Genomic DNA, 252,030 nt, shown 5'->3' with positions numbered 1-252,030 from the left:
TTGTTGTGTTATTATAATAAACAGTCCTTTAGTTACGTTTTATGTTTACTTTATTAACATATTTTAAGTTCACGTTCTGGCTGCCGTGTCCGTCTCATTCTAGCTGTTGTTCTCCGTCCTCCCTGGCTCCTCTCGCAATAGCTCAGTAAACATCAACTATAGTACACCTTTTATTTTAGTAGTGTTTATATAGCCTACTTCAGTTTGCAACTTTTGGATTTCTGTTAACCTTTGTTATTGTTAATTTACGGGTTAGGGGTATTATAGTGCCAACTATTTCCAAAAGATACAGTGCTGTGGCAAAGTATTTGCCCTTTCACAGATTTACTCTGTTTTTGCAATTTTTCAATCACACTTAAATGTTTCAAATCATAAAACAATTTTAATATGAGACGAAGGTACCCTGCACAAATTGAAAAACCTAGTTTTAAAAATAATTTATTTTTTTTAGTAAGGGAAAAACTATCAACATTGACCTGGCCCTATATGAGAATAGACTACTCCCCTGGTTAAATCATAATAGATTAACTTTGGTTAACCACTTTTTGGAAGACCGAGCACCCATCCCCGGGCCTAAAGACTACAGGACTTTAAGATATAAACTTGTTTTGACAACATGAAATGGGCAAAGAAGTCTCGTAAGGCAACGCATCCAGCTCTGATCTAAAGAAATTCAAAAACTGATGAGAAACAAAGTCACTGACATCTAATAGTATCGGAAAGGGTATTACAAGTCTATTTCTATAGTCTTTGGTACTATAGTAAACTACAATGACTGCCATTTTCTACAAATGAAGAAAATATTGAACAAAAACATGAACCTTCCAAGGAAGTGGTCAAAAACATTTCTGGCTCATCCAGCAGGCCTCACGTGCCTCAGTTAAGGTCAATATTAATGGTTCAATAACAAAATGATTGATGATCTGAAAGATTTGTGTGACACAAAAACAAAAAATAAATAAATAAAAGAAATCCAGAAGGGGGGAATTGCTTTCACTGCACGGAGTACGCATAGACCTCATGAACAGTGTAAAACATTTCTGCACATTCAAATTTAAATAGTTTGTTGACCCAAGGGGACAATGCTTTTGCAGCGGAGTCCATTAAGTATGCATATGACAATAAAAACTCACAAGACCCAAGAATAAAAGCAGAAATCATTCATCATAAATCAATCAATAAATCACCAATCAACCTTTATTTATAGAGCACTTTACGCATCCAAAGTGACCAACATGTTGGACAGCTCAATTTAAAAGGAAAGAAAAAAACAAAAAAAATGACAAATAATTATACAGACAACTACAATAAAACAAATAGACAAAAGAAAGAAGCGTTAAAACCAGAAAAAACAGTCCGTAAAAGAAACTAAAAGAATAATAATAAGTATTAGTATTATATTCTACAAGATTATATTAGGACTCCCTGCAGCACAATTCATTTTAAATAATTAAAAAACCCAACTGCTGAAGGAATAAAAGACACCAGATACCATTTTGTTCTTGCCCTTTGTGCATAAGTAAACCTCATTCACGGTTTAAGTCTGAACTCAGTGTGCAGCGGATGCTGAGGGTTTTTAAAAGTGAGTCTTGTTCTGAAGAACTGATCAAGGTTTCTCGAATCCGCTCCAGCAATCTTTGTAAAGACCTTAACCACATATACAAGTTTGTTACAAATTTCTGATTTCTGAAATAATTTGAAACACACATACAGACCCATATTTATTAAATAAATAAGAACAAACTAAACAGAGATTTCATAAGATACAGAAACAAGTGCATCATTTTGTCATTCTACTAAATAAAACACATTTTACAACTAAGCAATTTTTCTGTTTGCGGGTAGTTAGTAAAACACAACTACTTGGTGAAAACTGTCACAAACTAATTAAGGAAATAAATAACAGAAATAGCTGTTGTTGATAATGACACTTCAATTCAGGGTTTGTTTTAAAATGTAAAGCAAAAAGATAATTGAAAAAATAAATAAGCAATGACAAGAATTCTTTGATTCTCTTCAGACTGTAGTTTTTTAAAGAGCTTTATGTCTGCTTTTACCTACTATTGCACGTTAAACACAGAGACGACACAGCTTAATCCCATAGGCAGAGATCTTGATCGGTTGATAAACCGCTCTGAGCTTCAAAATATACCGTAAATCTTACGAAATGCTTCTGTCCAGTCATAAAATCTACAGATTATTATTCAAACATTACACATTACGAACAATAAACTTTCAGTTCAATAAAGTTTTCCTTGTTTTATTAATAGCCATCATTATTTCGATTCATCCGCCATTTTGGAGTTACTCACACTGTGACGATAAAAAAAAAAAAAAGGGGATGTGACCCAAAATGGCCGCAGACTTCCACTCTAGAGTTTCACTCTGCAGTTGCCGTCCAATCGCGAGTTGGTCTTCGATGCAACCGTCCTGCTTCCATGTGCACCATTGAATGCGGATAGCCGTCCGTGGGTACGTCAAGCCGTCCTCCCTTCGATTACAGCATGGATGCAGAGAGGAAGACAGATTTGGTCAAAATTCAAAGGTAAATTCAGAAGTAAGGAGAGTGAAGGATGCTGAAGTTCATATGCCTAACTTGTACTACATTCTGTGTCTCTTCAACCTCGTCTGGATGGGCTGACCTCTTCGAAAACCAATCAGGTCTGTCTGGATTTTCACATTTATCCACTCGTAAACCTTTCAGCCCCCCCGGCTTTTCGTTTTTTACACTCTGAAACATACATCTGAACAATCTTGCCAGTCTCTGGTTGGATTTAAATAGCCTTACGTGCTTCAGTCTCTTGGATACAGTGAGCCTGATTTGCCCAGAGTGCACGCTGGCCATGCCCAATCACAGGGCATCACCGTGGAGCTCGGCAGCCAATGGGAGGATGAAGATGTTCTCTGTGATTTCATTGTCACTAAGGGAGGGGGAAAAAGACACTGCCAGGACAGTTGGCACAAACATGCTAAGCGGTGAAGTCTGTTATGGTGAGAGCGTGTATGATTGAGACGACCTGTGGAGGCAGATGAAGGGGAGCAAAGTGTAAAGATATAGCAACACGGTCCCATGAGAATGATTTAACAGCACTCCCACATCACCGATGTCAGAGCCGCTCACGTCAGAGGAGTGAATGCTTTGATGAGCGAGAGCCATCAGCTTGCTGTGTCGTTGCTCAGACTGACCAAAAGCACATCTCTTATGGGTCTCCTTCACTCTTCGGACTGCCGTTTAAACCCTGTTTGACTCCCAAATAACTCACACCTTTTTTTAAATTCTTTCTCTCAACCTTTTCACTCCAAGATGCAGCTTTAATGCACTTTATATTATTTGTGTACAGCACCAGGAACGTGAGTTGCATTTTCCAACATCTGCTGTTTTTTTTCCTTGTGTGTTGCTCATTTTTACTCTTATCATTTTCTGCCGAAGAGATAAAAGAAAAAGCCACCTCATCAATATATGTACACATAACCATTCTGCCTTATGCTGTCTGATATTAAATCAGACTAAACCTTTCCTGTTAGAGGTCAGTTAGGATTTTAAAGATTATTTGTATTTGCTAAATTCCAGAATGATGAGGATCCACTGTACATCACACAAACAAACAAACAAACAAATAAATAAATAAATAAATAAAAGAGCGCTTTTTAATCAGAGTATCATATCAAGTCAGCTAAAGATCTTGATTATTGCTCTGGTCAGTTAAGTAGTAGAGGGGGTTGTTAATCAGCTTCTTGAGCCACATGCAGAATCAAACATGGGAACCAGAAGGATAAATCCAAAGGAGAGAGAAGTGCAACCGATCAGGGATTTTTTTTTTGGGGTCTGGAAATCAGTAATGCCAGGAAGAGGAGAGGAGGAGTTAGGTCGAATAATAGGTTGCAGTGAATAATATGATATGAGTTGGTTTACGAGTGTTAAATTGGAGGGTGGCGTTGGGAAGGTAGTGAAGATCCTGATGGTTCTCTGTGGGGAATAGAGTAGGTGAGTCCAATAGTCCAGGAGTGAGTGAAGAGAGTTGGAGAGCTGATATGACGACTGAGGGGGTTGAAGCTGCAGGGACTGGCTGTGGTGTGAGAGATCCAGTAGGCAAGCGGTTTTGAGAGGGTTCGGCAAAGATTCCCAATGAAGATGAGCCGACTTTAACCTAAGGACCAATCAGGCTGAGAAAAGTAAACATGAACTCTTTGTCAGAATTAATAAGAAACTCTAAGTGAGTCAGAATATATGGCGGCTTCACTACACCTACTGAGTTGATCGGGCGAACTTGAGTCGTCCTGCCGCTCCTTAAATTCTCAGCCATTAACGATGGAAATTACCGACAGGTGTGCCATCTGCAGTAGGCCAGCCACAAACTTCGGGGGCGGGGCAGGACCCAGACTGTCCAGGATCTCAGTGATGCCCTGGTCAGGAGGATATACTCCAGTATACCAGACTTTATCATCTGATTGGGCGCATGTCCCAATGTTGTCAGGCATACAAGCACATTGGGGGTCATATTAACCACTGAGCATCATGTTGAGTTGCTCCAATGACACATAAGCAAATTGGATAAGCCTGCTGCATCAGTTTTTCAGTTTTCACTCTCAGATTAATACGTTGCATCCTGTTGTTCCTGATACATTATCCATTACTTATCAGTATGGATATCCAGCATGAGATGTAATTTTCCAAATGGAGATCTGATGTGTTTTCAAAGTGATTTTTTTTAAATTATTTGAGCAGTATCAGTGGTAATAATGTCCTAGCCTGGCCAGCCAGACTGACTTATGTCATGTGTATTCATTACACACGCTGTCAGTCTAGGCACGCCAAAAACTCTACGGCCTAAACTTCCTGCACCAATCAAAGCGCAGGAGGCGGCAGTTTATGATGCAATGCAAGGCAAGGCAAGTTTATTTATAACGCATTTCTCAATAACAAGATGACTCATCAAGACAATGTGTCACTCATAGCGCGAGAATTACCCATAATGCAGCAGCATTATGGGTAATTTTCTGTAAACAACAGTCAGGATGGTGGCCGTAATGGAGCTTTTTTTTTTATTGATGCCATTTAGACAAAAGCAGCGGAAATCGTTCACTGGAGAGATCGCTCGACGGCCTGACATGTTTCGTAGACTACAAATGACAACTAAAACAGAACGCGTCGCTTGCCTCACATCCATAGTTTTCTGATTGGTTCTAACTTGTTAACTTGTTCGTCCCACCTTTGGCCCCGCCTTTGAAATCAGGCTCTACTCAGAGGCACACGATTGTGAATGAAGAGTGTCCCAAATCTGTGCGCAACCTGCTGTGGTAAACCCCTAAATAAGGGAGCACCTAAAAGGACTCTCTCATGTATATTTTTTAACATAATTTTTGGCACTTGTGCACTTGCCGGAGAATCGATCGGAGTTGAGAGAGAGAGTTGGGAAGACAAGCGGCAAAGGTCCGTCACGCAGGACTCCCTCATAGATCAGTAGAATACTGAATACTGTGTGGAGACCTTCTAACATTTAGCCTCATTGTTGAAGTCATTAAAAAGTTCTTAGTATTTGCCAACAGGTATTAATTGGTCTAATTTCTATCTATCTATCTATCTATCTATCTATCTATCTATCTATCTATCTATCTATCTATCTATCTATCTATCTATCTATCTATCTATCTATCTATCTATCTATCTATCTATCTATCTATCTATCTATCTATCTATCTATCTATCTATCTATCTATCTATCTTACTATTCATCAGCAAAATGTAAAAATGGTTCAATTTACCTTACGTTTTGTATTCTCCATCCCTTTTTGATGTCTGGCCTTCTTTTTTTGTAACTTTTTGGTCACCTGTTTCGTTAATAAACACCCAGAATAACCATTAGTGAAGGTTTTATTTGCCGGCAGGTTGCTGCAAGAGCATAGCAGAAATTACCGGTGAGTTACATTCAGTCAGCAGCTTTCTTTTTGCTGACTTACCCTGACACAATAAATCAAATTTCTAGCTTTTTACGCACTATTGCCTGCACAAGATTACAGATTCAGCCATTTAGAAAATCTGCAGCGAAATGAGTTGTTCAAAAGGGAGTAGTCTCAGACGGACAGAACTAAACAGAACCGCATATTTTGCAATTTTAAAGAGATAAAAAAAATGCTTCGTGCGCTTATCTCACTTGACAGCAAGCATTTATTTTTGCTTAATTAACACTGATTGCATGCAATGTTTACCTTGGCAGATTTATCTATTTTTATTAGCCAGACAGTTCACATTTGTGTCATGAGGCTGGCTGAGGTGTGGTTCCAGCGCGAAGCAGAAGTTGGTGACAGACACTTTGTCTGGATCTCGAGGGAAGCAGCTCTGTGCACAGACATTCAAATAAAGCAGACAAGCCGGGCAGACGGTTGCTGGCTTATCGCCCATTTATCTTTGTATGTATGGAAAATAAAATATGTCTCCCACTCACACACATGCTCATAAACAAATTCACACCTGTGCTATATGCACCCCTGCAGTAAATGTATCTTTTGGAATAATACAAATGAGCACTTTCCCATTTGCGGTTCTCGCATTTTTCTCATACAGTGTGTTCAGATTGAGGCTCATGGTTACCGACGCTGCTAACTTAAATAAAAAGAGACAAATGCTAACCTTCTTGCTGCCTCAACAACAGCAACCATTTATCGTTCCTTGCAAAGGGTACTCATACAACTTGAACCTTTTTTTTTTACACCTTTTGACACCTTTTAAACCACAAACCTCACTGTGTATTATTGAGGTTTTATGTGACAGACGAAGTAGAATGTTGCCTGTAAGGAAATAGATAACAAGTTTTCTACAGTTAAAAAAGAAAGTTGTGGTGTGTAATTTGCATTCAAGTCACCTGGATACTTTGCAGAACCAGTTTTTGGGGCGTGTCTCTACCAGCTTTGCAAATCTCTCACCAGTTCTTTTGGCAAACTAACTCAGTCCAAGTCATATTGTAAGTAAATACATAAGAAAAAAACCTTTAAATACTAGTAAATCTTCGCTGGTCAAGGATCACCAAGATTCTAATTTACTTAAAAAGCACTGGATGAAGAGACTCTGTAAACATCAGTTTTCAAGTCTTGACATTTAGGACTGGACTTTGACTGGGCCATTCAAACGCACCAATCCACTGCATCTCCAGCTGTATATTTGCAGTTGTTGTCTGTATGGAAGGTTGTTTCTGATGAAGAATTTATGCCCACACTATACAGTGAGGAGATGTGTTCAAGCTAATGTTCAGTGTTAGCATTAGCCTTTGGTTTGTAGGCCAAAAAGTTAAATAAGGGACTCAGCAAACATCCTCAAGATGTTTGCTGAGTCCATGTAACCATGTAAGGGACTCAGTCTATGGCTTTCTTTTTGCCGCTCTTTCACGAAAGCCACATTTTTTGAGTGCACATCTATTGTCCTATCTAGAGACAATAGATAGGACAATATCTAATGCCTCCAGAGGCGTGGTTCTCTCCACCTCCTCCAGATTTACCATGGGGATCTTGGCTGCTTCTCTTATTATTTCTCTCCACTTCTGGCTTGGATGTTTATATGGATGGTTATCTCTTGGTAAGAACGTACCTGTGCCATTCTTGTATGTATGACGCTTGAACAGTGCTCTGTGAAGCTTTGTTTTATAACCTAAACCTGCATTAAACCTCTCCAAAATCCTTGACTGGTCTCGTGTGTTCCTTGCTCTGCTGATGGTGGTTCTTTACTAATTATCATCATTGTCATTATCATTATTTTTCATCATTATTATTTATGTTCTCTAACAAACCTCCAAGGCCTTTTTAAAGCTTTTATGTATGCACATATTAAATTAGACAGAGGTGGGCTCTTTTTCACTGATTTGGTGACATCAGATGGGCAATAGATTTCCCTAAATCTAATTTAGGGGTATTAGAGTTGAAACATTCTTTTAATGCACACATTAAAGCTGTACACATTATATTATATTTAATATATTTAATAGGGATTTGCATTTACAGCTTTAGCTATTGAATAAAGCTCCATTGCAGATTACAGTGCAAACAAATCTTGCAAATCATAGTCATATCAGCTAATCTGAAAGTAGGCGGCTCAGCTCTTCCTTGATGGCCATGTTTGTTTCTATGAATAGACGTCTGTGTGTGCTGACTTAGCTGTGTGGTTTACAGTTTTCCTCCCACTTATTGGTCCTCACTGTCCATTTCACAAAGGCCATCTGATCACACATACAGCATTAACAAATACACATTCACTGATTCACTCTGAGTGCCTTCTCTCACCAACAAACACACACTCCACCACCAACTATTATTTTTTGCTTCATGTTAATTAAGTTTAAAACAGGGAGAAGAAAGATTTACCTTAAATAGTGAGGCATCATCTTTAAAAGCTTCCCAAAGGGAGCTTTTTCAGGCTGTGTGGTACAGGGTGTATTCTTCTAAATGTATGACAATACCCAATCTCCTCTTTTTCAAACAAATGTTCTGCATTACAACTATAGCTATTTGTAATCCTGTTCAGAAACACTTTTCAGTATACTGGGTGAAATTATCCTTCCATCCTGACTGTAGTAAATACATTATGTATGCAGAAACAGGAGGTTAAAAATTAGATCTCTGTGAGAGATGCAGGCTATAAAAACTCTGACCAATCACAGCCTTTCGGTCCAAAGGCCAGGGATTGATCAGAGTTTTAGTCCTGCCCTCACGCCTTATCTACTGGTTGTCCCACATGCCGATCATTCTGACGTGCTCACGTAACACCAATGTGCGTGCACGTTCCTTGTTAGTTTCCGCTTGCTGGCTGCGCACTTATATTGTTTATGCATTCGGTTAGCTTAGCAGTTAGCCGTTCATTGTAGCTCCGCTGCTCACACTGTGTACTTCAAACAGGAGTCGCAAGAAGCAAACTGCATACAGGTTTATGAGAAGAAGAGGAAGGCCTCAGTAGAAGGAAATAAGATCAGAGTGGATTTGGGAGATTGTCTTCATGCGATCCCACTGAGGAGCGGAAGAGCAGATTAGATGGTCTTGCGTATGCGCAGTTATTTAAAAAATTTACATGGGGAAACTTCCAGAAATATTGCAGGCTCTACCTTTAACCCACCCTTTTGTAGTATGAATGAAAATACAATAATTGCAACAAAATTGGACATTTCTTTCACATTTCCTGCTTCCTGTGAGGTGAAAACAAGAAATGTAACTGTAAGATAACTTGAGGATCTAATGAGGCCTTCTGGAGAGCTTTATTATCAAGAATTACATACAAAATCTAATCTTGGAACCAAACCCTCCCTCCTGATCCCTTGTTCTACTTTCATCCATTATTGAGTCATGATATCTGATGGTTAAATGGCCACATTAGCATAGCCGGCTGACTCTTTGAGCAACATTTTTTGTCTGTTTTTGCCACGTAGCAGGGTCTCAATCAGGTATTTTATCAGTGGGCGCCCTTTAAACATATCGTGATGAAATCCCAGCCGCATTCAGAATAAAATGCTTTCCTCCACATTTGCAGCAATAGATAAACTGTGCACTCATCTCGACATGCACAGACAAGCCTAGTACTACCCACACACACACACACACACACACACACACACACACACATACATATATATATATATATATATATATATATATATATATATACATACGTATATATATATCCATCCATCCATCCATTTTCCAAACCGCTTTATCCCTCATGGGGTCGCGGGGGGTGCTGGTGCCTATCTCCAGCGTTTATATATATATATATATATATATATATATATATATATATATATATATATATATATATATATATATTTCTGCTATAATTTATTCTGTCTCTATAAAGAGAGATAAATGTTATGATGAAAAAATTATGGACTCTATTCTTGATGCATCTTCTTGTTTTTCTCCCATTGGACCAGATTGATGGGAGCCAGACAAGATGTAGTTTGGAAATGTGTTCTACATTTGCGTGCAATTCTACAAAAGTCCCATTTGCAGAGAAATCTTCAACAAGAGATGCATCAACTCTCCATAGGGTATTCCTTAAGGCAGATTAGCTCCTGTTTGCCTTTACCACCACTGACACGACCTCTTAACATGGGAAGAAAGCAGGAGGAACAGATGACAGAAAGGGAGTAATGATGCCAGGAATATTCTTCTCCTGGTGGTTATACTGTTCAGTGCAGGCCATTATTCACTTTAATACACATAGATACAAATGGCTGCATTCAGACATGCCTGTTTGCAGATATAAGCAAAGGAATGCAACTGTCTCTCTTCCTCTGTGTCGTTTTGTGTGTCCTGCCTTCCATTTAGGCCATTGCAGATAAGATTTATGGATGTGTGAGGCAGAGTAACCTTGACATTCTGGATATGAGGGTGGAATGGCCGTGTATGAGGGGTAAAATTGACATCCATTTTAATGATTTTCACAAAACAATAACTAAATATGTAAATTTTTAAAAGAAGTGCAGAATTGGATGATTAACAAGGGATTTTCGGTCCCTCGACATTTTTTTTTTTTTAGCTGTGGTGAGGATTTGTTGACACATAGAAGCAAAGGTTGACATTTTCTACCTGCCTTTAAAAATGTTTTTACCTAATTTCACACTTAAGTGTGGCAACAATTGTGACATAACAGTGCCTTCTGAAAGTATGCATATCATTTGCCACATTACAAATATAACAATTATGTATTTTTAGATCTTATGTGATAGACCCACATAGGGCAGTGCATAAATGTGAAGCAAAACGGAAAAGGATACATGGATTTCAAGGGTTTTAAACGACTAGAAATCAGAATAAAGTTGTGTGGATTTGTACCTAGCTCGCTTTAATCTGACACCCCTGAATAAGATCAATTTCAACCAACTGCCCTCAGAAGAATTATTAAAACGTAGCATAGGTACAGGTGTTTTGCGAAGGGCTCGGAGGTTCAACACAGGTATGTTTGCAAACAAACAGCATCACAAAGACAAGGGACCGCAGCAGGCAGGTCAGGGATAAAGGAGTGGAGAGGTTTTAAGGAGGGCTGAGTTATGAAACAACATTCCAAAGTTTGAGCACCGTATAGAGGAGTGTTCAATCAATCTCCTCATTTGACAGCCCTAGCAAGGAGAGCATTGGTCAGAGAAGCAGCCTAGTGCCCCTAGAGGAGCTGCAGAGATCCACTGCTCAGGTGGGAGAATCTGTTAACAGGGCAACTTTAAGTGGGACACTCCACAAACCTGGACTTCATAGAAGAGTGGCAAGAAGGAAGTCACAGTTGGGAGAAAGAGATAAGAGATCCCAATCAAAGTCCTTCGCAGTAGAGGAATTTAATTTTATAATATAATTTAGTCATTTGTGATTTTATTTGCATACAATATCCTACTACTTTTGTGTCAGTGTATCCTGTAAAAATCCAGATAAAACACATTAAAGTTTGAATAAATTAAAAATGTTTTGGCCAATTTTGTCAGGCCCTGCGAGAGTAATTCATGGGCGAACCAAGTGGTGTAATTCCTACAGCGTTTGCATTTCTTACTCTCTCTTCATCCTCACTTCGTACAGTATTTATTCAATAATCACGTCGCCATTAAACTACAGGGCAGAGTGAAGCATGCTGCTCCCAGTGACCCACTGTGTTCAGATAATGTAGTCACTTCAGCCACATGCTGCACCAGGAGTTAACGCTCCTAACCCAGAGGGAGGTGGGGGATGGAAACGTGGTGAGGGTCAGTGAGCTTATGCATTAACAGGATTGAGCACAAGCTGAGCACGATGCCCCCCTCATATGGGGAAGTAAAACAGGTCAGGTATGTATGCGCCTGTGTGTGTGTGTTTGTGTGTTTGTGTGGAGACGATGAAGACAGAATTTCTGTGAAGGGTCTGCTGATATAAAAGAGGAGATGTGGGCAGCCTCCTCTGATTCTTCCACCTCATCTCCCTCTCTGCATCCAGCTCAGCATCCCTCTCTGCGTCTCTGTGTGCGGTCGCTTTTGAAGGAAAGTGAGGTTGACGGAGGAGAAACGGGAGAAAAATATGCACTGAAATGATACGGCAAAGAGTGTTTAACACAGGAAACAGAAGAAAACAGAGCAAAAAGCAAGTAGAGGGAATTAGAATCTGTTGTTTTATTGCCTAGTAAGTGTTGGTTCTTCACAAATTAGTTATGAGATATATAATCAAACAAAATGGCAGATTTATTATTTCATCTATTACTTTAAACTCAAGATTGCATCACATTCCCCAAAAAAAGCCAAACGAAAGGCGTCTATAATTTCTATATCTACAATTAAAGGCGTCAGAATAATTTCTCCTGTTTTTGTGCACTACTCATGCGTGAGGATATTTCATTCACTACCATTAGTTTCTGAGAGGAGAAGAACAAAAATCATTCGTAAGCCCCAGCGATGCTTTAGCACTGCGGACCACGTGTGCACTGGGGGGGGAAACATCATGATTTGGTTCTGAGTCAATTAGTCCCCCATCAAGCACACTTCTCAACCTTCAGATGATGATTTCAAATGTTAGATAACCAAGGAGTTTGTTTCTGATGGGAAAAAAACTGCTTATACTAACTTTCAATAAAAAGTAACGTCATAAATTAGTACCTGGATCCATTTAAATAATCTCCAAAGGTGCTACAGCAATTAAACCCTTGTTTTAATCATGCTTTTTTTGCATGTCTCCACTGGCATTTTGACTATTTTTCCTTTGACAACAAGTCTTTGAGGTTGGAAGGCCTCCTGGCCATTACCCCAATCTCACAGATTTTCTATCAAATTCAAGCTGAGACCCACACTGCAAAAATGGATCTGAAAATAAGTAAAATGTTCTTCAAAATTAATGCATTTGTCCTTGATTTGAGCAGGTAAATAAGATGATCTGCCAATGGAATGAGTATTTTGACCCCTAAAATAAGATAATTAGACATCCTGCACTTGAAATAAGATGATTGAGATGAGTTGTTCCTATTTTAAGTGCAAAAATCTAATTCCATTGGCAAATCATCTTATTTACCTACTCAAATCAAGGACAAATACACTAATTTTAAGAACATTTTACTTATTTTTAGTTCCGTTTTTTGCAGTGCAGGCCGGGGTGCTCCAGAATCTTAATCCATAAGGCATTCAGTCAGAAGAAACATGTTGTAAAACATTACAGGGTTACTTTAAAACTAAATATGCAAGGGCTATAAATAGTTTTGATCTTAACTGGTCATATATAATCAAAAGTTTTCTTCTATCCCTTTGTATCTCAGTTTCCTTGCTGTGTTTATGAGTTTTTCAGGGTCAGCATGATCTATTCTCGTGATTTAACCTTAAAACATTTTTTTAGGCTGTTTTGTTACTTAATTACATGAGATGAATTTTCTGCAGCCTCACATTTCCAAATGTTCCACGCAGTTTCCATTTTCTCATGACCAAAACAAATGTTGCAACCTGTAAAGAACATTCTTTGTGTTTCTGCTGGGCATTTGTAAACATATAGTTCCAACCTCTGGGATAAAACATCCAATTTTGAAAAAAAAAAAAGATTTTCACAAAGATTAATGTCTTATGTGGGAGTTTCCAGTTAGAAGGGTTGATTTTGTGCCAAGTTAACCATTTGCGTGTGGATTTTGCCACATGTTTCAGATCACTGTCCTGTTGAAAGACAAACTCCTGGTAGAGGCCACCAGGTTTTGATTTGAAACTTGATAAATACATGCACAACAACAAGATTGCTCTGACTCTTTGGAAAAGAAACAGGCCCGCAGCATCATAGAGTCTCCTCTGTACTCCACAGATGGCGTTCCTTTCCACATTCACCTCACTTGTTTCCCACCAGACCCGCCTGGAGACTTTTTTCTGCTGAAAGCTAAATTTTAGTCTCAATTGACCAAAGCCCACAGTTACAGTAAAAAATCCCTGTAAAGTTTAATAAAATCCCACATGTTTACTTTTGTAATGGTAGCACAGAAAACAGAACGTACTTCAGTCTAAATTTCTTTTATAGGAATTATTAGGAATGCTGAAATTATACTATTGGTAATTTTCTTAAAAAACAATTGATATGAGATTTATTTTCTTCATTAAATAGTTTAGTGGATTATTTACTTATTTTCAGTATTCATAATTGTCTTTAAATGTGGCCAGCACTTTATGTAACAAAATAACTATTCAATCAAAGAAAAATGTCGACTATAGCCTCTTTGGGTATTTCACTTGATAATGTAAGTTGCACAAACTATTCTGAGGAAAACATTCACTGTTTTGCACATGACCCCATTTGGACATAATCCAATTGGTTTGGTCGTAATATAACTTGTCACTTTGAAGCGTACCCTGGTGAAATTTCACTTAAAAATTTCCAATTTATTTGACGTGTGAAAGTAAACCAAAAATAAATAAATAAAAATAAAGTCCTCATAGCTTTTATCTTTCTTAGGTGGTGCATCGGTGACATTTCACTGCTGAAGACAAGTCAGAGAAAAACAAGTCAGATATCTGTGACCAAACTCCAGTTTAACAGGCAACATAAGACGGTAAAGTCTGACGTTTATGTGTCAAACATGATGAGGAGGATAAATCTTTATCCTAAACCTGTTTTGTATTAGAGGGAATAAAAAAAAAAAAAGCAGAAACATCTGCTTAAATCCCCAGATATAAAAACAAGTTAGGGTGTTGTAACTGAAGCTAGGGAAGGTGAGAGAGAGGAGGGGTCTAGACCACACAATAAGTGTCCTTGTCCTAGCATCTTTTCTCTGTGACAGTGTTATGATACTTTGGAGACACGGCTGTACTGCACCTTAACGATACTTTGAGCGTCTGACTAAAGTATCTCCACTGCAGTGGATGCTAAAACACAGTTTGCCGGTTTTGACACCACGCCACCTTCTTGTCTCCTCTCTGCTAAACCTAAACGGTTCCCCTTACTAGGTCTGTTTCTGTCAAAGATTTGCTCCTTACATCAACCTGAAAGTTTCTAGACCCTCTTGGGTTTTTACTTCTGACGTGGCCACGCTGATCACACGCTGTCCAAGAAGGCAGGAAGGAGAAAAAGGGGAAGGACAATTCTGATTAATAGCGTCATTTCATATCAATTCGTCGGAATACACTAGACCGAGTTGCTGACTGTCTCTTTGTTCTCGTTTATTTTTCTTTTTGGGCCTGCGAGTACAAAAAAGGACGACACAGTGTGAACAGACCTGTCTTCCCACCACAGGCTGTGACTCTGAGCTATAATCTGCCACGATGACGCCGATCACAGCCTGTGAATGGAGGTGCTGCGGGACAATAACGCTCAACAGCTCTGTGCCAGTGTGCCATTACAGGGATGACATCATTCCTCTGCAGCACTTAGTGCGCGCATGCACGATCTCTCTCATGCTACGTGCTCTCTCACACACACACACACACACACACACACACACACACACACACACACACACACACACACACACACACACACACACACATACACACATACTCGGAGGTATCACTTACAACTGCTCCGGTCTCAGGTTAACCCCCCCCCCCCCCCCACCTCTCATCATTAGCATGGCTGTTTGTTCATGTTTATTTGGAAAAGTGGAGTGATGGAGATTAGGAGAAGGTCTACCTCATCCACCAGAGACGTTAGTGTCAGAGCAGGGGGATACGAAGCCCACTATTGACCATATCACAACATATCCATCACATCTTGATCCTCCTCACACGTCGAACCCCCACCCTACATGATGACTCACTCCTTATTAGCAAGTCAGAGTGTAGTTAGGACTGTGAGTCTTGGATAGCAACAAATGGAATAGAGAGACAGACGCATTTTAGAAAAATACAGCACTAAATAGATATGAGTGGATGATTAATAGAATAAAAAGTCATACAACAACATATTTTCATAAAAGAAAATCATTATTGCCACATTTAAGCCCATTAATTGTAATTAGACTAGCTTGAAATTTACAGACAAAGTGGGTATAGACAATAAATAAATGGATGGAGGGAGGTAAATGCGTGTGTTCATCTTTGTAAGCAGGGAAATGTCTACAGTTAGAGCAAATATAATTAATGACTCCATGCTGGACAGGGCCCCATGTTTATCTTGCCACCATACACAGCTGCGCACAAAAGTGTACAGATGGCTAACCCCTACTAATACTTTAACTGGAACTGTGTGCATTTGGTAAGGTGAGACGAAAGAAAAAACAACAACAATAATTTCTTAACGACCCAAGGTTATATAATTAAAGGCTGGATTTTCCCCATCTTTTTCAGTTTGATAATAAAGTCAAAAGTTATTTATAGATTGCTAGACATCTTTGCAAAGGGTGCCTTTAACGAGGGAGTTAGACGGAGAAATAAAATGTGAAGGACGAGCATGCGTGCCTTCCTTCTCTCACTTTGTGTTAAGACAAGCCGGTCGCCAACCTGTAATCGTGAATAATTGCAGTTAAAGCCTAAAGCAAGAGTGGTTTCTCAGCCTTCAATCTGTTAGCTGTCTCTGCTTTGTTCGTTTGAATTAGTAAAGGTGTTGATAATTCATCTTTTAAATGGTTTAAATATGCTTTGTAGATGTAGATTTTTGAGTTTTAGGATATTTCCTGAGAGTCTTCAACTTGACATTATTATTCCACCTAAAAATATTTCATTTGACCATGTAAAGCAGCACTGATATAAATAGATGCACCCTGTCTACATCAGATTAGAGCTTAGTTGTGAGGCACGAGGATTTGCAGATTGAGATGACATGTTTCATGAATTGGCGCTATATAAATAAAATTGAATTGAATTGAATTGAATCCTCAGGTAAATACTAAGATGGAGGCATATAAATCTGGACTGCTTTAACTGAATAAAAACCATAGAAAAAAAACCTAAATTATTTTGTCTTAATCAACAGGGATAACATCTTCTCAACCACAAGTAGCTTTCTCTGTCTGATGGGGGAAATTTGGCTTTTCCATAAGGCCTCTAATTCACCTTATTGCACCACATCATTTTAAAGTATTCATTCACTTATTTCTTACGAAATGCAGAATCCTACTTATTACTTTTCAGAACTTTTTTCATACAAACACTGTATTATATTTTAAGCTCATTTGCACCTCTGGAAATGTGACGAATATTCTGCACACAATGTGTCAAGTACACCTTTGAAGGGGTGTGTTAATGAGTTAGGGCTTTGACCATGTGCACAAACAGTGGGGGGTTTTATCCAAAGCCTCGAAAGTAAGTGATCAAATATGAAAATGATGTCACTCCCAATCGTCATGGTAACAACTACTGGTAACTTTATGAGTGACACGCTTTTATGCAATCAAACGCTGAAGGAACATGCTCACAAATGCAAACTGTGTAGGAATGGGAGTGCCTCGTGTGTGATAAGATCGAAAATGCCAGAAGTGGTTATAAATAGCTCAAACCTTCAACATGTTTGGTAGTGTTCTGCAGCCATATTGGATGCTGAACTCAAATAGCACTGAGGGGCTTTTTATTGTCCTTCAAACTGGAAACTCCAAATACTGACTTTCAATGGCAAGAATGATGCAGCATTACCAACGAGCTTGCTGGGAAAGCTAACCAACTGCAGGTTCAGTCTCAATATGGCTGCTGCTCATAGAAAAAAATGCTGTGAAAGCTGCAAGAGACAACTTGGACAAAGCACATTTCCAGGCTAGTTAGACTGTGGCACTAAAGCCCTAACAGGTAGTGATAATCCACTGGTTTGTCAACAGACTATTCAAAAGAGACGAAGAAAATACATTTTAAGGGATTTCTTACAAGGGACTATACACAGTTTTTATTCCCTTGTACCAGATCTATACATTTTCCAAATGTCTCAGCTGTGTTGCCTTTTGTCTGCTTCTTTATCTGCTTTGTCTGTAGTGTGTTTAGCAGCACCATTTGAATGAGATTTTCTGCAGTCAAAGTCAGTATAGTTACCAAAATACTGCCCTGTGGTTAAGAAAGTGGCTGAGCAGGCTGGGGAGCATGAGTCTTACCCTGGTCTTTAAATGCTCAAACGCCTCTGTCCACAGTGCTCAGGATAGCTCACTATGTTGTTTTAGTGGTCTTATTATATGTGTCAGTTTCTTCACCTTATATATTTTCGCAGCAATGCAAATCTGTTAAACAAAACATGGTTGCTCGACATCTGTCCATTTTCTCGTTTCGGTCTCATTACCAGACAGTATTGAGAGTTCATCTAGAGCAGTTATCATTTCTACATTGCTAGACATCTAAAACGTGACAAAAATTACCCTCAAATTTCTTCCATCCAATTTATCTGCAAAAACCTGTCGATGACAAACGTTCCCCACGTTATCATCATTTTCTCCCACATTAACCTTATCGATTTGAGCATTTACTCTTAAAAAGCGATTAAGAAATTCTGAACATTTCTTTACGTGAGTTCAGATTTATCACCTTTCGAAATATTTACAATAATGCCAGTGCGTGTGTGGCACGCTCCTATTATCTGCAGCATATTTCCTTTTTATACCCACACATTACACGGGCGTGAGGTATGAGCATTGTCGTAGTTTCAGAAGTGTTGCTCTTATGCTTTGACTGACTCATCTCAGAAGCTCTAGCTTGATTTGTTCTTTTGTCAGATGATAACAGGTCTTGTCATCTGGCAGACGCCACAGTAGTTGAAACTGTGACTCACAGTACCGGTTTTACAAACTAGGATTGACTGCATAATACTTTGATCTGATGCAGGTAAAGAAAGATTAGGGCTTGCCCTCGAATCACCGCTGACGTCTCAGTTTAAGTCGAAGAAATTCAGTCCAGCTTATTACAACACAATCCAAATGTATAGTTAGATTTAGATTCACTCTGAATAAAGTGTAATATCAGCTGTGCAATGGGTCCCGTATCATCACAGGCGATAAGGGCCTTAAAAAGGAAGAAGCAATCACTCCAAAAACAAAATAGCAAACCACGTTACAGTATGCAAATGCGCTCAGGGACAAATATCTTACTTTTTGGAGACAAAACTAAAATGGAAGTACTTGGCCTTATGTTGGTGTGGTTGAGATGCAGATATGGCAGCGTCGTGTGTCGCAGGAGTTTTGCTGCAGGAGTGACTACACTTCACAAAATACAAGGCATCATGAAGTAAGAACGTTGTGTAGAAATGATGAAGGAGGAGGAGGTCAAGCAGGGCCCAAATGGGTCTTCAGCATGGTCAATGACCCTGATCATGCCAGCAGGTTAGTTACCACGAGGCTAAAGGACAACAAAGTCAACATTTTGGCATGGCCAGCACAATCCTAATCTCAGTCTCATAGCAAATTTGTGCTTTAAAGGTGTGTGAGAGCAAAGCGGCTACAAATCTAACTCAGTTACACCAGTTAGAGAGAATGGGCCAAAATCTCAGAAAACTATTTTTGAGAAATTTTAGAAGGATGACCAAAACGTTTGACCAAAGTGTTAAAAGGTAATTCTAATGAATATTAAGGAAATATAATGCAAAATTCAGAATTTTAAAAAAGTCAATTTTCAGTATTCAGTCATTTAGCAAGTAGAAATTAGTAATCTTAACTGACCTAAAGCAAGGAAATCCTTATTTGCTAAAATTTCAGACAGTGAACAAAAATGGCTGAGTGCCTTTTTATACAGTGCAAGACAATATCTGGTTTAATCTTGTGTTGAAGGACAGAGATAAATTATCTATCTATCTATCTATCTATCTATCTATCTATCTATCTATCTATCTATCTATCTATCTATCTCTCTCTCTCTCTCTCTCTCTCTCTCTCTCTCTCTCTCTCTCTCTCTCTATATATATATATATATATATATATATATATATATATATATATATATATATATATGCAAATCATCTTACTGCTACTGTAAATGTGAAGTCTTTATCTTTCGGAAGACTTATATTGAGTTTTAAGCATGTGTTTGTCCAGTGTGAGCGGGATCCATCCACTTGATAAAACAAAACAAAAAAATTCCATACAATTTTTTTTGGACTCCATTACTTCTTAGTTTATGTGCCTCATGCTGCTTAATCTTTACAATTGTGTATTTTAATAGAGTTAACTTTTTTTGTGTTAACTTATTTACCTAACCCTTTCACATTTTTTGGAAGTGGATTTGTTCAGAAAAATGTACATATCACCATCACTAACAATTAGCTTGAGCTTCTGAGAATATCTGGTTACACTTTTTTCCAACCAACTTAACAATAAACATCACATACTTGTGTGGGGGACACGTTACAAATTCTGATTGTAGAAACAATTATTCAAATGTCAAATGTAACACATTAACACACTCTGCATGTGACAGCTCAAACTTGAACCTTTTAATTGCAATATATATTTTTACTGCTGATAGCATTATTGTGGTAAATTCTTGAGCATTTGGATTTAGTAGGAATGCATGCACTCTATCTTATAATTACACTAAAGTTGAAGTGGAAGTTGTATTTCCCCTTTTTGCGGTGGTTTCCATAAAACTACTCTGCAATTTACATAATTTAATGACATTTTCCTTGGTTTTGCACAACTAGGCAGCAGAAATTTGTCCTGTGCTTGAAACTTGTTTACAGAGTTGGACTGTTAACACAATCTTTATAGTCAAAGCCAAAAATAGTGCATTCCCAGTGGTGTAAGACTCTGCATAATGTTAAAATAAATAAATAAAAACATGGACAAATCAAGATGGTCAATCAGAATCTGAGGCGGGGTCTTGTGGAGGATACGAAGGATGGGATCTGAGCATATGCAAAACTTCCACAGGTAGGTTTTGTTGGTCTGTTGTGGTGGTATCTGTGTATATGGTCTAGGGTAGCGCTGCACGGTATTAGAAAATCTTGGCAATATTAGATGTTATATGAGCCGATTTTATTTTTTCCCCTCTATCTCACTCTTCTACAACCTTCTTCCACATGCTTGCTGTGCCCCTTACATGGCTTGTAGTAAACCACAAATGGCATATTTCATGACTTGTGGCTTACATATTGACACTCCATACAGGCCAGGTTGTGAAATGCATGACTGAACAGATTCTCCCACCTGAGCCATAGCTACAGAAAGCTCCTCCAGAGTTGCACTGGGCCTCTCTGCTGCTTGTCTGATGGATGCCGGGTGAACGGCCATGTCTTGCTCTACTTTCTGTAGAACCATACACTTTGGTACACAGCCCCACTTTAAACTTCTGCAAAACTTTATATCAGAACCTATATTGAATTTCTTTTAGGGGGTTATCAAAGCAAGACGTCTGTAAACAAATGCACGGCACACTTTTAAGCATTTCCTGTTAAAGGAATTGTGAAAAAAAAACATTTCACTTCACAATTTTGCCCTGCATTGTGTTGTTCAAACATACTAATACAAACACACTCAAGTTGGCATGGTGACGTTCAGAAAAACTTCAAAGAGTATGAACATTTAGAACAAAGAGGCTTTTCACAGAAAGTTTCCCAACTCAACTTTCTGCAATATGACATTACAAAAGAACAACTGAAACACATAGGAGGATGGTAATTCCAACTTGGCTGATAATGGGCACAGGTAGTATTACACCCTAATACTACACTATGTGTAATTTAACCACTTGTTTGTTTAAAAGCACCACCTAAGTGTACAGATGCCATCCAAGTGTACACAAACAGCAACATGATGCATTCATGAAGTTTATTTTTTTTTTCAATATGTGGATTAATAACTTGTTCCCATGAAAAACAAAAAACTAATCTGAATTTGATTGTTCATTTGCTAAATTAATACTGCTGCTTCCTGGATTAAAACAAAAGTGACAGTTGAAGAAAAAAAAAAAAAAAGAGCGTTTTTACCAGCCAGTCAGACAACAAAGTGTGGCCAAGAAACAGGTTGAATATTTTCTCTAACTTTAAATAACTTCTCTAAGCCTAAACCTTAGGTATGAACTCTTGAAGCCACATTACGGCTTGCATGGATATGAAGATAATTGCTTATCTTTTTGCGCGTCATTTAGAGAGTCATACATCTAGACGAGGTGCTGTCACGCTAAAAGAAAAGAAAAAGCAAGCAAGAAAAATAAATAGACAAGTGCGAGGGAGTTTCCAGCCACGGAGTAACCTTGATGACCTCATGCAAACACGTGGGACTGCAGCCAAACCAGATAAGTGAGTCAGATTGTCAGCTGACTGGGCGCTGCCACTAAGATGTGCCTTTACTCTATGAATTTGTGCAGATCTTGGTCTCTCAGGCGTGAATTTAAGTATTTTGAGTCAACCATGAGAGGGGTAGTGGCTGTGCACAAATCTTATTTATTTGCCCACTTTAAGAAATGCATCAACTCCCTGAAAGAAGTCTTTAAGACACCAAGAAAAAAAAATGGCTGACTTAGAAATTATTTTTGCATATTTGAGAACAAAGTAAAAAAGGCGACAAGAATCTGGGCGATGTCTCATGGTCTGGAAATGAATGACGCATGCTGTAAATTAGTACAGAACTTTGGGTTTTATTAAGGCCAAGAGAAGAAAACACATTAAAAATGTAGTCACTTCAAGTGCAATGGCTTTCAACATATTGAGTGGGAGTGGCGGACCCTCTTTGGCCTTTAAGATGCTTCTGTAGCTGTTCCTGATTGAATTCCCGCCTGTCTGTAAAGCATCATGGCTGATGCTGATGTCAGGGGGAAATCGAACCCAGGATGAGGTCAAGAGGACTGAGCACGGCTCTGCGAAGCTTCAAATCACCGAACTGAACAAGAGCACAGAAGATTAACCAGTTTAAACGATTCAGCTAGCAGAGTTTCACTTACTTGTCACAGTATAACATATAGCAATTAATGTACTTGTAATTTCATAAAAAAATAAATAAAACTAAACATTCCTTTCACTCTCTAAGAACAAGATATTAAAAAATTGCCAAACGTTGCCTTCACAAAGATGCAAAGGTCAGGCTTGGTAAGCTGTGAGCAACTCCTTTCAATAAGATTTAGACATTAATGTGGGACCTTCCCCTTTTCACCCACAATTTGTTGTTACGTAGAAAGAAGGCAACACAAGCGTGCAACAGCTTCAGGATACAGGTTGGACAGCAGAGCCACCACTTTTTCCCCTGGATGGAACAATTTTAATTGCCATTCATTAATTGACTTCCTTATAACATCATAAATTATAAATGTTTTCTATAGCTCCTAAACTGAGATTGAAACACGTCGATGGCTACAAAATCCTGTGGAACTAATTTCTCTGGATGGGAATCTAAAGAATAATCTAAACAGAAAAAAGATATATTCATAAAATATGAATATATGACAACGTAGCATGGTCATGACAACAGATTGAAAGATGTCTAAATAATGCAGGATTGGGTTTTTTCTTGATGTGAGCCGTTATGCTGAAAACCTGAACAACAAAAGGTGAGCATTTCTACAGAAATCTGAAAATAGCAATTCACTAGATTACCTATTCAATCAGTTGGACATGACTCTGAGCGGCAAACAAAGAAAAAAATAAAAAATAATAAAATGAGTGCCAAGAGTGTCTAATTATCCCGTGGAAGACATAATGCCTCCACCGCTGCTGCCAAAGGTACTTCTAAGATAGTTTTATTTGGCATTTCACTTGTGTTGCGAGTCCAATAGTTATGATACTCCCGGTGCGCCTCAGTAAAATGTTTATATAATCCTACGTGCTTTGCATTGCCAGCGCAATAATAAAGAGGTTTATTATCTCTTTGGTCCATCTGGAAAACACAAAATTAAGATGTTTATGCATTTACTTGCTAGCTTTATAAACAAGAAAAGATGAAAATCCCTCACAAAGTGTATTTTGGAACTTCCTGTTGTGCAATTCTAACATTAAGTTTTAACTGATACTGTGTAAAAATGCTGCCTCCTGACTTTGTACGTATACATGTTTTAATATTTTTTGGTTTATTAGCATCACTATGGTGGTTCATGATTCCAATATTTGGAGTGATTGAAAATGAGCAAAGCAGTTTCTATTAAGTTGGTTTGTCTGCAGTCATTTTTAAGTAAATACCCTTATTAAGTGTTGAGGTTTTTAGCATTGAGTTACTCACATTGGTGGACATCCTTTAACACCAAAGCTCCATTTAGCGCTGATGAAATTATGCCTTGGAAGATATATTTCTGTTCCTAGAACATCTCCTTGAACAAAACAAATTGTTAATACATAAATACATGCTTAAATGTAACAGTTAATCTGTCACGGCCTGTTTCTGATACAAAGGTTGACCTCTCTCTGCTGGCCTTTCGGAGGAAAAGCGGGGAGGAGAAAGAGGGGGTGGTTGCTGGGATAAGACTGTCAGAGCATGTGATCTGTGTTGATATCTGGTGTGGAAGCCTGGAGGGAAATTTCAGACATGCAACACTCCATCCCTGGCCGCCTTCCCTCCCCCTCGCTTTTCTTGTATGTTTTGCAACAAAGCAGGAAAACCACCCAGCCCAGTGTCAGGTATCAGAAGATTGCTGTGCGTCTGCTCTCACTTAAAGGCAGCCTCACACAAAACAAACACAGGGAAAGGAGACTTCCAGGAACTCTGGGAGTACATGAAGTTCTGTAGCTGTGTTGATCCCCCCATACTGACACTGAGGGGATTTATATTCTGCATGTAAGGCATGCAAGATCTAAAAAAAAAAAAATGTGCATGGGTATATACAAAACCTATGGCTCTTGTGAATTGCCAGCACTACTTGTAACTACAGTTCTTTCTAGACGTTTACAAGCACTCATAATGGACCTGGATGCCATATAAATGTCAAGGAGATATGCAACAAATGGCTTAATAAAAATATAAAAAAGCAACTAGTGAATGCACCGGTTTGAATTTATCGTGGATCTTTCTTATCCACACTGACTCACAATCATCTAGAGTCTCAAAGCAAATTAAGATGCCATATGAAGTCCTGTGTATTTTTCCACCACTTCAGGACATATGGTTTATGTATATCTATCTATCTATCTGCCGGAGGTTTTTCCTTCCCGTTAATGGGTGGTTTTTCTTCCCACTGTCGCTTCATGCTTGCTCAGTATGCGGGATTGCAGCAAAGCCATGTACAATGCAGATGACTCTTCCTGTGGCTCTACGGTTCCCCAGGAGTGAATGCTGCTTGTCGGGACTTTGATGCAATCAACTGGTTTCCTTATATAAGACATTTTTGACCAATCTGTATAATCTGACCCAATCTGTATAATATGATTGAACTTGACTTTGTAAAGTGCCTTGAGATGACATGTTTCATGATTTGGCGCTATATAAATAAAATTTAATTGAATTGAATATCTATCTATCTATCTATCTATCTATCTATCTATCTATCTATCTATCTATCTATAAAGAAGTTTCTCTTAAACATTATAACTACCTTTCTGGGGGGTGGAGGGGATCAATTATCAATTTGAATCTACACACTTTTTTCCCACCATTTACCATTCAGGCCTATCATATGAGATATGATCATATGATTAGAACACTTTTGTCTCAGCATTTTGAAGGCAGCTTGCCATACTTAAACTTTAATCATTTGGTTGGTTGTACTTTTGTCTGTTGTACTGAGAACATCCACCTTTGTACAATGAAAAAGAAAGATCAATGGAGCGTAATCTTTAAGCTGAGGAGATCAAAACAACTGCCAACTTACTCAGGTCTGGCAAACATGTTCGCCTTCAAAGCAGACTACAAGATGCTAAAAGAAGTCTCCAAAACCCCTAAAATGTCAACAGGGAACCAACAGCAGGCTTTGGCTACCGCTGACGTGAAAGTGCACGCCTGTGCAAACAGTAAGAGGATTCATAGGTTTAGCCTCCATGGGAGGAATGCATGGAGGACACCTTTCCTCTTGAAGAAAAAGCCAAAACCCAGATATACCTTCTTCATTGAGAATGTAGACAAACACATAAGTCTAAAATTGAATGATCAAGATGTCAGAATAGAAGACATATTTGGCATTAGACAAATAAAGCCTCCTATGGGAGAAATCTTACCAGCTCTAAAGCAAGGAGAGTAAAGTGTGATGGTTGAGGGATCCTTTTCTGCAGCAGGACCTGACCTGCTCACCATCAGAGGATCCTCTCCTGTATCAGAAGGTGCTTGATGAGATTAGAGATGAAGGAGAACTGGATCTTGAAACATGACAATGATGGAAAACATATCTATTATGAAGCCATAGATGGACAAACTACTAAGAAATGGACAAATTCTAGAGCAGCGTCAGAGTTTAGATCTTTATTCTCTCGAGACGCTGTGGGGAAATGGAAGGCTGTACCTGCATGAAACTTCTCCAACATCTGACAGCTGAAATTCGGGGGCAAAACGTTCCTCAGAACCCTTTCAGAGACCGGTAGATGGCCCAGACTGGTGTGACTCCACGTTATTGTCACCCAAATTGTGCAGATCCTAAAGATCTTCAGGTTTTATGAGTCTTCAGTCAGAGTTTGTGTGTGTTTTTATTTTCTAGTTAAGAAATTCAGACAAACTGAATAGTTTTGATATTACTTTTAAACAAACGTGAGGTTTTCTCTACCGATGAATTTATAGGTCTCGTGATAATAGTGAGGGAGAGGAGGAGGATTTGCATCATCGTTATTGTCATCATGTTTGCATGTAGTATTTTCAAAGTGACATTTCTGTGGTTAAAGACCTCGGAGGACTTTCTGAGGCCTTGTGTGAAAAAAAGCAAGGGAGACCTTTGAAGCTCGCCACCTCAAGAGACGCGTCAAGATGAGAGACGTTAAGACATTAAGCCTCGATTACAGCCGTCTCCTCAGGAGCAGTCAGATCACCTGGGCTTGTAGACTCTGTTGAAAATCCCTCATTTTGTTTTCATCAGCGTTGCATGTTTGTGTGCCGGCAATCACGGCAGAGAAGAGACTTTTCTGTGCAAACTCCTGAGAGATTTCCCCTTGCATATTTAAGATCCTGCACTTAGATGTGGTAGGTAACCCATAACCAATTTTCTTTTATCTGCTGTCATACTGATACAAAGTCCTAGCTGGGCTGGACTGGTACCCTCCTCTTCCTCCTTCCTCAGAGACGTACGCTGATCCTAAAGGCTCCTCTAGGAGTATCAAAGTCATTGAAGCTATACACCAATCGTACCTTGATTGGAACAAGAACATTTCACGTCAGTAATAGGAAACTCCAAAGTCAATTAATACGACATTTAATGCCCACGCTGAGCGCATGAAAAGTGAAACGCTGTTAATTCACAAAAATAAGTCAGGACAAGCACACACATGCGGAGCCTCACTGAGCTTTATTTACATGCGCACCATTTCTTATACAAAGTAGATTACAATTCGAAAAAAAAAAAGAGAATACACAGGTAAAATACCCACTAACATTGAGCTGAGAAGAAGCAAGATTAATAAAGGGCAAGGTTCAGAGGTGTGTATGGAAAGACAAAGCTGTCCCAGGTTTTTTAATAAGATGAGAATGATTAAAAAATGGTGATGTCTGATTAAAAAAAATGGTGATGTCCCAGAGGTCTTTAAGGTATCTAGTGGTATTATTTTGTAATATTAGCTTTACTCCAGCCCATGATGTGACATGTTTATGCAAACGGAGCGCTGTGCTTGAATGAAGCAGACCATTGAGTGGTTGCGTTGATTGGGAAGCTCTGTTGTAACTTAGTACAGAGCTAAAGCTCTTTACACTAACTGTAAAAACATGTCAGGAACACCTATTCTGGATTAAGATGCAGTTAATCTGGGATCAATAACCCACCTTTACACAAGACGGATTAGGACGTTCCCGAGATTCACCTTGTCAGCGTTAATCTGTGCAGATGACTTTTGAATGATTAGCAGGTTAATCTAGATTCTCCCTGCAAAGACGGATGGTGGTGTTGTGGAAACGTCGGACAGAATGAGGTGTTGGGACATTCCAGCTTTAAGTACATTAAAGCTCTTAATAGCTGCTTAATGAGAGCACCAGGCAGGACGTCAAACGAGAAATATCCAAGGAGGCTCGTCCTGGACATACATGTGCGCGTGTGAGAATATGCATTTACAGCAGCTCTCAAGAGCGCTCTAACGCTATCAGGTGTTTGCAATGTAAATAAACTGGACTTTAAAAAAAGAAATCATACGTTTTTCTAAACGCAATGTCCCACATTTCCTGTACAGTACAAAAACAGACAAATTCATCACTGAAATAAAGTTCAGCTGTCCTAAAAAGGATTTTCCTGGCATTCGGCCAATTTGTTGGTGAATTTTTTAGAAATGACCGAGGTCTGCACCACATCTGACCGGACATCTGCGGGGTCACCAGAAGAGGGCTTTGGACAGGAGACCTGCGCAACATCGAGGGCGTCAAGTGCTGTCGAATCAAAATGTGGTCGTTTCAACAAAGTATTAGTTAATGCAACCGGATTATAGTACCTTTTTTTTTTTCTTTTTGCTGTAACAGATTTGTTTACTGTATAGTTGGATTGAAATTATTTATCCTGGTGTTATTTTTTTTTTCTCCATCATCAAAACCTGCCAGTCTAACAGGGGAGTGTACACTTTAGAGAGCAAGTTTGAACATAAACCTGTTAAATGTAAATGATAGTGCAAGAGTTCCAATGCAAGTCTTGATTTCTAATTGAAAAATGAGCCACAGAGCGTGCGTTTGGGTGCTAAACAGCACGCAATTCCTCTCAGGATTATAATTCTTAAAGGGACGGAACATCTGGAAGGGTCGAGTTGAATCATGCATTAAAAACCTCAGATTGCACAGCCGCTATTCTTGCCAACCATGCACACCGACTCATCTGCTTCAAAGTGATAGACACAAATCTGTACACTATTATACAAAGCAAGGAATACACTTCATGTCACTACCCCAAAAGAGGAAAGGGGTATCATGGTTTCCAGATGCTACAACAATGGTGCTTCCGACCATTTAAAGAAAGGAAAAAATAAAATAAAAAATAAAGGTTCAACAGTTAAAATCGCTGGTAACAGTGTTCCCACTTGTCCGGCGCGTAACGTTGTTCCATGTTTCTTCAACTACAGAGGTATCACAAAAACCCAAGGATCAAGTACTAAAATGAGTATATAAGGACAAAATAGCGAGTAATATATGCATTTGTCACACAGTTCATGATGCATAAAGATGGACATGCATACAGTCCGACAGTGCTGTATGCACCACAAGATATTACACGTCCTCGCGAGTAAAAATCCAAACTGAGACTGACACGGTAAATAAACGCACAGACGCATCGACACGTAAGTCGGGAGATACGAGAAGTCCCCTGCAGGAGCACCAGGCGTGTCCATGAGGAGGTGTGTGTGTGTGTGTGTGTCTAATTTCAACATGAGGAGAACAACTGCAACAAAAAGGAATAAAATAACAAGACATGCGTGACTTAATAATCCTGACATTTATCCTCCCTTCTACGCTTCATCTCAACGACCCAAAAGGTTCACAGGTTACAAGTTCACAAGCACAAAGTATTAGGTTTTACTATCAAGAAATTTTTAAATGTAATACCTTTAGAATGTGACTGGAAAGCCTCCCTTTCCCCCCTGAGTGATTGTGTGTATGCATAACAAGCCCTGCAATCTGTTTGATGAGAAGAGCTTTAACACAGATCCCTGCTTATAGATTTTTCTGTATGTAAAGGATGCGTGTGTGTGTGTGTGTGTGTGTGTGTGTGTATACATGTGCGTGTGTGAACGCATGCGATTTGGCTGCCAGCATACCCTACTATTTGTTTCAAGTGAATTTGGCAAAATACAGAAATAGCTTATTATTGTTTTTTTTTTTTTTTTTACTCAAGAACCAAGTGGCTTCTAGAGGAATGAGGCTAAGAAAAAAAAAACAAAAAAACCTTGCTGTCTCTTTTGATCTGGCTGCGCTACATGTCGCCGCAGCTCTGGGATCCTGCCGGTCGAAGGTAAAGCGGGAACCAAACAAAAAGCAGGTAAAAAAAAAACAAAAAACAAAAAAAACCACAGACGCAGCTTGCTCTCAGGAGAGGATTCAACACTGTTCATATAGCACCTGTAGTGGCGTGGAAATGTTCACAACGCTAGGATACAGGTGTTCATATTAGCTACATCATGGGCTGCAATAAACAAGCTCAACAGAGCTCCCCAGAAGCTATCGCAACAACAAAAAGACATGTTAGATCTGTTCTCCTCCTCTTTTATGCACACTTTGGTGTACACAAGGATGGACCATAGGATGCCGCTTTTAGCTGATTAGTATGTTCAGTTATTTCAATTCAAGCAAAAACAGTAAGTGCATGATATAAACTTTAGGAATTTCAACTTCTAAGGTTTCTGAGGTTTTTTTTTTTTTTGCTAAGTGTCAGTTTGTCTGTAGAAGGGTCTGTATGCACAACCACTCAGTAAGACCCTCCGTTTCTCTTCATTTCACCAATACGGGAATTGTATTTCTATATGTTTATTTTTATACAGACATGACCGATCCAGAAACTTAGTTTGATAGGACAGAGAAACGCCAAAAAAAAAACAAAAAAAAAAACAGCGAACAGATAAGACGACTAAGAACAGATGGATTTGCACGTATAACATCCCACATCCTGTCTTGATTTTGTTTCTTTTTACGTTGTCTTCAGTGGGAACAACTGCACCATGACGTCTAATGTCTTCACCAAACCTTAAGTCTTCGAATTCCACCTGAAGATATATCTGACAAGCACTGTTCGTCCTGACTGGACGCCGACGGAAAATTGCATAACTCTAACTTGTTAGTAAGCTTGATGTGGTTGGGGTTTTTCTTCTTTTTTTTTATTTTTTATTTTTTTATTTTTTACAAAGTTTGTCTCTTCTTTCACAGGAGGCTTTGTGGGGCTGTCACACAGCATCTTTAAAGTCTGTCAGGTCGTTCATGGTTCACCAGTGTGGGAGCGAAGGTAAAGCTCGTGAGAGGAAGTCTACTTCTGTAAACACAGGGTTTGTATTTTACATTGTGCTGATGGCTGGTTTGGCAAAAAAGGGAGGTTCTGTCTGATCTCCTCTTGCACCACATAAGTCAGACCTGCAGAGATAAAGTAAACAAAATCATTACATGGTCAGCACTGTTGCATAAAGTCAAACATGTCGGGTTAAAGACCTATCAGCCAAACATCAGAATACAAATCAGCATATATTGAATCTTTCATGGGAATTTTAGGTTACACTTTATTTGAAGGGGTGTACATAAGACTGACATTACACTGTCATAAACATGACATAACACCTGTTATGAACATAAATGTCTCTTTATGAATGTTTAGGACTGTTGTTATTAATTGTCATTGGGTAAATTATGACACTATTAAAGCAAAGTTGACATTGTTTAAAATGTCTTTGTTATGACAACTTGACATTAACAGAGACAAGGTTAAGTTTAGGTCTTAATTTGGGATTAGGTTAAATTTAGGGCTTGATTTGGGATTAGGTTAAATTAAGGGCTTGTCATAACAAAAACATGTTAAACAATGTCAACTTTGCTTTAATAGTGTCATAATTTACCAAATGACAATTAATGACAACAGTCCTAAACATTCATAATGAGTCATTTATGTTCATAACAGGTGTTATGTCATGTTTATGACAGTGTAATGTCAGTCTTATGTACACCCCATCAAATAAAGTGTTACCGAATTTTATTGTGCAAGCAAATGTATTTAAAACTAGCTTATACTTCGGATGTCCATATCCGTCGCTGGTTGATTTGAAAGGGCTAACGATTTACAATGACGGTCATTCATTCCTTTATTTTTGCCTCTATACTCTGCGAGATATAGCTTCTCTCTGGAAAGATTGCATTAAAGCTTTTAGATGCAACCCTTCTCCAACTGCACCTGAATCAAATGGCTGAATTCCCTGCTCAGGATGTCATTCATCTTTGCAAAGGCCTGGTAATAGAGCCATTCAGTTTGCATTAGATGGTTAAATAGACACAAGTCGACGTTTTTTTTTTTTTTTTCTCCGAAGTTCTGTCGATCAAAACACGTTAATAATAGGAAATCAAAGTCTATGGTGGTTCAAGTGAACAATATTGCTTATTTTTACACCATTTTCCATCTAATCACATTCAAACTACAGTGTTTTACACAGTCCATAACCTTTTAGCTGAGTACATTACTATGAATGTGCTGGACTACTTGGCCCTAATATGGTCAGATTCATTAAAGAATAGAGAAAATCAATGTAGTATAAACCTAAAATCTCAGTGGCTTTAAAGTGCAGCAGAATAACACATCATATTTAATCAGTATTACATGGTCGAGCACAGTGATTGTGTCTCATTTAACTGATCTGTAATATTCCAAGAAGTGCAATATCTGTTTTCTTGTCAGCAGCAGATACTTGTTCCAAGAGCTGTTTCTGGAGGACAGCCTTATGTTTCTAAACATATATCTTAACTTGAAGATAGCAACAGATGGGTATTAGAGTCAGGGAGAAATACCCAATCGTTTACGGACCCTGATCAAAAACCTGGATCATGGATGTGACACTGGTTTAAGGATTTAGAAAATAATGTCCTCATAAACTAGCGTGGACATGTTTTACTTTAAATAAATACATTTCTGACTACTTGAACCCCTCCCTCTGGCTGTGAGTGTGACTCCCCCCATTAAAAAAAAAGTCTCATGACTGATAACCACTTTACAAGAATCCACTTCAAAAACTCTGAACTATCCCTTTAATCTTGGGTTGGGGGTGCCAAGTGCAAAAACAGACTTTTAAAAGTGATGCATTTTGCGTTTGGGTCACGAAACACATGAACCAGCTGCAAACCCTACCTCAAACTTCATGAAACACCTGTTTGCTAAGCGCCTTTATCAAAGAAACGCTTGTGGCGAACCACAGTTGATGATGAAGATTGTCCTGGTGTTAAAGCTCGAAAACTGCGACAGCTATCATTCCTGTGTGCTAAAGCTTGGCTCTCCACAGAAAAAAAGAGCAAGCTGTCGAAACAACACAGACGCAGCACCAAATTACTGCACAGTTAGAAATGTGTGTCCATTCTTTTCACATGCAAATGCCCTCTGAGAATTAGATAGACAATAGTTACTTTCCTCAGTGAAACGCTAGCTTATTTTTTAAAAGTTTTCTTTTTCTTTTTTTTTTTAATTAAAAATAGTTATCAAGGGCAGTTCACTCCAGATGGATTTACGTCTTTTAGATAACAGAAAGCTTTAAGGGTGAGTTTATGCTTCAGCAATACCTTTCTTACAAGCCTAAAACGTATTTTCACGTGACGGTTTCTTGATTTGAGGTTGCATTTTGCACAGTGATACATTAAATCATATGTCTTCACTATCAGTGTTACAACGATAATAATAATAATAAAAAAAAGGTGCACTTATGCCAGAAATAAATAACACAAGCGGGGAGAGGTCACTGTCTACTCAAACATCGCTGTATGTTCAGCTGTGCTCAGAAGCTACCCGGTTCATTTCCGCACAAATCTCAGACACACTCACCTGCTCTTCCCGTCTCAGCCAGGCACCCAGCTCTGGGACGGCTGCTTGGTTGTGAAGTTGCTGACTCCATTCATGTTGACCAGTGACTCAAAATTAAAATCCAGACCATCTGCATCCATCAGGTCATTCCTAATGATGGACTCCATGTCACACTCCAGGCTGCCACCGTTGAACATGTCCAGGTCCAGGTCTGTTGGGAAGCGGTCCTGACAGCCTCCGCTGCTGCTAACTGTGCCGTTCAGAAAGATCGAGGTGTCGATCTGCATGGAGGAGCTTCCGTTGCCGCCAATTGGTGACAGCAGGAGCTGTTGTTTGACGTTAGCCAAAGTGTTTGCCTCGTTGGCGAGGTTCAGGTCTCCGTTCAAAGACCTCAGGGTGCTCTGGTTGTGGTTGTTGGTTTGCAGCATCTCCCTGTGGCTTCCCTGAAGTCCACCAGTGGTCCCAAACGTCATAACAGGATCATTACGAACCATAACGTTTCGACGGGAGTTCTGAGAAATGATGGCAGCAGCACTGGCCTGCGACATCAATGGGTCGGACTGGGTCATCATGACATCACTATGATTGGGGCTGTCAGCGTTGAGAAGGTCTTGTAGTGTTGGGCTACCAAAGCGAGACATGCCAGTGGTGGAAAACGACGTTTGCTTATTCTCCTGGATGGTCTGCATGGGGGACGGACGCAGGGAGGAGCCTGGTGTGAACGGGCTAAAGATGGAGTTACTGTAACTATTACCACCTCCGTTAGTGGAGTTGTTGGAGGATGGAGACGAAGTGGAGGACGGTGACCCTATCCCGTTGGGTTTGGACACAAAACCAAAGCCTGAGGAACCATTTGGTATGGTCTGGCTGCAGGTGGTTGGTACCAGCTTGATGTTGTCCAGCAGATCATCCATCAGATCTTGTGTGAGTCCATCATTTAGGTTCATTGTATTCGCCAGATCTGCCAGACGGGGCAGCTCAGCAGGCGTTGGCTTCCCATTGGTCACGGTGCTTCCAGGAGACAAGGCCCCGCCGGGACTGGAGTAGATCATTTGCGAGACAGAAGGCTCATCGTCGGGCATCTCGTCCAGCTCAGCATTTGCCAAGATCGGTGAGAGGTGTTCGCTGACCGTGCTGGCGTTAGAGTTGGTTCGGGAGCGGAAGTCTGTCCAGGCATCCAGCTCTTCGCTGCTGCGTGACGTTGGGCTTCCCGGCCACTTGGAAGGACCCGACGGACTGTCTCCACCGGCCTCCCCCGCCGCAGCAGCCGCAGCCTGCAGGGCAGCCTTCTTCTTAGCAGCGGCACGGCCACGGGCAGACTTAGTGTACTTGTTGCTGTTGTCCATGGAGACGGCCCGGCGCCGTGGAGCCTTGCCTCCCTTTCCTCCCTCTGGGTTGATCATCCACCACGAACTCTTTCCCGTTCCCTCATTCTGGACACGGATGAAACGACTGTGGAGGGAGAGGTTGTGCCGGATGGAGTTCTGGAACGAAAAACAAAGAAAAAGACTTTATTAAGTAAAGTGGCAACTTTTTAATATGACTATAATCATTCAGATTGGCACGAGATCTCGTGACACTGAAACGGCAAGATATTTAGAGATGAAGTCTGCTTTGCAAATGGCTGTTCAGCTGCAGCCAGCAAGTGACTTCATCTGTTGAAACAAACATAAGCTATGATGAGCCTAAGATTGAAGGAGAGTGTTTTAAGTTTGACACCCTGCACCTGTATTTGAGACTCTTATTTTGAGGTTTAAATGGAACTAGTTATTGGATTTTTGCCACGTTGTCGAAAGAGTCGACTAACTAACAAAGACTCCTTGTACGGCTGCTCAAAAAAAACAACTTAGTTACTAAAACATCGGAGAAGAAGTCTCCGATGCTTAAATCATCTCTGGCAACCTTTTCGATAGCAGGCATAGAAAGGAAACAGTGACAGACTTTCAGGCAAGATAGAAACAACTTGTAAGCACAACGATAATCCCGCCACGAGCTAGCAGCTAACAACGCTACACATGTGTCTGGACTATTTAACAACTTTTTAAATCGTTTAACCTTCAACCCTGGTCTTCAGGACTCTGCATATTTTTTTTTTGTTTTTTTCCCCGCCTCCACACAGCTGATCTAAATAAATGGGTTATTACCAGGCCTCTGCAACCCTCGATGGCTGCTGAGCAGGTCATGCAATCAAGTGATTCAGGTGTGGTCGAGAAGAGACACGTCTAAAACCTGCAGGACGGTGGGTCCCGAGGGCCAGGGTTGAAGACCCCTGGTTTAGACCGCATTTGAAGATATTTGGGACAAAATCTAAAATTAATACTGTATCATTTCACCATCATTTGATGGTCTTTAAAGTTTGAGGTTATAAAACATTCATTCTGTTTGTGAAAACACAACAAGGGAGTCATTTCAATGCTTTATTTGGGTATTAGAGCCACCTTAGAATATATATATATATATATATATATATATAAATATATATATATATATATATATATATATATATATATATATATATATATATAGGTATATATGCCACATTATATAGACTAGTCAAACCTGTATACTGTAGTGTTCTTAGTAGATTCTTAATCCCACAAATAGTTAATTTGTCAAACCATTATCTCGTGTTCAGAAAAATATTGATGAAATCTCGTCTCATCTTGTGACCTGGATATAGGGTTACATCCCCCTTAAAAGTATTGATTCGTTTTCTTCAGTCTTTGTCCATATAACTTTTAATTAATAGCTCACTCTACGTTTAACGACACAGATCCATAAACGTCCCCCTCATGAATGCAATCAGCTCCTCGGCATGACTAGACGCACAAGCAAACCCAAAAAGCTTATTGTTTCGGTTGCCCGTCAAATATAGGCAAGCTCGCGCTCGTGTGGAGCGATGCACCGCGCTGCTGGCAGCATTGTTCCCGCCGGAGCATTGTGCTGTTGATGTAACAGAAAAGAGAGACTATAATTGAGTGTCTTGGATTATAAATGACACACACAAAGAGCTTCTGTTTGTAGGATCATGGGTGTTTGGGTTTGAGTTTCGGCTGATGTGCGCTGATAAACTATGATTTTCTTGTGGGAGCCCAGAAGCCTCATTGTGAAGGATGCGGTGCACGTGACAGACGTTGTTAATGATCAACAGTTTCATTCATGAGGTGCAGATGTATGGAAACATAAAATGCTTCTACTGTTGACGACGATTACACACGCAGTGTTCAGCAAGACATTTGTTCTTACTCTGCATTGATACTGTTGCAATTGGCCGTATTTTTTTCCTGCAGCAGTTTGAGAACCGTCTTTAGCTTTCCTGTCGGTGTTACTTTTAGCACTTCTTCAACATATCTAATAAAATTTCCATCAGTTGATGCGTTGAGCGCTTGTCAGCTCAAGGTAGCGCATTAAACAAGCTATTAAAAAATAATTAAAAACTGTAAACATATTACTTGCCACACATCGTGTCTTTTTTGTCTCTCTATTATTTTAGTCAATTGTGCAATGTTGCTTGTGTTTAATGATTGGCTTGGTTGTGGAGACTTATCAATAGGCTAATATGCATCAGCTGCATTTAAACAGGAAAATTAATCGTCAAAAATTGTCTTTTATCTCAGTGTTCCCATTTGTGCACAGGGCTTCCTAGACGTTTCCCAGGTCCAAATACCAGATATTTTCAGCTTTTATGTACAAAACCTGCAAAAACCAAAGACTGTTAGGAATGACGGACGGATGGATGGATGGATGGATGAAAAACTGAGGAATGAATAGATTTTGCGTGACGAATAAATGGCTCAATGAATGGATGTTGCCAGACAGATGAATGGATGAATTGACTGACTGATGGATAACAGACCAATGAACAAATAGATGCATGGATGGATAATGGATCATGAATGGATGGATGGGATGGGGGATAAAGTACAGAAATACAATACTCTGTTATGTTTATCTAGGCCTACCCATACTTTAATAAGAGTCCTGGCCTTTCCAGACCGTGTAAGAACCATTTATACTATTTACATTAGCAGAAGAAGTAGTTTTAGGTTCAGAGCAAATTAAGCGTCATATTAACACAAGCTCCTTTTAGGTAGTTTTTTTTTAAGGCTTAAAATTCCAGCTACATTTGATCTGATCTATTACACCCGAGCGCAGGTCCATCTGAGCAGCCCTTCCCTCACATGCAAACTCCCACACAAACACTTGCAACCATCTGGTTTCTGAGAAGAACCCAATACGTATAAGACTGGACAATTATGAAACAAAGCATGTGACTGCACAGCCAGGAACTCACAATTTCAACTAAGTGTTTCATAAATGTTTGTAGATGTGTCTTTAATCGCTTTTCTTAAATATCACAATCAACTCCAGGCCTCTTTGAATTCCTTCTCTTGAACCCGATCGCATTTTCTTTCCCGTCCCTCTCCCTCGCTTTCTGTTGTTTCACAAACACATAGCTCTTATGGGCCCTGAGGGATTCTGGGGCTATGCTGCATCCTCCCATATAAACAACCCAACCACCATCCACAACATGCAAGCCAGTTTTTTTTTTTTCTTCATGTCAGTTTGCTCCTTATGTATATTTCTATTCCTGAACACACAATCTGATTTCTGGGCTCAAACCAGGACAAGCCTGAGCTGTTTTCAAGCGTTTGTGGGAGTAGCAATGTTGTTTTCCATGAAGCGATCCCAACTTTCTAGGCAAGAGTTTATGAACGATTTGGTCTGGACTGTTTTCCGGTCAAAAGCGGTTCATTCAGAGTGTAGAGGGTTTGGGATTGGGTTACATGAATGCTACGCAGGCAAAAGGAAACTGAACTTCTGACTCTTTTTAGAGTAGCTGTCGCCAATGTTTTGTAACTCCAATGCATCTCATTCATCTTTGCAAACACTGCTCATTATTGTCAAATCCTTAAACTTGTGCATGAAATCATGAATGGCTCTGTGTGCCTGAATGCTCATTTCCCACGTGTGTGGGTGTCTATTTTGTGCGATGAGGTAAGCCAATGCGAAATACCTGGGGGACTAGTGTTTGTCCTCTGAAAGCATCTCTAGAGGAGCGATGCCAAGCTGCTTCATTACCAAACTTTTTAAAACACAAGCACACACGCACAGACACAAACTGTGACTAAATGTTTCCAGCAACAAGGAAGATGTAAACAGATGGGATATACTTTGCATATGGACAAACAGGGTGTGATTTTTGCTTTGCAAGCTTTCACCTGCAAACTTCTGACGGTTCATCAGTTCTTGGGGCTCGCTTCATTCTACATGCCCTTCATCCTCATTACTGTTTCTCCCCAACAAAGACACCGGTCTTATGTTTCTCCTTTTGACGTCGGGGGTTTCTTTGAAATGTCTAACAGCATGCGATGGAGTGGCGATAAAAAGAAACAGGAGTTTTATACCAGCGTGAACGGCGACGGTATAGAACAGGGGATCTGGTGAAAACTTAGAGCAAGAGTGACCGATTGGGAAAGAGGAGGTGAGAAAAGGATGATTGCAAGACGAAACGATGCAAAATAGCAGTACGTTGTCCCACATATAACACAAACCTTATGCTCATTACCCCTGATACACTACTTAAAGATTCACAACATGACATTCTTTCTTATTTCCTTGTCTTTCAATTAACAATCATGTTTATTTAGATAACTTTTCTACAATGCACACACAGAGTTGGGTTTAGTGTGCTCTTGGTACATTATAGTGTGAGCAGGGTACAGTATTTTTTTTACTACTCTAGCTCCTCTTGGGTATTCCCAAAGCCCATTAATAAAAACAGCACACTGAGGCAGCAGCTGATTCATAGCTTCCACTAAGCAACCACAGGAGCTAAATAACACACAAACACGGCTTACAGTGGAAACCTACTGGAACGGGTTTAGGAAAGGCCAAATAGCAATGATTAAATAATGATTTATACAGTATGTACTAGAATAAAATATCTCCAATGCATATTTTTACTGCAAAGTGCTAATTTTTCTTTTTTTTTTAGAACTTTGGTGTTTTATCAATTAGTTGCCTAGAAAACATATGAAAAAAATATCATTATTATTATTTATTGTTTTAAAAGTTTGTTTTATTTTAAATAAGTTTAGGTTCCTGGACATTTACATCCCCTCCAACCTCTCTTGGACTGCAAACACCTTCCACCTGATGAAGAAGATCTAGCATGGGTGGTGAGAACAGCGCAGGGGATTGTGGGATGCCGTCTGTAGGATCTAGACTCAATTTATGCAGAACGAGGCCTAAGAAGGTCCGGACACCTCTCCACTGATCCCACCCAGACAACGCGCTGTTCGCCCTTCTCCCATCAGGTAAACACTTCAGAAGCATCAAAGCCAAAACTAATACATTTAGAAACAGCTTCTTCCCAAGAGCTGTGAGGGCAATCGCCCCCTGATGGGAGACTGCAGTCCAACCCTTTAAAATCACCCTACTGTTACTAGGCCGTCATGCTTTACAATCATCTTAATGTTGTTGCCTATTTGCACACTATCACCTCAGAATATATAAATGCACATTGCTGTAAATGAAATCTCAAATCATTGTTCAATAAGCACCTTAATACCTCATTATCTGTTATCCGTGACTCTCCTGAACGCAAAAAATTGTTTAAACCCTTGTTCATTGCCTGTTCATATATATATATATATATATATATATATATATATATATATATATATATATATATATATATATATATATATATATATATATATATATATAAAATATTATATATTTTTTATATCTGTATATCTGTATGTTTATGTCTGTATGTGTGTGTTTATATATATATATATATATATATATATATATATATATATATATATAAACACACACACATACAGACACACACTTGCTTCTCTTTTGCTTCTTCAAAACCTGGGAGTTCAAAGTTTCCTGAAAGAGCTGAACTTGTTTTGTGAGATAGCCGTGTATGACTGTATGTGTGTCCACCAGCTGCAGGCTAAGCTCAGGAGAACAGAGGAGTTTTTGTCAGTCAGCAGCATGTGGGAACAATTAATCACTGTCAGCAACCACGCAAGGAATCCCTTTCCCTCGCTTTTTCTGTGTTCTCTGATTTTTATTAGAATGCGTAGTGAGCTCACATCTCCTATCATGTAAATCTTTCTTCGGAAAGGTCTTCAATAAAACGTTTCAAAAACGACTGTAAGACTTCAAGGAGAATTAAACCCATGTCTAAGGAAAGCTTGAGCCGTGAGCGTAATGAACCTCCTAAAGGTAATTCTCAGGCAGCGTCCCCTGATTGGTCCAGATGATTGTAAGTGCTCTTTCTAATTGGTTGTATCCATCCCAGCTCAAGCAGTGCTGATTGGTGGAGTGAAATTGGCTGATGTAGCCAGGCAGTACAGAAAAAGGGCGGGTATTCATGGTGTTGCATGTGTATTTCATCACCCAACTACAGCACATATCTGAACTCAAATATATGAACTGGGTCAGTTGCACTTCAGCAGGTTCCTTGTCCTCTGTGCAAAATGCTCATCAACCTCTACCTGAAGGGAACAGATGAAAAAATACCTGTATTCACTGAATAATATCACAAGAACACTAACAGCTCTTTCTTGGAATATCAATCGGTGTTATAAAGCCTAAGACAGGACCAGGTGAAAAAGGTTATAAAGTGCTTTAATCTTGCAGAACCAATCTTTTACATATCAGCCAAACCTCTTTTAGCTCTTTTTTCCCCCCGCTGCTGTGAAAAGGACATACCCTGTGGTCTGAGCCCTGTGGTGTACATAACCACACACAGGCACACTGTGCATGTGTCTGTGCTTGATCCTTGGCCAAACATAACCCCACTTTTTTCAGCCATTATGTAAACCAGCACTAATCTGAGTCTAATGTCAACAGCGACTGCTGCTGCTGCTGGGGTCAAGGGGGCATTTAATATAATTTGAGTTAAAATTTAACACGGGGGAGAGACAAATGACTGCGATAAAAAAAAAAATACGGTTTCTTAGAAATATCAAAGGTTCAGCAAATGGAGGGAGACAATCAACAAACAATCTAAAACATCAAAAATCTCCCATAAAGTAAGGATTCTGACTCGGAAAGTCTTGAAAAATCTGAAATTAGTGAGATTCAATATCTAATAAGAAAACCATATAGTTTAAATTGAAGGCATAAACTATTCATCGGCCCCGAGTCTTGTATCTTCTTAAACCAGCGGCACATATAGTACCCTGCAATACCTATTGATGAGCATGCTCCTTGAGCGTTTAAATGCGCAAAATGCAGAGAAATACCTTGCTCAAATTTGTTAGTGCCACAGCAATGACCATATCCCACTGCTTTTTGGGAATACAACAACAACACGCTTAATTTCTCCGCCGTCATTCCCGGTTGTGAGCTTGGATTTCAAGAACAAAAACTGAACAAAAACTGTCGGCGGTCTCAGGGAGCTGTTGTGTGGCCACATCATCTCAGGTACAGTCCGAAATAACGAGAAATTGTCCAGTATGTGAAAAAAAAAAAAAAATACAAAAATGTGTAGACTAAAAATTAACAAGTTAAATCCCTTAGCATCCGCGGTCGGCTGTTAGCATAATCATGGCCAGCGGCAGAGGTGTAGACAACACGCAGGTCTTTGACACGTATGAGCCGGGTTTATAAATAAACTGCATGGCTAGCCTGTGCTAACACTGCAGAGAGGGTAAGGTTATTTATACTATGACCCTGCACACACACACACACACACACACACTCAGAAAGTCACACAAACCGACACTGGGTCCAGGTTCCAGCTGCTTGGAGCTCTGGACTGCAGACAGAACATTCCATTCTCTTCAATCATGAGCGCCTTTTCCCAGCCAGCAGATTGGTGTCTCTCTCTCTCTCTCTTGCTCTCTCTCTCTTGCTCTCCCTCTAGCTTGTGTTTACGTGCATGGGCTGAATGGGGATCTAAAAGTTGCCATAGGGGATTCGGTTACACCTTCATCTGCTCATATTCCTGCAGCTTAATTTCTGTAAACATATTCAGATCTTAAAGGAAGCCCAGAAACCGTCAACAGTACTGGGCCTTATAAATCTGTACAAATCCACTGCCTCCTCCACCTATCTCTCTCTTCTCTCTGCCCGTCCTGCGGTTTCTGTGGACTCTGTTGTGTAAGGCCACATGCTCAAAGAACGCCTTGTACGCTCCTATATTTTCTCCAATAGGCTGCCCCAATGTGGGGGGAGTTGGCCACCAATCCCACATCTAACAGCCAATCATTGCAGATGACAGAAAAAAAAAAAAAATACCTGCTTGTCATGTTACCCTCGTATCGCTGACTGGGTCAGTGTGTTTTAGTCAGAGCGGGAGCATGTACACAGAGTAAATAAACATCAAGTGCAAAGGTGGGCTTGAGTTTTATTTTCAAACTTGTAATTGCATAACCATGGCTGCGTCCTTTTACAGATTCCTTCTTTTATATTTTTTAAATATTTTTGTCACTGGTAGGTTTCAGATCATCAAGCAAATCTTGATATCAGATAATAAGGACCCGAGTAAACACATAAAAAGCTTTCAAATCTTATTTACTAATGGGGCAATTGCTATTCAAGCCAACCTGCTGCTATAGCAAAAGATATTTGCTCCCCTTGTTAAATCAGAATTAAATGCAATAAATTCCAAATCTTTAAAAGCCGAGTTACATTTTATCCAACACACGTCAGCCCGGATTACTAACAGGTATGTAGAATAAAGGAGAACATGAAGCAGGCGACGCAATGTCAAAAAAGCAACATCATGCCCTGATTTAAAGAAATTCAAAACGAGATTAAAAATAGAGACATCGACATCTGTCAATCTGGAAAGGGCTACAAAGCAATTTCTAAGGTTTTGGAACTCCTAAAACTACAGTTTGAACTATTATCCACAGGTGGAGAAACATGAGGTGGTGGTGAGTTATTCCTGAAGTTACTCTAGAGCACACTGGCGACTCATCCAGGAGGTAAAAAAAAACAACCAAAAAAAAAAACCAGAACAATAACTACAGCACCTGAGGTCAAACTTGCCTCACTCAAGGTTTTCATGTTGTAATGAGACTAGGCAGAAATTGCATACATGGGTTCTAAAGCCAAAACCACTGCTGAACAACAACAACAAAAAACAAGCACAAAACACAAAGAGTTGTCTCCCATTTGCCAAACAATATATTGGTTATAGCCAAACCTTTTAGGAAAACATTGTGTGCAACTATTCTATTCGCAAATGGAAGTAAAGGCCGTTACTTTTTCATACAAACCCAAGTTGGATTTTATTAAAAAAAAGTAATAGTAATTTGAAAATAGCTTTTCTTAAATTTACTTAGTGTATTTTTGAGCCAGAAAATTGGATTGATGATATGAAGCGTTTGAAAGCAACTGATCTGTAAGAGGGTGAATACTTTTGCACAATACTATATCTACAAGTCAATGAAGAATACTCAAAATAATAATAGTAAAACTGTTGATGCTAGATTTTTCCTTATGTGGGAAATTAAAGTCCTAACTCACTCACTCTACAAAGGAGCATCATTACAGGGACATTATTTATCATTTCATCCAGCTACTGTCTTCCATTTATCCGAGATTGGGTCGCATAACATTTTTCATTACATAATTTGATAGAAGTGCCTGTCAGTTCCCTGAAAAACTACCATCATTACTGCTGTTATGCATCATTATTAAGAACTCTACCGCAGCCAACAGATTTGCATGTCATGAGTCAGCACAAAGCCGTCTTTTCAGTTTGATTTTCTGACGATTACGAAAGCAGTAATTTCCTCCATGTTAGCCGAGAGACGCATTAAAACAAATAAGTCTGTTAGCTTTGCACAGGTTATGTCGTTCAACCCAAAAAAGTGAAGCGCATCTTTTACGACCGATGGTTAGATACCTCTTGCAAAAAAAAAAATGACGAAATGTAAAGGTTTTTACCAAACGTAGTTGCCGATGGCTGAATGCCAATAAACTCAATCAATAAACTCTCCTGCATTACAGCTTAATTTCCGTCTACATATCTGATGGTCTCCAGCTACATTTCAGGCTCATTTCCCAAATGCATTGAATGTCACCTGCAGCAAACTGAGGAACAGGAATAGCAACAGTTGCTAACAGATAATCATGAATGATTCTGGCGTCCCCTCATCTCCCCTCCTCCAGTCACTCCTCCATGCTGTTTCTGTCATGCAGAGGTGTAATTAATCATGTAGGCAGGCATCCTGCTAGTCCTGATATTCCAAGAAGTCTTTTTTCCCTCTACTCGTTGTCTTTTTTGTGACTTTTAACGTCTTAGCTTTTTTCCCCCCACATGCAGTTTAATTTAAGGGCCTCATTTGTTACCTGAGCATAAGCTCAAATTCACAATAGTAGAATATTTTCATGGTAAGTGGTCCTGATTTTTGGCCACTTGTCTCCAAGGCTCCACCATTTCTTCTACTTAGTGGGTCATTTCCCCCCTTTGCCAACAGATACCTCAATCCAACTTTCGCATTGCTGCTTTGTCCCTCAGTACTAAACAAACCAGTTCATACCTATGTTCTTAAACCTTGGCATATAAGTAAAATAGTCATTGCAATAAAGTATTTCTATGAGTCAGGGATAAAGGGTAATACAAATAGAACCTTATCTTGCATATTATTGAACTGAATTGTAAAATTGTGTGTTGAAAACCTTCTCCTACACCTTTTTTTTTAAACTTAATGCGGATCTGATTTTCATTTGAGCTACCTGGTTCTGATGACATACAAAAGAGTCAGTCAAAATTAACTCTAAATTAACCATCTGCCAGTTTAGACATTATTTATTGGAGTTGTATAACTAGGCTTCCTTATAGTGGACTATGAGTAGAATTTGTAAAATTAGTTTGAAATTGTTGGTTGTCAAATCAAATAAAAAATAAAATAAAAATGTCACCACAGAGAGTCCAAATTGAAGTATGGTTACTATGCTTAAGCTACAGAAAAATTAAGTAAGTGTATCTTCTGTCAGACATAAGACACCAAAAATACTTGTGTGGGAGAGCCCCTTCACATATTTTGTTGCCCAAGCATCAGGGGGAATAGCTCAAGTTGTGACACCTTGGTCAGCACTGCATCTTCTCTGGCTTGTGTTCAATCTCCATGGTAACCAGGTTTTGTACAGGCTAACAGATGGTGGTAATTTTCCCTATGATCAGTACTGTTTCAGGATTTTACCCAGACATTTGCCACAACTTCAGGACGTAGGATTCACAACATCCCAACAACTTTTATTCTTGGTTCCTCGAGCAAGGTTCAGCTATTTTTCTATTAAAATGATAAAAAACAAACAGTAGTTTACTTTTTAAAGGTGTGGAGGCCTAATGTGTAACAGCCCTGTAGTTCTTCCCTGCAGATAAACACTAATGGCTGATTCTCATGGCAAGAGTTTAAAATTGTTGGCTTATTTTCAAAACCAGAGAGACCCCACATGATGATAAAAAAAATCGCAGCTATAACACAAACGAACATTCTGAGGTCAAGACTTTGGAGTTTGTGGACCAATTTTAACAGAGAGAAACATTACAAAAAGAAAAAGGCATTGATTAAGAGAGTTGAAACAGGAGCAAAGGCTCTACTTGCTATACTATGATTTGGCGGTGAGTTGTGCATTTTTATCTGTGTGTCCCTCCCCTCACTTTCTGACTGGCCCCATGACACATTCATCATGCAGCATGCACATTTATCCTTGGAGAACACCGCAAATGCTAGGATATCGGGCCAAGGCAATCCAACATGTTGAATATCCCCAATTTTAGGTCGGAGCAGTCCTGACGTCCTTCTGAGCAAATGAAGATCGGGACAAAAATTTGTTTTGTCTCGTGAAGTCTTTCCTGTCTTATGAAAAATGCCAAGGTGGGTGAATACTTTAGCAAGACCTGGTTTCTCCTTCCAAACTGATGGTGTATTGAAAACATGTGACTATCCAAATCTTTGTTTACATTTTAACCATTGATTAAACTGACTCCTTAAGAATGAGACTGTAAAATTAAACCACCTCTCCCATATTTATGAAAATTACACCGTGGAGTGAAGCGTCTTTGAAAAATAAATACTCTGTGCCAGGTGACCCTGCCTATCCCATGTGCACGTTTATCTGAATGGACAGTGGTTGGGCGTGGTGCGGCTCAAACTCTTTAAATTCACAAAAAATGAGCGGATTCTTGCAGAGTGCTCCTTTCTGACTCCTTTGCCAATCGGCTTTCGTCTCTTGCTGAAGAAACCGCCTTTTGTCTTTGCTGAGTGGTTTCTGTTGCTTGCATGCTTGTGTGCGTGTGTGCGTGTGTGTTTTTTTTTGTGTGTCTGTGTATGTTCTTGGCAGGCTCACTTGCTCCATAGCCTGAGGACACGGTGTCCTGGAACTGGGACTGATAAAACCCAGCAGGGATGTCCTGTGCCGTCCCAAAGCGACGAGTGAATGTTGTAATGAAGCCTTTTTGGTGAATGAGCACCGACCATGTGGAGGACGTGGACTGGATTCATTTCAGGATCAAAATCTCAGGAGCTTTTTTTCAACAGGGTTTTGATTTTCCAAGTCTCCAGTCCTCCTTACAGTTGTGTGAGTGTGTGCTTTTGACACTGACATCTGCTGCGTCTTTGAACCAATGTTTCCAAAACACACTCTGCTCATAAAACCTCAGGGCTGGACAGCAGTCATGCCCTCGGGACTTAGCTCGGGTGGCTTCCTATCTGTTGATGCCTGCAGTTTAATAACCTCTAAAACCTTCGATTCGCTGCTGAAGGTGAGCTAAGATCTCTCGTGGAGACAGCGTATGGTGATAATAGCATTACACATAAACATGTTGCCCAACTAAAAGAGTTAGCAAACAAAAGTCCAGTCGCTCGGATCTGGTCGCGTGCCAATTTTTGCTCACACGCGTGTCAAGTTCTGGTGCAACAGTGGACTTCACATCTGGTGAAAGTTAATGTTGGGGCACCACTTGCTATTCGGGGGGCTCTTGACGCTCCTGATGCTAAAAACAGATACAGTGCGCACACCAGATTATGATCCACCACTGTACCGGTTTTACAGGTTACACTGTCAGGCTTTGAACTATAAAAAAGACAATTCATGGTGTGGCTTATTGAGATTAAGATTCCTAAGAACTATCAGGCTGTTGCTCTGAAAGCTAATAAAGGTGCATGGCCTTGCAAAAATATTAAGGCCTTTCATTTTTTTTTACATTGTGTCACAAATTTTTGGTTTTTCTTATTTGCAAAATTATAAGCAGATGTCTTCCCACAAAACTCTCAAAGACATTAAGGCCTGGGCCTTGACTGGGCAAATGCATTACAAATACGCTTTGATCTAAACACTTTGCATTGTCTTTATATTGAAATGTGATATACAAATACATTTGCCTTGCCTAAACCTTTCTATTGTAGCTCTGGCTGTATGTTTAGAGCTGTTCTGCTGAAAGGTGAACCTCTACTTCAGTCTTAAATCTTTTGCAGCTTTTAAGAGGTTTTCTACAAGGGCCGTCCTGTATTTAGCGCCTTTCGATCTCCCCACCAATGATGAAAGGCATACCCATAGCTTGATGCTGCCACTAATTGTGTTTCCTGTGTGTACCAAAAAATTTATTTAGCATGAATATTCATTTCCGCTCTGAGTATAGTCATGGTATGAAGCTAGATAAGATAGTTATTTGCCCAAACTGAGGACTGAGGAGCAATGGAAAGGAACCAAAGTGGTTAGGATGACAGAAAATATTCCTTTGGTGACCTCAGAACGCATCAGTATCATCATCGGCTTGAGAGCTTGACCCCTGTCTACTTTCCTTTAATGTTTGGGTAACGTGGGAACAAAGTTGAAATAAAGTGAGTAATTTCCACTGAGACCGATTATGAAGGGACTTATAAGTGGCGTATGTTATGTTAGCCGTCTTAGTCAACCTAATGTAGCCATCATCCCAGCACTAGAAAAAAAAAAAAAAAAACATTTCTGTCTGAGTGCATGAGTTTCTCTCTGCTCCTGTGCCTCGTCCTTTGCTGATGTCAGCACTTGCAGGCCGGTCGACTATCTGCCTGCACAACAGCTGAGCAGCTGGAGAGAGGGAAGGATAAACAAACCGAAGGTCTTTGACATGCATTTGCTCGTGCACAGTATCCTTTGTTTTGAGTAAGCGTTCCATGTGTGTTTTAGCACAAAGAGGAGATTCTAACCTCTGCTAACACACATGTAAGGCTCTCCCCCCCGCCCGCTGCCCCCAAGCAACAGTGAACTTCTCTTAAACCCCTACAGGCTGAACCCTCATGAGGAGACACGTGACTTCCTGTTTCAAGACCAAAGGAAGGAAAGCAGCAGCTTGCCTCAGCTCTATGATGTTCTTCTCTAATTTTGACCTGAATGCGGGCATTTCTGCAAATGCAAGCTGCAATTAAGGGGGTGATCATAAAAACCATGCAAACACAAAAAAAAAACATCTGAAATGATCGAGATAAGAAAAAAATAATTTTCTCTTGTTTCGACTCACACAGCTGTAAACTATGATTCCCCCTCCTCTCACAGCCCTCCCTCCTCTTCTCTTGCGATTGCCTCGGTTCCTTCAAAACCAAAGTCAAAGGATCCTTTGAAGTCCTGGTGACTGGAGCCCAGCTTTTGTTCTGTGACCCGCTGACCCACTTTGCTGGACTGTTTAAGTTTGTGTGTGTGTGTGTGTGTGTGTGTGTGTGTGTCAAACACTATAGCTGGATGCGCACTGTGTGTGCATTGTACGGCTTTGGACGTGTGCGTACGTGACAGGCAAACACGAGGCTTACCCAGGTCTATTTCTGTGGGTGAAGCGCGCTTTTCTTAAGCTCATTAATCACTGCTGAAGGAGATGATGATGCCAAACGCGATGCTGCCCCATCAGCTCAAATCTGCATATCCAACTCGTCCTTTGTGAAGTGCGTTTAAGCGTGCATGTTTCTATCGATGATGGAAACGCTCAAAGTTTGAGTTCTGATTCTTTCTTTTTTAATAGCAGTTAAGTTTATTTGTAAGTGTTAAGTTGCAGGATGTATTAAACAATACAAATAAAAAGTATTAAATCAGCTGAAGCGACTGAAACTAAACCCCTGCTGTTATCTGTGTTTGTGGTTTGCTGAAACAGGACATGAACTCTAAACAGAGACTGTAACCCACAGCTACTGCAAAGTCGGCGGAGCGGCACATACCAGACTTTTTTTGTGAAGGTTCTTCTCCCTATTTTGACCCATTTTCTTTAAATCTGCACAACTTTTAAATCTTTTTTAATGTTTAGGATCAAATCTAGACTTCTCTGCATGTTATCTCGTTTAAAAGCAAAAAGTTAATGGCAGACTGTTAAAATTCTGACTAGTATGAAAACCTTAAAAAAAATGCTTTTTTGCAAAAGGACCCGCTAATTCTTTCCCTGGTTCTTGTACTATTCTTTCTTTGCCATGAGGAACGCACACCCAACAAATCATTACCACTTCCGAGTAAGATTTTCCTTTCCTGTAGTGATTTAAACTCATAATTTGTCTTCATACTCTGGACAGTATTGTTGTTTTTACTATGCCTGGGTTTATCCAACCACCGCGCTCTTTGATGTGAACTTCATTCCCATGGTGCCTCTGGAGGAATTTCATTAGCAGAGTCCGAGCATACTGTATATTATTATATTGTTATAAGTCTCATTATTCATTTTGAGGGACATGAACTTAAACATCCCACTCCTATGGGGGGTTACTGCGGGATCCAAATATTGGCATCTTTGCACCCAGTTACCCCGAAGCAGAGAGGGTTCAACGGGTTCACTAGGGGCCCTTCTCCCACCTCTTTGTCCTGGCTCTCTGAGGCCCTCACAGCTTAAACTCCACGCTCCAAACATGACAATACACACACTAACATACTTAGTGCGGCTCAAAAATCAGACTGGAAATTCTCACATCCGCTACCATGTCGGTCACATCCAAAATGACACACAAAAGGAGGTGAATGGGATCATTTAAGAGGTTGACTCAGTGCCTTGGATGATACAGCTTTTTACTTTTTTTTTTTAGCACGTTAAAACCTCAAGCTTCAACATATTTATTGAGATTTTATGTGACCAACACAAAGCTTTATCCCAAACTCAGGTCTTTTACAGTCTCTTACTGGTTTTCATCCAGTGTAAGTGGTCTTCAAATGTGTTCCTACGTGTCCAAATGTGCTGACAAAAGTTTAAGAAAAGTTGAATCCTAAAAAAAAAAAAGAACATTGTTTTGCCAAAATGTAGAATTTTGGTTGAATCTAATCAATTAGAGGACCTTCTTCCATGCTGTCTCCTTCGTGGCATCAGACAAAGCAGGAATGGCGGGAACTTTCTTCAACAGATTCTCCCACCTGAGCTGTGGGTGTCTGCAGCTCCTCCAGAGTAACCATAGTCTTACTGGCTGCTTCTACTGATTATTGCTCTCCTTTGCTTCAGCGGTCAGTTTAGGTAGATGGCTACATGCATATTATTCTAAAATTAGAGCTTAAACAGTGTTTTATGAAAGGTCCAAAGCTTGGGATATTGTTTTAAAACTAATTGGTTGTCAGAGTAAAGGGGGACTAAATACTAATTCGGGCACACTTTTCAGATTACTGTGTGAACAAAAAAGAAGTTAAATCCTGAGTCATTTTCCCTTTCGCTTAAAGATTATGCACTATTTTGTGTTGGTCGATTACAAAATCTCAACCGAATATATTGAAGTCTGAGGTTGTAATGTGAAAATCTTTGTAACTGATGTGCAACAGAGAACAGGTAAAACTGCTAAAGCCTGTGGACCTGAACGTAAACCGACATTATCCCTGGCTTGTATAAGAATAAATAATGATAGTTTAAAGAGAGAAGCAATGTGACGAGAGAAATCCTCCTCCTACTCCTCATGTTTTCCATCTATTTAGCCGCCACCAGGACCTCCCCACCCCCCACCCCCTTTCAGCTACGTCTTGTCTGTTCTCTTTCTGATGCTCCATCATACCCAGTTCCTATAATTTTCTATCACGCCCCATTCCTTTTTTCTCCCCTCTCTGAAAGGTCCTTTTTAAGTCAAACGTCGACACAAAAGCTGCATGGTGGCACTCTCTGGCTGCAGGCCATAGCTCTATATTCTGGCTTCTTCTCCCTATTTATACTGGTGAGCATCAATCACTCAATCCACCCTTCCCTCTCCCAACGTCTCCTTCCATGTCTTTATGTTATTCCTCCAATACTTTTCTTTCTTCGGCGAGGCAGAAAGGGTAAAAAGTGCTCAAACGTTCGCTTTCGAAACAAACAAGCACATGTTCGCACTGCGGGGTGACAGAGCTGAGTGCTTCTGAAAGGGGCGTGTCAGATAATCTTTTGGAGCTCATGAGAGAAGCCCTTGTAGAATATGGAGTCGGGGGGGAAGAAGAAGGAAAAAAAGAGAAACGAGAGAGGAGAAAAAAAAAAGCGTTGACCGGCTTTTGAGCTGTACAGGCCTTTTCTGAAAGGATCAACGCCACACCTTCCACACACTGGTAAAAAGAAATCCACACATGCTCACACATCACATGGATCTCTGTGTGAATCCATAACCAAAAGAAAAAAGAAAAAAAAAAAGAGTGCTAAAAACCCCTTAACACTGACTGATCGAGCTTTCATCCAAATGTTCTTAGTTTTAAAAGCCTTGCTGCTGAATCCTAGTCTTGCAGCGAGTCCACATAGAGTGGGATACAATTAACAGACATGTTATAAAGTATAAAGATGGAAGAAAATGAGGGTAATGGTAGATCAGTCAAAAAAAAAGATCAGCAGCTTGTGTATGTAGTATTAGGTGCCTGAGGTGTACCATCACTTTTACCCTATTTAAGTAACATATAGACCTCCCCTAGACTCTATATGGTGAGGCACGTGCTGTTGAAATGGCAGAAACGAGCAGCTAAAATAGGGAAGTGTTGGGTTTGCATTGATTGGTTGCTGTCCTGCTTGAAACTGTGTCCCGTCATCTGCATTAATGGGCCATGAGTAGGCACGTCCACGTTTGTGAGTGTGCGTTTAGGCACATGCAGAATCGGTTGTTTGTAGCTTATTTTTTCCCAGAGTAAATCTCCCGTCTGGTGTGCTACTGCGCTCTAAGTGGGTCAGCGTCTCGATGAGTAAGAGGGGTAAAGTCAGGCTAAAGTCAGTCATTGTGTCTGTGTGTGTGTGTGTGTGTGCGTTCTTGTACTTGCAGCTGAGCGAGAATTTTATTTGCTCATTTTACAAGTAAAGTGAGGACTTTGATGTAAAGTGAGGACCTTTTTTTTTTTTTTTTTTTCCTGGCCAAGTTAGGTTTATGACTAAGGTGTCAATTAGGTTTAGGTTAGGTAGTTGTATGGAAGTCAAGGCACAGTGCTCACTTTGTATTTTGAACAAGGTTGCATATGTGCGTGTGGATGGGTTAGAGTCACACGTGGGGAAGTTCCTCTTGCAACTGGAGGGTTGCCGGTTCGATCCTCGCTCTGACCGTCTCAGTCGTGTCTTTTGGGCAAGACACTTCACCCGAATTGCCCACTGGCGGTGGTCAGAGGGTCCGGCGGCGCCGCTGTATGGCAGCCTCGCCTCTGCCCCAGAGCAGCTGTGGCTACTAACAAAGCTCACCACCGTCAGGGTGTGAATGCGTGTGTGAATGGGTGAATGACTGACTGTAGTGTGAAGCGCTTTGGGGTCGTTGGACTAGTTAAAGTGCTGTACATATACTAGCTGTTTTACCAAGTAGACACAAATAAGAAAACAACCAAAGCAAGAAATAAAGGGCAGGGAGACATGCTGGAATGTGCTTGACTTTGTGTGAGTTGAGCTGCGTTCATGCTGCTATGGGTTCTAGTGTACTCTACGGTGGGTTCCTAAAAAAAGAAAACTTATTTAGAAAAAAAAAAAAGGGGGTGAGATGTGCAGAAAGAGACAGCCGCATGAGAGGAGGGAGGACTGCAGAGAACACAGACTGCTGCGAGGCACTTTTAATGTGAAGTATGCAGACAGACATGGGTGCAGAGGGAGTAGTAAAGTGAAGTGTACAGGACTTTATTTTGTCTGCTTTTCACAGTCTGCTTGTCTAGGTTAGACTGCTGTGGGCGACGCCCAGGGAGCACCACTTACCGTGGGTGCACCAGTGTGTGTATTGCTGGGTGTATGTGGGAGTACTTGGGGGTAGAGCAAACAATGTAGAAGAATCTGGGTTAGCGTGAATTATTCACCGGTAGACCCGAGCATCGAAGCGCCGGGCTGGCTTCTCCTAGGGCGATGCACTCACTTTAAAAGCTCGAATAGGACACGTGAGGCAGCTGTGGTAAGACTGCCATGCATATCTAAGGCTCTGCTGTGCCCACACAGTCACAACTTGACAGATGAGATCACTAAACCATCCCAAATCTAAAGCGGTTTGCTAGACAGTGAGGTCTAGCACAAGCTGGGTATTTCGACACACCAAGAGGATAAGACTGTATCTAGTCTATACAGCAGCGACTGTTTTGTCATGTTATAACCACAAAATTCAATGTACTTTATTTAGGTTTTATGTGGTAGACCAACACAAAATTATATGTCTTTGAAGTAAACATGTGTAGTACCCCTAAACTTAAAATAAATATAGCTTTTTGGGGAGCTGCAGAGATCGACAACTCAGGTGGAAGAACCTCTCAACAGGCCAACGATTAACCACGATCTCCGCTAATCTTGTTTTATAGAAGACTGGTAAGTTGGTAATGCCAAAATAAATCATGTTTAATTTTTTTAAAGAAGATATCTGGAGCTAAATGCAGGACAAGACTGGAGTTGAGCTTCAATTTGCAGCAGAAGTGTGACCCTTGAGGGCCAAACTACGATCGGCCAGACTAAGTTAGGCTATCTTGGAAAGAAGAATAGGCCAATTTTTCATCCTATAGTTGTGCAAAGCTAGTAGTAAGTTATGCCTAAACACATTCAGCTATAATTGCAGCGGAAGGTGGATCTGGGAAGTATTGACTCGGGGGAGCGAGACCTTTTTCACATTTTTATTTGTAAAATGAACTGAAAACCATGGATCCTTTGTCACAACTACACACCACTTTGTGTTTGTTCAGTATATTGAATCCAAAAACAATATTTTAAGTTTGTGGTTGTAATGTGATAAAAGGAAAAGCTCATGATGTATGAGCTTTTATCAGTTACACTCCCAGATGCTCACTGCTTACCTTTATTCCATCTCTTGCATTATTTAAGCGAAGGGAATATAGTGTATGCTTCTATAATTATAAGATGGTTTATCCCTGACTGCTTCATGAGCGTTCAAGGGTTGACGAAGGCACTGCACTATTGCACTGCCGAGTGCAACAGGGCGCCCAGATCTTTACCCATCCCCTTCCCCCTCCTACGTTCCTGTACCCTCTTCCTTTTCGTCGCGTCTTCGACTTCCCCTGCTTGTTTTTAAGCTCGCTCTGCCTCTCGTCTGTGCCCTCGAGTCTGGGTTTGAAATTTGGAGCATGGCCAATTAACACAACAGCCGGTTCGCCAAAACCAAGTCTGTGGAGGAGGGGAACAGAGAGCGAGAAAGGCAGCTACACACTGACCTACATACACTTCCACCCAGCTGATTGAGTCCTATGTCGAAGCCTGCGGCCAATCGCAAGTGGGGGTGGAGTGCGAGCCAGCCAATGGCGTCAGCCGCTCTTCTATGATGTCTTTTACTGTCTCCATACAGTTTTCAATGATCCTAAAGCAGCAGAGAGAGCAAGCGAGGAGAAGAATAGAGGCAGGTTGAGCTTGACAGACGAGAGACAGAAAATGAGCAAAAGAAAGAGACGAAAGAAGAGAAGATGAGACTGAGAGAAGAGAACTGATGGACTCTCGTCTTTTGGCGATGCAGCTGCGGACAAATAAATGCTAATACTGCCTAATGGGATTGGATTAGAGATCCAAATTTGTCAATCCCCATCTAAGACTAAATCCATAAAATTACCTTCTAAAAAGGATCAATTCCACAAACTCTAAGGGTTATACACAACATTCATGCATAAACCTGCAGTTATAGACTCACTCATCAGATCAGAGGCAAACCCTCTTAATTTCATAACGAAAGCCAACTCTGTCCTAGGATGCCCTTCTCTAAGCGGGAACAAACTCTAACAAAAAAGATAATCACTTTTGGACAATGTCTCCGCGTGGCATGAAGCTGTTGCAGAACTGGAGAGCTCCTTGAGCGGAAGACTGCTGCATCCTAGGTGCACTAAGCAGCGTTATCGCAGATCCTTCCAGCTGGTGTCCTTCCAACAAACTCAATGAGTTTCCATCCTTGCTGTGTTTTGAATTTTTTTTAATTGTTGCAAACAGTATTTAGTTGTTTTTACGCACAAATGTGCAAAAACATTTTTTTGTTAAATCAGCCTACATAGTCTACATTTCCTTAAATCCGAGTACACCGTTCTTAATAACTGACAGTAATACTTTTCTTATATTGTAAAATTGCCCTTACTGTAAAGTTATTATTATTTTGTTATATATTTTACCTTTGTATGCATCTGCTTGCTTCAATTTGCTTTTCACTTTGCTGCTGGTGGACTTGAATTTCCCCAAAGTGGGACAATAAAGGATTTTTCTATTTGATTCAATTAGTCAATTATTCTAGCTGTATTAGACAGGAACTTTTAGCTCACGTGTCCCTAAATGTTGGGGGGAAATGCACATCTGTGAAGACTTTGTCCAAGATGTTCTGTAGTGTTTGCACCTAGTGATACAAATGCCAATAGACACAATGAGCATATAAACGCAGCCTGTAGAGGTACAGCGATAACTAAAGTGCGCACACACCCTTTTGAAAGCTTGACACCACCGCGGGGAGGATGAGGGCATCCCTGGCAACAAGCGAAATGGAAAGTTCAACCTGCAGCCAACTAACACCAGGCGCTAAAAAGGGCTTATGTAAGCATCTAAGGCTCTACAGCATACAACAGATAATCCTTTTCTATTTCTATTCTTTCTCCTTAATATTACTGTACCCTTTGTGAAACTGTTCTGCAGTTACAGCAGAAAAAAAAGGGAAGAAAAACACGAGCAAGAAAATAAAAAAGCTCAGAAAAGCTAAGTGAAAAAGGAAAGAAAAAAACCCAGAGGGGAAGTAGGAAGACACAGCAAGGCACTGTGAGGCACACTAACCCATATTCCAGAGACAAAGCCTTTTACAGCTCCCACAAAAGAAGAAAACGTTTCGTTAATAGTTGTTTACGCTTGCTCTTTTTAAAAACTGGACAGATTAAACTAAATAACGCACAAATTTACTCAAGTGGTCATATAAAAATCGATTTTTGACCAATGCCGTATATTTTGCAGATGAAAATCAAACTCTCCATGCAACCTACCAAGGCGAATGTAAGCTTAGTTTAGCAACCCTACTGTCTCACTGCTGCAATATTACAGCGCTCACATGGGGAGAAAGAGGCTTGCTGCGCATCGTTGCTATATCTAGTAGGGTTTCATGTCTTCTGTCAAATTTGATGCATCCCAACCCTTCATTTCATTCGCCCCATTTAATTTTTTTGCATGATAGTAAAGGGGAAATTTAAGTGAATCCAAAAATATTTTCACACAGATGTTGACATTTTAGAGGACATTTTGGAATTGAGGGATTTCCTCATTTCACTTATAGCTTATAAAACCGAGAGGCCGAAATGGACTTCTAAAGTCTTTTAACGACCCCAGTTTTGAAAGTGTTATACCGTCTAGGGGAAAAAAGGATATTTTATTATTCTTTAAATTGTTTGAGGGTCTTTTCACACACAAGCCAGTGATTATTTATATGGGAAATGAAGGCAGGAGATGGTGCCGCTGCTAATAATCTACCTGTGTGCAACAAATACTGAGAAGGGAACATGTAAAGCAGTCATAGTTACTGTCTGGTGTGAAAATGGAGATAGGTAAATATTAAAGCTGTTTAGTTGAATGGTATTTGACCGAGTTTCACTCTGTCTTGTTTTTCTATTAGCTTGTTACTCTGATCGTGTTTCATTGTCAATATGTTTAAAGCAAGAGGATCATTGGAGGTGCACCACACCCCACCCCTCCTTTTCCTGTGTACTGTACAGAATGTTTGACTTAACCACCTAATGTTAACCTGAAATCATTGTAAAATGTCATAAAATAGCATTCACATAAAAGGCTACGATGTTGCTGAGACTGAACTTGTTTTAAGGCGGTATGGTCTCTGCAGCTCCTGGACTAACCGTGAGTAGGAACCAACAAATCAGGATTTCTACAGAATAAAAAGAGTTAGCCACTGCATATGACATATTGAATGCCTGTCACCATTTAAACCCTGAGCGATCCCTTTAATGGAAACGTCTGCAGCCTGATAAAACCAACATACTGGTAGCCTGATTCCTAACAAAGACAACCTTTACGTGAGTCGAGTAAAAAAAAAAAAACTACGTTATTTTAACCTTTGAGAAAGTACGTTTAAAAATCAATTAGAAAGCCTTAAATTACAGCAATGATAACATCAAACGCCTGTCCAGGCAGACCTTAATGCTGTATTTCATGGTATGTTTTAGCAAGGCATGGTGAACCTAGAAAAAAATGGATATGGACCAAACCTACATCTTGGGTCTTAAGCCTATTCACTCCTCTTTTTCATGCTCTTACAAATTTTTTCATTTGTTTTGGACAGATGACGACGAGAAATGAGAAGCGAATGTGTGACTGATATTGATTTAGTCATTCCCATTCTGTCGTTCTTCTTTAGCCGCGATTTTCAGTCCACCTGGTCCCACGTACTGATGCATCCCACACTGAGCGACGAGGGCAAAATGCACATGTACCAATGGGTGTAAGACATTTTGTTTCCTTCTGAGGCATAAGGGTTAAAAAATGTCAACAAAAGTTGAAATGTTCTTGCTGCGACTCATTTTGTTTGGTTGTACCTGTTTTTTTTTTTTTTTAGCAGAAGAGAAAAACACCACAGCCGTCAAAGGAAACCAAATCAGAAATCTTCACAACTGTCCACGAGTCTGCCATCCCACAGATAGCAACAGTCTTACAAGGCGCACAGTGTCAGGCTCCCTTGACTTCAGCCAGATCACGAGCTCCAGCACTGTACGTCCCCCATCCCCCAGAAGAGGGAAAAAATAAGAAGGAGGACATGGAGGACGAGAAACGCAGAAGGCGAGGGGCCCAGTTTCTTCTTCACGACTCTTGCTCTCTTTGGAGTAACTCGTCACGGTGGCCTGAAGGCCTCCAACAAAAAGAAAAAAAGTGTGTGCGCGCCAAAAATGAGAGGATTTCTCGGGGTGGGGGGGAGTGGGAGTGGGGGGCATTTACAACAACAGCTGAGGCAAGGGCTTTCCTCCGCATTCCCCCAGTTGGTTTGCTCGTCGTACAGTAGTACAGACTCACGTGGTTGTATGCTCAGAGTGAGGACAAAGCCCTCACTTTATGAGGCCTCCTACACATTCAGCAGCTTGGGGCAGAACATGGAAATTAGACAAGGACTGTGGTGAATGTCTAACTGACTGGGCTGCCGTCGAGGTTCTACGCGTTTGCATGTGTATAATAAATGGCGAATGCCGGTTTTCAGTCGTGTTTCTGTCTTTTCTTGGTTAGCAGCTGACTTAAATCATTTGATGGGCAAATGGTGGGTGATAGCAAAAGCATGTATCTAAAAAAAAATATATATCTTAGTAATACTCAGTAATGCTGAGGGAAAGCCAGAGCTGAGCGTGTGTCAAACCGAAAAAGCAACGAGTTTGAGTAGAGAGCAGTGTCCGATGTTGCTTGGGGCTTTGGAGCAATTTCATGCCCCCATAAGCAATGAAACACACACTCACAGGTCTGAATATTCCTCCTGCCTAGTTACCCAAATCAGATTAAAAAAGCAAGCTTGAGGGGACGGGGAGATAAAGGGTGTGCTAGAGGTACATAATTGAAGAAGAAACCTACACTGATTAGGTATGGCTCAGTTACCGGTATCAAGGTATGAAAAGTACATTTTTTTTTTAAAGTTACAGTTTCAAAGCTGTTAGCATTTTTCATTATTAGCCCTCCTACTATTTCAAGACCTCTAGTGCTCCCCTTTTCCCACCTGTTGCTACACACTGTTGGACAGCTGGCTGAAAGAAGGCTAGTTATCATGCTGTTATAATCTTCTAGCAGCTCAGGCTGACCCCTGACGCTTTGTAAATCATCCTGGTTTTAACTGTAAATGGAAGAGGCCACGCCCGCCTGTTGTAACTCAGCTTGAGGAGTCTCCAGGAAAGATTCAAATTTATCTGCTTTTCAAAAGACAAAAAAAACATAAACAAAGACAGAAGTTGCTTGTGTGGAAAGGTCAGCTGAATACAATCAGAAAGTCCACTGCATTTAATGACTAACCCTCCTGGGGGAGGATGCATGTAGTGCAAGCGCAAACGTGAGCAGCAGATTTACATGTTATTTAGTTTTACCACCTTCAGATTCTGCATGCGTGCACGTTTATTCATTGTTAGGTAAAGGTATGCCAAATGAGCCATCACAAACTCCAACAATGAAAGCACAGGGTGTACATTACATTATCTCATTGACTTGGGTTCATGACCCAAGCCAAGCTTTCAACGACTCAAAGACAATAGCCTTGGCACAGATTAGTGCGCCGGTCGCCCTTGTTTCCACATTGGATATACGTCCTCTGTCTCCACTGTACCACCAATGACTCAGAGCATCAAATGCAACGCAATTTCAGCGGTTAAGGTGGAAGAGGTTCCCTGCAATCAGGTCAGTAGCTGAGATCCCACAGAAACCGTTGCCTCTCTGTCCGTTTGTTAAGTTCTGATCTTTCCCGCTGTCAGCTAAACGTAGATGTATCCCTACACACAACACCCACATCCCATTTCACTGACTCCACAAATTTTTCCTTTTAAGGCTGAAGGTGAGCCTTCAAAGAGTTGCATTCCTTTACAGGATTCTTCAGTCAGCCCTTAAGCTTTTCACCCATTTCCCAAACCAATGAAGTCATTCAAAAAGGACTTGGCCAACGGCCACGTCGACTTTGTGCACCGTCAGCATGTAGGTGCCTTTTTTTTTTATTAGATCGACCCATATCTTTAACTGCCGAGTTGTGTGTATCTGCTGTGGCTTATCAAGCCGGTGCCTCCTCCACTCTCCATAATAAAGTCCAGGTGTACAAACAAAAAAGTTTACTTAGGCCTCATAACTGATAACAGACAAAGCAAGAGGATGAAAGAAGGCTTCTCAGAGTCACAGTGACCTCCTAATGCCAGCAACCTGTCATCTCAGGAAAAAAAAAAAAAAAAAAAAAGCAAAGGAATTGTGCAATAACTTTTGCCAGACAACATTTTTATTTGGCTTTCGGACAAAAACCCTGCACAGTGCTGCCGATATGACACGAATACCAACTCTGAGGTGATGTTTCCAGGTTTAGCTAAATCAGTTCCAGGTATTTTAGTTACTTTAGCTCATATTTCCAACTGCAAAACTTTAAAAAAAAGTTATTTTGCTCTACTCGTGGAATAAAAAAAAAACAAAACCCAGAGCATAGTCACACTGGTGCAACAGTGTTTATGTTGCTGTTCATCAAGATGCAGCTGGTGGAGTTACTGGAAGTGCCTCCAGATAGACGGAGGCTGGAACTAATTCTGCACAAATATGCAAATAAACTACAGCGGCGGGAATGGATGCATAAAAACTAATGCCATTAACTGGTTAAGGCACCAGGCAATAGTACCTCTAGAATGTTGCAATTTTTTAAAACCACAAACTAAAATGCATTTTATTGGGATACCAACACAAAAGTAGTTTAGAACTGTGAAGTGGGGGGAAAAAATCAACATGTGGTTTGAATTTGTTTTCAAAATAACAAATATATTTAAAGGGTGGCTTACATTTACAATGAACCCTCATTTATTTGGATACCCCAAAAGAGACCAAATTTTTTTTTTTTACTTTAAACTAACTTCATATCACCCTGAAAACATCATCTTAACTGTAAGAGATGGTGGCGGCAGCATTATGCTGTGGGAATGCAGGGAGAGAGAAGCTCGTCAGCGGTGATGGGAAGATGCAGGGACCTGTTAGAAGATCCCAAAAACTTAAGAAAAGCGGGAGAAACACCCTAAACATGCAGACAGGAAATATCCGTGGCTCTCCAACCCTCATGATTAGGCTTGGGCTATTTTGCAAATCAGAATAAGGAAATATTCACTCTTTAAATATGTGAAGCTATAGAAACCATATTCATAAGAACAGCAGCTGAAACGGCAGCAAAAGGTAGTTTTACAAATTACTGTCTTGACTCAAGGGTGCAGAAAAGATATGCAAGCCAAACGTTTCAACTTTTTATTTGTATACATTTTCTCGTTTTATTTCCACTTCACAACTATGCATTACTTTGTGTTCATCTACCACATCAAACCCCAATCAAACACAATGAAGTTTGTGGTTGTAGCGTGAGTTTTGTAAGGCGCTGTGTAAATAGATGCTGATTTATCCCACCATAAAACCCTCCAGACTCCACATGTGCAGTTGTTTGCCGTGATACGGAACAGAAGGCGACGTATTTTGAGAGCTTGCGCAAGAAAACATCGCAATTTTGCTGGTGTTTGAGGTTTTCTGGAAACATAAAACAGTCATGTTTGACTGGCGACTGGGCACGGGACCTTAAAACAAATAATCTATCCAATAAATTCAGAGAAATCAGACGTGAAACATGGAAACTGCAGGAAACCATATGAAAATAACCATGACTAAACCATTCACCATTTTAACTCCCAGTGCCTCAAAACATGTGGATTGCAGCTTTTAAAAGGGTGACTTAGGGAGGGGGGGGGAAAGAAAAAAAGTCTAATTGAAATTCTATCCGTTGCGTGTGTCTCTCTCCACCCGCTCAATCAACCTCACACGCAAGCAGGCGATGAAAAAAAACAGAAAGAAGACATTTTAATGTTTGTGAAAACTATAAATTACTCAAAACAAACAGAATGAACTTTTTCTTTTTCCTTTTGGTGTTGCTGTGAAAACCGTTTTAACCGGCTCAGATGCAGATGCAATCACCGCGTGAGCAGACAACCTCAACTGCTGCCACCAGCCCGGGTCTTTTCTTTTTCGGCGTCCAAACAATGGGTCGCCTTCATCCCGCAGTGACTTGCCTCACCACAAAACAAAACACGCGCAAAACAAAAACCTCTGCAGTCACGGGCCTGTAGCCAGGACTTCATGAAGCGAGGGATTAGTCCTGGAAGGTTGACGGGAAGCCGGGCTTGAGGGCACCGCTTTTATCTGAGGCTCGAGCGCACGCGGTCGTGTTGAGGGGCTAATCACCATAGGAAAAATTATGGGAGCTATTATCCAGGAAGAAGCAAAAAACAGAATTCTCTCATTCAAATGATGCGTGGACCGACACGGGACGCTGGAGTCCGAGTGTGTGCATGAGCAAGGCAACGCATCTGAAGCCGTGCGAGCTCATAACAGACGCCAACGCGCTTTGCATGTGTGCCTCTGACCTATAGGATTTCACAGAGACAAGAGAATCCTGTGTGTCCACTCAGGAACCCGGGGAGCTGAACAGGTGGCTTGCGGGATGACTTTTCGATGGCACTCATTCTTTGCTTAGCAAATCTGGGAGTGCCGTTTCTGCGGTTGGAGAGTTTACACTCCCACGATCGAGCTTACTGAACATCCAAAGTGGACAAAAAATGTCTGGATAGTAATTTTGATGAATACTTTCACAGACTTCTGAATAGTAATAATGTAATGGGGCAAAACAATGAATAACATGACATATATTGTTTTATTATTCCTCTATCAAAATAAAAAAATACTCGGTGTAGTAACACTTTCTTTCCTCTTTTGAAACAACTTATGATGGACACTGTACTGGACCATCGTGTCTAAATATTTTTCTTTAAATGTATTTTTTTCCACAGAGCCACACTTTCTTTCACTCTTTTGAAGTGGTGCCATCATGGTCAAATCCAAAGGCTAACTTTGAAAGCCCTCTAAAAAGCCTGCAGAATAATTGGTCAAGACCACTTCAAAAGATGACCAAAAAAAAGAAAGAAATCTGGCTTTTGGAAACACAATCTAAACAAATTGGTCATTGGTTGGTTGCTGGTACCGAGGTCCTAAAAGGTTCTGGTTTTAAAAACACAAAACAATCATTCTTAACCCTTCCTACAGCTTAAAGTCCTTTTTTTTTATGACATTCCAGAGACGGTGTTATTAATGTTCTTCAGTTTTATGGAGAATACTATAACACAAAGCTGTCTTTGTTGTAAGCAGAACTCTCTTGCTTACAACAAAGACTAATTTACCAGTTTTGAAAAAAATTGGGAAAAAATACAGGATCTCTATCCAAACATAATCTTAATTAATTAACCACATAATAAATGACATTTAATTATATTAATAGCTTTAGATACTTGTATTACTTTACAGGAGCAGAATGGTCAACAAATAGTATAAAATTCTGCACTGCACATACTTGACTCTGCTCAATATTTTTACAAGTAGGTAAGTATCAAGAATAACAACAAATAAATGCCACGTATCCGTAATCTATGGTTTCTAAACTGCTTAAATTCATCATATCGTTCTTGTGGCTAAAGTCTTTCAGTGAGATACCAAAGAAAGTGCTCAGACAGGCCAAATGGAGCACAGAGTAAAGACGTGCTGCCCCTCCCCTACCTGTTGCTGGGAACTACCGGTCAGCTGGCTGAAGAAGGGCTAACATACGTTTCCATAGCTTTCTTCAAGGACTATTTCTGCTATTTGGAATTATTATGACTATTTCTTGCCTTTTTGGTTAAGATACAAGTTTGAAACCATCCTTTATGTCCAAGGCGGACTGCAGGCTGGCTATCCCGGCAGCTGGTTTAAACTACAACTCTGGAAACTTTTCAATTTTCCCACACACAGGCAAAACGCAATCTATAAGCGATTTGCCTATTTAAATAAGCCCTAGATCGGGAAGTACCTGTTCTATTTCTGTATGTGGTTATGAAAATAAATACATCACCATACAATAACATCACCACCATGGGTAGAGACTGCGAGACAACCCATCATACCTATGAGAAGATTCGTACTGGAAGTCGATGGACACTTTTTTTTTTTTTTTTAAACACACCACTGCACATACAAAGTTGGATGTAGCTCAGTTTAGCTGCAACTGCTGCTTCCAAAATGATTAATCTAATGTAATCTGGTTTTAATCTGCTGTCATGAATCCCGACTAACTCCGACTGAGAAGAAGAGGGCATGATTGGACTGAGGGGGAGGTGGCAGCTGAAAATGGAGGAGGGTGCAGGGAAAGCAACTGATGTTAGATCTAAACATAAGAGAATCATAAAAAGAGGTTATGGGGTGGGGTGGGGGGTGGGGGGGCTTCTCTTTCATGTGAGCAACACATTACTTTAACTACCACTTCTCCTCAGGCAGAGATCTTTAATTGTGGTCAAATAAATGTTAAATTGGAATAGTAGCTGAGTTTGTCCTTTGCGGACCCACAAGGCCAACAGCAGGAGTGGACCAATTAAAGCTCAAACTTGATCCCGAGATCAGAACTTAACAGAAGTGTACCAAAGCCTACTGCAAAGAAACTAAAAGTGACCTACTAAAACTACTGCAACCTATAAAAGTACAGCAAAGGGATGGCTCTCATGCCGAAAGGAGACGATCACAGAAGAGAAGGCAGAGGTGACAGGGCCTCACTTCAGCAATGTGGTTATCAGGGAAACGGAGAAGCCGGGCCAGAACTGGAGGTATGTGCAGGCTGATCTGCGTGAGTTGATACGCAAAGCGAGACGAGTTCACAGGGTCGATCTGTTATCAGCTGTCGACCAAACCGCAGCCTATCCCCCAACCTGGCCGACAAGTAATCAGGCAAAAAGACTGTAAAAAACATCACCATATCCTGACTACACATGTATCCACGTGTAAGTATGGACACAAGTAAATGTCCTTTGTCAAAAATGTTCCTTTCACATCATTCGAACTCACTGATAATTTGCTAGATAAGTTAAAAAAATCTAGGTATTCGGCCTATTTTTACATTTTATTTTTGCTTACATTTGGATTTTGTGATGAAAATTCCAATAAGGCTTTTGCATATGGGGTAAATGTTTAATTCTTGGTTTTTGTTTTTAACCTTAAACCGAGCAATCAGTGTGCTGCGGTCAAGCATGGACAGAAAAATGTAACCCATGTTCGAAGCCCTCTGCCCTCGGCACAGATGTCACCATAGACATCATAATAGGTAGACGCCCCATTGACTGGCACTGCCTGTTGGAGCTGACGTTTCAGAGCGGCCGCCATCTTGGATGGGTCTCTCACGCGTTCCCAGCGCATTTATTTGTACTGAGGAAGCTGTTTGCGCGATTTCACACGGTTTGGTTTGTTACAACTGGTAGAGATGTGACGATACAGGGCACTGTCACACATAAAAATCCTGTTTTCATGCTGAAATACGTTGTTTTGTGCTCTTTAACAAAGACAGACATACGGTATGGCATATCAATACATAAATAAATATGTGCTTTCATACTGAAATAGGCCTACTTTGTTTTATGCTATTAAACAAAGATAGACAGTAGTGCATATTATTAAATATGAACATACATCTGTACTTTCATGCTGAAATACTTTGTTTTAGACTGGGAAGTATTACATATTAATAAAATGTTTAAATGAATACAGGTTATATTTTAACAAAGAAACAAGTTTGAGTGGTCTTTTAAATTTGTTTCACTCTCTCTCACACACATATTCAATCCTGAGACTTCTGTACGCACCAACAATAACTTCTTCACATTTGCGTTCTGTGCAGACACACGTGCATACAGAGTTTTTTTTTTTTAAACGTGGAAAAATATTTCCAGTGTCTTACACTACCCTGCTTGCAATTATGACTGGACCTTAAGGCCCTTGATAAGGAAATGTTTTGCAAAGCTTACTGCATGTGCTGTAACTCCAGGGTACTTAATTTGACAACGTGATCAGCTTTAGTTTGTGAAATACAGAGATAACAAATTAATAAGCAGGAAATTATGGTCCATTGGTGGGTTTCGGCTATTTTCTCACCAAATACAAACTCATTTTCAGAACCAATCTCAGTCCAAAATTGTGACCTGCACCGCGTGTTCTACTTTGAGTGGTTATCAGCGGTTATTGCAGCCATAAACTGCAACAAAATATGGGCAAAGTTGGTTCCCAAGCTAGCCTAAATTAAGAGAGACCCAACCAATATGGCGGCGACGCAAGACGCGCTCCAGCGTGTAACGAGGCGTCTACGTATATAATGCCTATAGTCGTCACAGGTTAGAGTACCAACCTGGAGACCTTTGCCGCATGTCATTCCTCTTCCTGTCACACCCACTTCTGTCTGGGAACTGTCAAATAAAACCACTGGAGCCACAAAATTTGAAAAGCTAACTTTCTAATTTTTCTAATTTTCTTTTCTATTTTTGGTTGTAATAGACTAACATAGACATCTAATTTATTTTCAGTTTTATTGTATTATTCCCTCAGGATTAAAATCCCTTTAAAACTATAATTTCTTCATGGTTTTCGTCAAATATGCCATTAGTGCATATTTTTTGTCTAAGGGAGCCAGAGATACAAACTTCTTTAGAAAGGTTATCATGGGTTGTTGCTTTATGAGGCGGTACAGTGCACACCCTAAATACAGAGGCTATAGTCCTTAATGGGTTCAATTCCCAAACCCAAATAAAATGGAGTATTTAATCCCTGAAAGACTACTCCATGTTACAGAAAAATTATACTGATGCATAATATTTCTATACCAATCTTTATAAGAGAGTTTTTAGTGGCGGCGCACAGATTAAAGGAACCCCCAAGGTTTAAATCTGTTCCAAGTTATTCTTTTTTAACTGAGCAAACTTGGCTTTGCTGGAGACGTGTAATTACTGGTTTTATTTTAATTTATTACGACAGTCACACAGACACTGAGTCTTCCAGCAATATGTCTACGGCGTAGGTCTTCATTTATGCTAAAGTTACTGCTCATACTAAGTTATAGGCTTTGTAAAGGGGGAAAAAAATACTATGTTTATTTATCTTTTTTCTAGGAAGGTCAAAGTTTGGGGTCACCTCTAGAGCAAGCTTGGAGCAGAAAGGAATGCAAGCCATGCTTTCAAGGAAACAGCAGAACATCTAATCCCGGTTGCTAAGCCAAAAGCAAACCACTGCTCTCATTTTCGCAACATGTTAAACATATACTGTACGTTCTTTCCCTTCAGCCTATTTTAGTTAAAACTCCGTTTGGTTTCAGCCTCTGATAACATTTTTGCAGCTTCAGTCGTGCACTTTGCCTCAGTTATCTGCGTGGAACAAGCCGTCCGTGCAGAAACTGTTAGATGAGATGGGTGTAATCGGACGACGCACGAATATGCTGAGGGTGTTTTGATAGCAACATGAAAAAAAAGAAAAAAAAAAGATGGTGATTCAACAGGTTCTCGTAAGAACAAATAAACATGAATATTAATCGAACTGCAAGTCAGAGATCGTCCTTTTGCAGAATGATTCCATGTTAATACATATGATCAAAATGTCTTCTATAAGTCTAAAACCTTTATGTGTTTTTTTTAAAAAAAGGCTCTGACTTACCCATATTTGTCTAATTTTACATTCACAGTTAATGCATACAAAGCAAACTTCTAAATAAAACCCAGCCCCCATTTTGGATACAAGATGCAATCAGTGAGTTTGACACAAATGTTTGTATTTAGATGTTATCAATGATGAGGCATGTGCAGGCGGCTCCTTTAACACACGCAGACCTCCACTGAAAGCACAATACACAGTAAATGCTGTCTGCAACCAGCTGCTACAGTACATTATCAATTCCTGCAACCTATTGTATTATGGAGGCTTTCAAAAAAAAAAAAAAACACAGTGCAAAAAGAGAAGCATTTGAGGGATACTCCCCAGCTGTAATTCTTTGTAATGAGTCGAGATTTATCTCCTTTCATTAGAGCACAGAAGAGATTTTAAGAGTCGTGCAAAGGCGAGCTGCACGTGGAGCTGCCTGTTTTTTTACCCACAACAGTGTTTTACATCCAGACAAATGAGGGAGCTGGCAGGAAAATAATGAGGGATGGCGTGAGAGAGACAGGGAAAAACAAGACCGAAGGAGAGGCAGCCTCGGCAAGAGTGAGTGGGGGTACGCCTTTGGCCAAGAACTGGGCTCTTAAACATTAATACAGTGATCTGAATTCATCCCGAGAGCGCTGAATAATTAAGGAGAGTCTGTGAGAAGAACAGACCGTGCAGAGGGTTATGTGGGTGGCAGAGATGCCAAAAAGAAAGGGGGAAAAAAAATACAGGACATTTATGTTTTTCTTTCTTTTTTTCCCCTCCTCCTTTCTTGTCCAGCTTTGACAATCATTTGTACTTTGGCGAACAAAAACACTTTTCAAAGCTGCACACAAAAACATTTGGTGAGTGGAAACGAAACCAATGCAGCTCTGATCGCTTATGTATCACTAACGTTCACATTGGACATATTTTAGGCGGCGCCTATTGGTGAGCTTTTGTGGAACAGCTGCTGAAAATTACAATAGCCGGGGCACTAATGAAAGGGGTCAAAGGCTGGACAGATTGAGTCTAAACACAAAGCACAGCACTCAGAAGTGAAGGTACAGCATTCTTCCTCTTAGGCATGGACTTATCAAGATATACCAAGGTCTTAAAAATTTTCAGTAATACCAAGCCTAGGATTTAAGTCCCAGGAAATATCTGATTGACCAAAAGTTTTTCTAGCTGTATAGGACGTAGAGCAGTGAAACACTGCCGCTCCCCCACCTGTTGTTGCCCACTGCCGACCAGCTGGCTCAAAGAAAGCTTCTAGACTTTTCCCTTAATTACAAGAGGGCCAATTTCAGCCTTTTCTAAACAGTTACAACTGAGGGCTCACCAACGGACCAGATAGCCTCATTAGTAGCTAATACCTGCTTTTTATACTAGGTTTACACTACAAAAGAAAGAGCTCAAATAATTTTTGCTAAAGCTTATGCATTGGAATAAAGAAACTACAACAACTATACGGTGTATATCCAAGGTTCTCAAACTGCTTTGCTGTACCTCAAGAATAAGCGTTGCCCACTATTTTTTCCCCCACTAGAACATGGATCTATAAATGACACTAAGACCAAAGTAACTTAACTACGTTGGCAAAAGTACTCACCCATCCCAATCCACAGGCATATAAAACTATAAGTACTATAAAATACTGTGTTCACAATTAGAGTGGAGGGTGCAAAGCAGGCCAACATCACTGTCTGACCTTACATATGGTCTTCAGGAACAATTATTAAAAAAAGGAAATCCCATATGTCCAGATACACCACCTAAAACATAGTTTTGCCGGCTTTTCATCTTTAAATGCGATGACGACAGCAATTAGCCGTAATTGCATAGACCCACATTAAAGAAGGAAGAAAGATAATGGAGTGCTGGTCATCTAGTATGTTTGGAAGATTTTCTGAATTGTCCATCCATCTGGTTTTCTTTACTTACACTCTGACAATTTTTTATTTTTTTTTTAAATATCATAAACACACTCCTAAGCCCTTTGAAAAGTCTTCCAAGAAGAGAAGAAGCTGTTGTAGCCGCATAGGGTGAGCCAAGATGATATTACATCATACGAACTGAATAAAGAATGGGATGTCACTCAAGTTCGTGTGTGTGTGTGTGTGTGTGTGTGTGTGTGTGTGGAAACACACGAGCAAATACTTTTGGCACCATCGTGTTTATTCCAGTTTCAGTCAGATAACCTGTGGGATCTGGTTAATTTTTGCACTCTGTGACAAGCTAACCACCATTAGCAGCCCAAGCCACAGGCTGTGTATTTCTTTGCACTTTATGTATTATGTTCACTAAGAGAGGTGAAAGTACTATGTATTAAAAATTAAATATAACGTGGCCGATGTGGAAAGCAGCACTTGTAATCCTCTGTAGCTATAGAACTGGTGCTGGCTATAAGAACTTTGAAAGCCACTAGTATAGCTTGCATCTTTAAAGATAATTGTAATAATCAATATATTCTCTTATTTTAGCAACAGTAGGTATAATTGCTGCTTTGAGATAAAAGCAATTACATGTTTCCTGTACATTTTGCTTTTAAAAGTTTTGTGTGATTACACTAAATGTATTATTTAACAAAAGGCTATCATGCCATCAGAATCTACTTTCTATCGACTTTGACCGATCATGTAGGTTTAAACTACCAGCTTTTAGATGGCGTTCTAAGAGGAAGATTCAGATCCATGCACTTTGATTATAAAGGAGAAGTTCCAGAAACTTGAATGCCACAATGTACCCCATAAACACTTAGAAAGTAATGGTTTCCACGTGTCATTTTGGACTATAAAACGTATTACCCACCGGTAAATCTAACTAGAAAAAAGTTTCCCTCCTCAACAACCAGCAAAAAAAACCCCAAACCTTTGACTTAAAATAGAACTAGAACAGAACCCGTCTGGAGCAGGTGGGTTCACGCAAATCATCACCCCTGAAAAAACACTCCTCCGTTGGGAATCGCAGCCAGAGGGAGGTTGTAAGACACCAGTTTAGAGCAGAGCTTGTTAATTTGCCCCTCCACACCCAACATTCGGTTCTCATCCCCTTCCTCCCGCCTCATCTTTTACAGTCTTCATGTGCCCATGTGTACACCATGTTCCTCCCTCCCTACCCTCTGTGACTCCCTTCTCTCCACTATTTATTGCCTTTTTGGTTGATCTCCTCCAACTTGGCTCTGGGCCAGATCTGAAAGGGTTTCTGATTGCGCTCGATACGCACACCTGCATACGCATATAGTCAACCCCCTCTTTCCCTTTTCTCTGTCCCCTAGCTAATCTTTTTTGGAATTTCTTTAGTAGTAAAGGAATTTCCTCTCTAGCCGATCGTCTCATGTTGATCACAGCGCTTACATTTAAAATCCAGTCTTTACCAGCCTTGAATTATCCTGTGGATTACACAGTGGCAGATCATTTCAGTTAAATAGAATGCAATTTTCTTTCCCTTTTCTAAGGATTTAAATTTTTAAAAAAGAAGGCCGTGGTTTTGGCATGGTATCTGATGAATATTATGTTCCTAGAGAATGTTGTTTTTCATACTCCTCAAGAAACAGTCAGATGTGGTGGATAGTGTGAAGAGTAGGTTGATTATTTTCCTTTCTCCAAATCTAACCTGGCCAGCCAGATTGATGCTGGGTCTGTCTCAAGTCAGGGGTTGCCACGTTCTGAAGACGTATTTGTAGTCCGATAACGTCACAGCGCGGCGACAAAGGCCCAATTCACGAATCCTTCAAAAGCCGGGCATACACTGTACAAGTTTTTGCCCTTTTCGGGCCGATTGTTCAGTCGTGCGAGCATTTTTTGGATCGGGCCATGTGACATGGAGTCAAACTATGGAGGAGCATGTTTCATTCTAGTCAGCCTCATATTTAACAGCCAGCATCGACACTTCTGCCTTTTTCTTCTTCTACTGTTGACATTTGGCTTCCGGGAAGGCGAGTTCGAGTAGCGCCCTCTATCTACGGGGCTGAGTCCGACGTGTGGTTTTGGAACGTACAGTGTGAGCAGTGTTGGTTGCATCAGAGCGTCGGGCCGCACAGTGTAAGAACAGATATCGTGAGCAGTAAACTTCTAAACCCTGCGGTTTAGTCGTACAGTTTGAGCTGTATCTGAGTACAACGATTGAAAATATCGTACAGTGTATGCCCGGCTTAAGACTCCTTCAAATGTGTCCGACCAATGTGTCCGTCTTTCCACCCGATTTGAAGGATGGGTCCGGTGTACCCATGTAGACCGGGTTCTCCGAAGGATGCAGTCCCTGAATTGGGACAGTGGAGCACTTGCCGTCCTGCACATTATCAATCTAAGACTGCTCCCATCGAGTCCGTTTGGGGAAAGGCGGGACATTCAGCAAAACTCTCCGAGCTGATTGGGCGAAGCGACACCTAACGCCTGCCTACCAAAGGTTGGTATTAGCCGACCATGGTATCAAATTAAAACGTGAGCAGCAGACGTCATTAGAAGATAAGTCAGTCAAGGCACTTTTTTGTGTTCTTCTTTCAAAAGATGAATGCGTCCTCCTGCGCAACCATGTTTGTTTTGGGATCCCCTGTGGGCTCGGCAGCTCTTGCTTTCATCACAGCTGGTATATCCCGCCTTAAACCACAACACTGCAACGTGATTGGCCCGAACCGTTTTTGGTTCGGACACCGACGACGGAAGCTGGAGCGGCACAAGAAGTATCCTCGTGAATTTATCTTGCAAGCAAGGTCAGAGTTGTGTCAACAGTTGCAGGGAAAAGAAAACAAAAAATGCCTCCTCTTGATGCTAAAATCTACCTGTTTCAGTCTAAAGGTTCTTAAGGATGTCTGTAATCTACAGGGGAAGAAAACACTAATGAGCGCAACTATTTTCAGAGCCACGCAGACCCTAACAATCATGAACTTGGTGATAAGACAGAACATGACCAGACAGAAGAGCTATAAACAGAACGTCTGTGCATGTCTGAGCGGGAACGCATCGACTGTACTCCAGGGTTAAACACACACACACACACACACACACACACGCACACACAACTGTACGATATGTACCACTTGTGCTAAAATCTGTTTACCTTAAGTGTGACATAACTAGGTCTTGGCCTGCAGTGGTTGGCCACAGAGAGCCTGTTACAGCACGATTAAGTAACACTAAAGCATGAGGTCTGCTGCAGTCAGGAGGAATCCCACGCTCCCTCGTGGACGCATGCACCAACCACTGCACACGAATCCAGACAGGTGCTCCTAATCTCTTTTTATGAAAGCACTCTGTGTTTTATGTGTTAGTTTAATGAGTAGCTTGTAAAGGATTCTGCAATTTCTCCTACAGCGGAGTTCAGCAGATCAAAACTCTTTGCACGACAGCGACTATCTTTTAAAACTTGCTGGCTGACTTAGTTTCTGAGAGGGCAAAAAGATTTCACAGGATTCCAAGACAAGTGGAACTTTCATACAATTTCACACTTCATTCTTCTGCTTTTTAAGTTGGTCTTTAAGTATAAATACAAGGGATTCTCCATAGATTAATGACACCCAGCTTAACAGTGACTTTAAATATTGAACCAGCAAAGATCAGGCTGAAATAAAGGAAGATGGAGGGATGGAACTTTAAATCACAAGGAATAAAGTCGGTAAATACAACTATTTCCTTATACTTTTCTGACCTGTAAACATTTCAGTGAAATTACAGACTTTCCCAGACCCGTTTTCAGATCAAATTCCCATTGCAATCTTTTATTTTTGCCCCCAGTCTTGGCTGCAGCTAAAAATACCTGAACCATCCAACATCAGACCTCTCACCTGTTGAAAGACAAGCAGCCAGAACAAGAACAACACCAAGAATAAAAACTGCAGACCCCGCGATCTGAGGAGCTCATTACAAAGTAAATAAAGATATACAGTGCTTCTCTTGTTCAGCACACTTTGTTCCCCATTGTGTAACAGCAAGGGAGTGACCAAACTGTACGCTTCTATTTGAAGCATATCCAATTGCTGCCTTAAGGTGATAAAAGTGTTATGGATGGCGGTCTTAACCTACTTCTGGCTTGGGCCGATGGCTAACTGACTGATATGAAGGAGGATGACGTTGTTGTGATCCTGCCACAGAGAACCCAGGCGGATTACCAGGATTTGTTCGGCAAATCTCTTCAACAAAGGTGCCCCGGCTGGCTGCGTGAAACTGTGGGCGTTCAAACCCAGGTCTGCACAGAGGTGAGACTTCAAAGTGGCCAGAAGTGAAAATCGGGGGCTTTGAGGTATGCATTTCCCTTTTGCTGCGGGTTCGACAGAGCCTGTCCTGAAAAGAGTCCCGAGAAAAGTTCCCGAGCTGCGATCTCCGGCTGTGATTTACAGACGGGCCACGAGTAACACTATACCACTGACAGCTTGGCCTTCATGCCCCAAATTCCTGGAGTAACAAGCCTGCATGTTGACAGTGAACCTGGCCTTGACTTGGGGGGGGGGGGGGGGGCTACACCCGTAACCTTCTTTGCTTTTCACTGGGGCATATCACATAACCAAACCTGAGAAGGCTTTACAAAATATGCCTGAGGGCCCCCGCGACACCATGGGATGAGACTCTTGGTTTATGACGGGTGCTTATCCCGCTCTCTGACTAAACTACACTTCTGCATCTTTTTTTTCCTTCTCTTCTCTTTTTTGCGGGGGGTCCGCATGTTGTTCGATGTTCAGATCAACTGCTTTGGCCTAAACCTAAGGACAGCCTGTAGTTATGCAATTCCCTCATGCTGGTATCAGCAGGCTTGCCAGTCACCTACCTGGCCCATAGGAGGCCGATAGCTCGCTGCCAAGGTTTACATAACAAATGGGAAACAGACCAAAGCCTGTGTCCTTACAGATGCATGACGGAAAGTTAACTTTTATAACACAAACAACAGAGCCGTAATGTGATTCCAACAAAAACAATTAAATAATCCCCATACTCAAACCGCACATAAAGAAAAGGGGCTTTTAGAGTTCACATTTTTTTCTTCCTTCTTCTTCCACGCAGCTTTTCCTGATAAATCATTTTGTTTACACTCGGCTTTTCTTGGACCATTAATAGATTAGCTGCTGTTCAGGAGCAGACTTACGTAACTGTATCATTGTGCGAGCATCTTAAAACCAGATTGCAACACTCCAATTAGGCCACCGTGTTTCCACACAAACCGGTTAGAACGTTTGTTTCCCCCAGCGGGAGCCCTTAAAGTAAGATCAGGTATACCAAACACTATTACAGCATGCAGCTCAAGGATTAAGAGAGTCATTTTACAAAACCTTTGAAATGTGTCTTGGTTTTATTTTTTTTGCCCAAGTTATTCAAATTATGAGATAGGTATCTTCATTTAAGTGATAAGTGATACCAACTGAAATCTGGCTTTGATGTTGGCTAATTTGTCCTTCTTGACTGGTTGATTTCTCTGTATTTAGTGTGAAAATGAGGTATAATCAGAGCCAGCACAAGAGCTTATCAAAATAGGCAGCTTTTTATGGCCAAGAAAACGTACACAAGTCAAAAAGCTGATATTTTCTGTACAAATGAAAAAATAGAATAGCAACAAAAACGTACTTAAATAACTGAAACTTGTAGAATATCTACACTTAATGCACACATAAATTATTTTATTATGGCTTGCAGCTAATAATAACCTGTTACTCTGAAAACCTAAATTTGTTATAGGATCAATTTTAGTACAGAAACGTACAATTCTGATCCTGTTATGGGTCCATACAATCATTGGGCACAATGCTGACCTGGCAGTTGTTCACCAGAAGGTCAGAGACGCTTTACTCAATGAGGTTGAGTCACAAAAGGTCATTGCTAAAGAGGTTTGTTGGTCACGGAGCGCTTACAGCCATACATTTCAACGGAAGGTTGAGTGGAAGGAAAAACTGCTCGAGCAAAATCGACAAACACAGCCTTGGGAGGATTGTGAAGCAAACTCAGTGCATCTTTCCAGAACATTTTAGCGGACTTCATGCTTCACTCTGCAGGGAAGCTTTAATGAGAATCTGATTTCAGTTTCCAGCAGGTCTTGGCATCTCTATACGCGGCCAAGTAGCAGGTTTAAGACCATGGCATCACTCTAATTAATTAGCCCAAAAATGTGCCTGATCTAATCCTAATCATCATAGCGAAACAATGGCATGTCATCAAGAAGAAGATTGGGAAAATGTTATTTAATATTCTCATTTCCTGAGAAATTTATTTCGGAGTCTCGTCGCTGTACGCCATTATCCTCAACATTAGCAGAAATCAATGCCTAAAATATAATTTGGTTGTAATAGAAGTCTTTACTAAATATTTCCCAGTTTCCATGATATTGCGCATTATTAGGATACACCTAATGAATAAATCCCGGAATATAGATGACATAATGGGAATAGTGAGTGGCGGTAATTGATAGTAGTTGGAAGGCCCCTCGAAATTAAAATCTGACTTGGAGCCCCTACAGCCTTGGACTGGCTCTGAGTGTAATGAGAGACATATTTTTCAAATACATGCTCGTAAAACCTGAACAGGGATGTCATAATTGGGTGCGTGTGACTGTCTGCTTGTGCGTCAGCACATCAGAGGGTTCACAACAAACCACATGCTTTTTGTTTTTGTTTTGGTGGAGGAAGGAGGGGTACCGGGTGGGCGCAGGAATGGCTCTTACCTTCCATCCTGCAGAGCTGTTGCTGTCGCCTTTGTCTTTAAAGTAGGGGATGGTTCTCACCATCCAGTCATAAATCTGGGACAGAGTCAGTCGCTTCTCTGGTGAGCTCTCGATGGCTTTGGTGATCAGGTCCGCGTAGGACAGGTTCCCCCAGGCGTTGCGGCGGGACGATGCCTTCCTCGGGGTCTGCGCTGCAGCCAAGCCGCTGGGAGTCAAGGCGCCTGAGGTGGCCGTCGGCGAGTGCGTGGAGAGCGGGGAGCCTCCGCTGTCCTGGCCGGGGGAGGGGAACGGACCGTCGGTAGCGGGGCTGTTGCTGTTCTGGTCCTCCGCGGCCGCAGCGGAGCCGTTGACAGTGGTGGCCGTGGGGGTTGCGCTGTCCTCCTCGTCGTCCTCCTCCTCGGGGATGATATCCGCCTCGGTGCTCTCCGGTTTCTCCGCGCCGGAGTCCGGTCGCGGCAGCGGCCAGGTGCAAGACCGGGGCCGCTTCTGGGGCTCAAAGTCCGGGTCAATGACCACGTCCAAGTCCGGGAGCGCGTCGGCAAGCGGAGCCTCGGCCATTATCTCCGGCTCCAGACGCAATCTGGTCCCTGCTGACTGCTGATAAAGTTATAAGTGAAGAGACGGAGAGCTGTCAAAGTCGCGTCCCATGAATGCGCGCTCCCGTCCTTTTGTTGCTATTCAAGCCCAGAAGTCTCAGCAGAGCAGAAATACGCTCAGAGATGAACGCCTGTTGAAAATAGAAAGGAACAGACTCGGGTCAAGTTTAAAAAACAAACAAAAACAATACAACAAACATCGAAAGATAAATGCGACTAAATTAGTTCCAGCGTGGTTTAACTGTGGTCACGTTTCAAGTCTTCTAACGCTGCTGCTGCATCTGAATCAACCTACAGTGCGATCAAGTGCAGAAATACGCTCAGGATCATAATCCCTTTTCCAACACCTTACACGAATTACCTTGTGCAGGCCAATTTCCACACACAAAGAAAGGAGCAGATCAGATCCCGGGCTGTCCACTGCCACGTCCGGAGGCCATGCCGAGCTGCGTCTCCTCCACTCTGCACAGATATGGACTCAGATCAAGATGTGCGCAGGGGGCGCAAATCGATGTGGAATAAGACTGCCACCTCACTCTGGGTTACTACTGTATCTCGATCTGCTCTCCACGCAGCCTTACACACATATACATACTCTTCTCTTTCTCTCTCTCTCTCTCTTTCTCTCCCTCCCTCTCTCTCTCTCTGACACACACACACACTTGCACGCACGCACGCACGCACGATCAAGGACCTGCCCCTTTCGCATGCGGGATCAGCCTTTTAAAGAGACACTACTGCACCCCCCCTGAACGCTGCTGTGCGCGCAGGTGGAGGGGCTGGAATACGTCCTGACATGTTGGAGATGTGTTCGGGCAAACGCAAACAGTCCCGGCAGCGGTGAAATAAAAAAGAAAGGAACGCCGCCTGAGCGCTATTTTTAGAGCTCGCTGACGCGTTGACAGCACGGACGGTTTCGTCCCGTGTTGTTATGAAACGATCTCCAAGACAACGTGATGGCGGCCGCTGCTTTCGCGATTGAATATTACTAACTTTTTTTTAGGCTTGGAGATGGCAGGACCGTAATCAATAATTCATTTTCTGGCCAACAAAATGCTATAAGCCTGGAAATTATCACGGTCTCCAGGATCTTAAATTGACATCGGAGACATATTTTAGAAAAGTAAGACGAACAAGCCCATAACTAGGAAGATGAATAAACAAACTTGGATGATTTTTAGAGTTTTCTTTATTGTAAAAATAGAAAAGGGCCAAGCAGGCAGTTTTATAGTTGTCCTACAGATCCTTAATTGGATTGGATTTTGATCATGGAGTTCTATAGCATGCTTTGATATAAACCATTTACTTGTAGCTCTAGCTGAATATGAAATTTCCATGTTCTGCTGGAAGGCAGTCTCCCAGTTTTTGCAGCCTCTAACAGGTTTTCTTCAAATTCTGCCTGTAGCTACCTTGCACCATACTTCTTCCCATCAACTCTGCTTGGCTCGTAGTACTTGTTGAAGATCCTTGGCTGCACCACAAATCTAGGGGAGGTCAAAGACTGATGACTGCTGATTTTTTTTTGCAGCACACAGAGATCCATATAGTGTAAAAAGTTGAAACCTTTGTGTTCTGCATGTTTGCTGTCCTCTGCATGGCTGGAAGCAAACCCCATAATTAATTTGTTATGGCTTTTTTCCCCCCAACAATCGTTTTGCCAGATTTTTTGAGTCCAGGATTAGTCTCAGTCCTGTCAAGAGAATCCCCTGAGCTGTGGATCTTTGCAGCTCCTCCAGATTTACCATGCCACTTGGTTGTTTCCAAGATTACTGCTCTCCCTGCCCGGCCCATCAGTTTAAAAGAAAGGTCATTTATTTTTGGAAGGTTTGTAGCTGTGCTCTATTGTCAGATGATGGATTGAACAGTGCACTGTCATGGGTTTAAAGCTTGGAGTGTTGTTAGATAACCTAAACCTGCTTTAAGCTTCCTATACAGTTTGTTCACTGCTGTTCTGTAACAAACCTTTGAGGCCTTTTACTGAGCAGATTCATTCTAAGTTTAACACAAGGGACAATCTCATTTCTAATTAGTTGATTTCTTAAGGCACTTTATTTGACTGATGATTATTTAGGGATGCCAGACTTAAAGGGGGCTGAATATAAAAGACCACCACACTTTTTTTTTTTTTAGATCATATGCAGAAATATTGTCAAAAACCACCCTATTTTCTTTCCAGGGAACACTATTCTACTACTTTGTGGTGTTCATTAATAACAAACACAATATGGCTTGTAGTTATGACGTGACAAATTGTGATAAAGTTGTTGGAGCGTGCACAGACATGTCCTTCAGCTTTTAATATTCCAGCCTGCAAACAGAATTCCCGAAGGAGCATTTCAACAAATTATCTTAAAGAAACTTCGAGCCGGATTTAGTCAAACAAATACAGAATGCTTCTGGGAAAACGTTCAAGACCACTGGATGCTCAAGATTTCGTGCATGTTTCCTTTAAAAATGGATCCACGCTGTCAATCATGCCTGTCACGCCGATCAGACCACGCCCCCTGCTGGAGTCCAAAATAATTACGTCATCCTATTTAATAATCCATCGTAAAGAAGAAAAGGAAGAAAACAATCCAGGATTTGGCATAAAGATTTGTGTAATCTTCTCCTCACCCATTTCTCCATCTTCTCCACTCTTAACATCCTTCGTCCGTCCACGACGTCCTTGTCTCACGGAGCTTCAAGTGGCGTGCACGATGCGCGTTCTCGACGTGCTTGTGCAGGAATGCGCTGCTGTTCACGTCCATTCTGACGAATGTTGACTATCATTGATGTGGTGTTTTTGGTTTTATTTTCTCAAATGAACGTTTCCTGCACAATGGCAACTTAACTACTAAAATCTAATTTCCGAGAGTAATGACAAAACATTCAATGTCAGCGTCAGACCTTGTAGGGTGCATGTTAATATTTCTTGAATCACTCAACGTGTTCATTACTGCGCAGGATTATGAGAGACACTCCATGCAGGGATGAGGAGATGGTTGTTGCGCAAATGCACAGAGCAAAGGGACTTCTTATAGCTTTATTTTAGATTAGGATTCTTCTTGTCACGCTATCATATTAATTCAATTTGAGAAATCAGTGCACATGTAATAGTCTCAATGTCAATAGATCCTCCCACCTGAGCAGTAGATGCCTAAAGCTGTACCATAAACTTATTAAAGTAGAATAATGTCCTGATGGATTATCTTTCCATTTTCAGATATTAGACTGAATAGTTTTCCTTCTGATGCTAAAACCTGCCATGTTGCCTTCTAACCTGCCTTTAATCTCTCCACAACTGCATCCCTGACCTGTCTCCGTTAGTTTGTATAACTCCACTTGTTCACAAATGTTCTCCAACAAACCGTAGGCCTCCACAGAACAGCTGTATTTAGACCAAGGTTAAAGGAGAGACACTAAATCAGCTACTTTTGAAGGCAATCAGTGGCACTGGACTTTTTTCTCGGGGGTTTCAGAAGAAAAGGGGCTAAATACAACTTCATGAAACACTTACAATTTTTAGAATTTTAATTGCCTTTGTATTTAATCCACGATCGCCGTTGGAAGGCACTGCAGCTTGTGGTGTTAAATATATCAAAGGAATCTGATGATATTGGATTCAGTTTAAAGTCATTCAAAGTAGAAGTAATTTAACGAAAACCTGACTGACAAGAATTGACATCAGTATAGGGTGTAGTTTAAGACATTCTCTGGGAAGGAATCTATGATCCACAGTGGATGTGTGGATGGAGACAACGAGCACTGCTGTACAACCAGGGGGAGATCACCCATTTAAGACAACTTCAAAGCCCGGCGTCCATCTCCAATCTGCACAGTGTAATGCTCTGATTGGATTAAAGAGGTCCACAGCATCAGACATGATGGATTTTTTCCCCCCTTTAACTGAAAGGTGTGGTGGGGGGTAGAGTCAGAGCTTTACATCTGATTCAAGCACCCTTAGAGGAGACCAGTATCTGTGCACACCCAGCAGCATCCCTTGAATCGAATCAGATCGCATATACGGACTGGTATGTTAGTGCTTGTCCCATGACTCTGGCTGCTTGGCCTGTTTGCTCTGTTCTTATATAAGGCTCTTAGTCTAGATGGAGTAGATGTTATCAAAGCTGGCCAGGCCGGCTGAAGTGGTGCACTAGGATGACCTCACCCTTGGATGGACAATAATTACAGCTGAAGAACCTTGTTAATCTCTGCTGCCACCTATGGGCACACAAGGAGAAACTGAACACAGTTAAAAAAAGATATGCCGATAAAGAAAACAGGGGACAAGTTCGTTTTCATTAACAAATATTAAACATTTAGGCTATCTTTAAGAAAAAAAAAATGTTCATATGAAAATAGGACACCCATTAAATACAGAAAACCCTTCATAATCTGGAGGGTAAAATACAGCATTGCTCTAGCATCCTCTGGTATTTCTGAAGTATTTGATACAAAGTTATCATAAATGGTAACGACTGGTTAACCATGTTGAGATATTTGCCCTTCAGTGGAGTTTTGTGTAGGATCTCTCCTGGTACTCTGACTTGCTTCTATGCTTTATGTTTACTATAAATCCAAAATTATCGTTATTGTTGTCCTTCTTGTTGTGCGTCTAGCCTTGCACAGGCTTGATGAAAGTAAAAAGACGTTACAGAATATGGACCAAATGATAACATATTTCCATGTTAATATATTAATAACGTAGCCACTGTTTTATATATGTAAAAAACAGTTTTTAACCTATCACATTTCTGCCCTGTATTATTTCATGCAATTGTAAATTTTTCTGTAGTCAGATTTAGATTCTGGTCTGCAGCTTGTTCAAAAGCTTTGCACTTTGCAGTCAGTGTTTAGCATTTTATTGAATAATTCAAGTAAAACAAACACCTCAGATTGTGGCAATGTACACTGTAGGTACGGAAATATTAACTTTAGTTGCATTCATTCTGGTAAAGTGAAATCAAAATCATTTTATATTTACCTAAATAACAGTTCTTTGCACACCCCCTTTGAACCTTCTCAGATTTTATGTTAAAACCACCAACTCCAATAATTTATACTGGGGTTTATGTGATGGAAAAACAAGATTACAGCATAACTGACAGTTGCAATAGGTAAATGATATACAGGGTTAATTTTTTAGTAGCATCTTTTCAAATAGAAATCTCTAATGTGTGGCCTGCATGTGTATTCAGGTACTAACAAGTTTATTTCTAAATCATATTTAAAAACAATAACAGCCATAGACAAAAGCACTGTAGGACTAATACAATATAAGACAATAAAGAAAATGAAAATGTTTTTAAACAACTTTTAAAATGTCCAATGAATAAAAGGTTCCAATGAGCAGGGACCGTTTATTTCCAGTTTGGGAAGAGCTAATGGGAGCAGCTATGTTTCAGTCTGGATCTGGGAACAACAAGAAGCAACTGTTCACTGATCTAGTTGGTGTATGTAGAGTTAAAAGATCACCGAGGTAACAGGTTGCCAGGCCTTTAAAAGATTTGAAGACGAACCATAAAATCTTAAAATCTACTCACAAACATTAAGGCAGTCAGAGTAAAGGAGGGTGGTCTTGCTTGTTTATGACAGATAACAATGCAGTCAGCCAACCTGTGATGCTCCCATCACAACTTTTTAAGGTTGCCAAAAGAAAAAAAAGGCTTCAAATATTCTCAATTGAAAAAAAAAAACAGCTTTAATTAGCACTGTGTAAGTTTTGTACCAAGGTTTAGCTTAATTTGAGATATACTAAACTATTTTTCAGGTCAATATACAGAACATAGCTCTTATGGACGCTCCATGTAAGATGGCCCTTTCAAAAACTCGCCTACATAACTTGAGAGGTGTGGATCTGTTGCTGAATGGGACCCATTCTAGGTGTAACAACAAAACTGACATGACACTTAGCTGATCAGACATATTTTTGGTTCTCTGATGTAGGATTTAATCTATGGTTCAATGTGGCCTTGCCTGTACAAGTGACTCAATGACTTCTCAATCTGCTAGTCCAAACTGGTCTGCCATCAGATTCCAAAACATGGAAAGAGACTGTTTAATTTTGCAACAATGCAGTATTGCCAGTGGCCTTCAGGGTCGCTGAGCCTGAAAGTTACAGGTCTAGTGTCCCTAATGGCTAAAAGTTACACGGTGCTGTTTTAAAGGAGAGCTTTTATCCATTTTTTTTAACGTTTAAACTGTTATACAGAAAAAATCCCAGGTTTCTGACAAAGGATCTTGTAAAACCTGCTTAAAGCCGAAGTCTTGGATGTTGGAAAGTCCAAAACGTAAAACCTCTGCTTTACCTTCATTTAATTTTAGAAGATTTGATGTCATCCTTGCACTGATATCTCCTAAACCCACAAAGAAGCTCCTGCGGCAAGCTTTTTTGATACATAAATCAAGTAATACCTTACATCAACCTGAATACACCATCAGTGAAACATGGTGCTGGTAGCATCATGCTGTGGAAATACATTTTCACCTATGCTGGGACAAGAAAGCCGAGCAGGTGACGAAAACGTGCGGTTGTTGCTGCAGGAAATAGCGATTCTACAAAGCATTAACTTGAACACAAATGCTTGTGAAATATCTCAGATTTTTGTTTATGAAAAAAAACGTTAAACCCTTTCACACCACAAATATGCACAAATTTATGTTTGTCCATCACATAAAATCCCAATAAAATATCATGAAGTTTGTGGTTTTAATGTGACAAAATGTAAAAACTCTTAAAAATATATCAATACTTCTGCAGGATACTCTATTTAAACACCACAATACATGAGGTAAAAAATGTAAGCACAATCAGATTTAATCAGATGATAAAAAAAAAAGTTGTTCAAAAATGTTTTTATAACATTCAGCCACTAGAGGGCACTAACCACCTGCAGAGGGAGGATGCTTGGTCTCCTCCTGGTTGAGGCGTCCGCTCCCTGGAAAGCTGTCAATCTTTTAAATCACCGGTCCACGAGGGGGAGAGAGCAGTCCTTGCAGGACACAATCAACTCGTATCAAACAAGAAGAGACGTCAGACGAAACGGGAAACAGTTTTGGTTTGTGACACTGTCCTGGAGCGACGTGCTGCCTGGTCTAAAACAGGGCCAGTGTCCTGCATGTCGTAGATGTGTCCCTGCTTCAACATAGCTGATTTTAATTGCCGAATTACCTCCTCAGCATGACATCAACTCTTGCACGACCAGCTAATTGCCCCTTCATTTGAGTCAGGGGTGCTGAACAGGACAAACGTCCAAAACACGCGGGACATCGGCCCTTGAGGACTGACCTCAGAGCCCACTGATCTGAAACATTTTTAATCGGTTGCCTGAATTATGAAATCTTCTTTCCCTTACGGAGTGGGGCTGGTTAGCGAGGCATCGTGCTGTCTGGAGGTAGTTTTTCTTATCAAAGCTATCGGCTACAGAGGTCAGCTTTTCAAGCGTCTACCGCTGTAGCTGCGATCTCCTTCCACCCAGTAAGTCTCAGTTTGCATCTCCCTCAGCCGAGAGACAGTCCTCCGGAAGGCAAAGATCTCCTCCTCAGCTGTGAACAGAGTTAGCCTCTCTGCTGCCTCCTAAAAAAAGGGAGAACATAGCATAGCTCACACCCTCAGGTCCAGTCAAAGTAAAAAAATATTAGAGAAAAGCTGTGAGCTTTTAATTAACTGATCCAGAAAAGATGATACACCTTAGGGCTGCAAGGTGAGAAAGGGGAGAGCTTACGTCACTGAGGCCCAGGTCGTCCAGCAGCTGTCGATCTCTCTCATCTTCTCCTCCAGTTTGGACAAAGAGCTGCTCTAACGGAGCCGCCGCTAGAAGCACCACGCGCACCTGGGAAAAAGGAAAGCGGTATTACACCTGGGAATATCCCAAGTTTTAATACATGGGACTTTTTATGTCGCTGACTGTAATTCCTTATATAGGACATTGTTGAACAATCTGTATAATCTGACCCAATCTGTATAATATGATTGAACTTGATTTTGTAAAGTGCCTTGAGATGACATGTTTCATGATTTGGCGCTATATAAATAAAATTGAATTGAATTGAATTAAAAGTGGGTGCAAAAATACTTATTTATTTCCTGCTCAAAACTACAGTTTTAATTATTATTTTTTTGACCAAGTCAAGGTGTTTTAAACCTTCGTGGACAGAGAAAAGTGTGTGCCGAGGTTTGTTTAATTCCTTCTTTGTTAAAATACAGAATCAATACCATATAAGAAGTGACATTAAAGTGTCCTAGACGTAGAAGGGCCAGGACTTACTATTTGTCTGGGTAACGCTACAAATGATAATGCTTTTTAAATGTTAACAGTTAAAAATTAAATTATTAAGCCTTTGAAGAAGGTCTCATGTATGCAACCCCCAAAATGCATCTGAGAAACGAGACAGCAAAAGGTCTCTGTGAAACATCTGGATTTCTTTCCCGAGATGGTTCCTGTTGGTTTGTTTTAGAAATATGCAGGAATGTGTTTAAATGAGCAGGATCAAGAGTCATGTTAAGCTCTAAGAGAACTTGTGGTATTTCTAATGCAACATACTAAAATTGAGAACAGGTCATAGTGGAGTTAATAAACGTAGCTCTGTTTTGGAGCAAACGACAGTCACTCTCTCTCTCCCCCCCCCCCCCCATCTATTTTAGGCAGAAAAGATGCACAGGTGGAAATCTGGTGATGCCTGTGTGTTCACAAGGGCATATAGTTAAGGCTACAAGGGTACACAACTATTAGGCCCGTTACTTATAATGCGGTAGCTTGCAAAAGTAATGATACCCTTTAAAACCATTCCACATATTGTCACATCACAGCCACAAAAATAAATATATTTTATTTTATGTGAAAGACCAACACAAAGCGGCATACAACTGTAAAGTAGAAAGAAAATTATTCATGATTTCTTTCTTTTCTTTTTACAGTTAAAAACTGAAAAGGCCATTGTGCAAAGGTAGTCAACCCCTCTGAGACAATACTTTGTGGAACCACCTGTTGCTGCAATTACAGCTGCAAGTCTTTTAGGGTATGTCTCTATCAGCTTTGCATATCTAGTCACTGAAATCGTTGCCCTTTCTTTTTTGCAAAACAGCTCAAGCTCAGTCAGATTAGATGGAGAGCATTTGTGAATGGCAGTCTCCAGATCTTGCCACAGACTCTCAATTGGGTTTAGGTCTGGGCCATTCTAACATATCAATATGTTGGGTGTTAAACCACTCCATTGTAGACATGGCTTTATGTTTAGGGTCATTGTCCTGCTGGAAGGTGACTCTTAGCCCCAATCTCGAGGATTTTTGCAGACTCCATCAGGTTTTCTTCCAAGATTGCCCTGCATTTGGCTCCATCCATCTTCCCATCAACTCTGACCATCTTCCTTGTTCTTGCTGAAGGGAAGCACCTCCAGATCATGATGCTGCCACCACCATATTTGACAGTGGGGATGGTGATGTGATGTGCAGTGTTAGCTTTCTGCCACACATAGCGTTTAGCATTTTGCTCAAAAAGTTCAATTTTGGTCTCATCTGACCAAAGCACCGTGTTTGCTGTGTCCCCAAAATGGTTTCTGGAAAACTGCAGTTCTTATGATTTTCTTTTAACGGCTTTCTTCCTGCCACTCTTCCATAAAGACCACGTTTGTGCAGTGCGCGACTAATAGTTGTCCTATGTGGACAGAGCAGTGGATCTCTGCAGTTCATCCAGAGTCACCATGGCCCTCCTGGCTGCATCTCTGATCAGTGCTCTCGTTGTACGGCCTGTAAGTTTAGGTGAACGGCCTTGTCTTAGTAGGTTAAGAGTTGTGCCGTACTCTTTCCATTTCCTGATGATGGATTGAACGATGCTCCGTGAGATGTTCAAAGCTATTGGGAAATCTTTTTGGAACTCAAGCCTGCATTAAATTTCTTCAAAACTTTTTCCCTGATATGTCTGGTGTGTTCTTTGGACTTTATGATGCTGTTTGCTCCCCAATAATCTTTTAATCAACCTCTGAGGCCACCACAGAGCAGCTGTATCTGAGTTTAGATTACATGCAGGGGGGACTCTTTTCAGTCATTACCGATCATCAACTTCTGACGGTAATTGGTTGAACTCAGAGAAAAAGGTGCTGAATACTTTTTCACACCTCACTTTTCAGTTCTTCATTTGTAAAAAATGTTTTTGAATAATGTATAATTTTCTTTCTGCTTCACAATTGTATACCGCTTTGTGTTGGTCTTTCACATAAAATATCAATAAAATAATTTATGCTTGTGCTTGTTATGTGGCAAAATGTGGAAAGGTCCAAGGGGTGTGTGAATACTCCTCTTCTCACTTTAAAATGGTCTTTAATTCTTCCACTTTGTTTTAGGCTTACCAGTATAACCTGAAGGCTCGTGCTTGGACAATATTTTGCATTCCCTGTATGCTGTAACTGCGCAGGGATCTGTTGCAGAGAGGGAGTTTGCAGAGGGACGTGCAGATACAGAACAAACCCACAGCATCCTGTCATTTCTTACTTTGCCCACAAAGCATTTTCAAGGTAGTTATAGCCAAGTCAACAGCACACACAGTGTTTTTATCTCACACAATCAGCTGATGTGGTTACACAGAATAAAGATAATGAAATATGACGATCCAGTTAAGATACAGTTTATCTGAGCAAAGACAAGACAAACTGAGGTTTATTTTGCTCCCACTGCATGCTGGGTTTATAAGCATAATACACAGACTAGAAGATGTTGGCAGTATTAAAAAAAAAAAAAAACAATTTGAATAATTCAGCACAACTATTCTGGAGCTTTGCTTCCTTTTTAAATCCTTTTCCTTGTTTCTGCATGGTGAGGTCTCTTCTCTGAGCATTTAGGACAGTTTTCCTGAGCCATATTTGCAACATGCAATAAAACCTTACTGTCAACAGTCCACATAATTGAGGCGCTTATTTCAGCACGCTTGATATAACAAATTAAGCCCTTGTTTAGGACCACCTGATTTGCAAATGTGTGCTCTTATGAAAAATTATATTCAGGCGATTAAGAGCGCAGTTTCTACTGAAAGTAGGATTTAATTTGGACAGAACATTTGCAGTATTGGGTTAATCAATTATTTAAACTGTTTGTGTAATTTGTTGACTACAAATACTTGAAAATTTTGAATTATGTCAATAAGGTTAAGTAATTCTGATTGCAACTGGTAAGGGCAAATTTGCTAATTCAATGCAATGACTGACATCCATATGCTGACACAAAAATGTGCTAAAAACCTATAAACAAATATAATTGTTTTAACCCGACTGGCCCAGTACAAGTCCAAGGGGGCAACACCCATTTTTGCCTTCTTTAAAAGTAGTTTAAACATGGTCATATTTCCCCTCCTAAATCCCTTGAAGGAGGAGGCTTTAACGTATCTAAAACAAAGTCGCTGAAATAGATTTTCACAAATAATATCAGTTTTACAGTACTTTAAACACAGAAGATGTCATTTGAACGTCTATCAAACATGGCAGACTCTTCCGGAAAAATGTTCCAGGACACATATGTTCTTGCTCTGCCCCTCATGCGTGGTATCCTTGCAGACTAGTCATACCTTTCCAACAACCTATCGCACGTCTTTTTCTAACGTTGTCAGGTGATGCAATTTCAGTGCATAAGTGAGGTGACTACTACCTTTATGACAGCCATGCTTTATAGACAGTTTGCTTTATTAATTGCAGTTGATAAAACACAGAAATGTCGTGACCAAATGCTCTTTCATATGAAGAAGGAGTCCTACAATGGATCTGACTGGATTCCCTTTCATGAGGTGAAAAACATATTTGGCACAGTTTGGCACATTTAGCTAAATTGTGCCAAAATGACAGCTCCGGCTGGCATACTTTAGACATTGAGCTGATGGTTATCGAGCTCTTGATTTATTTCAGTTGTGTATATCCAGGCAATAAGATATTGCTTCTGACACCCTTTAGGCTTAGTTAATTAGGTTTTAGGAGGTTGAATAAAAGCAAGAACTGATTAGGTTTAACTTGTGCAAATTGAAACTTTAAAGTAGATTATTGAAAAGCTGCAGGAAAATAAAAAGGCAGGATGGCCATCAATCATCCTATGAAATCTGTTCCCTAATGCAGCATGGAGGAAACTGAGGTGCAACCACAGAGCACAGACGAAGAAGAAGGGGGCATATTGCTATTAAAGATTGTTTTCAAAGTACACGGAAAACTCTATCCGGATAACACATGCTTATAAAATGTTTTATTCTTCTCAATGCTCCTCATTTAGTCAACAGAAATTGACATTTTCCCAAAATGTCATTGTCAAAGTCAAAGTAATTGGGAAATGGCTTGATGTCCCTTTTCTCCAGGCAAAATAAATGAGGGAGCAGTCTCCACCCAGGCTAGGAAATGACTTTAAAAAAGCTTCACATACATAATTTTTGAAATATAGGAATCTTCAATATTAAAGTGAGGGCACTGACTCTCCTATGCTCACTTTTTATCTAAATTCTTTACCTTCTGGTCGTAGAAGTTGTCTATGAGGGTGGTGAAGCGCCTGGCCTGGTCCTTCAGAGTCAGCGTGAGTGTGGGAACACGGCGGATGAATACGGTGTCAAAGATCCGCGCCATCTCCAGGTAATCGCTGGCACCCATTGGCTGGAGAAGAGGTGACAAGGAAACACACATGTTTACAGCTAAGTACGCTGTTTACTCTGCATACTTCGGTTGAGAGGAGAAAAAAAAAGAGACAATTTTACAAGAACATGTACCCTCGCTGATGTAATGTCCTTGGAGGGGGGCTGCCATTCAATTTAATTGCTCTTAAAATTAATGAGGACATGACAACAAATGTCAGCGGGAGCCTTGAAGCTCAGATGCCTTCGAAAACTCTCCAGTCTCCATCAGGGTTGAGACTTTACACAAACACTGCAGATTACTGCTACAAAAGGCTATAAAGGACTCAGCTAATCATAAATTCGTCAATAGACTTGCTTTTTGACATTGAGCGGACAAATAGGACCTAGATAGAGGAAAAGCTTTGGACAATACCAGTGCAGAGGAGGAAAGGAACGGGGCCTAGAGGTAATAATGACACAAGTAAAGGGCTTTAATCTCAGCAGTTTGTATTAGAGGTGAGTGGTTTTGGAGTCTGAAGTGAGCAATATGCGACATGATGGCTAATAATCTCCACAACATTTTACTTCAGACTTCATGCTCAAAACTGAAGCACTGGTAAAAACTTTTTGAACAAATTCATTTTATTGCAAACACTAAGTGCACTCTTGCTGCTTTCATCGGTATAAAGAGAGGAATTAGCAGTCTGATGCTGCTAATTAGACGTAAGGACTGATGGGCATCAATTGTTGCTGCCCGTCAATCAATGAAGGACTGTCCAGCTATTTCCCAACAATTTAAACAGCAGAAAAGCTTATTTACGAACAGAAAACCAATAAGACCAATTTTACCAGGAGTGACGATCCCAACTGATTGACCACAATGTGAGATTGTGCAGAAAAACCAGAGCACTTCATTTTAGACTCTATATGCCTCAGTGATCCCTGTTAAATGTTAGTCCATGACAATCAAACTTTCAAGAAGTGTCTCGTTTGAAGGATGGTTAAGAGAAAGTTCTCTAAAAGTAAAATGATGGGCATGACTTGGGTTCACGGTGTTGCATCTACATAAAATGCAACATCTCTGTAACAATATCTTTCTGACAAACAAAACCACAGCAGAGATGTTTGGTCATAATCCTCTGCCCTATGATTGGGTGAGAACCGATCTAAGCAATAGCCATGCACAGTGGAGGAGGGATAATGATTTGGGCTTGTTCTGGCACCTTGCATTCAGTCAAAGGCGTGGCCATCTGAAACGGCTGTAATGTGGGTGTAATTACGTCATGCAACAGAACATTAGGTAGTATTCTCCCTATAGCCCCATTTACATTTAGCCTGTTAAACCCATCCATGCTGAGTTCGGACCGAGATTGGATCAGTTAACCGTGCCGAGCTTGGTTCTTACGACCATTTACACATCACGCTAGCACGGTTCCTCGCCTCCAAGTGGTGATCTACGGTACTACTGCTCTCTAGGATTGAAGGAGGGAATCAAGCAAATAAAAATGGCGGTGCCCGTAACATTCAGGAAGTTAAGTTTCGTTATAATTGTGATATTTCGTTGTTTGCGGAGAGTCAGGCGAAGAAGGCAACCTTTGGTAAATTTACTTGACAGAGTCGGCTTTTGGGAAGTGGATAAGACAAAACAATAGTCTAATCTAGTGCTGTCAAACGATTAAAATTTTTAATCGCGATTAATCGCATAATGTCGATAGTTAACTCGAGATTAATCGCAAATTAATCGCTTATTTTATCCTTTTATTTCTGAAAGTGTAATAGTCTGTTTGGGCATTTTAATATGCAATTTTGCAATAAATGACACTAATAAAATACATGCTTGTACAAAAAATATTTTTATTTTGTTATTTTTCAAGCACTTTTCAGAATTGGAATGAAAACATCCTGGTGCCAAATGTTAAACTCTGGACTATAATGGCTATATGACTAATCATGACGCCCTGATGTTTACACAGTGTGTAAACAATTGTGTAAATAAATACCTGTTTTCATGCCGATATATTTTTTTTTGCCTCTTAAACAAAGATAGACATGGTATTCTGCACCATGTAATCTATTTTCAGCAGTTATCACCGGTTATTGCACTGTAAACTGCAGAAAATACGGAGTTGCTCTGTCTGCCTTTACTACCGTCGGCTCCTATGGCGGAGGGATATTTCAGCTGGATACACTCAAATGTAGTGCAGGCAGGTCTCATAATAACCCTATTTCGTCACCTATTTTAGAGCCCAAATAAGCGATTTCACTTTCAGAAACCTGCCCAAAAAAACCGCAACCCGTGACTCATGAAATTTAGAAGCGCTTTTAGAAAAAAGCCCAAAGTCGCATGTGTCCGAGGGTAAAAGAAACTTTACGCTCACGCGCAGCGAGGGTCTGTTTTGCTACAGTTTTCTAGCACTCTTGAAACTACGGAAAGCGCCGAGGGTAAAAGAAACACAGTCCGGAAAGCGCGGCGGGGGAAAAAACATTAGGGAACGGTGTGTGTTTTGAGGCGCGATTAACAGCGACAAAAAAATTGTCGCCGTTAAAATGGGTTTACGTTAACGCCGTTAATAACGCGTTTAACTGACAGCACTAGTCTAATCAGGATTTACAGATGCAGGAAACAACGACAGACGTTGAGGTTAATATCACACTGCTAAGCAGAATTATCACTGGAAATCGTGTGCCACCGTAGGCAGGCTAGTATTTTTTACGGAGGCTTATCAATTGTTGCTTTCATCAGTTGTTCATGTTTTATTAAATATTTTTTGGTTTTATTTAAATCTCCCTTATTTTTGTTGTGCTTACAGAACTGTTTAGTCAGCTGACTGTAAGGAGATGACGCGGTCTGTTCATGCGCTCTTTGCTATCAGAGAACCGAGCCACTGATGAACTGTGCCAAACCCTACTATCGAACTGGTCTAGATTTAGCGCGGTTCGGTTGTGTCTGGCACGGTGCAGTTCAGTTGTGTTCCATTTACACTCGATAGTTATCTCAGTTACCGAGCTCGGACTGGTCTTCCTAATTTGTTCCTTACTGAAGCGAGCTTCCTGCATAGGGGGACCAGGATCAGCCTTAGAGACTGAGCGAGGTTCTCCATCACCTGGGGAGAGCTAAGAGAACAAACGCTGCTCCTCCACATCCAAAGGGTGAGGTGGTTCCAGTATCTCAGTACGAAGCCTTCTGGGTGCTCCCTTTGCAGGTTTTCTGGGCATGTCTCATCAGCAGGAGACCCCAGGGCAGACCAGGACATATCAGAGGAACTATACTTTCCCCCTTCTAGCTAGGGAATGATGCAGGAAAGCCCAGGAAGAGCTTGAGAGTGCTGCTGCGAAGAAAATGTCTAGGTTGCTCCTTCCGACCCGTTACTTCCAACCAATCTCGGATAAGTGGAAGACAATGGATGAAGAAGTATTTCTTTTCCTCATGGAAGTAACTAGAAAACAATGGAGGAGAATAACGGCAGCATATATATCATTAGTGATGGAAAAAAGATGTTTCTTGCTAAAATCTCATGGCTGGGTTGAACTTTTGTATGTATAATCCTATGACTGTGAACTTATGGTTTATGTTATATGTTTGATTTATTATGCTTATGAGACTCTAGGTGAGACGGATTTCTCTTCTCTGCCAGAGCTGGAAGCATGAGAAATACAGCGGAAAAGAAAGCGTGGATTTATCACGACTGATGCTGTCATTGCAATATTTAACACAACCACTACAGCCTCACGATTTCCTACGATTACGCAGCTATAAGAGAAAGGGTCCTCTGTTTGCAGGGTTGCTTTCTTGATCACTAACCAGCTTTATAATTCAGGTAAGAAGAGATTAGATAATTTATTGTTTTGTGTTTAAAGGTAAGCGGCATTTTGACCTGATCGTTTCAGTGTTTGGCTTGAGGCCCCAGAGTTTCTGCCTTGAAGTCACTGGGAACTGTAGAAGGTCTATTTTACAACGTTTTTATTTGCAGGATGTTGAATGTTAAAACCTATTCAACAAGTAAATGGTAGAGATCAAAATGATCCCAAACACAGCAGAGAATCTACAACAGGACGGCTGAAAAATAAGAAAACCACTGTGTTGCAATGAGCCAGTCAAAAATCCAGACTTTAACCTGATTTAAATGTTAAAGGACAAATTTAGCTGAGCTGCATAGAAACAAATGCAAACCTGCAAAGAAGGTTGGGCCTAAATTCCTTCCAGGGGTCTCTATCTTCAAACTTTTAGACGCCTCCCTTCTCCAACACACCTGCATGATTGAAGGGCTGATTTTCCCTCCTGAGCATGTTAAGTTGTGCAGAGGTCTGGTAATGAGCCTTGCATTAAATTCTGCTGTGCTGGACCAGTGAGGCATTTGAAGTTAAATGATAGCGATTCTCGATGGCTGGAGCTAGAGACCCCCGGTACCCAGCAAGGCGAGAGACTAATGAAAATTATACAATGCTATGAACCATGACATATACTTAGATTTACAAATGCTCAATTTCTGACTTCTAATATCGAAACACTGTCATATAGAGCCAGAGGAAGACATTTGTTGATTTATATACACATCACCTCCAGACATTACTTACTTTACCACACAGTTCATCAAAGGTGCAATCAGCAATGGAGCCACAGGCCTTCTGTAGAGTCACATCTCTGCCCATCACACGAAGCACACGAGGACCTGTAACTAGAGGAACCACAGTACAGTGATAATTGACCTAAACACAAATTATTTTCTATTGCAACACAGTTAAAGTAAAGAACAGAACAATAGGATAGATTCAAACGCTGTACAAATGGTCCTATACCAAGTTCATGTTATTTACAAACTTTTCAACAGCTGTATTTTATGTATCACTGTATAATACTATTTTTTTTTCATTCACTTTTTATTGAAAAAGATGAAAAAACATTACGATCCGTTTTGACATACAAAATGAGTCTTTTTCTTGATTTTACATTTTTGCATACAAAAGAAAATATAACATGGCGGCTTTAACTGGGAGGTGCAGATACCTTTTACATATTCAGCAAGAAAAACAAATATCTAGCTGTCTTATTATCCACTTTAAAAGGTCAAAATGGTGCCTCAATATAGTTAGGATCCAAGAATTATACAAAATCACTTCGAAAGGGGGATACAAACCTGATCCATTTTACCCAAATATTATAAATTTTTTCTGTCTGCGTTCTTAAAGAAAATGTCAACATTTACAATTTAAATCGATCTAAAACAATGCTAAACCAATCTTCCAATGTTGAGGGAGGCTGGATTTAACAATTGTCTTGTTATTGATTGTTTACTGGCTGCTAGTAGAGCCTGAAGATGCTTTATATCCCCTCCTCTATCCAGAGTCGCAATCAGACCAAAATATATGCTTCCAAATCATTATTAATATGAACCATCAACACCTCTTTTAGAGCATTGATCTAAAGTCGGGCATGACCAAAATACATTAAAATGGTCTGCCTCCAGAGGTCCGCATTTTCTTCAACATTCAGCGTTCTAATTATTGTATTTACTCTGAAGGGGTGTTCTAAAAAAATCTTAGTATGTTTTTCCAACAATGCTCCCCCCAAGTTAATGAACAAGTGAAAGTCCACTGGAAACTACTTATAATGCTATTTTTGTGTGCAAAAAAATCCCATAAACCTTAAATGCACAGCTCTTCACTGTGAACCGTTTTCTAAGTTATATGTGTTTTTGAGCTAAAAATACAAGTTTGACACTAGTTAAATTTGTTAGTGCATTGATTTTAGAAAAAAAATTAAATGTGTGATGGGGAAACGGAAGCCAAACACTTGACTATGTTCGCCCATATAGGACGCAGCATTTTTTTTTTTGTGGGAGATGAAATGAGTGTTTCGTAGGTGTTTAGGAGAAAACATAATTTCTGTGGTGAAATTGATAATTTCTTTTTGTCAATGCATGCTACTGTAAAGCCTCACATGTAGAGGTATCTGCAGCGTCCTACTAAACTTAGCTTTTCTGACTAAAACTCTAACCGGAACGAGCTGAGGATGATAGTCGTCCTTTGTTGTTTCTTATAATCTGACTGAATGAAGCCACTGGAAACAAATTTACTTAAAAACAGCTGATATCCAGCCAGTTTGGAGCACAGAGCTGCTTGTTTCTGAAAAAAAAAAAAAAAAAAAAAAAAAGGGTTTTCCCTCTGGGATTATTAAAGCATGTCTAATTCTGATTCTGATTAACTTCCTGCTAATGTGGCTACGTGTGACTCACCTGTTTCCCCTTCCTAATTGATGTTTGTTGTGAGGTTAACCTGATAGCCTGTTTAGGCCTGGATGTATGTTTGTTGCATATTTTTCGGCTCAGCATAGCTCTGTGGGGCATCTTTGAGCTAAACCCGGACTTGACGCCGGAAGTGGAAGGGGAGCCTCTTCGGCATTAGGAGACAAGACACCGTCTTGTGTTTATTCATATTATTCTTTAAGGTTTCCAGAAAACTGGATAACACAATGGTTTGACATATTGCTAATGAAACAAACTATAAAAGCAAAGCAAAAAAAAAGTTGACAGTAATGTGAAAAATGCTGTTAAACCTATGTTTCTTTTATAATTTCTGCCATTTATATGGTGAAGAAAAAAGCGGAAAGAAGAATTTCAAAACATTGTCAGAATAATTCCCAATAACCGCGATTTGGAGAGAACATATAGAAACGTCCATTTAAATTTTAATCCAGTTAAAAAGTGGAGAGTTAAACTTCCTTACCACTCTTCTGTCTTAATGCCAGCTCCTCAAACAGTGTATCCAGGTAAGCCTCTGCTCCAGGCTCCCCTGTGCTGCACACCAAACCAACACACACACACACACACACACACACACACACACACACACACACACACACACACACACACACACACACACACACACACACACACACACACACACACACACACACACACACACAAAGAAAACCACAGGGGAAACAATTGGATATAAAATTAATAACGCTGAAGTGGCTACATCAAACGCTGGCAGCCAGCAGAGCATTGGTGCTGAGTACTTAGCTTTTCACTCCATCAGCAGAAAAAAATGAGGATGTTAGGCTCTAAACACGAGCGTCAGCCTGTGAATGCGCGTTAAAATGAGGCCGTGAGGGTGTATGTGTGTGTTTGTGTGCTTGTGTTTTAACTCCAGGTAAAAAGGGTGTGATGCTCTCTATTTACATGCACTTGAATGGCCCAAACTTGTTTGGCGGTGTGTGTGTGTGTGTCTGTGTGTGTGTGTGCGTGCTCCTAACAGCGGATATGAAATGAGGAAAATAAAAAAGTAGCTTTTAAAGCTCTGCCATTTTCTCATGTTCTATTGATTCCTTTCATTCTTTTCATGGCTCTTTCAAGGTAATGCAGGTCTTTATAAACATCCCTGCCTGCTTCTGCCCATTTATGCATCTGTTTGCCTTCTCTTTCAATCTTTACAAAAAAAAAAAAAAAAAAACCTAAAAAAAAAAAACATCTAACCGCATCATGTGCTCAAACATTTCCTTTGCGTGAATGTTTGTGTGCAGTTTATTGTCGACTCGCTACCGGACCCCTGCACCACCTCTGAACTGAGCTGGACTGTCGTCAGAAGGGAGAGGATGCAGCGTGCGCGAGTCTTACAGGTAGTAGAGTTTTCCGGCTGCAGGCCTGTCCAGCCTCCTGTAGTCGATCCCAGAGTCCAAGCAGACAGTGTGGCAGTATTCCTGCGCACAAACACGGGGAAACATTTTCCCACTTGGGTTTGCAATGAAAACGTTACATAAACTTAAAAGAGATCAGAATACACGTTAAAAATTAAAAGAAAACTAGAGAAGTTCTCATCAATGCAAAAGATAATAAATAATAATAAGTTGTGATGATGTATTTTGTTTTACTTGTGGCCTTGTGAATAATCAGAATAAGTCAAAAGGAAGCAATGTAACAATTTTTTTTAAAATGACAATAGAAATCAATAAAAAATAATCTTTCTTTTTTATTCACTTGTAAAACAAACAAGAATACCGTTGCGTTTATTATGATTTCTGGGCCAGGCCCAACAATTTTTGAAAGGTTTAGTAGTAAAACACACATAAATATTGTCAGAGACATCTTATATTAAGTTTCTCGCAGCTTCAAATGTTTGTTGTACATCACAAATATCTTTTTTTTGTCCAGAGTAATGTGCAAGTTTTCTTTTAAAAGAAGAGAAAAAAAAAGGGATTCCGGCCAGATGGGTAGTAGTGATGCTTTGTGAGGGTCTGGAACACACGTTATCCTTTAGTTTTACTGATGTTTCATTAAAACACATAATATTCACTTTAAAAACATTACTCAACAGCAAAGAAAATCTGCAGAAATGTTGATCAGTGCAAAGTCTTAGGTATGAAAACTGAAACTTAATCAGGATTAGGTGAGGATAAGAATTTTATACTAATCTCGTTATGGAGGACTAAATAGAGTCAGTTTTACATCATATATTGCTGCAATGTTGTGTAGCTGTACCATTTTTTTTAGTAAATAAAGATTCACACTTTTCTTGTTTATTTGTAGTGTAAAAGCTTGGAGCTTTCAGCCAGAGCTTTCAAAGGGAATAAAAGGCAAATACTGTGTGAACAAATAAAAATGACAGGACTATAGAAGGCGACAGGGCGACAGGGACCCGTCTGCTGACAGCTCTCGGATTTTATGCCACTGCTTTATGCTTTATTGTGCCGAACTATTGTTCTGGAGCGCTCCAGCTGAGGTGAACCTGTGAAACTTTTTGAAATAGTGTAAAACGTCAACAGGATTCATGTCAGGGAGTGCAGCGCAAACTATAATCATCATCGCCACTATTCTATCAAAGAAAAGAGAGGAATTGCATATCATTCCAGGCAAGCCATCAACGGCTGACTGAGTATCCTGCGACAGCTCCATTAAATTATAAAATCAGTGAATTTCTGCCACTGGCCTCCTTAAGCTGCAGGATAATTAGTAATCATCACAAAGCATGGGGACGGAAATACTCTATTCTTCTCCGCTGTCAACTTTTTATCTCCGTGTCCGCTCACACAAACGGGGTTCCCACTCTGAGCCAATTGGCTGAATCAGGCTTAATAACAACCTGACAAACTCGCCCTCCCTCGCGCACAAAAGGGAGGTGTCATTTCATCAACCTTTGCTGACCCCGCCAACCGGTAAATAGTCTCTCCGAAAAGCAGGAAAAAAAAAAAAAAAAACTTGTCACAATTGCCGCCACATCATTAGAATCTCAGTTCAGCTTTTCTCCTGCCATCTTCCGACCCCCCCCCCCCCCCCCCCCCTTCCCACCCCCCCCTTCACACACTCGCTCTCTTTGTGAAGCGCATCTACCTACAGTACATTTGGCTGACGGAGGTATAAATAAGAGAAGGGGGAAAGAAAAAGGAGGAATGGAAACACAATCAGAGATGATGATTCCATTGGTTATTTATAATCAGATGAGGCTGAAGCCTCGCGGGTCATTACTTGATTATCCATCTTAAGGGGATTGTCAAGATCCCACTCCTTCAAGATTTCCTCCGCCTACACATTGTGGTCTTTCACCACCTCCCCCCCCCCCACCGAACACCACCGCCACCTTTCATCACGCTCCTCTGACAGTCAGATCTCACTTTGAGTCTACTTCGCAACTTACAGTCTGTCTGTTTGACTCCCAAATCCGACTGTGCTCTGACAAAACACGGACCCGGACGCGCCGGGCTCGTTTATGCTCTTTCAGAACCACGAGTCGATCAATCACAAGAACAAAACATTTGTAAATCTGGTTAGTAATTTAGTGTTTTGACAAAACAAGTTACAGCTTACAGGCTAAGTCACCGATTTTTGACGCTATTACCCACGTGTTGCCATTTCATCCACACCTAATTGCGTTTCATAGCTGAAAATGAGGCGCAATTATTAATAAATAGCTAATTATTGTGACTAATTACGAATCACACCATTTGTTGATGTCACTGTAATTACAAAGTTACAGCATTACAATGTAGATATTATGGTAATTAGCTCCATGCAACCCTCAGAAGCATTGTATCTAAGAAACACAGATGATCATAATAACAAACAGCATTTTTATAACATGAATTGACTTTCTCACCATACCTTCAATAAACTACAAAGTCACAATTGGTCTAAAGCAGAAGGTTTCACAATACCTTGCACAAAAGGGCAGACTTTGCATGTGTTGGGGAAGTCTTTGCTTGGTTCAGCACTGGTTCTCTAACGAGAAGTCTTTTCAATGCAAAAGTCGGGGTCGTTACCAGAAGTTTTAGTCTGATTTTGTTAGTAGATACAAGATGCCTGTGACAATTTGTAAATTGAGCATTTTTGAAGGGAACTCAGTTGCTTTTGTCAGTCACGTCAACAGAAAATACCAAATTCTGCTTTGGGTTCTGATTAGACAGGATTCTTTTTTCCGCTCCAGGATTCCTGAAACATATCAAAGATTTTATTGAGCTAAATAGTCCCCCCCCCCCCTTAAAAAAAACAAAAAAAACCCAGCAACAAAAAAACCCCCATCATAAAACGAGGATTATTATGTATTTGGATGACAGCTTGCCAAAAAATACTCAAATAGCAGATTGCTGCAAAGTCAGCAACTCTATTGAACCAGCTGGGCTTCCGAAGAAACTTGGCAGTAAATTATCCGCTTTATTTGACTGTAGTGGAACAAAATTAGAACGTACCTAGAGTGTCTATAATTGGACCATCACCTTTTTAATTTTTTTTGTTTGCCGTGGTAATTCTCACAAAGCAGCTTCAGCAAACTGTTTTCTTTCTTGTCAACTGTTGACACATCCACATGATCTTTGTGAGAGAAACAGCATTTAGCAAGAACAACATTTAGCTAATCCGGCTAGCTTTCCCGCTTTCGCTTCGAATGAATCCGATTCAGGCGTGATGACATTCTCGGACCCGAGGTCGGGAAAGAAAAAAATTGAAGGCAACAAATGAACACTTCCACATGTACGTCTGCGAGGTCAGTATGACTTGCACGTTCGTTTATTTTGGGACTTCGAGTTTAAACAACCTAGCGACCGTTGAGTTGACGGACGTCCCGGCCGGCGGTGGGAAGAGTAGTGCCACCGAGGCACCAGACATGAGAAGCAGACTCTTAAGAAAGTCATCCAAACACATGTACTCCGATCAAGTCATTGTGAGAGCTGTCCGCCGCTCTAACAGGACAGCCGCTTAGCATAAAAACAGAGTGGCTTCTCCCTTTCTTTTATTGGCTCTGCTTCCCTGCGCGACATATCTCTCTCTCAATCCTTCAATCCTCAAAAAGTTGCTTTTGAGTTTTTTCAAAGAACGCGGTGCCATTGAGCGGCAACAAAAGCCAAGGATAGCTGACTATTGGGCCCCGATGAGGTCCACTCCCTCATTACCCGGCAGCAGAAAACATTTGATGCTTTTTCTTTTTTTTTTTTTTTTTTTTTTTGTTTGGCCTGGAGAATTGACCAGGCCTCAAAGAAATGCAGGGTGGGAAGGCTGAAAAAGAGATGAAGGGGGTGGCGGGGTGGTGTGGTGGCAAGAGAGAGAGAGAGAGATGAGGGGGGGAAAGGTTGTAGTCCATTCAGCCATGTGTGTCTTACAGCCTTCTGTGGAGGGGGACAGAAGAAAAGTGGGAGGGGGCAGGGACAGAGGGGTCGAGAGACAGAGAGACGGGGGGAGAAAAGAGAGAAAGCTTAAAACACTGCCTTTATGCTGGCAAGTTCTGTACGACTCTTCTGACATCAAAGTGCTTTCACTAACTGGGGAGCTGCTGTGTGTGTGTGTGAGTGTAAGTGTGTGTGTGAGTGGGCAAGCTGGGGGTGTAGCTGGTGATTTTATTCATTCCTCAGCAGTCTGGGAGGGGGTACGTGACAATGTGAACACCCTAATTACACCTAATGATCTGTTCCCTTAAAGTGTGACTGCCTTCGGCCGGCGACGGATTGTTCAGCCGGGCCGTTCTCACAACCTCCCCTTGCCTCGGTTGCTCCTCTTGAGGAAGCGGCCTTTGAGTTTCAGGCCTCGTGTTTTGTGATCCGGGACCCCGCTGGACTCCGGCGCTCTCAACCCCTCTTGAGTTCTGTTGGCCCTAAAAGCGAACCGAACCAAAACGCCAAGATGGGTTGTGGTTCCTGCACCTGGCCAACAGAGGCTCGACCTGCGTGACAGCAGCCAACACGAACCTAACAAATAGGGTTTTATGATTTATGAATGTTCTGGTCTGTACGTTATAAGCAGGCGTTCAGAGATCAGGTTGTTCATATTTGTCAGATTGACTTGTTTTATCACAGCATGCAATAAATCTGTCTTACATCATCATCATGTATCCTTTGTATTTTTATTTTTTAATTTCTGTTCTTGAAGGTAGGGTTAAGCCCAGACGTCTTCATGCTCCTGGGAGATTTAGATTTAAAGTAATCTTTAAATTTAACCTAAAAGTTTCTTCTGATTGGAAGTAATATGACCGTTTTGGAGTGGCTCAGCCGCAGTCCAAATTTCAATCTGATAATCTGTGGAATGGGCTAAAGATTATGGTGATGGGAGGGGAGGCCTTTATAACCTCAGAGAAATGGAGCTCGTTGCAAAACCATCGTCAAGAATAACAGTGGAAACCTGCAAAAAGCTGGTCAGCAATTACCAAATTTCAAAGTGTGAAAATAATGTTGTAAAAATTATCTCTCTTGGAGACTATCTCACTCTCTTTTTGCATTTGTCATTCCCTGTCAGACCAAAAGTATTGCTTGAAATAAAATAATTTTAAATCTAAATCTGCCAGAAACATGAATAATTTTGGCCTTGACTGTAGGTAAAAACCTTTTACATAAATCCACGTTTCATTGCAGTAGCATTAAGTTCTCTAGGCAATAAAGCCCGGTCCTTGTCAAATGTTTTCACTGTTCAAGTTGTTTTAAAACTTTAAAATCATTGCTCTGACTGTAGATGCAGGCAGGTTTAGGTGAGAATCTTTTTAAATAGATAAACTCCTACGACTTATTAAAATAAAGACACATCTGTGTTATTTAAATGTTAAAATTCCCCTGTCTTGTCATTTTTAGAGTAGCTTATAGAAATAGGCCTTTGTGTGACAATTGTAATAGTAGTCATGGATTAATAATTAGAGGTTCCCCAAAAGTGTGACTAAATAACAAAAAAACCAAAAAAAATCTAATATAAAAAGGCTTCATTAGAGTTAATTTTGCAGGATTTTCTTATGGGGTTCCACTAAATGTGTCACCAGGGATTTTGATACAGCAAATCTGTCAGTTTGAAATTCTGCTACTGTAGTCAAAGATGCATTTATTTTATGTTTTTCCATGCATCTATAGGTATATCAGCAACTGCGGAGAGGTTCTCAGTTATATTATCATATGACAATTGAAAAAAAAAATTCTACACTAATTATCTAACAACCAAATACTCTTGTAATCCAGATTCAATAAATCTCAGCACCTCAGCACCTGTTTGAAAACATCCCGGTTTACCAATTCTCTAAAAGCCTAAAAACAGCCTGAGGCCTTCTATCAGAGCTCAACAGACAGTCGATCAGTTTGACTTTGCTGAATTTTCTCACGTCAGTATTTAAAACACATTTCCCCTCCGAGGTCGACTTGCTGGTGTGCTCCATATTATTGTCGCGCTGGATCACCGTTCTACCAACACCATGCTTTATTGCTGGCAATATGCTGGTTTTCTAAAACTGTGTTATATCTATAAAATTCTACACCAGATGCAGCAGCTTTGAGTTACTTTTATGTTTTTAACCATGCAATCGTCCCCTGGATGCCGCTGCCTTTAACTGAGGCAAAGTGTGGCCAGGAGAGCTTTAGACGTTATATTCTGGCTCCTCTGGGACGACCTGGAAGGGTAGTAGATTCCCTGAAGGAGTAATTTTGGTTTACCACTGTTCAATAATTTCTCCAAATAGGGATAATGACCATTGGGAAATGCTTTCTAGCCCTTTCTAGCGTGTAAGATGACATGACTTTTTAAATTAAGGCATGAAGATATTTTAGCCTACTTCAGCTTGATGGTCAGGTTCTGTTGAAGTGATTTTTTGATTCTACAGGTCAGGCACCCATCAGGCCTGGGAGTGACTAGTAAAACTGAACATAGTAAATGTATATAACCACAGATAATTCAAGATTTCACAAAGGGTGCAAATATTTTCTTACACAAACCCTTTTGTATATTTCCTTAAGATATGAAATCATTTAATGTCTTTACTGCATTGTGACTTAATCATCACCCCCTTAGTGATCGGAGCAGACGCTTATAAACAAAAACAAACAATTACAGAAAAAAAATAAGTCATTTCTTGACGTGTTGCCTAAAAACAAATAAAAACTTGTAAAACAGTAAGCCAATGCTTTGGTTGTATGGGTTTTAGTCAAAAACAACAATGTGGAAATATTCAAAAGAACTTCTAGGCCAAATGAGACAACATTTAGCTGAGCATACACACACAGAAGCATTAGACTCTGGACCCCGAAAAACAAAGATGCCTCTCATAAAATGTCACCCCGACAGATACATAAAAGATGTGCCTGCAGAAAGACGTTGCTTTTCCTACGCTTGCAGAACTAATCAAAAGTGCACAACTTGTCATGCACTTTGAAAAACACAGCCGTCTGACATGGGCGCCGCCTTGAGCTACGATGACCCACTGTATCCATAACGGCACGGGGTTTTAATAACCGAAAAGATCATGCGCTTGATCACCTCTGACACACAAAAGACAAACCAGACTGTCATAACTTGATAAATGAAAAATTAACTGCAATCCGAGATTTCAGTGCTCATGAGTTCAAATGGAAGGAAAATCAATTCGTCTCTTACTGATTGATCCGATTTTAAAGAATAAACGCATAAAAGTAATGAGCTTTGCCCTGGGGGCAGACTCTAATACCCAACCTTAAATGTTCTGCGAAACAATGGCTTTCATCAAATATCGAACTTGGTTTTATTTTAACTTGCAGGCTTTTCTGCTCTTTCTCACCAAGGTCTTCGTGGGAGGACAACATCGCTCCCATTCTTCAATTAGTCGTTCTCTGTCATTCCGGTTTTGTTTATTTTTATATATATATATATATATTTTTTTTCCCCCCAATCATCAGCAACTGCACAGGACGTTGCAATTATTAACAATGCCACACACAAATAATGGAGAAGGAGAGCGGATCAAAAGAAGGGTTAACGAGAGCAGGAAACCCACAGATACTCCAAGTTAGCTCAGGGTTGTCGTCATGTTTTTCCCTCTCCCTTCGGCAGCTTTGTGCACGGCTGTAATCGAACAAGCAGAGGGGAGAATAAAGTCACTATTCTGCTACCAAAATGCAGGGACCTGACCTTGGGTGAGTAAAGCTTGCGAGCGGAACGGGATGGTGATGGAATAAAGAGAGAGGATAGGAGGGTGGAGAGACTGGATGGGCGATGAAAAGTGAAGTGGAGAGGGAGGACGGCACATGAGAGAGAGGGAAAAAAAAAAAAGGGTGTCTTAGTTACAATACTGCCAGTGTCCATTAAAGAAGAGCCCCCAAACCCTGTATTTTACATTAACCTGAGCTTTGCCATGGCTGCAAAGAAAAAAGGAACGCCTGAATAGATTTTCTAATGGCGCTGACAAGGGGACTTGAAACTGTCAACACACATCCGTAAAAACCGACCAAGGATGTTTAGAACAGACAAAACTTCATCCTATCCATGTTTGACAGGTAAAACTACTTTAACTGTGCTTGGTTTAATGTTTTTTTTTTTTTTTTGTCGCTTTAGGATGAGGCAACTGGATGCTTGCGGAGGAAAAGAGGGGGTCCCACCTAATCAGAAGTCAATTGTTAAATAAAGACGTCAACTCAGGCAGAAGGAGATGCTGGATTAACCTTTACCACCGCGGCTCAGGTGATCAGGATCAGAGGTCAGAGGCTATTTTTTTTTTTTCACGTCTTAATGCCCACATTCTCTCTTCCACTCGTTATAGAAATGACGCTGCAGCCCGAACACCCAGCCGTGATCCGCAGACTTCTGCTCCCTGCCAGCATTAATTCAATCCATTAAGGGTCAGCTAGTTAGCAACGTCACCTTGCAAAAGCACGCTTTTACTTTGCAGAGCAGGCCGCCAGAAAACGAAAAGAAGAAAAAAGAGACCCCCCCAAAAACCAGATGATTTGACAAAGGGGGAACATGGTGCCCAGAAAGAAAGGAGGTAGTCTGGGGCAGGGAGGGACAACAGGCATTCAGGACCTTGATGAGGGTGGATTAGAGAGGGCAAGGGTGCCGCTGGGCGGGGAGCAGGGTAACTCTGAGACTTCCCATGTTGAAAGCTTACATTTGTGTATTTTAAGTTAAAGCTTTATCAAGCAATTTGAAGCAGCTGATTAACCCGACAAATGCTGATAGGTGAATCATCTGTGCTTAGCCGCTCACTTTGAGCTTCATGTTATTGCAACTTGCACGCTGTAAGATAGAAATCCAGCTAAATATAAATATAAATCTGTTCTTTTTTATGTACTAGACCTCAGGCTTAATAGCAAGTACACTTTTCCAGCATTATTTGTCTCCAAATTAATTGGGACCACAGGGGAAGTTTTGCTAAAAGTCTTGACATAAATCCATCTATTAGTGGAGTAGAAACATCTAACATTTGAATTTAGAGAAATAAGCAGGAGTAGAAGTAATTAAGAGTAAAAAATATTCAACAAAATCACTGCCATCACAGCGACTAAAAATGCCTGTAAATGAAGCCTTTCTGTAAGTTATATTTGAATTCAAGTTGATCAGAGAATCAATGAATTCCTAATTAGTAACTCATAACTTCCCATTTCTCTGCAAACATGTCACATAAAAGGCCTATTCCTCTTAGCCACTCTTCAAAACTGGAAACTGAAAACTGCTTTTAATAAGTTATCACAGAAAATGGTTAGAAAAAAAACAAAAAAAAACTGTTTTGGATAAAATTTCCAGTGCCGGTTTCAATGAAATTAATGTAATTGGGATGTACAGTGGACATATTTGGACAGCATATTTAAATTTTGCCTTATAGAAACACCGCAAAATTCCCCTCATGAACAGTATATTCCCTGCAACCTGTCCTCTCTACCTTCTTCTTCATTATTTTAGATGCTTTGCCTATCACCAAAGAGGCCGACGGTAGAGGTGCACACTTCCAGACCCATCCAGGAGCTCTGGACGATGTGGAGAAATTGTACAAAGTTTTTAACCCTAACCAGAACAAGGCCGTCTTCTCACACAGCAGAATGTGCAAACAGACCTGATGTGCAAACAGAAGCAAGCGTCTCAATATTGATTTATTTTCCGCTGCAAGAAGTTATATATAAAGATACCGGTATTTCCAGTATCTGTAGGTGATTTACAGGGTTGAGGCACAAGTGCAGAATAGTCTACAAGGAGAGCACTCCATGATGTCTTTCCCCAAGTCATAATGGGAGTTGTTTCTCCTTTAATAGATAAATAAAATAATGTTATCATTATGCTATTTTAAAATGCTTCAAGCAATGTTAGTATATAGAAGTTAATGACTACTGTGCTGAAAATCATGTGTATGAATGTTTATGTTCATGGTTTGGCAAAGGTTTAGTTGTGGGGTTAGGGGAAAAATATGTTTAAGAAATTGTTTTCAATAGGGAAGCCCATTTCCTAATTTAAGATGCAAAACTGCTTAATTTCAAGAAATAACTTTTTATATTTGGAGGTACTGCTGTATTTTCAGGGACAACTTCAGTCAACTTTGATTAGAGGTGTTCGGGAAGTTTTAACTAATAACTATCTTCCTGTTTCTTTGGGGTGGGAATATGTCAGAGGCCAATTTCTCTTTGGCACTCTTGGTAAATTCACAATTCATTAAATAACCACAATAATATAGCTACTTACCTAAATGTTACTACATGCAGAGCTGTAATTGAAAATCTTTGAAAGCTTAGAAGGCTGGATTAAGTTTATTTTTCCACCAGACATGGAGAACAGGTGGGTAAGGGAGGTAAAAAGTCTCACCTTTGGAGAAAGAAAATGGTATTTTGGGTTCACAGAGTCCCAATAACAACTGCTTTTTTAAAGGCACAGACATAAGCATAGAAATATTTAACGAAGTTACCAAAAGCCTTAAACTACTTCTTTACATTTGTCTTCCAAGTAGGCAAACTTTCTTAATAATTATTATTCAGTGACTCAATATTTTTCTAAGTTTTTTTTTTTTTTTTTACCTTGACTCCTTATTTTAGTCAATTCTAGAGAAATACTCAAATCTTTTCAGAGAAACAAGCCATTTTACTCTGACCTACTGAAGAATCAAATTCTCCATTCAAAGGATAAACCCATGTGGTTTCATTACAACGCTAACACCTTAGAGAAGAACCCATTTTAAATAGGATATTTGGACCCTTCTGTTCAATAGGCAGCCTGCCAGGGACACCATTTGTTCCAATTCCTTTAGCCAAATGTATTACAAAGCAGACATGAGTAAATAGTTTACCATGAAAAAGGTGATTCCCTGAGAGCTTTAAGCCAGAAACTTGGCATAAGCGACAAAAAGACCTTTCTTCATTTTTGTCCTTGTTCAATTTAGGGATCTCATCTTTAGTAATTTTTCTATGGATAGGCCAAAATGTAAGTCCAAAGAAGAACTTTAACTGATATTGAGAAATCCTGAAGAATTACTGATCCAGACCGTCTTAAAAGATTACAAGAAAATCTCTCTCCTTGGATTCAAAGAGTAAATAATTGGGGTAAGCTTAATAACTTTAATAATAGCTTAATTGCATTTTAGGACAACAGGTGTGAAATTTAAAGTGGACTAAACGAAGAGTTTATCTGCTGCTTCAAATGCTGACCTTAATCTAAGTAATAGCTTACGGAAATGAACTGAACAATGATGTACAAAATATGATAAAAAAAATCATAAAATTAGTCAGCAAGAGAATATTGTATGTTGAATTAATGTATTGAATTTTTTCTAAACAATGGGACATACCAATGTAGGATGTTAAAGAGTTATGGTTCTGTAACTCTATTGGGTCTGCTTGAACATTCCTGAAACAACATTTTAAAGGCTTAAAATAAAAATAAGAGAAAAAATTGTTCTTTCATTAGTGTGAGCAGCATATGATATGTGAAAATTAAAACATCAAACACAAATAAAAAGGAGCAAGATGACTCGACTTTCATCCAATCTATGGTCAAAACAGGCTCAAAACTGCAGTGCCTTGCAAAAGTATTAATTTAGGAGGACATACAGTAGCAAACCTGGAAGGACGGGCAAAATACATCCAGTCTGACTGAGCTTGAGCTATTTTACCAACAAAATCAAGCAAAAGCTAATAGAAAAACATGTTGTTGTACTTCTAGCAAAGTGTTTCTAAAATTTACAGACTCAGGAAGAATCTGGTGCCTATCTCTAGTGGCCATCGGACGAGAGGTGGGGTACACTGTAGTCAGGTCGCCAGGCCAAAAACTCATGAACGCACACTCACAACTAAGGGCAATTTACAGAGACCAATTAACCTGACAGTCATGTTTTTAGACTGTAGCTGGAACCCGGAGAACCTGGAGAGAACACATGCATGTACAGGGAGAACATGCAGAAAGAGCCCAGGTGGTTTTAGAACCCAGGAACTTCTTGCTGCAAGGCAACAGTGCAACCAACACTGGTGAAACATTTAGACAAAAAAATAATAAAATAAAAATGTTCTTCCATGATAAATTTATCTGCTATATAGTGTTGGTCAATCATGAAAACTAACAAATGTCAATGACATGTGTCTCATTTGTGACATTTGTGTCATGACTAACATGACAAAATGTAAAAAAAGATGACGGGTACGGACAGTTTCACGAGGCATTGTAACAAAATTATTCCATGACTCATGACTTCCATGACTGAATTATTCTCAACTCCAACTTTTTTCAAAGCCAAAAACGTGCCTTATAGTTATTTACATGTTTTAATCAATCTCAGAAGATGAATGTTGATTCTCTTGTGTCCGAACGAGAATACCCCGTGAAATCAGGTGTTGATAGGAATCTGATTGTGAGTTAGATCAGCCCTGTTGCATTTACTTTATGAACGCACCATACCTAAACCCCAACATGTCCTGCTCACCTCAAAGGTCTTTATATTGAAACCCATTACTGACTCAGGAAAGCTCAAACTTTACTTTCAAAATCAATACGGTGTTAAATCAGTGGAAGCCCAGAGACAAAAAAAATCTTTCAATGGAAACTATTTATTTCAAGGTGTTGAGTTATGACTGTGGTTCATTAAGGCTGTGAGAGCGACACACAGAGGGAGAGAGAGAGAGAGAGAGATACTTTCAGCAGATAATAGGAAGGCTGAACAGATTCTAGCAAGGTTGCATTCAGCTAATGTCATTAAAAAACAAGCTGGATGTTTTGAACAACAATATTTTTAGGTTTTAAACAACAGTAAACATTGCTTTTTCATTTACAGGATCTACTCTCACGCAGTGTGACATCCCCTTGTAAGTTAACTGCTAACCATTTCTCCCCTTGAACATCAATTAATCTTTTGCTAATGACTATTTGGAGACTTTTAACTTCTTTAGGAATGTTTGTCTGACACATTTACCGTTTTGTAAAATGCCTGCTGTCTGTTTTTCATTAGAACATTTAAATCTTATCAGATGCTAAAGACTGTGTGCACACTTTTAGCTTCTCAGAGGTGTTGTTGGTGCATTCAAAAACCCAAACAGTGTGTCTTGTTTTGTGTTTCTGTATCATGTCTGATGTCGGTGCCTCACCAAATATTTCATTATGGTTACATAATGACAATAAAGACTCTTGATTCTCTGTTGCTTAAATAAATAAATAAAAACTACTGCTCAGAGAGGCTACAATAAAAATATCTTGAATGTTCCTAACTTTATTTATTTCTTTATTTCAGAATCAGCTAAAAGGGACAGGGCAATGCTTTACAAAAATTGTAAACTGACTGGCACGTCGCTATTCTGAATAGTAACCATTTTAACGTCCACTCTTCTCTGGTAATGACACTTTAGACTAAATACCAATAAAAACCGTAAGAATGCTGCCCTCCTCTGTTGCGAAATGCATGACAACGAATTATTATGCAATTATTTATGATCATGATCACTCCAAACACATCAATGATCATTTCATATGCAGGCAGGATAATGATGCGACCTGCTTAAATTGCAAAGTAGATTTTTTTTTTTTTCCTCTCATAGAAACGGCTAGCTGTCGCTTCACTCTCCCTTTCTGTCCTCTCTCTTATCCCCTACTTTTGAAATGCAAGGAGTGTGTGAGTCAGTCACTCAGCTCGTTCACCCATTCACATTACCTGTCCCATCTCTCTCTCCCTCTCCTCCTCCTGCTCTTTGTGAGCGTTTCAGTGTGCCCTGGCATGATCAAAGACAGCTTTGTGACGCCGTGCGAGGCATCCAGGAAGCAGAGAACATCAAACCCCAACTCGCAGAAGGACAGGCTCAGCGGCAACAGAGGCGCATGTGTAATGTACGTGTAGCTGTGTGTGATAAACAAAACGAATAAATTAAAAAGACGAGAGAGAGAGAGAGAGAGAGAGGTGACTTTGTCTCTACCTTTAGCACGTCGATGAAAGGTAGGAAGGTGTCCCTCTGAAGTCCGTTTTTGTACAGATCTGAAAGAGGAGGGAAGGGCTTGCATGAGAGCTGCTGTTTAGCCTCCTAATAATGTCATTCCCGCAACACAGATTGGCAGATAAATTGGCTATTGATGAACTGAAGGATGGGTGGGGAGGCGCGACAAAAGGGATGGAGGGGACCGGGGGTGGGGAGGGGGGGAGAAAAATGGATTTCTGCACCGGCAGCGGCAGCAACATAAAATTCATTACATTCCCAAACAATGGTGGCGAGAGAAAGGACTGTCGCCTTTTCAGCGCGGACAATGTCCACAGCGGCTGGCTGAATAGAGGTTTCAATTAGCTCGGCTGGAACAAATTAGATCTGAAGTAGCATCCCGGACAGACAGATAAAACAGATAGGGATGCGCACAACAAACAGGCACAAAGACGCACAGAGTGAGGCGCACACAGCGAGGCTTAATAAATACAAACAAACCCTGATGTTGGGCTACAGCCTAACATCACATAATAAATAAACCTCACTTTGTAACTCCTGCACTGATGAATCGATGCCGTGAATGAGACGTGACTATTAGGGTTAAAAGAATAGAGATCAATATTTTGGGCATCAATTAATTTTTTTTTGTTGACAAAGTTGTTTGGGGGAAAAAAAAATCAAAGATCAATACAACTCTTCTGTCCGTGTAGAAAATATGACTTCTGCTGTATTGATTAATAAAAAAAAAAAAGGTATAATGTGTTAATTAGTGAGTTTTTAAGAGCCTTGTTGTTGGTATTGATTTTCTGACGCCACTCAGCAAGAAAGCTAATGCGCTCTCTTAATAAAACATCAAACCCTTCAACATGTAAGATTTAAAAAGCGAGCTGGAGCATGCAAAGAGTCATCAGGTTCTATAGACTGTATCTTTAATCTAATCTTAACATCTTTTAATAAAATTGTACATGTTATCATTTTTACTGCATTTCTTTTTCATTGTGTTCAGGATTCTAGCTCATGATGGACGCATTCTCATTTAAAAAAAACATGAAATACGTAAAGAGGAAGAGAAGCGAAAGAATAAAAAGTGACCACGTCGCAGACCAGAACAGAGCCGAAAGTTGCTGCAGAGTGATGGCACAACGTTTCAGTTAATATTTTACTAATGGTGCAACTGCACCACAGTGATGTAGCTATTAGAACCTCATTGCTAAAACACCGCCTGTCACACCACTCAAGCTCTAGCTGCCCACATGCAGGCGGTTTCCCCACCTAAAAGTCACTTCAAACTAATGCTGGAGGTTCGACAGGAAGTTATATACTCAGATGGCAGCTGCTGTCAAACGTTCTCTCCTTCATTTGGCTCAGACACAGAGAAACATTTATTCTGCTACGTTGAGTAGTTGTTGATAAATATGTAGGCGGAAAGCGGGTATTGATTGAAAGGTGATCTGCAGACGTCATTAGATGTTTTGTACTGACAGAGGACCAATAAAAAGCTTACAAACAACACTCGAGGTCACCTCTGTGTTCTGGCTGTTGACTCCCTTCTCAAGCAATCAGCTGTAGCTGTTGTATGAATTATTACTTTGTTATGGTTTAGGTTTTAGGTGGTTCTTTCCTCGAATCCAAGATTAATCTATTTAAATGGATCAAAAAAAATTTTCCAAAAAAAAAAAAAAAAAAAAAAAAAAATGGGGGGGATCTTGACTTCTTCAAGCTGACATTTTTTTTTACTATATGGATGATCGTGCACATCATATCTTTAAAAAGCCTCTAAAAAGTGACTTCATATCAATCTGGTATAGTTCTGTAAGAAAGGTGAGTTTCCCTTTTTTAAATCCAAAACTATAGAGAGTGACAGGCATCAAGACGATGTCATTACAGACACACTTCCACACAGGGAAGTGCTTCATGTTTCAAACACTCAAGAGGCTCTTTTTTTTTTTGCTAGTTTTTTTTTTTTCCCAGAGAAGTGTTATAACAGGACATATATGTTTGAAAAACATTTAAAAAGTTAGATTTGTTGTTTATGTTTCATATTTTCAAGATTTTTAGGTTTTCTGGCTCTACAACAAAATTATATTCAGCTATTAACTTTTGTTTGGTGAAACAGATGAATCCATTAAAGGTAGAGTCGGCAATTTTTCCAAGAAGTTTCCTCAAGTCCCCTTTTCAATAACTGTGCAAGCGGCTCTTCTGCTCCTCAGGTGGATTGTGTGAAAAAAATCTGAGAAATCCACTGTGGTCTTATTTCTCTCAACTGAGACCTTCCTCCTCTTCTCATAAACATGAACGCGGTTTGCTTCTTGCAGCTCTCAGCCATTTTTAAAGTACATGGTGAGAGCAGCGGAGCTACAATGAACGGCTAACACCGAAGCTAACCGCTGAGCTAACCTGATATATAAACACTAGTGCGAATGGCAGGATTGGTCAGTTTTTTTTTTTTTCCACAGTCCTGCAGCTCTCGCAGAGATTTCTTAACCTCCATTTTCTGAATACATAATGTATTGAAACTGTCAGGATGGAAGGACCATTTTACTCAATATAACAAACGGTGTTTCTGAACAGGATTACCAACAGTAGCTTTCAGTAAATGCTCCTGTGCAAACAATATTTTAAACCGATTGCTTTCATTTTCCATGACGATGATAGAAAATGAGGATATAATTTAATCACCCAGATCTTTATTTCTCTGAACTTCATCAAACCAAAAACAAAAAAAAAAACTCTCTAAATTCCCCTCCTGAACACATCCAGGGGCTTTTTGATACCAGCATCACCACATCAATAAAGATAGAAAATGTATGCCTTTCAAGCCGAGTTGTTTCTCTCGGCTTTTAGTGCTCCATTAACCTTGTAATTAATACCAAGTAGGCTCTCTCTCAAGTTTGCCTGCTTTGGTGCTTTGTTCTTAATAGCTGGCAAATATCAGAGATGTGCGCCTTTGTATACGAGAGCCATCTTGCTGCCACCCACTTCACTTAGGGGCTCTGAGACATCAACATCTTCCCGGAGAAAGGGAGGCGTCAGACAGCACATCATGCATTTATCTCCACCTTGATCACCGTCTTGCTAATTCTTCCTGCAACTGGCTCTAAATGCAACTTCAAAGGCTGTTAAAAACAGCGAGGCTCCGAGGTGCATCAGCTGTCCCTCCCCCTAGATCTGTGGTTGATTGCTGTTAAAGAAAGAAAGAAAAAAAGAGGGAAGCAGTTGGTGTGGTCATCTAATAATAATTGATTCCTGTTGAACCAATGTATTGTTAGGTGAAATTATATATTTAATATTTTTATATGCAAGTATAAACAAATGGACTAAAGTATGGATGGAAACAAGGGGAAATGTTCCTCTTATAAAGCAGTAAACAAGGTTCCCGATGTTCAGTGGACAACTTGATTTAAACTAGAGCTGAATGAATTTAAAGATTATCTTTATAACATTATCCTTTTTTCCTTTGGGCAAAACCTTTGATTCCTTGCTTCTTCTATTTATGCACCTGCAATATGCAACACAATCGACAGGGCAGTAAGAATTCTGTTTCACAAAGTTGCTCCTTTCACCTAATAATGGAGCAATGGCTGCCATTAGTTACATTTACTCTTTGTTCGTCTATTTCTTAGTGTAGTCTGCTTTATCTTTTTCCTGAACATAGTTGTTGACTGCTCTTTGCTAAATTATTTTGCATACCTTTTGGTTTTTTGGTGCTGTTGCTGGAAAAAGCTTTACCTAGTCTTTGTTTCTGCCCATGAAAGTACTTCTAACTCAGAGCTTCTGTGTTGTTTTCCGTATCTCGTCCATGTCCTGTCAACCCCAAGCCAGTCATGTCAGATAGTTAAGCATGGTCCTGCTGAAAGTTTTTTTTTTTTAAAAAAAAAAAAAAAAAAAAAAAAAAAAAAGAGTGGCTCCTCTCCAATAATGTCACACATAGTAAAACATTACCCAAATTCCAATAACTGATTACATTAATCTGACCGTGTTTGATCAAAAAAATTGGACTGCATGAAATTGGAGTTGAATCAAACTAGATATTTGTATTGTTTGAGAGTAAACTGGATTGATTTCAGCTGAATTTTGCCTAAACTGGAATTCCATATAATTGGATGAAAAGTGAACTCATGAATTGTAAAGTGACTTGCCATTGCAGTTGCTGTGAATTGGTGTTTTATAAATGAACATAACTGAATAACCAGGAGTACACTGGGGAGAAAACTAAAAACCCTCCAAAAATGCTAAATGTTTGGGACTAAATCAAACAATCACAGAGTGAAACCAGTCAGAACTAAATTAACTTAACAGGAAATCAAGGACTTTATACAAACAGCAGAGGGATAACTGAAACTGACAGATTAAAATGAATTTAACACCATGAGCAGTAACAATGCAAACAACAGATACTAAATATTTGCACACGGTTTGGCAAAAAGATTCTAGACATTTTAATGAAAATAATGAGGAGCGTGTGGACTTTTATATATCCGTAAAATGAAACGATAAGATGGGATAAAGTATGTTGGTTATGATCAGGAGCCTGACTGCCTTCCAACCAAGACGATGCCAAACAAATATATTCAGGAGAATAGAAAAAAAAAAACCCAGCATGGTTGCAAATGACATCACAAATATAATGTCCTCACAACACCAGTCCATGCAATATTCGTATTGCAAAGGACTATTTTGAGTGTAATAAGTTTTGGTTGGTAATATGAAGCTGCATTTTACATGCTAATGTAATATCTAGCATATTGGCCAAATATGGCAGCAGATGCTCACATGCTGCACAAATCACATTAACCAAAATGCTAAAGGTCACAGAGGGTACAAAGAACAGATGAAAAACAGATGAAAAAATAAAATCGACATATATCGCGATTGATATAGCCACTGCAATATTTATCAATATTCTCGACATCGCAAGGTTTTTCTAATATCTAAAAAGAGGTTTTGGATTGTTTAAGGGGACATATTATACTTTTCATTTCTTCCTTTTCACATTGAGATCATTCAGCTGTGGTCTATATAAAGCAGAACTGCAATGCTTTGGTCTGAATTAATTGTTAATTTACCCCCATGTTCCCCCTTTTCACCCCCGTTCTGAGGTGCGTCTGAGAGAAACTCGTTTTGGTACTGTCTCTTTAAATCTGAGGGAGGATCTTCACACCTCGCCCTCCTCCAGGTTGCAGCGCCCACTCCACCCCAATCGACTATTTTTGTAGCGTGCTGGGAAGCTGTTGTGATGAACAACAAGACATTTTGACTTATCTATGTGTAGCTTTGGCATCCTTCAGCTTGGACTACAAAATTGCTCCAAGAAATAAAAATGGCTCAATCGCAAAAGTGGTGAGCCAGAAGTCCATGACCTTGTTTAGCAGCTCCACAGCGAATACTGTGATGTAATTGTTAAAAAATGCAATGGAGAAGGGAGAGAACTAAATGGCTTGAAAAAAGTATGACCCAAAAAAAAAATATCAAGATATCTACTCAGTTCCTGGAGAGAATACATTCAATTCAAGGACACAAAAATGTATTTAAGGATTTTGCATGATATATCCCCTTTGTAATAGGCATAACACAGAGGTTTAGGATTTTATCTCATCTAGCTATACATCTCTGTTTTAGCCTTTAGCACCTTGCAAGGATACAAATAAAGGTGTGAAGAAGGTTGTCTCAACCATTTTGGTATCTCACCCCTGAAGAAAAGACTGCAGTACCAGTTTAGAACGTGTGTGTCTGATCAAAAGCCCCAGCCCTAAAGATGACAAGGATTAGTAACAAATTACAGTACATTTCTATTTTCTTGATGCCTATGTTTTATCTCCCCACAAATCTGCAAAATGCTTTGGACACATGACTGAATCACAGAACTTGTATAAAGTGACATATCCAGTACATTCATTAATTTTTTAAGACACCGTCTCAGAAAGACGCAGACCTGAGAGAGGTCTGCGTCTTTTGTTGCCATTATTTGAACTGCTATAATATATATTCAAACTGTGGATCATAAAGACAGGTGACAAATTAAATATATGACCTGAATAAATTAGTGGACAAACACAATACATCAACACAGGTGCAAAGCATTGCACAATTCAGTAATTAGCTCCCAATCATGCTCTGTGGCATTTATAAAAAAAAATACTAAACATAGCCAGCTGATGCTGGTTTTGTTTTAAAATGGTAGGAAGAAAAGATCTGAGTGCCTTTTGTGTTTACCGGCCCAGATGGCACGGACTCAGTCACTGCTCAGATGGCTGGTGTCTCAATAGAAACGGTGACTAAAGGGACATCTGCATTAGGATGTACGAGAGGTGACAAAGAAAGTCACAATACAGCCAGTCTCCTAACACATAAAGTCAATCACTGCATAAACTTCAAGGAAAATGCAAAATGTTAGGTTCTAGACATAGGTCTCAATTATTACCACAGTTTAAACATTTTGGGGAAAAAAAAAATCAAATAAATTTGCTAGACTTCAGGTGTGGCAGCTTTCAAAGAGAAAAAATATCCAGGCTTGAATGCATTAAGGGTCTTTAGAACTACTGTAACGTCATTGAGTGAAATCTGCTGGCTTTGAATGGGGTTTAGTTGTCATATTAGAGACACAGACCACAGAAAAACAACAGTACATTATTCTGAATGATCATGAAGTGACTTCTAAGACAATAAACTGGATAAAAAATGTTATAGATCTGAGCTTGGCCCTTTGCCATCATCTACTTTAAGGTTCAGCAACATTTAGGGTATGGAACATACATACATATCAAAAACAAAAAGGAAGACTTTTTAATCAGGGTATAACATCCAAGTCACTTCTGGAGTATTGATCAGGGGTTTCATTTATAAAACATTGCATAGTGTCTAAACCAAAAGTTTGTGTATGCCTAAAGGCTGGAAATGGCTTATGCCAAATAAACATTCTGACTTATAAAATCATTTGCACGCACATCAGCAAGCAATTTTACTTTAGAAATCATAGCTGTATCTGAACGTTTGTGTACCAGGTTCTGCCTCATGTTCTGCCCTCCACATTCAACAATAAATGGTCAGCTGCTCGTAATCTTTTGCCTCATGCTGATTTACTACGCCGGGACAGTGGCAGGACCGGGTAAATACCTCTTGCTGCGTTAAACTTTTTTACTCCATCGTGATACACTGAAATCGGGGACATTTCCGGTGGACAGGTCATCCAAAGTGGGGACTCTGGTCACCATGTGCTTCCTCGCTGTGAGCCGCCATTGTTGTCTGAATCCAAACAGTCGCTTCACTGATACGTCACATCTACGAAACTCCCATCTGGAGATCCCAACTGGTTTGTCCATTTTATGCGTTATTGAAATCCCTCCCAATGGCAGCGATTCCAGATGGGTGTGTGCAGCCAGGTGGAGCTCAGCGGAACTACATCCATCTGGCGAGAGTCAAGCTAACTACCATTAGGTATGGGGATGAAATACTTAGACCCACTGTTAGCCCCTTCACTGGTGGAGTGGATCCTGGGTTCCTCCAGGTGCAGGATAATGGCCGACCTCATGTGGCAAGAGTGTGGCCAGTTAAACAATGACAACCAAAACTGGTTTCTCACATGCAATAAAGGACCATCAGCCTACCAGCCGATTGTTAGATCTCTGACAGCTACTTATTGTTCCCAGGGGTCTGAGTCATTTTGCATGTGAGCAACAAGTTTTGATTGTCGCCGTTAAACCTGTTGATCCACTATGTGAAGGTACTGCGTATAATGCTAAGTTTACCTTTAACTTCTCACAAAAACATTTCAACAACGAAGAACCCCGTCCAGCGGACCAACTCAACTTTTCAAGTTTACCTTTAACTAAGTTTACCTTAGTTAAAGGTAACTTTTCAAGTTTACCTTTTCAAGTTTACCTTTTCAAGTTTACCTTTAACTAAGTTTACCTTTAACTTCTCACAAAAACATTTCAACAACGAAGAACCCCGTCCAGCGGACCAACTCAACTTTTCAAGTTCACCTTTAACTAAGTTTACCTTAGTTAAAGGTAACTTTTCAAGTTTACCTTTAACTAAGTTTACCTTTAACTTCTTACAAAAACATTTTAACAACGAAGAACCCCGTCCAGCGGACCAACTCAAATTTTTTTGTTTTGGATTGAACTGTTACACTTCCTACACTAAGGATAAAGGTATTTTTTATTCAAATACATTTTGATAATGTATCTTATTTATTTTCTTTAAATGTTTGTGTTTAAAAAAAAAAAGATTCTCCCAAAACAATTGCAGCATTTCAGTAGCAACAGTTTAGGATTTCCTCTCAGCGATTAAAATTGGCAAGTTACATTTTACATTTAAGGGAGGCAAAGTCAAGGGAGAAAGAAAGAAAAGAAAACTACCTCACTGTGGTTTCTATTGAGGGGGTGTATGTTGTTCTTTTTAATAATCCCTTAATATTAAGTCTGCACATATAAAACACAGGCAAGACTTTTAAAAAGATTTCCACTTAGACAAATCTCCTTGTTTTTAAATCTCTTTTGTATCCTCTTTCACTAAAAACCACAAAACGTTGGACACAAGTTTGGCTTATGTTAAAGTTCTTCTGGACGATTTTCTTTCAGTTTAACAATGAAATGCAACAAATACTGACCCAAAAGGACAGAATGTTCAGCCAGTTTCCTGAAAGAATTGTTTTGAAACCAACAACAACAAAAAAGGAAGCAAAAAAAAGGATTGCATGATTATCCTGTTTACGTACCAAAAAAGTTTGTAAAGCTGCTGTAACTTATGTTGCCATGTGTGCTGGTGTATATAGAAATCTTTTTTTAGGTTATATCAACTGGGAAGAAAATTAAGTGCTTTCGTGTCACATCTATAAAGTATATGTTATGCAACCTTTTTCCAGGTGCCCCATTCCCTATATAGAATATGTATTGGATTAAGGGGTGCAAAATTCACTGTGTGCTTCTTCGTCATGACAGAGTAAGGTGCTTTTTTACCCAAAATATCATTGTTTCGCTTTTCTCCCTTTATGATTGCCTGAGCAGCTATTTTGTTTTTAGTAGACACTCTTTACTTCATGCCAGATCATTCAGGAGTTTACTTATGGGTCATATTTTTTTGTTGTTGATATTCAGCCACACTGCTCATTTAAGCCCGCTGAGATTCAAAAACTGCCCCCTTTAGATGAACTGCTTAACAAAAATTAATCAGTGGTTGAACAGCAACTACTTACAGCTTAACCCAGAACAAAATGCAAACTTTTATTATTGCACAGGAGAGTGCCATGTCTGGCATTAAACTGCAGCTTGGTGATTCAGGACTCGCAGACGTGTAGCCTCGCAAATGTTGGTTTTATTTTTGAAGAAGCTTTTTCCATGAAGCATAATTTAAAACAGATTGTAAGAAACTACATTTTTCATTCGCAGAACACCTCAAACCTTAGATCGATGGGGTCAAGAAATTACCTTGAGATGAGACTTCATGCTCTTGTCTCTATCGGGCTACATTTAAATGGACAAAAGTAATCGGAAATAAAGGGCGGATCAGTATGAATATGCGTCCTGTAAACAAGCCAATAGAAATATTGTGATCGGATTAAGCTCAATCAGAATGAAATTGTAATCCGAATGAGAGAGGCGATTGATGCTGGTTGATAGTCCGATCAGCATGCATGTAAATGCTTGTCAGGATCAAGTTATTCCAAATGTGGCAAACTGAGTTGCATGTGCATGTGAGCCCGACGTGAACGTGACATATGTCCGCATTGTTCAGTGGCAGAAATACATCGGGAAGCAAAACTGTCGGGGCTCCCGACCTTTCTATTTGAGCTCTTTCAACATTAAAAGAACTCAAAATTTTTACTTATTCAGTAATGTTTCAATCATAATTAGAACCTGCTCTAATTATTAGTTCTCTGCTTTTAATTAGTTAAAAGCAGAGAACAAATTTCGTTGTAATGTATATTTCAATGTATGTTACAATGACAATAAAGATGATATTACTATTACTATATTACTATTCAGAAGACAAACAAACTCAATACAATGCTTCTTTGTTTCCCATTTTTTGTTGTTCAGTAAAGACGGAAGTTCTTCTTCTGTTGCGCTTTTAAGGGAAATTTAATAACTCCGCATGTCGGAGTGGTTCTATTCTTAATAAAGCCAGGTGCATATACCAGCACATTATGATTGGATTAATTGATTGTGAGCCCATATAAACGGTACAATCCGATTCTTTTTTTGATTTTTAATCCGAATACATTTCAATCAGATCGTGAAATTTTGTGCATGTAAACATAGCCCAAGACTCGTCTGTTGTAATGGTCCGTTCATTTGTTTTAATAAGAAGGGGCCGGCTCATCTTAGGGTTGTCCAAAACTCTGGCGCGAGACAACTGACTCGTTCGAACAGAGGAACTCGTTTAACCTCTGCTGTAAAGTCGCTACACTGGTCGCCAATCAGATCACCGTTTCATTTTAAAAGTTTAGTCTTAACCGACAGAAATGTACATAAATTCACTCTTTCCTGACTTTGCCGGTACGTTTAAAAAGCAGCTAAATCCATTTTTATTTAAAGAAGCTTTTACTTAGACTTTAGCTTTCATGAATGTGTCATAGTTTGTGTTCCGTTTTGTACACTGCTGTGCATTTGGTCTGGTAAAACTTCTATTTACTTAGATCTTGGGCTGAAAGTTTAAATCTCCACACAAAGTCAATAAATCCCTCAATTGGTTCTGATAAATGTAAAGACAACTCATTAAATAGTAACAATAAAACATACAGGTAACGAGAAACAGCTAAATGTAAAAAATATATACTTTATCATACCATCAGGGGGTCTGTTAGAGGTGGCCACCACCACCACTCCGGTTTTGAACAGCGTCTCAAACAGCTGCGTCAGGATCATGGCATCGGCAACATCGGTCACCTGGGCGAAGAGAAGCAAAGAGGAGGAGGAGAGATTCAGGTTCGGTGCAGCCGGGCTTTTCATGCCCCACACACAACCATGCGTGTGTGCGTTTGCATGTGTCTGAGGTCAAACCAAGCCGGCAACATTTCCTGTTTATTAGTGTCTCTCAGGTGCGCTCATTCAGTCCCTTTGAGCCGATCAAGGCCGTTTAGGCTTGCACGCACGCACACACACCTAACCCACTTGAGCCGACAGCAAAATGGTCGCGCGGCAGTTTTCTACAGAGGACAAATAGCTGAGGGGAAGGCAGCAGATCTGAGCTGATCAAGTGAGCAGACAGGAGAGCGACAGGACGCAAGAGAGAAAGCACGAGGAGAAGAAAAGAAGCATGAAAACAGAGCAATGTCAGTCAGAGAAGGGGTCATGATTGCAAACAAAACCTCTATCATGGGGGGGGGGGCATATGAAATGTGTGTGTCTGTGTGCTGGGCGAGCAGCAGCGCACACAAGGCCATACAAAGTTACAATACATAAACCCAATTCAACTGTCTGCTGCCTTTTTCATCTACATCATTTCCATGAATCCTCAACGAACAAAGGTCGATGAAAAACACTGACGCAAGGACATTTATGAGTCGCTGGCTGTTAAATGAAGAGCTCTGACCTTTCTATTAGTAATCCAGTGCTCTCACTTTTGTTCTTATTCTCTCATCCCTCCCTCTTCCACCTATGTTACTCTTTTGAACAGCCATAAAGGGAGAAATCATGGCACTGTGTGATGGCCAGTAGTCTGTATTCAACTCATCTGATTAAACACGATGACTTGATGAGGAGAGTTCAGAATGGACTAAAATTAATTAAGCCTGACCTGTCTTGTGCCATTTTCCCCACTATGCTATTAGTTTGTGATTACAATTATTTCAAATGCTACGTTTCCACCTTCAAAAACAATTAAATAACTTTTAGCAAATAGGCATTTGTGTACATACAATATTTCTGAAAGCAGGGTAAATGTAAAATTATATTTTGTGTGAGGGCAAAAGTAAAGATAGAGGTTTCGTACTCTGAAACGCTACAACGATCTGAGGCTCATCATGTATGTATGAATATTTCAACACTTAAAGAAACTTTGCTGCTGCTTACGAGCCAGAACTCATCCAAGGTGCACTGAAGCAAGCTTCTCTTCTCTTGATGTTGTTCTTAAAAATGAATAAAGCTGTTTACGATTGGTTTTACAATCTTTATTATGCTGCATTGCAGAAACGTGTTTATATGTCTTTAGCTTTTTTCAGATTTTGTCAATCTTTTTGCAGACTTCATAGTATGTAACTGGAAATCTGAGACCAATGCAAACTAGTGCATATGAAGTGGGAAGGAAAGGTTACATAGTTTTCTGAAAAAATAGGGCAGAAATCTGTAATTCAGCCTCCCTGAGTCAAATACCTTGTCAACCTACCTTTGCTGCAGTCATTTGGGGGTTTTCTCTATCAGCTTTGGGCACATCTAGAGACTCAAATGTTTGCCCATTCTTCTTTACAAAATAGCTAAAGCTCAGTCAGAATGGGATGTAGAACATCTTAGTATCAATTTTTACACCTCGCCAAGTCTTTATAATTTTGACTGGGGCACCTGAACACATGACATATACCCTGATTTAATCCAGGGGTCTGCAATTCTTTACAATACAAAGGGCCATTTTTGCTCTCAGTCCAACTAAGTAAAACTCAGAGACGCTAATGTTACACGACCTTTTGAAAAAAAAGAGGTCTTTGGATTTTTAATAAATATCTGCTGTAGGAAATGTGTTGTCATTCATGAAGAACCACCATTTTACTTACATTTTTAGATTTTGAAACAAAGGAAAACGTAAAACCCCATGCTACAGAAAATCCCTATGATGCAGCCACCCCCATGTTTAATGGCAGGGATTGTGTGATCAGTGTGATAGGTGGAGTTGGTTTCCTGTAACACCCAGTGTTTTGCATGAAGTGCATCTATTTTGTTTGTGTCTGACCAGCCCATAGAGAGGAAGGGGCATGTTTGCTGTGCCCCACACCTCACGTGTGGAAAACTTCAAACAGGACCTCTTATAATAATAATAATAATAATAATAATAATAATAATAATAATAATAATAATAATAATAACATGGCTTCTGTTCTTGTCACATTTGTGGAGATTCTTCCACCTTGTACCTGTGAATCTCTGAAGCTCCTCCAGACTTACTGTGGGCTTTTCTGGCTGCTTCTCTGATTAATGCTCTCCTTGTCCGGCCTGTGAGTTTAAGCCAGGGATACTGTATTTCTAACCTATTCCTGTTTTAAACTTCTCCGCCGCTTTATCTGCCTAGGTGTGGGATACAAAAGAAACCCAAAAGACATAATAAGATTTTCTTATTTTTCTGTCGATGCAAATCAGGACTAATTTTCCTTCTTCTTCAAAATGATTCACTGCTTTGTGTTGGTCTATAAAATCCCCACAAAATCCTGCCAAATAGGCCACTGTAATATACTTATTTTAATTTAAAACAGGAATCTCCCTACTCAAGTGTGATGATTTTATACACTTTAACCTTTTTCACACACCTGGTCTTAAGGTAGAGTTCATCCAACTCTGCAGAGGCTCTTGCTAGTCGTGTTGCTGAATCCTGGCCTGCTACATGAGCAAGCAGGTGTCCGTTACGCCGCCCTCTCCTCTTACTTACTTTTCCTGTAAATAACAGGCACTTCTGATTGCCATACCCACAGCATATGCCTCCTTTCATACCCTGAAGAGTCTTCTGCTTTTGCATATTAGCTCCACTGCCCTTGCCAATACTTGATTAACATTTGTGTTAAAGCCTTGATTTTGCTGAGAAGAGGTGGCTAAGGGCATCAAATTAGAGCGTGCGCCCGCGAGCCAGTGATTGTGAGTGAGCGTAATGAGAATCAACAGAAAGCCAAGGCTCGGTGTCTCTCTGAAGGGGCCCCTACGTTTGCTGTGACCGCAGGATTTTATTTTCATTTCAAAAGAATCATTTAAAAATGACCTTTTATACCGCATGGATTTGTTTATTCATGTGCCCTCAACATGGGCACGGCACGAGGGGCAATATTGATTGCTGGGTGAGTAGGGAGAGAAAGGGGAGAAAGAATGGATCCCAGCAGAATGAGAAAGGTGGAGGGGGACCGACGTGGCACTTGTGGCGCACAAAAAAATAAAAAAAAATAATGGTGCAATCTCTGTTAGTCGTTGGCAAAATTTAAATGAGCAGCCAATTACTCAAGTGTGTGTCAGTTTGCAGCGAGGCGCACGGGTGCCAAATGAAGCCCCTTTTGATGTTACACCTCTTTATGTACACAACCTATGAGCAATTTCACCGACGGAGGCTGCACTAAGACAATGATGCTCGAGCGTCTTCGTCCTCGTTCTTCTCTCGCCGTCTTCCCGTCCCTCCATCTCGGACCTCTCGACGGCGAGTATTCATTAGGAGGAACCGAGAGAAAGGAGGGAGGGGGGGCTACAAATTACTGATAATGGCGCGGAGCTAATGAAGAGAATGGAGAAATGTCATTAGCATTTAAGAGGATAAGATCCATCTGACCCGCCACCGCCAGTCGCTTTCTAGCTCCACTCACTTAAGGAAGCAGGAGAGCGCGACTGATACCCGGAGCCTCATTTGCATGGCTGAGTGGAGGAGGATGCTGATTGGTAAGGGCCCCTGAACCCCCCTCCCTCCCTCCCCCCCAACTACCACCACCACCCCCGCACACACACACACACACACACACCCATCCAACCTCTTGTTTATGCATCCCAAACAACGCATGTCTGCTTGTTTCCCCTCCATTCACTGGTAGCAACAGTTGAGGAACTGAAAAACCGCAAAGCCGGGCGAAAGGCGAACAAAACAAATCAATGAGAGAACACAAACAGCGCTGTGGCTTACAAAGTGCATGAAAAGGAGCCGCTCTTGATCCTCGCTGACGCATAAAGAGTTATTAGAGGGAGCAATCGCACCTTGTGTGACCTCTGACCTCTCCTAATATCAACTGTAATGATATCGGTGAGAGGAGCAGCATGCGCGCTCGGCTCGGCTGATGAACAACACTGATAAATAGGCGTCCTCTTTTGCCGCAGCAGAATGACTTGCCCACCTTACAAAGAATGGGACGAGCTGCAGTCGAAGCTCTCTCCCCTGACGGAATAATGAAATCTCTGCACCGCTAATGACTGAAGGTGCTCTTCACGCTGCACCCAGCGGGGAAAGAAAGAAACTAAGCAAGCCATTGGTAAAAGAACATAAATAAGCTGATTTAAATGTCATTTCAAGTTATATATCAAATACACACACAGTTGGTGCATGTACAATTCTGCAAAGAACCATCCTGTCGAGTTAATTTTCTGCAATGTTCAAGGGCAGCCACTAGGTGTCCCCGGTTCTGCCTTTTTTTGTTTAGGTCCCAATGACAAAACTCCTGATAAAGTAGAAGAAACGGATAGTTGGGGGAAAAAATAATGAAGTGACTAAATTTCCCTCTTGGTTAAAAATATGCTGACAACAATTCAAAGTGATCTGCTTAGTCTGGTTCTTGGTTAAATTTCTGATAGGTCCGTCTCATTGCACTTGTCCACATTTTGTCATGTTACATCCACAAAGTTCAATGCATTTCATTGCTAAGTCATACATGATGGTAAATAAGAAGGGAAAGGGTACATAATCTTTAATTTTTCCAAATGAAATTTTGAAAAGCTTGTTATGTGTTTATAGGGGTGCCGCCACAAACTTTGGGTCCCATGACAAAAAAAAAAAAAAAAACGTTGTACGCTACAATTTAAATCTAGACAATGATATGGCCTTTCTAACACACAAACAGGGACGTTTTTAGGGTCCGAAAACATCAGGGGCTTTAGTCCAGAGCCCAAACTGTTTCATTTTCATGAGACAGCTGCCTACATATAAGACATGTTGCATCAGTTCTCTGTTCTGGCTGGGTTTTAATGAAATGTAAATTATTGTGAATCAAACCAAGAAAGTTTACAATAACTTTACTTGGTTTGATATTTTTTCCCTGTCAACGTGTAGACAGCTATGATAAGTAATGTGGTGATCTAAAGGTCCTTTAAGCTACTTTAGGAATAAATGCGTTTATTTTCACTGAATTAAGCACCAGATATTTTTCACATCTTGAACCAAATCCAGCTGGAAGCTCACCGAGAGCCTTCCGACTTTTTTCTGTCATAGTCAGAGCTTTTCAGGTCTAGCTGTAGCTCAGGTCAAAGTCCCTCTGCTCTCTGTTCCTCATGATGACCCTGGTGACGCTTATTAAAGTAATCCTCCACCTCACGTGTAGCTGAGTGCATGAGTGATTAGCTGTAACTTACAATTAGCTCATTCTGAGTCAGCGTTCAGGTTTTACCGCTAACTTCAGCCTGGTTTATCCCGCTTCCACCTGTTTACTGTGCGCCTCACGCATCAGTTGCACATAGTTGCACAGTCGTGGTGCCCCGTATAGTGCAAGTAATCATTTTTTTCAGTCTTTTTCTTTCAGGTGGAGTTTATTTGGGATACAATGGGAACATATCAGATTTTTTAAGATACAAATATTAAATCTGACGTTATTTGGGGGCTTTAACAGACATCTAAATGTTTTCTTTTGTGAGACAGGGGCTGTTCAGAAAACATCTGGGGTTAGGGGCCCAGAAGCCCAGGTCTACAGACGCACCTACATATGCTTTGATACTAGAGCAGGGCGATATGTCTTTACAATAAAATCTCTGATTTGGTTATACCAAATACGATTAATTGTTTTTTTCCCCTTTCTTTTTATTTTACAATAAGAAATTAAAGAAGTTATTTCAAAAAAATTTTATTTTACAAAAAGAAATTACAGAAGTTATTTTAAAAACTTGCTTTTATTTCAAGCATTTCGTCTGGAATTTGACCTGAACTCAAAGGGCAACTACATGCAAGCTGTGAACCTCGCTTGTGAAAAAATAAGATGGCAGCTCTGCCACTGTGAACAATGAAAATAGAACAAAAAATGTGCTTCAAACTAACTAAAAAAAGTTGAATGGATAATCTGAAGTGTCTTGTGTAATGGTCAAAAAAAGTTTTCCTCCGTCTAGCTCCGCTGCGAATGAGCATGTGCGATCATCGTCATTAAAAGCAAAATGCAAATCTGCTTGTGGAGAGGGTTACCACGTTTCAAACTGAATGTTGAGATGACAAATCGGCTTCCTTATATGGTGCAAAAAGAGTGGTTTGCATCCGATATTTAAATAAAACAGTTAATTTTATTGTGAATATTAAAAACTAAATTTATGTGTGGCTAATTATCTCTATTTACGGTGTTTAACTTTGACAAACCGGAGGTTGTGGGCGTTTTGCTACGAATGCAATTCTGGCGCTTGACCTGGCTGGAGCCCGACGGACAGGAACGGAACAGAGAATTGAAGTTGTTCCGTAATTTGACGGTGAACGACGGAGAGTGGGCCTGTTGATGGTGACGTTTGGAGTAGTCACGGAGAACGTGGAGGAGTTCTTATTAATAAAAATAAGGGGGGGGGGGGGGAGAGTCCCCTCCCTTAGGCTGTTAGGTGGATGGACAAGTCGTGTTAGCTCTGAAGTTGTGACATAGTTCATTTTCATCTCTATGAGATGCCCAAAGCTTGGGATATTGTTTTATAAACTATCTCTGTAAAACCTCTCAACTTTATCCCTGACCTGTCTGCTGGTTTCCACGATGGTTTTTGTCCAGTGATGTTCTCTAACAAACATCAGAGCCCCATTCAATGGCTGGATTTATACTGAGATTAAATTATCCACAGGTGGATACTCTTTACAATACAAGGAGCCATTTTGCCCTCAGTCCAACTAAATGAAACTCAGAGCTGCTAATGTTACATGACCTTTTGGAGAGAAAAAAAATTACTTTGGATTTTTGATAAATATCTGCTGTATGAAATGTGTTGTCATTTCTAAAGAATCATCATTCTATTTACATTTTTGGGTTTAAAAATAAAGGGAAACAATAAGACGATTCATACATTTTCTTCTATGGGATTTATCAAAACTAATGAGAAGAAAAACAGATCTAAAAAAACATTGCTGGTAGTTTTAGTGTCACTTTGTTGTGGGAATTAAATGAAATTATTCAATGAAAAAAACTTCTAAAACCTGTATTTATTATTATATCTGTATTTAAAGACAGCACTTTTTAAACACACTGTATGTTATCCCTCCAGCTTATATAATAACACTTATGCAGTATATTACCTTGCAACCGTTTATACCGATGTGATAGGAATCAATATTCATTCATGTTTAAAATTGTTACAGAGCGCGTTATTAAACACACATTTTAAAACAATGTCTGCAATGCTCTTGCTCACCTGAAACTCATCAAAACACAACAGGCAGATCTCACTGCTGATCTCCATGGCAACCGGGGATATGGGGTCATAGGTGAACATTTTCCCTAGGCTTCGCTTCGGCAGGCTTTGTTTCCTGCGGTGGATCCCTTCAAGCAGCACACAAATGTCAGGAAAATCTTAAAACATGCACCTGCGTCGACAGCCGAGGCTACCGACGGCGCCGAATAACGCTGTAATTTCACCTGGATGGATAATGGCAGACAATTAGCACGGGGACAAACACGGGGATAAATATAGGCTCGCCAATGCACGATGAGTTAAAGAATATTTTAAAAAATTAAATCAGAAAGTCACAACGCATTGAGGAAAAGGAAGATACTGCCTACTTTTATGGATGTCCAACATGAAGCTGTTGAAGTGGACCCTCTTTTTGCGACCGTTTTCCACGTGGGAGTAAAACAAATCCATGAGCATAGTCTTCCCTGTGCCTGAAAGGTTCACAAAATTGAAGAAAGCAGATTAGAGTTCAAATATCAGACAAAGCAGAAAAGATGATTTTTTTTAGAAATGAACACATAATACAGGAGGAGCTTCTTACCAACATTTCCATATATATAGAGACCTTTAGGTGGTGGTTGTGATCCTTTTAGAAGGGGTTCCTTTTTGGGGTACAAAAAAAAATACAAATCAGGTTTTTATATTTATTTTCACTTTTTTTCAACCAGGGAACACTCTTTGAGAATTAAAATCTTTTTGATAAGAGGGTTCTGGCCAAGACTGCAGCACAGACACAACTTCAAACCTAGAAGCATAAAAAAAAAAGAGTAAGCACAAGTTTAGGAAGCAGCTCCAATGAGATGCGCTTTTTCCTAGTATTTGAACTCTCTGGCGTTAAAGGAGACCAGCGCCTGGAGACTTAAAACACTGAATTCAAAAGCAACAACTCCTCCCAGTACTCAACGTCAAACCAGAATTAATTTCAGATGCAACGATCAGCCAGTTTCCTATTAATCGGCTCCAATTGGTCCTACTAGAAAATCAATTTGTTTTGTCTTGTTCATTAAATGCATCCAAACTAAATCCAAATTCAATCCAAACTCTCAGAATTTTTGTGTGGGTAAACGTATCAACCAACAGCATGTATTCTGATGCAGTTTTTTTTTTAAGTATATAAAAATCGAATAAAGGGACATCTTTTTTGGAAGCTTATAATCATTAATCTTGTCTTTTGGACTCAAAACTACTAGCTCTAAAAAGAACTTCTGGCACATTTATTTCTGTTTCGTAAGCTACAGTCCTTAGAAAGAAAACGGAAATCAGAAATTGATATCAGAAAAGGAAAGCGTTATCTTTATTTGTGCAAGTTTCAAGTTTCTTGAATTTTTTTTACAAACCGTTGTCTACGATTCTCATCATCCGTGTATCAAACATTTACTTTAACTTTGTTTTGATCATCCACATGATCTACCAATCATGCAACAACTCAATGACAAAGTTGGTTTCTAATTCAGCAGTGGGAGGTGGGTTTATTTTTTGGCATCAGGATAAACTCAGATTCGCTGGATATCAAAATCTAGAAGAGTTCAAATGAAATCAAGACTGGATCATGAAATACGGATTCCTAAAAAAAAAAAAAAAAGAAGAGTTTCTCATCAGTGACACCTTAACTTAAAGGTATACAACAATTATTTGTTTGATATCTAAATCAGTTCCAGTTTAAACTACCACAGGTCAAGTGTAAAATCCTGATATAAAAGTGTTGAAGCCAAAAAAGATGTGAAAAGGCCCTTTTTTAAATAAAATTGTGAGTGAACGCTTGAATATTTTGCGGTAAGTCAAGAAATAAAAACTGAACAAAAAAATGGATCACTCTCCCACTCGTTGCTGCGCACTGCCAGTCAGCTGGCTGACAAGAAGGCAACATAACTTTTTCCTTGATTACGCGAAATATTTTTTGCAGGAACCTGAATAGTACTATTAAGTTTTGCCGTTTGTTGTATATTTCTACTTACGTTTATGTATAAAACATTAATACAATTTAACAATATAAAAGACGCCATCAATACAACTACAACAAACAATTTGTTCTAACATTTAGCAGCAGCGGCATTTTTTCTGCTGTTAGAAGTTTCAGTTTTTGCCTAATTTAGCATCTTATACAGCCCCAAAATAGCAACAAACGTCTTCATATTTATCACCAAATAAAACTAGAGCATCATTTAATAAACAAGGTACGTCGAGGCATAAAGCCAGCCTTACAGTGTGAGGTTTCATATGATCCAGACTGGCCTACTGCAGGAGACGAAGACAAAGGGGATCTAATCAACAAGACAAGCCAGGGTTCCCACGAAAGAAAAGCATCATCAGAGGAACAATGGGGGGATTTGTCAGACAAAACGGAGGGGTCTGGATGAGGCTCCGTACGAGATGGAGTGGACTTGTGTGCGCGGCCCGTTTAGCGCTGCTAATTGTGATACGGTAATGTAGCATTGAGGTGCTGCTGGAAGTCATTGTGTTGCCTGCCTCTTACTTTCAAAAAGGCCTTTGCTTCAGAGAAACCCTCTTCTGTGTGACCGAGCTGAAAATATAGGGGAAAGCTAACTATCACAAAGGAGAATGAAGCGTGTAAATGTATCTGCCATCAGTTTGCTCATAAAAAAAAAAAAAAAAGTTACTCGAAGCTTATATAGATTTGTAGATGGCTAAATTATGGGCTTTAGGAATGCTGCAGGTGGGGTTTCTCTGTCTCTGTGACCGGACAATGACGAATTACTTTGGGATTAAATCCTCCACTAAATGGAAATAATTGTCCTCTTAATACTGAATTCAGAAACCATTTCATGAGGATGGTACTTGGAGTCCACATGCACTTGGTCCCCACTGCAGAAGTAGCACTTGACTCTGATAAACGCCAGCAATTGCAAATGGTAACATAAATTAATTAAAAGCCCAAACTTGTTGCTAACCCCTCCATAATGTCTCCTAAACCGGTCTGGGAAAGCTGGAGGAGCAACAGGCCGTTCCCGTTTGCTCTGGCATAACAGCGTGTGACTTCTCTCTGACTTCCCAAGCTACCCTTCGCCACGACGGGGGTAATTGTCAGCTGTGGCTGGTAGCCATTCTGCCACGGCAGAGTGGAGAAGGACAAGGCTCTCCCTCAGCGACTTTGTCTAGCTGAGCTTTGCGGCCCGGTCTAGCCTCCAGGAGGACGATACGGACCGGCACAAGAGTGGAAGGTTCACATGCAGGACATGGCCCTTTTTTGGCTTTTAAATGACTCCATTTGTTAAAAGCCAACGATTCTGCATCCCACGCCGGAGTCAAAGAGGAGATTACAGGAGTCCAAGTAAGGTTCAACTTTCCTGCAGTATGACTCCACACAGCATGCCCGACCTAAAGAGGGCGGCTCGGACTAAACAATAGCCCATTGTCAGTCAACCAACCGCAAAACCACGCCACATTGGGTCAATATTAAGTCAACTGTACTCTCCTCACAGACTCGGTCAGTTAGTGGGGACAATGGTGGCACTCTCACATAGAACGGACACCGAAGGACTGTGGCATGACCTGATTTAAACTGGAATAATTGCGTAAGTACTCCAGCCAGTGAGCATGTATTTGAGTGTGTGTGTGTGTGTGACAGACAGAGCAAGAAATAAGGTGCAAAAAGGAGAGGGGAGGACGGGCGGGGCGGTCTGTGTTGATAGCCTAACACCAAAGCGTTTGTCAGAAGCCCAAATCAAAAGCAAAAAAAGACAAGAATGGCCCAAACAATAGGGATCCCCTCATTACTGCGTGAGGACGGTGAGAGAGCGAGAGGGGTGCCGGGACGGGCCCAGCAGGAGGCCTGCCCTGCTGCCTTCCAAAATCTCTGCCTAACCCGGTGTGTCTGTGCCAGCCCACCAACAAAAACACACACAAAAAAAAAAAAGAAAAGAAGAAGAAGAAAAAAAAAAGGGACTCCCAGCACCAAATAGGAGACAGTCAGCTCCTCTGACCTAAAAACAACAACAGCCCCCCGCATTATGCCGTTCATAACTCACACGCACAATAAACTTCCCAGACCCCTACCCTCCCTTTGACCTGAACCCCACGGCCACCATCAGTGCTGCAACTGGAGTACAGTGCAGTCGACTGCAGATCGCTGATGTTTCAGGACATCAGAGGCTCGGGATGAGGTCCTGCTAAATGTTCTCAGAACAGCCATCCTCCTTTTTCCCAAAACTTTTTCTAGAAGGCACGCACATCATATCTTTTTATACCTTGACACACAGAAGAGTTCCTTAAAGGCACCACACTACACATTAATCACTACAGAGTCTTTGCAGTCCATTTTGCAGCTTACGCCGACGTCCAACGGAGCTCAGATTTATTTAAACTTGCAGTGGGGGATTAGGCGTTTCAGAAGCCTATCACTTAGCCTGCATAGAGGCAGACAAACAGGTATGCTGTGAGATCACTAAATGACCTAACATTTCTCTGGAAACAATGCACCTTGAGGAAACAAACAACAAATGACTGCAGTCATGTCTTGATGACATCAAAAGCTGGATGACTTTAAATTTCCTGCATTTAAATTCTGACAAGACAGAAGTTGTAATCTTTGGGCCAGAGTCTTCAAAAAATAAAGTTCTTAATCAATCCCTTAATCTGGATGGCATTAACTTGGCCTCTGGTAATAAAGTTAAAAATCTTGGTGTTGTTTTCGACCAAGACATGTCATTTAAATCCCATATTAAACAGGTTTCCAGAGTTTCCTTTTTTCACCTCCGGAATATCGCCAAAATTAGAAACATTCTGTCCAGGAGTGATGCTGAAAAACTAGTCCATGCATTTGTTACTTCAAGGCTGGACTATTGTAATTCTTTACTATCAGGAAGTCCACAAAATGCAGTTCGAAGTCTTCAGCTGATTCAAAATGCTGCGGCAAGAGTTCTGATGAAAATCAACAAGAGGGATCATATTTCTCCAATTTTAGCTTCCCTTCATTGGCTTCCTGTTAAATCAAGAATAGAATTTAAAATTCTCCTTCTAACGTATAAAGCCCTTAATAATCAAGCTCCACCATATATCAGAGCTCTGATTACCCCGTATGTTCCTAACAGAGCACTTCGCTCTCAGACTGCAGGTCTGCTGCTGGTTCCTAGAGTCTCTAAAAGTAGAATGGGAGGCAGATCCTTTAGCTATCAGGCTCCTCTCCTGTGGAACCAACTCCCAGTTTTGGTCCGTGAGGCAGACACCCTATCTATTTTTAAGACTAATGTTAAAACTTTCCTTTTTGACAAAGCTTATAGTTAGAGTGGCTCATACCCTGAGCTATCTCTATAGTTGTGCTGTGATAGGCCTAGGCTGCTGGAGGACATCAGGGTCTAATTTTCTCACTCTACTGATTTCTACTGTTCTTCAGTCTACTGTTCTCCAGTTTTGCATTGTATTACATTGAAATGACTGTCGTCATTTCAGCTTTTAACTTTTTGCTCTCTCTCTTTTTCTTCATAGTAGGTACACCTGGTCTGGCGTTCTGTTAACTGTGACATCATCCAGAGAAGACGGCTCACCCGCTACTACCATCTAATGTAGAACAGATTACTAGATCAATGTGTGCTTCTGTGCTTGTTTGTCTGTCTTGTTGTGTCTCTGTTCTGTCTTCTGTAACCCCAGTCGGTCGAGGCAGATGACCGTTCATACTGAGCCCGGTTCTGCCGGAGGTTTTTCCTTCCCGTTAATGGGTGGTTTTTCTTCCCACTGTCGCTTCATGCTTGCTCAGTATGAGGGATTGCAGCAAAGCCATGTACAATGCAGACGACTCTCCCTGTGGCTCTACGGTTCCCCAGGAGTGACTGCTGCTTGTCGGGACTTTGATGCAATCAACTGGTTTCCTTATATAGGACATTTTTGACCAATCTGTATAATCTGACCCAATCTGTATAATATGATTGAACTTGACTTTGTAAAGTGCCTTGAGATGACATGTTTCATGATTTGGCGCTATATAAATAAAATTGAATTGAATTGAATTGAAAAAAAAAAAGAAACAAACCCCATTGTAAAGCAATGCACCTTCTTTGTATAAAGTAATACACTCACTGACAGTTAAAGTCAAGCTTCAAGTCAAACGACCCAGAACCCAGTCGAGGGATGTGTTACCTTAGCATTCGACAGTAGATCAAAACAATATATGAAGGTCACCAGACAGAAATTGATTTGTAGGCAGCATTATTGACAATTAGGGCTGTCAAACGATTACAATTTTTAATCGCGATTAATCGCATAATATCAATAGTTAGCTTGAGATTAATCGCAAATTAATCGCATATTTTATCCTTTTATTTCTGAAAGTGTAATAGCCTGTTTGGGCATTTTAATATGCAATTTTGCAATAAATGACACTGATAAAATCCATGCTTGTACAAAAAATATTTTTATTTTGTTATTTTTCAAGCACTTTTCAGAATTGGAATGAAAACATCCTAGTGCCAAATGTTAAACTCTGGACTACAATGGCTAAATGACTAATCATGATACCCTGATGTTTACACCATGTGTAAACAAATGTGTAAATAAATACCTGTTTTCATGCCGATATATTTTTTTGCCTATTAAACAAAGATAGACATGCTATTACGCATAAACATACAAATTAATAAAAATTTTACATTTCAATAAAGTCATAAGTTTTGTTAATTTTTTTCACTCTCTCACACACATCTAATTCTGAGCTTTCACACCAACAACAATAATTTCTTTGAATATTTTTGCTTGCTGTTTCTATCCATATTCATAGAGTTTAAGCCTGGAAAAAGGTTTTAAATTTCCAGGTCATTCCAGTCTTACACTTTGCTTGCAACTGGCCAGGAGCATAATACTCTTGAAAGAGACTGTTTAGGAACTGATTAGTAACTCCAGGTCCTTCGTTTGGCAACGTAATTCAGCCTTAGTTTGTCAAATACAGAGAAAACAAATTAATAAGCATTAAAGTACGGTTTATGGGTTGGGTTTCTGCAATGTTATCAGCATGTTAAAAATTCATCTTCAGAACCAATGTCTGCTCAAAATGGTGATCTGCACCAAGTAATTTACTTTCAGCAGTTATCACCGGTTATCGCACCGTAAACTGCAGAAAATACGTTCAGAGTTGCTCTCTCTGCCTTTACTACCGTCGGCTCCTATGGCGGAGGGATATTTTAGCTGGATACACTCAAATGTAGTGTAGGCAGGTCTCATAACAATCCCTATTTCGTCACTTATTTTAGAGCCCAAATAAGCGATTTCACTTTCAGAAACCTGCCCAAAGAAAAAAACGCAAACCCGTGACTCTTGAAATTTAGAAGTGCTTTTAGAAAAAAGAAGCCCAAAGTCGCATGAAATAAACGGTATTTGGCAACAGTGAGCGCGGGTCTGTTTTGCTACAGTTCTCTAGCACTCTTGAAACTACGGAAAGCGCCGAGGGTAAAAGAAACACAGTCCAGAGAGCGCGGCGGGGGGAAAAACATTAGGGAACGGTGTGTGTGTTTTGACGCGCGATTAACGGCGACAAAAAAAAATTGTCTGCGTGATGGTCTAACAAAGTTAACGCGTTAATAACGCGTCAAAACTGTCAGCTCTATTGAGAATAGGCAGAAAGAGGCTGCATTTTAGATGGGCTGACAATCTACTTCACTCTAAGCTCAGTCACAACAAAAGGCATATACCTGCAGGTCAAATCTCGGTGGGGGCAGCATCATGATCTGCGGTTACTTTGCAGTTCCAAACACCTGCCAGTCTTGGCCCAAATCCTTTAGGCATTTGCTACAAGGCTCGAGACGATGGGAGATTTTACGTGTTCAAGCATACATCCAAATCAACAAGAAGATTGCTGCAGTCAAAGTTTTTAGAATGGCCTAGACAGAATCCAGAACTAAATTGCATAGACAAACAGTGGGGTCACTTGAACAGGGCTTGTGGACAAGACATGTCCCCACAACCTCAGGACAGATTTGAATGAACCTTTGCATGGAGGAGTGGAGAAAAAAACAGAGTGAAGATGTGGGATGCTGAGAGAAGACCTGCTAAAGAAGGGTGAATGCTGAAATAGAAGTTATACAACCAGATTGTTGCACCTTGTTATGTTCCAGTTTAATAGATTTGTTTGTTTTTCAGTTAGTTTGTACAGGAAATATTACATTATACGTCTGTAAATAAAACTTTTCAAATGAATTAAGGTCTCATTATTTTTTTTCCAAAAACAAAAACCTGACATTTTGACAGGAACGTGTACGCGTACTTTTGAGAGGGAGTGTATATTTAAAACTTAGTAACAAATGAGGCACAAGCTTTAATAGTAACTTAAAACAGAACAAAACAAGAACACTCTTCTATTCTGTACCTTTGGAAGAGCAAATCTTTTATATGTGCTTGATACATTTCAGGACACCAAGTTTGTAGTTCTTCCCCATGGTTGCATGGGTTTCCTTTGTGAACTCCCACAGTTTAAAAAAAAAAAAAAATCCAAATTGCACTTAAGTGTGAACATGTGAAGATCTTAAATGTCTCTCTCTGTCAGTCCTGTGACGAAGAGGACCTGGATCTACCCAGATCCAAGAGGACCTGGATCTGGGTAGAAAGGGACTGCTGTGTTTTTGTTTATGACACGTCTGAATCAAACTGCTCAGCCTGACACCTAGCGATCTTCCTTTTCAAGGTACATAGCGGAGGATCTGCTGCGAGGTTTCCTGATGCCGTGGTGCATATCTGAGTCGATCCCTGCAGAAGTTGTGGAAGTACGGGAGATGACCTCCACCAATCAGCAAGTGCAACAGCCAAATTTAATTACCATGGAAACTAAACGGCCAGTGGTGGCTGCAACGCAACGGAAATCAGAGTTAAAATGGCTTTTTAGACGTGAAGCTGTGATACTACCTCACTGGTAGGATGGGGACGACAAGAGGACTTTGCAGACAAGAGAGTTGAAGAGATATCTGCAGTTTATTTTATTTGAAAAAAAAAAATTATATATAAAATGCTGATAAACAGTTTGTTACTCGTCTCGGTAAATGATTGTTTTTTTGTATTCAGTTACGACTTTATAAGGCGTGTCTTGCCAAACAGCTAGACACATTTACATTAAGAGGATCAGCCCATCTGCAAAAGACGCTAGTATACACAAGGCATCAATGGAAGAAATATTGTATCTATGCGGAAGACAATTTAGTACATTTACACTGTAAATCTGACACAAAACAGCAACATATCAACTCATTTACCGTTTCAGCTGCGGGGGCATCATTTTTCTGAGGCTGCCCGCTGTGATCTTTGGAGTGTGGTGGTGGGTTCAGGTACGTGCTGTTAGTGTAGGTATTTAGGCTTTTCTGCAACAGAGCCAGCCGCTGGAGAACATATCTCTGCTGAGCGTCTGTCGCCAGGGAGCCACGTCGCACAAGCCGCTCAAAGTGACCCAGTATGTCCCGGGAGCCAGGAGAGTCCGAGGAGGAGCGGGATGACACGGAGGAGCTGAAGAGCCTCCGACAGCAAGAACCTTCAAAGGACAGCGCTGGTAAAAATGACTGCGCCTGTCACTTTATAGTGTTTTAAAGCGTGTGGGAAAGTAGACTGCAACACGCAAGACTCGTCGCGACCCACTACATCTTTTAGAAGCTAATACAACAAGACTCTTACCTGCGGTGCACCTCCGGGACAGAAGGCAGATGTTGTTTACAGTCTGAGCTCGTTTGGTGAACAAAAACATTAGAGAGGAGCTGACGGCCGCAGGAGCCGTGTAGGACGCCATGACGCTTCAAAGCGCCGCAACTTTATTGAAACGCAAAACACTGTACAGTAACACTGACAATAAATAAATACGACACTTTTTTTTTCATAAAAAGGAATTTGGTAAATAACATCTATTACTAGTACTATTGCATTTACATTAAAATATTGCTGAATGGCTACTTTATTTTTTTAATGTTTATGCACGAGTTTAAAAGAGGAAGAACTCATGCGTTGTAAAATTTACTGATTTAGATTAATATTCTTTCTTTTTCCCCACCGTCATCGTTCCCATTTTTCACTCGCTCTTTGCCCCACCCTCCAATGATGCCAGGGACAGATTTAGGATAAAAAAAAAAGTTTACACTATTAAAAAATAAATAAATAAAATAAAACAAAAAATATGGACACAAAGTTTTCTGGGGCACTAAAGAAACACATTCTAACATCAAATCATCTGATGCTTGGTAAATACTATAAGTGCATAAAAAATAGCCCCCCTCCTTTTTTAAATCTGACCTAAGTTTAAATTGTTACCAGAAACTCCTGGAAATACTTTTGACGTTGGTTTGCTTTCCCACCCCAGAACTATTAGTGGCCCCATCGTGGCTCCGCTTACAAAACTTTGAGAAAGTGCTCCTGAGAGGAGAAGAAGAAGGAGGAGGAGGTGGAGGAGGAGAAAGACAAACTGGAGCTTTATTGTCTTTTAGCAAGTTTAAAGTCAATATATTTAAGTTTAAGCTCAATGGCGTTGTTGAGTTTCAGAAAGTTCCATGAAGAAAATTGTTGGCATAGTTCCTTGCGAAAAATTCCGAAGTTTGATTTTTTTGGTGTCTGAAAGAAAAACTTTCAAAAGGTATAAATATTTTAATCTTGAAGTCATGAGTGGTTGTCTTCCAAACTATAAAGAACAATATAATTACATTTGCAAACCAGTTTTGCAGATTTTCCCCAAATTACCAAAGTTACACCTCTTTTCGTCCAAAAACACGGTAAAGTACGTTTTAATAAATATTGGCCAGATAAGCAGGAACAGTTTTGACAAAGGTATTTGGGAAAAATGCAAAACTGTAACCATACCACCAGCGTGGAAGTGAATACTCCTGTTGGAAAGGTTATTGTACTAACATGTCATATAATTTGTCTGGATCATTACATTATGTTTGCAGTAGAAAAATTTGATAAATTATTGTTTATTTTAGCAATGTCTAAGAAAGCTTTTTAATTTAAAAGATGTACACCTGCTGTAATAATATGATAGTAAAGTAACATTTCTGTTAAAGGAGCACACAAGGTACCAGGTTAAAAAATGCATTGATACTAGCAGTTACACCTTGACTGGGGTAACAATTAAGCCTCAGTTTATGTATTTTATGGTGAAGGAGTTTCAGTACCTAGGGTCAACCGTTCAAACCAAGGCAGTGCAAAGGAGTAGAGTAGATAAAGACGATCGAGGGGAGTAATTTGTGACTGAAACACAGTTGCAAAACTGAAAAAGGAAGGATCACAAGATGGTAGTAAGCAAACATTAAGCAGAGCTGCAGGATATTGAGGTTCCGCTGTGATTAGGGCAAAGTTTCCACATTAGGCAATTACAGAGTGCAAGCATAAGCAAGTACACATACAGTGAAAAATAGTGTGTAAGAAAATAATGCAGACATTTGTTGTTAATAATCTGAAATAAATTAATCAGTGAGTTAAACTTTATTTATTAGGACCTTTAAACCAATGGTCTACGCAACACAAAGTGCTTTGAAGGACTGTAACCAGAACTCTACCCGACCCCACCAAAAAACTAAAAACATGTCAAAGTAGTTTAATATGCATCAACAGACATCAAATAAACAGTATTAGAAAAATATACTTAACCTAAAAAATTAAGTAGGAAAACAATTATACAAATAAATTTACTAAAACACAAAACTTGTGCCAAAAACTACTGTTAAGTTAAAATTATTCATAAATTACATTGGCTATGAAATACGTTGTGCTAAAACACTGACATGCATACATGCAAATAAATTAACCTTGTTCACAAATAAAGTTTAACATGGCAGTTACTTAAAAGAAGACATTTTTGTCATCTTCCTACTGATGACGATGATGAATTAGACCAACATTCCCGCTGGTGAGTCGTAAAAACGTATCTGAGCTGGTGTCAGCTGAACCTCAGCTGATCGGAAGTACAACCCTGTTGATGTGCAACAGAATTTACGGAGCATACCTTCAAAATAAAAGTACGTAGCACACATTTAATATCCCAAAATATACATTTCCCTTTAATAGTATGAATAAACTAAGTATTAGTGATATTATAATTATAAGAAAATATAATGATTCGTTTTTGCGCATTTTGCTTATGTATTTAACAAGGCGTTATGTTCAAGGTGTTTTATTTTGAAGAACCCCAGCATAAAGCCCATATCCGTGTTGCGCCTACCTTGACAGCATCCCTAGCTGCTTGGGAGGACAGGGAGAAATGGCTGATGCTATAGCTGATACGAGAAGGCTGTACACCAAGCCCCAGAACTTAAATGACGCGTATGGACCCCCGAGTAATTTTCTAGAGATTGACGTGAGCAACCCTGAGACTATCGGGGTCGGCAGAGGCAGATACACAACGTACGAAGTCAGACTGAAGGTGAGGCTGCATTAACAAGCGCTAATGACGTTAGCTCGTAAGCTAGCTGCCAGAGCTAGCCAGCCTGGCTTTTCCTGGTGTTCAAAGTTAGACATTACTGACACCGGTGTTGCCGTCGAGAGACCGACACGTAGCTCACAACTAAGTGCGTAACAGGGGGATTGTTTTTGAATAAAAATAAGTGCTGTCTTGTTGCGTGCCTGCTGGGTTTATCAGACATTATCTAAATTACGCAACGCTAAGGACTGTTAGCCAGCGTTGGCGTACAGGCGAAGTCCTAAATATTTTAAAAAAAAAAATATATATAAGAAAGTATGGTCATATACGTCTGCACTTAATGAAGTACTGTTTCTATCCATTATAAGAAATTGGATCATTTTCAAGTTTTGTTTGGGTTCTCTAGAGTTCAGCTTGTCAACACAAGGTCCATGTCTGTAATTAAGTAGCAGTAATATAATCTGTTTCAATCAGTTTCAAAAAGTTGACTTGTCCTTGAGTGGAACTTAGGCCCCACCCCGTGGTGACTGCAACACATAGATAACAGTTTTAGTCACTCTAAAGGACCGATGTGACCAATATCCAGTTTAAATACCTGGAAAAAAATACATGTTTTCTCTTTTTTCCTGTAAAAGACTCAGTGCATCCCTCCGCTGTCCAGCTCTGATTAATGAACGATTACCCAGAGGCATGTAAAACAAGCACTGCTGGACAGCAACACTTCTTTCAAACATAGTTTGTGTAGTATAGCTGTTGTGAAGTTATTTTGATGTAAACAGATGCAGTCAAATAGCCAAATGTTTTTGAATACCAATGAATACCAATGTACCACGTTTGGTGATATCTTTGCCATATAAAAACGTTTTGTGTGTGTGTGTGGACATTTTGGCACAAATCAAGTTAAAAAAGCCCAATGCCCACATTACCTGGATAAAATGTTGTTTCTGGAATGAGAAACGGCCTACACAGTTTCTTAAAACTGTGTTTTTTCCTGACAATAGTTTTGAACCAGGACTAAAAAACCTTGGCAGCATCAAAATTTATTTTTTGGTGTACAAAACCTGTACAGCATTTGCATATTTTGTCATTTAGTAACTATTCTGTAAAGTATTTGATTTCCAGAGTATCTTTCTCTGCACTCCCATGCAATGTCTTATCGCTTGAATCATAGGAGGCTCTGATTGATGAAGTCAGTTCCTCCGGAGCTATGGACAGGATGCAGCTTGCTGACTGATTCGCCACTTTTTCCCCTCCGTCCTACAACACGTTTCCTTCCTGCAACTCCATTGACGAACTTGCTGAGAAGTTCCTTTTATCCGTTAGTAAAATACTCTCGTCTGTATTTGTATTACACAATAAGTGCAATATTCAGACATTTCTTGGTAGCATTCCTCTGTAAGTCAAAGAGTATAAGGAAAAAGTTATGTTAATAGTAGGAAAGCATAGGTAATGTACTAAACTTCTTTCTCATAATCACCCAGCTTTACAACTGGGGTCAAATCAGTCTAAAATAGCTAATACTTTTTTGAGAAGCCTTATAGATTGGAATAGTCTAATGTGGCATTCTCATTGTGTCAAAGCTTAGTAAAAGTACCATAATTTCACAACATATGTTTATTTAAAACAGAAAAGCAGAATTATACCAGCTGCTGCTAAAATAAAGTAACATGTTCATTGTATTTATAGTATTATTATTATTATTATTATTATTATTGTTATTATTATAGTACATTTATACATGCTACTGCACAATAAAAATGCTCCTGCTAAATGTCTAGTTTAAGTACTTACTGTGCTGAATATTTTCCCTTCTTGTTGTGCTGCTCTTTATCGAGTAACGTTGGTAGTTGAGCAATCTGAAATTAGCCACAGTTTATTACTTAACAGACATGCTTCCTGTCGCTTGCAAAATGTAGTTTTAAGATACTATTTTTTATAAATAAGAGCTATGAGCAGTGCTCCTTTACACATAATAATTGACCATTGGGCTGCCTGTCAGCATAATATTAGCTAGCATTAGCTTATGTTGTTGAGGCTTACTACTAAACTGTTGCAGATAAAGGAGGTTTACTGACTTTTTTATGTCGCTCTCAAATATTGAAGCATTGATTATTTTGGCAACACTATTATATACCATCTTTATCAGTTACTGGGGTATAAGAAACATTTAAAAGAAAAAGATAAACTAACCACACTGAGCCTGGCGGGGTTTCAGGTAAAGGCCGCTAGTCTGCCAGTCTTATACGGTGGGGATACTCCCTGCATTGAATAGAGTTATTGAGAATGTTTGACAGTTCTAAAGGCAATACAATAAGAAAATCTAGGGATGGTTGAAATGTTGTGCATATATACAGTTTAATGTAGAGAGGAACGGTATATAGAATAGGGTTGGGTAAAAATATTGATTCCTAAATATATTGCAATCTATTTTTTCCCAATTTAATATTGATTAAGAAAACCAATACCCGGTACCTATGAATCGGTACCGGTACTTAACGGTACCTATTTTCAATACTTTTGCATCTTTTAAGTAGTTTTCAATAAAATCTCAAAAGTTTTCAATTTAACATATTTATTTCTCAATCTATAAACTTGTTTAGATCTACAAATGAACCTCATTAAAATTGTCTGAATTACCGTACACAAGTATTATTGCACTAATGCTTTATTTTTTAATGTTATTGTTAAAAAAATGAGAATAATCCCAGTTTCTAAGAGGAAAGGAGAATAGTTCAGGTTTACATGCACTTCAGTGTTAATACAATACTGTCATCTTTTAATTTTTGTACTCTATATGGATATTTAATTGCTCAAAAATATTAATACATGCATTGGTATCCTATGGTATACTATGACTAAAATATAACAGGTACTCTTTAAATAATTGTGTGCTTTGACTTTTTACAAAATAAATCGACATTAAATCCATATTGAATCGAACTGTGACCCAAAGAATCAAAATCAAATCAATTTGTGAGGTTCTTAACAATACCCAACCCTAATATTGAATTGCAATGATCATTATAATGTGAGGTTGCTCAAGTGTAAGACACCAGAATTGACAAAGACTCCTGGATAGGTGTGAAAATCTTTTCAGAAATAACTGAGCGAAAGTCCGGTTGCCTCCGATTTAAGCCTGTTTGCTCTTACAATATGACCACTGCGATTCCAAATGTGAGCAGTAAAGTACTTGTAGAGGACTGCTTGGATGCAATATTCGGAAAGCTATTATATTTCATTCACATTCTGCAAGCCAGTATTGTACTCTCACTGGCCCCTTTTAATAGGTACACCCGCTTAACGCAAACAGAAAGTCAGCCGGTCACAAGGTAACAACTAAAAGCATTTGGGCATTTAGGGGTGGTGAAAATAACCTACTTGGGTTCGAAATGAACATCAGAAGTATATTTACGAGACTTTGAACGTGGCAGTACTGTAGAAACTGCTGATCTTGGAAGAGAGGATGTCGAGTGAGTGGCTGTTGTTGGATGAAAATGCCTTGTTGATGACAGACTTCAGAAGAGTGGACAGACTTGTTTGAAACGAGATAAAAGCAAAAGTAGCTCCAGATGCAGTGTACCTTTTTCTAAATGATCATCAGACTTTTATGGACACAGAAGAACAGCAGAATACCGTATTTTTCAGACCTTAAAGCGCACTAAATATTCTTCCCAAGTATGTAATATCACTCTGCCCGTTCAGATATACAGCTCTCTCCTGAGAGGAAGAGCCATCTTTCTCTGTTGGGAGGACAGAGTAGTTGGACTACACTGCCCGTTTCTAACATAAGGCTAAAATAAACGTAACTTTTGTATTTAATTAACTTACTAGGTTTATTGTTACTAGCGCATACTCTGGGAACAGGCTGCCTAAAGGCTCCCACATACTCGGGCGTAATGAGCGCATACTGTGAGCTGCGCGGACTCCGCACTGACTCTCTGTGGACGTTCTACCCTTTATAGTTGAGTGTACTGTTGCCTACATTTCTTGTGGTAAATTCCTACAATTTCCACACTTTCTGCCAGTGGGACGAAGCAGCGGAACGGTTGGTAAAATGTGTGATTAGCTAGCTGAGCACCTAGAGCCGTTTCTTTTCCAGCAGACTCCCACCTGTCAGTGAGAACAGAGAAGGACTGTGATGCTGTGTCATCACGACTGCCTGTTTGGAGCAGCTCAGTGTATCAAGCTCGGTGTCACATACAAAACAGTTCGAAGTCAAGACTTCTTGCCTCCGCAAAGTTTATAGTGGGATACGTACCTGTATGTGCGGAGTATGCCTCGAGTACGCACGGACCTCCGCGTAATGAACTACACCAGAGTAGGTGGAGGCTTTTACACAAATGCACTTCCAGTTTTGACATTACAGTCAGGCAGTCTTGTAGACAGCTCATGGCTCCAATCAGGTAGTGACACAGTGTACCGTAATGCCCGAATATCTAATTGAACACATTTGGTAACGGTAGAGTGAAAGATTTCCATCTTGGATGTACATCTGGCAAATCTGCAGCAACTTTGTGCAGCAAACTCTGTCAACCAGGTTTCTGACACTGTAAAATCAATATAGAAAAAAGAATTAAGGCAACTATAAGGGGGGGGGGGTCTCCAATCTAAAACTAGCAAGATGCTAATCTGCACTTTATCCTGTAATTTTGCTGTAATTTTCCTGTAATTTACTGTAATTTTCAAGCTGTATGCAAACGAAATTTCGTTCTGTACGCACTCTGTGCATACAAAATGACAAAGTTGCCTAAGCCTAAGTAGTCTAAGTCGAAGATGTACCTAATAAAGTGGCTGGTGATTGTTTTAATTTGTTTTTTGGATAATAACTCTTTGTGGCTGATTGACAGCAGTTCAGAAGCTTACAGAGAGGTGTATGGACATTGATGATGAGCAAGGCAAGTTTATTTATAGCACGTTTCAGTGAGTAATGAACAAAGTCGGGCTAATCTCAACTAACATAGCACCGACGTGTCCTAATATTTTTCATCCCCGGTCCAACGGTGGGAGGAAATACTGTGTTGACAAAGTCATTGTGATTTTGTTGAAATCTACAGAAAAATATTCATTTAGATATACAATAACTGCAGGGCTCATTAAAGTTTTACAAAAGCAAATATTTCTATTTTGTTTCCTATTCACACTCTTCTGTTTTGTCTGTCAGATAAACCATGAGTATGAATCAAAGATATTAAACCATTTTCTACAAATAAAGATGTTTCTTCTATCTTTACCGATGGGTGTAAAACTGTTTGGCAGTCACAAGACTCATCTGATTGCCTCATCTTTTATCTCTAACTTGTCATTTTAGTTGACTGACACCCCTGTAGTTAGTGACCCGAAGCATTTAGATTGGCTAGCAGCCTTCAACTGTTTCATAGCCTCCACTGTTTCTTGAAGAAATGAATTTAAGGGGATGGAAGCTGTCTACAGGCATTAGCCTTGAATATAAGGCTACTGTACTTGATTAGCGTGTTATAATTAGCATATGCGTGTAATCAGCATTATTGTGCACCTCATAGCCCTGTGTGACCCTGCTTTGCATAAAACCGCAGAAGAAGCGGCGCATCCCTCACTTTTCAATAAACGTGGTGTCAACTTAGCTTTGCTTCTCTTCTTCTCCTTTCTTTAGCTTTCTTTGGCCGCAGTTTCACTCCATCTCAAGCATTTTAAGAGCCTCAGCCACAATGCCTTAGCCAGGAATGCGTAGTATTTGCTTTGTTCTTTCTTGCTTCTTTTACTTTCTTCCACTTTTTTTTTTCCCCTTCTAATTTCTACCACAGTCTCATCCTCCTGTTAGGATATACAGTTTCTTCTGTTAACAGGTTTCCCTGTTCTCACCACTGTCCTGATATCCACCCCGAACCAACACAGCCCTTGTGGCCGCACTGAGAAAGTCCTGCTTAATCCCTTCATTGAGAAGAGATGAAGAATGAAACGGGGGGTAGGAGCGGGAGCATTTACTCTCCATCCTCACCCCGACACTCGCCCCCCCGCCCCCCCAGCCCCCACCTCTACTCATTGGAGGGCAGAAAGCCACCCCTCTTCACCAGCCTTCTTCTCATCAGCTCTTATCCCATTTCTCTCCCAGCTGTGTGTAGTCGTTTGTCTATTTAACAGCATGGTTACTGTAGTTTGGAGGTATTGATGCAAATCTAAAAAGAATTAGGTGATCCTCATCGTATGACTCAGGCATGTACAACAAAAATATATAACACGATCTAAGCGTTAATCTGATGCAAAAGTAAACACTTGTTGGTTTGCTTAGTTTTTTTAGTGGTTATTGCGCAGAATAGTTGATGTGTCGTGCCCATTCCAGAGAAAAACAAGTATAACAAGCTTATAATGGCTTATATTAGCTTGGGTACCTATCCTATATTTGGCTGTTTAATAAACAGCCTCTTGTAGCTTTCCGACTATAGTAGCTAGACGCTTTAACCTTAAGAGTGATGGGTGATACCCTTTTCACTTCTACCCTATGACATTGTTTTTAATTTTTTTGTGTGACTAAAAATATTTCCAAATAGATCTTCATTGGAATTAAAGAAAATATGTAGTTTTCTTTCAGCCAGCTGATTGGCAGTTCGCAGCGACAAGCGTTAAGAGCCAACACTACATTACACTCTGCACCGCAGAGGCGAGAGAAAACTAATTCCAGCTCTTTCTCTGTCATCTCATTTAAAGCACTTTAAACTGGGGCAACAGTTTTACTAAAGATACCGTTGGGTTTGAAGCATTTTAATACCTTGATAACTTTGATATTGTAACAGGCCGATGTCTGAAAATAACTATAATTAAACTGTTGTTGTGCGTCTGGGCAAGATATTGTCAGTTCATTCTTACATCTCAGTGATGGTGTGTGATTGCTTGCAGAGGCAGTGGTAAAACAACTTGTGTTTGGCTTGGATTACAATGTGACGAGACAAATATTTACAGCAGTGATGGGGGATGTTCCTCGGCCACTTGTGTACAGATTTCTAGCTAATGGTTTAAATCAACAGGCTAAATTAATTCGAAACGTTGCACTTCTTCACGCAGATGCACTCGACTGCTCCCCTTCCTGCATCCTCACCTGACCAAAACAAAACAACGACCTGTCGACTGAAGTTTAAACTAGAACAATTTGTACCCCACCCTCTTTAGTCAACGAGGCAAAGCATTTCCCAATGAGGCTCACGGACAGGATAAACAATATGTTGAAGGATGCCACATGCTAGCTATGCTAACGCTACGACGCTGATGTTTGAGAGCGATTTTAAAAAGGTCATGAAGCTCCTGAATGTGCAACGGTTAAGTAGTTAACCTCCCAGGTGACATACGCTGACGTTATCTCTTTAAATGTTAGCTTCGCAGACACAGACAGCCCACTGAAGGTGTTTTTGTCGGTGGAGATGCGATTCTCAGGTGTGCCCTTCTGCACAACACACTGCTCTATTGTTCTGCAGCACGAATTAGCACAGGAAACCAATTGGAGGCTAATGGGCCTTAAACTAACACAGATCACGGCGGACCTAGCCTGAAGCTGATGATTGAAGCGGAAAAAAGTAGCAACTGTAGTTAATGACTAAAAACAACACGTTACCACAAAGACAGAAAATGTACAGAGTTGCTGCTGAATACATTAGATTGGATTAGGGCTGGGAGACATGGACCAAAAATAATATCTAGATATTTTTAGGCTCAATGCCGATATACAATATTTATCTAGGTGTGTTTTTTTTTTTCTTTTTATAAAGTTATTATAAAAAAGGCATCTCTTAATGAAAGATTTTTCCCAAATGTCTTACAGGCACATTTTCTCACAAATAGCTGTGAATAAATATGAGAAAGGAGTAAAATAACTTACTTGAACACATAATAGTATAATTATAATGCAACATGGACCATCTCGATATAAACAATATAGTCTCTTCTGAAAAATCTTATTAAAAAAATCGCAATATTTTAAAAATCTGGATATATTGCCACGCCCTAGAATGGATCAGATCCTGTAAATATTTTGTGTGCTCCAGATCCATGCTTGTTTTGAAACACTTGTTTTGGTAAAAAATGCTTCTTTATTTGTCCGTCAGTAGTAAACATTTATTTGTATTATCACCAAATTGATAGGCAAATGGAAACACACGGCGGCATACCAAGGATAAACAATTATAATAAAATAATCGCATGGCTTAATCAAAGGTACATATTTCCATTAAGGATAGTAACATCTATACTAAATGTTACCCTATTTACTATTTTGTCAGACAAGGAAGTAGCATTTACATTTTTCTAAATGAGGGCTGAATTGCTTCTACTGGTTGGTTTCTCCTAACTAAGAAAGTAAAAAATATTTTTCATGTTGTAATTAATCAAATATTTAGCTCTTAACTGGAAAGAGCCCTGTGCCTTTAACAAATGTTGCTTGGGTATCAACATTTGAAGTCTTAGTATCATGACAACCATAGTTTTAAACATTTCACAGCGTTATTATATCTTGTTATGGTAAGGCCAGTGTCACTGTTATGGTATTAAATCTTAATTACTATCTACTCCAGTCTCACCCGCTCTGCATCCAATCATTTAAAGTTAACTTTTTGTGACTGTTCGCCAGCCGTAGTAACTGTTATTTTGCCCTGAATGTCCCCAATATTCTTGCCGTTTCTAATGGACAGAGTTACCCTGCAGATTTGTGCCATATTCTTCAATCTTAATGGTGTCTTTTGGTTTCTGGATCCCTGGAGGAGCGTCTCAAGCCGCATAGTGTATTTTTGTTTGGACCCACAGCAAACGGCGGGTTGGAGCTTGGATGTGGATGTACGAAGCGGAGGAAGGGGTGATGGGTATTATCAAAATTTCTTTTTTTTTTTTTTTTCTTTTTCCTTCAGTTGGTTCCCATCTCATCCAGAAAGCACATTCAGGGAAGCGAACTTTGGGATCTCACTTTGTTTATGGATAAGAGTACATAAAAGGGCTCTTATAGCGCTCTCTCTCACTCACTCGGTCTTCCACCCCTCCTCTTCTCCCATAGCTTCTCCCTCTCTCCTTTTTTTTTTCTTCCTCTTTTTCATTTGGGCTCTGGGGTGGGGGCCTTTGGTCATTAATAAAATGGGGAGAGACAGGGAGTGTGTGTGCGCAGGGAGAGGGGAGGGGGGCTTGTCAGGCACAGTCAAGTGTAATCCAAAGTCTACAGCATCCTCTTCGACAACTATTTTAATGGAAATAGGGAACATATTGTATCAAGGCTACCATATCCTACTTGAAATGACAGTATCAAAAGTGGGAGTTGATACTATGGCAACAAAGCAGCTTTTTGCCAGATAGGCAAGTCGGAGAGAGGGTAGGCTGTCAGGCCACAGGGGCCGGCAAGCGAGGGAACGAGTGAGAGAGCGTACACGTAGAGATGAGAGCAAAAGACCCATTGCCCCAACGCTTTTGTTCAGCCTTTTTTTTTTTTTTTTTCTTATCCCCGTTTTGGAATATGATGCAATGAGATGGTATTATGTTGCCATTTTTTTTAATGCCATTATTCTGAAAGGGGAATATATGGGAGGGGGTTGCATGGGGGAGGTTTAGGATGCGCACTTTCAAACTTGACTTAATCCGTCCTGCTAAAAGCTAATGCATGGTGGCCTTGAACTCTTCTCTCTGGAGATGAGTGATCTTTGTCCACCCCCCCCCCTTCTCTCAGCGTCTCGCTGTTTTTTTTTTTTTTTTTTTTAAGGGTTCTGCCTCTTTTCAGGCCAGTTTCAATGAGCCCAAGGCATTGTGTCCCACACATTATGATTCACATGCTCTTCCTATGGAGCGCAGATTGCACCTTGTACGCCCATAATTGAGAGTGAAGCTGGGAGATCTACTTTGACAGAGATACAGCTAGCTTTCTGCTTTTTTTTTTTTTTTTCTTTTTCAGAACGTGTTCCTCTTATACGTTTTGCTTTCAAATGTGTGACCTCTTGTGCGTTTCTCTTTTGGAGACGGCTGGTTTTCAGCGTTCGCTTTTTTTTTTTTAATTCCGTCCCTCTGTAAGGAGAGGAGGCACGGCGCGATGTTCTACGGCGTCGCTGAAATGTTGACTTGGCAGCGCGCTGGTTCGGTGTTCCAGTCACCGCAGAGGCCAGTAAGCTGAGACACCCGCGCCCTCACCTCTAACCAGCCGTGAAGAGAACAGAGGCCAGGGGGGGTAACCTGATCTTTGACTCTCTGCACTCTCACGCTCCGCCTCTTTCTGAGCGTTGTTTTGTGCGAGCAAGGGAAAGAGAGAGTGAGACCTCTCGGATTTCAGGTCTGTCGTTTTTCATGCCTCCCCTTGTCCTGGAAGGCCAATCTCTTAATCACAGGGTCTGAGAGGATGAGGGAACTGAATGTCCAGGTGACTTCCATAACTTCCTCTTTCACAGCTGCCACCATTGTCTTGCCATGCGATGGTTTCGGCATGTGCGCAGACGGGTTTCCGTGCTATTTTTATTTTTTTTTTTTAAGCCTTCATATTTACACAGTTAACAAAGCGGCCGGTCAAATCATGCACATCATCTCATGCATACTTCACAAGTGTCACTTTGGTCGAGTGTTTTCCTGCGTGCACATGATGGGATTAGAGTCACGGCGGTGGCAGATTACCTGTAACTGTGATCTGTTGTGGAGGGGATTAACTTTGCGGCGCTCCACGCTGTGAGGTAACATGACGCAGCGGGGACAGACCGCGGTGAAGTGCCGAGTTAATGCCGGAGCACTGGGGCGATAAAGCTAAGATAATCCACTTCTCCTGTGACCTGAGAAGGAGGAGGAGTGAGGGTTTCATTGACGGCTTTACCTGGAGAGAACTTGAAGTGAGGGGCCGATGTGTTTTTTTTTTTTTTTTTTTTTTTTTTTTTTTGTGAGGCGTGGGGAGTTTTACAAGAACTCTGTGGGAAAGAGGGAGTGGCAAAGCTTTTAATCAGCATGTAGGAATAATCTGCTTTATGCAACTGTCACTTTAACCTGGTTACTTTACTGTACTGTCCAAAACCCTCTGGAGACGCGAAGGAGTCTTGTTAATTTTCAGGAAAAACTCAAGAATCAGTAAAAAAACAACATTTTTTTATGATTCTAATCCCTGCAAAATCCTGAAAGACTAATGCCCTGTGTTACTGTAAAGGACGTTATCTTTTTCTTCCCTTTGTGAATAAATGAGAAGTGGGGAACTGGGGCACGTTGCAAGGGTTCTCGTTTATGCAGCACAGAGTGGTGCATAAATGAGAACTGAAGAAAAAAAAAAGTTGTTTTGTTTTACAAATAAAAACCTAAAAAGTGTGTCTTGCATTTGGATTCAGCTCTCCTCAGCTGATGCTTAGATAAGGAACCACCTTTGACTGGCAGTCTTTTAGGAAAGGTCTACACCCTCTTGCCAGTTTTCCTCAGTTTTTGCAAAATAACTCAGCTTAGTCAGCATGTATAAGATTGTCAGTGAACATAGATTTTCAGGTCTTGCTCTAGATGCCAAATTGGATTTGATTTTATGTCTAAAATTTGACCGGGCACTTCTAACACATCGGTGTCCAGAATACCTTCATGTTTGTGATTGTAAAGTGAGAACATGTGTAAAAGTTCATGGGTTGTAAATATTTTTCCAGTACAGATTTGTGGAGGATCAGCATTAAAGGTCGTTAAGCTGCAAAATGGTATCAACTAAATGTGCATCTGCACAAATAAACACAATTTATGAGTCTCTGAGGGGATTTTTTATCATGTGCATTTACAACAGAGGCCACAAACCTACTTCATACAATAAAGTTTATTTACAAAAAGATGGTTCTAAGTGGCATTTAATGAGTTTAAGGTCTAACGTTTAAAAACAAGACCTTAAAAGTGCAACAGCTTGTGTTGTAGAGATGCGGTAACCTTAATCAAAACAGAGGCTCCCTTGCATAGCTCCGTTTTAGTCTGGAATAAAGATTGAAATTAACCGTTTCATAAAAAGTTGGATGGGATTCGACATCCGTGTGCCATTACTACGATTTTGTGTGAAACGTCATTATTTTTAAGGCATACAAGAGGATAAAAAGTGAAGAGAGAAAAAAAACAAGAACACAAAAGCTCATTTTCTTTCCTCATTGAAACTCCCCAGGAGGAGTTTCAGGGGAAGTAAATGTGACTTGTTTTGCAGATCAAGGGAAATGAAGAGGTAGGATATTGAAGAGGAGAAACCGTGAGCCAGAGGTAAAAAGACCACTTCTGCTCTGCCTCCTCCTCAATTAGTCCTGCACTGAGCAGATGCAGCTCCCAGCCTCTCCAGATTTCTTGCTCTTCCTTTATGACCACATATACCATCTCTTTTCCCTTTTGTTCAACCGTTTACTCAGGCTTTTAGTTAACTCTCCAGCTCGCTTGCACACAGTCACAGTCGTCTGGCCATCGATCCGCTGCTCCCGCTGTCGTCATTCTGCACCTACTTGCTCAGTTGCTTTGCTTTTGTGATTCCGCCGTTTTTTTTCCCCCCCATCTGAATTTTGGCCTCCTGTAAACGCGGCCTGCCCATGAAATCCTCATTCACTTGCTCCTTGTTTGCACATTGTCACAGGATGGCCATGTACCGCCAGGACTAGTGAAGAGGTTTGGCATTGTGCTGTAATTTGCTGTTTGCTTCACTGTTCCTGTCAACGTCTAAACATCTCCCTTTTTTTTTTTTTTTTTTTTTTTTTTTTAAATGCGAAATTTACTCAAGTGCTTGTCAACATCAACTTTAAATTGCGCACACGCCTGTGGATTCACATACATGAATACTCACAAAGAAACGCTAAGCTTTCTGAGTGGGGAAAAAAGACCTTGGTGAGAAAAAGATTACTGCAAATGTAAGTTCCACTTTTGTTTTCTGTTCCCTTAAGGCCGGTTTAAATTTAGTTGAATTATTCCCCCCCCCCCCCCCCCCCCCCCCTCCATGTCGTCCTTACTTGTCCACTTGGGAGCAAACTTTACCAAGCCAAAGTTCAACAAAATATATGTATGTATATATAGGCGTACCCTATTAATGTTAATGGCTATTACCTGAAATTAATTTAGGCTAATTCATCACTAAGGGATGTCATGCTGTCCCTGTGGGTTCATAACTACACTGCAAAAACAGAACTAAAAAGAAGTAACATTTTCTTGAAATGAGTGCATTTCTCCTTCATTTGAGCAGGTAAATAAGATGATTTGCCAATGGAATGAGTATTTTGACCCCTAAAATAAGATAATTAGTTATTCTGCCCTCTAAATAGGATGATGGAGATGAATTATTCCTATTTTAAGTATAAAAATCTCATTCCATTGGCAAATCATCTTATTTAGCTGCTCAAATCAAGGACAAATACACTAATATCAAGAAAATTTGACTTCTTTTTAGTTTAATTTTTGCAGTGTATTGTATTAAGCTGCGTCCCATTTACTGCCTCCTGTTGCACAGGTTTAGTCTGTGAATTACACCGCAGCCAGTTTAAAGACGTTCATGTTGAAAGTTAGAAAATAAAATGCTAAATAGCCTGTTGGTTTACAATCAGCTATGTAGGCCAATAATTATATGTATTGGCATTTTATGCATTCATCCATTGTATCAACACGTCCAGATGCTTATTTCTTGAGGCAGGAGCTGTTAAAGCTCCACACAGATGTTACGACTGCAGCTATCACGTTAGCCGTGTCCAAGTTCAGGGGCTGCGTCTTTCAAGGGCCGCGTTTGTTGGCCCGTTGCATCACGGCGAGGAAGGCTCACTACGTTTGAGGGCTCCACCAAATACGGCTGACAAATGTGTCTTCCTTTTCCCCGATCTGGAGGATGGGTGTGGTGGATCCTTCGTGGCCCGCCTCATCCCATGATTGCAAGTTGAGGCAGATTGTCCAGGCGGAAGAGAGCAGCAAACTCTGATCAAAGTGGGATATATAACAATACATTACAATGACACGCAATTAACTTTTAGGATGTTTTTAGGCAAGAATGTAGCTGTGTAACAGTCAATACCTGGTTGATTTTTCAAGATTTCAAGTGCAACTGGTAATTGTGAGAAGCTGCTTTCACATCACTCTGATGTGTATAATTCATTGTATGAAGAAGACATTTGGTATCTCTCACTTTATCATCCTTATTCATGCAACAACACAATCATTTATATCGTTCGCTATCAGACTTTTTCTGATAAGACTTTAGGGTCTGATAAGACCCTATTTGGACGCTTTTAGCTTCTCAGCAAGTGTGTTGGTCAGAGCAATCAATTAATGTCATAAAAGTGTGTGGAAGCATGTCTTGTGTCTGTGTCTTATGTGTAATCTGTGCATCCCGAGCCGATGTCTCATCATACATTTCACTTATTGTGACAGAAAATATTCTTTAGTAAAATACACATTTTTGTAATTATGGCATTTAGACAAAAATGCTAACGATTTATATTAGGAATTTTGGTATCTTTGTATGATTACGTTGCCTCTCATTTTTGATATTTTTGTTGTTGTAATCAGTTAAAATGAGAGAATAAACACCTTAGTAGTACTTATTGTCACCCTTTTTTGCCATTCTATTTTTAATAGACAAACACAAATATTACAAATATAACCAAGTAATATTAGCTGCTCTTTCATTCAGAAGGTTCTGGGTTCAACTCTCATTTTGGATAATGAGAGCAAGCGATAGCTTCCCGGGCGCCGCACATTGGCAGCCCGGGATGGGTTAAATGCAGAGGACACATTTCATTGGAATGTATGTTGCAATGAAAAAAAAAGATTATTATTACATATCTTAAAACTAGTAACAAGTACATGCTTAATATAACAGAAATGAGGTACCTTCTTGATTTCTAACAAATATTTTATGACATTTTAGCTTAACTTGAACCAGGAGAAACTTTCTCTGACCCAACTTGATGAACTTCGGTTTGAGCCAGTTCAACAAAAGACTTTTTCCAAAAATCTGTTATTCTTATAATATTCAGAGCTCCTCTAAGCTAATTCACATCAGAGTAAGTGTTTAAAGTGTGACAGTCGTGCTGCCTTGTGCTTGTCCTCAGACCAACCTACCCATCTTCAAGCTAAAGGAGTCCAGTGTACGGCGGCGGTACAGCGACTTCGAGTGGCTCAGAGCGGAGCTGGAGAGAGAAAGCAAGGTGAACTCTTCATATGATTTAAGGATGAAGGCCGCAGAGCACTTTGCATGTAATGTTGACTGTACCTGCCATGTGGTAGAATAGTTTGAATCCTTACAAATGTTTCCTATAAGCTTATTGAATCGGAGAGCACCCTGTATTGCATTTATTCGTTTGAAGCAATAAGTGATGCAGGCTAGCGAGGACTGTTTTCATCTCGATTGCTTTGTTTTCTTAGGTGGTCGTACCACCTCTCCCAGGAAAAGCTCTTTTCAGGCAGCTACCGTTCAGAGGAGACGATGGCATATTTGATGACTCTTTCATCGAGGAGCGGAGGCAGGGTCTGGAGCAGTTTCTTAACAAGTAAGCCAGTCCACACCTTCTTTTTCATACTGTGAAGTTAAAAGGATTTATTCTCAACAAGATGTTTTGTGCAGCTGCAGTTATTTGCAGCTCTTCCCTGAGCTTGGTGCCACTTTAACTTTGCAGAACAATGAAACACTTTGTGCGGTAACTACATGCAACTTTTTCACTTCTCTTCACATTGTTAACAAACTGAACCCTCGGAGACAGGTTGGCCCTTTTCCCGCGATCGTCCTTAATTCTCTTATAATTACCTCGCAAAGGACAAGAAAACCAAAAGAGGATTGAAGCGCGCACCCCCACAACGTAATTTTTCCCACATTTGTTTTGTTGTTGATGTGTAATTTATGTTAATTGCAGCTCAAATTACAGCGCGTGGTTCCCTGGGATGGTGTGTGCACCTCTGCTTATTTTTGATCCGGCATGTCCTCGTTTTCAGACGGCGAACAATAAAAGTTACAGTGTGATTGTAATCATTTGCTGCAATAGCAGACTTTGCCATTATCTTTGTTTCATGTGCAAATGCACCAATGTTTCCTGTCGGAATATTAAGCGCGTAAAGACAGTGGAGGAAATTAAAAACCATAAATCTGTTAAAGCAGAGGAAGATGATTCGGTAATTAAGATTTATACCCCCCTCACCCCCCCCTGAAAATCCCCCCCTGTCTTTGCTTTCTGCAAATGAAGCACTGCTGTTGATCATATTATTGTTCAGACGTATTACTGGCCACCGTTGTTCAGTCTGTGATTGAGAGCATTGTGGAGAGTAATTCTTTTGAAATGCTAAAGATGATTGTTGCTGTGAAACAAGTAAGAGGGAGGAGAGGAGAGAACGATCAGTTTTTGATTACGCCGGTTAAACATGATTTATACTTCAGGTAAGGGAGAAGAGCTTGAATCTCCTGTTTTGAAAAGGCTTTTACGTTTTAACATTCTCCTCCTCGTTGCTCTTGTCCTCTGGGCCGATGTTTCCATATTTGTTGAGCAGGATCTGTTCAGGCGAGGTCGTTTTATTTTATTTATTTTTTTATTCCTTCCTAGTCATACCCCTGGTACTTGACCTGCAAATCGTTCTGTGCCGTTTTAATTTCTTTGCAAATATTTCCTATCGGAGGTTAAGATGCGTCCATGTGTGCAATGTTACCATGTTGATCTGCTTCGAGTGATTTATCGTTTGAAGAATGTCATCCTTATGGGTCTCAGGTGCGCTGGTTCATTCTCGTTATGCTCCCTATGCGTCATGTCAACAGAACTTCAGCAAAAGCTGATGTCAAAATGGCTTTTAAAGAGGAAACGGCATTAAAAACATGAAACTACAACAAACAGCTGTAATAACTGCTGACCCTGCTATGAAGTTTCATCTTACCATAAAAGTTTAATTTGTAATATTCTGGGTAGTTTAATTAGTTTGGCTGTAATTGAGCATTGGATTAAAATCAGAATTGATCAATTAAGACATGGTATTAGTGTTGAGAGATTATTACAATTATTACAAAGTTGGTTTCTTTGCATGGGCACTTGCTTGAATTTATCCAGCAGTAAGTGTCTTGATAGTAAAGACTAAATAGTCCACTTTGAAATGTTGAACATTTACTTTCTTCTGAAAAGATTATTATTATGGATCACCATGTAACAGGTAAGTTCTTTTCTCCTTAGCTCAGGTTAGATGCTTCTGACATCTGGTTCAGTACTGGCTTAAGACAGGAAATGCAACAGCGGTACCAGATGTCCTAAATGCATCAGTGATGTCTTTTGAAGCAGCAATTAGAGCCAAAGTCCATTTTAAAAGAAAAAAAAAATCTCTCCCAAATTCTCTGCGAGTTTTTCAGTCTTCTGAAAACTGTTTATACCTGTTTTCTTAAATGCAGGGTTTACCCCACTGTATTGTAAGCCTTGCAACCCGCCAGGCTTTACCTGCTTCCCGCCAGGCAAATTATTATTCAATGATACAGATTTGCCTCAAAATCAATATAAACTGATCAATTGACATCTCCTCTAATTGTCACGCTTTTTCCGGCAGCGGCACACACTTTCCTGTCTCCTTCCTGCAGCCGCTCACCTGATCCTAATAATGAACTCCTGATGGAAGTCTTCAAGTAAACATGTTAGAGAACAGCCAGAGGAAAACATGTAAACCTCTTAGAGGCAAGACATACACAGAGAAGAAAAAAATAAATGCTAAGCTAACAGAATGACACGATGTTGGAGAGCAACATAAAAAGTCAGTTTAGCTCCTGGATCTGCGACAATAAGGTAGTAAACCTCCTGGATGACATAAGCTAACGTTATCTCTTATTAGCTTGACAGACACGGGCAGCCCAGTCAACTGGTTCTGCTGGTTCTGCTGGTCTGAGCTCCCCCTTCGAGCTGCACAGTGCTGTACCACGCAACGCTCCGCTCTGCTGCGGCACGGATCAATGCTGGAAAATGTTCATCAGCTGATGACTTACTGGAATAATGAATAGTGAAACAACACACCAAGGCACCAGAACTCTGAACAGCCAGTTTCTTTGGCAAAGACTTTTTGTGGCTTGGCTAACTTACTTCTTTTGTGTTCACAATCTCATGTAATATTACATTTTTCTGAAGCAAAATTTTTATTTCCATTAGCTGTAAGCCTTAATTATCGAAATCAACACTAAAAAGGTCTTAAAATATATATGTAATGAATCTTTTTTATGAGTTTGACTTTTTTTAAAAGGAATTACAAAAAATAAACGTACTTTTTAATTATATTCTAACTTGCTGAGATGCACTTGTAATGTGCATTTGTACCGTGCTTTTTTTTTAGTGTTGCTGACCAATTAAACCTCCTTATAATCTGCAAATATTTTTTACATATAAACTACCAAATTTTTTGCAGACCATTAGGCGCACTGGATTACAAGGCGCATTAATATTCTTCCAAAATGTGTAATATCACTCCACACTGCAAAAAGGGAACTACTCAAATTACTAATTTCAAGAAAATTTTACTTGCGGTACATTTAGTTCCTTTTTTCACCCCGCACCTCTGCGTACACAGCTCTCTATCCATTTCTGTTGAAAGGACAGAGTAGTTGGACTAGACTGCTCTGCTTCTAACATAAAGCCAAAATAAACGTAACTTTTATATTGAATTAACTTACTAGGTTTATTGTTGCTAGCGCGTACTGCGGGCGCAGGCTGCCTTACATGAACGCACTTCTAGTTTAGACATTACAGTCAGGCAGTGTTGTAGACAGCTCAGGGGTCTGATCAGGTAGTGGCACAGTGTACCGTAATGCTCTGAATATCCACTGAGCGGAGCGCCTCAGTTGCTAACCAAGGTCGTACTTACACACTTTGACAGATTTTTGAGCACATTGTACCACATAAGATCGGTCAGTAAGCACAACAAGTACGGCAATCATATATAAGGCGCACACCAACAATTTTTGAGAAAATTTAAGGATTTTAAGTGCGCATTAATGCCGCCGAAAAAGACTGTAGGCTTGGGCGATATGGACCAAAAATATTATCTCTATTTATAGGCTCAGATGTCTCTATGTTTTTCTTTTTATAAAGTTATTATAAAAAGGTGTCTTTGAATCAAACAGCTGTAGATACATATAATAAACAGCTGAAAAAGAACCTAAAAGTATAATTCTAACGCAAAATAGAGCATCTCAGTATAAACAATATAGTCTCATCTTGTATCTTTTTTTTTTATTTCGATAGATTGCCCAGTCCTAACATGAACACAAACATTCACTCACCAGTTAAAGACCTCAACTGAATGAATACTGAGAGAAAAGCACTTTGTTTTGAAAAAGGAACTGTCTCCTTTAGGATATAATGACGCTTTGCTAAAGAGCGATTTGGCTAAGACTGGGTAACCTAAGAAATATGTAATCATTGTTTAAAATCCATACACATACACTAACCTTGTCCTCACTCTCTGGGAAATGGACAAATCTATACATACTCCCAACAGCTGGACTTAAGTTTAAAAACCAATGGATGCTCTTTATTTTGTCCTCTGTTGCTGTTGTATAGGCAAGGACAAAGGAAGGAGGTGTCAGTGGAAATTAGTTTTACCGATCTATACACAGACTGATAAAATAGTCTGTATTATCGGATATATTTTGGGTTTTATTAACACAACGCATTGCAGAAGTTATTCTTTTGGTTTTAAGGAGTGTAGCAAGTGTTTTATTTATAAAATACTATGCATTGCTAAAGATAAAAAATGGGTAATGGTAAAGATTATCATCCAGGGTGTATGCGTCATGCTTTTGCTCGCTTGAAATCTGCATCAGCTACATAAATCATAGTGTTCTCGGACGTGAAGATTTCCAGTCCAGCACAGAGGGGTTTATCAACTTAATTTAATATTTTACCTTGAATATGATTGTGTGACTATTTCTTTTTTTTTTTTTTTGTTCAGTTTTGCAAATTGCAATTTCTTTCTTCTTTCTTTGTGAGCAAAGTTCAAATCCTTGTTCAAACTTTTTACAAATGCCACTGAAAATTTGCACTTTATTTCTTTCTTTATTTTTTTAATTCTTGTCCAGTGCAGTTTCTTAAAATGTACCCTTGTCTCAATGAGCGTGAAACAATCTCTCTTGCTGTTTTGTGTTTGCTTTCAGAGTGGCCGGACACCCTCTAGCTCAGAACGAACGCTGCCTACACATGTTTCTACAGGACGAGTCTGTGGACAAGAACTACACCCCATCCAAAATCAGACAAGCCTGAAAAACAACAAACATACATGGCTCTGCTTGGCCTGGTCTGGCTCGGCCCTGCTCGGTCTAGCTTGGCCCGACAACCCAAAGCTCTCTTCACTGCTCCAAATTTTCTCTCTATAAACATTTCAGTGACACTTCCTTCCTTCCTTCCTTCATTGTCTAAAATACTATTTCTTGGCTATTTAAGTTTAATCGCTAATCACTCTTGATTGTTTGTTTTGACGTTCCAATTGGAGTCAAGAATGTTATACAGCTGTGGTCTAAAGTGATTTATAGATATTTTTCTTCATGTCTAAAAATGCCACTAACAAAAATATATTATATATTTATCATTTAGCCATGTCCTGAATATATTCCTTTATATGTTACTTTTGAATGAAACTCCCCTGTATGCGAAGCTTGTGTAATGTCCAGCACCATCCTCCTTCGACGACTGGCACACCGCTCTCCGTGACCAGCACCCAAACACGCAAACACACGTTCAACGGACCTCGACTTTCCAGCCACACTTAGTTGTTGTCTTAAAAAGGATGCGTGTGCGTGTGTGTGTGTGTCTGTACGCATCGTGTCCACCAGCACCTACTCGACGATCACCATGTTTTCTAGCATGCAGTTTACACAGAGGGAACTGCAGTATTTCTACTGGCAATACGTATTTTGAGATTTGTATACTGCTGTGCCATTTCTTTTTGTTTATTTTCCAAAATTTTCCAATAAAACGGGTGAAATGCCTCCACGCCGAAGTGCATTTTGTCATCAAGCCACACTTTCCGTGCATGGAGTGGCATTGACTATCAAGTTGGTCACATCGGCTTCATCGTTAAATAAATAAATCTGCTGTATCTTTACATAGAGGTTTATAAGTGGTGGCTGTTTGGTTGTCTTATTAAACAGTCCTGGGATTTAGAATTACTGAGGCATATTTTTTTCAAAAGTGTTAGAAAGCATCTGCTTAAATAATGCACAACTGGTACAAGGTAGTCGCTGTTAAATCAATAAATATCCTTAATGTGATTCATTTTGGCTACTAATTTGGCTGGAATCTAGTCTCAATAACAGGGCATTTACCTATGTTTATAATCACTAATTTGATCATATTTTATAATTAGTTTGAACTATTTTTTTAATCTAAGTTGGACTGATTTAAACAACATATAATTTCATAAATATACACCAGTAGTTTACTTTTAGGTTATCAAGAAGCTTCTGAAATATTTCTGCCTCCATATCTGCTGCTGTTCTCTTTTGAAATGTTAGTGTTTTAATTATTTCAATACAGTTGAGGTCTGAGAAGCCAGAAGTTTTTATGTTAAGGATATTTGTCCATTAACAAAAAAGGAAAACAGTTTGGAAAACCAAGCTTTGTCCAGGTTTTACCTTTTGTAGGTGATTAAGGAGTATGATAAAGAGCTGATTCTGAATCTTTTCCCCAGGGAAATGAACCATTGCCACTGACGCTGAAACGGGTCTTCGGCATGATGCTGCCACCAACCTCCTTAACCGTTTCACCTTTATTTTTCACAAATATCCTAATCTTTGTTTCACATTGGACCATAACACCTTCCTCCCGGGAGGCCTTTGCCTTGTCCCAGCTTCAGATTTTGTTTGTGCCTAAAAGTGTCAAAGCAGGTTGTACTGCCTTGCTTGGCAGTTGGCACCCTTTCATTACATGTTAAACATCTAGTGTTTCAACAATTTCCAGGTTGCCACATGCTTTAAGCCTTGGTGGTTATTTTTGTTTTATAAACACCCTGATGAATTTCCTCTCCACTGGGGGTGACGGTGAAATCCGGACACGGGGGAATAATCTGGGTGATGCATACTGGAACTTGTTTTGACTTGGATCTTGCGAATTAAAAAAAGCTCCTGGGATATCCACAATCTCAACTACAAAAATTTAGAATCAAACCTGTAACTCATTTGTGTCAGACAGGAAACTAGTTCAAATAATGCCACGTTTTTCTGATAACAGTGGTCAGAATTATGCAGCTTGTTTATATGAATATTGGAGCCTGTGCAAGTAATTTTAGCCTTTGTGTAGTAGATATATATATATATATATATATATATATATATATATATATATATATATCTCAAATTCAAACTGCTCTGCACTTATAATTGGAACCATACGGGTTTTTAATGCAGCAATATTACCTGTGTTTATAAATTAATAACAGAGAAGTAGATCAAATGCATTGATCTGTTATGTAAAGCAGTGTATTAGGTTACTAAATTGTGACAAAGGACACAATGTGTCAGATCATTAAATTGATGTCATGCATTAATAGCTGCATTTTTTTGGTAAAGTTTCTTGTAAGTTTGCAGGGACAACATGATTGACTGTATGAAGAGTGACATTAATCTACAGACTAAAAAAAGCTCCAGCTGCTGCTTGTGTTCTGATCTCTGATGTATGAAAACAGCTGTGTTCAAGCTTTGCCTCTTTTATTCTCTTTGTTACAACTCTAAATAGTTATAACTCAAGATATTTACAGCAAACAAATCAACATAGGCCACAAAAGAACATTTCCAAGTGCTGAATATTATTTTATCCAGTGTTAGTGTCTGTCTTCACAAAGTCGACCTAAACACACATTTTAAATGCTGCTGCGTCTGAAAACAGGACACACTGACACAAACAGGGACAGCAGCCACTGAAAAGACACCCTTGAATAATTTTACAGGAACATTTCGCAGTCATTTTCCTTTGTGGAGCTGGGACTTCTTCATCGTTGCCCCCTTTTTGTGCATTTGGTTTCAGCACTTGATCCAGGAACAGCGACGGGGGCCCTTTCACTGTTGGGGCATCTTTTTGGTTTCCTCCACTGGGATTGAACACAGCAATTACAAGATTAAATTGGTTGTCAAGCTCATTGGTCTCTAAGACACTCAAAAGACATCAGAATGTACAGCATTTCTTTTTAAAACGGACTTGGCAGGTGCTCTTCCAGAGTCTTAAGGCGACATTTAAATACTGTAAACTGCAGTTTTCAGAACCTAATCCTTAACTAGTGCAACTGTTAATAGGCAATCCGGCTGTATTTCAGTCTTTACTTCAGTGTGGAGCCTATAGGCTTACAGGATATAGTCTAAGTCAGCCTAAAGGATTTTGTGCTCCTCAAAAACTTCAACCCGCATCTGCTGCACCTACGTTGATTTGACCTTTTGTCCAGACCTGGATAGATCCCTTAGAGTCTTTTTCCACACCTCTGGACAGTTCAGAGTTCATATATCACTTGATTTGTACATGTCGGAGAGAAGTCTGGTAATGGGAACGTTTCCGATGGTCTTTTTGAAGAACACTTCCTCTATGGTGGAGGGGCTGACAGAGCGGAGCGCTGGGAGGAGCAGCAGCAGCTTCCCGAAGCGGCAGGGCTGAGTTGGATACCTGAAAACAATGAAAAGTGTTCTAAAACGGCCACTTACGCATGTTCTGTTTGATCTAAGGCTCACTTGTTGCAAAGAATGGCCATTTAAAACCAAGTTACAATGGTTAAACCAGCTAGGATCCATTAGGCTTAAGTTAAATGTGCATAAAAGCAAGCAACGACAGACTTTTAGTGCCTTACAAACCTCAGATCTAATTTTATGTGGTAGACCAACACAAAAGTGCATAGTTTTGAAGTGGAAGGGAAATGGTGCATGCATTTGTATAAAGCCCTTTTTGATGACCCCTGTACTTTTCAGTTCAACTAATTGGCTTCAGATCGCACTACATTTGTAATTAAAGGCCACCTTGGCGTAATTTAAAATACAGTCCTGTGAAGGCTTCAAGAGTTTTGTTCAAGAACATCGATGAACAAACTGCATCGTGAAGACCAAGGAACACAGTGGACAGATCAAAAATAAGAAGCAGAATGGGGTTGTAAAACAACGTCCCAAGCTCTTAAAAAGAGTACTGCTCAGTGTTAAGATAAGAGTATGTGTCAGGGAGGCACCCAAGAGGCCCCATGGTAACTCTGGAGGAGCTGCAGAGATCCACAGCCCAACAAAACAAATCAGCTGATAGAAATATTGGTCCTCTACTCAACCATTGTGGCCTTTGAGAAAGACCAGAAAGAAAAAAGCCATAGGAAGTCCCACCTGCAGTTTGGCACAAGATAACAAGCAGACAAAGTAAAATCAAGTCAAGCCTTTTAGGTCACATGCAATATGCGTGTGTGATGGAAAGACACTACTTTGCGTTCAAGCTGAATTCTTGCGCTATTTGTGCGTTCACAAAGTACTAAAATCCATCTTGTCCCGCTCCCATCTCAATTGTTCGGGCCTGAATCAAAAACGGTTTGAGCCAATCACGTTACAGTATTATGATTTAAGGCAGGACATGCCAGCTGTGACGAAAGCAAGAGCTGCCAAACCAAAATCAAACATGGCTGCGAGGGAGGGCGCACACGTAGCCGCTGCTATAACATTCGTTTTGTCAGAATCCACAATTTGTTCTTTGAAAAAACAACGGCGACAAGTGCCTTAACCAGCATAAACTTGTGGTTCCTCATGACGATTGCTGCTTACGTTTTCATTTGATACCATGATTGGTTAAAAACCAACCTTTGGGTAGCGGGCACTAGGTGTAGCTTTGTCCAATCAGCTCTGAGAGTTCTGCTGAATGTCCCTCCTTTCCCCGAACGGATTCGATGGGAGCAGAACCAGATTGATAACGTGCAGAACAGAGAGTTCTTGCACGTTACCAGATTGATACACATTAGCAATCTGGCTGGCCAGATTAGTTACTATTATAAATTATTCTGAACACATCAACCACGCTGTGAAGTTTGGTACAGGCAGCATCATACTGTGGGACTCGTGGCCTTCAGTAAAAACAGCAGAGCTTGATGGATTTAAACAACTAGCAACGTAGTTGTAATAGCGGTTTCAAAAAAGTAAACCACTTCTCGTGTTCCTTCCACTTGATAATTACGTGTGCACTTCTGTGTGTCGATCTATCACATGATATCCTACTATAATACAACTGGTTTGTGGCTGTAACATGTACCTGTTAAGGGGTAGAAAAGCTTTTGCAATGCACAGTATGCTTGTTTTTCACCTACCTGGTGTGGATGTAGCTGTTAAGGGTGAGCTGTGCTTCATCTTGTAGTGCAGCGATGGCGCTGGCATTGCGAAAACTTCTTAATTCAGTGCTGCCTTGCGTAGGAACTGTACAAAAATAAAAGACAATGTTTAGGTTTATGCAATATTAACTTGGGGTGGCTCAAGCTGCTTTGACAAATAGCTTCTGGTTGCAACTTGTAAGACTTTGCAGGAAGCTGACGACGCACGCACCCGCTTTGAATGTTACGATGCATTTCAAACAAGCGAACTCGGTCGCGTCGAGGCGCATCTGTCGGAATCTGGTGACCACCTCCTGAAGCGCCTGGATCTCAGACATGATCTTGTTCATCCGCTGAGACTCTGGGTTTTCTGCGTTCATCCCTGTTGATGGAAATGAGAGAAAGGTGTCACCGTGTGGGAATAACACAGCTGCACCAAACAGTCACACAGGTAGATGCAAGAGTGTGACCCGGGCTTTTAGTAAGCTGAAGGGTTTTACATACCAGAGACAGCAAGAAGAGTAGCGGAGTCCACAGGAATTGCCCACTGAGCGATGCCCAGAACAAACAACTCCCTCCAGGCATCCTCCAACAGAATCAGCTGGAAAGAGATTAGTTGCTTAGGACAGCATGAATATATGAACATGTATGACATTTAGGAATAAAAGCTTTTTACACTGTGCTTTTCTTTAATGCGGAAACCTTTTATGTTTTTCCTAATACATCAGAGACACTTATTGCTTATTGGTTTAATATCTCTCATGGTGTTATGCTTGTTTGGAGACATTGACTGTGAATTCTCTTTCCATGTGGTTTCCCCTCCTGCTTCAGGAAAGCCCTTCAGATGTATTTTTAAAAATATTTTTTGTTATTTTTAATTTTAGTGGAAAAAATATATATATTTCAAATGTTCTCTGTTCCACTGTCTGCTAATTAACAAAAACTGTGAAACTAACAGCCTTTATTTTCTACTGTACGGAAGCATTTCTACTATTATTTGTTTTTTTTTCTCCTTAACACTTTGCACTATATATTCAGCAAGTGTCAGAATTGTACTCTATTGCCAAAAAGACACAATAAATGTTGGTGGGTGCACATGGAGAGGTCTGGGCTTTGATTAGCCAAATAGATACATGTATTTCAAAGTGAAATAAGAGGGAGGTAGGTATTAACAAAACCTCTAATATGAACAGCAAACAAACTCTAATATGAAATCCTTGAAATTTTGATGTTATTATTTTGATTTTACATCTGACGCAGCTCATGAATTTAAAGTTTACCTGATCAGACAGAGGCAGGGTGGAGAATGCGGGAACACTTTTGGCCCACTTGATGCTCATGAAGAGGAGGCGTGCTGCAGACTCGCACACGGACTCTGTGGCCACCTCGTACAGGTACATGGGGGTGCCGCTGACCTCATGCGGATACTACCGTGGGAAAAAAACAAAACAACAACCACGTGTCACAGGTCTTAATGAATCGCAGTTCAGAGAACAGTGAGCTACAAAGATCAAATTCCAAGCTCTGGCACCTGATTTTATAATCATTAGTGTTTCTTGTGCTGGATTTGGAACGAAAATCTAATTGGCGGATTTGTGCTTCTTACAGGTTTCTAAATCGGGACAAGAATTTCAGCTTCTAACCTCTGAGGGAGAAAAAAAAACAAACAAACTCTTATTTGAGGCAACTGAAACGGCCTCATTACACTTGAGCATATGTCTTTTCAAGGTCTGTAAGTAGATATCCAGATGTAAAGAAAAGACGGTCACTGGTACAGGATTTGAAGTATTTAGGTGTACTAATGGAGTCACAACTTAGTCCTAAAATATGCTAACAAGTTGCAGGAAGTATTCAGATATTAGACTAATTACAAACAATTTAAACAACTGTACACAGTTCTTTGAGAACTCAGGGATGCATAATGACCATGTCATTGTTAGTTTGTCTTAGGGCATTTATCTTTTTTGTTTACCAATACAGAATGTATTAAATCCTGTTCTGTATTGTTTTATGCCATACACCTTCTGGGAAGGTCAAATGGAAATTGGCCAAAATGGCTGAATTTGCATGATTTACTGATTGTCCCGTTTAAATAAATACAGCAAACTAAGCAGAAATAACTTGTTTCTGGTGTCATAATATTTAAAAATGAAGTCTAACAAATGAAAAACCAGTGGTGACTACTGATGATCTTTGAGTGGCACCAAAAAAAACAAAATCATAATTTTTGGGAGATTTATTATGAGGTATATAATAAATCTTAGGGCCCCTTATGAGTGTCTAACTAAAAAAATCTTTAGCAGAACTGTCTCCCTGCTTGGAATAAAATCAATGTTTGATTTACATACATGTAGTCATTATTTTTCCATTTTATGTAAAATTATTTATTTTCATTGTTGCGTTATAATTATTATTTTGCTTGAACACTGTGTTGTCCCCAGTGCATTTCTATAGTAAAGTCTTTTACTATAGAAATGCAATGCTGCCACCCAGTCTTGACCCTGGTGGCAGCAGAGATATTGTATCTCAATGGGAGATTACCGGTTAAAAAACAGCAGAGTAAAGTAGAGGTGGCCACTTCCCCAAACCCCTTTGGATGGCTCGACTGTTGACATCTTTTAAATTTCTTTATGCTCATTATTTCAGTTTCTGTCAGCTTGAATGAAGAAAAATCAAACTTCCAGTGAAAATAGAACGAGTAAAGCCTAGAATACATTTCAGAACACCGTACCTTGGGGGTGGGTTGCGCTAGGCCCACGATGGCCTGTCTCTCTGGCGTGGTGGCCACTGAGCTCATCTCCAGGTTGTGGGGATCCAGCTGTGTGACGGTAGTGAAGAAGGGAGGCCCGGGCAGCGAGGATCCCGGGAAATGGGTCGAGGAGCCGTTCACCTCTTTGTGGCCCCGGAAATAAAGGGCGACTTGTTTGCGGATGGTGGATGTCCGGGGGCCCCTTTCATGCTGGACGGCTGTGAAGTGGGACAGCGAACACACAGAGTTCAAGGAATAGCTTCTGAAAGACGGAATTGCCTTCTTAAAAAAACAAAAAAAAAAATCTCATCTGCATTCATTGATGGTGCCTGTAGAAGGTGGCTTGCTTTATTTAGGTGTAAAGTTAAGAACTAATACAAAACAAATAATTGGGTTTCATTTGGGGGTCAGAGAATCATGGCCAAAGGTTGTGTGTGGCTTTAAGCAGAATTTTATTTAGGGCACCACTTCCCCCTTAATGCCCATGACCCAACAAGACCCCATTGTCAGAGTTTCATTACAGATTTGGTGGAGTCATGAAGGCAGGTCCAAGTTAATTTGGAAATCTGCAATAATTTGTCAAAATGTATTGGCAAAATAGCTGCAGTGTGCATGAAGGGTGGCCCCCTTTCAGACACAAGCTGCAAAAAAAGGTTGAACTGGTAACATTAACAGTTCTGTAGTTATATAACTACTGGATATTTGTGTCGTTGTTCCTCAATTACAACTGGCACATTTCCACCCAAAAATTGGAAATATAATAAATATTTTATTTTTATACAATGCGAAATTTTAAAATCTCTCTAAAAAAATTTACATTTTAGAAAACAGAATTTGTATGTGAGGCAGGACACAAAACACAAGCAGAGAAATAAATAAAATCTTACATTTCTATCAATAAAGAATACTATCATGGCTGTGAAAAACACAGAGATGCCACACTCCCATCTCCTCCTCTTCCTTTTAGAAGAGACAGTGCAAACACACAAGTCCAAGCAATTAACATATTAAAAGTTGCACCGAGCTGCAACCGACATTCCTTTCAAAACAAGCAAGCAGCAGGTAATTATCAGCTTATTTGCAGCTTTCATTAACAGCCTTAATAAACTTGTTCACCTCGGAACCAAACGCCACAGCATGGCGTGTCTATAGTCACAGGCTGCCATAATTAAATCAAGCCTATTTACCGTCTTTATTCATGTTCACTTCCAGACACTTTTTCAAACGACACGCTCGGCATTGGTTCCTGTGGGTTTTGTCAACGGGACAGCCACCCTGCACAGAGACAACAAGGAAAAGGAGGGGGGGCAAGGAAGAAAACAAGAAAAATAAAGGGTTAAAACGAAATCCTCCTGCTATTATCCTCCTGGGAGGCAAGTCTCCAGGTAAAAGATCGCGCTATTATCTTGCAGTTATGGAGCCCGCTCCCCTGCGGCTCTAGTGCGGCCTCATCCCACATGGATAAGTACTCGATCCCGCCCTCTGCCGCCTTAAATCCTCGCCTGGGAATCATCACATTAGATTGGATTACACCTGATATATTAGAGCCGCGCTGTGTTTAGGCCGGTACTTAATGGTGCAGGCATGACACAATTAGGCTCATCAAGGAAGATTTAACACAGCGACCAAAAAGAAAAAAAAAGGGAGAGAGAGAGAGAGGAAGACATAGAAAGATCCGTGCGTAAAATGCGCAAGCCATGTGTTTTGGTAAAAACATGGTTTTTGGATTGAAAAAAATAATAATTTGTTTATATAAAAAGTGGATGCTAATATAGCAATAACAGCTCAACGTTTGATTTAAAACGTGTATAACCTCAGGCTTGGCGTGGCCGCCTTTTCCTTCTTTTTTTTTTTTTACATCAAAAATTGTTCGTGCCAGTTTTTGAATAGAACGATTTAATCGAACAGGTTCAGCATAAAGTTCTGAGAGGAGTCCTCCTCACCTGTGAGCCCGACTTGCACACGTATGTTCGGTTCCTCCGGATGCTCCTCTTGAAGAATCCCGAGCAGCCGTCGCATGCGTAAACACCGTAGTGTTTCCCTGAGCTGCGATCGCCGCACACTTTGCACGGGATGTCCAGAATCCGACCTTTGAGATTCCAAAAAACATGCAAAAACAAGGCTGAGTCAAGTCAGCTTTAAAGTAATAAGATATCACGGTGTTATGCGATTTTATCCGTGGGCTTTGAGTTTGGACGGTAATATGTTTCAAACTTTGATGTTCTTTGACGGAAGAAGCCTTTTAAAATCAATTGGTGCAAGAGATAAATTGTCCAACGAATGACTTATTTTTGGGTACACAAGAACGCACGCCCAGTTCTTCACCCAACCGTGACCATGGGAATTCACTGGAGCATATTTCGGGAATAAAGTCCGGTGGGAAGCGTCATATCTGAGCTCCCTAAGACAATAGACCGAGGGCGCACAATGGAGACATTAGGGGAAAGTGTTAACTTAATGATTTTCCCCCATTGAACCTCGTCTGACTGCCTGGATCTCGACAAGCTGCCAACTCCACTTCATAATGGGACTCGACAGCTGCTTTATCCCGCAGGTCTATAGGCCCCAGGATTAGGGAGTGACACTGCACTGCGAGAATAATGCGCACCAACTCGTTTCACCAACTCAAATGAAGTGTATGTAAATCGACCTCAGTGTAGATGAAAAAAATGTGATTTTTTTTGTGAAGATTTTGTATTCAAATCTGCTGAAAAAGAACTATATTTGTATGCATATGAGGGAGCTTTTTTTCTTTCTCTCTCTCTCGCTTTGGAGGGAAAAGCCGTCTATGTAATTACACTGACGTTTTGCCACCTGCTCATTGATTCACCAGTGACCCGTCAAAAAGGGTAGCATGGGAATAACTACTAGGCAGCAAAAACAATGACTTCAGGGAAGAGTTATACGACTTCAATTGGCTGTTTATTCAGAATCAGAAGGCCGTGGGGACTGTTTGTCCATAGGCCACCACCGTCCACCTTATAGCCTAGAATAGTCATTTTAAATTACTGGTTGAAAAACTTTATTTTAAAGTAACTTTTATTCCCCCTGAAAAAAATAATTGAATAACTAATCCATATATTAGTATTCCGCTACGTTCTCTCCTTTATATATAGCTGCATATATATATATATATATATATATATATATATATATATATATATATATATATATATATATATATATATATATATGGCCTATATAATGGAAAGAACAAATAGGTCATTTGTAGAGTTTAATTACATTTTAGTGTAAAATAGTTTAAAAAAAGATATACTGCGATTTGTTTCTCCCTAAAAACACGAGGACAAATATTAAACCGCGGTTTCTGACTGTGAATTAAATAATTCGGTGCCGAATTTGGTTGAGGAAAAAGGGGAACTGTATTTAACTGCCCACCGTGGGGGTCCAATGCGTTTCCATTGTGTGCAGTAATTGCTTGAAAATATATGGCATATTCTATTAACGTAATCACCATCAAGGCGTAAGGCTGCTAATATAAAAGGGACTTTGTTTCTGGAGAATATAACGTTTGGTACAGGGAGAAGGACGGGATTCCACATTCAGTTTAAATACTGTGATAAAAGAAACGACAACATTTTGAGTACATTTGGGTAATAATAATAATAGCAAATGAAAAATACAACTGCATGTTAAATTGACTGAAATTTTGTTATCGTTAGTCTTGGAAATATATTTTATTTGGTCTTTTTTAAACTTTGATAGAGTTAATATCTGCACCTTTTTCCATAGGCCTTGTGCAGAGATATTTACAAAAGTCACCATACGCAAAAACGGGACAGATAACTATAAATATACCACTCTAATACCTTTACAACATTTAAGGTTATCTAAGTTTACGATATTAAAGTAATCTGTGCAGATTTTAAAATAATGATTTAGAAAATAGCCGTCATTTCTTCTAACAAAGTTAAATGAAACAGATGATTTAGCTAAAATTAAATACTTCACATGAACAGAATTACCTCGATTCTATGCGAGTTTTTTGTGAGTGCGTGTTTTTTTTTTTTTAACAGCTTACACGAAATTTAATTGAAGGCAACAGGTGGTATCAAGTAGGATGCGTAATTCTATGTAATTATTTCTAATTTGGTCTTTATTGTATTTGAAAAACAAGAACATAGAAACACTTTACGCCTGACAAACTACACATCTGAATCCAACGCATAACATCTTTATGATCATCTGGAATAAACAGAATTATTGCGCAGAAGCTGTAGTGAAAATGAATTTATATGCGCAGAAATTGTAATACTTATTTTTGTTAAAAGAATATAAGGTCAGAGGAAGGCCCTGCTTAGACGGCTGGTTATAGTTGAGAACATCGGGGAATGGATGAGAGAACCTTACTTGATTTGACGTTCAGAATATCCAAACAGCCACTTGTTGAACCAGCGGGTTTGCTCATCATGGATCCTCAGGTCTTTTTTTTTTACAGTCTCTGAAGGCAAACGCTCCCTTTTTTATCTTCTATTTTATGGATAGAACAAGAAAACTATCGAAGCAGACGCCGCGTGTCTTGTTCTTGAGCAGCTAAGAAAAAGTCCAATTACCAACTTGACAGAGACGCGGGTTTCGTTCGAGAGCTCCAAATAAAAACTCAACGCTTGAGCTTGATCTCAGCACTCCTGTCCTTCATCACCGCCGAACTGGAGCCCCGGCATGCAGGAGAGACGCAACCGGGAATCGGTGACAGCAGCGCCCCGGCAGGTCGGTGCGGTGCGCACCAGCTGGCGCGTAAAGTTGGAGGTGTGCGGAGGAAAGAAACCGCTGCCTGCGGAGGATCCGACGGGGCGCCTAGGCTGCTGCAGAAACCGACAAAAAAGGCGCAATTTGGGCTAGAATTACAGGTGAGAATCTGTTGCGCACACAGGGACGCGATGTGACTTTGTGCTGCGAGTTCCCCGTGAATAAGCGTCGGTAATATGTATGAGAAGTGTCAGGGGGGCGGCTGGAGGGTGGAGAGCTCCACTTCCTTCATCCACTTGGCTTTCTACACCAAACTCCAGCCTGACGTCACCGAGAGTGTGAGGGTGTGTGTGTTTGAATGTGTTTGAGTGTGTATGTGTGTGTGTGTGTGTGAGAGCATGGAAGGGATAGAGATGCAAAGTCCCTCGGGAGGAAAAGTTGCTGCATAAGTATTTTTCACACATCTAAAGTAATAGTTTAATTTTTTTCTTCCGTATTTCTAAAATAACCCCAAAGCTAACTGTTTGGAAATAATCATTTTTTTCATGCACTTTACAGACGCCACGGTGTGTCTGTATAGGGCACAGAGATGGTATTCGGAGCTTCACTTCCAAGAACTTTCTATATTTTCAGGGACGCTGAGGTATGCTGTCCAATAGACAGTTTTATGTGCGAGTTTATGAGCTGGTGGAGCACCGTGTAGGGAGAATTGTCTATAGCCACTCATTTAGCAATAGTTCAGTCCATGAAAACTGAAAAAGTTATTTATTGCTAAAGAAATGACCCAATCCAAAACATTATAAATACATGCCCACCTCCTATTTCATCCCCTCTCCCCCTCTCCCCCTCTCCCCCTCTCTCTCCTTCTCTCTAAGGGGTATTCCTCTTGAGGGCGGGTGTCCATGTACCGCTTTTCTCCCGCTCATGGCTTGCTTTAAAGCCATTGTGGGCTGCACTGCCTGCAGGGGTTTATCAGCCTGTTGCACGTGTTTAAGCGGGATTTTGTTTCTTTTTGTTAATGTTTTAATAATTTCTTTACTTATTTAAACGATTTACCATATTGGCTGCCAAGCTATGACTATATAGTTAGTTTAAAGTTAAAACTCATTAGGCAACAGTTAATAAAAAAGGCATTATGTCAAAAGCAAAATAAATAAATAAAAAAAATAATAAAAAAATCTATTTATTACATTAAAAGATAAAGGGGAATTTTATCAACAGTTTTAAACTTATTTTAATTATTTGGTTTATCCAAAACACTATAAAGTAGTTTATTAAGATCAACATTACCTATTTTCCATGAAACACATTCATAGATAAATTTTATAATAATATAATATAATAATAATAATAATAATAATAATAATAATAATAATAATAATTATTATTATTATTATTATTAATGTCTCAATAGAAAATGGCAATCTTTGTCCTCTTTTGCCTAGCTGCGCACTTTTAAACCAGAGGAAAACGTGTTACTTAAATTTTTTACATGCGGGAAAACTCTCAGACGTCCATATTTTTAACAGCACCACTTAGATGCTTGCATGACTTTTGAAATGTATAATTAAACATTATCTAATGCCTTTTGTACTTTCTGCATTCCCATAGGTGCATGCTAATTCAAACTGGTTTTAGACTACTTTACAGTCCTCCCCTCTCAGTACCCCCTGCAGCCCTTGATGCGTTTCGGACCCCTTGAAACCCTGTCTGCGCCCCGGGGCCTTCCGGACAAAGTCTGGGGGTCAGTCAGCGGGCCCGCACGGAGGGCCCCGACCTTGACAGCTTGCGGCGCTTTCGCCGGGTAACTCTGGAAATCCATATTCCGTTTTTTAATTGTGTCCATTCCCACGGTGCACCCAGGGCCATATGGACGCACAAAGTGTCGATCTAAGCGGACAGGGGTGAGGCGGAGAGGCGTAGTTAATTGCAATTAGCCATTGTTGCGTCCTCCAGCCTACCCTTCAGCTGAACGGCTGTACTGCTGGAGCCTAACAAGGCCGACATGGAATCACCCCGATATTCCTTTGATTTGCCCGAAGGGACTCATAGAGCGCTTTATAGGTTTGAAATGCGACATTTAAAAGCCATATATTATGCCTTTTTTATATATAGATTTCCCGAAAGCTGCAAAAGTAATCACATTCATTATAGCGAGCGTCTATTTAATTGATCTTTGATTGAACTTATCGAGTAATAATTAGATTTTTCAGGTGATTTTAAATGTGTGGCTATCAGACATGAGAGTGTGTGTGTGTGTGTGTGTGTGTGTGGTGGGTGGGTGGTGGCTGTCGGGGTGTGTGAATGCTGAATGTGTGACATAATCTCCTTAACTCGTCCTAATCCTCGTCATTCACTGATAGCCTTTACACAAATATAACCAACATCATGGTTGCCGGGGCTTCCCTCTTTCACTCTCCTTGTATTAGTGACTCCCTTCTCCTCCAGCAGTCAATGAAAACGGCACTCACAAAGGCCCGACTGGATTGTGTATCTGTTTTCTCTCTGGAGCTCGGCATCAGTATGCGGGTGGATACTTGACATACTATAGGATGGACTTTAGCAACGAGTAAGAGTCCAGCAGAAGTCAGCGCAGAGCAAAGCAGGGAGACCACACGTGTGTGTGCTCATTAGGTGAATGAGTTTGAACCGTAAAAAAAAAAAAAAAAAAAAAAGATTTAAAAACACATAAAAGTCATGTTTTATATAAAAGAGAAAATTTTGGAGATGAAAGACCCCTTTGTTGTTTCTTGTTCAGACTTTATACTTATTGTACATACTTTAAATGAAAACAACAAAATGAACAATAATCATAACTGCATTAATATTGAGTAAAAATAATATTTCTGCAGTAAATGCTTAGATGTGTTATACCTTTGTGAACAACTGTTTTTAGTTCAAGCTTCAAACGATTTGTCTCAGTTTTCTTTTTGTAAATTATGAGCAGAACAACGGATCTCTTTGAAAAAAAATAATAAAAAAAAATTTCTCTACAAAAATAGGGCTGCAGCTGCAGTATATTAGGAAAACAAATAATTACAACGTAGTTTGGTAAATAAATAAATACATGTGATGATATAGATTTTGATTAATCCACATTTTTCTCACTCTTTCCATCACTACATTCCTCCCTTCCATTTTCAGTAAGTTTAAGCATTTTGTCGTCAGAAATCTATGGAAAATTTCCGCTCAAGGGTAGTGAAAACCCATTATTTGCATGCAGATCGTTAGTGTGTATGCTTTGGAATATAATAATCAACCAAATATTCCATTCAAGCCATCTTAGCAAGGAATAATATAACCTTTTATATTAACCATATTTAAACATTTTTAAAACAGGAAAATTGTGATTCAAAATATTGTATTTGTCATGTCAGGAATATTGATCTTCTGGATTGGACACCCGGGGAGGAGTGGCAAGTGGCTTGTAAGAACCAAAGTGAATGTTTTATATTTTGTTTATATGTTTCGGTGGCACAGGTGTTCAGATTTTCCTTCACCTCAGGTGATTGCTTAGGGGGATGCGGTCCCATGTTATTTAGTGGACACGAGCGGACCCAACAGGTAGTTAGGTGAGGACTTTTTTGAAAGCTTTCTGTTGAGCATCATTCATAATCGTCACAATCACCGTCAGCCTTAGTCTCCGTTTTTCTGTATCGTCGTGATTCTAGGTCATTATCTTGGATGTCATTTTGCTTTATTTTTCAGTGTTGATCATAAGCATATTGGTTTTGATTAAGCATTGTCATAACTTTGGAAAATAAATAAGAAATTGCAAGTGGGGCTCATCATGGCTTCTTGGAGACGCGTCACTGTATAAAAAGCCACTCAGCCAGCAGCAACTATGTTGTTGGATCGAAGTCGCTACATGGCTGTTGTTTGACTTATAAGATGATGCGTATTGAATAGACAGGTTGAGATGGACATGTGCTGTCGGTGGTGATGGCAAAGATCCAGGAGAAGGTGAGCAGATCTACACAACCTGAGTTTGGCAGGTGGTTGTGAACAATGATGGAGTAATGCTGTCTCTTTGTTTATTTCCTTGAAGGAAGTGTTGTGCACTGGCGCAGATGCCATTGGAGTGTGGACAGACAGGTGAGCATGGGGTGAGTAGTTGAGCAGTGTGTGTGACTGGTACCAGGAGAACGGGCCCAAGGGAAAAAGATTAATGGCGGTGATCATGAAAAGATTTCTCCAATGATCCGAAGTGGAGCACTGGAACAATAATGCTTTAGAATGGGCATAAACTGGCTAGAGTCAGTACTAAGAGAACAAACTAACACAGAAAATGTAGACCTGATTACCCTGTTGGATGAACCAACAATCTGGCATCTGCCTCATGGTATCTGCTCCTCTATAAGCTCCTGCTGATTGGTCACCATGGGCTGCAGCTGCAGGGTCACACAAACACACAACGAGCTGTCCATCCAATTCATCTTTCCTCCTGTAACTCATAAGTAATCTTTGTGTTGTTGATATTCAGCTCTGTTGTTCCTTTGCGTCCATTAAATACCATAAGCTGTCTTATTTATTGAATGCCTAACCAATACCCAGCAATAGCAATGTAACAACTACTTACAGTTGCATTCAGACAAGAATAAAACTCTTGTTACTGATTATGAACATTGAATATTAGCAATCTGAAATCAAGCAATACCTTGGTGCATTAAGCACAGCTGTTTGGTCATGCTTCAGAAATCTTAGTGTTAGTTTTGACTTTGTTGTGTCTTTGCCTAATGTCAGTGAAGAAATTATTCTTCCAATTGAGGAGTATCTCTAAATTTCAAAGTCTTGTCCAAAAAAAACGAGCTGGAGATGTTTGTTCAGACTTTTATTTCTTCAACAAGTAGCGCTACGGATGTATTGTAAGACCAGAAGAATTGTATCTTTTAAAGTAGTGATCCCCAGGTCTGGCTTTGGTTTCCATTAACCTTTTAAGAAGCAGGGACACTTTTTTTCATTCACCAGATTTTAACTATGAAGAGCATGATCTTATGTATCATGTTATGAATGGTTTTGTTTTAGGTCCTCTTTCGTGTGTTTTATTTCTTTTGCATACTTGCTTCTATGTAGCACTGTAAGTTTTTACCCATAAAAACTGCTGTACAAACAACATGTACTCACTTTCCATTTTGGACGATTTCTGTCAATAGAAACCACCACCCAGGGACTATAGTTTAACTGCCTTTTAGGCACTGCTATCACTGGCCAGGCCCCTAATCAACCAGGCGTAAACCAATTGGCTTTAAAGAGAAGTCACTAAGCTCCAGAGGACAAATAATAGGGAGAGTTAAAGCCCACCAAAGGCTTATGCACCCCTGCATCTTTTCAGAGTGGTCAGGGAAATCTTAGTATCTCATCATGCAGACTCTGCAACGTGCAGACCAAGAAAGTTTTCGCACATGTACCTACACAGATCATAATTAAAATATGTTTAAAGGCCCCCAGGGAGTTGCATGGCCTTACATATGTTTTCCGTTTTAAATAAGAAAAAAAAAATATCCAGCCTAATTTCAGCACCATGGACAGTTCTAGAGAAAAGGAGACATTAGAAGGATGCAGAATACCTGTTGGTACTAAAATAGCTATCTGTGTGACAATAAGTGTCCAGAAATGCTGTAACTGTCTCAATTACACGTTTTATAGAACACATTTTGTACTATGGCTTCAATCAATAAGTGATGGTGTTCTAAAGCCCATTAAAAGTTATAGAAAGAGGTTTCAAATTAGAAAAACAGAGAGGATGAGTCGGCTGATTCTAGTAAAGGTTATTCAATATGCTGTGTAATGTGCTGCCCCTTGGCTGAGGAATGCTCTGCCTCCTCATCTGAGAGCTCCACAAACTGTGACATGCTTTAAAACAGGCCCGGTTTTATTTTTAATGCTCTCTTTTTAAATGTTCTGTCCAGTTTAAAATTTCTCTGCTTTTATTTTACTCTCGACTTTTACTGGTGTTATTTTATCTGCATTTTATTGTTCCTGTTTTAGTAATATTGATTGTTTTATTGACAGTAGCAGTGCATTATTATTATTATTATTATTATTATTATTATTATTATTATTATTATTATTATTATTATTATTATTATTATTATTATTATTATTATTATTATCATATAACAACAACAGACCACTTAATGCATTACAGTTGAATCACAAGTCGTGTCAAAGATGGACACATAAAACTGGCCCAACAGCTGTACATGATAAATGTGCCATAATGTGTTTAAAATGTTGTTTATCTATCTTTTAAAAGGCAAAATAACATGTAGATGTAACTATTTTTTTTCAGTTCATTGTATATCTGTGCATTTAACATGTTTTGGTCCAATTTAATGGGAGGCAATTGAATTAGGCTTACAATTTCAGTCAATTTATTTTATAGTGTTGTTTTCTATGATTGCAAATAAACAAGAGAGAAATACACACAGAACTAAACAAAAAACAAAGAGATATAAAAAAAAACATTACTTGATGTGTGGCCTAAATTTAATTGGAATGTTGCAGCTATAATGAATCCTGTATATGATTTGCAAAAGTGCCCTCTGTACCTGCATCAGGCTACAGGGGTTTAAAAAAATAAAATAAATCAGACAACACCTTTAATCTAAGTTTCTGACTCCAGTTTTATGTTAATCAACTGCTGATACCTATGTTCAACAACATATATAATTTTAGGTACCCTATTACTACCAGCTAAGAAAAGAAATATAAGTCTTTATTATCACTGTATAACAAGCAGAGGACGAAAGTAGGAGAGAGTCTTTGCAGTTTAGTGCATTTCAAATTAATAAACCATGAAATATGGTCAAATCTGATTCAGACAGGTACTCAACAGTCTGATAGCCTCAATAATGAACAGTGGAAAGCTAATCATTTTATCCTTTGAAATGCACACAGCACATCAGTCTGCACAGCTGTTCTTTGGGGGCAACAAGTGATCATTTATCTGCTGTTTTAGATGCCTCACTCACTCACTCACTCACTCACTCACTCACTCACTCACTCACTCACTCACTCACTCACTCACTCACTCACTCACTCACTCACTCACTCACTCACTCACTCACTCACTCACTCACGCTGGTTTCTGTGTCTCCCTACTGGTAGAAACATCCATGGGTTTAAGTCTAAACACACATTGCCTCACTGTCATCAGTCCTGCAGTCCAGGTTTTGTGCCGCCTGTTCATGCACTCACATTGACCAGCACGTTACTCACCCCAACAAACCTGGACCCAGAACCCAAACCCAGAAACCCACAGGTCGGTGCGGTGCTCCTGTTGGACGCTCTGACAAGTCTATTTGGGGCAAATTGTCAGTGAGAAACTTCCGCTCGAACTACCTTGGACAAAACTGGCTGTTGGGGAGAGCAAATCCCGCTGCATGAGGGTGGGGTGGGGGGGGACAATGGGGGGTGAATGTGTTGATGTGCGGCCGGTGGCTGGGAAGGGACAATGGACGGATTAGTCAGTCCCCTGGCTGACTGATTTGAGATGGCTCCTCTCAGCCTCTCGCCGTGGGGAGTCCTATTGTCCCGCTTCTGATTCCCACTTCTCACAAACTCCAAACAAAAGTCAATCTCTTTCTCAAGGGAGGGGGGTGGAGGGGAGCATGGGGGGTGCTGAATATCGACCCGTGTTTCTGCAAGGGAAAGTGACTCAAAAAGTTGTTTGTGAGGGACCGCTGACTCTCTAACTCCTCTTCCACTTTTCATGTGGCTTTATTCTGCTCTCTGCCTTCATCCTCTCCATTTGTCTGCACTGACCAGAGGTGGTGGTGACGGAGAATAGTCGGGATGTATTGAATGCGGACTCGAGTGGGACTGGGGGCACCTGTTGGAGGCTTAGGGTCGGCTTTGCGGCCGCAGTCATTAATATTAAAATATACAGAGATGCCATCACGAGCTGGTCTGAAATCGGTCTGATGTCGCCCCTGGGTTCCCTCTCTGGATGGACCACGGCTTTCAGCGCCTGGTGAAGAGCTTTCTTTTCTTGCTTCTGTCTTCTCTCTTTCTTTTCCCTCTCGCTGAAAAGGCTCGTTAACAAATTATGACAGCTGAGTAGAGGGGCTTACGCTGGCCAAGCTGCAATGACACATGTGAGAGCCAAGGAGTCCGCTATGTGATCAGTGTACCTACAGTTCATTTAATATTCTGCCTGTGGTGTGTGAAAGTGTCAGGATTTGCCGCAGCAGAAAAGTTTGAGTCATGCAGAGGTGACTGAAGTCTATAATTTTTTTTAAAGAGCACCTGTCTGACAACATGAAGTAGGCTGGAAGATCTCAAAAACCAACACATGCCTCGATCTAAGGAAAATCAAGAGGTGAGAAAAAAACAATCAAAGTTATTGACATCTATCAGTGTAGAAAGGGCTTTACAAAGTCCTTTCTAAGACTTTGGGACTCAGTTAATGATTCAACAAAATATAGAAAAAGGGTGAGTGGAAAAATTAAAACCACTTCTGACTGAAGACATAACACAAAAGACCCATGTCAAAATTGCCTAAAGAAGAACATCCTCGAGATTGCCAGGACTTTTGTAAAAGTATTACAGCATTTCACAAAAACAACCTCATACCCAAAGGTAAACAAGGTGGTGTTAGTATCGTCTGTGGCTGCTTTACCTCTTGGATTCATTAATTCTGATTTCTATCAGAAAATCATGATGGAGAATGTCCGGTCAGTCATTTTTATGACCAGAAACTGAAGCATACTTGGATTATGCAGCAAACTGATGATCCCAAGCACACCAGTAAGTCTTAACAGCTCATAAAAACTAAACTGAAGATTTAGGAGCTACTAAGTCAAAGCCAGAATTTAAATTTAATTGAGATGTTGTGGTGTGACCTCAAACAGGCCGTCTGTCTTAAAATATTCTTCATGGTTGCTACAGATTGAATGATGATTTAAAAAATTTCCAAACTAGAAGCCAATATGTCTTCTCAGAGATGTAAAAGACTCATCAGAAACACTTGTTGGCAGTTGTTACTTGTTATTAGGTTATTAGGCAATTGCTTTTTTTTAAATAGAGCCAGCTTGTTTTGGATAGCTTCTTTTCCTGAATAAATGAAAACATATGAAAACTGTGTTTTATATCTGCTCTGCTTATTTTTGTCTGATGTTCAGATTTGTTTGCTGATCTAAAACATTTAATTTGGACTGAAGAGCAAAAACAGAACAAATCTTTAAAGGGGAAAATACTTTGTGCCACACTATATATCCAACTTGAACTTTGCAACACCGTGATTCATGGCTTTTATTTATACAGTTGCTGCTGTGCATGAGATGACTGACTCAGATCTATGACTCGATACTTGGTAATATTCAGCTGCTGGACAGATGGCCGTATATTTGACTCCAGAATATTTTGAGATACAGAGGAGATCATTCAATGAATGCAATGCATTCAGGTTCTGTATCTGTAGAACAATCCCAAATCACCATTCCTCCACCACCATGTTTGGCAGTTGGTCTAAGATGTTGATACTGACATATATTATATAATATGATATATTAAATATATCTACTTTAGGCTCATCTATCCAAATGACAGGCTTACGGTTACCCTAGATACAACATCTGCAAATAATTTTTACATTCATTTAATTTAACATTCATTTCAGGTGAGGCCTTTATATTCTAAGATGTAACTTATTAGTTCTGGAAAAAAGTCAAATAGCATCTTTTGGAAAATATTTCTTTATTTCCATCCATCCATCCATCCATCCATCCATCCATCCATCCATCCATCCATCCATCCACTTCCTCTTATTCAGGGTCAGGTCTTAGTTGTAGCTGCCTTTGTAGGGAGGCCCACACTTCCCTCTCCCCAGCCACTTGGGCCAGACCCTCAGGGGAGAATCCTCAAGGCGTTCCCAGACCAGCAGAGAGACATAGTCCCTCCAGCGTGTCCTGGGTCTTCCCCTGGGCCTCCTCCCGGTGGGACGTGCCCGGAACACCTCACCAGGGAGGCGTCCAGGAGGCATCCTGACCAGATGCCCGAGCCACCTCAACTGGCTCCTCTCGACGTGGAGGAGCAGCGGCTCTACTCTGAGTCCTCCCCGGATGACTGAGCTCCTCACCCTATCTCTAAGGGAGAGCTCACACACACTATGGAGAAAACTCATTTCAGCCGCTTGTATCCGGGATCTCGTTCTTTCGGTCACGGCCCAAAGCTCATGACCATAGATGAAGGTAGGAACGTAAATCGACCGGTAAATCGAGAGCTTCGCCTTTTGACTAAGCTCTCTCTTCACCACACCAGATCGGTACAGCGCTCTCTTCACAGCAGACACAGCACCAATCCACCTGTCGATCTCCCGTTGCATCTTTCTCTCATTCGTGAACAAGACCCCAAGATAGTTGAACTCCTCCACTAGGGGCAGCACATCCTCCCCAACCCGGAGAAGGCACTCTACCCTTTTTCTGCATTTCTGGATTTGATTTTCCTAGATTTTGTAATAGTGTCTGTTTGTCCATCAAAATTTTGTGCTGGAGGTACTTCTCTTAACTTCCCATTATTTTTTACATTACAAATCAGTGGGGATAAAATTTGGTTTGTGGTAGTAATCCTGATACAACAGCAGCTGAAAAAAGTAGTTTTGCATTAGTTTACATTAACCACTGAAAAGCTGCCCCATGCTTTAAGTACCCTAGACAGCATCATCACACCGAAAACCCAACAGCCTTGCTGCATTAGTTTATGTCAAACATTTGTTGACAAATGTCTTCCCAGACATCTTCAGATTTTCATGGTTCATGGATGCATGGGTTTTGGTTTTCATTTCTGATTTTGTTTTGATCAGTTCTGAATTTTGTATTATTGTTTGGGGCTCTAAATATTCAGTTAATTTCTCTGTGTTGTTCATTATAATTGTTAATGTGGGTCTGCATAGTCCAATCCTTGTGTTTAGTTCCTCACTTCTTTCTTTTTATTCTTTGTACATTTTGGTTTATTTTCTAATGTTGCTTTCAGGCCTTTTCCCTTTTTGATTTATAGATCCTTTTGGGTCTGAGTTAACCTCCCCGTATGTTCTCTGTGTTTATTAAGGCCAAAACACACCAAACCCTCCAATCCATCCGATGGGATGAGAAATTGCAATTAGATGTGGTTGAAGTGAATGGCTGCTATAGACTGCCGACCTGTCCAGGGTGTACCCCGCCTCTTGCCCATTAACAGCTGGAGATAGGCACCAGCACCCTTCGCAACCCCACAAGGGGTACATGTGTTAGAAAATGGATGGATGGATGGATGAAGTGAATGGGGCCGGGACAGACCGGTTACCGTTTTTCTGTGGCTGTACTGCTTATAGCCAACCTGGGAAGAGACCCTTGATTTATTTTGGTTGGGGCTATGCAGCATTTTGACGGGAAATTCATGAGTCAGACAGGGAGAGAGACATTTTGGCAAAGTAAAACACATCCGTTTTGGGGAAAATACAAAATGAAATCTCCAAACCGCAAGGTAAACGGAACACAATTTCTGGCCAGGTTCGTCCCCATATAGGTATGTGCCTGAAAACACACAGCTCATTAAACAATCAACAAAAATCATTTAACTGTGTACTTACCCATGGTAGGGGCAGAAAATTAAACAGATAACTTCTTTGCGCTTGTTACAGCAGCAACTGCAGCTTACTTATGCTTTAAGATAAGATAAGATAAAGATAAGATAAGATAAAGATAAGATAGACTTTATTGATCTCACAGTGGAGAAATTCACTTGTCACATCGGCTCAATATTAAAAAGATGGTGCCAAAAGGAGGAAAAGGTGCAGAAGGTATATACAGCGTGTCCACATGTATACAGTGGTTCGAAAAAAATAAAAATTTATTTAAGATTTAAGATGACTTTAAGATAACTTGTGGAACATCTGGAATTAGTGGTACATACTCTTGCATGAATACTCAATGTCGTGAGTCCAGTGGTCTGCAGAGGGAGCCTCTATGCAGCCAGTAGGTGAGGAAAAATAATCTGTATAGATCCAAGTGTTGGGTCAAACGAATCAGATGATATGGTGTGTTTTAGCCTTTAGTCTCCTTCCCGCAGTTCTCCTGCTCAGTATTCTCTCACAGCTGCTCAATATTCCCCTAGTCTAACTCACCTGGTCCGCATGTCGTCGATCATATCCTCTTATATATAAGCTCCCTGGTTTTTATCCATCATTGCCGGTTCCTTCTATTACCCTGCTTATCTGTAGGTGTTCTGTTCGCTTTTTCACTAAAACTTTCTTCTACCAAGCTGCTTCTGAGCTCTGGTGTGCATTTTGACTCACAACACATGACACAGAGTGTATGTTCTCTGCACCAGTTAAACACTCTGTAAGCTTTTGGAAGACCCCGGTCTCAAAACACCTTAAATAAGCTGCTTGCAATGCCAGTGATGGTTGCGATGTGGTGACATCCTTTGTAGCTGTTCTTGCTTGAAGGCGAAACAAATCTGCAGATGTCGGGATATTTTTTGAACTGCAACACTCCTCCCTCCCACCTGGACCTGGACATTTTTTAATAGCGCTATTCCCTTCATCATCATCTCACCTATGCAAGTAAAACCTAGTTTTATAACATTCAGAGCATAATATCTTATTATTGAGACAATTTCAGTTTTTTTAAATGAAATGCTTATTAATATTCCATTCTTATTTGCTTGCTTTAACAGTGGACTGCCTTTTACTTTTATTATGTATTTTCTGTCCAATTTTGAGGAACTTGAATTTAAGCATTTCACTACTTGCTTGTACGTCACAGTAAAATACCAGCTGAAAATAACTGAAGTGTAATTTAAGTGGTGCACAGTGGAATGTACAGTTTTTACAGCCAAATGAGAATCAGAGTGCAAACAGGAAAAAAAAAAATACAGATTAAAATGGTTAAACCTTAAAAACTGTTGAGCTCCAATTATTTCCCTTCTTTCAAAAGCCTGAATATCAAAAGTCAAGACAGCAACAAAAGTAAAAGAAACGGCAGCAATTGTTTGTCTGCAAAGCACAACAAAATTATTTAATGTTTTATTAGATTTCTAGCTCACTGTGGGGAGACTAAGTCAGTAATTAACACAGATTAACCTGGAAGTGGCCGTGTTCTGCAGCTGTTCACCTGGAGTCACACTGGCGGTCATCCTGCCGTTCATCCAGCTCTGTTCAGCCGTCAGTCTTTCCTCCGCCCTGCTTCTCCCAATGTTTCCCCGCTGACTCCACAGGTCAGGTTCAACGGTCCTGATCTGAGGTCAGCGCTTCCTCTCCTCATTAACCCTCCAGGACAGGCCCTGTCAACAGACGCCTAACGTTCACCGCAAAGCTCCTGATACATAAACAGACATCCAGACCAGACGGAAACAGGAGATTCAGCGATAAGACAGGTTTTAACTTTTAGGAAAACAATTTTTGTTGGTGAATATGTGCGTTATTTGTGGAGTTTTATAGCTATGCATGTTGGACATCTTTGTTTTATTAAAGGTTTTCAGTTTTTACTCAAGAAATGTTTTAAAACTGTAACTGTTTTTCATTAATTCCAACAGTAAAAGTGTAATGACAAAAATTAAGCATAACGTCATCATATTTTTAGCTTTCTACATTTCAAAACATGAACCTGACAATGTCATGTAAAAGCAGAGATTTTAAGACTGAAATCATCAAATAAACAAGTCAAGGAATAGCAAAGATAAATCAAAAAAGTTGAGATCATACATTAGCTCCTATTATAAGCAGGCTCACTTTTTCAAGCCAATACTGGAAATGTTTGAATGCGTGAGCAATTTACATGGTGTCTAACGTTTTTATACTTCTGTCAGAGATTAGATACAACTTAATTCATCCCCCAAGGAGGAAACTGAATTGCAAAAAAAAAAAAAAAAAAAAAACAGAGTAAAAGGATCATAGAGGGTGGTGTAGAGTCCAGGGGACGGGCCAGCACAACTGATCCGGCCCTCCTTACCGGCCTGTCCAGTCTACCGCTCCGAGCAGCCGCTCCCCCAGCAGGCCACGGCATAGATCACTGGGTTTGGCCTGTTTAAATAAAATGTGTTAATTTAAAATGCTATGTTCTACAGGCTGACATCAGCATCATAAAATAGGCAATTTTAAATCATTTAAGATAAACAATGCCTTTAAAAACACCTTCCTATGGTAAAATTAAAGGTCACATAGTGATAATAAACTACACCTCACCATGGTTGTAATTTGTTACTTATATGCTGTTTAAAACTTTTTTATATACAACTGCTTGGTGTAATTATGGTAATTAGGTACCTTTACCCTATTTATAGGGTATGTAATAGAATAGCAGTAATAGAATAGAACAATCCTTTATTTGTCTCTCGATGGGAAGATTTGGTTTGTTGGAAACAAAGTAACAGATGGAAAGCACACAGATACACCTCAGATGTAAAATAACTACAAAACATAAAAATAAAATAGAGACTGTAAAGGAATGTAAAATATGCAAAGTAAGGAAAACTAGCAATAACAACCAACACGTATAGATTATACAGAACAGACTAATGAGATGATAGAAACACTGTACAAAGTGCGCTTTTTGTATATTTGTTCCAAAAAAGACTATTTACAAGAATATGGAACCCTGTGCAAAAAAAAGCAGGAATTGAAACAGTTTGTTGTGTTTGTTGGGGGTAGTGATGTTTATAGAGTCTAAAAGCTACTGGGAGGAATCAAAATGGATAGCAGGTAATATTATCATGAATATTTTAAGCCTGTATGACTGAAATCTCATGGGCAGATCAATATATCCATCCATTAATTGTTTATACTTGTTCATCCTTCCAGAGACATGGGGGGCTGGTGCCTATCTCCAGCTGTCATTGGGTGAAAGGGGATGAAACCTGGACCGGACGCCTGTCCATCACAGAGGACTGCAAAGATACACGGGACAAACAACCACACCCTCACTCATACCAAAGAGCAATTTTAAGTAACCAATAAACCTAACAGATGTTTCTGATTATAAAGAAACGCTGTAGTACTTGGACTCATGTTGAAACAAGATATCGCAAAACTAATTTCTGGAATAGAGGTGAAAAGAGAACCCGCACATGCACAGGGAAAACATGGCAACTTCATTCAGAAAAAAAAACCTGGTCACAAATTGCACCCAGAAGCTTCTTGCTGCAAGGCAGCAGCGCTGACAGCTACCTCACCATGCAACAAATAATAATAAAAAAAGATTAACAACCAATTACAAACACATTCTTCCTAGTTATAGTGGCAAAGGATTACAAATTACTCCATGCTGAAGACTGGATGTAATTGCAAATTTATTCATTACTACGTGAGCTTCTTTCACATGTTGGAGCCTGAAATTGTCTTGACATGACTGAATCTGAATGTGTCTTGCACCTTCCTCTCAATAACCCTCAACACTTTTGGTTGCTGCACCGCTGGGCCGGTCGACAACCCAAATTCAACTTCCACAGTAAGCAAAACATTAAAATCATAACAAACAAATACAAACCTCTAAAGCTCACTGTTAGAGAACTGCATTTGACAATGCAAACATTGTCAAGTGATTTGTTTAGGATTGAGCCCGCATGTGGAGTTTGACCTCTTATGGGATTTTGACTGGACACAAGGGCTTTGGTCACATAAGACTAAAATCAAATTTCAGCTACCACTCTAGGGCATTTGGTGTGAAAAAGTGCCCCTTGCTCATTACAAGGCACGGAGGAGGATCTGTGGTGCTGGAGGCCTGCTTCCCCACCAAAGGCCTTAGGAATCATGCTAGACTCTATGGCATCATCGACTTCCTGAAATACAAGGGCATTTTCAATCATCATCTGCTGTCCTTGGCAGACAACTGAAAATTGTGATCGTGATCAGGTCCTTCAGAAGAATAACAGTTTAAAAAACTGTCGCCATGTCAACAGAGATTCCTTAAAAGAAGAATGTTAAAAGTTCCCTTTCTCTCTCCATGTCCCAACCTCCTACCTGCCAATAATTGCTTAACATTGCATTCCCCCCTCGACCCTCACTCATTAAATTTGCCCAACATGAACTTTCCTAGTTTAAAATTATGGTGAATTTGTTTGAAAAGTTTTCTGTGCACATCTTTTCACCTCCATTCCAGAAATTAGTTTTGCGATATCTTTGTTTCGACATGAGTCCAAGTTATTATCAACTTGTGTTGTTACTCTTGCTGCAAAAAGGTGTGTGTTCTCATACTAAAAATGGCGATGGGTGAACATGTCAGAAACAGATTGCCCATCTCGTAAAGGCCTTTTATACCTCTTTCAGGTTTTTTTGTACCTTTGGAATATAAAGAGTTGGAGTGATGAAAGCAGCTGGGCGACATGGGGGTCCTTTAGAAACACCCAAACAATAACGAGGGCAAAGAGGCACTTATATTTTACTCATATTCACATTTTCTCAATCGTCCGCCCCGCCACCACCCAACACCTCGATGCTTTCCCATCCTCAGATTCCCTCAAAGATTCAGATGCTCACCATTCCACAATACCCAGATGCTGTCCTTTGGCCCTTTACCCCCTCCCTCAACCCAGAGCTATCATTCATAACCTTTCTGTGGAGCTGGGAGTGAAAGAGGTTGGATAAGGGAGAGAGAGAGGGGGGGGGAGTGGAGAGCAACACGGCAGCTTATTTAGAAGACTTCCTTTATTGGAACATGTGCAAGCAGTTCACTCACAAAGGACTTAAATAGGATATTTTCTGTTCCCTATAGTTGCTTTCCCCTTTTAAGTGCCGAGGCAAAAAAAGTAAGTTTACAACTCCCTCCTCAATGGGGGCTCTTCACTCTCAGGTTGCGGGGACCTGAGTGACCTAGGAAAGTTAATTAGGAGGCGAACAAAGAGCGAGCCGGAGCAGAATGCCTCGCCTCTCCTCCAGCCAAAGATGTCATCCATTAATTAGGAAAATCTTTAAGGTGGCCTTATTGAATTTACAGAAAGCCCTGTGGTTGGCGGGCAACAGTTTTTTGATCAAGCCTTGACTCAAACAATGGCTTTCTGGGGGTTAAGAAAGAAGAAGAAGGGAGGAGATTGGTGGTAGAAGACGAGGAAAAGGGGGAGAAAAAGAAACGTATGGGTTTGCAGAGCAGTACAGTCTAATGGGGGGTGGCTGCCGATTGTGACAGCTCAGATTCACATGGGTATGGGGGGCATAGTTTGGGAATGATGTCATGCAAAGGCAACCTGGGGGCTTGGGAAGTAAGAAGGAGGGGGGCGAGCTTGAGCCACAGGGGCCACTCAAAGTTAACATCGCTGCCTGCATCTGGGCCAAATCCTTTTCTTTTGGCCCAGGAGAGGCTTCCCTGCGCATCGAGCCCTCCACCACTCCTCCAAATCCTCCCCCCGTTCACAAATCAGGGCTTACTTTAAAGCTAAACTGACGAGCTAACATTCAACCTAGGTTGTCTTTGGATAAAATACCTGCACCGTAGCAATAAGCATCATAAAAATCTGATTACTTTTAATTTAAAGTAATAATTTGAATGAATTAAAGAAGGAATATTCTCAGACAATCCACTAAAATATAAAATTTAACAGATACAAAATACCTCTATATATTACAAACACCATATTGCATATATATTTGGTGACTATGTCTGAAAAGGAGTGTGAACAAGTAAAACTTATTAAATCATACCCCTTCTCCTTCTTATAGCCCATAACATAAATAAACAATAATCCTAATTTATGCTTTACTTATAAGTTTATAAAACCCTAAAGTCAATATCTAAATAAATCATTGAATATACGTGCAAACATACATATACACATTGACATATGACTGCACACGTATACATCCAAACACTTATTGTTGGTCTGCAAAGCACAAATAAATAACTTAATGTTTTATTAGATTACCTGCAGACCATTGTCCACATCTCCAGGACCATTAAACATGTTGGGAGATGCCTGACATATTTTGCTATCACCATAAATTAATTATTGCATTAACTATCCTCAAATATTGTTGCTCTTACTTAGTATAAGAAATAAAGAGAACTATGAGACAAATATGAACATGGATTTTCATTTAAAGAATTACTAAACAGACCCATGCACACACTATCCCAATGTGAAACATGGTGGTGATGGTGGCATCATTCTCTGGGGATACCCGTCTTCAGCTTGCCTGTACAAATTATCCGAGTCATTACAACAGCAAACAGGCTTAAATTGGAGGACACCGGACTTTCGCTCAGAAAGAACTGAGCTTCATTGCATTGTTTGCAATAAAACATACCGACCCACAGAAAACTAAACAAAAAACAGCTCAGTGACTTGAAAATCTTGCAGGTAAAACATATTCTCTGGTTGTTTTCTAAAAACTAAAATCACTTTGCATAGTCTCTGTACTGAAATGTGCTATACAAATAAATTTGCCTTGCCTTGAAGGGATTTGATTCCCACTTTTAGCTATTTATTTTCCAAAAAAAATTGTAATTTGGACATTATTTATTTCCTATACCGTTGGCAAAATATCACATTACTTAATTCTCTGCTTAAGTTTTTTTTTTTTTTTTTGGACAGATTTTTAAAAAACGTGTGCACCCTCTGGCACACGTTAGAACTCATGGTGGTTTCTGACAGTGAGCAGGACAAGTCCAGAGGTAGCAGAGGAGCCCTAAAACCATGACACTTCCATCTCTATGCCAATCAGTTTGTTTGAGGCTCTTCTCTGGAAATGCCCAATTTGTTTTATGACAAATTGGTCTTCTGGTGTCCAAACCATTCAATTTTAGACTCACTTGTCCAAAGAACTTTATCCCAGAAGTCCATATTTTCTCTCGCAAACCTTCACATTTTTCTTAAAAAGCCTCTTTTCTTCTTGCACAACTTCTATTTAAGTCAAACCTGTTCCAGTGCACCAGAACAGACAGAAACCCACAAATTCAATGTGAAACAGTGTTGCAGTTTAAATGATTTAATTATAAATAAAGCAAAGCTTATACCTAACAAGGCTCTTAGCAGAAGGGTTTGACAACTCTGGACAGGCACTGAGCGGCAGCAACTGGGCAGGATTTGTGGTCAAGGTGAAGCCCAAGTAAATATCCAGCAAGCGGAGAATCAATAAGCCAAGACAAACCAACTTTATTTATAAGCACTTTAAAAACAGCACAGATGACCAAAGTGCTGAGCAAGTACTTAGAGCATACACAAACACATTAAAGAGGTTACAAGCAACTTTATATTATAAGCATCTTGAGTAAAACATAATATAAAACACATAAAAGATGTTGTATAAAGTGTTTAACATGAGCAAGGGGAGAAAATCCAAAAGGAAAGAACCTGGTCAAAAACACAGACAGATACCCTGTTTACACGACCCTTCTTTAACCGTGCAGAGAACGGTCCGAGCTCGGTAACTGAGATAACTTTTGAGTGTAAATGGATTGCAAACTGAACTGTGTCAGACACAACCGGACCGCGCTAAATCTAGACCAGTTTGATGAGTGGGCTCGGCCTGGTTTTTCCCTGGCTCGGTTCTCAGATAACAAAGAGCGCATGAGCAGACCGCGTCATCTCCTTACAGTCAGCTGACTAATTTTGCGGTTTCACACATTCATAAAAATACTAGCTTCCTTAACGTGCCACACGGTTTCCAGTGATGATTCTGCTTAGCAGTGTGATGAACCTCAACATCTGTTATTGTTTCCTGCGTCTGTAAATCCTGATTAGACTATTGTTTGTCTTATCTACTTCCCAAAAGCCGACTCTGTCAAGTAAATTCACCAAAGGTTGCCGTCTTCGCCTGACTCTACGCAAAAAAGCAATTATAACGAAGCATAACTTCCTGAATGTTACGGGCGCCGCCATTTTGATTTGCTTGAGTCCCTCTTTTTGCAGTGCAGTTTCAGACATTCATAATAATACTAGCTTCCCTACCGTGGATCAGTTAACCAAGCTCGGCTTGGTTAACTGATCCAATCTCGATCCGAGCTCACCATGGATCGGTTTAACAAGGGTATTGTAAATGGGGCTAGAGACTGGACATTTACTCACAGAATGATTACAATAGTCTGGCACTGGTGGGACTGTGGAAGCCCAGTATATAAAGGCAGATGAGCAGGTGAACTGAATAAGGCTAATTAGGCAGTGGCAGCGGGGAGCAGGTGCAGCTGATAATAATAATTGCTGTGTGCAGAGGCCGATCCATAGACAGCCAGGCTAGAATCATGATACCTGTGCTGCCTCTTTCTGATTGGAAGGGATGCCCCTTCATATCAACAGTAGCAAGACCCCCCTGTAGGCCCTATGAGGAAATGTGATGGGTTTTGGATTATTCAGGAACATCTTGCAGTCTGCTCTAGAGGTGAACCTCTCTGAAAAACTAGACCAGTTCATATTGGCAGAGTTTGTTAATGACTGTTTTCCATAATTAAAAATAATTTTAGATTATTTTAAAACTTCTTTGAATCCTTTTCCAGACTCAGGAGCATCTTTCACCAAAATTTTTATTTGAAATTACATTTTGCACAAGGTTTCAAAAGACCTGTTCCGTTTTTTTTTACTGCCTATTTGTATTGAATTTCCCTGTTAACATTGATATTGAGTATCATGCGTGCTCATGCTATATGCTGGCATGCTGTCGCGTCCATGTGTCTCCTGGGACGTGAACCCCTAACCCCACCCCCTCCTGGGGGACTAATTTGAGGGGAGGGACGATGTGTTTTGTTGCTTGTCAGAAACAATCACCTCCGGCCCATTACATTTACAGCACGTCGCGCTTTCATAGCTGTAACACACTGAGCTCTGAGAGAGGTGGAGAGTGGCGGGGTGGTTGGCTCTGAGGGGGCCCTGGAGAGAAATCCTAATTTATATAAACAGAAAAAAAAAAACTGGCACACACCTGTGAGAGACGTTCAGAGGAGCTGCATGCATATTTCTAATGGCTGTTAAAAATAAGTTTTTGTCTTTTTTTTCTGAGGGATTAAACATGCAAAACAACTTTATTTAGGGAGCCCTGTGCTGCCCCCACCTCTCTTCCTCTGTGTCCCGGCCCACCCGTCCTCCCCGTTCTGTTTGGGCACTGGAGGTTGTCAGTCGGGGTTTATGTCCAGTTCACTGGAGCTGAAAGAAGTCAGTTTCGCGTCTTGTTATGGAACAAGTCGTCCTGCCTCTCAGGAGTGACGGCCTGGATGAGCGGGGTGAGCAGGGTAAGCGGGGAGTGGGACCATCCCCTGGAGACGACCAGCAGTGAGGAAGTCAATGCAGCTTTTGTGTCGCTGCTGTCGGCTTCGTGTTTGGAAATTACACCCCCCCCCCTCCCCATCCCTCTGTGTGAGCACAGACTGGACTTTTCCAAAAGATAGCCTCACCTAACTGACTCACATGAGTGCACAAAACGCAGTCAATGACGATTACCTTCTTACGGCTCCTCCACAGTGAATGACCGAGGAAGATACAGCAAATGTATTTGATAAATAGAGCCGCAGGGTTTTTATGGTGACACCTGGGAATCTATTAGACCGCTTCCTGTTAAAACCTCTATCCCTTTCCTCAGCTGGTGTGCACAAAGTATGAACAACATTTTGGGCTAAATAAATTGATGGAAATCAGTGTGCATAAGAACAAACATTTTATTCTTGCAGGATTTATTTCCCTTGTTTACTCCACACGAGCCCTCCACACATTGCACGACCCAAAGAACCAGGAAAGGAATTATTAAAACAAAATATTTTTTAGTTTTGTTTTTGACTGAGCCAACTCAAGGCTTATGCCCTTGCCTTACTTAACCGTCATCCTTTTTTTCCCACCTGGAGCTTTTCTTTCTGAAAAGCTCAGTCTGATGTATTCACACCAGCCGCATTTGGTTCACTTTAAATAGACCAGAGTTGGTTCCCCCTCTTGGTCCTGGGTCTGGACCTTTTGTGCAGGAGTGAATACACTCGAGCAAACCCTTGTCCTGACGAACCCACCGGACTGAGACCCACTTTTTTTGAATGGTCTCGGTCCATTTTTAAACAGACTCTGGTGTGGTACACTTCTAGTTTGAATACAAAATTGGCCTTGATCCGAACCAACAACAGAAAACGTATGTCTCTTTGGACTTTGCAAGCCACTGTAGTGGGGAATGTAGTGCTCAAATCATGCCTGCTGGCGTCTGTTGCTGCTTCCAGCACGCTGTGGGACTCCTTCAGCAGGCAGGAAGCATTCACCGATACCTGTCAAAAATCAAAATGTCCCAAAACCGGGGTTGCAGGACCTTCTCTTGCTGCTCACAATGATTTATCAGCTCTAATAGCAATACAAATATGCAAAACAAAAGGTGCTGCATGCAGTATTGCTGTGATAGTTTTCTGCCATTACCTGGTCTGTGCTACATCCCATCCTTGTCATTTCTGCCCAGTGGGAGCAACAATCATCACATGTGTGGCTTTGTTTACAAGTTATAGTTCACTTGCAAACAGAACAATGTGAAAGCAAACCACACCAAACTTTGGTCCCCTTTTGAACTGAACCAAACAAACGGACCATGGGCCTTTCCTGGTGTGAATACACCCTTGGTACCATTTGGTGAAACCACATGGATGGTTCCATGTAAACTCCCAGTAGAGTCTAGACTCCAAGTTTATGTTTGCTATGGACACAAATGACAGCAGGACAAAGAGATGCACATGGCTGAGTGAAGGTTTAATTGTGAAAAAATAAAGCACCTACAGCGCATGGTGATATTAAACAGGCAGCAGGGCAATAGCAACTGTGGAATCCAGCAGAGAATAACAGAAACAGAGAGACTTAAATACTAGGGAGTGAGATTACTAGAATGAACACAGATGGGTCTAATTACAGAATGAATGTCAGCTGTGAGGGGGACATGCAGAGCTAATAGGTATAATAATAATAATAGGTAAAACTGAGCAGATAGGAGAAAATGGTTCAGAGTCCGCCCGAGAACCGGGGATTCAAAGCCTCAGAAAAAAAAAGAGTACAAACTAGAAGCAGAGAACCATCTGACGTAAACATTAATCGAGATTCAAACCAAAATGTGGAAAAGGAATTTACAAGCAGGAGTAACAGATTTAAATACAAAGAGCTCATGGAAACTTTTCGAAATGAAAGAGGAACTAAAATCTATGGAGAATAACCTTAAGCTAAAGACTGCAACTCAGAGCAGAAACTAAATACAAACACAGGAAAAAACATGAACACTCCTAAAACTAAGCAACATGAACCATTGGATTACTAAAATAATAATGGACAAATCAAAAAAAAAAAAAATGCACATGTAAAAAAAAAAAAAAAGGTAGTGTTTGTTTTACAGTATTTGTTAAGGATCCGAAACAATGTTTCAAAAGTGACCGAGTAATAGTAACAATTTTGTCCCTTCATTTAATAAATGACCTCAAATTACTTACTAGTTTTATAAAAAAAGAAAAAAAAAGGAAAAGAAAATCTCAGCGGGAGATTGTTCACCTGTACACACACTAAAAAAGATTTATTTAAGACTTTTTTAATTATTTTTACCAAGGGTGACGATCACTGTGGACATAAACATATACTAGTAATAATGGTAGCAATAATTATAATAACAATAATGGTGATAATAATAATAGAAATAAGTTATATACATAGTATAGTGAAATTGGTCTACTACTCAAGTCTGTCTTTTGTCTTTGTTTTGACAGACATTACATATTAAACACAATGCAGGTCATCCAACATCTGCCATCAATACAACAGACACACTATAATTTCAGGCTACATGTGTAATTTAACACAAAGTCTATGATTTATTCTTATCACGGTTAATATCTGATCGTCTTAAACATATCTGACTTGTGTTTAAATGCACTGACTGCTACTAGAAACTTAAGTTAAAATCCCCATTTGTATAAACCTCATGATTCTAATCTGACACCTTTTAACACTTCAGTACCATCCCATATCCCATTAGCCAAAAGTAATTATTTACTTTCTCTCTCTGGGTGGTTCTAAAAGAGTGTCATAATCCTCATTATTATTACTTTTTTAACCATATTTCTACTTTCTTGATGTAAAATTGAGGGTGATGTTGGTTGAAGGACCCAAATGCAGGCACACAAGAAGCGGCAGGCAGCCAATTATTTAAATACAAGGCTCTTCCATACAAGAGCAACTACAGTGAAGCACACTGAACAAGGACATGCTTAACAAAAGTGCTTTAAAATGCACCTAAGCCAAAAAACTATTTGCAGTAGCATGAAATACAACAGATGCTATTTAGAAAATTCTTGTCATTCTGAATATTTTTGGATTATTAGTAGAAATGATCATACTTCCTGTGGTTTTAGAATCCTATGAAAATATTTTGTATACCATTGTATTGTCACAATCACTTTTTTATTATCATCACAAATAAAGACGTGTTTTTACCTCACTTTCTGCTCCTTTTTTCACCATTAAATTTGTCATCATCCATGTGCCCATACCCAATGCATGATCGTACTATGCTGTATTAGGCACAACTGAGTTAAATAACTAAAAATGGAATAAAATTAGCTTTTTTGCTGGGACATTGAACTAAACAGCATCTGTTAGGCTCCTTCAATTAAAACTCCTCCATTTGAACCCGACTCAGCTCGGCTCCTTTCAAACAGGCAAAGAATAGGCCCGCCTTGATCTGTGTCAATTGTCATCCTGGGGCTCAGGGGCACTTCGGCGGGCCAGTGTAGCGGGCGAAGTCAGGGCTAATCCCTGGAAAAGAGGAGAATCACGGGAGAGGAGAAAAGCAACAATAACTAAGTCAAGCGTATAAAATGAAAACGAAATCTCTATTATCAGTCGCAGCAATTCCCAGCAAAGTGGTGAAAATCGGGGTTAGTTTGAGATGTGAGTCAGACGCTGAAGGGAAGAATATGGGGGTCCCTGCGGGTTGGGAGACTCACAGGACGAAAAGGGCAATATTCTGAAGAAAAAGGGGAAGAAGAAAGCCCTTCTCCCATCCCGACATAACCATTAAATGCAGTCTGACTTTATGCTGTATAGAGAAGGGGGGACTAGAAAGGAGGCACAGTTCTCCGGTGAATGAATGAGGTTTTTGGCGGATTAGGGACGGCCCAAAGGATGAAGAATAACTTCTGCATAACTTTACAGCTATTTTCTCTCCCCGGGTTTAAATCTAGTCGGAGTTAACCCTTCTGTTCAGGCCTGGGTGCAAGGGGTCATGCCAAAATCAGTTATCAAGAAGCAAATCACTGATCTAAAACTGCAAGTTATATGTTTAACTCTGGTTATTAAAGGCCTTTCATCATCTGCTTTGTTTGGATGCTGAATAGATGAAAGATGAAGTGTCAGAAACAAATCTTTTTGCTTTTCTTTTTAATTTCTGAAAATTCCAGCTGCAATTCCTCCAAGGTAATAATGTCCACCATTCACTTTTTCTCTCATCTAATATAATTCAACAACGGTTGGAGGTATGCATTAATTTGAACACTTTAACTGCCTCCAAAACAAAGATTTAATGCAGTCGGTTACACAGCATGGTTGAACATTTTTGTTAAAAATGAAACTTTAATGTACTTGACGTTTTTAAAGCTTACTCCGTTTTCTTTGGGAAAGAACACGATCCTCTATTATCAATTGTTTGAGGACCATACACCACACTTTTGATAGAAACATTAAATCATTGCTCACATTGCTTTTTTTTCTACTGATACTTGTAGTGCTGATGACATTTATTGGCACACACTGGCAAAGATCAAATGTAATGTAAAATGTCTTAGAAATAAAACTAGACATTTATTCCAGTAAGCACGAAAATGTTAGGAAAATGTTAGGAAAAGAACACAATATCAGAATACATTTATCAATCGAGGAGAAAGTTCAACATTTATTGGCAGACCTGCTGTTAGATATTTATAAACCTTCAACTTTTAACAAACAGGAGAAGTTGTAGTTTTCTCCTTTAACAGGTTACAAGGTTGGAGCAAACAGAGAGGTGAATCTTTGACCCTTTATCTTTGCACGATACACAAATTTGTGGACCCCTGGGTCATCCAGGGGTCCACAAATTTGCCAGAGAGATCATAAGACTGAGATAATAATTGAAGAAGGCTGATTTTAGGTGTGTTGATGGTTCTCCATGTTTTGGATTATATATTCATTATGGCTCATATTTGGGTATGAGGCCCTTTTCTGAATATTCATTCATTGTTTCACACAATGCTGCACGAAAGCACAATTCCATTCTCATCTGGTTAAAGCACGCAGATTTAGAGATTCCAATTTTTTTTGCCAGATGTCTTTTTGATGACAAACCTTGTAAATGATCTAAGGCTCCTCGGGGGCTGTTTGAAGCATGCATTAGCTTTAGATAGTTGATTATTGTTATGTTTTTCTGCCAAAGCAAGTGTGCCTAACTTTTCTTTGTCATACTTATTTCCTTATTGTCTTGCAGTAGTAGCTAAAGACCTTTAGGACTATACTTCCAATATACCACTTCACTTCCTATTCTCGGCTTCCCTGCACAGCAGAACTGTAGAGTATGTGTCTATTGTGCTCTAAATCATCAGGGGCTTCTTTTGCCTAGCTCGTGAAGAGCCCTAATCATCACATCCTCTAATTTATGGACCCAATTAGTGATTTAGTGATTTTTGTCCTCTCCGTTTTTCTATCTATTAGATGCTAATCAAGGCATTGCTTGGTCATCTCCTTAGAGAAGAAATCCTGCTTGGGTGTCTGCTGAATATTAAGAAAGTCGTGGAAAACGTGGGTCAAAATCAGCACATGTATTTCAATGAATCCAGAAACCACTGCTGCTAATACTGAGGTTAATCGAGATAAAGTTAAGGCTTTTTGTGAAACTGTACAAAACGCCACCAGATCCTTCAAAGTTTGTGCTGTGATCATTTCTTTTTTTTTTTTTTTTTTCAATCTGCCATGCTGGAAAAAATAATAAAGGAGTAAGGGCCATCCGAACAATTAAAGTGAACTCTGGTCAGGAGAAGAAGAGTTAATGAGCTGCCGGTGCCATGTGCAGCAAGAGCAGCATCAGGGGCCAGAATTATCAGAGGAGGCATCAGAGTGGGCCGTGAGCGCATCGCCTCATTCTCTCCCCGCTTATTTTCATTAGGCTCTGATGACTGCGGAATTGATGCGGCCTCGAGTTATCAAGAGCCGCTAATTTCACATTAACGACCATTGACTGCGGTCGCTTGATTTCGACGGAGGTTTTGACAATTATCTCAATCAGGACTGGAGCCCATGTCGTTTATACCTTGACTCCGTGATTATTTGCTGCGCGTCGCGAAAATGCGTGATGTCAAGAACCCATAAATAACGAGGAGAGCAGGAGAAAGGGCTATCTCTTTCCAACAGGCATAATTACACTTCCCCCCCTCACTGAAACTATAGTGACCAACACCACAGAGTAAACACAGTCAGATAGATGGATTGATAGATAGAAGTTGCATATAACTGTAAAGCAGAAGGAGAAAGATCCATAGTTGTTTAACTGCAATGTATCCTCTCTGAATCACATCTTGCAGAGACCACTACAGCTTCTATCAGCTTTGCACATTTTGGCTAAATAGTTCAAATGCAGTTAGATTGGATGGGGAGCATCCTGCTAGAAGGTTATCAAGTCTGTTGCATCCTCCAGCAGGTTTTCTTCCTGGGTTTTCCTGGATTTAGCTCAGTCCATCTTCAAGAGTAAATGTGGAACCTGTTTGCAACACTTTGAAACTGAGATATTGCAGCATGTAGTTTGTCAAGAGTTAATATATCATGATGCTGTGCATATCAATGACAGACACACGAGGACGAGATGGCTGGGGATGTAGCTCAGTGGTAGAGCGCAGGTACTGGGTTCAATCCACAGCATCTCCATGGCTTTAAATTCAATATAAATTATAAAAACAATAAAACACTAATGTATATATATATATATATATATATATATATATATATATATATATATATATATATATATATATATATATATATATATATATATATAGTATGTTTATATTATTATTCCCAGATTTATTTATCTCTTATTTAATATATGGAACTTTAGTAGTTTGAGCATAGAGGGACAAAAGAGCAACAATTAGTGATTATTTAAAGTTCCATTGTAGTTCATTAACCTTCACAGGGACTTTCTCGCGAGACTGCGCACTAGTCACATGACCCGGCTGGTTGAAAACGAGGAAGTCATGGGTTGTTTGGAGTAACGGGGGCAAAAACAAAGCTCCTTTTTCCCAGCCATGTCGCTGCACAGATATAACTCTGTTTTTGTACTTATATTCATAAATAGCTACGCTTTCGGAGTTTCTGACGCCGTGAACGTCACCGCTCCGGTTTCAGCGACAACACCGCAGCAAGCTCCTAGTTATGTGAGCCCTGGTTCCTCTGCCGTGGTCAGCCCTGTTGTTTTTAAGCCTGCCGTGGAGCCTGCCTTCTCCGTCGCTCTGCGGTCCTCCTTCCCCGAGGACCTGGAAGTGAGCGAGTACTGCGCGGAGCTGCTCCGGCTCTTCGGTCAGCGCTATGTGGCGTTTGTGGACTGCCTGGTTCCGGCTGCGCGACCCGTCAAAGTGTGTCAGAACTGCTTCCCAGAGTATCACAGCCTCTCTGAAGTCTTTCTCAACATCTCATCAGACCAGGTATGAGAGAAAGGCACACAATGTGTCTGTAGCGTGTTAATATCAAGGCTCTCAGCTGGATGTGTGGACGCGCTGGCGACTCAGTCACGAGTTCGGTAATGTGACTATTTGAGGAAGTCACTTTTTCACTGTCGTGTTGCCTGCGAGCCTTTCAGACATGCTGGTATTTAATCGTTTTATCGTTGTCTAGTTATTGAAAATATATTGATAATCAAAAAAGGAGATACTTGCATAAATCAGGAAATTGAATGCATGATTATATGTCTCTTTAGATGGGTCCTGGCAACGTGAGCTGCAGGGACAGCATCCTGCGCAGCGACCGGCTGATGCTCGTTTTCCTGCTGAACAGCAACATGGATACCATTTGGCAAAGATCAAACTGCATACGTAAGTCCTCCAGCAAAACAGTTTTAAGATTTTCTAGTAAAACAAACCCCCGACAGATCTGTTGTCTTTGGGGCTTCTTTAAACTCCAGTGAGCTGCACACACTCCCTTCAAACATGTGACCTGGATTGTAACGAATTTGTCCTCCTTCACTGCCAGGGAGAAAATCCAGTGATCATAATTGCATCCGATGTGGCAGATTTACTTGCTAATTTTTTATGTCGGCCACAAAGAATGCAGGGCATCGTTTCAGAGAGTGCACTGGTCACTTACACAAACAAAAGCTCTGACAGAGTATATTTTAGATAATATTGTAAATGGACTGATTGATGTCCCAAAAAGAAAACGATGGAGAAATGCCCCCAACACTTTGAGTCCTTGTGAGGAAATTGTTGAGGCTATAAAAATGAACATTTTTAAAGTAGAAATAAATAACCTTACTACATTTTGTTTTTATAGAAAAAAGCAAAACAAAAACAAAACTGTGTTGCGCTGCAATTGAACAGTGTGTCACTTTACATGACCTGCTGCTTTATTAAAAGTGTAATAGTCTTGATTGCTGAGAGCTTTCGTCTCTGCTTGCTGGACATGCAAAAACCATCCGGACCATCGATATAACTAACACCCAGTCAGATTGGATGAGAAGCATTTGTGAAGATCAACTTTTAAGCCTTGAAATTGGTTCTACATAGAAGTTATTTTTGGTCTCTGACTGGACCATTCAAACACATAAGTATGATTTGGTCATGAAGGAAACAAAACAACCAAAAAAATAAATAGCTGTTGTTGTAAATGCAGCCTCAGCCCCAACATCAGCCTCATTTATGGTTTTTAACCTAAGCATGTTAGCTTTTACGAGTAAAAAAAAAAGAAGACAAGTGACAAAAAGAAGGCTAAAACTAAGAAAGATGTATTTTTGAAATATTTGTCAGTATCTAATTATGGACTAATGTAAGGTTTCATTTACCTTTTAAGAACCATAACATTAATAAGGCATCTTATAAAACACCTCCACATCATGATGTAATGCACCTTGGTAGGGGTGGCGTAGTGGTTAGAGCAAGGTGCATGGATCTTGGGATGGCTACAAGGTCCCCGGTTTGAATCCCAGTCCCAGAATGTTCCCTGCTGACCGCATAGTGGCAGCCAACTGCTCCCTAAAGGATGGCTTAAATGCAAAGGACAAACTTCTCTGGACTGCACAAAAAGTTGCAATGACAAATTAAGATTATTATTATTATTACCACCACAAACTTAAGGGTGTTTAACCCCGTTTTTTTTTTTTTATGGTTGTGCAGAGTGCGTCAAGGACTTAAGTGGACCGAACAATGACACATTGTACTACCTCACTCTTCTCAATCAAACCATCACATGTTTTGAGAAGTATAAACAGGTATGGCATGACCAGGTTGATGTCTATGACTTCTTTTGTTTTCTGTTCTATAAATTGACTCTGATGACTCTCTTCTGCACTCATCCACACAGGGTAACCTCACAGAACTGTGCAAAAACTGCAAAGATGCTTACAAGAGGCTGAATGATCTGTACAGTCGCATGGAGGGGAACAAAACCCTCTGTATTGACTTGGAGGACGCGGTATGTATGATGTGGGAGAATGTGTTTATTGTGAGGAGGGAAAACGGCATCTCCTAGAGGAATATGTCTACACTACACTGTTTTGCACTTTCTAAATTGCTTACGGTGTTCGTACGGTATGGGGAAAATAAACAAAAACACAAGGTGACCACAAGGTTCACTAAACTGATTTTTAACCTATAAAACAGGGAATTTGGTCTGATTGGATCGAGTTAATTGTGTTCTGGGACTCTGGGCTGCTGATTTTTATCCTCTGACTGAATTCATCGCCTCGTTTCAGATGAATGTGACCCGCAAACTCTGGAGCAAAAACTTTGGTTGCTCCATCCCCCGCGAGGAGACAATTCCTGTCATTGCGGTGTCCTGCTTCATGCTCTTTTTGCCCATCATCTTCTACTTGAGCAGCTTCCTTCACTCGGAACAAAAGAAACGCAAGCTCATACACCGTGAGTAACCAGCTTAATTCCTCCATTGTCACACACGGGTAGATTTGTTGACGGGGTTTTTGAGAAAATTCTGGTCTTTATCGTTGAGGTATTGGGAGGGAGGGGGGGGGTGGCTGCGTGACTGTCGTGTTGTGGATTTGATTATGAGTTATAGAGTTTTTTTTTTTTTGTTTTTTTTGGTTTCTCTGAACTTCAAAGATGGTACTGTTGCATTTTGGTTAAATTAGGGCTGGGCAAGTTAACGCGTTAATTTCGCGTTAACTCATTAGACTATTAACGGCGATATTTTCTTTAACGCGCGTTAACGCATGTTGGTCACATGCTTTTATTTTGTGAAGGTCTGTTGCTGCGGTGTAGGGGTTTGAATCAGAACAGTAGCTGGCGATAATGCGCCAATAACCTCGCTGTCAGCCAAGCCTCAGATTCAAAGAGGAAGAAAGGTGCTGGCCGGAAAAAAACACAGCTGACATGCGGAAGGCGGTGTTTCCCGCAGGTACCGCGAGCGAGCTTAGGCGGGGCGAGGCGGTGAGTTGGCGGCCGGAACAAGTTTTGTGCGGAGCGGAGCGGGGGGGGTCTGCTTAGACGCCGTCGGTGAAGTCGCTTCTCGTTTCAAAGTATCCATGTATTTTTGCCTGTTTTTCCCTGCCATTCACTATATGCGCGCGAGAAAGCAACAACAAAAAACCGCGTGTCAACGTCAAATAAACGCAAGCATATCGAGTTAGCAAGCATTTCAGTTTAAAGTTCTTCCAGCATGGAATATGACAGAAACAAGTTAGTTGGAACCACTGCCAAGTTAAACTTTGGTATTGAACATAAAATGGTAATGCTGCTCCCTGCTGTTACCTCAGAAATTGCCTGTTTTTTGTAGATTTTTTCCCCATAAAGAGAATTCCCTGTCAGTGGCAATAAGCTTTAATTTATTATTATTGCTATTTTTTGTTTTACATGTTTAAGTTGAGCTTTACACTAAATATGTGTTACTGATAAGTGCTACAAATGTTACAACACTTTTGTTCATATGGCAGCAGAACATTAAAATAAAAGTGCTCTTTACACTACTTTTGAATCCATTCTTGGAGTTTGTAAATACAATGCGATTAATCGCGATTAATCGCGATTAATCAGTGCGATTAATCGCGATTAAATATTTTAATCGTTGCCCAGCCCTAGGTTAAATATAGTTGCAAAATAAAGGTTCAATCAACAATAACATGATGCGACAGATGAATACGATGCATTTTATTGTAAAAAGTATAACATTAACAGTAATTTCTCCCCTTTATATACTAGCTAACTAAACATCTTTAAAGTTAAAGTTACCCTGCTCCCTTGTAACAAAACATCTGCACCTTGCTTAGCACTTCCCATCAGCTGGCTGAAAAACTGGCTTCTGCACTTTCATTGCTTACAAGCATTTCTGTCTTATATAAAACAGACATCATCAGGTTTTCTTTCTTTATTTCTTTTTTTTTAACATTGGTCTGAATATCATGACACATTAAAATGGGATATTTTTCCATCCGGTCATCAGACCTTGACAATCTCCTGCTGGCCAAATCCTAATGTGCAAACATCTGTGAATATGCATTTTTAGCACCACCTATGTCTCATGGACACTCTCGGCTGCAGCTGCTTCCCTTCCACTCTGCTCAAATAGATAATAATGAGTGGCAAATGTTGGATGAACCTTGCTGCCAGCTGCCTGCTGTGACAAATTTCCTCCTACAGATTGACAAATCTGTCTGTTGTTTATTGGAATCTTAAAATATATCAGTACTTCTAGAACTTAATCTGTTGTTGTCTTTTTGCAGCCAATCGAGCAAAGTCATACGCCAGCCTGATGAACATCCAGGACAAACGGAGCTGAGGAGGACTGGGAGAACCTGAGCAGTTACCCAACCCAATTCCTGAGGTGTTTTTGGCTTCCATAAATGTAAAAGACTGAAGAGCCACTTTTTACGTTTTTACCAAACGGTATTCAAAAGACTGGATGGATGAAGTGAAAAGCACTTTGTTGTGTTATGTCCAACAGGTTTATGTTCATTAAAACGTCTGTTTTCACATCCTGTCAAAGGCTTTTCTTAAAATCCAATCATCTGTAATACCAGATCCAGAAATACTTAAATAATCCTAAACCTACTTTTGCATATTTATAGTGCTCCATAATAGATCCAGGGCTACAAATATTAATATTTATTATAGAAGCGTATAAATTATTACATTTGGGACCTATAATGGAGCACTTTAACGTCACAGGAATTAATAAAGCCTACCTGAATTAATCAAACCGAATTTGAATGCTCTTAACATTCTTACAGTTGTCTAACAAGTCTCTCTGAGATGTATAGCTTTAATGCAGGTTTTGTGTTTGAATCACTTTAACTTCTAACATTACAATCTTTAATCAGATGGTTAATAATCTACCTGCACAATATCCTTTTAATTCCTGTTTCATTATTCCTTCCTTTTTAACTTTAACGATCTTTGGGTTGTTAAGTGCATCCTACTGTCACTGTGGAAAGTGAGTAGCCTGAATGTTTTGTGTGTGTGTGTGTGTGTGGCTGGATGTGCTATGGATGGAGAAATGGGTTTTCTGTCTCTAATGTATGTCCAGAAGAGAGCTCCAAATAGGAAGCACTTGATGTCCATTAGTGGTGACATGTAACTGCTGTAAGAAGGAGGGGTGAGGGCTGGGGGTGCGCATTGGTAGGCTGGGGAGTAAATAAAGACCTTAGACACAATGTAAGAGCACTCCAAAGTACCACACTGTGATGTTACCTGTTTTCTAGTCAGCTTCTTTTTTTTTTTTTGAAGTTGCGTAAAGCTTTTAATGTGCTCTGTTGTTGTTTTCCACTGATATTTAATTTAATTTGTTAAGGGCTTCTACATAAAATCATTTTCAGGATGCATGGATGCTCAGTTGATAATGCTCTGATGTAAAGAAAGACGTAATTTTGGAATGCAAATAAATACATTTTGTCATAAACATGGCAGAGGTCCTCGTAGCCTAATTTGAAAACTAACACTTCTCTTTTGGTGACTGATGGTCTGAAAAGTACGGAAGAGGATTAAGCCCATTAAAATAAAAAATAGTCTATCCAATTCTGACTTTTTTCTCAGAATTCTGAGATTAAAGTCAGAATTGAATAGACTATTTTTTGTTGTTGTTGAATGGCCCTAATCTTTTTCCCTAGTAAAGAGATTTAGGCTTTAGAAGCAAATTAAACCTGTAGTTTAAAAAACAACTGAACTCTTAACATTAGACTTTATCTAAAATATAGACTTCTCCCCAAGATTCTTTTAAAAAGCTGAGAAGGTGCTACAGGTGATTGGGAAAGTTTAGTAAATTTTAAAGCTTCGCAAGAAACAGATTTAAAATGCAGTTTGGAAATGCATTAGTCCACTGGGCATGGGCACAGTGCACATATTTAAAAACAGGTTTTAGATCAGCAAAAATGTTTCTTTTCCTCAAAAGTAAGATGAAGGCAAAAGCCTCATAATTTACAAGAAGAAAATAAAATCAGGCTTGATACCAGTTCAGATTAAAAGGCAACCAAATAGGGATCCAATCTGTTAAACGGCTACAACCTGGGCATTTTGCTTTAAAATATATCATATTAAATGATTTGTGCCAGGAAAAAATAAAGACCCAGTTTACTGGTTTCTAGGTTTAAATGAAAGCTGCCCGGCAACATTGCTTGATCAAGCTTGATCCATGAACAACTTTGAATAAATTATGAATTTACTTCTAAATAAAACATTTAGGCTCACATGTGTTTTAGCCATTAACTCTGAACTTGACCCACCATGTTACTTTATTCAGCTCGTATTAGAGGGAAATACTGTACTATTTACCCCATTTGGATATACATTTTTACTTTCCAAAATGAGAGTTTGAATATTTTTTGGCACTATATCTTTCATATGTTTTGACTTTCTCTTTATTTATTTTTTTATTTTTTTTTGTAATTTCTGATCCCAAGAGGTACAAGACAGACACTTATTCAATGAAACATCAGAAGCACAGAAACTACTTTTTTTGTGTAGCTGTTGTTTCAGTATATGACTAATCAGGCCCTGTTTTAAAGCACCCAAGACTGTTTGTTCATACAGGAACAGCCCCTTGTTCTCAGGCTATACTGTGACCTGTGTCCTGCGGCAAAACCCCCACCCACCCTCATCATTTGCAGCTAATCTAAATGTGGGATAAAGATACTTTGGCCAAATAATCGCAACAACACATCCGTTAAACTCTTGGCTTTTTGGTCTTCTGGAGTGCAGCCACCGCTGTGGCCATCGGCGGCTTACCGAGCATTACGGACATGGTCATATGATCCCGCTGCGGCCAAACGGAGGGCCTGGAAACCACAAGCTTTCCCTCGTTTGCGCTTCAAGACAGAAGTCTGTTGAGCAGCTCGTGTGCACTCAAGAATGACAGCTTTGATTCCTGTTAAGCTTCATTGCTTCCCGTGAGGCACACCGACTCTGTAAGCAAGGGAGAAAGTCAAGAAAGCTCAGAGGCTGACACGTGATGGAGGGGAGCAGTGGAAAAGCTGGTGGACTCAGAAATCCTGCACTGTTGGAGGAAGTATTTAGATCCTTTTAATTTGAGGGCATAAGTAGCTATGAAAACCCTCTTATGCATGCAAAAACTATATACACGGAACTGGAATCGAAGGTATTACCAAGGGAAACAGATCTTGTTATTCTTTCTATCACAGAGGCTCGCAGAAAGAGTTACCTTTGATTTATAGGAAAGTGTGCATTATCCAAACAGCAATAATACACAGTCGTAGTGTGAAGGTCACAATCGCACATCATGAGCGTGAAGATCATCCTACTATTGGGCTTGTGATGGTATTTGCAGAGTGGAGTTATTAACATACAGCTTAGATGAATTGTACAAATTAGAATTGGGTGTTCAGTTTATTGCCAAATCTGTTGGGGATCTTTTCTGATCTACATTTAATTTTTAGTCTCTTGGCAAGTTACACCTTGCACATGCATTTTATCTACATCAACAACGTCTTCATCAGCCACTCTTCTTGGCAGAACTGATGAGTTTCCTGGCATGGACCGGGTCTTGTTGCTGCACCCAACTGTTTGAAAAAAACAAAAAGTTAATAATTTAGCTGTTTAAAGTGAAGTTTAAGAAATTAGAACTATTTCAATTCAATTTTATTTATGTAGCGCCAATTCACAGCACATGTCATAGGCACTTTACAAAGTAAAATTCAGTCAACTCACACAGATTGGTCAAAAAGTTTCATATCTAAAGAAACCTAGTAGATTACATCAAGTCTTGACAAGCAGCATTCACTCCTCCTGAAAGAGCGTAGAGCCACAGTGGACGGTCGTCTGTATTGTCGTTGACTTTGCAGAAATCTCTCATACTGAGCATGCATGAAGCGACAGTGGAGATCAAAACTCCAGCAGAACTCATTCTGAACGGCCCTCTGCCTTGACGCACTGGGGCTTTGAGAAGACAATGTACAGAAGGACATATTGATCCAGGAATTCTTTCTGTTATAGGGTAATGGCAGATGATCTGTCCCCCCAGATGGTGTCACAGCTAAACAGAACACCAGGTCAGATGTACCTACAATGAAGAGAAAAAATTAGACCATAAAGTTAAAAGTCTGGCTCCCTAGGTTATAGGGAGCTAAACTTTTAACTTTACGGTCTAGTTAGCCAGTCTAACTAGAAGCTTTGTCAAAAAGGGGAAATGTTAAGCCTAGTCTTAAAAGTATACAGGGTGTCTGCCTCACAGACTAAAACTGGGAGCTGGTTCCACAGGAGAGGAGCCTGATAATTTAAGGATCTGCCTCCCATTTTACTTTTAGAGACTCTAGGAACCACCAGCAGACCTGCAGTCTGAGAGTGAAGTGCTCTGTTAGGAACATACGGGGTAATCAGGTTTCTGGAGTATGATCTCCTTTTTCAAAAGGAAGTTGCACGCTGGTGGAGAAACAACACACCACACTGACTGACACCACGACCAAGCTTGATGGTTCTTTGGGTTTCTTTAAATTTGATAGCATCACCTTGAGTCGTCCAAGGTTTTTGTCAACAGTGATGTAAATCTTGCCTGACTTTGGACAGTGACACTGGTGTTCTAGCAGTTTCCAGTTAATATCAGCTCCCTTAATGACGACGATCATTCTTTCTCCAGACCTTGGTAAAGTAGTGACTCGTTTTATTTCTCTTATTGTGCACATTGTTGTGTTAAAAGTCTTTTACTCATTGTTACCAGGTCAATGCTGGAAAAAGAAATATCCTGTTTTGTGCATTTAAATCAAAACAATAATTATACAGATATTTTCAATTTTACTGGTGTGAAATAATTTTTTCCCCGCTAGTTCTTGACGAAAATTTAGTAAAGGCAGCCCATTAACCATCTTTCAAAACTGATTGCAGAAACAAGTTTCAGCACTTTTTGTAGCCTTTTTGTAATTTTACAAAACCCTTTATTTTAAAACATGACTGTTAGAAAAACCTCTATAGGTGTTGTGACCTTTGAAGATTTTAATGTGAATTTAATAAGAGCCATTTGGTTGGTTTTAGTCAGATTATTGCAAAGTAAAAGAACAAGGAAGAACACTTTGATTAGCCAATTTAAATACTTGAATGATTTTATTTTCACACACTTGTTATGCATTTTCTTCAGTTTATTTTCAGATATTGCCTTATTATTCTGATATAAATATGGTTTTATAGTAAAATGTAAAACAACTTTTAGCACATTTTGTAATTTTACATTCACAAACCCTCAGTATAAATGCAATAGCTCTGTGAAGGTGCTAGAGGTTTGTTAGGGGACTTTGATGAATGAACATCATCACAGAGACCAAGAAGCAGAACAGACAAATCAGAGAAAACGATGGCATAACTGCAGATCTACCAACACATAGCCATCTACCTAACTGCACTAGAGGGTCAAGGAGATCAGAAATCAAAGAAACAACCAAGGAACCCACTTGGAGATGCAAACAGGGTTCTGAAGCCCCCACTGCGCTAATCCTTTGACAGTCCCATTAGTCCCATTAATATGATCTGTCTGGAAGAATGCTTAGAGGAAAGCCATAAGAAGTCATATCTGTGGTTTTTCATAATCCCATGTCTAGGACACAGAAAACGGTGAAATGATCAGTGATGATGGAGTAAGATGCTGTTTTCACGGTAGAGCAAAGTTCCAGCTTTTTGACCCACATGCAAGATGTCATGTGTGGTGGAAAACTAAAACTGCACATCATCCTGCATACAACTACCCCAGGGTGGCAGCATCACGCTTTGGGGATGCTTTTCTTCAGCAGGGGAGGAAATGATGATCAGCCTTGATAGGAAGATGGTTAAATACAGGGAAGTCTGTTAGAAGCAACTGGGACTGTGACCAAGGTTCAACTTCCAGCAGGACGACAACCCAAAGCAATGCAGTGGGAGCTACTAGGAAAGGTTTAGATCACAGCTTAATTGTGTTAGAGTGCCTCAGTCATAGTTCAGACCTAAAGGCAATTGACAATCAATCAATCAAATTGTACTTCTAAAGCGCTTTATAACAACCACAGATTGATCAAAGTGCTTTAAAGAATTGAAAACACAAATAGAAATAGTGATAAAAAATAATAAATCAGCTGCACATATAACTGTAATTCAGTTCAATTTTTAAAAGGAGTCATAACTCTCATGTATGAAAGGCTAAACTGAACAAACAGGTCTTTAGGCTGATTTTGAAACGGGGCAGGGTTGTGATGGAGCGTAACTCCAGGGGAAGAGCATTCCAGAGTTTGGGTCCTGCCATTGCAAAGGCACGTTCGCCCCACTGTTCACACCTCAACCGTGGCACCGCCAGCAGATGTTGCTCAGAAGAGCGTAAGGTTCTTCTGGGCTGGAGTCAGAATGTGACTCAGGTGAAAGGGTGCAAGACGGTGGGTTGAACTGAAAACAAATAACAGGATTTTGATCTGAATCCTGAACTGGACCAGGAGCCAACCGAGGGAATAAAGAACAAGAGAGATGTGGTCATACTAGCGGGTGTTGGTGAGAAGCCGAGCAGCAGGATTCTGCACAAGTTGTAAACGTTATATAGAGGCTTGAGAATCTGTGGCAAGACTAATAGACTTATGTTTACGCATGCTCTCCATCTAATCTATTACATTTTACAAAGGAGCCAATGATTCGTGCATCTCCCAGCTTCAGAGGGTACAAAATGCAGCTGCACGTCTTTTAACGGGTATAAGAAATTTTTAGCACATTTCCCCTGTTTTAACCTCGCTACATTGGCTGCCAGTACATTTTAGGATACATTTGAAAATACTTTTATTTTTTTGTAGCAGCTCCCAAGTTGTGGGATGACCTTCCCTTAGGCATTAGACAGGCCTCTTCCCTTTCTGATTTTAAATCCCCTCTTAAAACTTATCTATTTTCCTTGGCTTTTAACACAATCTGAGACGTTGACTTTGTTTTATTGCATTTTACTTTCCTTTCATTACTAATTTTATATACTATTTTGCTTATTGTTTTAATGAGTGATCATTTGTATTTTCTGGTTGTGTACAGCACTTTGGTCCTGCTGGTGTTTAAAGTGTTTTATAAATATAATTGGTATGGTATGGTATGGTATTTTCAAATTTGCGTTTGTAAAAATATTTAAAAAAACATGCCACTCATAACTTCCACTCCACAGTTTTGCCCGTGTTTATGTTGGTCTATCACAGGAAACCCCATTAAAATACGTTGGAGCTTGAGAAAGTGACACGGCCTTAATAAATAGTGTAGCGGGGCACAGTATAGTAATTTGGAATATACAAATGGTTGAACGCTCACCCACTGGCAGTGAAATGCTCTTTCTGACTAATCCATTCATTCCTTTGTCTTTAGCTCTCGACTTAGAGAACGCGTTAACCTGGTAATTCATCCAAAGCTCAGGAGGAAACTCTGAAGCGCTAGGACTAAAGCTGCACCGAATAATGTCCATGTTTAACATTATCACTCGAACCTAGAAGATGTAAATACCTAAAAAATTATGACTGTAAGGGAGGATAAGTGGTCTCATCTGCGCGGACGCTGCATCAATTTAATTTACAAGGTGAATACATTTTAATTTCTTCAATCCTTATTGCCCTTCTCTCACTTCTCCTAATACTTAAAGTTGAATTGCTGTAGTTAGAAAAGAAATCATAGCCGAGCCCCTTTTTTTGCAGATGGGAGAAGAACATACTTTGTTTTGCACACGTTGCCTTGAGACAAGGCCATATCTGAAGTAGCGGAGAGAAGCTTGTCATGCTGTTTGTAATCCTGGCCTCCAGTTTTCCTTTATTAAACCCCAATTATTAAATTCCATGTTTTGCTCTTTTCTCGGCGAGGTCATGGCCTCCTCTAGACTAAATGCCTCTGTGTTTTCCGCTGCAATCATCCTCCACTCCACTGTATTCTGCAAAGTACATCCAATGTTCTGAGGCAGCCAATGGTCCATTCATTATGCCAATATTAAGATTTAGTTAGGATTTACAATGTTATGCAACCCCACCACCAACAACACTCTAAGCTGTCAGGTAGTTAACTGGCTAAAGGTCTGGCTCATATTACGCACCTCTCAACCCTCCGAGCGAAGAATATAATGCTTTGTTGAACAAGGCAGAAACATTTTGCCCTGAGGGGGAATTAACAGGTTGAAAACACATTCAGTCAGAGCATATGCAGATTGAATAAGATGTATTATACACCTGCGAGTTGGGTCAAAGTCTGTCAAGCCCTAGCTTATGGTATTATATAGATTATAGAATCACTCTCTAATAGCAGTCATTCAGTTTGTAATCGCAGCAGCTCGATGCATAAGACCCCTTTCTCAAAGGTCTTAAGACAAGTCAGCTGTTGGTGACATCACAGATGCTGGATCGTATGTCAGAAACCTTTTGCCTGCTGACTCGCATCCCTTGTGGCTCGGCAGCAGCCGAAGCCCACTTGAAGGGAGAAAGGGCGCTGAGGATCCCCGAGGGGATAAGAGCGGGGAAAGGTGGGAGGGGGGTCACTCTTCAGGGCAAGAACATCTGACCCGGGCGGGGGTTTGTGTGTGCAACCAGGCAGAGCCCATCTTGCCATCAGCTTGAGGAGACGTTTATTAGGCTCGAAATGGGGTGTGCATGTGAGTCTTCGGAGCTCTGTTTGTGATTATGTGCCTTGTGCTCCAACATGTGCTCCAAACACGCTGCTGGGGAAAAAAAAATAAAAACCCTTCGAGGAGGTTAGTTTGCGGATGGAAGAACTGTAGTGCCACCTAAAGTTCAGTGGCGCTTAGTTTGAAGAAATCAGTGTAAAGCACACTAAATCAGCCACCTGGCTTTTGTATTATTGTGTCTATAGCTATAAGCCTTTTAAGATGAGTATATGTAAATATATAATGTGTCTTTTATCTGTACATAATTGCCTTTGTAATTAAATTAATTGCATCCCCTCTAAGAAATGTTGGACTGTTTAAAAATTGCACAAAATCGACAGTCATTTTTCTTAAAGTATTTCATTAAACTCCTTTTTTTTCCACATTTCTCTCCAAGATTAAATAAATAAAGTTATAGTTAAAGGTGCAAGATATGAATAAAATTTGACAAGAAATATAGGAGCACTAAATTTAAAACACACAGTGCCACTAGATGGCATCAATGAACCATCCACAACCCCTTGCCTTCCATATTCATAGTCGTCTTTGTCATATTTCAAAGTTTTGTATAATATATCTACTGCTGCATGTAAAACAACACACTCTCTCCCTTTCTCTCTATCTAAGAAGCAGTTTGAAACACCCTTAGCCACCTAACAGGAGAGCATTCAAACGCTATATCTCCTAGTGAACTGTAAATAATTGCTAATGAGCAATATCAGAGTATTTCTATATGCGTCATCTCAGTCTTGTTGTCAGATCTGTTATTTGCTCCTTGTTTTAATTGCTGCTTTTGTTGTTATTAATTTCTGCGTTCTCTTTTTCAGATTTAAAATGTTTGCTTGTTTTCTAATTTTTATATCTATTTATTTACATCTGCTCTTAGCCCACTCATATCATGATTATATTCTATTCTACAACATCTCCTTACCTTAGATGTCACCTCTGCACCTGATGTGAAGAGACCCCTTCAGTCACTTAGAATGTTATCAAAATGTTTATTTTAGTAACTCAGTTCATCAAGTGAAACACATTATATAGAAGAATTACAAACCGGCTGTTGTTTTCAAGCCTTCATTTCTGTTCATTATGATGATTTTCCACTTACAGCGAATGAAAACACAATATTTAATATTAAAATATTGCTGTAGATCAGGTTGATAAAATATTTAGCCTATCACTTAATGAAAATTATGTTTAAAACCTGCTTAAAGGTTGTTATTTTCAAAATTTACTTTTAATCTGACAAACAGGCCTCACTGGAATGCATATTCTAATTTAAGGCAATGTATAATGACTGATAATGGCAGAGACACCAGAAGAAACAGATTTTGAATGCTTTCCCCATATTTCATAAAGGGAAATTAGCTAAAGTTTGTAATAGCAAGTCAAAGATTGGCAGAAAATGGAGATTTGGAATTGGATACCAAATTCTGGCTGATGAATGTCTAAAAAAAAAAACGCAGCATAAGGACATTCTCCGTATCTCCTTAATGCAACCCTATGAACCTTTGAATAAAATTGACCTAATGAGGCAGGAATATAAGGTAAAGGATTCCTACTTGCCTTCATGTTGTGTGAAATGATAAAAGATGTAGATTAAAATCATTTGTTAAAGGGATCTAGGGCTTGGAAAGTTGGTGACTTGATACTTTATTTTCACAGATAACAGCCAGGGGCTCTGCTGCACAGGGTGGAAACACAGTAGATACGTAGCAGCAATGCATGCTTGCTTGGTTAGCTTATATTATAAGCTGCTTTAAAATACTACAAACTTAATTTTTAAACTCCTCTATTAGGGTTTGCATGTTCTCTCACAGGTCAATTTAAAACGTCACACAAAACCAACGTGGGCTGTGCACTGAATCCATTGTCAAATTAAGACTTGTGAAATTATATTTTCGGATATTTATTTCAGCAGAGGATAACATGGCAAAATAATTGCACCAGGCAATGTAACAAAAGCAAATCCTCCATTGTAGGCAGATTTTAAAAGTAGCAATGAGATACACAGGGGACATGTATGCTTGGTGGTACTACCCCGCAGCATTCAGCAGCTTGTGGCTTAGTTCTGAGGGCAGAGAGAAGAAGAGCAGAGCCACAAAAATCAGGCCCATTACTGCAGCCAGCGACACAGCGCCGTACAGCTTGTAGTGCCTCCAGGCCAGGATACACGTCGTCTTCACTGGGTTTAACAACCAAGACATGCTGGAGGTTGGGCAGCTGCAAAAAAAGATCCAGAAATCAAACGGTCTTCCATGATTTCAGGGTCATGGAACTATAATTCTTTAATTTATTAGTCCCCTACTTTTGTAACATTATGTCTAGCTGGTCACTTGCGAGCCAAAAGTAGCTGGAACTGTTAATTCTTGTGAACTTTCTCTAATCCAATTGGTGTCAAAAATACACACGCAGGCTCAAATATGCTCAGATACATACATCGATTCACCTAAATCTTTGTAGAAGTGGCACTGAAAGTTCTTAAAGGTCTCAACCTGACAAGCCGTAATAACTTCAGCTGGTAGTTTCCTTCAACCAGGATGACAATAATATATGTTTAACTGCATCCGTTGGTGTAATCTTTGTTAAGAACAACGAGAAAGTCCAACCAAGTCAGTGAAGATCTGAGAGAGATTTGCAAAGGTACACAAGTTGGGGAAGTCTTTTGGAGCCATATCTAAACTACTGCGGATCTAAAGACAGGCAGTTCAAGTAGTGTAATTCAGAAGTTTCAACACTGGGGCTGCAGGTTATCAGAAAATCTTGGGATGGCAATAATAATGCTAATTATTGCGATGATGACGTCTGTTGTGATATATGCCCATTTTCTTCTTTCCTTTCCCTCTGATCTGGACTTTCTATACACTTTTGCATTGTCAATGTCTAGTGTGTCCAGTGTGAGCATCTTATGTGATGAGACTCAGTCCAACTGGGTTAACATTACCTTAGTATGGATTATGCAAGTTTATAACATTTCACTACAAACAACACTTTATCAAATTTGGAGGAAGATCCAAACTGTCTTAGTCAAGAACAGCCGAGACCCGAGCCTGACATGAACCTGAAACACCATTCTAAGTGTTCAGAGTGAAGGAAGTGTTGATTGAGGGTGTTGGGCCAGAAATAAACTTATTCTCCAATATTGACACCATGAGTCTCCAGTTTAAGCCCCACTTGCAGCTGTATGATGGATATATCTGGCCACAATGGCAAAAAGTATGTTTGGAGAAGTCAAAGTAAGGCTTTGAAAACCATCAACACGATAAAACTGTCAAGAATGGTGCCGTTTAACTGCAAGGTGTAGTTGTGCATTGCACAGAGAGGATAGAATAATGATAGATTACCTCTAAAACCTTAAATTTCAAATAAATTCATATTTAAACACAACCAACAAAACAATGACTCCAAACAGACATCAAATAAATACATTTCGGAACTAACTTAGAATCCCAACAATAAGCTTGACATTGCCGCCTATTTCAAAAGGACTCAGATTCAGCAGCGTGACCAGTGATAACAGACATCAGTCTCAAAGATCTGGTAAAAAAATGTCATAACCCAAGAACTGCAAGATTACTTTATCTGAGTGTGGATCTTACATAAATTACAATTACACCGAAAATAATTATTGTAACCATTCTATTACTGCTGATCTCACTGGTATAAAAAGTTTCATCATTAATCCAACAAGACCGCCTCCTGAACTAGGTGAACCTACATACCCTTGTACAAATTAATTAATACACACGGAAATAAAATTATATAAAATTCTTTATAAGCAATTGATGTTAATGTTACCAGCCAAAATGGTGGTGACATTAATTTAATTAGGAAAAGGAGATCAACATTTGATTATTTTATTCCTGTTTCTATTGGTCAATGACTGTTTACAATTGCCTTATAATAACAGTCCTCATTGGGATTTTCTATGTGTATCTACTGCGACCTATACATTGGAGTTAGTTATTTTGGTGCTATGTTACAATAAGGCTCCCCTTATGGATGGCTAATAAATAGTTTATAGAAATTTTATTAATCACGCTGTAAACGCTTTATAACTGATTCATAAGTATTTAATAGGCAGTAATTAAGGATGAGAAAGAGACAAACTGACTAGTTTCTGGCCAAATAGTAAGCCTAATCTGTTTAACTCTATATTTCATCTAGAGTTGCTTATATTAAACATTTCAGACTAAGTTACTACCTTGTAAGCAGAAACCAGTATTTGGACCAGTTTGTGGAAGCTGGATTCATGGCGGCAACCGTTTCAAGAGAACTGCACAAATTATGATCATATATCCAGTCAGGAATAAACAAATCATAACTATGCAAATATTAATGGGGGTATATATTTCAACCTGTATGCATAATTTAACTCTGCAAGAATTGTAGAAAATCAACAATAATCTTGCACCCAATTCTGGTTTTCAAAAACTTTGCAATGATATGTTTTGTGACCATTTCCCACTAAAAAATACCTGCCTGAATAGACGCCTAAAAGCCCCAAATTTATACGAGCACTATGCCCATTATAAATGAATGTGAACTTCTTACTGGAATCGTATGTCACGTAAAACAGCAAAGCGAAGTGAAAACTATTCATGTCCCTTTTTCTAAACAAGCATGTAGCGTGTTAAAACCAGGTGTCTCTCCCATTAGCTTTGTGTTTTTCTCCTCTGTAAAATACAGAGCAGAAAAACACAACTCCACTCTTTAGATCTTATATATGGTGCAAATTTGGAAATATCACGGGGTTTCTAAATAAATACAAAAACAGCCACTGTGTTTCTTTAGCTAAGAGCAAAAGCTCTGGGGCTGAAAATGGTGTGCAAATATTTTTTTTTTTTATTCAAGCATTTTTTTCGCTGTGCTAAACCGAAGATACAAATGGGCAATTTAACGACTTTACAACATGTTGTGCATGGAATTCAGTTTATTTCAAAACAAACAAAAAAATGCACACATTTCCACACATAAATACACAAATTCATCATAAAAACAGGCAAGTTTAGTGCAAACCATAATTGTAATTGGTAGTACACAGATTGCAACACAAATGAGGTCAACCACAGATAAAGTTCAAAGAGGACATTACAGACAACGCCATCTGATTTACGGACAGGCTCAAAATCTTTCCTTCCTACACCGCTACAAGTGCACTTCTATCATCGAATGAACTTATCTTTGCATTTTCTGTAACATTAAAGACGTCAAAGTGGATGATTTTGTTTGCATCGAGCTGGAAAGACAAGTCATGCCAACACACCTGACCTCTCCGGTCAGTTTTCACGACGTTGCATGCATATTAACAGGTAAGCCTCTACTAGACAAGAGTGGTATTTGTTTCTTACTCTGAGGACTGCTTAAATTCGATCTGGTTAAACCATATTTGCGAAGAAATCGAGTCATTCTATTAAATTAGGTTTCATTGATAAGTTATGTATTATTGATAAAATCCGTATTAGTATATTAGCGGGAGACAAATCATTCAAGAACATGTACACAATTCCACAAGAAGATAATGAATAAGCACGATCAGAAAAAAAGTGTGCTTCAAAATAACAGGTAAAAAAAAAGGTTAAATAAAAAGTAAAAAACACTGATTGACCCAATCTGAACAAGCTGCAGCTCAGTGTATCATATAAATATTTAACACTGCATCAGGACTAACAAAGTCTTCATTTATTCCCTGGATCAATTTGAAGTCATTTTGTTCTTTGTCTCATTGAATTTAGTAGGAAAATAAACTTCTGTCTCTTTATTATTATTATTATTGCTAACATTATTATCAATAATAATATTTTATTATTTCATTATTATCTTCATTTAAGTGTGCAAAAAACTGCAAGAACTATTACAGCTAAACATGGTAACACTTTACTGTAAACTTATTTGGAGTATTTTTTTTAAATAAACATTTATAAGATAGGCTAGAAAGATTTTGATGTAAATAAACAGTGCTGTGAAAAAGTAGCCACAGCTCTTACAGGTTTCTTCTGTTTTTGCTTTTTGTCACGTTTTAAACGAATCAAACAAATCTTAAAAGATATTTTGGTGATGATTTTGTTAATTACAAAAAAAGAAAAGGAAGCTTAAGCATTGTCAAAACACAATTGCCTCCTAAACCTTATAATGGAATGTAATGTTCTTTTTTAGGTGAAAACTGTCAGTGGGTCTTTTACATTGCTGTGAAGGCATTTTGCAGGATTCTTTAACTTCAGCCATGCTTCAGGGTTTTTTAAGCATTCGTTGTCTGTTTGAGGATGTACTCCCGCATCTTAATCAGATTCAACTTTGAACCCTGACTCCGCCTCCCTAAAACCCTCCTTCTCTGAGCCATTCAGAGGTGGGCTTAATGTTGTGCTTTGGATATTTTTTCAGTTGTATATGGTAACCCCAGTAGAGTCAAGCTTAGGGTCACAAACGGATGGCTGGATTTTCTGCTTCAGGATTTTCTTACTTCATGGTTCCATGAAGTCCCAAAGCGGCACAGACGACCCACACCATCACACTACCACCACCTCGTTGGACTGTTGGTTTGATGTTAATTTTTTGAAATGCTGTGTTAGTTTACAAAAGGTGTAAGGGGATAAACATGTTTTTAAAAAGTTTCATCTTTTCTTGTCAGTCAAGATTGTTTTCCCAAGAGTCTTGGAGATCCTTAAACATTGTTTTTTTGGGGGAAATGAGTGACAGGGCTTTGTGCTCTTTTTGCTCAGCAGGGGTTTTGCCTTGGATCTCGCCCATAGAGGCTATTTAACCCTTGGTCTCTTTCTTGTTGTTAAATCATGAATTCTGACCTTAGCTTAGACAAATGAGCCCAGCAATGCTTAAATGTTGTTCTAGGTTCTTTGGTGACCTCCTGGATAAATCGTCAGTGCTCTCTTGGAGTAATTTTGGTTGGCTGACCTCAGCTGAGGGGGTTCTCTATTGTTTCAGTTGTATATAATTGAGGTACCCTCAAAAGTGGAGAAGATCCATCTTTATATGTTAATGCACTGATTCCAATTGTAACCGTAATTCATGAAGTTCACAGCTTCCAGTGCGAGTACTGCGGTGGCCTGCAGCAAGATCAGATCCGAGCCGGTCTGCCAGCTTACAACAACTCGTGTCTTCTTTCCAGCACCGCTGGAGCCTTGCAGCATTAGAAATGGCTTTGTAACCTTTTCCACTCTTGCCTACTTCGTGTTGTCATTAAGGTTATATCTAAGTGATCTCATGGTTCTGCAGACAAGGCAGAATTCAGCATGAAACAGAACTTAGCTTACAAAACAGCTTTTTTTCCCTTTCCTTTTATAAATGAAATCGTTATTTGAAAACTGCTTTTTGTATTTACTCAGGTCACTCAGGTGTCTTTGTCCGAAATCAACATTTGTTGACAAAAGATTTGAGCGTGACAAAAGGGAAACACCAGAATAAATCTGTAAGGTGGCAAAAACTTAACAGCGCTGTGGTCTTCTTTGTTTTATTAAATTGTCCCCTGTGGATATTATTGTCAATGAAACATGTATATATGGTAGAATATAAAGAACTTTATATTTTATATTTATGTTTTTGCTGCTATGTCATGAGTTATAAAGTCATTTCCTCAATGTTTATGAGTTTCTTATAAATACTCAAACAGAAGGACGGCAAAGTGTTATCAATAATCTCTTACATTTGTTCCCTGTTAACCTCGGTCATCAGTCAGACAGTGTATGAAGCTCATGTAACATCACTTGAAATGAACCTCCATGCAATCGTCTGGCCACTAACCCAACAGGCTTTATGAATGATTAAAACACTGTGCAGGTAAAGAAACATCAATTCTAAACATTATTCAAGAAGCATTAATCCGGGGTCCCTGTGTGGTTAAAAATTGCTGTACGTTCAGTTCAAGGATGGAGTAACTTCTGATGAGTGGTGATTTGCAGTAAGTAGTGTTACAAAAACCAGAGTGGATTGGAGAGTAGACCCCCACATTTATCTTCCCCTTCCTCCCAGCGGTGCCCTAAGCTCCTAGCAGCTTCTTGACAAGGTAGCCCGGCATGCTGTAGAGGAAGAGGCCGATCATGATGAGCAGCAGCATGGCCAGCACGACCTTGATGATCAGCCACTTGTAGCGGTTGCACACCAGGTAGCGGATGGCTTTCAGCGGGCTCAGGAACCACAGGAAGGTGGTATCTGGGCGACTGGATGATGCACATGAAGGTTTTATGGGACGGATGTGGAAACATGGGTAATGGCATGCAGGTGGAATCATTGGAGGGGTGGGGGAGGGGTTAAGAGGGGGTAAGACATGGTGGATGGAGAGTAAAATCAGGGAAGAAAGAGGAGAAAAAGAAAGTTGTATTAGTGTTTTGAAGCAATGCTGCAGCTGTGAGCCATACAGCTTACTCACATTACATTCATATCAATCTAATGAGTCAGAGGATCAAAAGAACAAATCACAGAGTCGAAGCTTTACGGTACGCTTAATGGTTGATAAAAATGGATGAATAGATGGATGGGAAAATGCACACATGATTGACCAACAGCTGCAAAAGTTGTTTCTATAGTCCTTTCTGCTAGGTTTTAGCCTCCACAAATACAAACTAACATACTCAAGAGAGAGCTGGTTCAGCTTTTGGAATTTATATAATAATAATAATAATAATAACGATAATAATAATAATAATAATAATAATAATAATAATAATAATAATAATCCATCCATCCATTTTCTGACCCGCTTAATCCCTCATGGGGTCGCGGGGGTTGCTGGTGCCTATAATAATAATAATAATAATAATAATAATAATAATAATAATAATAATAATAATAATAATAATAATAATAATAATAAAAAGCCTTTCAACATGTTGATTTTCAGTTATAAGTGAATAATTGGGCTTGAATTTTATCATCTAGGAAACCCTACATTTCAGGGAGTTAAATGTTGAACAGCTACACAACTAAAAGGAAAATTCCAAATTTATTTTTAATATTTTGTGACAAGGAATTTGTTATTATATTATCTAATGACAAAGAAGCTTTTTTGTGTTGTGAAAAAGCCTTGAATATGCAAGCAAGACTCTCAGCCCCAGAATGCTACCCTGGGGTGCCGCACAGCGGCAGCCCACTGCTTCCTAGTGGAGGGGTTAAATGCAGAGGACTCGTTTCTTTGAAATATATGTTGCCATGACCAATAAAGATGATTATCATTATTGTTATTAAACACATCCTGCAGTGAGCAATGTTTATAAGAGGTAAACATTTAATCAATGTGGCAATCTTACAAGGAGTGGATACCCGAGCTAATAGACCCCAAAATAAGAGGTTAATAAGGCTTAAATAAGCTCAGGAACTCCATCTCACAGTCCGTCTTCTTCCGCTTCAGTAGGGAGGCCCAGACGTCCCTCTCCCCGGCCACTTGGGCCAGCTCCTCAGGAGGAATCCCAAGGCGTTCCCAGGCCAGCCGAGAGACATAGTCCCTCCAGCGTGTCCTGGGTCTTCCCCTGGGCCTCCTCCAGGTGGGACGTGCCCAGAACACCTCACCAGGGAGGCGTCCAGGAGGCATCCTGACCAGATGCCCGAGCCACCTCAACTGGCTCCTCTCGACGTGGAGGAGCAGCAGCTCTACTCTGAGTCCTCCCCGGATGACTGAGCTCCTCACCCTATCTCTAAGGGAGAGCCCAGACACACTACGGAGAAAACTCATTTCAGCCGCTTGTATCCGGGATCTCGTTCTTTCGGTCATGACCCAAAGCTCGTGACCATAGATGAGGGTAGGAACGTAGATCGACCGGTAAATCGAGAGCTTCGCCTTTTGGCTCAGCTCTCTCTTCACCACAACGGATCGGTACAGCGCCCGCTTCACAGCAGACGCTGCACCAATCCGCCTGTTGATCTCCCCCTCCATCTTACCCTCATTCGTGAACAAGACCCCAAGATACTTGAACTCCTCCACTAGGGGCAGCACATCCTTCCCCACCCCGGAGAAGGCACTCTACCCTTTTCCGGTTCAAGACCATGGTCTCGGATTTGGAGGCACTGATTTTCATCCCGGCCGCTTCGCACTCGGCTGCGAACCGCTCCAGTAAGAGCTGTAGATCACGCCCTGATGAAGCCAATAGGACCACGTCATCCGCGAATAGCAGAGACGCAATCCTAAGGCCACCAAAACGGATCCCCTCAACACCTTGGCTGCGCCTAGAAATTCTGTCCGTAAAAGTTATGAACAGAATCGGTGACAAAGGGCAACCTTGGCGGAGTCCAACTCTCACCGGAAACGAGTCCAACTTACTGCCGGCAATGCGGACCAGACTCTGACACCGGTCATACAGAGACCTGACAGCCCTTATTAAAGGGTCCGGTACTCCATACTCCCGGAGTACCCCCCACAGGATCCCCCGGGTGACACGGTCGAATGCCTTCTCCAGATTCACAAAGCACATGTAGACTGGTTGGGCAAACTCCCATGCCCCCTCAAGAATCCTGCTGAGGGTGTAGAGCTGGTCCAGTGTTCCACGGCCAGGACGAAAACCACACTGCTCTATCTGAATCCGAGATTCGACTATCTGACGGACCCTCCTTTCCAGACCCCCTGAATAGACCTTATGTCTATTCAGGGGGTCTGGAAACCCCTGAACCCCTGAATAGATGGTCTCACATGTAGACTGTGAGACCATCTCACAGTCTACATGTTAATTCAAATGCAGCTTTGTAAACCCTGTTGTTGTGCTGCCACTTTGTTTAGAAAGAGAAGAGGCTTTCCCTGGGAACCCTTTCAACCCAAAGCGCTTCACACTTCAATCTGACGGTGGTGAGCTATGTTAGTAGCCACAGCTGCCCTGGGGCAGACGGACAACCCGCCAGTTACAGGTCGAACTCCCTAACTCGACAATTTGGCCGACATTTTGTCATGCAGTGATGCAAGATAAAAAATTGAGGCAACATTTATGCCCAACAACATCAGAAAGGCATATTCAGTTTTTTTTACACATGGCCTTTCCATTTTGGCTTTATCTTTTGTTTAATAAATAATAATATTAAAACTTGACGTGAAAGAGAGTGGAATTTATTTTTCCCATGGCAATGTTTTTTTGTTGTTATACTGCTATAATTACATGTCAAGATTTACACAAAATGATGAAATAAAGAAATATTTATCAATAATAGTGTAGCCTACCCAAACATTATCACATATACTGTACTGTAGTTGTTTAATGCTTACATTTTTTTTTTATTTAGTAACAGTGCTGAAAGCCTGAGTTCTTTTAATTCAAGATTAAAAACACATTTGTTTAGGATTGCCTTCGACTGTTCTAGTCAAACTGTTTTACTGAAACATCATTAGTTCAGCTTTGTAGTCCAACTGTTTTCAGTATTTGCTTTTAGTTTTAATTTCCCCATGTTTTATTTTGTTTATTTTTTTCTTTGTTTTATTCCGACTTGCTTTAATTCTGTTTTTATTTTCCCATATTTTAATCATGTAAAGCACTTTGCATTGTCTTTGTAGTGAAATGTGCTATACAAAGAAACTTGCCTTGCCTTGCCTAGTTTTCCTTGGGACTCAAGTACCTCTGCTTCCCATAGTAACCCTTACATGCTATATTGATTTTATTTTCTAACCTGGAAATATTTGTATCTTGCAGAGGTGTAATTTTATACACCAAACTCTTGTGTGACCCTGAAACATTGTGCTCCTTTTCATCTGAACCATTCATCCAACACTGTTCACCGTCAGCCAGATGACCACGAATGACATGTATAATGACACTTGGTGAGAGCTACTGTAACAACACGCAACAAGAGACAAAATGAGTGCCGATTAATCTAATTCTAAGGTAGAGGGAGACAACGGTGTTAGATAGCAGAGAAAACAATACAAGAGAAGATAATAAAGACAGCTGAATCCATCAGAGACAGAGAGGAGGGGGCAGAGGCTACCAGCGCATCAGGCCCCCAGGATCTTCTTGACAAGGTAGCCAGGGAAGGAGTAGAGGAAGAGGCCCAGCATGAGCAGCAGCAGTATCAGCCCCAGAGCCTTGAGGATCAGCCAGCGGTAGTTGTGCCAGATGAAGTAACGAAGTGACTTCAGAGGGCCCAGAAACCACATTAGACTCGTATCCGGACGGCTTTTCAGAAGAAAGTAGGGGAGGAGGAAGGAAAGGAGCGCCGATGAGGCAGACAGTGGGAGCAAAGGGTGAGTTGTGCGAACAAAAAAAAGAGGGGAAGGGACGAGGGGAGGGAAGAGACAGGGACACAGTTGAAGACATGATAGGAGGAGAAACGAGTGTGCAACAGTGGCCTTTTACCAGTGCAAAAAGCAGCGTTGTTAAACAGTTGAGTTCAAATTGAGTTATGTCACACTGCTTATTGCACTGCAGGAATGAATGTCCAAAAAAGAAAGTTAAAGAGAAATTTGTATCTCGCCTGGCTGCAGAAAAGGTCTGACACACTTTCTAACGGGAAAATCTAGCGTTTGCATTGTTAAAAGTTGGATTCCAATAAATGTAAAAGTCTTACTTTGGTTTCTCCAGTGGGTCCGGCTCATTTCTTCCCAGTCCAACAGGACTTTTCTCCGCCTCCTCTGCAGTCACAAGATGAAGCTCGGCCTCAACTTTACCCTGTAATCACAATATTTTTGCTTATTTTTTATTTTTTTTTTTTTTTACAAATTTAAAATAGAATTTTATGTATTGTACAAAAACACACGGAAAAATTAATCAAGAACTTCTTTGATGGATTAATGCTCCTGGATCCACATATTTCTTAATACTATTACTTTGTTACGCCTTTCCTGTTTCTTTAGATCCCTTTTTACATTTTACTTCTTTGATTTTTACCATTTATTTTGGGAAGTCTTTGTCATTCACGGAGATGACGATTATCTTACTGTGAGCTCCATCTCGTCGTTCTCGTCACGCGCAACGAAAGGCCACCAGCCTTTGACCCTTTTCTGCTTGAAGATAGAAATGGTGGGAAGCTCCTGCTCAGTCCGGATCATGTTGAGGGTGCACTGCTTGGCTGTCTTTGCGCCGCGGGGGAACCTGTTCAGGTCCAACTCGATGGCCCCTGGAAAATGGTGATTTGGAAAGCAGTCAGATGCTGGCTGATGTTAGCCTCGTGAGACCATCCTGATCTCACGAGCTTTCAAGGTTTCACTCGCAGATCAGTCTGGCTACTCTCCGTTAAAGAAAATTTGGAGCCGTTCACCAAACGAACGTCCAATCAGCGTTGGCTTTGAGGCGGGTTGAGGTGTGACGCAACGAGAAGCGCGACAGTTCAGTCTAAAAAACATGGCGGCTTCAGCCAATGAAACTAGCGTTAGCGTGGCTATCGAGCAAGTTTTATCGGAATTACAGAGTATTTCTTTGCTGAGCTAACGAGCCTTTACCTGCAGCAGCAAGAGTAGCTTGGCCTGTGTTTGTGTTTTGGTCGTCGCTCGTAACAGAGCGACGACGAAGCATGTTGACGAGTACGTCATATGCTTCGTTGATCTGATTGGTTTATTTGGCCCGTCTATCACCAACATAGGCCAATCAGCTAACCAGTATTTTCGCCCCTTCCCAAAATTACTTCAGCGGAAGGTTTCCAGATGGATATGCGGAGCAAATCCATCTGGCGGAGTCAGGTAAGGCTGATGTGAGACTCACGGAGAAAGGAGTCTGCAGCACCACTTTAATGGCCCAAATAATTGGATTCTATCTAACAGGATAAAACTTAAACCAGTTTGTCCCGCAAAACGCCTTGGCAGGTTATTTATTATGATTTAATAGCACTTCTTAAATATACTTTACTGAACTGAATTACTGACCGTACATGAGCATAGCAAAAATGGCATGGCTACAAAGCCAATGAACTTTAGGGATTTTGATCAATTCGTTACAAAAAAAGTTATATTTTTGCCTTATGGAGATACAGAAACTGAAGATACTGGGTTTAAAAGTGAGGTTTGAGATAGTTATAGCACAACAAAAGTACACCAGAAAATTAGTTTTGAGTTCATGTTTTCTCAAATTTTGTCAATTGGGAATCAGATGGTTTGGTGCGCCCCTAAAGTAGATATAAACTGTTAGTGTGACTAAAAGATACCCCAGCTTAAATAAAAATAAATAAAAAAATTCCTCTGAGAGAATTTCAATCTAGCAAGCCAAAGTACGACACAGTATCCAAAAGAGTGATAAAAGAGAATGATCTCCAGCCCCTACCTAGGAAGTCATCGGCAGAAAAGTGGTCAGCATCCCAGACCTGCAGGGTGAGACGAGGAGGGATCTTGTACTCAGTCTCGTCCCAGGAGAACATGGACTCTTTCTTAGAGATGACGATCTTCTCCTCAGCCACGAGGTAATCGAAGGGGAAGACGAAGCGCCAGTTGAAATTGCCCTCACCGGTCAGGGAGTGGTAATGCACATCCGTGTCCTGTTTGTCTTCCTGCTGCCCTTTCAGCCATCTTTGGAAGTAGTAAAAGAGAAAGGAGTGAGGCAAGTCTCCAAAAGATTACAACTTATAAACAGATTTCATTGTTAGATTTTTCCAATCATGCATGTACAAACTTGCAACTAAAGGTTAGTATACCAACTAAGTGGTTTGCATAAAATTCATTGCTGCACTGGTCATGTTAAATGGACCAGTCTAATACCAAGAAAGGTGATTTTAGTAGATTTAAATCACAGCAGGTGGTGTGGCTTTCAAAAACCAAATCAGAGTTAACATCTTTGTCAAATAATATCTTAATAAATGTAATAAGAAAACTGATTTGAAAGGTTGATTTCTCATTGCTCAAAAAGCTACAGGACCATCCAATTTTAATTTGAAAATTGTTTGATGAAGTTAAAGCTTCACATATGAGCTTTTAAAGCAGGCGTTTTTTCATTAACAGTTGAGTGAGGCTGGCTTCATGAGTCAGGGGGGGACAGAAGAAGAGTTGCGCTCTCAGTTCTCAACATGAATGAGAGGAACTTTCTGCCATCTTTGAAGAAAGCTGAAGATTCATGAAGAAACCAAGCGCTTTGGTTTGGTAACTGAGATGCTTATCACAGGCTGGGTCATGGTTTGAGGCGAGAAACAGGATTAGGACATTTTTTTTATCTTGGATTAAAAGGGGGAAGTAAACTTACATCTGAAACATCCAGAGTTCTGACACATGTTCTGTTTCAAGATTTTAGACTTTTCCAGACTCACATTTTCATATATCCTATTCAGGTTTCTCTCCGTTTTTATTGTGCTGCTATAAATATTTTTGAGATGTGATTTGACTACTTTTTGTATAGTGTGCGGCTGGGTTCACAGCAGTATTAGAGGGCTCTAAGCATCTAAAGCCCCATTTTATTACCTCAGCTGGAGCCGCCCAAGATTAGACAGGAACATTGTCTCATGCTCTCTAGATAGTAAAATTTCATTATCTTATTATATGAAGACATCATGATCCCAAACACATTTTGATAACACTTTTGTCATCTCACTATGTTTAAATAACAGAATCTCAAGCTAATTTTGTTATTATTATATTTTAGTTACTTAGATATTGCAACATTATATTTTAGACTTGATTTGACATGGTTTATTTATTAATTTTCTCAATAAAGCTTTTTAACCGTTTGTTACAGTTAAATCATCTCATTATCCCAAGATAATAACATTTCAAGCTGATCTGAAGTGTATTTTGAGAAGGGTTTATTTATATTATTATTTTGAGACACATTGCGTTTGTTGGTTGCATTTACACATACACTGTGTCGTCTTAAGTTTCATTTATATCAATATGTCCAGAAAACATAATTTAAAGCTTGTTTTCTTACATCATGCTTCTTCCGTTCTGATACGGTTACTGTCTAATCATCTGTTTATCTTAAGATGTCAAAGTGCAAAACTTTTTATAATGAAGTAATATCTATTTCAACTCAAAAATCATGACAGTCACACTGTCCGCTGGTTTAAGGGGAAATTATTAACCATATACAGACATATTACTGCTGTAAATGCTACAGATTATCCCTAAGTGTCATTGCATAAAAACTGAATGTTGAAATCAGGTGTAACCACCCAGTTATCCAGAAAAGTGTTCCCCTAAATCTCAACACAAAATTTTGAGAACAATCATATCAGAGTAAATCATAGCTGTTCTCACTGTACAAATGTCTCTTAGCTTGTCTTAGATCATTCCCCCCTTTTTCAAGCATTTTATATGTATTACGTGAAAATTTGTGTTTATTTAAACTTAATACAAGACAGGAGTCTGGAAACATAAATAATTTAACATATCCAGAGCTACATTTGTAATACTTATCCAGACTTGAAAAATGCTAAATACAATTTCCACATTTTTCAAGGCAGTGTAGGAACCCTGAACATCCCAAGATGTACTCTTTTATAATATCCACAATGACAAAGTTTGGCCAGCTGCTGATTAGTTTTTGTAGGCGTTACCCTGTGTGCTACGGTAAAGCCAAGGGGAAACAGATTCACAGGTGACTTTGTGTCAGCTGTGGAAAAACTGACTATTATGAAGAGTGGCATGTGTGAGGAAACAGCATAAATTATAATAAAAAATTCAAACCCAGGCTGCAGCGATGATGTCATTCAAGCATGCATACAACGACCAAGCTCTTTATCAGGGACACATGTATCTTGAGTAACTCTATGAAATGTTAGAAAACTGTTATGGACTTTGCTAATATCCCTTGGATTGATACATTTAATTATCGGTAGTTTTCTAACTGCATTCTGTGCAGCAGTTCTGCTCATAGAAATACCAGGTTAATAGGAAAGTCCAGCAGTGAATGACTAGACTGGTTGGGGCACAAAAAACAAAGCTTTGATTCTCTTGAAACCAAAAGCTCAAATAGATAAAAATAGGCGGAAAAAATATTCAAATTTCTTTGAGGTTACAAACATTGGATCAGAAAGTTGAAATTTGTTGCAGATAAAAGATACCTATATCTACATGTGAGTTTTACTGTATAGTTAAAATCTTGAAATATACTGTAAACTTATAGCAGGATACTTGATTTAGGTACAGTGCCAATGTAGTATTAAACCTCTTTCACGTCCATCAGAACAGTTTTCTTTTATGATATTTAAGTTTTCCGACTAGGAGTCTTTTAAATTGGAAAGCAAAGACCTGTCCAAGTGTTAGTATGTTGCTCCAAATAAAGTGCTTGGTGGTTGTACAAGAAAGTATGCCTCCATGCAAAATTCATTTCTCTGTTTCAAATCTGAAAAGTGAGAAAAACCACCAATAGCAGCTGCAACAAGGGACCAAACCACTTTATGAAAAATTAAACAACAGATGTAACCCTACTTGATCCTAGAGTTGAATTTGGGCTGAGCATCACATGAAAGGTTGTAACTCTCAGAAGCAAAGTCTCTGAAAACACTGAAACATAATCACTGAATCATATAATCAGACAGCTACTCTACAGCGTGGACTGAGGTTACATTTTCAGACAGTTGTTATTGGGGATGCGTTTTGAAGTCAAAAGTAACAACATGCCTCGATTAAAAAATGCACGTGTTGCACATTTGCAGCCCACGTGTTGAGGTGTGTCTCCGTTTGGTAAATTTCTTAGGCTTTTTTCTTCTTTGACTTCTGAGACTCTGCTGCAAGAGTTTTAAAACTTTTTGATTTTTTTTTTTAAATCAAACTATAACATTCCATTCCAGACTGCTAAAATGTACTCAATGCATTTTAGATGACTAGAAAATCTGAACTGCTCTCAGGACCGAGGGTGTGTTTTACAGGTTGTATGTGTTTGAGATGAACTGGTGCGCTTTCAGCTGTGTTACACTCCCAACCGTTCACTGACTCTCCTCACACGACTCAGCAAAGGATTAAGCTTGTATGGATTAAATAAAAACAAAAAAATGTATTGACTTTTCAAATTATTTTATTTTATGTCTTTCTATTGCATTTTTTTTCAAGATGTTATATGTCATTTCTAGAATATTTTGGCTACTCCCCTGTGATGACCTGTCCAGGGTGTACCCCGCCTCTCGTCCAATGGCAGCTGGAGATAGCTACCAGCCCCTCAGCGACCCTGCGTGGATAAATGAGTATCCACGATGGATTGGATGGATTTGGCAACTCATTTTGTTTTTGTTGCTCACAACTTTATTTTTGTGTTTTAATTAAATCCTGAAAAGTCAATGACTGTTGGATAAAACTTAAGACACAATCTTAAGTTTTCCAGAAAATATGCAATAATTTTGACATATTACGTGACAGCAACACAACTGCTAAATGTTTTAATGTTTTGGTGATAAGGTGTGCATTAATATAACCAGAAACTGTTCTTCCTGGATATTCTAAAGTACAGAACAGATCCCAAATCAGCTTTTACCCTCTAGGACAGGGGTCTGCAACCTGTGGCTCTGGAGCCACTAGTGGCTCTTTGGACCTTCCACAGTGGCTCTTAATAACTTTGGCTACACATTATATTTTTATCATGCAATTTAAATGTAATAATGATAATAAATGCAGGTTTTAGCACTAATTGCTTTTAATTTTCACAACAGAATGATGCTAAAAGTGCCAGCAAAATTTAATTTTAAATCAATATTTTTTCATTATGTTTGAACTATGATTTCTTTTATATCATTATCCATAAATATCAACATCCTGTCCATCCTCTTTTTTTTAAACCTCAAAATAGACATAACAGGGCCTTTCTTTAACGATGACAACATATTTCACACAGTAGATCTTTATCACAAATTATAACTTGTCTTTTTTCAAAAGGCCAGGCAACATTTGTGGCTCTGAACGAGTTTAATTCAAGCGGACCGTAGGCAAAATGGCTCTTTAGACTGTAAAGGTTGCAGGCCCCTGCTCTAGGAGGAGAGCAAATTGCCATTTTCACCTCAGTTGATAAAACACAAGTCAGTCAGCCAATGGTCTCAGATTTTTTTTGTGAACTTAGGTGTGTTACTGCAAGCTCAGTTTGCATGCATGTTAAATGACTGTCTCGTTGTGTAAAACTTCATCTGTCAGGGTTTGGTCCTTGCTGCAGTAGTTTTTCACTAGGTCTTGATTTTCATTGTGTTGGAAAAGGTGGTTGCAACAAGGCCGTTTTTGCGTGCTTCATTTTGCTTTAAAACAGGAAGAGTCACAAAGAATGAAATTAAGGGATTTAGGAGCGGGGAAGCAAGGAATTTCCACGAGCCATGCGATGGAAAGGTGTGTTTACCCCCTGACATAGATGTCAGACATCTTCTCTCCTGTCAAGAAAGCATCGTCCTCTAGAATTACGTCATCAGTGTTCCAAATAATAACACGAAGCTCAAAACTAGACTCCAGCAGAGTTTTAAACCAGAGAGGAGAGAAAGGACGACAGACAGGAGACACACCACAAACACAGAGACGTGACACAAACACACACACACACACACACACAGAAAAAGAAAAGAATGGAAACAAAACAAAACAAAAAAATAATGGTTAACAGTAAAAAACACATACAGCTCACACCCATGGGACGAGGCTAGGCTTGCCTTGTCCCGCCGTACCTACCCCCTGACAAATATGTCACTGGACTTTTCCCCAGTGAAGTAATCATCGTCTTCCAGTATTACTTCATCAGTATTCCAAATAATCACCCTGAGCTCATATCTAGTAAGAGGAGGAACACATACACATGTAGTTGCACTTATGTTTAACATTTACATTTACATAAAAATCTACACTTGACAAAACTAGTCAAAAAAAAAAAAAAAAGGACTCACCATAATTTAAGCTGGAATAAATATTGTGCAGTTAAATACCTGAACAAATCTCTTTTTGACTGAATGTGGAATAGGTTTATAATTTTCCAATGAGGGGAAAGTATACAATTTAAGGGAACTTTGGTTTATTGTGCTCATCAGTACATACCTCTTTGGTTTTCGTGGAGATATGTCAATAGCAGGTCCAGGAGCGGGCACGTCCATCGGAAACATGTCCACCCACATCTCAATACGGCCCTTTTACCGGAGACATGAAGGATCTGCAATGACCAAGCTGCTCCCGTTCAAAAATGTCGATCAGTTGGCTCAGTCCTACCTGTTCGATTCCAGGTTTGTCCGGGTTGAGAAGGGGTCTGGTCTCCACATGTTCAGGAACGAGCCTGCAGCCGACCCGGGGGATCTCCTCCCAGTGGTTCAACACAATCAGGGCCAAATGCTCCTCTGTCTGTTTCTTCAGACCTGCGGGATCAACGCGCATACAAGAGCAGTAACTGAAGTTGGAAAATTAGTAATACGAAAGCTTGAAGACATCAACGCAATTTAAAACAATACATAAAGGTTTAAATAGCTATCTTGAGTAGCAGAAAAAGCGATCAAGAAGTACTTTAATTAATATCACAGTTTTAGAAAAATATAGTCATACCATTTTCATCCTCTATTTCTGTCGGTCCAGAAAAGACTCGATTCGCCACTTTGACTTTGCCTCCCGGCCCATAATGAGGTCCATCAATCTTTCCTTCCTTACAGAGCTTAGCTAGGATCTGGCTGGGTTTCATTGGGTCCCGCCAAATGTTGTATCCATGCCTAACGTCAACAGATGACAGACAGATGTTCCAGCTGTGTGCTGATTTTAGATAAAGGAGGTGCAAACAGGCATGCAGGAAGGCAGCTTTTACAAGGGTTGGGGGTCAGAGGGGTGGGGAACGATATGGATTTCTGGATCATAAGCAATCTTGTTTTTAAATAATTACATAGGTGAGATTTAAAGCGCAACATTTCTACCTTCCTGCTACAGCTGGCTGTGGCGCAGCACTGGCACTAACTTGTGTGTAAACCGCAATAAAGATTTGTTTTCAGCCCTGATCTGGTGGCATTTGAACTTATCAGAAGTTATGGTTTTCTTTGCTGCTGTTGTTGGCGATACAGATTTTTTTTGAGTTTCTGTGATTTTCAGCAACCACACAGTAGGGGGCTGCATACCCGGCACAGCTGCCCAGACAGCCCGATACTTCCTGTGCAAAGACATTTTTGACATCTTTCTTTTCCTACGCGCAAAGTACAGAAATTCCAAACAGCATTTGACATGAAAACTGAGCTTCATACAGAGACAAAGAGTAACAGGTAAAAAAAAATAAAAATAACGCATCCAAAATAAGAAACAATGCCACTCACATAGAGTAGTTTGCAGCAATGCCACACGTTGCTCTGTACTTGCTGTAAAAACGATTCTCCAGGTCGATCTTCGTCTCCCCGATCAGGTCATCAGTGCCGACCAGATCCCAGTCGTATACAGACACTGTTAACATCGACTCCATGGGGAAAGTGGCCTCAATGTCAAAGGATCTGAACATGGAGAAGCATATGTTTCAAAATGTGCATTGAACAATAAACATCATTTCACTATATTTCACTCCAAACGGTTGAATTCAGTCTCTATGATCAGCTAACAGTAGCGTTTTGTCCACTCACTTGCCAAATACAGGGTTGAGCTGCTTGGAAATGTAGTTCTCTTTGTCTTTGATTTCGGACTTGCCCAGCTTAATGACGACGTAAGGATCAGCCTTCCCATTGATATCAGCAGGATGAAGATCTGTGGCCTGAGAAGAAATCAAGAAGAACATTCATTTAAAATGTGTCACGTAGTTCTACGGTACATTGATTCTAACATCAAGGATGTCACCCACCCTGACCACATAGACCCGAACAAGAACGTGGATGGGATCATTATGTGGAATGCTCTGGAACATCCCCATATTGGGATCATACCCTGCTTCTCTTGTGATCTCCTGAGAAAGAGGTACTTTGTACATGCACAACGAGCCCTGGAACACAGAAAGACAGAAAATAAATTAGCATACAAGGCATATTACCTGAGCTGGCTGAGACACAGACAAGTCCATTCAGAGAGGCAACTTTAAACACCAGAGGTAAATTATGCACACAAAGCATTTGCAACTTTAAATATATTGAGCGCGTTAAATTCAAATTCAATTCATGCTTAATTATGGCAATAAGACGTGGGTAAATTAACTGAAAACTATTCAGCCTGGCTATTCTGAATAACAGAACAGACTCCAGATCAGTTTTTATCCCTCAAGTGGCGGACACATAAACATTACTGCTTCTATTGTTTGATGAAATACAAGTTAATCAGCCATTGGTCTCACATTTAAAATTTTAATCTAGGTATGGTTTTGTACATTTGGTTTGTAGGTATGCTAAATTAGGCATGTCTTCTTTATGTTTGATCATTACAGTTAACTTGACTCTCGCTAGATGAATGCAGTTCCGCCGAGCTCCACCTGGAATCACTGCCTCCTTCGGGAGGGGTTTCAATACCACATAAAATAGACGAGCCAATCAGGATCGCCGGGCGGGTTTTTCGTAGATGTGACGTATCAGAGAAGCGATTGTTTGGATTCAGACAACAATGGCGGCTCGTAGCGTGGAAGCAAAGGGTGACCAGACGTCCCCGAATTCCCGTTTTAGATGACGTGTCCCCAGCAAAAACTGTCCCGGTAATGTCCACGATTTCAGTGTATCGTGATGGAGTAAAAAAGTTTAATGCAGCAAGAGATGTTTAACCGGTCCTGTCGTTGTCCCGGCGTAGTAGAATTGCTGAGCTGAGCGTGATTTACCCGTCCCTTGGTGTTGCAGATCGGTCAAAACAAACCAACGCCCTGACAGAGACTGTGTGCCCGCCCGCTTAGCAAAATCAGAAACATTCCCAGTTGTCGTCAGAGAAACAATGATGCTGCTATTTCATCAGAGTTGTCCAATCTATTGAATATTCATTCTTTGAAGGAACACCAAAGAACTGCTTTGAAGGCTTTTGTTAATGGAAATTATGGCTTCGGTTTTGATGTTGGTTTCGATGTGAGTGGTTGAAGTAGCGCGTCAGTAAAGATGACGGACAAGTGGTTTGTCCAATCATATGCAAGGATTCTTCATAAAGCTCCTCCTTCTGAAATACATCGCCAATGGAGAAATCCCAGATGGATGAATCGAGCTCTGTGGAATGAAATCCATCTGGCGAGAGTCAGGTTAGATTACAGCAGCAGTCCCCAAGTTTTTTCACTCTGTCTTCCTACCTTGAATCGGCCTACAATCCTGTCATCATCCAGGGCATGTTCGTCATCATCTCCAGCCTTTCCTCTATACAAGTTGAACGTGTGGAGCCAATCCTCAAAGTTGCCATACTCATTCTCCAGCTCTTTGTTGTACACCTGCATAAGGCATCAAGCCTAAACATTTCAAATGTACTTGGATACAGCAGTTTGCAGGCTAGTTGCCTGGCAAACTCACCACCAGCTCATCCACTCTTGCTTTAGGCGGCAGTTTCTCCAAGCCATCACCAGCATGGCTTTTCTTCTTGTCCTTGGAGATCTTCTTCTCCTTGTACCTTTCTTTTATCCTGGAGCCTTTTAGATGGAGGTCATCGGCTCTGATATCTGCTCGGAAGGAGGGATAGACGAGGCTGAGATGTAGTCATGAAATGGATTAGTTGCAGAAGTGCGCGACATGTTGTGATATAATCGAGCGGTTGCTTTATCAGGAGGGCAAGTTTCTCTGAAATACTGCAGCCATAATAAATGTTCTGATTGTCACAAATGGGAATGTGGTCAGGCAGTGAGTTATTCCTTCAGAGTGTTGCTGCAGGAGTCAGACTGAAGCATTTTAAAACCACAGAATTTCATAAAAACCTTGTATTGTTAAGAAAGTTATGCTTTTGCTATTAGACTTATGTTACAGTCACTGCATGTTTGTAAGATTTTTTTGTGAATGGAGACTGACTTACTCTTACCACAGTTTACAAAATATCAAACTCATACAATGAATTTTATAGTATTTATTCTCATTCTATGAAAAGCACCGTTTCTAACGTGATTTGCTCAGTGCGCTGTAGCCTCGTCGGTAATTATATGTTATTGTAATAGAATCCACGCAGATTATTATTAATTAGCTCCTACTTCTTAATTAGTTAATCAGCTGTCAGTGTTGTAAATATAATCTGACACTGTTTTAGAAAACAGTGCCTTGCAAAAATATTTATACCGCTTGACCTTATTCACATTTTGTCACACAACAACCACAAAATGCAATGGATCCGGAGTTTACACGACAGACAAATGGACAAAAGTGTAAGGAAAATCGTTTTAAATTATTTATTTTTTACGAAGAAACCTGAAAATTGGTATGAATTCAGCAGCCATTTACTCTAATTAACACTGCAACAAAGTGCCTCCACAAGTCATCTAATTAATAAACAGAGTCCACCTGTGTGTAACATAACCTCAGTGAACAGAAAGAGAATGGCAAAACTACAACACCTAACAAAAGCCCACCTAAACTTACAGACTGAGAAAGGGGAACCTTGATCAGTAAATCAGTGAATAGACCCATGATAACTATGGAGGCGCTACAGAGATCCACAACTTGCAGACAACCACTATTAACCATGCTCTCCATAAGTCTAGCATATATAGACAAGCGGCAAGAAGAGAGTATTGACAGAAAGCCTTCAGAGGTATTGTTTGAATTTTGCCACAAGTCATGCAGGAGATGCACCGCAACACGTGGAAAGAGATACCCTTGTCTAATTAGACCTTGAGACCAAAACTGCTATTTTTGGCAGACATGAATCATGCTATGTGTGGCATGACACTAACAGTTCCCATCACCCCAAACACACTGTCCACACGGTGAAACGTAGCAGTCTCAGCATCATGCTGAGGGTATGCTCCTCTTTTGCAGTTACAGCGAGGTAGGACAGAGTGGACGTGGATGGCGTTTCATCCAGGGTGATGATGGAAGAAAACCATGATCAAAAGACTTGAAACGGGGCCTAAGGTCCATCTTAACATGATATAACATATAAACTAATGGTATAAACATACAACCTCCATGTAACAGCGGAGCAGTCTAGAGCAATACATATTCAAGTTTTGGACTGATATAGTTAAATAATATTACTTAAATAATACTCACCTGGACACCGTGAATCGCACACTGTCTATTTCCCCTGCATTGTTTACACTGTTTACATTGTTTACATTCAATTGTTTACATAAATCGCTGCTGCATCTTTATCCTGAAATTTACTGTGATTTTTCAAGCTGTATGCAAACGAAATTTCGTTCTGTACCCACTTTGTGCATACAAAATGACAAATAAAGTTGTCTAAGTCTAAGTCAGTTAATTATCAGATCTTTATGGAAGTGATTATTTGCAGAAGATTTCAAAACCAATGTTCCAGTCACAAGGAAATGTGTCAGCAATGAGACAATGTTTGAGATACGAAGGAAGGGACATGAATACATTTCCCCCACAATAATAACCAACAACGGGGATACATAATACCTCTTATGGATCTAAACGAAAATAAAAAGCATGAAATGTCCATATATACAGTATATGCCTATAACGGCAGAATGACATATAGAGATTCTTTTTCATACACTTGTTTGAAAAGTTGAATACCTGCGGCCTCAGTTGCTATCTCGAACTCTTCTCTCTCCTCTGCCTCGGCCTGAGCTGCTTCCTGGGCTCTGAGGTTCTAACAGACCAAGGCAAGGCAAGGCAGGGCAAATTTATTTATATACCAGGGGAAAATATAGAGTAAAATTCACTTAAGCCTAAAAAAAAAAATGAGTGGATAGAACATGATATACAACCTCCTTCAGCGTCTCAATGGAGGCAAAATACTTGGACCACCAGTCCAGCGCTCTCTCGTCGGTCTCCTCGTCCTCCTCCGCTCCTCCCTTCTTCTTCTTTTTCTTCTTCTTTTTCTCTTTGTCACTCTCTTCTTCGTTCTTAAAAAGGTGCCAAAAACAGAAGTCACTCCAGGCTGTTGTTGGTTTTTCAATCAACGCTTTGCACTGGGTTAAAAAAACACGTTGCGCGTATAAAGCTGCTAAATGTCCGCAGGGAAACTACTCACCATGTCAACTTTTACAACAGCGTCAGACATCTGGGCGTTACATAAAACAGCACAAGGGTTATTACACACGGTGGACGGTGCAGGAACGAGCAGCACAGTTACAACGGCAGGTAAAAAAAGCGTAGGACAAGAAGCAAGGGTACAGTAACAGTATATTCAGAACACACACACAAACTAAAGTATATATATTTTCAGCCGAAAGACAAAAGGGAAGGAATCCTCACAGGATCCAACTTGACAACTGTGTCCATCTTTCGGACTGGGGGCTCGCCTTCCAGGTTGACGGTGATGTCACCTGCGGGGCGAGAGAAGGTGCGGGAAGAAAGGCTGGGTAAGGAGCGAGCGTGGGAGCAGCCATTGGTTAGTACCATGTAGCCATTCATTAGCTTAGCTGGAGGGAAGCCGATGATGAAAGACAGCAGCAGCAGCAGCAGTGGGCAGGAGGAAAGGACCAGACAGGAGGAAGGAAGAGAAGAACAAGGTGAGAAAAAACGGATAGTATAGCCACACGAGGGATTTTAAGGAAAGAAGGCAAGCAGAAAAAGTCATTGCAGAGGAAAATATATTCTTTCAGAAATAGAAAGTTGAATCAGTATGAGTTATCACTGTTTTACTGAGTACGAATACAGGCACAGTGTGCAATGGAGGAACTGACGTAACCTCTTTATAACTGATGAGTACCTGCAGAGGCCCAGTTGGTGCAGCTTTTGTCCGGAGGACTGTAGATAAAACGCCTCAGGGTGGAAACAGCATGGGACCCCACCAGGATGTAGCGTCCGAACGCCCTGCAGTCCACCACCCGGATGTTGAGGGGAGGATGGAGAAGCTCGTTTTCTGGCAGGTCCTATGGCAACGAACGGCAGCATCAATGTCAGTCAATTAACATGATTAAACATAATTGAAAGCAAATGAACTGATGCTTTCAAAGGCAAAATAATACAACGTGAAATAGCAACAGCGATTAATCAACGAACAAAACTTAGTCAAAAGTAACAAAATAACCTTTTAAACAGGTATAAGAAAATATATTGTGATATAGGTCAGTAAAGAAAACCTAAAATGGAGCTCTGTGGAAAAAGGAAAAATTCCAGAAATTATTTTTTTTTTATGTAGGTAAGATCTTAAAGTCTATATCAGGCTAAACAGAATAAACTTACCACTTCAAACCATTTGACCAAGGTGCTAAAGTTAGGGTTCTTCTTGTAGTTCTGAATGAGGGCAGACTGAACCCCTCGCCCTGCACACTCGATGTCCACTCTCGGTCGATCAACCTGGGCCAAGTTTATCCTTTTCAGGTCCCTTAGTCCCCAGAATAACACCTGAAACAGGGGAAAAGAATGGAGTTAGATGAAGGTAATTTGTATAGCTCAAAACACAAAACCATACCAGCAGAAATAGTTCACCTCTATGCGGTAGCGACTCAGGACCGGACGTATGCCGAGTGGCACAGGAAGGATGGGTCCGCGCTCTGAGTCTGTCGGCCCTTCAAGGGGAGGAAGCTCATTCCTGCCTCCTTGACCAACCTAATGTGAGTTGAAGGGTCAGGCACACGACTGGGTTAAAACACATTATCATATATATTTCCAACGGTGCCAGAGGATGTCATGCAGTCATCATTGGAGCATTTAATTATGTATTTTACTTGTAATTCTTCCATATTTTAATAATTATACAACAAATAACTTCAGTGATTTTTAAAAACAAGCATTTGGATCACAAGTTTTAATCCTTTGGGGTTTTATACATAAAGTCTCAAAGTAAAGTATTCCCTCACTAACATTCGTCCGAATGTTCATCAGAAAGTTGATTTCTTTTTCAGACATCAACACGGTCCCTGTATAAATGTTTGACCACATCTCTTGGTGAAATCGGTAGATCTGATTAAATCAAGCTTAACAATGAGAGGGTTGCTGCTGAACAAGAAAAAAAAAGCTGCTCCATTAAGCTGGAGTGAAATGTGCAGTCATCGATACAGAATAGCCAAATCCCTTCTGCAGAAATGTTGCAGAGGTCTTCCATTTCACCTTAAGTCAACAGCTTGACATGTTGAAACGAGGACCAAACAGGAGAATGAACCCAAAAAACCCCACTGAAGCGGGATGATATTAAGAAATCAACCCTATTGGATTTCCATGGACTGTGCTTAGAAGCAAGGTCAATTCAAGAAAACCAACATATTGCGTTCGGATATTAAGTCAGAATTATGCCAGGATCTTCTCCCTACATGTCATTTGTCTGCAACATAGGAAATATTTTACCCAAATATTAACGGGGTGCATGTATGTGTTTGAGCCTGTATGTATAATTTAGACCCTGTGTGGATTAAAGAAAATCCCTAAGGAGTTCAAACTTGTGCACCCAACTATTGATTTTCTAAATTCATTGTATATACAGGTTTTATTACTAGTCTCTGATCCTTAAAAATAAATGCATAAATGCACAATTATAGACCCTACATTAACATGACAGTCATGAAAGGGAACTGTATTTTATCTTAAAAACAAAGGGGAAAAGGTGAAAGAGAAAGAACAAACAACACTAATGAACACAGAAAACAAATAAGACAAAGTGGAAAAGTAGAGAGGACCTTTATTTGAGGAACAGCAAAGTCATGGACAGCGATTAGAGCTCGCCTGATCTCCTCTGCATCAAAGGGTATCTGTAAAGAGCAGTTGTCAAAAGACAGGAAAAGATGTGGAAATGAAATACGCAATAGAGGCAGAATGACCACAGAGAAATGGATAGCAGGAAGGGGAAGGTGTAATCTTCTCAAGTAAAATAAAAAAAAGGTTTATTTTTTAAATTATAAACCTGTAATCACTAATACCATTTTTAAGCAGCATTGTTTAGCCAACGGTGTTCCCTCTGTTACCTGTAGTAGCTCAAAGGCAGCCAGCAGCTCGCCTGCAGTGCTGTTTCCTCTGTATATCTGGTAATACTCCAGCTGTGGGGGGAACCTCGGGGGCCCGTAAGGCTCGTCACACATCTTGATGGTGGGTTTCGCAAACGTCCGACCTATAAACTCTGCCTTACCCTGTGCACCACGTTGTGGGACATAACAGTGAAGCAAGAGAGTGAGGGGATAGGGGAAGGGGGTTAGACGCATGCCCGGGAGGTGCAGTTACCAATAACAGCCACTTGGTGTCACTATTAGCCAAAGTAGTGGACCGGTACAAAATTGTTTAACTAAAGATAGGACAGCCTGGAAAAGAGGACAGACTCGAATAATCATGAATAAATATATTTTATAGCATAAGTGTTCATTCAGGAAGTTGTAATGATTTTTTTTCAACCTTCACTGTTTTTATTAAAACTGGAAGAATGAGAAAATTATTGCTCGTACAGAGGTTAACGTTTCAGATGCAAGACTTTTAACTCTGCGGTGGTTCCATACTCTATTTACCAAAAATAAGTGAGAATATAAATGCAAAATGAGCAGGATGAAGGAAAAGAAGAGGGCACAGACAGAAGGAACACGAGGGATGGAAAAGCACAACGCTTTTAGTTTAAAGCATCCTCAATCCTCGGCAATTTTCATTGTTTCAGAGTTGTTGTTGTTGTTTTTTTTTTTACAGTTTAGCATCAAATCATAGGATCCTACCACAGTGTCTTGGTCATAAAATTCTACCACGATGATTGGAGGGTCGTCTCTCAGCTCTGTAGCCTCTCCGAACAGCTCCACATCGTCAAACACCAGCAGCTGGTCCCATGTGGGGCAGAGGGTCTCATTCAGAATCTGCGGCACACACACGCCAAAGCTGGGTTAGTGCGTGAATCAATATGAAAACTCGCACAGAAGGGGGACATGTACAGGAAGACTTGCTGTTACCTCAGTAACCTGGCTTTGTGCAGAAAAGAAGACCCGAGCGAAGGGGTCCGAAAGCCCACTGTTGTCGGCAGCAAACAGACTGCGGGCTTGGTACATGTGAGCTCTCAGCTGAAACACCTGCTTCACTGGTAAAAAACAAACACATACAGAGATTTGACTTTTTGTTCTGACACATTAGGCATCAGTAAATAAGCATCTCTTTGAGTGTTGGTGGCTAAACTTTTCAATGACAACAGATGAGGCTGAAAACAACCTAGCAGAGCTCATAATTTTTTTTATTTTATTTTTTTTTCCTAATTACACACTGCTTACTGTTGTAGATGAGGGTGACGGGAGGCACAGACTGGAGCCCAGGGCCCGTCTTGGTGGCTTTAATCTCTTCGAAACCATTCGGAAGACCGTTTAGGAAGTCCTTCCGGTTCTTGTTGAGGCCGAGCCACAGATATAACTCCAGCTTAGCCTGAACCGTCCAGCCAGCAGGGCCAAACCCCTTCTTACCAGGCAGCTGTGGACAGAGGTTACAGCAACAATGAAAAGCATTGATATAAAGTCACTGAAGCATAAATAATAGTCCCACTAGAAAACTACTGATGTCGGTAACCAAAGGGCATCTCAGTATTTAGGCTGCTTCCAAACTTACTAAATTTTCAAATAATTAATTTAGTATTTATAAAGTCATTTAAATGCCCCATTTTTATATCTTTACAAGCTGAAATAAATATTTTGCAATATATTCTGTCTCTCATTATTTAAGTGGTTTTCACCACTCTTCTTGAGAAAATTGGTGACGTTCATTTAGTTTATATTTTGGTTAAGTATAGCCCATCTATTTTTAGAAGGTATGAGGTCAGAGCCATTCTTTATGGTTAATGTTAGGATGCTTTGCTTAATTCAAAAACCTTCCGATGTCTGTTTGGGATTATTGTCTAAGTTTTAAAGGTGCACTTCTTTATTTGATGAGCGGTTGAAGAGTTTGGAGAGAGTCCTCCATTTTAATTTCTCCATCCACTTTTTGCAAAGCACTAAGAATGTAGTGGTGATTGATATTTGGCCACGGGCTTCTTTTTTTTTTAGAAGAGCCACCCTCTTTAAAAAAAGAAAAGTAAAGAAAAGATGAGCCACCCGCTAAGACTCTGTTGATGCAAAATTTCCTTTTCTGTTGACATTGACACTGGTTTTCCAGCAGTTTGCAGTTTATGTCAGGCTTGAGTCTTGGTCCTTGGGTGGTGGTTAAACTATTTAATGAATTTAGTTCTATCCAATGGGGAGAGTTTGGGTCAGACCTCTGATATTTGTACGCAGTTGTGTGTGCCAGCAGTGCAATAATCCCAAACACACATTAAAACTCGTTTTGCAATGGATAAAGCAGGCTTTAGCTTCTGGAGAGGCTTTCCAAAAGCCACTGTCCTTATTACGGCTAAAAAAAATTGTAAATTGCGTTGAAAACTATGCTGTGCCCCAGAAAGTCAAGCATTTTAAATAATGCGTGACTTTTCCAATTCTAGCAGGAAAAGTTGTTGAATATCCAGCCCCAGTTATGCCAGAATGCTTTAATTTATGGCTGGAAGTAGGTATTTGAGTTCCGGCTTGCTAAGAAACATTTAACTAAACATGGGTTGGAACGTGTTCACTTGAGCCTGTCTGTCTAATTTTATAAATCTAAAATAATACAGAGAAAATACTAACTTTTGCACTTTTTTTTGTCTTTAACAATCACCCAATCTATTTGTTGTATAATCATTGTGCTTTGGATAAAGAAGAGATAAAATGCGTCATTAAAGGTGCAAATAATAAGACACTCATTGCCATTATAATTTTATGTAAACCTCTGACCAGAACTTTAAAGAGTTAAGAAAGGAGGAGTAAGAGAGAAAGAGGTATGGATGGGTGGTAGTACCTTTAGGAAGACCGCTTTGACTTTCCCGCAGTCTTTGCCAGTTTCTTCATCCACCGTGGAGTACAGGATATCTTTGGAAGGAATCCGGGCATAAGCGATGCGCTTGTTGTTGCTCATCATCCAGACGAAAATATCCGGGATGCTGTGCTGAGGCTGGGAACGATTAAAACAAAGGAAGCTTTAAACTGTCTTGAGCTCTTTTTTTTTTTTTTTTTTACTCGTGAGCTATTCCATATTAGCGTTACACAGAACTGAATCTCTACCTCATCAGCAAGGAACCGGAGCCGCTGCAGGAAGTTCTGCGCCAGCTTGAGTTTGTCTTTGACCGTGTTTTTCTTCACCTGCGTGCGAATCTGCCTGGCCTGCTGTCCCATGCTGTCCTGCAGGTGTGAAGCATGATAGTAATGCTTAAAATTATAAAGAAAGAGCTATTTGACAAAAAAAAGCTATATTGTTGTCCCTACCTTTTGACTCATGCAACTCAAAATGTAGGTGAATACACATTGAGTTGTCAATGTGATTCCGCAAATGCATGCAAATGGCCTACAAGTAGTAATAAATATGGTAATAAGGTTCTACTCTATAGCTCTATTCTATTTACTCACCACAACAGTGAGATTAGAAGCTAGGAATATATTAATTAACTCAAGCTTCCTTCTGTGCTTGAGAGGAATAAATCATACCATCTCTCTCATGCAAGACTTGAGGCGTTCTCGATCAAGCTTGGTTCTGCCTGCCAGGTTCACGTCTTTGTTAGCAAGTGTCACATACCGACTGCGAAGAAGAAGAGAAAAACACAGATAAATATATTACTTAGATCAGGGGTCAACAACATGGTGCTCATACGTGGGTCCATCAAGCCCGTTCGAAAACTAGCGCAACCAGTGAGCTGCATCTAAAATGTGGTTTTAGTCTGTTGCTCTACTTTTGTAATCACACTTACATTTATATAGGATTTAAAAATGAGAATATCTACAAAAAAACATTGCAACTAAGTTTACTGGTGAACACTGACTCTTCTACTTCAAAGGTTAGTACTGGTAGCCCTTCGTGTGACACGGTACTGATGAAGTAGCTCTCAGTTTCAAAAAGGTTGGGGATCCCTGATTTAGATACTGGTGTCAGTGATGTGCTGATTCTCAATTAGAGCATTATATCACTTGAACTGAATTACAAAAACACAATAAGATCTTTAAGGGCTAGAAAAAAAAAAAACGTTGATAAAATCTGCTGCGTACTTTCAGCATAAAACCCTTAATAAATGTATTTGTCTGCTACAGGAAGATGCTCCAGAGGCAGCTAACTGGAAAAAGGCTATTAGCTGCCCCTTGAGCATGGAAACATATTTTTTTAAGACAGCAACCAAACCAAACTAGACCTTTTGCTGCAGCCTAAACAATTAATAGCTGCCAGCTGAAACTTTCTATAGGGACTAGCTACCATTGACAATTCTAATTATGATTCAAGACGATGATACATTTTCGTTACTGATTACCTGCAGCCAATACTGAGCTCCTCCAGAACTCCCCTGAGTCTGCGCTCCGGAAAGGCTTTCTCTGTCTTAATAATTTCTTGAACATCATTTAAGCCCTCTTCCTGGTGGAGGCACACAAGGAAATGGAGTCAAACAAATACAACTGCTACTTGACCTCACGTCTACTCCAGTCCCTATGTATATCACATGTAATTATCTTGCAGTGTTACAGACATGTATGAACAGTAATGCAATCAGATTTCTATACATAGGCTCAAACATATGAATACGGCCTCACTAATATGAAGTGAAATGTTCTTTAGGATTTTGCACCTTAACCACCAGCTTTTTTGCTTTTTGTCATCATCAGCAAGTTCCTGGCATAATTCTGGTTGCATATTTGACCGCTCTTCTTGATAAAAAAGGACAGAGTACATTTAGATTTTCTATAGATTTGTTGTGAAGGCAGTTTTGGTAGCTAAATGTCAGTCTGCTTTATCCCTTTTAAAAGTTTCAACCGTCTAGCTGCTGATTTCGAGCTTAAACAATTAGGAATTAGCATTAATTCATCTAATCTCCATTATACCACTGACTTTGTGCAATACACCAGTACCTACGGCTGTGAAACAGGCCCTCAGCATGACGCTACCACCACTATGCATGATGTGTTGTATAGTGTTCTTAGTTTCAAAAGCTCAAATTAATCGTCTGACTCTTGCTCTTTGCAAAATGACCATAAAACCTTTCTCCAAAAGGCGTTTAGCTTGTCTTTTTTGGTAGCTGCAAAATCAAGGTGTTGGTTTTGGATCAGGGGACTTTTTTTTTCTGGATGTGAATCCCTCACTCCACATTGATGTCAACTTGTGTCATGACAGACTTGACCGTTGTTGGTTATTGGGTTGTGTATGGACACCCTAACCAATTGCACTTTCATCTTACAACTGGGTTTTCAACAGAACAACAATCCCAAACAGATACAAATAACAACTTTGGAAGGCTTACATCAGGTTTCTGTAAGGGGCTTCCCAAAACCCCAACCTCAACCTGATAGGTCGTGTCCTTGCATGGAAACCGAACATTTTGAATAGATTTCACCAAGTCTGTCGAGAAGAGTGGTCAGCCAGCCAGCCAGGATTGTGTTGGCAATTGGCATGTGTGATATGAAATTGAGTTTTTAGAAATAGGTGAGGCTGTATGGCATATGAAGAGCCTTTTTCAAAAGTATTCTTAAAGGCCAAAATTATTATGAAATTTTTGGCCATGAGGACTATAAATGCCACATAGTCTCACTCACCAGCTTATCTGCAATCTTATCCATCATGTTCGAATTATAAAGCCGTCTCCTTTGATCCTGCCACCAGCTCTTGATGTAGACACATGGCTTTTTTTCAAAGTAGGGTAGATGGAAGTAGTTTCTGTAAATATATAAAAAAAAAAAAAACATTTTTTTCCTGTTTATCATATAACTTAGGTTTTTATTATTTTCTTCAAGTTCCTTCCTGTCGTAGTGAACACAGACCTGTCTGTGATGAAAGGTTTCATGGGAGGAGTCGAGGAGACTGAGGTGAGGTCCGCTTCCTCGTCAGCCTCGTCCTCACTGGAGTTCTGGATCAGCTCATTTTCCTCCTCCTCATTCTCACCTTCTTTCTTTTTCTTCTTCACAGAGGAAGATTTGCTCACACCGTCTATCTGGTTGCCATAATTTCCTGTTGGCCGAGCATTTCAAAAGATTGCACACGGTGACATGAGCTATTGATTTTTGTGTTTGTTTTTTTTCTTCCAACAATATCAAGAAAAGGGCTAAGTACCTATTGTGATCTCAAAGCTTATTGGTTTGTCACCAATCTTCCTGTCGATCATAGTAGCCTCCAGAAACGAACCAAACAGGAAGAACTCTTCAATTTTCCCCGTGGCACTCTTACAGAAAATAAGGCAAGTCAGAGTTTCCATTTCAGAGTATGGTGAATAAAACGATGATGCTGATTGCCTTACACCTTATAAGTATATCCACTTAAAATCAATTCTCAAAGGGAGTCTTTTTTTTTTTTTCTTCAAAGGGAGTCTTTTCACCTCTGAGATGTTTGAGACAGGCTCCACTTGAACCTCGGTGGAGCTGATGACTTCAGGCGACGTGGTGTCCAGGATCTCCACAGCTACAGAGATAAGGAGGCGTGCTCTGAAGGACACGCCTTCGCCGAGCCCGTCGTTGAGGTCCTGGTGCTCGTCCATTAGTGTGTACTGACGAGTGGAGCCGTACATGTTGACCCAGGCAGGACCCAGGGTGGGCAAAAAGCCTGAAGGAGTTTACATTGAGAAAAAAAAAAGGAATCAGGATGGTTTGAGTTGACATCGGTGCTGTAACTAATTTCAATGGTCGACATTCAGTGCATTAAATTAAAAATCCTTTACATTAAATTAGTTATTTAAAAAAATGCATTGCCTAGATAAGTGTTTGGAGGAAAATTAGCTCTTTTGGCATTTTTCTGGCAGTCCGTGTGAAAAGTTCCACTTCAGTCTGTTGAATTACTGCAGTTTTGAATTGTATATAGCAGGAGTTCTCAAACTCCTGCTTAGATCCTCATTCTCAATAAAGCCAAACTCGATGTAACTGTTGTCATAATTCCTAATTTTTGCTGATTTGGCTTTCACCTTACTTTATGAAGTGGACAGAGTTAAATATTAGTCCATTGTGTTAATTAGCTCATCCCCGACGCATCCTCAGCAGTGCCTCCTCAGACCTGGCAGCATACGTTTCACGGACCCCCAATCCGTGGTTCCCGGACCCCCGGAGGTCCAGGGACTCCAGTTTGAGGTCCGCTGGGAATACAGTAATTAATTATTGTTTTGAAATGATTTAGTCAATTCATTTTAACTTAGTGGACGAACACAGGCAGAGAGAGCGTGGGATAGTTTGGCATTTGTGGCCACTATTTGGAGCTCAGACACCGGGGAAGCCCTGGAAGCTCCATTGGCTGAAAGGTGCAATGTTTGCAAGCTAAACGGACCGGGGCTAAAGCAACGCACAGGAGGGGTTTCCCTTCCAGACAGGATAGTTTTCTCAGGGGAATTACTAAATTAAAGATAAGTTACAAGGACGTTGTTTTTCCCACTTAAATGACCATGGACGGGTGGTAGCACTTTTTCTTTTACCAGGACCGTCTGAATAGAGGTCTTGGAGGTAGAATTCTAGCACTTAATTTTTTTTCTTCAAATTGTGATTCTGTTATGAGTTTAAACTAATCTACAGCTCATTTATTATTATGTAACATGATTTAAATCAATGTCTGTTTGCAGGCATCTGTGTAGAAGGAGTAATATTTTAGGGTTTGAAATGGTTTGTGATTTGAGCCATAAAT

At 40.0% G+C, this 252,030-nt stretch overlaps 6 protein-coding genes and 2 long non-coding RNA genes across 16 annotated transcripts in view; 2 read left to right on the top strand and 6 right to left on the bottom strand.

The window, feature by feature from the left end:
- Positions 1 to 2,263: 2,263 nt before the first annotated feature.
- Positions 2,264 to 3,376, bottom strand: LOC118566103. The gene is made up of 2 exons (XR_004932801.1): positions 2,597 to 3,376; positions 2,264 to 2,491 (listed from the first exon to the last, which is right to left on the bottom strand). It is a non-coding gene; the product is annotated as an uncharacterized LOC118566103 (long non-coding RNA).
- Positions 3,377 to 27,166: 23,790 nt separating this feature from the next.
- Positions 27,167 to 77,749, bottom strand: foxo3b (forkhead box O3b). Its single transcript, XM_012867316.3, has 4 exons — positions 77,473 to 77,749; positions 76,516 to 77,242; positions 33,363 to 34,825; positions 27,167 to 30,925 (listed from the first exon to the last, which is right to left on the bottom strand). Exons 2-3 carry the CDS (start codon positions 77,071 to 77,073, stop codon positions 33,377 to 33,379), a joined length of 2,007 nt encoding a protein of 668 aa, XP_012722770.2. The 5' UTR covers positions 77,074 to 77,242; positions 77,473 to 77,749; the 3' UTR covers positions 27,167 to 30,925; positions 33,363 to 33,376.
- Positions 77,750 to 81,939: 4,190 nt separating this feature from the next.
- Positions 81,940 to 139,265, bottom strand: afg1lb (AFG1 like ATPase b). Its single transcript, XM_012867231.3, has 13 exons — positions 139,115 to 139,265; positions 138,703 to 138,974; positions 130,059 to 130,119; positions 129,847 to 129,948; positions 129,479 to 129,606; positions 122,023 to 122,122; positions 111,234 to 111,292; positions 97,282 to 97,364; positions 96,389 to 96,459; positions 94,241 to 94,341; positions 89,565 to 89,705; positions 84,818 to 84,925; positions 81,940 to 84,669 (listed from the first exon to the last, which is right to left on the bottom strand). The coding sequence occupies exons 1-13, from the start codon at positions 139,224 to 139,226 to the stop codon at positions 84,523 to 84,525; spliced, it is 1,485 nt and encodes a 494-aa protein (XP_012722685.2). The 5' UTR covers positions 139,227 to 139,265; the 3' UTR covers positions 81,940 to 84,522.
- Positions 139,266 to 141,644: 2,379 nt separating this feature from the next.
- On the top strand, positions 141,645 to 162,888 carry snx3 (sorting nexin 3). Its single transcript, XM_012867416.3, has 4 exons — positions 141,645 to 141,845; positions 156,833 to 156,928; positions 157,146 to 157,270; positions 161,881 to 162,888. The coding sequence occupies exons 1-4, from the start codon at positions 141,684 to 141,686 to the stop codon at positions 161,984 to 161,986; spliced, it is 489 nt and encodes a 162-aa protein (XP_012722870.1). The 5' UTR covers positions 141,645 to 141,683; the 3' UTR covers positions 161,987 to 162,888.
- On the bottom strand, positions 160,961 to 161,214 carry LOC118566159. The gene is made up of 2 exons (XR_004932851.1): positions 161,129 to 161,214; positions 160,961 to 161,067 (listed from the first exon to the last, which is right to left on the bottom strand). It is a non-coding gene; the product is annotated as an uncharacterized LOC118566159 (long non-coding RNA).
- A 1,522-nt stretch (positions 162,889 to 164,410) lies between the features above and the next one.
- On the bottom strand, positions 164,411 to 174,780 carry nr2e1 (nuclear receptor subfamily 2, group E, member 1). Its single transcript, XM_012867232.3, has 9 exons — positions 174,151 to 174,780; positions 171,723 to 171,868; positions 170,967 to 171,054; positions 169,762 to 169,997; positions 168,311 to 168,457; positions 167,535 to 167,631; positions 167,263 to 167,412; positions 167,031 to 167,136; positions 164,411 to 165,370 (listed from the first exon to the last, which is right to left on the bottom strand). Exons 1-9 carry the CDS (start codon positions 174,209 to 174,211, stop codon positions 165,208 to 165,210), a joined length of 1,194 nt encoding a protein of 397 aa, XP_012722686.1. The 5' UTR covers positions 174,212 to 174,780; the 3' UTR covers positions 164,411 to 165,207.
- A 27,780-nt stretch (positions 174,781 to 202,560) lies between these two features.
- On the top strand, positions 202,561 to 208,461 carry ostm1 (osteoclastogenesis associated transmembrane protein 1). Its single transcript, XM_012867328.3, has 6 exons — positions 202,561 to 203,045; positions 203,318 to 203,432; positions 204,729 to 204,823; positions 204,916 to 205,026; positions 205,307 to 205,472; positions 207,287 to 208,461. Exons 1-6 carry the CDS (start codon positions 202,650 to 202,652, stop codon positions 207,340 to 207,342), a joined length of 939 nt encoding a protein of 312 aa, XP_012722782.2. The 5' UTR covers positions 202,561 to 202,649; the 3' UTR covers positions 207,343 to 208,461.
- A 15,115-nt stretch (positions 208,462 to 223,576) lies between these two features.
- otofa (otoferlin a) overlaps positions 223,577 to 252,030 on the bottom strand; it is a gene marked incomplete at its 5' end in the record, with an annotated part of 60,187 nt that continues 31,733 nt past the window's right edge. Inside the window, 34 exon segments of one of the 9 annotated variants that reach the window (XM_036147340.1) lie at positions 223,711 to 223,799; positions 227,539 to 227,726; positions 228,118 to 228,218; positions 228,488 to 228,666; positions 229,803 to 230,044; positions 235,103 to 235,201; positions 235,463 to 235,551; positions 235,631 to 235,773; positions 235,958 to 236,118; positions 236,707 to 236,877; positions 237,004 to 237,131; positions 237,219 to 237,356; positions 238,626 to 238,760; positions 238,840 to 238,985; positions 241,015 to 241,090; positions 241,209 to 241,346; positions 241,475 to 241,504; positions 241,699 to 241,865; positions 242,156 to 242,318; positions 242,632 to 242,793; positions 242,878 to 242,997; positions 244,062 to 244,133; positions 244,347 to 244,508; positions 245,076 to 245,210; positions 245,304 to 245,428; positions 245,616 to 245,808; positions 247,201 to 247,353; positions 247,464 to 247,580; positions 247,884 to 247,974; positions 248,696 to 248,796; positions 249,969 to 250,089; positions 250,194 to 250,380; positions 250,483 to 250,591; positions 250,745 to 250,968. In XM_036147340.1, coding sequence (XP_036003233.1) covers positions 227,546 to 227,726; positions 228,118 to 228,218; positions 228,488 to 228,666; positions 229,803 to 230,044; positions 235,103 to 235,201; positions 235,463 to 235,551; positions 235,631 to 235,773; positions 235,958 to 236,118; positions 236,707 to 236,877; positions 237,004 to 237,131; positions 237,219 to 237,356; positions 238,626 to 238,760; positions 238,840 to 238,985; positions 241,015 to 241,090; positions 241,209 to 241,346; positions 241,475 to 241,504; positions 241,699 to 241,865; positions 242,156 to 242,318; positions 242,632 to 242,793; positions 242,878 to 242,997; positions 244,062 to 244,133; positions 244,347 to 244,508; positions 245,076 to 245,210; positions 245,304 to 245,428; positions 245,616 to 245,808; positions 247,201 to 247,353; positions 247,464 to 247,580; positions 247,884 to 247,974; positions 248,696 to 248,796; positions 249,969 to 250,089; positions 250,194 to 250,380; positions 250,483 to 250,591; positions 250,745 to 250,968 — 4,559 coding nt within the window. 9 annotated transcript variants of the gene reach the window in all.

The sequence above is a fragment of the Fundulus heteroclitus genome, chromosome 15 (assembly GCF_011125445.2).
Source record: "Fundulus heteroclitus isolate FHET01 chromosome 15, MU-UCD_Fhet_4.1, whole genome shotgun sequence".
Lineage (NCBI taxonomy): Eukaryota > Metazoa > Chordata > Actinopteri > Cyprinodontiformes > Fundulidae > Fundulus > Fundulus heteroclitus.
This window is presented reverse-complemented; position numbering and strand designations above follow the sequence as displayed.

Coding starts and splice junctions, on each gene's coding strand:
- foxo3b (XM_012867316.3), bottom strand. CDS start 77,073: ATGGCCGAGGCTCCGCTTGCCGACGCGCTCCCGGACTTGGACGTGGTC. Junction 34,826..76,515: donor ACAGCTCTGCAGGATGGAAG/GTAAGAGCCATT, acceptor TTTTCGTTCCAG/AACTCCATCCGGCACAACCT.
- afg1lb (XM_012867231.3), bottom strand. CDS start 139,226: ATGGCGTCCTACACGGCTCCTGCGGCCGTCAGCTCCTCTCTAATGTTT. Junction 130,120..138,702: donor ATGCCCCCGCAGCTGAAACG/GTAAATGAGTTG, acceptor TACCCCAAAAAG/GAACCCCTTCTAAAAGGATC. Junction 84,926..89,564: donor ACAACTTCTACGACCAGAAG/GTAAAGAATTTA, acceptor CCTTTTTCCCAG/GTGCGCGTGGTGCTTCTAGC.
- snx3 (XM_012867416.3), top strand. CDS start 141,684: ATGGCTGATGCTATAGCTGATACGAGAAGGCTGTACACCAAGCCCCAG. Junction 141,846..156,832: donor CGTACGAAGTCAGACTGAAG/GTGAGGCTGCAT, acceptor GCTTGTCCTCAG/ACCAACCTACCCATCTTCAA. Junction 156,929..157,145: donor AGCTGGAGAGAGAAAGCAAG/GTGAACTCTTCA, acceptor TTGTTTTCTTAG/GTGGTCGTACCACCTCTCCC.
- nr2e1 (XM_012867232.3), bottom strand. CDS start 174,211: ATGATGAGCAAACCCGCTGGTTCAACAAGTGGCTGTTTGGATATTCTG. Junction 167,632..168,310: donor CCCTGCCTCTGTCTGATCAG/GTAAACTTTAAA, acceptor ATCTCTTTCCAG/CTGATTCTGTTGGAGGATGC. Junction 165,371..167,030: donor AACAGCTACATCCACACCAG/GTAGGTGAAAAA, acceptor CATTGTTTTCAG/GTATCCAACTCAGCCCTGCC.
- ostm1 (XM_012867328.3), top strand. CDS start 202,650: ATGTCGCTGCACAGATATAACTCTGTTTTTGTACTTATATTCATAAAT. Junction 203,046..203,317: donor TCAACATCTCATCAGACCAG/GTATGAGAGAAA, acceptor ATGTCTCTTTAG/ATGGGTCCTGGCAACGTGAG. Junction 205,027..205,306: donor GTATTGACTTGGAGGACGCG/GTATGTATGATG, acceptor GCCTCGTTTCAG/ATGAATGTGACCCGCAAACT.